Source organism: Cetorhinus maximus, chromosome 15 (assembly GCF_964194155.1).
Source record: "Cetorhinus maximus chromosome 15, sCetMax3.hap1.1, whole genome shotgun sequence".
Taxonomy (NCBI): Eukaryota; Metazoa; Chordata; class Chondrichthyes; order Lamniformes; family Cetorhinidae; genus Cetorhinus; species Cetorhinus maximus.
Genome location: NC_135893.1, coordinates 103,623,659 through 103,912,016, shown reverse-complemented (window position 1 = coordinate 103,912,016; position 288,358 = coordinate 103,623,659). Strand labels below are relative to the sequence as shown.

Below are 288,358 nucleotides of genomic sequence, written 5' to 3'. Positions count from 1 at the left end.
CCCCCCCAACCCCCTCTCTCTCTCCCCCCCAACCCCCTCTCTCTCTCCCCCCCCAACCCCCTCTCTCTCCCCCCCCAACCCCCTCTCTCTCCCCCCCCAACCCCCTCTCTCTCCCCCAACACCCTCTCACCCCCCAAATCGCTCTCTCTCCCCCCCCCAACCCCCTCTCCCTCCCCCCCAACCCCCTCTCTCTGCCCCCCCCAACCCCCTCTCTCTGCCCCCCCCAACCCCCTCTCTCTCCCCCTCCCAACCCCCTCTCTCTCCCCCCAACCCCCTCTCTCTCCCCCCCAACCCCCTCTCTCTCCCCCCCAACCCCCTCTCTCTCCCCCCCAACCCCCTCTCTCTCCCCCCCCAACCCCCTCTCTCTCCCCCCCCCAACCCCCTCTCTCTCCCCCCCCCAACCCCCTCTCTCTCCCCCCCCAACCCCCTCTCTCTTCCCCCCCAACCCCCTCTCTCTCCCCCCCAAACCCCCTCTCTCCCCCCCCACCCAAACCCCCTCTCTCTCCCCCCCCAAACCCCCTCTCTCTCCCCACCCCACCCAAATCCTCTCTCTCTCCCCACCCCACCCAAACCCTCCCCACCCAAACCCTCTCCCTCTCTCCCCACCCCAAACCCCCTCTCTCTCTCCCCACCCCAAACCCCCTCTCTCTCCCCCCCCAAACCCCCTCTCTCTCCCCACCCCACCCAAATCCTCTCTCTCTCCCCACCCCACCCAAACCCTCCCCACCCAAACCCTCTCCCTCTCTCCCCACCCCAAACCCCCTCCCTCTCTCCCCACCCCAAACCCCCTCTCTCTCTCCCCACCCCAAACCCCCTCTCTCTCCCCCCCCACCCCAAACCCCCCCTCTCTCTCCCCACCCCAAACCCCCTCTCTCTCCCCCCCACCCCAAACCCCCCCTGTCTCTCCCCCCCACCCCAAACCCCCCTGTCTCTCCCCCCCACCCCAAACCCCCCTGTCTCTCCCCCCCACCCCAAACCCCCCTGTCTCTCCCCCCCAAACCCCCCTGTCTCTCCCCCCCAAACCCCCCTCTCTCTCCCCCCCAAACCCCCCTCTCTCTCCCCACCCCCACCCTCTCTCTCCCCACCCCCACCCAAACCCTCTCTCTCCCCACCCCCACCCAAACCCTCTCTCTCCCCACCCCCACCCACTCTCTCCCCACCCCCACCCACTCTCTCCCCACCCCCACCCACTCTCTCCCCACCCCCACCCACTCTCTCCCCACCCCCACCCACTCTCTCCCCACCCCCACCCACTCTCTCCCCACCCCCACCCACTCTCTCCCCACCCCCACCCACTCTCTCCCCACCCCCACCCAAACCCTCTCTCTCCCCACCCCCACCCAAACCCTCTCTCTCCCCACCCCCACCCACTCTCTCCCCACCCCCACCCCCACCCACTCTCTCCCCACCCCCACCCTCTCTCTCTCTCTCTCTCTGAATCGCGCGCTCGGACCAACTGCCAACGTGGCCCCTGCCAGCCAGACCGAGAGACCCCGGAGCGGCGTCAGCGCAGCGCTTTGCGGCAGCAGCCCGGTGTGCGGCAGGAGGTTCTGAGGCGGTGACTGGAGGTGTGGGGAGTGTGGGGAGAGAGGCTGTGAGGGGAGAGGGAATGTCTGGCGGCTGAAAGCAGGTAAGGATCTGGTCCCGGTCCCGAGGCCACAACGGGGGAAAATGTTTCAGATCGAGCAGTTTGTGCGATGCGGGTTTGCGGGGCGCGGGATAAACAAAATATTTCTGCGTCCAAGGTTCTGGTTTCGGTTGTAGGCGATAAAGGCCCATTTTAATTTTAAAACCCACCCCTCCAAGTGTTTAATTTTAATAATGCGGATTCAGTTATTAAGCGTCTCCTCTGCCGGCGCCTTGGGGGCTGGTGCAGGTCCGAGTTCCCTGTGTCGCTTTGTTTACTGCAGCCATGGGAAAGATGTTGTTTCCCCCTTTAAACCTCTTCCTTTCCCCGGGCAGTGCTTTGTTTATCCAGCCCCGATCTCAGAAATAACACTTGGCTCAGTTATCTCCTTGTTGCGCAATGAATTGCATAAGTCAGGGGAATTTTTTTTTTTAAAACCCCCCCCCCCCGGGAAAGTCGAGCTTCACTTTGGAGTCGGATCCTCACAAAGTTATGTTTTATTCAGGAGCATCGCTATTATCAATTAAAGTCTTCACGCTTTACCCCCAACCTCTGGTAACTTCACCTTGTCAAGCACCGTGAATGGGCGCCCCGACCCATCGGGACAAGTCCAGGAGCAGGAGTTAGGCCACTCGGCCCCTCCAGCCTGCTACGCCATTCAGTAAGATCCTGGCTGGTCCTGGCCTAAATGTAACCCCACGTTCCTGCCCGTCCCCGATGACCTCTCACCACGTCGACTTATCGAGAATTTATCTAACTCTGCCTTAAGAGATACTCACAGACCCTGAAATTCTCTTCCTCAAAAGGTGGTTGAGGCAAAGTCTCACAACCCTCTGTTCTCATTTCTGTCTTAAATGGGCAACCCCCCCTATTTTTAAACCGTGTTCCCTAGCCTAGATTCTCCCACGAGAGGAAAGATCCTTTCCACATCCATCCTTTCAAGTCCCCTCATGTTTCAATCAAGTCGCCTCTTACTTTTCTGTACTCCAGGCAAGCCTCTATGGCTTTCCTCATAAGACAACCCGCCAATTCCAGGTATTAGTCTAGTAAACCTTCTCTGAACTGCTTCTAACATATTTACGTCTTTCCTTAAATAAAGAGACCCCAGATGTGGCCTCACCAATGCCCTGTATAACTGAAGCACGACCTCCCTACTCTTGTATTCAATTCCCCTTGCAGTAAATGTTAAGCTTTGCTAATTACTTGCTTGCACATGCAGATTAACTTTTGTGATTTATGCACTAAGACACCCAGATTCCTCTGAATCTCAGAGCTATGAAATCTTTCACCATTTAGATAATATGCTTTTTTATTCTTCCTGTCAAAATGGACAATTTACATTTTCCCACATTATACTCCATTTGCCAGACCTTTGCCCACTTGCCTAACCTATCTATATCCTTTTGTAGCTTCCTTATGTCCTCTTCATAACTAACTTTCCTACCTATCTTTGTGTCATCAGCAGATTTAGCAACCACAACATCGGTCCCTGCGTTCAAATCATTTACATAAATTGTAAATAGTTGAGGCCCCAGCACTGTGACACATCACTCGCCACATCCTGCCAACCAGAAAATGACTCATTTATGCCTACCCTCTGTTACCTGTTAGCTAACCAATCTTATATCCATGCCAATATGTTGCCCCCTACACCCTGAGCTTTTATTTTCCACAATAACCTTTGATGTGGCATTGTGTCAAATCGCTTCTGAAAATCTAAGTACAGTACACCCACCTTTATCCACAGCACGTTACTTCAAAGAACTCCCAATAAATTGGTTAAACATGATTTCCCTTACACAAAATCACATTGATTCTGCCTGATTACCTTAAATTTATAAGTACATATTGTGTTGCCTGACCATATAGATTGGGAACATTCTAGATTTGATTACAAATGTCTGCTGAAGTCGCAGATTTTCTCTTGGGTTACAGAAGGAAAATTGGCCAGGGTTGTCTTTTCTGATTGCTGTCCAGCGACCTGTACTGGAAGTGTATGTGGATCTCTAACGAGAACAGGATCAGGCTCAATTGTAATGCTTTGTGTAGCTGCATAGCCTGTCAACGCCACTGTCAAGGTTTATACATGAAGAATGGTCGAAGAATCAGAGGGTAGCTGGTTCCTTTTGGAATTGTACTTCAAAGAGCTAATTCCTACATGAGAAATTTGCCAAAAAGTAATTATAAACATGTCATGTGGCTTATATTTATGTCATTGACAGTTTCTGTCCCCTCTGCCTCTTTAGTTGGTGATCAGGAAAGTACCTCAAAGTTTGCAGAACCTGTATTCATATTTGACAATAGCCAACCAAGTTCCTCTGAATGGAGGCCAAAATGTGCCCTAACAGGGGTGAGCCATGATAGCTGATTAACACAACCTGAGCAAATAGATGTGTTATTGTCTTAACATATACCAACTAAATATGACTTGGTTATGCACAAATGTATTATGTATTATGAAGTCCTGCCAAATTCAAATTTGAATGTAAAGAAAGTAAGTTGAATGGCAGTTGGTGGATTAAAATGGAGGACTTGTGGTGCAGTGGTTGCATCCCTGCCTTGAGCCAGAAGGTGTTCCAGTCCCGCCCCAGAGCTTGCTCGCCAACGAAGTTACGTTCACAATGCAGCCAAACAGGTTGAGTATCTGCAAATCCTTCCAACATGCCAATGACAGGTGGTAAGAGTGGGAGAGATTCCTGGCCATGTGATGGAGCCTCTACCATCACTATCCATAGCTCCAGACTACAACATGCATATAAAACTGCAAATTGCCACAGCAACGTGGACTCCCTGAGTAATGTATAACACATACACTGATGGATTAAAGCACAATTTGTCATATGAATGAGATTAAATTCTAGTGCATTTTGCACATTCCCCTGAACTAAAGCAATATCAAACTTGATTTCTAATAATTTCATGCAGAGAAACATGGTACATTTTTATATGTATTTTGTATATATGGAATTAGAAAATTATATTTGTAAAATGTCTTTCATAAACTCAGACATTAGTGTGACAATAACCAAGTAATCATTACCAGTGTAAAAACAGAAAGTGCTGGAAAAACTCAGCAGGTCTCTCAGCATCTGTGGAGAGAGAAGCAGAGTTAATGTTTTGAGTCTAATATGACTTCATCAGAACTGGAGAGAGGTAGAAATGTGATGGATTTTATGCTGTTGAAAAAGGAGGGCGTGGGGCAATTGGAGCAAAATAGAAGGCCAGGGGTAGGTTGGAGGTCAGGAGAGATTAAATGACAAAGATGTCATGGAACACAAGACAAAGGGAGTGGTAATGATAGTATTAAAGACTAAAACAGGTATTAATAGTGGAATAAAGGTCAGAACTGTCTGAAAGCAAAATAGCAGAATGTGTTAATAGCAGAAAATGGGTCAGCACTGCCTGAAAGCAAAACATGGAGAACAAGAGACAGACTGGCACTTTCAGGGACAAGGGGAGAATCAAAATGGTGGACAGAATCATTGGTCTGAAGTTGAGTCCAAAGGCTATAAAGTGCCTAATTGGAAGATGAGGTGCTATTCCTCCAGTTTGCGCTGGGCTTCACTGGAACACTGTAGCAGACCAAGGATAGAAATGTGAGCATGAGAACAAGAGGTGAAGTGAAATGGCAAGCAACTGGAAGGTTGGGGTCATGCTTGTCGATTCCACAAAGCAGTCACCCACTCTGTGTTTAGTCTCCCAAATATAGAGGCGACCGCATTGTGAGCAATGAATACAGTAGACATTTTTTTATTCATTCACGGGATGTGGGAGTTGCTGGCTAGGCCAGCATTTATTGCCCATCCCTAATTGCCCTTGAGAAGGTGGTGGTGAGCTGCCTTCTTGAACCCCTGCAGTCCATGTGGTGTAGGTACACCCAGAGTGCTGTTAGTGAGGGAGTTCCAGGATTTTGACCCAGCGACAGTGAAGGATCAGTGATATATTTCCAAGTCAGGATGGTGTGTGGCTTGGAGGGGAACTTCCAGGGGGTGGTGTTCCCATGTGTCTGCTGCCCTTGTCCTTCTAATAGATGGTACGCACTGCTTCCAGCATGTGTCGATGGTAGAGGGAGTGAATGTTTGTGGATGGGGTGCCAATCAAGCAGGCTGTTTCGACTTGGGTGGTGTCAAGCTTCTTAAGTATTGTTGGAGCTGCACGCATCCAGGCAAGTGGAGATTATTCCATCACACCCCTGACTTGTGCCTTGTAGACAATGGACAGGCTTTGGGGAGTCAGGAAGTGAGTTACTCGCCAGAGGATTCCAAGCCTATTGCCTGCTCTTTTAGCCACAGTATTTATACGGCTAGTCCAGTTCAGTTTCTGGTCAATGGTAACCCCCAGGATGTTGATAGTGGGGGATTCGGTGATGGTAATGCCATTGAATATCAAGAGGCAATGGTTATATTCTCTCTTGTTGGAGATGGTGATTGTCTAGCATTTGTATGGCACAAATGTTACTTACTACTTGTCATCCCAAGCCTGGATATTGTCCTGGTCTTGTTGCATTTGGACATGGACTGCTTCAGTATCTGAGGAGTCATAATTGGTGCTGAACATTATGCAATCATCAGTGAACATCCCCACTTCTGACCTTATGATGGAAGGAAGGTCATTGATGAAGCAGCTGAAGATGGTTGGGCCGAGGACACTACCCCTGAGGAACCCCTGCAGTGATGTCCTGGACCTGAGATGACTGACCTCCAACTATCACAACTATCTTCCTTTGTGCTAGGTATGACTCCAACCAGAGAAGAGTTTTCTTCCTGATTCCCATTGACTCTAGTTTGGCCCTCCTGCCCTCTTAATTGTACCAGGGTTGATCTCCTACCTTGGTGGTAATTGTCGGGTGGGGGATATGCCGGTCGATGAAATTACAGATTGTAGTTGAGTACATTCCCGCTGCTGCTGCTGACGGCCTACAGCACCTCATGGATGGCCAGTCTTGAGTTACTAAATCTGTTCGAAATCTATCTCATTTATCGCGGTGGTAATGCCACACAGCACAATGGAGGGTATCCTCAATGTGAAGATGGGACTTTGTCTCCACAAGGACTGTGCGGTGGTCACTCCTACCGATACTGTCATGGACAGATGCATCTGAGGCAGCCAGGTTGGTGAGGATGAGGTCAGTATGTTTTTCCCTCTTGACCCAGTCAAGCATCTATGTCCTTTAGGAATTGGCCAGTAGTGGTGCTACCGAGCCACTCTTGTTGATGGACATTGAAGTCCCCGACCATTAGTGCTTCCTCCAAGTGGTGTTCAACATGGAGGAGTACTGATTCATCAGTTGAGGAGGGGGGTGGGTGGTACTTGGTAATCAGCAGGAGGTTTCCTTGCCCATGTTTGGCCTCATGAGCCTTCATGGGGCCTGGAGTCGATATTGAGGTTTCCCAGGGCTACTGCCTCCCGACTGTATACCACTGTGCCGCCACCTCTGCTGGGTATGTCTTGCTGGTGCAAAAGGACATACATCTGCCAGGGTGAGATTTGAACCCATGTCCAGAGCATTACCCTGGGTCTCTGGATTACTTGTCCAGTGACAATACCACTACACCACTACCAGGAATGCAAGTAAATCGCTGATTCCCCTGGAAGGAGTGTTTGGGGCCTTGACGGTGAGAACGGAGGAGGGAAAGGAGCAGGTGTTACACCTGCGATTGCGTGGGAAGGGGATGAGGTGTTGGGAGTGATAGAGGAGTGGATCAGGGTGTCACAGAGGGAAACATTGGAAATTAGCAGATCTGGATCGTCCATTCCCTCAAATGCTGGAACATTTTTCCTTAATTTTTTTCCCCTTCAGCTATCTGCCTTAATTAACCTTCTGGGCCGTTCACTCCACATCTTCCCCACTTGTTGCATAAATTAGTCTGCACATCTTCCCTCTTCTAAGCTTGAGTTTTGTCCACTGGTTCTAGAATTTATGGCAATTTTGAATATGTTATTGGGTACTATTTTGTCCATTTTCTCAACAATCTTGAAAAATGCTCCCTGAATCTTCTCATTCAAAGTAAATAATCCTAAACTATTTAATCTCTCCCCATAACTCAGATGCCTAAGATATCTATAGTTCAGAAAGGACTTGTCATTTTAATAGTCCAGCTGTCTCCTAGTCTAACCTTTCTGTCCTCCGTCTCCTTTGCTGTTCTAGTGATGCTCAACGTAAGCTCAAGGACCAAAAGCTCATCTTTCAATTGGGCACTTTGAGTCCCTCCAGACTTAACATTGTGTTCAGATCATAACCTTGGCCCCCATTTATTTTGGATGGCAACTGTTGGTCATTCTGCTTTTCTCATTTACAATGACACATCTAGACACATTTTTTGTTTCTTTACTAGTCCTATTGCCATCTCCTTTTACCTTGCACCATCATTCCTTTTGTCATTTAATCTCCACTTGTAAACCTTTCCTTTTGTTCTTCCCCTACCTTTTTCTGCTGGTGATGGCTTAAAAACTGTTTTTATAAATTTATTTTGGGACTAGTGGCAGCCTTCCATCTTGTAAGGTGAGGGGTTAGCACCATGGTGGTCAACTCTGTCTAAGTATTGTGTGGTGTGGCTCATTTGCTGAAAAGGTGCATGATTCACTGATCTATTTTCTTGGCCAGCTGAGCTTTTAGTTTCTGATTGCCTCTTCCAATGCCTTCCAGTCAGCATACAGAGGTCAAGGCCGTGAGTGACTTGTCTCCCAGTTGTCAGTGTCAACGTCCGCCATCTTCATTCGTCACTTGCAGGTGTCTTTGTAGCGGAGGTGTGGATGCCCAGTTGGTCATTACTCAGTGGCCAGTTCACCGTGCAGAAGGTCTTTGGATTGATAACAGCTGTATACCCAATGAACGTGGCCAAGCCAAAATGGTTATATGCTAATGAATTAGTGTACTTCAGGAATGCTGAGCTGGTGACCTTGTCCTGCCAAGAAATGCGAAGCATATGTCTGAGACAACAAAGGTGCAAATTGTTCAGGCTTTTCTCCTGCCTAGGACTTGTAGAGCGGTGCACTAAGGACATAGGCTTGGTAGACTCACAGTTTGGTGTTCTCAGCCAGGTTGGACATAACAGCTGCAACTTTTGCAATGCCTATGTTGATTCTAGCATCAAATGACAGATTGCTGGTGATTGTAGAGCCTAGATATGTGAAGCTATGAATAACCTCTAGAGTCACATTGTCAGTGCTGATAGATGGCAATATGACAACATCCTGGACAATGACATTTGTTTTCTGTTCTGATGGCCAAACCAAACACAAGGCATGAGAGAGTCTGTCCATTTGCTGCTGAAAGTGTCCCTTGTTATGGAATGCTAATGCAACATTGAGCAAATCTCTGATGAGGACTTGGTGCACCTTTGTCTTGGATCTTAGGCAGGCAAGGCATTACAGCCTTCCATCAGTTCTGTTGTGTAAATAGATCCCCTCGGTAGACAACCTGAAGGCATATGAGAGCAGCAAAGGGGAGAATGTGTCAAAAGTGTGTTGGTGGCAGAACACAACCCTGTTTGATCCCACTGTGGACTTCAAAGGGTTGCCCTAAGAGAGGAGTCTTTTGATGACATGTGATATGAATTGCTCAGTTACATAGGAATATAGGACTTAGGAGCAGGAGTAGGGTATTTAGCCCTTCAAAGCAGCTCCGACATTCAATAAGATCATGGTTGATCAGGTTGTGGACTCAGCTCCACTTTGCCATCTACTCTCCGTAATCCTTGTTATGTTTGTTGAGTTTAATTTAGTTCTTAAGCTAGTACATACAGTTTTATTTCTGATGCCTGATACTGTTTGTTGTTCCGCATCAAACTCTGTATTAAACAAACCCAGCCATTGTTCGAACATCATTAATAATGCAACATTGTTGATGGACCATTTCATTTTCAGGTCACCTTAAAGGTGTCAAGGATTGCAAGGACATAATATGACATTTTAATAACTGCATTCTTTTGTAATTTCTACATAGGCAACAATAATACACTTGGCAACATAATTATTCCAAAACTTCCAATAGTTTGGATTCTGATTTGCAACAGCACAACATCAGTGACTTAAATTCAGCAAAGCATGACCCCGTTTCATATTAAAGTATCACAGCCATAGTGGGTTCACCCTAAAGCAGTAACATTGAATTTCGAGGATTACAGTATAGGTAGCCATTTTGTAATTTATATAGCAATGTAGTAGGTCGTAAACACTGGTTGTTTAAGTCTTCAATTTCATTGATGTGAGTAAAAGTGCATAATATTTTTTTGATTAGGCAGAAGTTTAGCTGATATAATTCAGTCCTTCTTCATGATGTGTTTGTTCTTCCCTGGATTACAACTTTCATGAAACAGCTTTAAATTTTCCGGGTTCATTAACTGTCTTTCTTTTAATAATATCATGCACATATTTTCTTATGCTTCTGCAAACTTATACTACAAAGTTAACTTGCATAGACTTGATTCCACACCTACATTTTCTCCAAATCTTTCAAAGTTCTTCAATCATCTTTTAAAGTTACAAGTTACTCCCTTTTCCCTCAACCCTGTCCCTACATTAATTTGCCAGGATGAAAGCACCATTACATCAGATAGCCTGAGCAAACTCCCCAGAAAGTGTAGAATTTCAATTAAAACTGCACTAACAGATCTGAAGGTTTTAATTGTACAACTTACTTTATGTCAGTAAATGCATCATATCTGCAGTTAATTAAAAGTTTAGGTTATTTTGAAAGTTGCCCAAAAAGCCTTGCTATGTCAGCTTGTTACTGTTAGTCCTTTATTCTTTCTTGGGATGCGGGCAGCGCTGGCAAAGCAAGCATTTGTTGCCCATCCTTAATTACCCTTAAACTATGACTTGCTAGGCCATTTCAGAAGGCAGTTAAGAGTCAACCACATTGCTGTGGATCTGGAGTCACATGTCGACCTGATCAGATAAGGATGGCAGATTTCCTTCCCTGATGGGTTATTGCGATAATTGATGATAGTTTCACGGTCATTGTTACTGAGACTAGCTTTTATATTCCAGATTTATTAATTGAATTTAAATTCCATCAGCTGCCATGGTGGGAATTGAACCCATGTCCCCAGAACATTAGCCTGGGCCTCTGGATACTAGTCCAGTGACATTATGATTACATCACCACCTCCCCCTAAAGTAGGGAAATATATGTTTGAATGATTGAATTCTTTGCTTACCTGTATCTGTAAGGGTCAGTAGGTCAATGATTTACTTCCTAATAAAGCCTTAAGGAAATACAGAACTTGAGATAAAAGCAAAAAACTGCAGATGCTGGAAATCCAAAACAAAAATACCTGGAAAAACTCAGCAGGTCTGGCAGCATCTGCGGAGAGGAGCACAGTTAACATTTCGAGTCCGAATGACCCTTCAACAGAACAAAACTTGAGTATTGCTGAAAAAAGAGATATGTTGTTCAAACTTTCCTCCTTGCACTTATCAGGACAGATGCAAAAATACTAAATTTCAAAGGGAGCAACAATTTATACTGCATGAGAAAAGGGCTGCTGGCAAACAGAAGAACATGTGCAGGCATTGTGCCTTTTTTGAATTAAGCAAAAGCATGGAGGACAATAGTTCCCTGCTGCATTCTCCATGGCATCGCCTCAACCAATCAGAATTGACTTGCCAATCAATCAACCCCCCCTTTCTCATGCAGTATGAATGATGTACTACCAACAAACACAGAACAGAAGAATCAACAGACTTTAATCTAATAAAATATTAGCTGTAGAATATGATGTCAGTGATGAAATTACTGACACCAAGAGCAGTCTTTGTTTTAATGGGTGTACTTTGAACAGAAGTATATTTGTTAGTTTTAGTTTTGCTTAGTGCAGGGTTGCCTCCCTTTTACTTGATATGATCCAGCTAGGAGCAAAAGTGCCAGTGCTAATGAATTCTTGTGATTTTAGTGGTTAAATAGTCCTTTGAGCAGCTTCAATGATTACACCCCCAGGAACATGTGAGATATAATTGATTCAGGTTGCAAAACTACTGTTGTGTCTCAGGCTACAGTAATATATGGTCTGCTCGTATCTCAAATAAAGATCACAAGAAGACTGTATGCTGTGGAGTGTAGAATCTCAAACCTGATATTAGTTACACTCTGTAGAATGTGTCTAACTTAAAAAAAAATTCTAACAGCCTTACAGACACACAGCAGTAAATTTAGTTGTCTCACTAACTTTATTTGTTACTTCACATCTACGTTGAAAGGTATATCTTGTTGTTGACACAACTATCTCACGTCCCAATATTGTTGACTAGGAGGAAGCAACTCTTAATTTGTACCACTGTTCCTTTGTGAATGTATATGTTGTGTTCAGCTAGCATTTTGCTTCATAGTACTAATAATCATGTAAAGAAGTTAACCAAATAATGTTGACTTGTTGTCGCAGGTCCTAAGCTTGTGTTATGTAGATGAAAGTAGTGCAGGCTGGGGAAGTCTAAATGCAAGACAAAAACCTGATGCAGCTGCTTCACTATTTCCTTCTGAACAATATTTGCTTATGTTTTTGTAAGTACAGGAAGGAAGAATGAAAGGAAGGACGGATGAAAGGATGCTGAGGAAGTATGTAAGGCTATATAATGGATGGCAACAGAAAGGAGAATTCCTGCAGTAGGCCTGTTGGATGGCTGAATCAACCAGATGATGATGGCAGCGTTTCCAAACCGTGGCTCTGGAAAATCTCCAATTGCTTTTCAACAGTTGAACAGATATTGCCGACTAGTGGCAAAACGGTAAATTCTCATTGCAACCTATGATATTTACTACCTTTCCATACATGTAACACAAATGGATTTGCTTATGAAATATAGTGGTAAGATTTTGTATTCAGTACAAGCAAGGTTTTTCTGCTTCCCACAAGTGGTGTGCATGTTTTGAAGTTGAGCACTCCAGTAGGAAGATAGCAATGTTTGATTATAATTTACATAATGGTTGAGGCATCCTGCAACATTGACTAGAATCGTTTTCATTTTGCTTCACTGAAGTTTTCTTGAAAATCTAATGAATATGCTTAATGTCAGCTGTGTAAATTCAGAATAGTTCATCCTGTTGTTGAGTAACCTTTCAAAAAAAAATTGGCAGAGGCGCAAAGTAAGTTTTGTCATTGTAAGTGTTCTCCTCCATGGCAGCAGAGACATTGTCCATTCATGGGCAGTGTTCATCACCATGTAAACAATTTTTTTTTAGCAAACTTGCCACTTATAACAAACTTAATACAATTGATTCCCTCACCATAATAGATTAATTTCAAGGAAATTAGAAAGCTCTATTTAATTATTTCTATTGTTTTGTTGTCTATTTCATCTCAGTTAGTGGGTCACAGAATTCTGTGTAATACCTGTAGTTGTGACATAAGTTGGTAATGTTAATTGTCACATAGTGTTACCTGCTGGAACAATAGCTGAAGTTTGAAATGGGTACTTTTAGATATATTATATTTTTATATATAAGTTATTGAGTGACTGCACTGCTGTCCAAGCTTGGAAACCGATGCATTTACACAAGATGATTTGCATGTAATAATTGTGATGAAAATAATTATTTTACATAATTAGGGCTCTACAATGTAGAAAAATAATTAGGAACTTGGAACTCTTTAGATGGGACCTCAGAGTTCAAATAATTTGCTGTGGCTAGAAATAGGAGGAAGAAGTGGAAAATCTTCACTAATGTTGATCTTTAATTATAATTTTTCTTTCACCCACAACTACACCTCCACCCAACAAAACACATTTATTTATTGGTACACAGATGCTGTGCCCTAACTTGAAAGCAAAGAAAAGAAAAAAATTCTTACATAAACTAATCTGTTAACTCTGTTCCATCATATTCCTGCATGTACTACTTTGTAAATAATACTTTAAATGTTGAATTGTTTGATTCTTCTCTGTTTACGGACATTTAAAGTAGGACAATATAATTAGTAATTACAATCATTTCCATAATGTAAGCATTGATACTTTCCTCTTAGTATGTGTGAATTCTTTTGTAACAATCTTTGCTCATGTGAAAGGAAATGATTGCATTATTTCCAAATGCAGATTCTAAAACTAGTGTATGAAACATAACATAAATCTTGAGTATATTTTTTGTTGGAGGAACTGTTGTATACTGTTGGAGTACCAGAAATTTAAATACTAATCATGAGTATTTTGTCTTTTCTTCTAGAAAAATTGCATGGAGAGCAACAAATCCATATTAGAGTTGAAGGATTTTCCACCTCCCTCCCATCATGCTATTTCTAATTTATTTGCAAGTGCTCCACCTTCTGACATTCAGGCCTTTCAACAGCAGCAGTCAACTGGCACCAAAGTAAGCTGCTGTCCTCATTGTGGCAATGAGGCTTCTTGCTCCCTCCAAATTCCCAATGGTGATGGTTGCATTCGCTCTGTAAAAGCTGGAGCTTTAGAACACACAAATGCTGGAACAGTCACACGTCAGGTAGGCTCAAGGCCTACTTTCCACTCATCAAAATCTTGTAAGGTGGCTGTAACTAATGACCGTTTAGCTGGTCCCTGTATAGAGAATACTGTCTCTGGTTGTCAGCTTCAGCCACCTCTTTCCCAACATCTGTCCTGTTGTGGAAATCTCTTCAAACAGCTGCAGCCTTTCCACAGCAGTGTCCACAAGCAGCATCAAACTCCTATGCAACAGAGCTACAATGCATCCAGTTTTTTTTCCTGCATGGAACTCACAGGTGGGGTTAGAGGGCACTTGGAAGATCGTGTGAATCAAGCTGAGCTACCTAAACGTGTTTGCACTAACTCTTTACATTTTCACATGGCACCTATGTTTCTGAAGGGTTCACATTACTGTGATGATTGTTTAAACAAGGTTAGTATAATTTTACAATTTATTTGATTCAAAGATAAAACGATGAAAAGTGTATATTTAGAAATAGTTTCAATTCTTTAGCTTTCAAACTTGAATTCAATTTTGAAATGCTGACGAGTTTGCACATGAGCAAAACGTTCAGTTTATCTGAGATGTTTTAATCTTTATAACATATGTGTGGCTTCCAGAATTATTTATGCAGTCTGCAGGTAACCAGTGGAGTATTTTTATGATGCATTTGTAGCACTCAATTGTGCCAGAAAAGATGTTGCAAATGTGAAAAATATGATGGAACGGAAAATTGTTCACAGTATAGTCACATCATCAATACTGTTCTGCAAAAAAAAACCCCAAACCAAACAAATTCCAAATTTTCCTTGCTTTTGCTGTTCTGCACAACCTCATCCTCTAAGCTGCATCCTAATTGTCAACTGGGAAAACATTAACACCACCTGGCCTTCCCAAAGAGTCACTTCATTGCATGAATGTCAAGTATGTCAAAACATAAGCCTTACCTTATGTGTAAATGGATATAATTAAAATTGTAATACATGTATACTTGAAATACTTGCTTGTGGCTGCTAATTTGTCTCCTCACCTTCTCCAGTGTGTGCGCTCTATTAAGTGACCTTTGTGAAATCTTATTCCATCCCTTCCCTCCCCCACATGTTACTATCCTCTATTCCAAAATAGACATCAGCGTACGATTATACTGATGTATCTACAGTAATTAACCCAATTGAGTATTAATAGCAGGCTGTTAACCATTGTGGGAGTGGGGTGGTGTGCCATAATGCCCAAGCGTGACCCTATCCTAATCATGATGTCCATATGGTGCACTTTATGGGAAGGAGCAGAGATTACAAGTGGGAACCAAAGTTGTTTTTTTTTTAAACTTTCAAAGTCCAGCAACTCCAAGGATAATCTTAGAGACTGTGCTGCTGGTGGATTGAAATTAGGTATGACAGCCCTCCTCCATTGGCTTCGTATTACACTGAATGTCTACCCATTGCACCATTCTGGAGTGTAACCTTTTTAGAGATATTTTTTCTTCCCTTTTGCTCACTATTCACTGTGCTCAGCCCTGTGCAATAAAACTGTTATTCAGTGGCTCTCCAATTGGATGCAAAGAAAGGTGCAGGAGGAAACTGTGATAACCTCGCTTGAAAATGGGAGGGAATTCCGGTCAGTCCAGCTCCAAGCATGCAGCATGTAATTTTCTCCCACAGCTGGGCCTGTAGGCCCTTTTTGGAGGGGCTTCCCCATCACAATGATGACCTGACAGCTGTGACCACATTTTAATTTCACACACTTAAAAGTCTTCAGAGAGTGCCTCCATCTTGAGGCATCCTCTTGTTCTTCCTACCTAGAGTAGCAGCATCCACTTCACTCAGTGGTGCTCATGATATTCCAGTGCTTGACTGCCTCCTATTGGCCCTACAGATTTGGGACCACACCCACTGTCTTTAATTGGACAGGGCTCTCGGAGGTAGCCACTTAATGGGCAACCCCCTCCAAAATCCCCCAATGGGTACTGCTGCCAGCATTTGTGTGTTCCCAACTTGCATTTCATCTCATGAGATCAGGACCTGGGAACAAAAATTCAGCCCCTGATCTGTACTTACTGTCCCCTTAAATATTCAGCGGTGCTGATCTGCTTTAAAATATAAATGCATTTTAATACAGAACCATATTACTGGGTAAATAATTTGGTGAAATAAAAAAAAATGTACTACTTTATTTTCAGATATTGTGCATTCCAACGAGTTTGCAGTTGATTTTCAAATGTGGACTTCTTTCTCAAAGTATGGCTGACTGACAACTGGTATTGTAAAAGCAGAAACCTGCATAGAATAATGTAATCTGGTTTGTCTCTTACACAAAGAATACCTATTGCCTGTTAATTTATTTGCAGAAATAATACTTCTATGAATTTCTCAAAAAGTTAAAGCAGGCTGCTTTGCATGTAATCTGAAGAGTTGTCCTACTTTGTTTTTTTTAATCCTTTTGCAGCCACCTAGACGTCCTGTTATAGATGTTACAAAGATTTGGCCAAATATTGCTCCTCCTGCACAGTCTGTTCCAGTACCCATGTCTTTGTGCAATGGTGTTCAAATTGAAGGTCAAACTGCAGAGACACCAGTTTTAACAACAGGAAGCTTGGGCCTCCAGCCACAAAAGTATGGTATGTGATTGCAGTATTATCTTAACTTATGCTTTAATACTCTTTCTCATTGATATTAACTTTTTCTTTTTTAAAAGAAAATAACAATAATTCGTGATCAACCATTATATAAATCTACATTGACACCACAACCCACACACTCTCCACTTAGAGAAGGAGTCGTCAGATGAAGTATTTCAAGTTTTAGGAGACTCTGCTACATTGCATATGATTGGCACTCTCCAAAGTTATTGAATTATAAACTGACTACTAAGATGAGCCAACAACTGGACGTAGATTATTTGTTACACATATATTACATATATGTAAATATACATGTGTGTTCACACATGTATATGGAGAGCCCTTTAATTATAAGTTCGATTTCCTTGATGTAACTTTTCAAAAACAAGAAAAGCCATGTGGTTGCTGAATGATGATTGTTCATCGGTAAGCAGGCAACACAAACATGAGGGAGGCATCATAACCAAACCCAATCCTCCCTCCACCTAAAATGCACAGGGGGAGTTACTGAATAGTGATAAGGAGCAGGGAACCGTGACTGACCTCACTACCCACCCACCCCTCTCTTCTAATCCATTCACCTTGCCCCAGCGTACGATTGCATAGGGCAATTATAGCACCTGTATTGTCACCCTGCCTGAGCACAGCTCACACAGCATAGACTTGGATCAAAAGTGGAATCTGAAGTTCCACAGTGGCAGGTGCAGTTATTAATTGAGCATCATGGGAGCAGGCTAAAGAAGATTGTGCGGTCAACTTTAGTAATGTCCATGGAGTGACAAGCACAAGGTGTGCTCTAGAAGTTTGTGTTGTCCCAACCATTTTCCTTCTCAGAGTGCTTTGTACAGTACTCTTACTAAGATCGATTGAGAATGAAAATCATGCCTAATCAGAATAAGTAAGATGGAGTATCAGTAAAACCAGATGGAAGATTAGGCATTTTGCTATTAACTACTGATCATTCTGTATCGAATTTTTAATTAGTCCTCAAATCAAGCCATTTAGTTCCACCTAACTTAAATTTCCTAAATTAAAAATGTATCCTGTTAATTAGCCAGCATTTTGAAGATTAATTTATTGATTATTAATGAATTGTCATATTTATGGATTTTTTTTAAAGATGTTTCTCCAGGAAATAAGCTGCATCTTTTACTAAATTATTGAGACATCCATCAGTCAATTTGATACCCCCATGCCACTGAGAACTGCTCACATTATGCTTGTTCACACAATTTAGAGTCAACATAAATTGCTGTTACATTCAAATGGTTGAGTTAAATTAATTCCAAGAGCCTGATTGTGCTGCTGAAAGAATAAAAACCAACAATCACCCGTCAGATTCTTTCTATTATTCCTTTTAAATGGAAAAGATATAGTTGGCGAAATCTTACAGTCCCGCCAGCAGCGGCCGGGGATCTTAATTTGGCGGGAGGCCAAAAATCAGTTTTCTCGATGGTGGGATGAACTTTAGCAATTAAATTTTCGGGACTTTTAAAGGTGGATTGAGCTCCCCAACAATTGATGTCGGGAAGCTCTTTTACATGCATTAGCACGACATGCATGCTCATTAAAAGATCCCCCACCAAATTAAGTTCCCCGCCAGCGAGAAATTAGAATGGTCACATTCATGATTGCGCATAAGTGATGTGCACCTAGCGAGGTAGACTTCCTCCATGATTAATAGTGAGATGCCGCTGCATTTGGGGAGAGTACGCAAATGCCGGCCTATACTTGAGACTGGAAGGTGACAGTGCAAGTTACATGGAGGATGACCAAGGAATGGTGGAATGGCTAGTGAGGAAGGGTTGAGCAGTAGCCGGCCGAAGATGGAAGGGATAGTGCAAGCTGTCTGGGTGGCCTTTAAATATGGTGTCTGACCGTTGACCCCATGAGGTTAACAGCAGGGGCGGTAATTTTCTGCCCTCCCCGCCGCAAGAATTGGCAAGTTCCTCTTGGATGCGTATGTAATGAGCTGTACAGCACAAGATCGTGCATGGATCAGCCATCCCACCCCACAATGGAAATCACTGTACTTCTGCACTCGCCACCGAACTTAGACTCCAGGAGGGAAGATTCCACTCAGTATTTCTTTCAAATGGATGCTTGAAACCCAGTTTAAAACTTCAGTTGTATAAATAAAATTGATTTTAAAATACCTTGTAGTTGTCTTACTCCCTTTTTACGCCCTTCCAGAATGTTATTTACATTGGCTTCCATTTCTTAAAGCACTGTACTAATAATGTTGTGATTATTTTTGGTCTTGTTTATATCAAAATGTTTCTGACACCCTGATTAATGGGTGTTAGTTATGGTTTAATGAAGAGTTCTATTTTCTATTTTAGAGTTCTGACGAAGAGTCATACAGACTCAAAACGTTAACTCTGTCTTCCTCTCCACAGATGCTGTTAGACCTGCTGAGTTTTTCCAGCAATTTTTGTTTTTGTTTCAGATTTCCAGCATCCACGGTATTTTGCTTTTACCTATTTTTTGTGTTAGCTTTAAATTAATAAAATGATAGGAGAATACAGCTTTAATTGTTAGCAGTGACAGTTACTGGGAAAGAAAGTACACTGGAAAATGTGGTTCTAATTCTGGGATGAATTTTTACAGGATCACCTGATGTTGGTATAATAGGACAGCAGGAGAATCTACCTCCTATCGGGGTGTTTTGGGATATAGAAAATTGTTCCGTCCCGACAGGACGATCAGCCATGACAATAGTACAGCGAATCCGTCAACAATTCTTTCAAGGCCACAGAGAGGCAGAATTCATGTGTGTATGTGATATTAGCAAAGAGAACAAGGAAGTCATTCAGGAACTTAACAACTGCCAGGTAAGACAGCTGTATAACCCACTAATACCAGTCAACGGTACTTTCTGAATATAAGGAATATAATGTGCTGTTAATTTTAAAAATAAGAGACAAGCAATTTGCCATGAAAGGTTTTTAAAGTGAAAGAATGACGAATGCTTCTTGCATTTCAAACTTTTAGAAGGTTAGTAAATATATGCTGATGCCCTTTGCATTCAAATAAGTAACTCCCCGATTTTTTTATATTCTTTTGACTTTAAAGTTGTAAAACGGGTGTCCAGTCTGATCATGTCAGATTAAATTAACTCTGCCTGCTCCCCCCCTCCCCATTCTTGATTCATCCCCCTGAGTAATGTGAATGAGACAGTACTTGTACCTTTTAGCGCTGAGATTTAGTGATTGAAAATTAGTATTATTTGATCATTTCTGTGTTTGCAGGTGACAGTTGCACATATCAATGCAACAGCAAAGAATGCTGCAGATGATAAACTTAGACAGAGTTTGAGGCGATTTGCTGACACTCACACAGCTCCGTCCACTGTTATTTTGGTGTCCTGTAAGTAATCAGTGCTACAAAACTCTCATTTTCACTTGAAACACAGGAAAAGAACGGGATCTAGAAAGAAGCTCAGTGGTGTTGTTGCCACAGTGAAATTTATAAATTAATTGGGATTGGGTCTCTGTAATTTTAGGTGTTGGAAATGCAGAAATGAAAATGGATGAATATGTAACATAGCAGCAACATGTATTCTCTTAGGTGGAGATAAAGGCAAATTTTGCAAAGTATTCATTGTTTAGCAGTTTAATTTTGCATCATCCCTTACAAACATTTCTTAATAAAGTACTGAACAATGAGTGAACATTGAGGAAACCTTGTCCAGGCATTTGTAGTTTGCAATAGAAGAGTGAGAATTTAATTTCAATCAGAATTTATTCTTTTCAATAATTGTGACTTTATCATTTTGCAGCTGATGTTAACTTTGCCTTAGAACTGAGTGACCTTCGACATCGACATGGTTTTCAGATTATTTTGGTGCATAAGAATCAAGTTTCAGATGCACTTTTACAACATGCACATAAGCATATCAAATTTGAGGAATTTGTTTCTAACTTACCACCGAGATTACCAGAAAAAATGCCAGTAAGTGTCTTCTAAAATAATAATTTAAATTAAAATTAACAAATTCTGAAATCTGAAGAATTAATGGATCATTTGAGACTTGCAGCATTGTTCATTAGGCAATTTTGCCCTATCTTTTCTCTTTGCAGGGTTTCAGTTGTCTAACACAAGCTGGAACCCTCTTTAGCCTGTTATGAAATAGTTTGCATAAAATGTTACATCTTAAATAATTCCCCTAAAAGGCTATATTTTGTTAGATTCTGATGGGAACTCTTAATATTTGTAGATTTGGGTACTTTACTGACCTGTACAGTCTGTTAATTTGTTTTTCACATTGGCGAGGCTGCCTTTCTCCTGCAACACTTGTATCTGAACAATGATTTAGGTTTTCACACTGAAATGAAAGGTAGCCCAGGTACTTACAAGTTGTGATGTTTCAGTTGGAAGTAATTGAATTGTGGGACCCCACAACTTCTCTCAGCTTTTTAAAAAGTGTATTCGCAATGAAATATTGCTGAATTATTTAATTCTTAACCAAAAAAAAAGCAAAATTGATTTCACTTTCACTCTTGTTTTCTCATACTCTTGCTTACTTACTTTCCTACTTGCTCTTCAGCAATGCCATACTCTTTTGTATGCATACAATTTACCACTCAACAGAGACAGCAAGCAAGTAAGCAACCGACTGCGTCGTTTGTCTGATAATTGTGGTGGAAAAGTTTTAAGCATTACTGGTAGCAGTGCAATTCTTCGTTTTACAAGCCAGGAAAGTGCTGAGCGTGCACAGAAACGTATGGAAAATGAAGATGTCTTTGGCAATAAGATCTTAGTGTCATTTACACCAAAAAACAAAGATCTTTGTGAGAGCAAAAATAACTGCTTTGCAGTTGAAAAAGCAAAATCCCCTAAAAAGGCAAGCAAACTGACAAAACTCTCTCAGCGGAACAAAGGCCTTGATGAGCAGTTACAGAATGGTAAAAATTCTACAGTAAAGAATTCACAGACACCCCAAGGATCAGCATTGAAAGACAGCAATGTCAGAAGTTTACAGGTAAATTGTTCGTTTAATGCAGCTCAAATTACATGTGGGATCGTGGGAACAACAACATATTACTGTGACTAATCTCTTTACAGATTGTGTGATAACGCTAGACATAACTATATCAGCCTCCAAAGCAATGTAAACCATTGGGTGTGATTCATTTGAGGATTGTGGTGATACACAATTGTCAGTGAAATGTAATTTGAGGTTAAAAATTGAGCAATGTGACTGGACATGTATTTGTGGTGAGATGCTGACGCATACAGACTAGTAAAGTCCCAGGTTCAATCCCCACTTCACTGCAATTCAATAAACCTGTTGGAAGTGCATGGACGTGGACAAACGATAAAAAGAGCATTGGGCTCAGCTGTGTTTCTCCCCACAAGCTTACATACCCTCACTGTTAAAATTAGTGGCCACTTGGGAGAGATACTGGAGAGTAATCCCAAAGAGTAGTTATTGTTGTCAGAAAGAGGCAGGGCAGAGAAAACTGGCAAAGAAATGAAGTAACATGAAAAAATGGAAAGTGAAATATCCAGTACTTCAAGAGTGAATTTTCACAGGCATTTGTAATCTAATCTATTTCCTGTTGAAATGTATAGAACATAGGAACAGGGGAAGGCCATTCAGTCCATTGAGCCTGCTCCACCATTCAATATGATAATGCCTGATCAAACACTTAAATGCCTTTTAACTCTTTTGAGTTAAAACAATTAACTAAATTAATAAAATGAGGGATAAATCAAGCACAGCCCCTAAGTCAGGTCAGCTGTAAAATCAAGGAAAAAGTTTAAAGGAAACTTAAGAACATCAAACCAAAATGTGATTAAAGGGGTCAATAAAACACCCCAGTCCCCGCGGTGGCCACCGGGCACGGAAGGCCTTGAGAGTGCTGGCAGACACCGCGTGCTCCCTCTCCAGGGACACCCGGCCGCGATCGTAGCCGCGGAAGAGGGACAAACAATCGGGCGGGACTCCCCCCCTCAATCGTCCACTGCCTGGACCTGTTAATGGCTAACTTGGCCAGGCCCAGGAGCAGGTTCATGAGGAGGTCCTCCTCCTTCCCGACCCCCTTCCACACCGGGTGTCCGTTAAATGCCTTTTACCCACACTATCCCCATAACCCTTTACGTAATTGCTAATCAGAAATCTACCAATCTCTACCTTAAACATACTCAATGACTCCCACGGCCCTCTGGGTAAAGAATTCCAAAGATTCACAACCCTCTAAGTAAAGAAATATCTCCTCATCTTGGTCCTAAGTGGCTCTGCCTTATTTTGAAATTGCACCCCCCCCCCCAAAAAAAAAATCTATTCTTTGAAGTATTTTGCATGTTTCAATGAGATCACCTCTCATTGTTCAAAACTCTAGAGAATACAGGCCCTGTTTCCCCAGTCTCTCTTCGTAAGACAGTCCCACCTTCCCCAGAACAAGTCTGGTGAACCTTCATTGCATTCCCTTCAAGGCAATAGTATCCTTTGAGGTAAGGGGAGGTACTCCAGGTGCGGTCTAACCAAACTTCTATACAATTGAAGCAAGACTTCACTACTCCTGTACTCAAATCCTCTTGCAATAAAGGCTAACATTCCTTAGCCTACCTAATTGCCTGCATGTTAGCTTAAAAAGTACATTCTTAAACCCCCAAAATAATGGTAAACTGTGAACTCTCTGTTCACCCTTTGCATCTCAATCCTGGGGACTGCCACTCCTTTGATGATACCTCTTCCTCCCTGGACTCCAACTATTGTGTCCATGGAGCATTTGATTGTCTCTCTTAATAGCTAACCCTATAATCTCATTGCAAACTAGATCATTTATCCAGTTTCTTTTAAAGAATGTGACTGGCCAAATACCAATTGCTTTTACGACATTTGTTTAAAGGAAAAACATGTTTTATGAAATATTAAACTAAGCCTCTGCCTGCGCAGTTGAATGTTAAAGATATCTATGTCAGTTCTGCATCCTTGCAACATTCCTCCTTCAAACGATACCAACAAAAAAAAACATTAAATTGGACTTTGCAAGATGTTGCTGTGTTTAAATGGGTGCCATCATTGTTGACATGACTGGACTTCAAAATAATTAATTGTACATGATTGATAAAGCACACTATAAATGCAGTTTCTTCATTCACAATCATTATTTATACTGTATTGTTAGTCAGACTTTGAAACTTCTCTTCATCCAATTCTTTGGATATTGTGCAAATTGGAAACCTTACTCCTTAGGTACCCATAAAGATTTTGTTTGATTTTCAATCTAAGCTACTAATAACTTCTCCTGTTTATTGGATGTTGAACAGTGGATTGGAACATTTTGTGCATGATCACAAATGTATTGTTGATAATCTTGTACATAATATATTCTAACGTGCATTTTACTGGAATGCTGTTTAGTGTCGTAGAGATTTTGTTCCATTTTAAAATGTGAGTTGAGATAAAATAGGGAGGAGCTCAGTTTTGTTGGAATTCTATATTGGTGTTCATCTGATGAAGTGGAAGTGAGGGGGTCACTCTGAAATAATTTTGTTTTGTAAATTGTGAAGATGTGATGAAATTATGCATTTATTGTTTTTCCAAAGATAACTTTAAAATAGATTGTCTTTTTCTATCATTTTTGTATTGGTGACTCAACAGACTTTATTTCTGTAATTAGTAACCAGTTTCTTTCCAAATCAGCATCTAACTGCATCAGTACAAAAAAAGCAAAGATTGTTGGAAATGAGCAATGCAGCTATAAGCAAGGAGAGATCCCAGTTTAGCATTATGGACAATAAAATATGCTGATTTACCTTCTTGACATCTGGATATATTTTCATGTGCAAATTAACAAACCAAAAACAGCAGATGGGAAGTTCAGTTCAATCAACCCTTAACCAGAGAAAACAATTTCCTATTAAAGAGTTAATGCAGAGAGTAACTCATAAGTAATTGATTGATTAGTTTATATGTTACAGGTGTACAGCATCAAGAGGCAAAAAAAGAGGATGATTAGAGAATTAGTCTTGTTTCACATAGTCCCTGCTGTTAAGTAACTTAGTTGATGATTGTTTGCCTATAGTATGGAAGTTTAGGGTCCAATGTAGTGTTTGAGCTGTATGCTTAGCAGTTTAATTTGGAAGCTTTTAGTCCTCTGGTAGACCTGCTATTATGCTAAATGTACCAAGGTTGCTGTTAAACAGTTTTTGTAGATGTGAATATTGAGTTTTACCAATGTCTCTACTAGTTTACTATAGCTTATCAGGTTTCAGTAAACATAGAAATGGAATCCCTTTAGCAAGGTATCTTTTTGATATCTCATTCCTAATCATCTCAATCATGCCTTTTTGAAATAATAATAGATACTCTTGGTATCTGTATATTTAGTACTGCAGAACTGAGTGAAATAATATGGACGATTGGAAATGTCAGTGTTAGACTTCTGAAATGAGCTGCAGTTCACCCACAATATTTGTTTATAAATGTATGCACCTGATGGTCATGAGTTTTCACTTGAGTAACTTAGTGGGAATATGCTGAGTTTCATGAAAACGGAACAAAATGCATTTGTGATTTGTCAAACTGAGTAGTTATTTCCTGAAATTGTTTACCTGACAGAGTGAAGGCAAATGCCTAGGCTTGGCATTAGGAAATTTTGGCCTTTTAGGATCATAAAAGCAGGATGTTAGCAGCAAAAGTGAGCTTAATGGCTATCACAGCCTTGAATAGATGATACTGTAAACCTTGAAGTTTAAGGAAAATTGACCTGATAGTGTTGATTTCTGTAATTTTAGTAACTGGAAGCTTGGTCTAGAAAACTAAGCTTTTGTTTTTGTTGAGCTGGGCTTTGTCCAGGTGATATTGGATCAATCCCCTCCCCATTTGCTGCTATTTGTACTTCCATCAATGGCTCAGAGAACAAAGGTTCCTCAGCCTTATTTAAATTTAACTCCTTGGTTTTGAATATTAGTTGCAATTTATTCATAACTCTTAATTGAAGGCTGACTTTATTCTCTGTTTGACTTAGGTTGTTGAAGCTACCTTTTTTGCATTAAATTGTGCAGTTGTAAGTGGTTAATTACTTATTTACTTTGTAAGGAGCTCTGTGGTATGGAATCCAAAACAAAGCAAAGCGTACGTACCCAGAAGATCAAAAAGCAAGGAACTGAATCTCCACCAGTCAGCCATTGCACTTCCGTTTATTCCCCACCCACTTCCAAAAATGTAGGAAATGGAGATTCGTTCAGTGGAAACATTAAGTGAGTATATATTTGACATTTATAAACTAGCTGGTTTTTATTACTTTTTTATTTTGATTAACTCATTTTTAAGTTTGATGTACTTCTGATTATTTGCACATTTTGGAATTAAAGTACAACTATACCTGCCATTGTAATCTAATTGAGTTAAGGGATAGACACACATGTTTGAATTGCTTTGCATAAATTCATTTAAATGGACTGGTTTGCCTATTAAATAGCTTTTTGTTTTGTCAATTTAGTTTTTATCTCAAAGTAAAAATAAAATGCTGGAAATTCATAGATAATTTTGCATTTGAAAAATATTTTGAGTACGATATTTCATAAGAAACAAATTCTTGATTCATTAGCACAGTTCATCTGTTCAAATAGGAGTAACCTAGGATGCCACAAACTGTTTGTGGTACAAAATGAGCTTACAACCCAGGACAATGAAGTACTAGTGGAATAATAAATTCAGTGGGTGAAGTGCTATTATTTGTCCATGTGTGAATCAGAGAAACTGTGACAACAATATGTTGGTGTATCTTACACTTGGATCATAATGTTGTGGGATAGGAGTTAGTATGAACAATTTGCCCCAACAAAGTTGCTGATCCTAATTTAATTTTGCATCAGCAAGCAAGCGGCGAAGTTGTAACTAAGTGTTAACTTAATTGGCCTGTAAATTTAGTCGTGCGAGATGCTGGGTAGAGGTAAATCGGCTCCCTCCACGGTATGGGAGAGGTCCTAGTTACAAGGTACCTCTATATGGATTCAGCAAAGATATCCAAATAGGAAAATTTTTCTGCGTGCCAAGAAGAAATATTTCTGTCGAACTTGCTGTTTTCTAAAGCCGTCCTTGTATGTAAAAAAAAAAAATCAACTGACACACAAACTTCTAATATAAGTGCTCGAGTATAAAAAACATGTTTCAAGTAATTTTCAGAGAAAGTAAACTTAAAACGTATTACTTAAAATCTGCATTTTTCTTAAATAGGAGAGAAACTCCAACTTCCAGAAGTTCCCTGGAATCTCCCATAGATAAGATTGAGAAGAAAGTTGACTTCCACGTTAGTTCCCCTTCTGCTTTTTCTAAGCTGTCAGTTCCAAGACACAACACACCACCTATTCCAGGCCATGGTACCTGGTCCGCAAGGTAACTTATTTTTTCTAACTTCTATCTACTTTTTAAAAAAAGTACATCATCAAGAGTGTAATTTCGAGGGAAATCTTTTAAAATTAATCACTAATAAAAAAAAAAATAGGAAATTTGAGCTAGCTGAGGAACTTCGGCTGCATGAGCGCTGCTTTGATACATAGTTCTGGTAGAGGTTTATGTGTGTGTGGTTTGACTCTTTCTTAATTATCCTAGGAGCCTATCCCCAAGTCTTTCAAATGGGTCCCCTTCTATAAGTGCAAATCAAACTCATTATTCTGACTCTCAGACTGGCCCATTTGCAAATGGAGCAGACATACAGGTCAGCAACTTGGATTACAGGATGTCAAGAAAGGAACTACAACAAACATTGCATGAGATTTTCCTCAGGCATGGCAAGGTAAACTCGCTGAATGCTCAAATAAAGAGTAATGTTCCAGGCTGAATATTGTTTTGTGGCTGCAGTCCAGCACAGCAAAATTGCAGAGTTCTACATTTCAAGGCCAGTAGTAGCTGTGAAGTTTGTGCCCTGTTACATTTGTGGGTTTTTTAAGTCCTGTATTTAGAGCCAAACTTTTTCTGAAAAATTTGCATTGGGTTAGAAATGAATTAGGAATGTAAATTTCTAACTAAGCCCCAGGGTGCATTGGGTATGATGAGAACCGTGAAAGAACATTAATTGCAGATTTATACCATTTGACTGTTCGATTGTGTTGCTCTTGGAAAAGATGGTGTCCAAAAACTGAATTTCAAGTGTTAGAATTTGCATTTCGAGATTGTGCCCAATTCCGTCATCTCCTGTCCAATGCTTGTTAAAATTTTCACACTTTAATGTCTGCTTCCATACTGTGATCATAATTCAGATGGTAATTCTGTTGTAATGACTTGCATTTTTCACGTGCTTTCAAAAAAAATCAAATTGCTAATGGATTATCTCTTTCCTGTTAGGAAAGTTATTTATGTTGTAGCATCTTGTAACTAATTTGTGACTAAGTAATTTGCCATTATTCATGTTGAGGTTTTGAATGTGATTCTCAGTTTTTAGTTATATTCAAAAATTCACCTGAAATATCCTGTGAAGCTAACAGCCTGAGTAGCAATAATTTTTGCAATCTATCGCTTTAAAGGTTAGCTGTACTTGTAACGATGTTTGTTGTTATCTCCCTTGGGACAGGAGGAGTGCATTTAGTGAGGGAGCTAAGATGCAATTCATCATTTTGCTGTAGTTAATATGCATCTTTATGGTTACTAACTGGTTGAAATGCATTGTCAGAATAAAAGGATCTGTTTACATAAATTGATTTTGTAATCCCGTGTTCCCCAAACAATTTAACTAATTGATTTGCTTCAGCATAAGGTTTCCTGTCAGGTTATGGATTTAATTCTGTTTTAATTGATTGCCTCATCTGAACAAGTTAACTGAATTGAAGTACTAGAACTTTGTTTTGGGGAAGTGAGGGAGAGTTGGATCTAGAACATTATTTTTTTTCTCCAGGTTGCTAATCACAAATTGTTGTGTGGGAGCAATTGTTGTAATGAGGACTAAAACGCTGATTTTTTTTTTTCCCCCCCCTGTGCTATATTAGCTTGACACATAAACGTAGGCCCAGCATAGTCGAGATGATTCAGTACCGCACCTGGTACTTTTGACCATTTAGCCATGAGGGGAGTAGGTGTGACTTTTTTTTTGGAGTTTCTATAATTTTAGTTTGTTAATGGCCTGCAATGAGATGTATGTTCTCATTAATTATCAACATACTACTTGCACTGCTAATTTAAAACAGACTTGTGAAGTTTAAAAATCAAAACTTCATAATTACCTGAAAATGAACCATAACTGGAAGCTTTGTTTGTCTTGACTCCTGAATATGTAGGTAAAGAATGTGGAACTAAGTCCTCATACTGATTATCAACTGCAGGCAGCGGTTCAGATGGGGAGCCTCCAGGAAGCTATCTCGGCTATCAATAGTTTGCACAGATACAAAATAGGAAGCAAGCGAGTCCAAGTATCGTTAGCCACCGGAAGTGCCAATAAATCTCTGGCTTTACTTGGGTAAGACTTTTCCTGTCCATGAACACACTCCTCCGTCTTCACCCACTTCTTTTCATCCCTTTATTTATTTTTTATTTATTTATTTTTGTATTTTTAAATTCCTTTTTCCCCATTTCACCTCCCCCCCCCCCCCCCCAAATACAGGCCCATCTTTGTCTGTTCTTTCACAGAGCTGACTCTTGTTCTGCCATTAACATATTCAGCTTTCTCATCTTTATGCCACTATCAGCACCTTCGTTAGTCTTCGCCACTACCGTTAACAATCCCTTTATCTTGTGTCCATGACACCTTTGTCAATCTCCCCTTAGCCCCCACCTAACGCTGACCTTCTATTCTGCTTTACCTGCTCTACCCCCTCCAACAGTATAAATTTCATCTAATTTCTACTTCTCTTTAGCTCTGAAGAAGAGTCATACAGATTTGAAATGTTAACTCTGTTTCTCTCTCCACAGATGCTGTCAGACCTGCTGAGTTTTTTCTGGCATTTTCTGCTTTTATTTTAAGTTTTCTTGTTTTGCTGGCTTGTATTTTTCATCTTTCTAAGCTATATTTACCAAATTGACTATTTGGGGGAGGGATGTGGAGGAAGAGAATGTCATGGTATATTTAAAATAAAGATTTTTTAAAAAGTGTTTAAACTGTCTTTTTTTAGCCTTGAAGTTTATTTTTGAATAGAGGAAAACTAATTGCCAATTTTAACTTTTAAAAACTTAATTGGCAGTTGGAGGATAGATAACAGAACTGTGCACGCCTGAGGTGAGCATATGCAAAGTTCTGCTCTCTGATTCAAGTGTAAGTGCATTAGTGCAAATCTGAACAATACTGGTACCAGCTGAGGTGCGACCATAAAACATGCATCCAAGGTGTAACCATAAAACACACATTCAAGTCACAGCTTCAGATAGCTTTGTGTAATGCTGGTGGTGGGGGAAGAGTCTGGTGGTGATGATGATGCATTTATGCCATCTCTTTATTCTTGCCATAATCTCATTTGTGCATTGATGGGACCATTATATTCTTGCCCTCCCAAACCTGAATTCTGGTCTATTTGAAACTTAGTCTAGGGTAGTTCAGTGTCATAAACAAGGACGGAACCCATTGTATACAGAGAGGACGAAAACATCTGCCATTTGAGCAGTTGCAAGTGCTACTTAACATAATAGACAGCACAAATGGCTGCAAATTAATACTACATATGCATTCTTATGTCTGACTAAAACTGTGCATTCTTCAAACGAAAATAAAAATAGCTGGAAAAACTCAGCAGGTCTGACAGCATCTGCGGAGAAGAATGCAGTTAACGTTTCGAGTCTGTACGACTCTTCATCAGAACTGAGGAAATATAGAGATGATGTGAAATATAAGCTGGTTGATGGGGGTGGGACAGGTAGAGCTGGATAGAGGGCCAGTGATAGGTGAAGGCAAGGAAGAGATTGCCAAAGATGTCATAGCCAAAAGGATAAAGGGCTGTTGACAATGGTGATATTAGCTAAGGAACGTGCTAATGGTGACATTAAGGGTAGAAAGCAGGACAAGCAAGCGACAGATAGCCCTAGTGAGGGAGGGGTGGGGGGGGGAAGGGAAGGGATCGAAATAGGCTAAAAGGTGGAGATGAAACAATGGATGGAAATACATTTAAAAATAATGAAAATAGGTGGGGAAAGAAAAATATATTTTAAAAATTATAAATTATTGGAAAGGGGGGGATCGGAAAGGGGGTGGGAGTGGAGAAGAGAGTTCATGATCTGAAATTGTTGAATTCAATGTTAAGTCCGGCAGGCTGTAAAGTTCCTAATCGGAGGATGAGGTGCTGTTCCTCCAGTTTGTGTTGAGCTTCACTGGAACATTGCAGCAAGACATGTGGATTCTTCACCTTGATGAACACACATTTTGTGGCAATGAATTAAACCAAAACGCGTGCTTTGGACTCGTGTCATGGCCACACCTGCAAGTTTTGTGTTTTTCAACCAATTTAAAAACCATTCCCTTTTCATTGCAACATTGACCTGACCTGATCTAACCTAAGCTAAGCTGACCTGACCTCACAAAAGCAAGTGTTGTAATCAATTACAATGAAACGTCCACAGTTTATAAATTGACAAAGTAAGATGATTTGTAATTGTTTTTTTTCTGAGGAAAATATACCTGATTCTATGGCGTAGTAACAATAGCTTTAGTAGTCTTTACTGTGAATTAACCAAGAAATTTGATATTTTGTTAGTTTAAATAGTTACAGAAATTAAAATTGCTTCCTTCACCTATTCTTGGATTGCTGTCAGTGGCTGAGTAGTCAAAAATAAATCTTACAAAAATACTTGCTAATGATGGCTTGCGTAGTTTTCAGAAATGTCATGAATAAAATATAAACAGAAAATGCTGGAAAAGCTCAGCGGGTCTGATAGAGAAAAACAGTTAATGTTTCGAGTTCATATGACTCTTCATAGCTCTAAAGCAATCATATGGACTCAATGTTAACTCTGTTTCTCTCTCCACAGATGCTGCCAGACCTGAGTTTTTCCAGCATTTTCTGTTATTTTATATTTCCGGCATCTGTAGTATTTTGCTTTCATGATTTCTTTTATTTTTGATTACAGCTCTGAAGCCATGTCCATTCTGCAGGATTCCCCAGCATGTTGCTTGCCACTGTTCAAATTCACAGAGCTTTATGAGAAAAGGTACATATTGTAGTTCTGTGAACTGTTGATGTACTTGATTTAGTATACCAATTATTCTGCAGCAATATGTTCATCCCTTTGATTTGAGAAGTGTCTGAGCGAAAGGGCAATAGATTTAGCAGTTGAGACTTGCTTTATCCCTCTACTGATTTGGGAGAGTATGGATTGTTGTCCATAGTGTAAAAGAATTAATTTCATTTCACATGGAAATTAACTATTATATTTTTTCAATGACTATTTTAGCTATTCCACTATAGACAGATTTACACTAAATTTGCAGGCCGCTGTGTCTCAAGAATGTTCACACCACTTCAGATGTGTAATAGTGGATGTTGAATGACATTAAGTTTTTAAATGTAATCATTTTGAAGTAGGGAATTGGTTGAAATTGTTTTGCAAGCTGTGAGATAATTTGATACATGTCATATCTCAATCATGTTTGGCAAAATGGAAAGTTTATTCATCTTGTTACTGCTTTACTTATTGTCAAATTATTTTGCGCAATTCTCATCTGGTATTACAGAAGCTAATTAACACACTTCAGAAAATTCTATAGCTGAGTAAGTAATTTTAATTTACCTCCCTCCAGATTTGGACACAAACTGGTTGTGTCTGATTTATACAAATTAACGGACACAGTGGCTATTCGCGACCAAGTAAATGGAAGAATGGTTTGTCTCCTGCCCGGTAGTCAGGCTCGGCAGAGCCCATTGGGTTCCGTATTATCATATGATGGTTCATCATCCAATTGCAGCCCAGTGATATTTGAAGAACTAGAATACCATGAACCAATCTGCAGACAACACTGCTCCAATAACAGCCATAGGTAGGAATCCTGTTCCCTTTGGTAGCTGTCCATATCCTAGCAACAGCTCTTCAGGTACATTAAACAGTTGAAAATAAACATGATAGCTTTTGTTGCCTCCTTAACCATTGTCTGTAATTTGATGCACTATGTAAGACATTGCACTGCAGAAAATAATAAAGATGTGCTATATGAGAGCAAATGTTTCAGTACTTGTTTTGTACAAACCAGTAAGACTTCACTTCCACACGTCCTAAAGCCACTTAGTCATTTTTTGCAGTATTTTGTTATGTTAAATCAATGTAAATTTTTGAAGTAGCTGAATGTAGATAGTGCATGCCTTAGAATAACATATTTTTGTTCCTTTTTTCAGTTGCAGTGAAGATGGATTTGACCCTGATTCTTATAAAATACCGTTCATAATATTGTCCCTAAAAACATTTGCACCGCAGGTACATAGCCTGTTACATACCCATGAGGGTACTGTGCCCCTCCTTAGGTGAGTACTCTATTCTCTATTATTTGCATGATGCAATTTATTGGTGGGATTGGAGAGAAAAGTGAAAATGTTTCCAGAATTTCATCCATGCCTGGTGATGTGCATAAACTCTTCAAAGCTCCTGTACTCAGATTGACTTGCCTTAATTTGTTGGACCAGTGTACAATGTAAAAACCTACTGCATATTGGCTTTACTGCTAACAATTTCAAAAATGTCCAGTGGTGTATTTATTTGTGATAAATCAGTCACACAATTCTCTATTCAGTTGAGGAAGTGCACTGAAAAAGCTACTTAATGTGGGCTAGTAAAATCCCGTTATATTACAACTACTGTTGCTCCCTCCCACCCACTGGAGAAAATGTTGGTCCCCATTGCATGCCCTTCACCTGAACCCTTATCCTCGCTCTCTCTCGCTCTGCCTGCTAGGTCCTTGGTCTCTACTGTTGAGATCATTGGGCTGCTGTGATGGGAAATTAAAAATGCAAAGATCTCCTGATAGCTGCAGCCACTAAGGGACTGTAGGCAATCCTAGTTAGTACTGGAATATTTTAGTATATAAGTACAGCACCAGGTGTCCTGGTACATGAATCACAAAAGTTAGTATGTATGTACAGCAAGTGATTAGAAAGGCAAATGCAATGTTGGCATTTATTGCAAGAGGAATGGGATATAAGAGTAGGGAAGTTTTACTGCAGCTGTACAGGGCCTTGATGAGACCACATCTGGAGTACTGTGTACAGTTTTGGTCTCCTTATCACAGAATTGTTATGGTTTAGAAGGAGGCCATTCGGGCCATCGTGTCTGCGCCAGCTCTTGGAATGAGCGTTATGACAAAACCATTCTTTCTGCCTTTTCCCCATACCCTTGCATGTTGTTTGAATAGAAACAATCATCTAATCCCCTCTTGATTGAACCTACCTCCACCACACTTCCAGACTCAAACCACTCAGTGTGAAACAGTTTTTTTCTCGCACCACGTTTGCTTCTTTTGCAAATCACTTTAAATCTGTCCTCTCGTTCTCGATCCTTTTACAATTGGGAACAGTGTCTTCCTATCCAGCCCCCTCATGATTTTGAACATCTCTATCAAATCTCCTCTTAGCTTTCTCCTCTCCAAGGAGTTCAGTCCCAATCTCTCTAACCTATCTTCATAATTGGTTCCAGGAATAGGAAACATCATTCTTGTAAACCTCTTCTGCACACACTCCAATGCGTTCACATCCTTCCTATAGTGTGGCGCCCAGAACTCTACACAACACTCCAGCTGAGGTCTAATGAGTGTCTTACCTAAGCTCAGCTTTTTAAAGAAAAGATATAATTGCTTTAGAAGCAGTTCAGAGAAGGTTCACTGGACTCATTCCTGGGATGAAGAGGTTGTCTTGTGAAGAAATGTTGAACAAGTTAAGCCTATACCCATTGGAGTTTAGAAGAATGAGAGGTGATCTCATTGAAATATGTAAGATCCTCAGTGGATTGGATAGTGGATACTCTGAGGATGTCCCCTCTTGTGGGGGAGACTAAAACTAGGCAGCGTATTTTAAAAATGAAGTCTCCCTTTTAAGACTGATGATGGAAAGCCTTTTCTCCCAAAGGGTCGTTGGTGCGTGGTATTCCCTTCCCCAGAAAGCAGTGGAGGCTGAGTCCTTGAACTTATTCAAGGCAAAGTTCGACAGATTTTTGTTAGGCAAGGAGTTGAGGGTTATGGAGGTGTAGACAGGGAAGTGGAGCTGAGACTACAACCAGACTCCGATCAGCCATAATCTTATTGATGGAGCAGGCTTGAAGGGCCAAATGGCCTAGTCCTGCTCCTATGTTCCTAATGGGCAGCAACTTGTTAGGCTCTTCTGTTCTAAGTGCTTAATGTTGAAGCTATGTATCAGCACCACCTAAAATTTGAATAAAGGACTGAGTTATGAAATTACCTGGTTAGACTAGCAGAAATTTTAAAAACTGAGAAATGTACAGCAGATGTATCAGCATCTGTAGAGAGACAAAGCAAGTTTGTTTTACATCTATATTGATCTGTAGCTGTAGGTTTTGTGAAATTAATAAAAGATGCATCTAACTTCAATTCTTAAGAGTATGAGAGTAATGTTTGTGTGCATTCCATTTTAAATTGTTTAAAACCCTGGCATTGACAAAATGGCATCGCAGGCAATTGTAAGAAAAGACTCCTTTGTGTATGACCAATATCTTAACAATCTGAAGCTCAAACATGTTTACTCTGTTCAGACAGCTTTCCATAATTCTTTGCTTCAATTATTGTTCCTCCATTACATCTCTACTTAAATTGTCATTGATTAAATTTTGGTGTTTCAACTTTGCTGCAGTTCCCTGAATGACCTGTAGTGTCAGTCGATCACTTGAATTAAATGAAACAGAGAAACTGTGTTCATACACAAAGTGGACAACAATATTTAATATCCCCTGTGTGCTGAAATAATGAACATTGTTACTCAGCCCAGACAGGTCATCAACTATTAATACACATACATGTGAGAATATTGCAATCACTTACTGGAACTGGAAGCTTGCTGATCTTTTCCCAATCTACATCTTTCCCAGTCCCAGGAGTGGTGAGGTCAATTATTGCAACTGAAACCAGTTAGCTGAATAGCTGAGAATCAAACCTAAAATTCCTGATCTGTACCCTTGTGAAAGTTTAGAGTACAGGAGGCCACTTGGCCCTCATATGTATTGGCTGTTTGCTAGGGCAGTTCAAGGTCCTCCACTGCCTCACTTACTCCCTCTAACCTTTTATTTCCCTTTGTTTCAAATCTTTATCTAAATTTTTCCTTTTAGATGCAGTAGTTCCTCCCTCAATCATTCCCTGTGGCAAAGTATTCCCCCTCCATCTGCCCTCTACGTAAAATAAATTTTACCACCTCTATCTTCTCACCTGGTGGTTTTGTAGTTGATTTCTCATCACTGACTCCCCAACTCCTACGCAATGAGATGTTTGGTTGGGGGCAGTGAGTTGAATTGAAAATATATGAAAATGACAGAAAAAGACTTGCTGGTCCATTCTGCCTATCCTACATAGTTGTGATGTCTTGTGCATCACAATACATGTAAACCCCTTGTAAGTCATTTAATCAAGGAGAGCTGAAAAATCACACTTAAAATCCCAGGAAAATAGGGGAAATGAGTGGAAGTTTCCACTTACTTTGGATGATTAAACTTTTCCAGAAAATCACATTGTTCTTGATTTACATAGACAATATCTACCTCCTTATAGGCTAATTTTCATAGTGTAAATGAAAATTAACTCATTGTGAAAGCATCTTTGTTCCCTTCAGACCATATTAGCCCAAGCCTTGAGCATACTTAATTTCAGTATTCACGTGTACTATAAGCCTCCTTACTTTATATAAGTGGGCAGGATTTTATTTGTTCAAAGAATGTGTTTTATTTTGTTGCAATTCCATCTTTATTACAATATATAAACACTCAATTTAAAATTGTGATGCATTTTATTTTCTTAGCTTTCTGGACTGCTATGCTGCAGAGTTTACTGTTCTGAGGACAGTGGAGGAAGGGGAAGGTGGTGTTCCTTTGGAGCACCTCATTACCTGTGTCCCTGGTGTTAACATTGTTACTACACAGGATGGCATTAAAGTTGTAAAATGGGTGCAGAACAAGCCACCACCTCCTAATGCTGGTAAGCTGATATACGTTTTCCATTTAAAGCAAGCAATGGAAATGAATCTATTAATCTGTAATAAATATCTGAGAGTGAACATAATTGCTATGGTTATTCTGATTTATTTAAACTATAAAATTATTTTTAGCCTAGTGAGTGCTTCCACAAGCTGTGCAGCTGTACTAATTTTATCATTCTCTTGTGAAAGTGAAATTTCAACCATATCAAATCTTTTAACAACCAGTGTTCTGCTGTGGCATTGCACACAGGAAGTCAAAACCAAGAATAGTCTTTGGGTGAGGCTGAGTTGGAGCATGGTGGATAATTGGTCCAAGATGGATATAATTCACTCCCATCTTAGTCATGCATTTTATCTTTATTTCCAATGTGAGTTTTCAGGCCTCGCCCTCAAACTGGCTAAGGTGCTGCAGCGTAATTGCACCTTCTGCCAATTGTAATGCTGCATTGTCCCATGGCACAATGCAATTGCAGATAGCAAGTTTCATTTATAAATATGAATATAGGATCTTTAATGGAAAATAAATGCAAATGTAAGGCACTTAATTTATAGATTGTTTAGCTGACATAGAATTGAATCAATAAAGTAATGGCTTTTTTAAAGAAGACACTGGCAGCATGTGACAAACCCACATTCCAACATGTTTTTAGATTAGGTTTTTGTGGGAAGGTGAAGAGAATAGTGGTGCTTGACTACTGTAGAACTACTTTTATCTATTGTGAACAATTATGGGTATCACGTCACCTTATTTGGCATACCAACATTGGATTACTGTCAAATTTTTCCTTGTTCCTCACTTCCAACATACTCTGAAGTGTGAAACCTGAACAATTAATAAGCTGATGTCATTAAAAAGCAGTAGACAAGGCTATAAGACCACCATGCTGAAGTTATACAGCACCTTGGTCCTAGTCAAGCACATTTAAATGCTACATTCAATTCTAGTCACCAACAAAACAAAGGAATTATTGCCTGCACAAGAAAATTGTTTAGCAAAATGCTATAAAGTTTCATCCCTGAGGTTAGGGGGACTGAGTTATGTGGGTATAGAGAAATTCGGGCTCTTCACCATTTAAAGCCAATGGAGAAGGCCTTGGTGGCAAGTAAGATTTAAAAATTGGCAGAGCACTTGTTTTAATAAAGTCGCAATTGGAAGGCAAGTTCATTACTGCTAGGAAGAACCTTGAAGACAAAAACTCGAAACATTCAAGTTGTGGTTAGATGCTGTGATGGATTCCGCTTGTGAAATTGGCTTTATCATGACCTCATTTCAGAAATTCAAGGTACTAGGATATCTGTTTTTTATGGTGTTTTTTTTGAGTTACTACAGGATTTATTTATTAGCTGCTTTAAATTTAGAGTTAAAGCTCAAACTGTATCAGCTAGTTCAAGCTCACCAGTTATCTGGTTTGAAGTTATACCTGTGGAGGTGCTATAGGATCTTTTAAGTTGTTTAAGATTTTAACCCTTCTCCAACTTAAAACCCCCTTGGAATAGAAAAATTCTGTTCTCGCATAAGAAAAGTTTTGTTAACCAAGTCTTGATTACAAGATGCTGCGACTAGTTTTCATAATGAAAATTGAGCTGATCCTGGTAAAGCTTGGGGTTTAAAATTCAAATATTGAAGCATTATTGTGAAACAGGTTCATCAAAAGTGATTTGATCACAGTACTTTTCCTCCTCACATCTGAAGTGCTGAATCCAGTGAACACTTTCTATTCTATAGATCCCTGGTTGCTACGCTGTAAGAGTCCAGTCGGAAATCCTCAGCTTATTCAGTTTAGTAGAGAAGTGATCGATCTCCTAAAGAACCAGACTCACTGTTTCATATGTCAACATAAATTTATACCAACCTACCATCATCATTTTGGGAAGCAGTGCAGAGTTTCAGACTATGGCTATTCAAAACTAGTGGAGCTGCTGGAAGCAGTACCTCATGTTTTGCAGGTGAGCTTTGTGGAACAGAAATTGGTTTTAATCATAAACCATAGTCCTAGGCTTTTACTACAAGTAGGCAGAGTTTTGGAAATGCTTACTAGATTATTGTTTGAATGCAGCAATATTTTAACAGTTAAATGTGTATTGCTAGTTCCTGTTTCTAAACAGAAAAAAACAAAACAATTCTATATTTTCACTGAGATTGAGGCCTAAGATGTATAGGTATAAGTTGCATTTTTTTGTAGTATGAGCTTTTAAATCTCACTTGGAAGGTTAAAAAAATCCAAAAATAACACTTTGGACAATTTTAGAAGGTTTTTACAAGTGAAAGGGAAGCTAATTGGCCTTAAATCTATTATTGGGTTGATAGGAAACTTGGACTGAGTTTCTATCTCTGAAGCCTTGTGTTTCTATCTCAAGTCTTGTGAATGCCTGTACTTCCTACTCACATTACTCTTACTTCCTGTGTCACAATCTTAGGATATGGGTAACGCTAGTAGACTTTTTTTTTTGGCCATCTCTACTTGCCCTGCGATGTTGGTTAACCTCTTCCATATAACTGCTACAGCCTTTGTTTTGATGATGCACCTGTCTCATCCTATGCTTTCACAACCTCTTCAATATTGCTAGTTTTCCTTGACCTTGATTTCCGATATCCTTGTACTATGCCTTTGTGTAGCACTGATCTGCTGTGAACTACTTGCTGATAATGACGCACTGCAGTGAGTTGGTACAAGCACTTTAACCAGTGTATTACCAGATGAAATAAATCTCCTTTTGTAGTTTCTATAAAATGCTTTCCTTGAGGTCACAATCTAATAATTGGGTTGTTTATCATTTGAAGTGTGCTTTGAAAATGCATGTGCTTTGTAGTTTCCCAAGTCCTTAATCAATCTGGTTAAAGGGATTGCAATGTGATGTCATGAGGCTCCTTTTTATGAAGCTAGTTTGGACAAGTTAGCTAATTGCATAAACAAAATGTTTTGTGTATATTCCTGGAGTTGTACTGATCATGACTTGGTCTTTGAAAGTCTCGCAGGTTTTCAGGTCTGCCCTCTGGGATACTGACCACTAATCTGAATCACTTGCCCTTATGATTTATTATAGATCCTTGGCTTGGGCACTAAACGCCTACTTACCTTAACTCATCGAGCACAAGTAAAGCGCTTTACCCAAGATCTACTTAAACTTCTCAAATCTCAAGCCAGTAAACAGGTTTTCATAAGAGAATTTGAACAAGCATATCATTGGTAAGTGTGGTCTTAAAATTCTGCGCTTCAGTTTAGTTATTTGAATTTGTTGTTTTCATGTGATTTCTTGAAATGAGGAATGGGATTTTTCCATCTTGGCACCTAGCACCACTATCTAGTGGTCTCTGTCTGACCCAGCCTAACCAGAATCTTCTGCACAGTAGTGAATTATTTGTTCCCTTAGCCATCCTGCTGGGCCTTCTGTACCACATTTGGGTTCCGTATTCTGGATCATTCCTGATTTTCATCTGGGTGGAAACAACAAAAAATCTTGTCATTGAATGATGGCTAAAGTTTCAGTCCTTTTTCTTTTCATGTACCTATTAATTCTCTTTTGTTGTTGACTCATTGCTGGAGTATAAGCATTCTCTAAGGACGGTCTGTTGAACAGTGCACCTAGACCTTGTTGGATAAGCTATTCCTCGGGATGTGCTTGACAGTCTCAATTTACAAAATTACGTGCAAGAGAGGGCCTTCTGGCCCCACATGTGATGCTGAGGTATCAGCCCATGGTGCTTGCTATTTAAGAGGAACCAGCAAATCAATTGAGCATCCATGTGTATTATGTGACACTTAAAATGACTCTCGTATGGCAGTTGGTAACTCTGAACAGTCTTGCATGGAATTATTCTAAATTACGGTGCACAATCAATGTTGAAATAATGTTTGTACTGTGTGGATGGCTAAACTGTACTGGATTCAATTTTCTACATGTCTTGATTCTGTTAGGTGTTTTTCGAAGGACTGGAATGTCACAGACTATGGTGTGTGTGAATTGGCTGATCTTCTTTCAGAAATGTCAGATACTACAATTTGCGTTTCAGAACAAGATGATGATACTGTGATTTCTATCCCAAAGCGAGGTGCTGATTTTTTTTTTAAACTGATATATGTTGTAATAAGAATTATTTGGCATGTTTAATTTAAATAAAATGGAGTTACTGTTAAATCAGCTGCTCCACCAACTTTGTCATCTATGTAAATGCAGAGTAGCAAGTCTCTGACCACTTTGATTCCTCCTCCTGAGATTTACTTTTCTTACATGGCTGGGTAAGCCTTGAAAATGGACTTCATACTGTTTGCATGGCAGGTGGTTAGCTTGGTGTTGGCTTTCATGAAGTATAAAGTGAGGAATGGTATTTTGGAATACTAGTACGTTATGATACATGGCTGTTTTCTCAACTTGCTGTATTCCTGTGAAAAGGCTGCTTGGAGGCCATAGTCCTTTTCAGGGGAAGGTGGTATCCCTTGATGAGAGAAGGGTGGTAACACGTCAGTTGCCCACTTCAGATCACCACCCATGGTATTTTTTTCCTTCCTCTGGAAAAGAAATGTGGACTTTGGATGCTGGGGAGGGAAACAAAAGTAGGATGATTTTGAGGTATAATGGGCATTTTATGGCATGAAGAAAAAGTTGACCCTTTCTACCCTTAACAGATGATGAAGTTTTAATCTACATAATGTATTTTATTGTATACGTGCACGTTTTCTGTTTTGATTTTCATATATTACCATTCCTGGTTGCTCTAACATCATCATGAGTCAACCACATAGTGGAGCATAGAAGCTGATTGTAGGCTGGACTGAGTAGAGGCGGCATTTTCCATTTCCTGAAGGAAATTTGTGAACTAACCAGCGAGCAACTTTTATTATTTTATTGTGCCCACAAATTGCCCAATTCATTGAATTTGGGTTTCACAACTTGTCATGGTAGGATTTGAATTTACAACCTCTGAATTCCCAGTCCAGTGCCATAAGGACAAAGTTAACATACATATTTACATAAAAAGCTTCAATGTTAAATGTACATTTAGAATGGAAATCCTGTATGTAAACAGATGCCTTTAACACTTGCATTCATTCAGTTGGCCATGGGTAATATCACAGTTCGTTAATGTTTCTAGAACATTTCTAGATTGTAGATCTTCTATTTGTAGCTTCACTTGAATATGCTGTCGGTTTAATGTTATTATTGACTAACTTTTTATGCTTTTGAAAGCCAGCAAACTCTGTTCAATGCTTGAAAAGTTATTGAATTTTAATCTAGAACGTACTCCAGAAGAAATAGAGAGGACAAAGCAATTTGCAAAAGAGGTTGTGGATTTACTGCGGCATCAATCTCATTGCCGTATGCCCTTTAATAAATTTATACCCGCATACCATCACCACTTTGGACGTCAGTGCAAGCTCACCTACTATGGATTTAATAAACTCATGGACCTGTTTGAAGCTATACCTGATGTGCTGCAGGTGAGTGCAAGGGCATGAGAACATGACACTAACTGCAGTAAGCCAGGAATATACTGATATTCAAACAGAACTTGAACAGTTTTTGGAAATTCAAACCATGTTCTCACATTGCTGTTAAACTAAAATTAAGACTGCTCCCTTTAAGTCATCCTGGCTTGTGATGCATATCCAGTAGTATAAAATCAATCTATAAAGTTAGCATTCTCACTTTCTCTGAAGTAGTATTCCTGAAAAGTAGATGTGGTGTTGAAGTTTAAGCTGAAGGCGATACCAAGCAGCTACAGAACTCAATGTCATACGAGCGTATGAATTAGGAGCAGGAGTTGCCTTTTGGCCCCTCGAACCTGCCCCATTATTCAATAAGATCAAGGCTGATCTGATTGTGACCTCAATTCCACATTCCCACCTACCCCTGATAACCTTGCACTCCCTTTGTTGGTCTAGAATCTATCTACCTCAGCCTTAAAAATATTCAATGATCCTGCCTCCACTGCTCTCTGGGGAAGAGAGTTCCACAGACACACGGCCCTCTTAGGAGAGAGAGAAATTTCTCATCTCCATCTTAAATGGGAGACCCCTTATTTTTAAACTCTGTCCCCTCACTCTAGTCTCCCCCACAAGGGGAAGCATCCACCCTGTCAAGCCCCCTCAGGATCTCTGTTTCAATAAGGTCACGCCTCAATCTTACAATGTTGTAATTTTAAAATTTGGGTGTGGGCGTTGCTGGCTAGACCAGCACTTATTGCCCATCCCTGATTGCCTTTGAGAAGGTGGTGGTGAGCTGCTGCTGCCTTTCACCACTGGAGTCCATATGGTATAGTTACACCCACAGTGCTGTTTGGGAGGGAGTTCCAGGATTTTGACCCAGTGACAGAGAAGGAACGGCGATATATTTCCATGTCAGGATGGTGCATGATTTTGAGAGAAACTTGCAGGTGGGGGTGTTCCCATGCATTTACTGCATTCGTCCTTCTAGATAGTCGAGTTCATGGGTTTGGAAAGTGCAGTTGAAGGAGCCTTGCAGAGTTGCAGCAATGCATCTTGTGGATGGTACACACTGCTGCTACTGTAGATCAGGGAGTGGATGTTGGAGGTGGTGGATAGGGTGCCAATCAAGCGGGCTGCTTTGTCCTGGATGGTATCGAGCTTCGAGTGTTGTTGGAGCTGCACTCATCCTGGCAAGTGGAGAGTATTCCATCACACTCCTGACTTGTGCCTTGTAGATAGTGGATTGGCTTTGGGGAGTCAGGTGGTTTACTCTCTCTAGAATTCCCAGCCTCTGACCTGCTTTTGTAGCCACAGTATTTATATTGCTGGTCCAGTTCAGTTTCTAGTCAATGGTAACACCAGGATGTTGACTGGGGGGTTCAGTGATGGTAGTGCTCCATGGGGAGATGGTTGGATTCTCTCTTGTTAGAGATGGTCATTGTCTGGTACTTGTGTGGTGAGAATATTGCTTGCCACCTGTAAGCCCAAGCCTGAATGTTAACCAGGTCTTGCTGCATATGGGCATGGACTGCTTCAGTATCTGAGGAGTCGTGATTGGTGCTGAACATTGTGCAATCGTCAGCGAACATCCCCACTTCTGACCTTATGATGGAGGGAAGGTCATTGATGAAGCAGCTGGTTGGGCCTAGGACATTAGAATGAGTACAAATACTTTTTTGACCAACCAGTAAAATGTATAAGCTAAAAAATTGGCCTTGTTAATTCATTTTTTCAAGAGCTGCATATGTAACTCTCAAATGTTCTACTTTGAGATGATACTTTCAGAAAACACACTGCATTTGTGAACTCATGTTTATAGATCTGTGATGCAAATCATGCAAATCATATTGTCCACAGGTTCTGGAGTGTGGAGATGAGAAAATCCTTGTTTTAACAGAAAATGAGCAAATTAAAGCACTGACGGCCCAGCTTGTTAAATTGCTCAGATCACAAAAGGACAATTGTATGACACTTTCGGATTTCCTTCTAGAGTATAACAACACTTATGGATATACTCTGCGCCTTCAAGATTATGATGTCAGTACTGTTGCAGAGCTTATGCAGAAACTCTGCCATGTTGCAAAGGTATGTTGTATGGTTACTTTATAATGACTTCCCCATTGTAATTTTCATTTCAGCATCTCCTAATTTAAGTATAACTTTTTTCCCCCACCTAAAGATTGCCAACACACCAGCAGGTAAGCAGCTCCAGCTGATAAACAGGAAGTCTCTCCGCACTCTAACTGCTCAACTACTTGTGCTGTTGATGTCTCTGGATGATGTCTCACTTCTCAAAGTCGACGATCTCAAGAAACATTTTGATGCTTCATACGGAAATCCTATTGTCCCGTCTGAATATGGTTTCATGTCTTTGACAGAATTGTTGAAGAGTTTGCCTTACCTGGTTGAGGTATGAATTCTAAGATTCTTTAACTAGCATTGTTACAAGATTATTTCTGGCAGTGTATGACAACGCTTTTATTTTGTATGTGGTGATAGTGCAAACAGAAATTGCTGCGTATTCACCTCTGACCCTGTCCTCATCAAGACATTTGTTATATATAATCTGATACACACCTATCTACTCCATGTCTAAATTGAAGAGTGGGTGTGTCCTTTCCTGTGTCAGAGGGAATTCATATGGAAATCCCCTTGACCTCGTGACTCACTCTTTACAGTGCAGAAGGGGGCCATTCAGCCCATCAAGTCTGCACTGGCTCTCTGAATGAGCATTCCATCTAGCCCCTCTCCCTTGCCTTATCCCCGTAACCTTGCACATTCGCTCTTTTCAGGTAACAATCCAATTCCCTTTTGAATACCTTGATCAAACCTGCCTCCACCACCCTTTCAGGAAGTTGTTCCAGACTCCAACCACCCTCTGGGTGAAAAAACTTTCCTCTCATCACATTTACTCCTTTTGCTAATTATTTTGAATCTGTGGCCTCTGGTTCTTGATGTTTCTTGAGTGGGAACAGTTTCTCACTATCTACCCTGATTATACAGAGGATTTTAAATACCTCTATCAAGTCTCCTCTCAGCCTTCTTTTCTTCAAGGAAAACAGTCCCAACCTCTCCAATCTATCTTCATAGCTGCAGTTCTTTATCCTGGGAATCATTTTTATGAATCTCCTCTGTACTCTCACCAATGGCTTCACATCCTTCCTCAAGTATGGTGCCCAGAACTGTATGCAGTACTCCAGATGAGGCCTAAATAGTGTCTCATGCAAGTTCAACATGACCTCTTTACTCTTGTACTCAATGCCCCTAATTAATAAAGCCTAAGGTACTATATGCATTATTAACTGCGCTCTCAACATGCCCTGCCATCTTCAATGACCTATGTACGTATACACTGAGGTCCCTCTGTTCCTGCACCACCTCTAGAGGCTCTCCCTTTATTTTATGATGTCTCATCATATCTTCCCTACCAAAACTAATCACCTCACACTTCTCTGCATTAAACTTCATCTGCCACTTGTCTGCACAATCCACTAACATGCCTGTGTCCTTTTGGAGTTCAAGACTATCCCCATCACAGTTGACAACATTTCCGAACTTTACCATCTGCAAATTTTGAAATCATGCCCTGCACACCACAGTCTAGGTCATTAATATATATCAGGAAGAGCAAGGGTCCCATCACTGGCCCCTGGGGAATTCACTGCAAACCTTCCTCCAATCTGAAAAACAACCATTTATCACTACTGTTTCCTGTCACTCAGCAATTTCTTACCCAAGTGCCTACTTTCCCTTTTATTCCATGATCTAGAATTTTGCTCAAGCCTGTGTGGCACTGTATCAAATGCTTTTTGAAAATCCATACACTCTACATCAACAGTGTTTCTTTTATCAATCTTCTCTGTTACCACCTCAAAAAACTCCCAAGTTAGTTAAACATGATTTTCCCTTGATGAATCGATCCTGCACTTGGCTAAGTGGTTATTGATTTTTATCTCATATAAAATAGTTTCCAGAAGTCTCCCTACTATTTGAGGCCAAACTGACTGGCCTGTAGTTGCTAGCTTTATCCTTGCACCCCTTTTTGAACAAGGGTGTAATATTTGCAGTTCTCCAGTCCTCTGGCACACCTCCCCTGTGTCTAAGGAAGACTGGAAGATTATCATTAGTCCCTCTGCAATTCCCACTTTCACTTTCCTCAGTACCCTCTGTTTTTCTTCATGTGATGCATTTTTAAGACTTAGCCCTCAAACATATTGTTTCAGTTTACACAAGTGAGAGAGCAATGAGTATTTCATAGATCTTGTAACTTCCTCCTGCATTGAACTGTCAAGATGTGCCAGACTGGTGCTGATTTTAATTACATCCCCTTCACCGACACAATGTTAGTTGCTTTATGTTGTCAAAGTTTTAGTTGATGTAATCAAGTCTGGGAAATCCTGGTAGAAGTGCTGTTTGCACAATACCTTGTTTTGAAGTGGATGTTCAAAATCAACTTCTTGTTCTTCCAGTTTGAATAATTATATTAGTTTTGAATGGACTATGCCATTCTGTTGTAGCATGTGAAATAAACATCTTCGACTACCCTTCCATGTAGAAGAATAAATTTCAGCTCATTGTAGGGCCGTTTATGTGAAAGGTCTTCACTGAATTTAAAAGGGAAAGTTCATACTCCCTACCACTGGAGTCTGCCTCAAGGATATAACACTTGGGGAGAGAGAAAATTTATTTTCATTAGCTTTTGAGATCTATGATATCTTATGATAGTTTGCTCTGTTTTCTTAGCTGTGTTGCAATAACTTGAACAGGATTTAGATGGGGAATAACGCTCGTTATTAAATTTTACGCTTGGGTTAATTGGTGACAGGTATTCACTGATGACACAGGAGAAGAATATGTGAAACTTACCAAAGTGTACCAGTTTGCTAAGAATGTGCGAGCCTTGCTACACACCTACCACTACCAGCAGATTTTCCTGACTGAATTTCCCTCCACCTACCACAAGTATACAGGTGAAGTACTACAGCCTAAAGTATATGGGTATGCAAGCATAGAGGATCTTCTTATTGCTATACCACAGGTAAGAATGCCTATTAGTTACAAGTTCGCTCTTGCTCTTAAACTGTGAAAGTCTTTTTGTTTAACCCTTTCCATAGACCTGCTGGGTGTTAGTCCCAGCTGATTTTTTTTTTTGGACATGCTGTGATTGTGGAACAAAGTTGCAGTCATAAGTTACCCATTATATTATAAAATGAACCGTGAACTTTAATTTCTCCCGCACCCTCACCACCTTTCTGTTGTGTCTCACTATATCTTGGGGATGGGAATTAGTTTTTAAAATCTATATATTGGCTTTTTTAGCCAGTAAATAGAAGGTTTCATCAGAACTGCAAAGTACTGTGCTAACAAATTGTATTCGGCAATAGCCTTCAGAACTAAATAGTGCTTGACCGACGAATCCTTACAGTGGCACAGATTTATTGGTGAATATTAATATTCATGTTTCAGCTGTCTCCCAATCATCATCATCCATTTACATCTGCAACATTATTATAGCCTGTTCTGGAGATTCTTTGCTAAATTAGCAAAGCATGTGATGTACAGGGGTCTAATTGCAGATGTGCAGTTAAATGTAGAAATCCACAAGTTGCTGTCAGTGTTCCCCTGTTCCTCTGGTTGCACTGTTGTAGTTTTCGCTAATGGACTCTGCACGGAGGTCACTGTCATAAGGCAAACTTCGGCTAATTATCCACTATTCTTTAAATGGCTAGAAAAGCTGGGGCATGTTCAGTAACTAAGTTTTTAATGGCGTAGTGAATGATAATCGCTGAAAAAGCGCTGGCCCTGAAAAATTAATGTGACAGGTCTCATTAATTTTCAGAGAATGTTGCAGATTTTAAAAAAAATTTAATATTCTCAGTTTGTTCTCGTATATTTTCCAATCTTTTTTTTTTGCATCTTGTACAATGATTTGAATGTAGTTTATATTTGATTTTTCTCAGGCATCACAGGACCCGGTAGTGGGTACTGAATTCAAATTGCTGCCGGATGCAAAGCCCACTCAGTGACCACGAGGTGGGCCTTTGTGGAATGGCCAGTGCAATCATTCATTATGAAGCCATGCTAGTTGTTCTGTTGATGGGTCATAATGCATTCTTCTGGGCATGGGTTCAAAACTAGCTTATTTAATGGAATGAAAGTCTCCTGCCTTGCTACTCACTGTGAAGTGACCTTTATGCAGTTTCTAAGCAAAACTTTGCAGAGTGGTCCATGAACTGTTTTTGTCCCTGGAGGCCTGTTTCATTTTGAGCTAGAGATCCAATCGTTTTGAGCAGATAGCTATTGCAAATTCTGCCACTTTTGTACTTTAGATCTTGGTAAGAGTGACACCATATGAAAGAACATACAACTTTGACCAACATATTGGATTGTCCCATGGCATGAAATGTCAGCCAGAATTTCAAGGAAAACCTTTTAGATAATTTTTTAGTATAGTATATGTGGAGTTTTAATTTAACAATATTTTCCATTTTTAACAGGTTATCTGGATTAAAGGACATGGACACAAAAGAATAGTAGTTTTAAAAAATGACATGAAAGGTAGCGTTTATTTTAAATTTAACAAGGCTTTCTGCATTTTAAGTCCTTTGCCGTTTTTGGTACTACAGTAATTGTTAAAAGGAAAAATTAGAGAAATATTTATGCTATGTGCCCCAAATCACCTTTAGCAGCATAAAAACCTGGGTTTCCATATTTGCAATTATGAATTGGTGATCTGCTAAGATTTGTTCAAACTTTCTGCATTTTTAAACTGGTAGGTGAGGGAAGGAAAAAAGTGCAGGAATCATGAGAAGCAAAACCTGTTAATTTTTCCTTTTCCTTTCCTCTTAGTTTAGGGGTGTTGAATTGTCCTTTAGCTGTCTCACCTGAAAATGGCTAACTCTAGAGACCAGGAAAGCTAAATAAAATGTTAAATAAATGCTATTGCCGTGCACTTAAATAGCCCTTTTTGGCTCTGAATTAATCTTTCAGGGTATTTTAACTTTAACCGTGGTTTCGTGCTCTTATTTTTTTACTTCCCTTCTCCCCCTCGCCATTTTTTTCCCCCACGCCCCCCCCACAGTTCGTAACAACTCCGCCTGTTGTTCTCCTGCTTGCATGGTTGAAGAATGTGAACAGACACCAGAAGATCCTAAGCGACCAGTAACCTTGGCTGTAAAGAACTCAAATGACACTGAGACAAAGGAATTTGAAACTTCCAGCTCCTGTAAGTATAATAGATTTCGTAGTCAGTGTTGCAACGATTGGTTCTCCTCTAGCTCTGGAATTATATATACCATCCCCTCAAACACTCTCTCCATTATGACTTAGACGTATAATGCTTTTTTTTTTGCTCGTTCACAAGATGTGGGCTTCGTTGGCTCGGCCAGCCTTTATTGCCCATCCTTAGTTGCCCTTGAAGGTGGTGGTGAGCTGCCTCCTTGAACCGCTTCAGTCCATGTGGTGTAGGTACACCCACAGTGTTTTTAGGAAGGGAGTTTTAGGATTTTGACCCAGCGACAGTGAAGGAATGGCGATATGTTTCCAAGTCAGGATGGTGAGTAAATTGGAGGGGAATTTCCAGGTGGTGGTGTTCCCATCCATCTGCTGCCCTTGGCCTTCTAGATGGTAGTGGTTGTGGGTTTGCAAGGTGCTGTCTAAGGAGCCTTGGTGAATTCCTGCAGTGCATCTTGTAGATGGTGTACACTGCTGCTACTGTGTCAGTGGTGGAGGGAGTGAATGTTTGTGGATGGGGTGCCAATCAAGCTTCTTGAGTGTTGTGGGAGCTGCACTCATCCAGGCAAGTGGAGGAATATTCCATCACACTCCTGACTTGTGCCTTGTAGATGGTGGACAGGCTTTGGGCAGTCAGGAGGTAAGTTACTCATTGCACGATTCCTAGCCTCTGATCAGCTCTTGTAGCTGCAGTATTTATATGGCTAGTCTGGTTCAGTCTCTGGTCAATGGTAACCTCCAGGATGTTGATAGTGGGGGATTCAGTGATGGTAGTGCCATTGAACATCATGGGCGATGGTTAGATTCTCTCTCTCTCTCTTGTTGGAGATTGTCAATGTCTGATACTTGTGTGGTGCAAATGTTACTTGCCACTTGTCAGCCCAAGCCTGAATATTGTCCAGTTCTTATGCATTTGGACATGGACTGCTTCAGTATCTGAGGAGTCGCAAATGGTGTTGAACATTGTACAGTCATCAGCGAACATCCCCACCTTATCCAAGGGAAGGTTATTGGTGAAGCAGCTGAAGGTGTTTGAACCAAGGACACTACCCTGAGGAACTCCTGGAGCTGAGATGACTGACTTCCAACAACTACAACCATCTTCATTTGTGCTAGGTATGACTCCAACCAGTGGAGAGTTTTCCTCGATTCCCATTGACTCCAGTTTTGCTAGGGCTCCTTAATGCCAAATGTGACCTTGATGTCGAGGGCAGTCGCTCCAACCTCGCGTTAGGAGTTCAGCTCTTTTGTCCATGTTTGAACCGAGGCTGTAATGAAGTCGGGAGCTGAGTGACCCTGGCGGAACAGTGGATGGTTGTTGCACTCCACATTTCATAATGTACGGTAGTATTTTGTTTATTGTAAACTCAACAAGTAGGCAGATGCAGGATTTCCAATGTAGCTTTTGTGCAATAGCTTACATTTTGAACAAGATTTTAATGTGAAGGTATTGCATGATCGGGCATTGACTGCTAAATATGTTCAGTAATGTGCATAACCTGTAACAAGTATCACTTTTCATAGGTTCAAACCAGGCTGAACAAGAGCTTCTCTGCCTTAGTAACCAATCTCCCGTTGACTTGCTGTGTGGACCCGTCCCATCATGTTTGCCATCCCCTCAGCTCAGACCAGACCCGGTTATTCTTGAAAACGCTGATCTTATTCGGTTTGAGGAACAATCACCTAATGTTGCAGGTTGAGAGCAAACTTTTTTCTTTTCATTTTTAAGATACTGTCAATTTCTCCATTTAATGGATTAAAACTCTGCATACCACTGTATGAAGCATGTGTTAATATAATCCTTCAAAGTATTATTCATTAAATGAGCAGTAAAAAATACTATTTAATACTGGATAATATTGCATTACTTATAACACTACAGTGCCTGATGCAACTGTTTTGAAAAAAGACACAACTTGCATTCATATAATACTTTTTCATGATCTCAGGACATCCTGGAATGTTTTACAGCCAATGAAGTATTTTTGAAGTGTAGTTACTTGCAATGTAGTAGCTAATTTGTACACAGCAAGGATCAACAAAGATCCACAAAACAATGAGACTTAACCAGGTAATTTGTTGGTCAAGGGATAAATACTGGCCAGGACACCAAGGGAGAGATCTCCTCTTCAAAATAGTACCATGGGATCTTTTCTACCTACCTTGGAAGACAAGGCCTTGGTTTAACGTTTCACCCAAAAGACAGCACTTCAAACAAAGCAGCACTCCCTTAGTACTGCACCAAAGTATCAGCCTAAATTTTGTGCTCAAATCTCTGTATGGACAAAAAAAGAGTTTGCATCACTTTACTGTTTGCTGTTATCTTCCTCTTGTCTTTGTGTACATCTGCCTCACTTACCTCCAATTCTCTTTATAACTTCCATGGGATGTGCCTGCTTGTAGCGTAATTCCTTCACTTAAAAATTTGAGTTTTAGCTTCAAGGCAAGTAAAAACAATGTTTTTAATTTGCTAGATAGTTACTGATTTCCCAGATCTAGCTCATTGGCTTCACTCAGGAAAGGGGAACTATGGACTGAAAAGCGCACAATACCTGCAAGCGTTTTGCAATGAGGAGATGGAAGATTTGGGTTTGACTAAGCAGACTAACCAAGCAAGTGCAGACCTGATTGTGCTCATATTCCCTATTATTAATATTTAATTGTGGCTTTAAGAATGAAGTGAAAATAAAGGCTGCTGTGTGGAATTGACTGATTGATTTCAAAGCACATGACCATGTAATTGCCAGTCAGCAATATTGGATAGACTGCAGTGGTGCTCTGTCAGACACGCACGTTTTGCCATATTTGATTTGGGCTAATTACAGGTGATAACTTTAGCTATTACCCAAGCTGTCAATTGAGTTATTTGTCTGAAGGTGACCTTGGCATGAACTCTTCACTCCATTAAAGTTTGCAGCATTTGAAGTACAATAAAAAAAGTAAATTAGTGAGGAATAAGTGGTTGGGGGTGGTGGAAGACTGGGGTATTGGTAATGTCACTGGATTAGTAATCCAGAAGCCCAGGCTAATGCTCTGGGGACATGGGTTCAAATCCCACCATGGCAGCTGGTGGAATTTAAATTCAATTAATAAATCTGCAATGTTAAGTTAATTTCAGTAATGATAACCATGAAACTACCATTCATTGTCATAAAAACCCATCTGGTTCACCAATGTTCTTTTAGGGAAGGAAATCTGCTGTCCATACCTGGTCTGGCCTACATGTGACTCTAGTCCTTAACTGCCCTCTAAAGTGGCCTAGCAAGGCACTCAGTTCAAGGGCAATTAGGGATGAGCAATAAATGCTGGTCTCACCAGCAACGTCCTCATCATGAAAGAATAAGTAACTGGCTAGGTATGAAGGTAGCCGGTCAGTTGCAGGGAGGTGCTTTATCTGAATTATCTAGCTAATTGACATATGAAGTTTTAATGCCAGGAGTGGAATGCAACTTTTAACATGGAATGATCAAGTTTTCAAAATGTGTTGTAATGCTGTATAACTTTCCAAACAGACATGTTGATCTTGAAAGAGGAGGAGAAAACTGTCCTTCCTGCAGCAATGACCGAAGAGGCTTTTACCAGTGGCAGTGTTGCTAACCAGATTAAAGAAAATATTCCTACTGTATGTCAACCTGAGGATGTGCATGAAACCAAGTCACTGCACGTGGAAGTGACTGACAGTCCTATCAAGAAGCCCAGAAGTAAAGTGAAGTTGGCAGCAAATTTCTCACTGGCATCCCCCATTAATCTTTAAATGAATTTAAGAGCAAGCTTGTATACTGATTGATTTTTACTACTTAAAGCACTAAAATTGATTCCAAAGTGCTAAATCCAAAGAATTAAAAACCTTTTTATCTCCGCCGCCTTCTGTATTTAAAATATTTAATTAAAAAAAGGCCACAAAAATTATATGAAGAAATCTGGATCTGCATCTGGAGCTAATTTGCTGTAGTCCGTGATCTATCCTGGCTGCGATTAAGATTCCAAGATTTGTGCATAGTTTGTTATAATTTAGAAATTTGTAATGTTTGATCAAGGTTTTTGTTTTTAAGAAAGTCAAAGCCGTGTTTTCTTGCACTAAAAGCCTGTTCATATCATATCTCCAATTTCTAAGGTTTCTCAGCAAAATGCATGATGTCTCAGAATCTGGTAGTTGGGGTTTTTTTGATCCAATACCCACAGACCAGCAGTAAGTCTTGTATAATCAAACTGTACACGTGTAGTTGAAATGTTTTGAATATCACTTGAATGGCTTGTAATTATAATCCAACCTTTGGTTTTGTTCACCTCTCTGTAGAAAGAACAGATTGCATTCAATGGTTGTGTTGTTTATAATGTCCTGTAGTTGAAGAGTAGAACTAAAGAACCTCCTCATAATGCAAATTCTGTTGGATGTGATGGCTTCCCATAATGTTTATGCCGAGTTTTTACTGCAAGTTGGTTTAATCAGTTATCTGTAATCTTGTCTTCATGAATTATATCTAGAAATTGAATTCACCATTGCCTTAGCAATCTGCTACACTTATGGTGTGTCTCCAGTCTAATGTGAGTGGCACTAGTGCAGAATTGGGAGTTCATTGTGAAATATGCATGTATTGCATAAATCACAGGTCATAGGTCAGGTAAGGAAAACTGTTTAAAAGCTATCATTCCCACTTGACAGTTAATGGAGCTGAATTTCCCCTTGAAAGTGTGGAAATGTCAAGGTTTTGTTGTCAAACCTTGTTTTTTTTTAAGCCATGTTTCATTGGGGAGCTGTGTACATAAACTAACAGTTGCAGAAGATTGTTGTTTTAATGTGAACTGCTTTTATTCCATTGTGTTTTGAGTGGTTACTATTGGGAAGTTTTAAGTGTCAGAGTTGGTGACTGTAGTGCCAGTGTGATGACCTTGGACAAGGTTAGAAGGATTTAGTACTGTGTGGCAGTAGGCCCATTAAGGGCCTTCCGGACAGAACCTGGCTTTTACAATGGGTTGTATTTGCCAGAGAACACACTTTTATAATAACCTATTTTTGAAAAAAAAATTCTCCACTTGTGCCAGAGATTGTTTGTTAGTAAAATGTGTAATTGCTGAAACTATCTTTCTCTACAGACTTGCATTTGTGACCATGCAGGTTTATAATGTGCATAAACATTGAAAATATTACCTTCAGAAATATTAGAAAGTAGCAAAAGGATAAATTGAACAATTCTATGGAAAAATCTGTTCTAAGTTAAAACTGGAGCTCAAATGTTGAAGACTTGAACGAGGTGTTAGTACATATAGATTTTTTTAAAAATCTTATCAAATGGTGGCAATTTAGATGCTAAAGAAGTTAATGTGCAGTAACTATTGCTAAACACCTTTTTAATAGTTCCTGCTTGGAACATCAAAGAGGAACAGAAATATTCTGATTTATTACAAGCCATTCAAGTCTCGTATAATAGGTTTCTGGTTTTGTGATGTCTAAAACCCACAATATGTTAGTACTTGTTCTGAAATGGTGGCTTAAATATGCAGATCTGCATAAATTTGTGTTGGTAATCTCTAGGCTGGTTTGAGTAACAGACCTTGTACAACTGATGTAAACTAGTAGAGATGCATTTATTTGAGGGCTTTGAACATTATTATGTTGACTAAATATTGGATATATCTGAAATATGACAAGGGCTCCTGCTTTGTTTCCTCTCTGAATTTTCAACAAAAATAGAACAAGAAAATGGATTATCAATGCTGGCTGCCTCTGTTTGGGACCAAATTTATTTTGCCATGAATAAAATTTTACAGCAAGCATATTTCCTGTGTTTGTCCTTCATTTTGGTTTAAATTTGCACATTATTCGGAAGAGATGGGTAGATTAAACATGATTGGCTGAAATCTCTGGAGAATTTTGTAGGAAGACAGCTCGAGGTATTATTTTCTCACTTGTAATGCATTCTGTATTTTAAACAGTTTATACATGCGACAGACTGCCCTGTACAGGGCACCACGCTGGAGTACCAGAAATCTTTGCTGACAAGTCCATAAATAGTTTTTGAGGAACTGTCAGTGAGGTGAAGGACAGAGCAAAATCCAGGCCTTTTTTGTGTTGAAAGAATGGATATCACGCCTTAAACTAAAATTGCAGAAATGGGGCGTATCCAAGGGAGAATAGAGGATGTTTAAGTTTTCATAATGGCAGTAGTCAGAGCTCCAAGCCATTAGATGCTTGCACTGAATTTAAATGAAAGGAAGTAAAGTTGGTGGTGGGGGGGGGTGGTTTCTTAACTAGCAGGTGGTGATCAGCCCTAAGATTTACTGAAAATATGTTTACATATCTTTTTGAGCATTTAATTTTGGAATTCATCTTTGCATTGCAAAATGATGCAAACATGTCATGGAACACAACTTCACATCTTGCAAATGTGGCAATGGAACAGAAATGTTTTATATTTCAATAAAATGCATCCAAAAGGTGCACATACAAAAGGTCTTCAATCATTGAAATGTTATCCATTTTTAAAGTATTTTTCAAAACTTTTGAGTGCAGAAAAAACTAGCGTCTGCAAAAACATGAAACATTATTTTCAGCAGCTACCACTGAAGAAAATCCTAAGCACCTCATTCCAAGTAAGTTGAATAAATGCCTTCTCTTTCAGCTTATGGGTAACTCGGCTGAATGTCAGTAAATGCTGTTTCTTGGTAAATAAAACTGCTCAAATGTATTTTTGCTGCAGTGTTCTGAAGAAAATTGAACTAAGTTGGATTTGTATTGTGATTTGAATGTTACAATGATAACCAGGAGTAAAACGTCTATATCTTACTAGATTATTCATTCCATAGAATTTGAACTGTGGTATATATGGTCCAGCCTTGAGCCAGGATGTGGCTTAGGTTTTAGTGTTCCAATTGTTCACTTTCCCTTCTGCATCTTTCACCTTTTTAGTGATATTGTTTCCTTCCTCCTCTCATGTAAAGTAGGCTCCCAACCACTATTTTAAATTCCAGGCTTTAAGGATGGAATTGGAACTTTGGAATGGCAAAGGAACTGACAGAAAGGAATTGAACTGCAGCAATGTGAAGTAATTTTGCATTTTAGAGAAACAATGTGTAAATGAAAAACTAGTGCAAATGACAAAAATGCACAGCCCAGAATTGATTTTGGGGTTTCTCTTGCTTTATTGAAAAATAATTTAATCCTAAGTCTTTGTTAAATATTGTAGCTTAATAAAGCAACTTTTTGTGTGATATTTATAGAAGTTAAACGTCAACTCTTCTCCGCCGATGCTGCCAGACCTGCTGGGTTTTTCCAGGTAATTCTGTCTTTGTTTTGGATTTCCAGCATCCGCAGTAGTTTTTTGTTTTTTTATTTAAATCTTGGCCTGGTTTACAATTCAACAGGCATCATATTTTGTTTTTGAGTAAAACTTTCCCGATGTTCCTTTTTGCATGCTTTAATCCCACCTCCGAAGAGCAGTTACTGCGCTAGTGAATTTTCAACATCTATCGTCATTGTGAAGCACAAATGACACTGCCAGCACAAGACGCAATTAGATAGTTCTTAATAATAATAAAAACAAATGCTGGAAAAACTCAGGTCTGACAGCATCTGTGGAGAAAGAAACCGGGTTAACATTTCGTGTCCGTATTGACCCTTCTTCAGAGCTCTGAAACGTTAATGTCAAAGCTCGCTCTCTTTCTCCACAGATGCTGTCAGACCTGAGTTTTTCCAGCATTTCTGTTCTTTATTTCAGGTTTCCAGCATTCCCAGTATTTTGTTTTTATTTTAGATAGTTAAGGCTGCTTTTGCTTTGTGGACTTTTGTAGGAAAAGCTCCCCAAATTAATGTCACATTAAGACCATTGTAGCTGGCAAATACTTCCATCAGCGGGGGCTGCATTAAATCTCATGACGCCAAGTGATAGTGTCTTGTCCTATTAAAATATTTTTCTAAACTGTATGTTTGATAATATGGATTTTTCATTAAATTTGTTTGCAACAGCTTATTCTGTAACTTATGTCAGTTAATAAAATGAAACAAAATGTAGAGGAATGCAAAACTCTAGTCAAGATGAATTTGAATTAACCTGTTTTAAAAAGAAAAAAAATCTTTAAAATAAACCCATGTCCTCAACATTCCTCTGTAACCCATATCTATTTTCCTTAGCGTACCTCCTGTCCCTCCTCTACCCCCAGTGTACACCTTTGGGCTCTAACATTTTCCTCCTCGTTTCATAATATGTCCCCTGTGTTTCCGTTTCACACATCCATTGCTTCTTCCCTCTCCAACCTCCAGCAATATTTTCCTTCTCTTGTGCCCCCTTGCCAAAATCTGACCTGGAAGATGAAAGGGTCATGAACTGGAAGTCCAAACTAACACCCTGGCCTCAAAAATCATGGGGCAGCAACCAACCGCCTGTTGGCCAAGCTTGTCTCTCACTTGCTTCAAAAGCAGAGCATTTAATTACATTGGAAACTTCTCAGCACCATCTACAAATGTAACCAGTTCTTAATCCAGGTTTGTTGTAAATGCATCGATCGTTCATTTTCAAGTAGCCTGAGTAGAAGTTATCATCTGATGCTTGATATCTACTTGTAAGATGACATGCACAATAGCATACTTTGTGGCCTGGACCAGATACTTCTGCCTGCCATGTTTTTTTTTCAAAGCCCTTAAATATAGAGAAGTGATCATATGGTGAGATGTGACTCTATAAATGTATTCCACCCTTCACACTTGGCAACTTGCTCATCAATTTTAATTTGTATGTCTTTTACAATTACTACTTTTCATCTGCTTTACTTTGTAAAACTTGAAGATGAGCACAATTTCTTTCTCCCTTCCAGGTCTTTCAGGTGGTTTCATAAACTTGTATTCCATGAAAAATAGGTTTAGGGGTGATGTGGGATATTTAGAATTTTGGAATGAATTGATGGGGTAAATAGAGAGGGACATTTCTGATTTGCGAGTCTAGGACCAAAAGAAACTTGCATTTATATAGTGCTTTTCACAACCATCAGATGGCTCAAAGCACTTTACAACCAATGAAGTGCTTTTGAAGTGTAGCTACTGTTGTAATGTAGGAAATGCGGCAGCTAACTTACAACAAATTACCACAAACAGCAATGTAATGGCCAGTAATCTGCTTGTGATATTGAGTAAGGAATTAATAGTGGCCAGGACACTAGGGATAACCCCTGCTCTTTGAAATAGTGTAATAAGATCTTATACATTCACCATTCAGCCCATTGAATCTGCTCCGCCATTCAATGAGATCATAGCTGATCTAATAATCCTCAACTCCACTTTCCTGCCTTTTCCCCATAATCCTTGATTCCATTACTGGTAAAAATCTTAGCCTTGAATATACTCAACGACCCAGCTTCTACACACTCCGCTGTAATGAATTCCATAGATTAACTACCCTCTGAGAGAAGAAATTCCTCCTCATCTCTGTTTTAAATGGGTGACCCCCTACTCTGAGATTATGCCCTCTGGTCCTAGACTCTCCCAAAAGGGGAAACAACCTCTCAGCATCTACCCTGTCAAGTCCCCTTAGAATCTTATGTTTCAATAGGTAGCCCTTCATTCTAAACTCCAATGAGTACAGGCTCAACCTACTCAACCTCTCGTAAAATCCCTCCATACCCTGGATCAACCTAGTGAACCTTAACTGCGCTGCCTCCAATGCCAGTATATCTTTCCTTAGATATGGGGACCTAAACTGTTCACAGTATTCTAGGTGTGGTCTAACTAGTGCTTTGTATAGTTATAGCAATACTTCCCTAGTTTTATACTCCATTCCCTTTGCAATAAAGGCCAACATTCCATTTGCCTTCCCTGTTACCTGTTGAACTTGTGCATGAATCCCAAAAAGCTAACATACAAGGACTCCCAAATCCCTCTGTGCTGCAGCCTTCTGCAGTCTTTCTTTATTTTAAATAATATTCAGTTCCTCCATTCTCCCTGCCATAGTGCATAACCTCACATTTTCCCACATTATATTCCATCTGCCAAGTTTTAACCCACTCACTTAACCTGTCTAAATCCCCCTGTAGACTCCTTGTGTCATCCTCACCACTTGCCTTCCCACTTTTTTTTGTATCATCCGCAAATTTGGCGATAGTACATTCACTTCCCTCATCTAAGTCATTAATAAATATTGTAAATAATTGAGGCCCCAGCACTGATCCCTGTGGCACGCCGCTAGTTACAGGTTGCCACCCTGAAAATGAAAACCCCAGCAGAACAAAGGGGTATAACCTTGAAATTAAAGGCAGGCTATTCGGGAGTGAAGTTAGAAAATACTACTTTGTGCAAAGTGTGGAGAAAACTTCCACAAAAAAACAGTAGATGCTCGTTTCATTAATTTTAAATCTGATAGATTTTTGCAAGACCAGGGTATAAACAGATATGGAGCCAATGCAGACAGATGGAATGAAGATACAGGTTGTTTCATTGAATGATGGAACAGATGCAAGGGGCTGAATAACCTTTTCCAGCTTCCATAAAATAGTTTGATCAAAAACACCACAATTACTGATTAGCAGTAGTGGAGCTGCCATTCCAAATGATCTGAATAAACTTCTATCCAAAATGAAAATGTATATTTTAATGACATTAATCCATACTTAACTAGAATTTTTAACATTACTGACATCATTCCATTTTATTGACAAAATTTTGAAATTAAGGGCTTTGAAAGATTATTAAAATATTTAACTGACAGCAGATTGATAAACTTGGTATTAATAATGTCATTGGGCTGATACTTTATAAAGAATAGTTTATTCACATGATCAAAGGTGCTGTTTGTTGGTATATGCAGCCCAGTAGGATGGTGTTTATTCTTGTGACGGCTCCTAGATGGAGTTGTAAATTTTAATCGGATTCTATGGGAGACACTGGCTGAAGGATAGGCACTTCTCCATTGGGGGGCAAGCAGTGAACATCAGGTGAATCACTAGACTGCTCTCGAGTATCCACTGTCTGCTTATAGTGGGTTAAAGGCTCTTGCTAACAGAACATTGTACAAAATGACTGGGGTGGGTGAAAAATTAAATGAGGGAAAGCATATGATTGGAATACCTTTATTTTTGCTAATTGAATCTGTAGCTCAACTTTATTGAGAATGACCATGCTTCATCGATGAAGACATTTAGAACACTGGTTTCTTTTGAGGCATTCAGTGTCAGAAATGCATATAATTCACTTTTTGAATTCATGCTAAATCATAGGGGGCATGACTTGCTCTTGAGTACATTATATAATATTGTAAGTTTTCCAGTGCAGTAAGAAATTAGCAAATAAAACTGTTTCAAATTGGAAACTAGATAATTTCAATTGGGTTTGTCTTCATTTTGGACTCGTAACTGTACTTGTTGCTCTTGCATATGTTGGGCCGCTTCCTGGCGACCATGTGCGCAGGAAGTGCGTCCAGCTGCAGCTACTGGCTAACTGCATTTCAGAGCTGGAGCTGCAGGTGGATTCACTGTGGAGCATCCGCGATGCTGAGATTATCGTCGACAGCACGGTCAGTGAGGTGGTCACACTGCAGGTAAAGACTGAACAGGCAGAAAGGGGATGGGTGACCATCAGGCAGAGGAGAGGAAGGCAGGTAGTACAGGAGTCCCCTGTGGCCATCCCACTCTTAACAGATATACCATTTTGGACACTGTTGCGGGAGGCGACTTATCAAGGGAAAGCAGCAGGAGCCAAGTCACGGCACCGTGGATGGCTCAGCTGCACAAGAGGGGAGGAAGAAGAGTGGTAGGGGATTCAATAGTAAGGGGAACAGACAGGCGTTTCTGCAGCCGCAAAACAGACTCCAGAATGATATGTTGCCTCCCTGGTGCCAGGGCCAAGGATGTCTCGGAGAGGCTATAGAGCATTCTGAAGGGGAAGGGTGAACAGCCAGTGGTACATATTGGTACCAATGGTATAGGTTTAAAAAAAGGGATGAGGTTCTACAAGCTGAATATAGGGAGTTAGGATGTAAATTTAAAAGTAGGACCTCAAAGGTCATAATCTCAAATTACTACCAGTGCCATGTGCTAGCGAGAGTAGAAATAACAGGATATATCAGATGAATATGTGGCTGAAGAAATGGTGTACTCGGGGAGGTGGGTGGGATTCAGATTCCTGGGACATTGGTACCGGTTCTGGGGAAGGTGGGACCAGTACAAACGGGATGGGTTGCATCTGGGCAGGACCGGGATCCATGTCCTCAAGGCGTGGGTGTTTGCTAGTGTAGTCGGGGAGGGTTTAAATTAGAATGGCAGGGGGGTGGGAACCTGAGCAGGGAGACAGAGGAGGGGGAAACAAGGATAGAAACAAAAGACAAAAGTAAGGAGAAAAAGTGAAAGGCAGAAAAAAAGGGCAATAAACAAATGGGGTCATAGTGCAAAATAAAGTTAACATGATTAACAAGGTTAAAAAGACAAGTCTAAAGGCATTGTGTATCTTAACACGCAGAGCATTCGTTATAAAGTAGATGAATTAACTGTGCAAATAGATATGAATGGTTATGATATAGTTGCAATTACGGAGACATGGCTGCAGGGTGACCAAGGATGGGAACTGGACATCCAGGGGTATTCGATATTTATGAAGGACAGACAAATAGGGAAAGGAGGTGAGGTAGCATTGTTAGTAAAGGAGGAGGCAGGGTAGCGTTGTTAGTAAAGGAGGAGGCAGGGTAGGATTGTTAGTAAAGGAGGAAATCCATGCAATGGTGAGGAAGAACATTGGCTCAGAAAAGCATGATGTGGAATCTGGGTGGAGATGAGAAACACCAAGTGGCATAAAACATTGGGGGCCTATAGACAACCCCCACCAAACAGTAATGGAGATGTAAGGGAAGGTGTTAAGCAGGAAATTAGAGATGCATGCAATAAGGGTACAACTGTAATCATGGGTGACTTTAATCTACATATAGATTGGACAAACCAAACTAGCAATAATACTGTGGAGGAGGAGTATGTACGTGATGGCGTTTTAGAGCAATATATTGAGGAACCAACTAAAGAGCAGGCTATTCTAGACTGGGTATTGTGCAATGAGAAAGGATTAATTCACAATCTTGTCCTTTGGGGAAGAGCAACCATAAAATGATAGAATTGTTCATTAGGATGGAGAGTGAAGAAGTTGAATCTGAAACTACGGTCCTGAATCTAAATAAAGGGAACTATTGAGGGTATGAGGTACGAATTGGTAATGATGGATTGGGGTACCTCACTAAATGGGTTGACAGTGGAGAGGCAATGGCTAATATTTAAGGAACGTATGCATGGATTACAACAATTATCCATTCCTGTCTGGCGCAAAAGTAAAACAGGAAAGGTGGCTCAACCATGGCTTACAAAAGAAAGTAGGGATATTATAAGATCCAAAGAGGAGACATATAAAATTGCCAGAAAAAGCAGTAAGCTTGAAGATTGGGAGCAGTTTAGAATTCAGTAAAAGTGGACAAAAAGATTGATCAAGAAGAGGAAAATGGAGTAAGCGAGTAAACTTGCATGGAACATAAAAACTGACTGTAAAAGCTTCTATAAATATGTGAAGAGAAATAGATTAGGGAAGGCACATGTAGGTCCCCTACTGTCAGAAATGGGGGGAAATTATAATGGGGAAACAAAGAAATGGCAGAAGAATTGAACACATTTTGGTTCTGTCTTCACAAAAGAGAACACAATTTCCCAGAAATGTTAGGGAATCAAGGGTCTAGTGAGAGGGAGGAATTGAAGAAAATCAGTATTAGTAAAATAAATGGTACTAGAGAAATTAATGGCATTAAAAGCTGAAAAATCCCCAGGGCCTGATAATCCACACCCCAGAGTATTAAAGGAATTGGCCCTGGAAATATTGGATGCATTGGTGGTCATCTTCCAAAATTCTATAGACTCTGGAGCAGTTCCTACAGATTGGAAGGTGGCAAATATAACCCCACTCTTTAAAAAAAGGAGGGAGGGAAAAAAACAGAATTACAGACCAGTTAGCCTAACATCAGTAATGGGGAAAATGCTAGAGTCTATTATAAAAGACATGGTAACAGAACACTTGGAAAGCATTAATGGGGTTAAACCAAACCAGCATGGGTTTATGAAAGGGAAATCATGCTTAACTAATCTACTGGAGTTTTTTGAGGATGTAATTAGTAGAATAGATAAGGGAGAACCAGTGGATGTGGTGTATTTGGATTTCAAGAAGGCTTTTGATAAGGTCCCACAAGAGGCTAGTGGGCAAAATTAAAGCACATGGGATCGGGGGTAATATACTGGCATGGATTGATAATTGGTTGACAGACCAGATAGAGAGAGTGGGAATATATGGGTCTTTCTGGTGGCAGGAGGTGACTAGTGGTGTACCACAGGGATCAGTGCTTGGGCCCCAGCTATTCACGATATGTATAAATGACTTGTGGGAACCAAATGCAATATTTCCAAGTTTGCTGATGACACAAAACTGGGTGGGGTTGTGAGGAGAATGCAAGGAGGCTTCAGGGCGATTTAGACAAGCGTGTGTGGGCAAACACATGGCAGATGCAGTATAACGTAGATAAATGCGAAGTTATACACTTCGGTGTGAAAAATAGAAATGCAGAGTATTATTTAAATGGTGATATATTGGGAAATGTGGATGTACAAAGGGATCTGGGTGTCCTTGTGCATCAGTCAATGAAAGTAAATAGGCAGGTGCAGCAAGCAATTAGGAAGGCAAATGGTACATTGGCCTTCACTGCAAGAGGATTTGAATTCAGAAGTAGGGATGTCTTACTGCCGTTATACAGGGCCTTGGTGAGACCACACCTGGAGTATGCACGCAGCTTTGGTCTCCCTACCTAAGAAAGGGTATACTTGCCATAAAGGGAGTGCAGCGAAGGTTCACTAGGCTGATACCGGGGATGGCACGACTGTCGTATGAGGAGAGATTGGTTCGACTGGGCCTGTATTCACTAGAGTTTAGAAGAATGAGAGGGGATCTGATTGAAACGTATAAAATTCTAACAGGGCTAGACAGACTAGATGCAGGGAGGGTGTTTCCCCTGGTTGGGGAGCCTAGAACCAGGGGCCATAGTCTCAGGATACGGGGCAGGCCATTTAGGACCGAGATGAGGAAAGATTTCTTCACTCAGAGGGTGGTCAACCTGTGGAATTCTCTACTGCAGAAGGCTGTAGAGGCTGGGTCACTGAGTATATTCAAGAAACAACTTGATAAATTTTTGATTATTAGGGGCATCAAGGGGTATGGGGAGAGAGCGGGAGTATGGCATTGAGATAGAGGATCAGCCATGATCATATTGAATGGTGGAGCAGGCTCGAAGGGCTGAATGGCCTACTCCTGCTCCTAGTTTCTATGTTTCTATATGCTTCAGTGAAGATGGAGCTTAAAAAAAAATAGCCTTATGGCCGAATGAGTAAATGAATGTATCGGGTGATACAGACAAGGGTCTGTGCTGAGTTTGTTCCTCTCAACCACTGCAGCAATGTGATTGCTATTGATAGCTTGAGGCTCCTGTGCTACAGAAAGGAAAAATCAAATTAGATGACCATCCAGGCACCCCAAGATAAAATAGCCTTTAAACTGCAATCTAGGTTTCCATTTGAGAATAAAAGCAGAAAAATGCAGGAAACACTGAGCAGGTCAGGCAGCGTCTGTTGAGAGAGAAATTAAATTAACATTCAGGTCAATGACCAGGACTGATGAATGGTTGTTGACCTGAAATCCAGTATCCACAGTATTTTGTTTGTTTCACTGTTGGAAATGGTCCTTTGGGCAAAGCCCTTACTAATGCAGACAGATCCAGCATGATCCCTTTTCCCTTCAGGAAAAGGCTGAAAGTTGAGTGGGGCGGGGAGGCATCTCTACTCAACATCAGAAGTACAATCTGTTTTTCCTTTTTAAATGCATTGAACAGCTAATTAACACATTTTTTCCCTGACAGTGATAATGTACGTTTGTGATTCAGTCCAGTGATCATTAGCTTTGCCCCTCTCTAGTGAGCAGTCTGGAGGTCTTGTGGCATAATGGTTGTGCCCCTGCCTCAGAACTAGAAGCTCTGGGTCCCACCCCAGGACAGTACATTCATAACGCACCCAAACAAGTTGAGAATCAATTTGTAAATCCTTCCAACATATGCCAATGACAGGCAGTAAGAGCAGGAGAGATTCCTGGTCAGCCATGTGAGGGAAAGAAATTGGAGTCTCTACCATCACTATCTATAGCTCTGGACTACAACATGCGTGTGAAAGTGTAAGTTGCCACAGTGAACCCTGATTCACTGGGGGGGGTTGGTTGGCTCAGTTGGCTGGACGGCTGGTGTGGATCAGATTGGTGAAAACAGCACGGGGTTTGATCCCAGTTCTGGCTGGGGTGGATTCAGGACCTGCCTCCTTGGTGAAGATCACAAATCTATGGGTCGGACCTGCCTTCAGGCAGAGAACTTGGAGAAGAAGAAGAAAGAGCAGTTTGGCAGTGTCTGCGCCACTATGACAGATTTTCACTGTAAATGAGGTTCCATCTGAGCTATAGCTCTTAATCAGAAATGTTCTCTCCTTTCTGAGCAGAGGTTAGGGTTGATCAGAAAAAAAATTCCCCCAAGAAAGGCAGTAAATAGTGAGTCATAGCAGCAGGATTAAGAATGATGTGAAATGTAGAGAAACTCACAGGAGGAATAGAAATAAAAACTGACAAGCTAAACACTATATGCAGTTGATTGAACCCACCCCACCCAGGAATATTGGGGTGGGGCAGGGAAGACACTAAAATCAGTAAACTGTCACTGATCTATTCCTCCAATGGAACCTTTTGCCTGCTCTCCCAAGTGGCCCAATGTTTTTCCATTGACTGTCAAAGTCACCTACACTAACTTTTTTTCCTTGTGCTCCTTCCAGACTATTACAGGGCATATCCTACAGTTCCTAGTCTGCAAGCTACAGCTGCGCCAAGCAGGTCACTAATGCTCTAGTTGTCAATGCCAACCTCTACATCACCATCCCCATGGACTTTTACACTCAATGAGAGCTGTGTGATGTGCAGCAGTGTTTTGTTTTCCTCACCTACAGACTGCAGTCATGTAGCCATCAAGTCACCAGAAGACAATCCAGCAGCTTCTGTTAACAGAAAGGACTGTCACTCAGTTCATATCCAGTTGATGGGAGATCACTGCAAGAAGAATCAGTTTTGCAGGCTGCTGTTAATGACACCTTCATCCTGGGACACTCAACTATTCCACCCACTATTCAACACTACCAAGAAAGTACTGTGGAAAAGGGCTGCCCCTGTAATATGGCTAGTAACTCCCCCCTGCAACGTCGGAGGGCTCATATTCAATTACAGCCATGGGATTGCCAGGAACATTACTGAGCACACTATTGGGCTATTGAAACAAAAGGTCCAAATGCTTGGGGAGGAGTGGGGGCTCACTACAATATGGCCTACACAAAGTCTGCTGCATTATGATGATGTGTCAATATGTTGGTGTCATGCATATCGTTACACGTTGTACAACCTGGCAACCGAGTGGATCGCTTTTGGAGCAGGAGAATATTAATCGCTGTTACAGTAAACCAGTTAATTGTTTCCTTTGGTTCCAGAACATCTCAATCGTAGCTGAGAGTTCTGTTAAATTGTGCAGAGTTTCCTGAATGTGCATATTTGCACCCCTACATTTTGGAAAGTTCCTTTCCAGCCTCTACGCATAAATAAATCCTGATATAGGCAGGGCAGAATAACAAAGTAAGTTTGAGAGTTTTTTGAGTCTTTGTGTTAAAAAGCTATTCTGAATCAGCTTCTGGTTGCTCAGTAGTTATTCTATAAAGTAACTCAGTGTTAACTCTATTTTCTCCAACCTCTTAAACAAAACCCTATATGGTACTACATAGTGTATAAATAAAGTGAATACTGCAGATGCCGCTATAAAGAAACGCTTAATGCGAAGCAATAACTTTATTGTGTTCAAGACCTAAACACGCAATTGTTTAATTAGCAACATTTCAATAATTATACATTTAATTAAAATAGAGCTGCCAAAAGGTTAAGATTCAACATGAAATGAAGACAAAATATTAGACTAGTGAACAGGATCATAAATACGAGACTACCATGAGTCAGGAGAGACAGAGAGACAAAGGTTCACTTTCCTTTTCACGTTCTATAGATGCATGCAACTGTGTTTTAACTTCAGGAATTAATTTTGGTACTGGCTAGTCCTGTATTCATCATCTTATGTTAAGCCATCAGCTGCTTACACCACTTTCTGTCAGTTTATGTCACTGGGTTAGTTCCCATCTGATATTGTGCGGCTCAATGTAGAAGGCGTTGTGCAACAGGCAAGAAAAGGAATGGAACAATATCGTATAATATGAGTCGGTAGTTAGGAAGGCAAATGCAATGTTGGCATTTATTTCAAGAAGACTAGAATATAAAAGCAGGGGTGTGCTGCTGAGGCTTTATAAGGCTCTGGTCAGACCACATTTAGAATATTGTGAGCAATTTTGGGCCCCGTATCTCAGGAAGGATGTTCTGGCCCTGGAGAGGGTCCAGAGGAGGTTCACGAGAACGATCCCAGGAATGAAAGGCTTAATATATGAGGAACATTTGAGGACTCTGGGTCTATACTCGATGGAGTTTAGAAGGATGAGGGGGGATCTGATTGAAACTTACAGAATACTGAAAGGCCTGGATAGAGTGGACGTGGGAAAGATGTTTCCATTAGTAGGAGAGACTAGGACCCGAGGGCACAGCCTCAGAGTAAAGGGAAGACCTTTTAGAACCATAGAACCATAGAACACTACAGCACAGAAAACAGGCCATTCGGCCCTTCTAGTCTGTGCCAAAATATTATTCCGCTAGTCCCATTGACCTGCACCTAGTCCATAACCCTCCAGACCTCTCCCATCCATGTATCTATCTAATTTATTCTTAAAACTTAAGAGTGAGCCCGCATTTACCACATCAGATGGTAGCTCGTTCCACACTCTCACCTCTCTCTGAGTGAAGAAGTTCCCCCTAATGTTCCCCCTAAACCTTTCCTCTTTCACCCTAAAGCCATGTCCTCTCGTGTTTATTTCTCCTAATCTAAGCGGAAAGAGCTTACTTGCATTTACTCTGTCTATACCCCTCATAATTTTGTAAACTTCTATCATATCTCCCCTCATTCTGCTACGCTCCAAGGAATAAAGTCCTAACCTGTTTAATCTTTCCCTGTAACTCAACTCCTTAAGACCCGGCAACATCTTAGTAAATCTTCTCTGCACTCTCTCAATCTTACTGATATCCTTCCTGTAGTTAGGCGACCAGAACTGCACACAATACTCTAAAGTTGGCCTCATCAATGTCTTATACAACCTCACCATAACATCCCAACTCCTATACTCAATACATTGATTTATGAAGGCCAGCATGCCAAAAACTTTCTTTACAACCTTGTCTACCTGTGACACCACTTTCAGGGAATTATGTATCTGAACTCCCAGATCCCTTTGTTCCTCCGCACTCCTCAGTGCCCTACCATTTACTGTGTATGTCCTACCTTGGTTTGACCTTCCAAAATGTAACACCTCACACTTTTCCGCATTAAATTCCATCTGCCATTTTCTGGCCCATTTTTCCAGTTGGTCCAGATCTCTCTGCAAGCTTTGAAAGCCTTCCTCGCTGTCCACAATGCCTCCAATCTTAGTGTCATCAGCAAACTTGCTGATCCAGTTCACCACATTATCATCCAAATCATTGATATAGACAACAAACAACAATGGTCCCAGCACAGATCCCTGAGGCACACCACTAGTCACAGACCTCCAGTCTGAGAAGCAATCATCCACTACCACTCTCTGTTTTCTCCCACACAGCCAATTTCGAATCCAGTTTACAACCTCTCCATGGATACCAAGTGTTTGAACCTTCTGAACTAACCTCCCATGTGGGACCTTGTCAAAGGCCTTACTAAAGTCCATGTAGACAACATCCACAGCCTTTCCTTCATCTACTTTCTTGGTAACCTCCTCGAAAAACTCTACAAGGTTCGTTAAACACGACCTACCACGCACAAAGCCATGCTGACTATCCTTAATCAGCCCTTGGCTGTCCAAATAATTATATATACGATCTCTCAGAACACCTTCCAATAATTTACCTACTACTGACGTCAGGCTCACTGGCCTGTAATTACCTGATTTACTTTGGGAGCCTTTTTTAAACAACGGAACAACATGAGCTACCCTCCAATCCTCCGGCACCTCACCTTTTAGAACAGAGATGAGGAGAAACTTCTTTAGCCAGAGAGTGGTGAATCTATGGAATTCATTGCCACAGAAAGCTGTGGAGGCCAGGTCATTGAGTGTATTTAAGACCGAGATAGATAGGTTCTTGATTGGTAAGGGGATCAAAGGTTACGGGGAGAAGGCAGGAGAATGGGGTTAAGAAACTTATCATCCATGATTGAATGGCGGAGCAGACTCGATGGGCCGAATGGCCTAATTTCTGCTCCTATGTCTTATGGTCTTATATAAAGATAATGAATGAGAAACAAAGTTAAGAAATATGTACACTTCAAAAAATAGTTAAATTTGCTTTGACGAGCTTGGGATGAAACTCAACTTTGGTTGGGTGTCCAAGAGGCAAGTTAATTAACTACTGCCCATTTTGTGCTCCTGCCAAAGTTGAATTTCATCCCCTTGAACCTTTTAGCAATGCCTATAGTCTCTACACTTAACTTGCTAGATTCTACCAACATCTCTGCTCCACATGATTACTAACAAACCTTGATTCACGTTTATAGTACATTAGTAATATTATCCTGTTCATCAATAAGGAAACACTTCATTGTAACACAAAGAATTAGAACATATTTTAAATTATGATACATGACAATCATACATTAATCTTTATTAAGTCTGTACATTTTTTCTAGGGGACAGAATTTGACTCCGCCCCTGTTAAAGTCGCTGAGTTCAAATTTGTAAAGTTTGTTACCTGCCTGTGCTCTTGAGCAGCAAAATGATGTAACTGTGAGGCCCCAGTTGAAAGACCTTGCAGAGGCTGGAGTATCGTAATAAATAACTCTGGGAAAGCTTTTCCATGAAAAACCCTGTAAAATCCTTACAATGTATTTAGGAAATTTTAAAAGTGGTATGCTGTATTCTATCATTACCTCTGGAACAATTTCCTAAAACTACTTTGTTATCACACATGCCAAGTATAAAAACTTCCCCTTCTACCAGTGGAAACATGTGATGCATTTCCTTTCAGCATGCAGAGTTTGTGATCCATGCATGAAGGACAGACTCACTTAAACACTAACAGTGCTTTATCGTGACTTTGTATATGGTAGGTCATAGTCTGTTTGAGCACGGTTACCATTCAGATGCTTTTCGTCCATCTTGGGTATGGTTCTCTTTCACAAACACTCTTTGTAGACAAGAGTCAGGCTTGAACGGTGAGAACTACATAATGTTGCACTGTGTAGATCCACAGCAATCCCTTATTAATGCCATTCCGGCTTTGGTAATTGACGGTTTGTTTGAAGGACGTTCAGTAACCATAGACTTCTCTTTTGAAGACTCTGCAACATCAAAACGATGAAAATAAATCAGTGGCATATTGTTTCAAGTAAACAATGTATAAAATGTAATATAACATGTATAAAAACCCAGCCACAAAAATCCACAGTCCTTCCACCAGATTCCCACAATAATTCTGAGGGGATGTTGCAGAAAGGCCACGAGTTAAGTTGAGGATTTCTGTCTGGCCCAAATAAGGCCATCAATTAAGGAGGGAATTTGAACTAGACCGGGGATTCTCTTGCGTCAGGAGTTCCCAAACCCCCAACCTCATACAGTAACATACCCCTAGTATTAGCCTAGATTTATTGCATGAGAGTCTGTTAGCCTCTAGCCACCATTAAAACTAAAATACTACACCTGCTACCTAGAGAACAATTCCTTCTGATCCCTGAACTCTCCAAACAGCTTCCTGTCAACAATTACAAACCGAAGGAGGATATGTAAGGAGAGGCAGACGCAGGATTATTTTCGGTAGAATTAATAGATGGTAACAGAGATAAACCACTACTGGGAGGGCTGCTACAGATCCCCTGGCCAGAGGATCAACTTTACGCTCAACTTAAGAAGTCTTGTTAGAGTGTGCTTGTCAGATTTGAATACTGTATGGTGAGGAGAGGGAAGAAACTATGGATTTCTTCAAGAAGGTGCGCACTGAAAGCAATGGGCCAATATGTACCCACGCAAAGAAAGGGACAAAGTTTAAAGGCACTCCTGCCTGGTTGAACATGACTTCCAAGAAACTCATAGAAAGATGAAATAGTAATTTAAGGCCAGAAAGGAAAATTGGACAGAATTAAGATGGATTCAATACCAAAAGGTATGTCAGGAGTGTAAAAAAGGAAAGAAAATGTCAAAATTTACATGGCAAGTAAAGTGAAGTATAATATTAAAATTTATATTGAGAGAAAAAGAAAAACAAGAGATGGAGTTGGGCTGCTGAAAGTGCAGTTGTGAGGGCAGCTGCTCCTACACAGACTGTAAAAATGCTAAATATGTTCTGGTGAAGAGTCATTCGGACTCGAAACGTTAACTGTGCTCTTCTCCGCAGATGCTGTCAGACCTGCTGAGTTTTTCCAGGTATTTTTGTTTTTGTTTCTAAATATGTTTCGTTGCCTCAGTCTTTAGCAAGGAGCAGACAAATAAATTAATCTGGAAGGGGAGCTAGATAGTGTTGCAGAGATAAGTTGTGACACTATTCACATGACTGGCAGGATGCTTGCTGAACAGTTGTGAAAACGTAAGGTAATTAAATCTCATGGGCCAGAAGATACACCCAAGGGTCTTCAGGGAAAGGGGGAGGTGTGGGGGTCTTGTCAATCAAGAGGGGTCTGGACAGCATGTATCGGGAGAAACTGTTCCCATTGGTGGAAGGATTGAGAACCAGAGGGCACAGATGTAAAGTGATTGGTAAAAGAAGCAATGGAGACATGAGGGAAAACAAGTGGGTAGGATCTGGAATGCACTGCCTGAGAGTGTGATGGAGGCAGGTTCAATCGAGGCATTCAAGAAGGAATTGGATTATTATCTGAATTTGCAGGGTTATGGGGAGAAGGCAGGGGAGTGGCACGAAATGAATTGCTCCTTCAGAGGACCAGCACAGACATGATGAGCAGAATGGCTTCCTTCTGTGCTGCAACCATTCTATGATTTTATTTAGTGCTTTTCTTTTGAGGTGTGACAAAGGACCTAGTATGTTTAAAATAGTAGGTGTAGTGCACTTAAATTTCAGAATTGATACAGTGTCGCTCAAGAGGATGCTACTGAAAAATGTAAAGAGCAGGAGTTGGGGCAATATTTCCCAATGGATATGCACTGGGTTAAGCAATTGAACCCAGAGTATGGTCCAGGGATTGGCATCAGCCCTGGAGAATGTTCCAAGTAGGATGCATTGAGGGTGTATTTTAGGACCTCCTTTACTTAAAATCTACATAAATGATCTGAGTCTAGGAGTCCCAAGCATAATGGCTAAACTTGCAGATGATACAAAGCTAATGAAGGTGGTAGACTGACAGGCTGAACAGGATAAACTACAGGAGGTTTAAATACATTGAGAACCTGTGCAGACAGGCAGAAGATTAAAATGAATGGAGAGACATGCAGAGTGCTTCACATGGGGACAAAATTAAATTAAAGAAGAGTCCATTACTTAAACAGACAGAAAATATTTTGCAAGGAAAATGAAAGCAATCTGGGGATCCAACTGACGACAAATAGAGGCAAAAAAAAAACAATATTTGACAAAGTAAAGCAAATCAGACACTGTAATGTATTAAAAGGTCAATATTGAGATGAATTAGCAAGGCAATTCTGTCACTTTATAAATCACTGGTTGACTGCACTTAAATACTGTGTACAGTTCTCAGGCTATGGTTATAACTCTGGTTTCCCTAGTACAAGGAACACATTGCTGAAGAGGAGTCATAGAGACAGACCGCATACTGACGCAGGAAGAGGCTTCTTTTTATTCATTAGGTGTGGGCATCACTGGCTAGGCCAGCATAGCCTTTTTCCTTTCCTAAAGGGCATTGGTGAACCAGATGGGTTTTTATGACAATCAACAACGGTTTCATGGTTGTCATTAGACTTTTAATTCCAGATTTTTATTGAATTCAAGTTCCGCCATCCGCCGTGGTGGGATTCAAACCCGGGTCCCCAAAGCGTTACCCTGGATCTCTGGATTACCAGTCCAGTGACGATACCACTACACCACCACTTCCCCTATTCGGCCCGTCAAGTCCAAGCCAGCTCTCTGTAGATCAGTCTAGTCCGGCCAATTCCCCGCTCTATGCCCGTAGCCCTGCAAGTTCATTTCCCTCAAGTGCCTATCCAATTTCCTTCCGTTAACATAGAAAGATTTAATTAAGAAAGGCAAACATTTCTACTAAAGACAAAGAAAAACTCTGCTTCTGAGTAACAGCATAAGAAATAGGCCATACAACCCCTCAAGCCTGCTCTGCCATTCAGTAAGGTCTCGATTGATCTTCCGCCTTCAATTCCACTTTTCCTTTCTATCCTATTTCCATAACATCCAAAAATTTAATAAATGTTGAATATACTTATCAGTTGAGCATCCACAATTAAAGATTCACGAACGTCTGAGTGAAGAAACTCCTCTTCACCTCAGTCGAAAATATCTAGTCTCTTATCCTGAGACTACGACCCCCGAATTCTAGTCTCTCTAGCCAAGGGAACGGCCTCTCAGCATCTACCCTTCAAGCCCTCTCAGAATTTTATACATTTCAATGAGTTTGGATCTCATTATTCTAAATTCTAGAGAATATAGGTCCATTCTGCTCAATCTCTGCTAAGAGGACAATACTCTCATCCCAAGAATCAACCTCGTGAACCTTTGCTGGACCAACCCTAAGGCAAGGATATCCTTCTTTAGGTAAGGAAATCAAAACTGTACACAGTACTCCAGGAATGGTCACACCAAGTGCTCTACAATTGCAGCAAGAGTTCCTTATTCTTATACTCCAACCCCCCTTGCCAGAAGGGCAAACATACCATTATCCTTCCTAATTGCTTGCTGTATTTTATGTTACCTTTCACAAGGTCACCCAAGCCCCATGCATCACAAGTGCTCACCTGTCTTTGATGATCAGAATGACTGCGGGACCCTGAGAGGGAGGGATTGGATTATAAGAAACAAGTACATAAACTGAGCATGTTCACATTGGAAGAGAGAAGGTTGAAAGTTGTCCTGATTGCTGCTTTTAGGATTCTAAAGGAACTAGATGCTTAAACAATGACCAGCTGTTTCATCTTATCCAGAACAATAGAAGTAGAAAACACAGCCTCAGGTGAAGCAATACTCAAAATGAATCTGTGTAAATATTGGCCTGAATCTTCCACAAAGCGGGAATCATTGTCGGGCTGCCACTCTGCTCGAACTTTCTCCTGCCTTGACACTGCTCCACATTTCTGGCCAAGTCTTCCGATTTCTCCAGAAATGCGGAGCGCAGCGTGCCTCAGAGAACACCATCGCAGTGCTGTAGCTTCAGAAGGAAAGACCGGACATGTCCTCTTTTTACAGCACTAGCTGCCGTAAGGTAAGTTTAAATGTTCAGTGTGAATGTTAGTGAATGGGTGAAGGGGTGAGTGGATGAATGAGTGAATGGGGTAGGGTAGGTAGGTAGGTGGAGTATATGGGTAGGTAGGTAGGTGGAGTATATGGGTAGGGTGAGCAAGGGAAGTGTATAGGGTGGGTGAGATAAGTGGATAGGGTGGCATTTAGGTGAGGTGATAAGTGGATGAGATGGGAGGTAGGTTGGATGGCAAGTGGATGTGATGGTAGGGCGGTAAGTGGGTAGGGGACAGGTTGGAAGGATAACAAGTGGGTGAGGTGGCAGGCGGGTGAGGTGGCAGGTGGGGCAGGGGCTGTCAGGTTGGACACTTGTCAGGTCGGGTCAGGGTGTAGACTGGGGGTCAAGGGGAAAGGCAGGGGGGTCAGTGTGAGTGATTGAAGTGTAAGTTCTGTAGTTACCCAGGAGTTAGACTAGGATTTTTCTGTCTAACATTTCCTGGGTAACTATTCAGATAAGTCCCACGGAACTTTCGGAAGTCTCCAATTTTAACTCAGAGTCGGAGACATTTGTGGAGGGTCCAGGGGAGCAGGGGAATTGCCCATCGGAAGTTCAAACTTCCCGGGCGATTCCCATGTAGATCAGCGCGTCTGGATTTCCGCGGGGTCCTGATGCACATCCTGGGTCTATGTCCAGTCTCTGACGAGCCAGAGATCGGAAGGTCTGGGCCATAATTTCAATGAGAAAATGATAGATCTAGAAAAGAGACATACACTAGAGAGAAGATGTATTTCTGGAAAGAGAAGGGATCGTGTGAGGGCAGTGGAGAGCAAGTGGGATTTAGTTGGATCTACACATGCTATAATTACCTCAACTGCTCCTTTGTAACACTTTTGGCAAACTGTTGACATTCTGGGAGACAGCTCCCACAGTTCTCAACACTACCTTTGTGTATAATATTATTGCTTCCAGAGGTCAATAGGCCACCTGAAGACCACCCTCTGTTATAATTGTAGCAAAGCTGTGGAATGTGAGTTCCATAATATCCCTTAGAACTTTTACGTCTGTTTATAGAACTTCCTGTGGTGTACCTTAGATCATTTTAGGGTTAATTTTCTTCCATTGGAATAGCAGAAGACTCTATTAATATAACTGAAACTCACTCCAACAGTAAATAAAAATCATGAGACCACAAGGGTCTTGAAACCAACCATTTAAGAAAATCAATTGCTAGGTTTCAAAATTGTGAAGTATCCTCTCAGGTAAAATCATCTTCCATCCGTTTTCTCCCTGAAGCAACATAGCCATAATCGCCGTACTTACGTATCTATCATACTGGGTCAGCTCAGTGTTTCTTGCAAGCAAAATATAAAATCAAACTACGTCTAAATAAAATCAAGTGTTTAGTTTGAACTCACTCAATTCAACACATTTATTTAGAGAAGTTTGAAGTTTGAATTGAATAACTCCTGATAAGGAAGGACATGCCTAATGAGAAGCACAAATGGGACTCCGTCAGCCTACTTGTCAAAGGAAAGGTCCTTCCTTCCTTCTCAGACCAATATTTTAGTCAGATTGGAGCTGATTTTGTAATCACTATTACGTTGCTTTCCCTACATTTGTCTTTAAACTTAAACATTTATTATTGTCAATATTTTAATACATTGCAGAGTTATACAGCTGTCCAGCTCGTTTTGACATGTCATATAGAATTTGGGAATATTTTAACATTTATGGGCAAGGCAAAGAACAATCAATAACAAATCTGCCACCAGTTTTAGAGTGAAGTCGATGGAAAAGAAAATCAGACCAGGGTTTAAAGTGGGCTTTTACTTTGTGTACTTAACATTGTGTGACAATTCATTCCATGTCTATTGAGACTAGAAGGACCAAGAATTGGTAATTGTCCTAAAAGGAAATTTGGAAATGGATTGATTGTCCCAGTTTCAGGACAACTTAACCATATTATGTCACGGAACAAAAACAGAATTACCTGGAAAAACTCAGCAGGTCTGGCAGCATCGGTGGAGAAGAAATCAGTTGACGTTTCAAGTCCTCATGACCCTTCGGCAGAACTGAGTATAGTTAGGAGAGAGGTGAAATATAAGCTGGTTTAAGGTGGGAGGCGGGGGAGAGAGAAGTTGAGGGTGGGGTGGTTTAGGGATAAGCAAGCAGTGATAGGAGCAGAGAAGCAAAAGATGTCACAGTCACGGACTCATTCTAGGCTATTAGAAAACTTTGATTTTGAATAATGCAATATCTTACATGTTTCATTATTTCGAGAATAATGGATAGCTGGGAGTGATTACAAAGCAGCTCTCTCATCTCAGCTTTCAGATGATTGATCAACCACAATAATTTTCACCTGACACTCAGAATTAGATTACAGCCTTGAAATAACTCTGAGGCGTCCAGTATTTTAATAACAGTGTGCTCTCTCAATCATTTAATTTAATTTTGAATCTGACCTTTTGCCACCTGTTGCTATTGTGATGGATGACAACCATGCTATCAATGCACAATGGCGCATGAAGGAGTAATAACCAAAAGTATATTCAAATAACAATCAAAACTTGTGTACCAAGAAATTATAGCCAGTATATAAATGTTATAATTGTTATATTTATAGTTTTTGTTCAATTTTTCTTTTCATGAAGTTCAGGGACGCCAGTGCTGCATTACAGAATACTTATCCACTTCACGCCCAACCAATGACCTCTTCAAACACTCCATAGCCGTAGCCAGTATAGCACAGGCCAAATACAGAGTAAAACTCCCATCTATTCAACCCAAATAATACTCTTTAACCCCAACCTCAAAAGAACACCCATGACCACAACAGTGATTTTTAAATATATATCTCTTTCACATTTTGGTATTTCAATGAAGCTGCTAATTCATCTAGTGACAAAAAATCAAGATGTTCAAGATTCCTAAGCAGCTGCAATTGCAAGTATATTTTTCAGTGGGTAATCTGAAGCAGTGATTCTCAAACTGGGGGCTGCTGGCCCCTTGGGTTATAAATGGACTTTCCAGGGTGTCCAAGAGCTAAATCGCTTCAGTCACAAGATTGATGCAAAACATATTGAAATAAAAATGTCTCTAACTGAGGACCACTTGAATACAATAGATTTAACATTAACGTTAACATTAACCTCCCCCCAACCTCGATTAGCATTATCTCTCTGTGCATTAATTAGCTGGAAAGGGCCAGACAGGAACAGAGGTTCATATTAATTGGTTCTTTAACGCGTCAATCATATGACCCACTAGTGGGTTCGGTTTGTGAAGAGGAACAGACCAAATTGTATTTTAAAAGCTAGTCTTTGGCTTTACTCAATGGAAGAAATACTGGAATGCACTTATATATAATTAACGTTTAATTATTTTATATACACACTTGCATATATATTTATATATATAATTTTAAAAAAATGTTTATATATGTTCCTGTGCCTCTTTCTGACTGGTCAGCAACCAATCACTGGTGACTTTTGATTGGATTAAATAGCTGTCAATCATTTACAAGTGCCATTTTCAACCCTCACACTAAGCAGGAGACACACCCATCTCACAGGTAAATAACCTGTTTGCTTGAAAGCATTATTACAACATTCCTTACTTGCAGCACTTTTGTATTATAAAGTGTTATAGTTTAGAAGCGGGGTCCTTGATTACTAATCCTTTTGAAATGGGGTCCTTCCATCAAAACATGTTTGAGAACCAGTGATCTGGAGGACTAATATAGTCTTGGCTGAACACAGATTTCATGCTGTTATTTTGAAACTGCCAATTTAAATCTATGCAAAGCCCTGCTTATTTGTAATGTTTTGTATATTCCATTTACAGGTTTAAAGTACAGGGCTCTCTCCCCCCGCCCCCCCCCACCACCCACCCCTTTCAGGGCAGCAGCTGCATGCACGGACTCCCTAAAAAGGTGTTAATGCTGCGCTGATCAGTTCCTCCAATGATGAGTTGAATGAGTATATAAGGTCAAATAGAATGGGATGTTAAAGAGTTAGAGGTTACAGGCTCAAGTAGGCAAATGTTCCTTAGGAGATGTTTCTTACGCTGTTAGGTCAGGGTGTGGAAGGTGTTGTATTTGGATGCAAGCAAACTATGATTGAAGTGTGAGGATCAAAGAATATTCAAGAGTTTTGTGTGATTATTATTGAGGATCAGGGACTATGTATGTAGAACTTTCCCCAGGAGATGAAATAGAAGGGTTGGAGTTCAAGGCAGTGTACATTGGACCTTGTCTGGATCAGCAGCAGGCTCGATAGGCTAAATGAGTTCTTCTCCTCCCACTTCTTTGATGTTTTCACTATCAAAATGTTAATCGGTTTTCAAAACATAAGAAATAGGAACAGGAGTAGACCAGTTCCTTGAGCTGCTCCACCATTTTGTATGATCATAGCTGATCTTCTACCTCAACTTCACTTTTCCAGCTGCTCCCTAAATCCCTTGATTCCCTGGGAGATCAAAAATCTATTGATCTCAGTCTTAAATATGCTTAATGATGGAGCATCCACAACCCTCCAGGGTAGATAAATCTAAAGATTCACAAGACCGTGCATGAAGAAATATCGCCTCAACTCAGCCCTAAATGATTGACCCCTTATCCTGGGGCTGTATCCCCATGTTCTAGATTCCCCAACCAGGGGAAATAACCTCTCAGTCCACCCCATCAAGCCCCTTCAGAATCTAGTATGTTTCGATTAGGTCATCTCTCATTCTTCCAAACTCCAGAGAGTATAGGCCCAATTTATTCAGCCTCACATCACAGGACAACCCTCTCATCCCAGAAACCAATCCAATGAACCTTCACTGCACTGCCTCCAAGGCCAGTATGTTCTTTCCAAGACGGGGAGATAAGAACACCCTACGGTGCTCCAGGTCTGATATCACCAAATCCCTGTACAATTGTAGCAAAACTTCCTTTTCCTAGTACTCCAACCCCCCTGCAATAAAGGCCAAAATGCCATTTGCCTTCCTAGCTGCTTGCTGTAGCTGCTTGCCACCTTTGTGTTTCCTTTTATGAGTATACCCAAGGCTCTTCAGACACAAACATTTAAAAAATTCCTGCCATTTAAAAAACATTGTTTTTTTCCATTTTTACTACCAAAGTGAACAACCTCACACTTCCCCAATTATACTCCATCTGCCACCTTGTTGCCCACTTAGTTAACCTGTCTATATCTCTTTGGACCCTCTTTGTGTCCTCCTCACAGCTTACATTCCTACCTAATTTTATATCATTAGCAAACTTAGGTATATTACTCTTGGTCTCTTCCTTTAAGTCATTAATATAGATTGTAAATAGCTGAGGCCCCAGCATTGATCCTTGTGACACTTCAATAGTTATAGCTTGTCAATTTTAAAATGCCCCATTTATCCCTACTCTTTGTTTTCTGTCTGTTAACCAATTCTCCGTCCATGCTATTATATTACCATCAATTCCAGGAGCCCTTATCTTGCATATTAACCTTTTGTGTGACCCCATAGAGAATGTTTTTGGAAATCCAAGTATAGTACATCTACTCAGGAGGTCTTGTGGTGCACGGGTTGGCGTCCCTACCTCTGGGCCAGAAGCTCCGGGTTCAAGTCGCACTCCGGGACTTGATGGCCACAGAAGGTGTGTTCATAATGTGGCCAAACAGGTTGATTATCAGCTTGTAAATCCGTCCAATACCCCTGATGGCAGGCGGTAGGAGTGGGAGCGTTTCCTGGTTAGCCATACAGCAGAAGGCAATGGCAAACCACTGCAGTATTTTGCCAAGCATAATCATGGACCAATCCAATGGAAGCCCATAGTCACCAACAAACTCTTAGGGCATGGTACCTGAAGGAGGACGAGTACATCTACCGGTTCCCCTTTATCTACCCTACATTCTCAAAAAACTAATAAATTTGTCAAACATGATTTCCATGTTAACTTTGTCTAAACTTACTATTATTTCCTAAGTGATTTGTTAAGACTTCCTAATAATAGACTCCAGCACTTTTTCTGATCTGGCTAACTGGCCTGTAGTTGCCAGTTTTCTCACTCCCTCCTTTCTTGAATAGCAATGCTACATTTGCTAACTTCCAATCTGATGGGACTATTCAAGAATTTAAGGGATTTTGGAAAATTATTATCTGTGCATTCACTATCATATTTCTACAGCTACCTGTCTTAACAGCCTAGGATGTAGATTGTCAGGTCCTGGGGATTTGTTGGATTTTAGTCCCTTGAGTTTCTCCAGTACTTTTTCTCTGCTGATAGTAATTATCTGAAGTTCCTCACTCTTACTAGCTTCTTTATTAATACAAGTGTAGTACTTGTCACTTACCTGCAGGCGCTTTAGTTACATTTTTCAGTGGTCTTAACTTAGATTGGACAAATTCTTCCATTTCCTTGTCCTCTTCTCTTTCCCTGTAGAAAGTGAGTCATTTTTACCCCTCACACAATATATACGAATATGTGTTTTAGTTGGTTTGTGGTGAATTTCTATGTTCATTAAGACGTGGAACATCAGTGACAGTAAATGGAACAAGGTTTACTGTTTGTACCCTGTATCAGCATAAAAGCAAAATACTGCGGATGCTGGAAATCTGAAATAAAAACCAAAAATGCTGGAAAAACTCAGCAGATCTGACAGCATCCGTGGAGTGAGAAACAGAGTTAATATTTCGAGTCCGTGTGACTCCTCTTCAGAGCCAGAGTCATACAGACTCGAAACGTTAACTCTGCTTCTCCCTGTATCAGCATCCTCAGCTAGGTACTGCATGGTTTCAATGCAGGGCAAAATGTCAACCTGAGCAAGGGTTTTAACCCTGAGCTTAATTGAGCACCATACTTAGAAGCTGGCAGATTGTAGATTAACCTGGAACTTACCAGCCATTGTTTAAACTTTACATTTCATTCTCAGAACAGTTATCGTGCATTACTTGAGAATAGTAAACATTGTCTCAACTCTCTATTCATTTTTGGAAGCTTGCAAAAATGACAAAGGTGTTATGATAATATGGGACACTGCGTCCAGCACTCTGCATTTTCAGCAATCTGCACTGTCCTAATAATGTGCCCTCCCCCATCAGGCAACCCTTTAATGCATAGCAAAGTATATTATTTACATTTTAACTTTCATCTCTATTTTCTTAAAGTCCCTTTTTCCAAACTTTCCCTTTATATTCATTGTCAGTTCAAAGTACGCTGTTCTAGACGTTCTTTCTGCTCCTATATCTCAACCATATCAAATCAAGAATCATTGCATCCTCTTATATCATGAGGAATGGGGTCCTATATTTTGTGTCAAGGCATCAGTTTAAACGTGAACGTGCTTTGTACCTTTTAAGCTGTGTTTGATTTGCTGCTCTGAATGAGTTTGAGGGATGCATTTTTTGAAAGCTAGATTTGATGCTGACTTTGTCACAGTCAGCTGAACTCACTGTAGGCGCAGGGAGGCCAGAAATTCCATTAGCCAGTCAGCAATGAACGTCTACATCGCCATCAAATTTACAGTGAAGGTTAGTGTAGGACCTAGTGAAGCACCTTGTTATTTTTGATCTTCCAAATAGAAATAATTGTAAATAATAGAATTCACTGTACACTATTTGCAACTTCACTAAAAAAAAAAATCAATAAATGTTTCTAGTGTATATATAGGTTTATAATGTAAGTCATTTTCTGAGTATGTTAATTATTGCACTGACTGAAGAAGAGGAAACCTTGTGGCAGCGCATTAAATCCCTGCTCAGTCTAAGTACAGTGACCAGATTTCAGCTCTCAGTTTGAGCCCTGGGTTTCCTATGGGTGTTGTCAAGGCATACTCCTGTTCGCAGGCAATGAGGGCTCACTTACATAAGAAGAGTAGTCGAGTGGTCAGAGGGGTGGTCAGGTGGTCAGAGGGGTGGTCGGGTGGTCAGAGGGCGTAATTAGTTTGGGGAGGCTCTCAGGTTGGGTCAGGTGGGTAGTCTGGTGGTTTGGGGCTGGTTGAGTAGTTGTGGGGGGGTGTTCGGGTTGGGACAGGAGGGTAGTCAGATTGGAGGGGTAATTGTATAATTGGGAGGTAGTCGGATCTGGCTGCAGGAGTGTAGGCAGGTTTGCTCTTTGGTGTAGTCAAGTGGTCAGAGGTTAGTCAGGTTGTGGGGTAGTCGAGGGGTCATGGGGGTTGATTGGGAGTGTCAGCTGTGTAGTTAGCCAGGTATTAGACTGAGTTTTAATCTGTCTAACATATCTAGGCAAGTCCCCCAGATCTGTTCCAATTCGCCAACTACCTCCAAGTCAGAGACATTCGCAGAGGGTCCCAGGGAACAGGGGAAGTTTAAACTTCCTGGGCCATTCCCATGTAGATCTGTCAGGACTTCCCCAGGGTCTTGCGTGCATCTTAGGTCGTATGTCCAGTCTCTGGAAGATTTGGCCCATTCTAGAGTAACAACCCAAAACATTGCAGTCTGTAACACAGGGCAGGATTTTCCAGGGTGCAGTGTTCCCTGCCCCCCCACCATCCCGCCCCCCTCAACTAAAAAGTTGGTTGGAAGCCCACCCACATAAAAAGCCGCTGCCCCACAGCTATTTTACGCTCGGTGGGCATGAATTGCCTCAGGGTGAGACTTCCGCCCCCATCATTGGAGGGCGCCTGCCTTGGAGAGCTGCCGACCAATCCGATTGGCTAGCTATAGTCCCAGCAGCACCAGTATCGAGCGGTGGCCACTACTGGGACTACAGCCAGTCCTCAATGAAGAAGAAGAGGTTATTGGAGGCCGGACTGAAGTTAAGTCCAGTGTATCGGTGGGCCCTGGCTGGCAGCAAGAGGGGTAGGGAGCTGGGTTTGACAGGCCGGGGGAGGGGTTAAAGGAGAAAGTGTGATCTTGGTGGGAGGGGGAGTTGGGGGGAAATGCCTCTGATGGGCAAAGCAGACACCCAAAAAGAGGTCCCCCTGACCTCCGACCTGACACTGGCTCGCCCATTAAAAGCTGCTGTTCTGCCTACCCAGCGTGGGCCGCCCCCAGCCACAGGTAAATCACACTGGGGCTGAATGAGGCACTGAAGGGGCCATCAATTGGCCACAAGGGTCTCAAAAGGTCCAAGAGCCTCCCTGCCCCCCGTAAAATGGGAGACAGGTCGGGGGTGGGGGAGAGGTTGGGAAGGTGGTGGTAGGCCAAGCACTGCACTTTGAGCCCTCTCCCCGTCTTCAAACATGCCATCGGGGACCCTAAAGCCAGCCCATGAGGTTTAGCCATTCAACTGGTTTTCTCAATTTTAAAGAAAGATATTTGAAACAAATTCAACTTATAACAATTTGTCAATTACCCATATGGCCGGCAGTCTCCAAAAAACACTACTGTCACTGTCAATAAAGCTACAGGAATAAACTCTGTTGCAAATTTTTATCATATTGCAAATGATTAATGGAGATTCTGGGGTATGTCTACAGTCTTTCAATTGTACACCAAGTGTGGTATATGACAAAATCTTTCTGTTGCCTATCCCACTGAGATAAACTCACCGTGTCAGGTCTGGCTGCAGGAGTGTAGGCGGGTCTGCCACTATTGAACTTCTTTACACCTCCCCAGCAGAGAGGACAATCTAACAAAGTGCTCAGAGCTTACAGTATACTTACCAACTTAACATGAGTTGGAGATAAAGTACTTACTAGACCACACCTAGAAAAATTCAAATATTTGTTTGGATAGAAATGTTCAAACCAGCATTTTTCAGAAGTGATACATATTTGACTAATAAAATTTAAAATCAGAAAACCCCCAAAGTGATATGAACAACAAGTGGCCTGAACTGTCCATACACATGAATAACATGCTTCAGGTTAAGGGGAAGAGGAACTTTTCTTTGCACTGCAATTGATGCTGGTACGCTATCTAAATTTGGTAACAACACCATGAGGTTGAAGTCACAGATCCCATTGCTCAATGTTCATGAACTGTTAAAATACATGACATTATTTGAGAAGGACTGAATCTCTTTTTTTTCTCCACTTACGAGTTAAGAACCTGTGTCCTTACAAGAGGCGATGAAAGCAAACAGATAGAAAACAAATCATAAATAAATAAGGTACTCTGTCAGCATCCAACTTTTTACCTTAGTCTCTCCACCTCTGCGTCTTCCACCAGAAAGTCCCTTTTCTCTACTAATTTCTGGATTTTCTGGATCAGTATATCCTCTTTTTGCTTGTCTTCTTTGTATTTTTCCTTTTCTGTAATAAATATTGATCAGAAAGTGAAGTTAAGACCATGTCACTATCTTACTTCAACACAGACTTATAGTTACAGCGAGGAACTAAATATAAATCCAAAATTGACTACTCTAAAGCTGATCTAGTAATTTACTTCCTTCCACAGCCATGATTTCCAATTTTACCACCCACACAACTGGTCTGTCACAGATCCCTGATTGTAATTCTGGTTGGGTTTCGGGCAGAGTTGAAAAGTAATTTGCAGCTCCAGGAGCGAGGCCTGAGGTTACATGTTTCATTTTTAAACAATTATTCACGGGATGTGTGTTCCGCTGGCTGGGCCAGCATTTATTGCCCATATAAATATAAAAACAAAAAGCTAAAAGCTACTGCGGATGCTGGAAATCCAAAACAAAAACAAAATTACCTGGAAAAACTCAGCAGGTCTGGCAGCATCGGTGGAGAAGAAAACAGTTGACGTTTCGAGTCCTCGTGACCCTTCAACAGAACTGAAGTATAGTTAGGAGAAAGGTGAAATATAAGCTGGCCTAAGGTGGGGGGCGGGGGGAGAGAGAAGTTGAGGGTGGGGTGGTTGTAGGGATAAGCAAGCAGTGATAGGAGCAGATAATCAAAAGATGTAACAGACAAAAGGATCAAAGAGGTGTTGAAGGTGGTGATATTATCTAAGAAAAGTGCTAATTAAGAATGAGTGGCAGGACACTCAAGGTACAGCTCTAGTGGGGGTGGGATGGAAAGACTAACAAAGTATTAGTTGTAGATTTAAAAATAATGGAAATAGGTGGGAAAAGAAGAATCTATATAAATTATTGAAAAAAAAAGGGGGAGGGGGAAGAAATGGGGTGGGGAAGGGGGGAGGGAGTTTAAGATCTAAAGTTGTTGAATTCAATATTCAGCCCGGAAGGCTGTAAAGTGCCTAGTCAGAAGATGAGGTGCTGTTCCTCCAGTTTGCGTTGGGTTTCACTGGAACAATGCAGCAAGCCAAGGACAGACATGTGGGCAAGAGAACAGGGTGGAGTGTTAAAATGGCAAGCGACAGGGAGGTTTGGGTCTTTCTTGCGGACAGACCGCAGGTGTTCTGCAAAGCGGTCGCCCAGTTTGCGTTTGGTCTCTCCAATGTAGAGGAGACCGCATTGGGAGCAACGAATGCAGTAGACTAAGTTAGGGGAAATGCAAGTGAAATGCTGCTTCACTTGAAAGGAGTGTTTGGGCCCTTGGACGGTGAGGAGAGAGGAAGTGAAGGGGCAGGTGTTGCATCTTCTGCGTGGGCATGGGGAGGTGCCATAGGTGGGGGTTGAGGAGTAGGGGGTGATGGAGGAGTGGACCAGGGTGTCCCGGAGGGAACGATCCCTACGGAATGCCGCCGGGGGGGGTGAAGGGAAGATGTGTTTGGTGGTGGCATCATGCTGGAGTAGGCGGAAATGGCGGAGGATGATCCTTTGAATGCGGAGGCTGGTGGGGTGATAAGTGAGGACAAGGGGGACCCTATCATGTTTCTGGGAGGGAGGAGAAGGCGTGAGGGCGGATGCGCGGGATATGGGCCGGACACGGTTGAGGGCCCTGTCAACGACCGTGGGTGGAAAACCTCGGTTAAGGAAGAAGGAGGACATGTCAGAGGGGCTGTTTTTGAAGGTAGCGTCATCAGAACAGATGCGACGGAGGCGAAGGAACTGAGAGAATGGGATGGAGTCCTTACAGGAAGCGGGGTGTGAGGAGCTGTAGTCGAGGTAGCTGTGGGAGTCGGTAGGCTTGTAATGGATATTGGTGGTCAGTCTATCATCAGAAATTGAGACAGAGACCTCTCTAGAGCTGTACCTTGAGTGTCCTGCCATCCATTCTTAATTAGCACTTTTCTTAGATAATATCACCACCTTCAACACCTCTTTGATCCTTTTGTCTGTTACATCTTTTGATTATCTGCTCCTATCACTGCTTGCTTATCCCTACAACCACCCCACCCTCAACTTCTCTCTCCCCCCGCCCCCCACCTTAGACCAGCTTATATTTCACCTCTCTCCTAACTATACTTCAGTTCTGCCGAAGGGTCATGAGGACTCGAAACGTCAACTGTTTTCTTCTCCACCGATGCTGCCAGACCTGCTGAGTTTTTCCAGGTAATTCTGTATTTATTGCCCATCCCTAGTTGCCCTTGAGAAGATGGTGGTGAACTGCCTTCTTGAACCACTGCAATCCATGTGGTGTAGGTACACCCACAGTGCTGTTAGGGAGGGGGTTCCAGGATTTTGACCCAGCAACAGTGAAGGAACAGTGATATATTTCCAAGTCAGGATGGTGAGTGGCCTGGAGGGGAACTTCCAGGTGCTGGTGTTCAAATGTGTTTGCTGCCCCCTTGTCCTTCTAGATGGTCATGGGTTTGGAAGGTGCTGTCGAAGAAGCCTTGGTGAATTCCTGCAGTGCATCTTGTAGATGGTACACACTGCTGCTACTGTATGTCAATGGTAGGGGAATGAATGTTTGTGGATGTGATGCCAATCAAGCGGGGCTGCTTTGTCCTGGATGGTGTCAAGCTTCTTGAGTTTTGTGGGAGCTGCACTCATCCAAGAAAGTGGGGAGTATTCCATCACACTCCTGACGTGCGCCTTGTAGATGGTGGATAGGCTTTGGGGAGTCAGGAAGTAAATTATTCACTGCAGGGTTCCTAGCCTCTGACCTGCTCTTGTAGCCACAGTATTTATAATGGCTAGTCCAGTTCAGTTTCTGGTCAAAGGTAACCGCCAGCATGTTGAGAGTGGGGAATTCAGTGATGGTAATACCTTTTAATGTCAAGGGGCGATGGTTAGATTCTCTCTTGTTGGAGGTGGTCATTGCCTGGCACTTGTGTGGCGTGAATGTTAGTTGCCACTTGCCAGCCCAAGCCTGGATATTGTTCAGGTCTTGCTGCATTTGGATATGGACTGCTTCAGTATCTGAGGAGTCGCAAATGGTGCTGAACATTGTGCAATCATCAGCGAACATCCCCACTTCTGACCTTATGATGGAAGGAAGGTCATTGATGAAGCAGCTGAAGATGGTTGGGCCGAGGACACAGCCCATCAGCCGACTTTCAGCCTGCAGCAGGTGGAAAGTAGTGAAAAATTGCACGTTCTCGAGGCCACCGGCCAACGGGAGGCAGGTGGTGGAATCAGCTGCACCATCTCACGGTGGTCTCAGGCTGAGGCAGGGTAGGGAAGGTGAGTCGAGGACAGGAGAATTCTTGAGGTCCAGAGCAGAACTCATGCTTCTCCCAGCCCCTCAAAGGATAGCTAACAACTTCTGCTTTCTGCCTCTTCTTCTTCCTAATAGTGACTGTTTTTCACCTGGTGGGAAAGCATTGGGAGCTTCCCTGTGCAGGCCTCAGTTAAAATTGCAGCTGGGTGCTGATGAAGTCATCAAGATGCAGCATGCATAGGTAAAGAAGGACCCCGCCAACTCTGGACATGTATCCCCGCCTGTCTGGTTGGGCAGCTTAAAGTCTGGAACAGTGGGATCCTGGGGATTTTTGGGCAGGTAAGTTTCCTGAGTAATCTTAGGAACCCCCCCTGCTCAGTTTCCACTCAGTTAAAATCACCCCCAAAGTCACACTGAAGAGCTAATGGCAACACATTTCTTGTTAGGGTTGCCAACTGTGATTAAATGTATTCCCGGAGGTTTCATAACATGACCTGCCCCCACACTCCAGCCATTAGTCGGCCAGCACATCCACCCTTGTATAATAAAACCAAAATACTGTGGATGCTGGAAATTTGAAATAAAAACAGAGAATGCTGGAAAAACTCAGCAGATCTGGCAGCATCTGTGGAGAGAGGAATTGAGTTAACGTTTCAAGTCCGTATGACCCTTCTTCGGAACCCTATCCATGTGATGCGCTACCTTCACGGACATCCATCCCTGTCACATACTGTCTTCCTACGCCAATTGGAAAGCAAAAAGACTCATTACCCAACTGGATGATGCTGGACTGTCAGCCAAACAGCCTTTTTTTTAAAACCCCCATTTCAATATTTTTATATGTGGTAAAGAGAAATGTTCAAAGAAAATTTTTTTTTAAATCTTTTTTAATGTCCCAATGGATTTTTCTCCAGGGTTGCACATGGCAATGTCCTGGAGATTGATCTTCAATTCCTGGAGACTCCAGGCCAATCCTGGAGGGTTGGCAACCCTATTTCTTGTAGTCATTAAAAGCAAAGTCTCTCATTGAGTTATCCACTTAAATGGAAGAAATGAATTACTGTGTCAGTTTTAGCACAAAGTGAATCAGCAGTACAGTTTACACTCACCCGATTTCTCTTCTGCATCGATTTGAACGTAAGTCACATACAAAACGGGTTGTCTATAAGCTATCGCTTATTGTGCGCAACAGCCTAAGACCATTTTCACCCCCACAGTCTTAGCAAATGTCTTTAACCAGGCAATTTCCCTACTGATTTCTAACATTCAGAAGCATTCCCTGATATTTGTGTTAAGATGTAGACCCCGGAGAGCAATACATGAAAACCTACTGGGAAACTATTCATCAATGAATTTAAATAGCATTTGGGGAAAATGATGGTGCAGTGGTAACGTCACTGGATGAGCAACCAGAGGCCCAGGCTAATGCTTTGAGTCATGGATTCAAATCTCACCGCGGCAGCTGGTGTAATTTTAATTCAATTAATAAATCTGGCATTATAAAGCTATTCTCAGTAATGGTGACTATGAAACTATCATTGATTGTTGTAAAAACCCATCTGGTTCACTAATGTCCTTTAGGGAAGGAAATTTGTCATCTTTACCTGGTCTGGTCTACATGTGACTCCAGACCCACAGCGATGTGGTTGCCCCTTAACTGCCCTCTGAAGTGGCCTAGCAAGCCACTCAGTTCAAGGGCAACAAATGCTGGCCTTGCCAGCGACACCCACACCCCATGAAAAAAAATTTCAAAAACGATTGCCACTTTTTTCTACTCTTGTTACCTGATATTTTTTCCTCGATGGAATTAGTTGCAATAGTTACTGCCCTATCTGCCTCAAAACTGCTGGGTTAACAGCAATATGCAACTTCTGTCTAAAACGTGAAACTTCCTCAGAACAGTTACGGTATGTGGTACCACAATTAGCGCAGCCAATGTCAGCTTGTTAAGATCAAATTACCTAAAATAATTACATTTTACTTCTTTCAGAGGGAGATCAATTGTTCTAAATACAATTAAGTTCATCATTTGACAATAACGAGTACCACAAGACAAGTGTTGTTTCAATTAAATTTGGATATTAAAGAACAAGATTACAATCAAAACAATCTTGTTTAATTTTGTAACAAATGACTGCAGTTTATTTACTATCAATGACCTTTCCCTGTTAAAATGAAAGGACAGTGTTATCATTTATAGAGAAGGGAAGTCACCCTACAGCGTTGAATTTGATGAATCCAATGACAGAAGGGAAGAACTTGAATTTATATAGCACCTTTCATGACCTCAGGATGTCCCAGAGGGCTTACAACAAATGAAGTACTTATAATATAGTGACTTACAGTGTAGGGCTTGGAGTGGTTATTGCCCACACAGATGTGCCATAAACACCTCTTAATCCTTCATAATAATAGCCAGCTCCATGTTTGATGAGATCTGTCATTGTATTATGAGCTGGAATGCCACCTACTAACTGAAGCGAAATCCATCAACATCTAGAGTACACCCACAGAACAAGTTCCAGACCATTAGACGTGTGATTTTCTGTCATGAGGGATTGGCAGCAACAGTCTGAAATGGGCCATTGTCCCTCTGGAAATGCATTTGCCAATCCTCATTTCATTTGAGTACAAACATGCGATGCAATGACATAAACGGAATTAAAAATCATGTTATTTGTGGAATAAGTCATTGCAGTGAAAATAATGTACAGCTCACCCACTCATTTAATTCATTTCCTTTCATCAGTCTGTAAACAAAAGGTTCAGCAAACAGCTTTCCTGAGAACTGTGCCTCCGGAACACACATTAAAAATAGAACATTTGATTTATTAAAGGTTTGTATTTTTATTTAAAGTTGCTGAGCGGTTTGGTGAGATCATTTTGCCCTGTTGCCTCATCCAAGCACAAACTGCCCTCCCTTCTTTGGCAGCTTTGATATATGTGATGGAGGTCGATTGAATTATAGCTAGAGCTGCATGTAGCTCAGGCACATAAGCATTTTAATAAGGTCAATGCCTGCGCAACTTAATACAGCAAAGTTTTAGGTCAAGCCATTTGTTATCCTTACTCCACTTTGATTCTTTTGCTGTCTAAAATATTTGCCATAATTTAGCCTTAGGTGCGCGCTGGTATATATTTATGTATGGTTGACTGTTTCAGCCACTACCTCCAGTCAATCAGGGAGCCTGTAGCTGGCAATACCCAAAGCATTAGTGACAATAAATATATTTACAATGGAGAGTCAGGTACATCAAGAGGTCACATATGTCAACATCCTCAGGCCGCAGAGGGAAAGGAAATGTACTGAGCTAATTATAATTATTATAATTAAGAACGGATATACATTTTGGACGAAACATTTTTGGGGTGCACTCAGAGCTCCAAAATGGCGTCCGGGCACACGCACAAACTTGCGAGGTGAATCATGCCAGACACCATCTTGTTACAGGCATTAGCGCACGTGCAGTGAACACCCATCGGAAACATGGCAGAGCGGACACTTTGTGACATCAACCAGCAATGCTAATTTGATGCCAGCAGGTGCCATTTGGGAGCTCAATGCTCCAGCTAATGCCCTGGCTTAACCTTGCACAGCTAATCATGAGGCCCCAGCAGCGGGCAGCACCCAACAGCAGCACTAAAGAAAGGGATTATCAGGTTAGTGGTTGGTAGATTCCTTCTGACTGTTGCTACAATTCTACAATCGTCTGGTGCTTTTCATACTCGTTTCGAGTTACAGATGTCCACACGGAGTGGCAGGGTCAGCTGCTGAAGGAGTATTTGCTGACTTCAAGGCTTCTGCGCAAACCAGTTGCTCCCAGATAATAAAAACAGAAAATGCTGGAATAACTCAGCAGGTCCAGCTTCTCTAAAGAGCAGCTCTTTAGTTCTGAAGAAAAGTCATACGGACTTGAAACATTAATTCTGTTTCTCTCTCCACAGACGCTGCCAGACCTGCTGAGTTTTTCCAGCATTTTCCGTTTTTGTTTCAGATTTCCAGCAACTGAACTATTTTGCTTTCATCAGATGCCGACACTACCCTGTATCTTAGAGGACAGATTAGAGGCAAGTTCTGCACGTGGTGAGACATTAGGTACAAGTGACCTGCAGCCAGGTTTGGGGTCGTGGGGGGAGGGCAAGGGTAGTGGAGGTGTCAGCTCAATGGAGGGCAAGGTCACACCTGAGCTGCACAGGACTCAGGTGAGCACTTTGGGCAGTGCATGGACAAATACTGATGGATTTGCACAATGAAATGCATGGGTACATTGGGAAGCCTATCAGCCTACAGTTAATGTCAATGTCGAGCACCAATTTGGCACAGGGCTTTGTGCAGAACTTGGGGTGCGTCCTTTCCAGCAAAGGAGCGGTGGCCAATTCCCATTTGCCCACTTGTGGATCCAACCATGATGCAGCTGGTGTCCCAGCTTCCATTGCAGCACAAGCAGCGACCACGGAGTGCGGTGCGATGCGGGGGCGGGGTGCAGTGTGGGGGGAGGTGCGGGGGCGGGGTGTGGGGGGCAGGGTGGGGGGCGGGGTGGGGTGCGGTGTGGGGGGGCGCGGTGGGGGTGCGGTGCGGGGGGAGGGGCGGGGTGTGGGGGGGCGGGGTGGGGGGCGGGGTGGGGGTGCGGTGTGGGGGGAGGGGCGGGGTGTGGGGGGCGGGGTGGGGGGCGGGGTGGGGGGGCGGGGTGGGGGTGCGGTGTGGGGGGAGGTGTGGGGGTGCGGTGTGCGGTGTGGGGGGCGGGGTGGGGGTGCGGTGCGGGGGCGGGGTGCGGTGTGGGGGGCGGGGTGGGGGTGCGGTGTGGGGGCGGGGTGCGGTGTGGGGGGCGGGGTGGGGTGCGGTGCGGGGGCGGGGTGTGGGGGGCGGGGCGGGGGTGCGGTGTGGGGGGAGGTGCGGGGGCAGGGTGCAGTGTGGGGGCCGGGATGCAGTTGGGTGGAGTGCGTGGATGCTCCTGGCCTCCTCCCCATAACCACAGAGCCAGTGGTGAAGTCACTTTGGAAAACAGGGTTGGTGGTATCCCCGCCTCTCCCAGCCTCTCCTCCACATGAATTCTCACTCAGTATATTATCAGCAACAAACAAAGAGGTCCCATGGCACAGTGAGCACTGCTGCCTCTGAGCCAGTAGGTTCCAGGTTCAAAGTCCAGCTCCAAGATTTGAAGGTGGTCGGGTAAGAAGTGTTTACAACGCAGCCTATCAGGTTATTAAACAGCCAGAGAATCCTTCCAATACTCCACACTGTGCCCAAGAGGAAATGAACGTGAAGACTCACAAAGCAAACAAGCAACAAATACACCTGCACAATGTCATATCCGGCAGGTAACCAATCTGAGGGAGAGAGATTGTCCTTTAGAGAATGGCAAAGGAAGAATGGATGAGACTCCCCCTTGAAGACCACCAGCCTGCAACCCCACTCCTGCTGTGCAGCGTTTTCAATGCTGTCAAATGGATGGAGAACAGAATTCTTATACAGTACGCTTCCCTTTTTAAATTGTATCTAAGTGCAATAGCACTCCAGCTACCCCTCTTAACTGAATATTTTGTATCTCGATGTAGATGTCTGTTTAGACTGTAACTGGACATGCCTAGGGTTACCAACTGTGATTAAATGTATTCCTTGAGTTTTCATCACATGACTTGCCCCCACGCTCCAGCCATTAGTCGGCCAACACATCCATCCCTGTGACGTACGGCCTTCCTACGCCAATTGAAAGCAAAAAGACTCATTACCCAATTGGATGACGCTTGACTGTCAGCCAAACAGCCTTTTGGTTCCTATTTTCAATATTTTTATATCTGGTAAAGAGAAATATTCAAAGAAAATGACCAGAAAAATCAATCTTCTTTGATGTCCCGGTGATTTTTCTCCAGGGTTGCACGTAGCAGTGTCCTGGAGATTGATCTTCAATTCCTGGAGACTCCAGGACAATCCTGGAGGGTTGGCAACCCTAGATGCACCTGTCCAGCTAGCGGTCTAACTCTGTTCCTTAGGCATTATGTGTTGTAGCTGCGCATTCCTGTTCACATGAAGCCTGATAACATCAACCCTCCTCCTCCCCTCCTCCCCCTCCATGCTTCCCAGCTGATTGGGTCAAATGGCTTGTTTCTGTGCTTTAATTCGATGTACTTCTACATAAGATTTGAATTTCTTCCTTGAGGCTTTCACACACATGTTTTATTTTCCCCTCTGATACTAGCGAAGGATTGTTAAGGAGGATTCCCCGAACTGCCACACCTACTGAGAAGCAGTACTCACAGGGACTGTTGAGCAGGAAATCAGATGCCTACAGATTTCCTTTCTGTCCATTTAAATGAAAGAGTGGAAAACCAGGTACTGTTCCTCAGTGGAAGTACCTGATTAAAGATCATCCCGAGTAGCTACGCCTATGGTTTAAGTAACATAGCCAATGGAACTATTTATTTTAATGTCATTAGTGTATAATTATAATTCATTCCCGAAGTGAGCTTTTGGGGCCTGTGTTAGCTTTATTGGAATTGAGTTCATAGAGTGATTACAGCACAGAAGGAGGCCATTCAGCCCATCCAATCCAGCCAGTCCCATTCCCTCACTCTATCTCTGTAGCCTTGAAAGTTTATTTCCTTGAAGTGGCCAACCAATTTCCTTTCAAATCAGTTTTGCTAACTTTGTAGCTTGGCACTGATGGGACAGTGATCGTCTCATTATTACTTCTCATTATTAGTCTCATTATTACTTCCCATTATTACTCTCATTATTACTTCTGTCGCACTTATTCATCTGAATGGAAATGGTAACAACTAGGAGTTTTTAAATATTCATTCATGGGATGTGTGCGTCGCTGGCTAGGCTAGCATTTATTGCCCTCTTTCAAAGTAGCGTCTAGACAACAAGGGAAAAATAAAATCGTATTGACAATAATATATCAAAAAATGAATAAAGCACATGGCTCATACAAGGTTTTTATTCAACCTCATTGGAAGGCCTGTTACTTTTACTGTGACATCGCTGCATCAACATTGGTGTCCTTCCAATTTATTTTTATTCTTTTTTTAGACATGAATTTACTTTTTACATAAACAGCTCAACATTTCCACTACTGCACATTGATTAAAGCATTTGAATCACTGAAGTGGAAAGTTTTAATAGATCTCTGGAAATCTGCAGAACCATTTTGTTAAATGTAGGTTTCCCACGTCACATTCTCCAATACATTAATGTATCCATTTTCCATGAATTATTGCAGCACCACAAATACATGAGTTTCTTATACAACATGACCTTTTTCGAAAGCAAATATTACATTTTGAAATGACCTTCCTCAAGGTTCCAAAGTGATAGCCACCTGGAAGGCAACTACTGTCAAAATCTATTACAGTCCCCTAATATTACTGCTTATTTAACTGTTTCTCCACAGATACTGCCAGACCTGCTGAGTATTTGCAGCATTTTCAGTTTTTAGTACCACAGGCTTTGATCACAAGGTAGCAATATCTTTCCAGATGAGGAAGATCATTTAGTCCATCAAAATTCATTCATCCAGAGAGAGTCTAACATTCATCCATCATATTATTCATTGATTCTTAAATAATTCCAAGGTTTCTGCCTTCGTTACACTATCCAGAATCTTCCTGCACATGTTGATCCCTCTGTCTGTGAATAATTTTTCCCTGAAATCCCTCCTACGATTCCCTTTTACAGGTTTCCTTTGTTCAACTGCCAGTTTAATTTAAGATAGCTCACCAATCTGTTTGTCACAGAGGCATCTGTCCACGACAATATTGTTAGAAGTAACCACCGCGCAGTCGTCGTGGAGACCAAGTCCCGTCTTCACACTGAGGATAACCTCCATCATGTGTACCATCCACAAGATGCACCACGGTAACTCAGCAACCCGATCCTTGGACAGCACTTTTCAAATCGCTATTTTTGCCCGCTAGAAGGACAAGGGCAGCAGATAGATGGGAACACCACCACCTGGAAGTTCGCTCCAAGTCACTCACCATCCTGACTTGGAAATATATCTCCGTTCCTTCACTGTCACTGGGTCAAAATCCTGGAACTCCCTCCCTAACAGCACTGTGGGTGTACCTACACCACATGGACTGCAGCGGCTCAAGAAGACAGCTCACCACCACCTTCTCAAGGGCAATTAGGGATGGGCATTAAATGCTGGCCTAGCCAGCGATGCCCACATCTCATGAAAGAATAACTGAAAAAAAAATTCCAGGTTAACTTTCTTTGTAGCCTTAACAATCTTATATATCTCTATAAGATCATCTCTGAGTCACTTCTTTTCAAAGCTGAGAAGCCAAAGTCCATCCAGTCTCTCCTCATAACTCAGGCTGCGGAAACCAGAGTTCAGCCTTGTGGCTTTTTTCTGGATTGCCTCCAGCACTTGAACATTGCTCTTGTTTCTTGGTGACCAGAACTGGATGCGGTATCCATGGTGCAGTCTGACTACAGCATTATGAAGTTTGGTCAGTACCTCCTCTGACTCATATTTTACAGTGTTGACTATGTAGTTCAACCCCAATCAGCTTTGTTGATTGTTGCTGTATGTTGGTTGGACTTTTAGCATCGAGTTTACTAAGACTCCCGAGTCTCTTTCAATTTCAGCCAGTTCGACACCATCACCATTCATGGAGCAAGTGTGACATCTACTTTTTCGTCATATTGTGGAGCACATCATACTTAATTTACACTAAATTTCACCTCCTATTGTACTGCCCACTTGCACATGTGTCTAAATCCTTCTGTAATTTCTGAGCTGGCTCTTCCAACTCCACTACCCCTCTAGTTTGATATCAATGTCAAATTGACTACTTGGCATGATTGCTCCCAGCACTCCTGAATGAGCCCACTTAATCCTCCCCCCACAGTTTGACATAACTCTTCTCACAAGTATGCATTATTTTCTACCCTCCTTCAGTTTGGTACCCATTCCCATGACCCTGAATACCCACAGCTTTGAGCTCAATGAATAGCCTCTCGTCTGGAACTTTGCCAAAAGTCTTTTGGAAGTTGAGGCCAACCATGTCATTGGGATTACCACACTCCACTTGGGCTCTCAATCTGTCCGAGAAGTCAAAGACCAAATCAAGATGAGCATTGCCTTTCATCACTTCCTGGACACCGTGAGTGAAGATGTAATCACATACTAGATGACTAATCAACATGGGTTTCCCCATTATATACAATTGATTGAAGACTTCCAGCAAAATAGCTTTACCATTCTCTTTCAATCTCTTAATAAAGTAAATCACCCCATCATTAATGCTGACCTGGTGCTCCACAGATTAGTCCTAGTTAAGGCTGGATTTTATAGTTTTAATGAATATCTGACCAAAGACATTTGTTATAGTTTTTGATTTTGCACAGGATCCATTTCTCAATTTGTGTTCTGTCTTTTCTAAAACGCTCTATATCCATCAGATTCATTTCCATGCTCTGGATGTAGCCATTTCTGTAAATCCCACTACATTGTGGTTGTTGGCAGCTTCAACAGCCTTTTCTTTATTCATTCACGGGATGTGGGCATCACTGGCTGTGCCAGCATTTATTGCCCATCCCTCATTGCCCTTGAGAAGGCGGTGGTGAGCTGTCTTCTCGAACCGCTGCAGTCCATGTGGTGTAGGTACACCCACAGCACTGTTAAGAATGGAGTTCCAGGATTTTGACCCAGCGACAATGAAGGAATGGCGGTTATAGTTCCAAGTCAGGATGGTGATTGGCTTGGAGGGGAACTTCCAAGTGGTGGTGTTCCCATGTATCAGCTGCCCTTGTCCTTCTAGATGGTAGTGGTCGTAGATTTGGAAGGTGTTGTCTAAGGAGCCTTGGTGAGTTTCTGCAGTGCATCTTGTAGATGGTACACACTGCTGCTACTGTGCGTTGGTGGTGGAGGGAGTGAATGTTTGTGAATGGGGTACCAATCAAGTGGGCTGCTTTGTCCTGGACAGTGTCAAGCTTCTTGAGTGTTGTGGGAGCTGCACTCATCCAGGCAAGTGGGGAATATTCCATCACACTCCTGACTTGTGATGGTGGACAGGCTTTGGGGGTCAGGAGTGAGTTACTCACCACAGGATTCCTCGCCTCTGACATGCTCTTGTGGTCACAGTATTTATATGGCTGGTTCAATTTCTGGTCAATGCTAACTCCCACGATGTTGCTGCCTCTAGTTCTAATGTTCACATATATACATCTTATTTATAGATTTGCCTCCTCACATGTGCCTCAGTGCCTGCTTGCTCCTGGGAGATGGTTTGAACCCTAATGCAGCTGTTGGGAAACTGACAGGATTGGCTGCAATGTTGGCTTTAAACTTTCGCCATTGTGCTCTCCACTGAAATTGACGGCCAGTAACATTGGGCAGTGTGTAAAAATAGCGTTGTACAGTACTGTGCTCAATCCTGCCTGGGAAGTTAGATTAATGTTACCCCCACCCCCCCACTAATCTATTGTTCATGTGTATCTCCCTGGGTGAGAATTATTTTGTAATCATTTCTACAGTGAAAATGTGTTCTCCACTCTCCTGTATGGTTGTGAAACTTGGAACCTGCCAAGAAAGGAAACTGGGTATCTTTGATACCAGATGCCTTGGAAGGATTCTAGGCATACACTGGAGGGATGTTATACCCAACACTAAAGTAAGAAAACGCTCAGAACATCCTCCACATTCATCCATCACCTACAAAAGATGGCTCAGCTGGCTTGACCATGTCACCCGACTTTTACCATCGTGGCCCTGCCCACCAGGTCAAGCAGTTGGCTCCTACAGGGCACTGAAGAAGACAGCAACCCAAGCTGAACTGGTGCCAGACTGTCAGTAGAGATCTCCAGCTGGTCAACAAATGCTGGAGTGACGTGAGAACATTGACCATGGATAGGAGAGAATGGAGAGCTTTGTCTGCCTCATGTATCTCTAGACACAGAAGCTGAGTCTTAAGGAAGTTAAGTTGCTGTACAAAAGCTTGTGCCAGCCTGTGTGTTCAGTTGGCAAAGATATGTCTGAAATCACTTGCTGGCTTACAATGGGACTTCAGTTATCCTCACCCCATCATTCGCAATGTTTATTATCCACGGGAATCTTCATGGAGAATGGGAGGCCAGTTGGAGTTGTGGCTTCCATCTCAGGATTGCTGACAGCGAGATCAACTGGTTCTCAAGAGCTTATTAAGTCAGCTCCCAGCTTTTCCCCCTGCTCCATCCACCCGCCATACAATTCCCTCCCACTCCAGCTGTCACTCTGCTGAAGACCCACTTTAGCCAGTCAGCCTGAAGTGAATGCCACAAGGAAGACATGTTCAGCTTGACCAGTCACATCAGTGGCCTCAACCGCGCCGATCTTGGCAGCGGCTCTGACTTGCAAACCAATGCAATCTGTTTAAATATGCTCCCCGTGTTGGGTGAGGATTGATGTTAAAGTTGGCAATGTCTTTAACATCAGCATTGGGGGTGGGGAATGCTGTGGAAACAGTTCTAGTTGCAGCAGGTGATGTGACAGCTGGAGCGAGCGAGGGCGTGTGTCTGGGGGAGGGTGTGAGCCAGGAGATGAGCTGACTGTTGGCTGCAGCACCATCTAGTCTCGTTGGCAGGAGTAATGGAACTCGATGTTGGGAAGAGGCAGAGATATCAGCAGCTTCCAGTACTTGGACTTCTTTTCCTTCCTTTCCCTTTTGGCTTTTCCCAAGTTACATGGGGTCACCAAAATGCTGGCTGATAATCCTCAAATCAACCGTTTTTTTTGGATCAGGCGGGCGGTTTTATAGTGGCTGCTTCCTGCCACTAACCCTCCCCATTTACCTGGGGACCAGCTCCAGTGCACGCTCGCTCGTCTGCACCAGTGGTTGGAACTTACAGTAATCTGACGACTTTCAATTATCTGTCTGGGATGTCCTCCAATACTGCGGTTAATCAAAACACCTGTCGATTTCATTAAGTTAGAAAGTATTCCAGCAATTGCGAAAATGCTCACATCCATGTGAAACAATAAAATATCGGTAGGATCCTTGGGCTCTGTTTCGCCTGCAGAGGCAGCTGCTGAGTTGAGTGGAGTCTAAGGGAAGGGTACAGAAAATGGACACTATCTGAGTGGGTAAACAGCACTGCTCTAAGCAGGCAGCAGCATACACCGAAATTACAGGCCTGATTTTAATCTCCCTCGTACCTGACAGAAACAATGTAGGCATGGAATTATGATTGTGAGGGGACGGGGGTGAACATCTGCGTCATGTTCCCATGCCCACCCCATCTTAATTTGCCGGAATTCAGGAATGGGAAGGCTGCCTGTCTTCAGTGAGGTCAGTCTAATTTAAATAGAAAAGTCTCATCCCAATGATACCAATGCAGGGCAGGTGTCGGCAGGTTGCTGGCTGTTTGGGCCCTAGTTTACTGACCAGATTACTGCTCCAAATTAAAATCAGACCTCACATTTCTATATAGCTCGAAACACAAACGCAGTTTCTGTCATGTGAGATTCAAGCACATGAACTGCAAGAAGATTATAAAACAGGGATTCTATATTCCACTAGCATCAAATGTGTATAAACATTAAGGGAAGAGCTTAGCTCAGAGAAACAAACTATTTACAATGGACACTCACGGCCCATGCTCCAGATCCACCAGGATATCGTCAAGACTTTAACTCCTGATCTCCAATCCGCCAGGGAGCAGAGTTCAATTGGTGAAGCTCCTACTGCTCATTTCCCATGACCACGTGACCCAGATGACCTTGTCTTCCAGACATGAAGGGGATCGTCCGGTCCTCGTGGCCTCTTGAACTCAGGGGTGCTGTCCAGGCAATCCACCTGGTTCTCCAACAGCTGGAACGTTTGAGGACTCTGGGTCTATACTTGATGGATTTTAGAAGGATGAGGGGGGGATCTGATTGAAACTTACAGAATACTGAAAGGCCTGGATAGAGTGGACGTGGGGAAGATGTTTCCATTAGTAGGAGAGACTAGGACCCGAGGGCACAGCCTCAGAGTAAAGGGAAGACCTTTTAGAACAGAGATGAGGAGAAACTTCTTTAGCCAGAGAGTGGTGAATCTATGGAATTCATTGCCACAGAAGGCTGTGGAGGCCAGGTCATTGAGTGTATTTAAGACCGAGATAGATAGGTTCTTGATTGGTGAGGGGATCAAAGGTTACGGGGAGAAGGCGGGAGAATGGAGTTGAGAAACTTATCATCCATGATTGAATGGCGGAGCAGACTCGATGGGCCGATTGGCCTAATTTCTGCTCCTATGTCTTATGGTCTTATGGTCTAGCTGTAAGCCTGCTTTACTTCCACTTCCTGGTTCTCTAATCACTGTCAGAAGCTTTGGGCTGCCCCGTTCATTGTTAACAGGACCCAAGCCGGTTGCTGAAGTCAAAACCAAGACACAGAGCTTTTCTTTATCAAGACTTTGTTCAGTCTTATAGATCTCCTCACACACGCCCAGTGTCCTGCTGTCCACGATTTATATGTGTTCATAGTACTTCATTAAATAATGTTCTTCACCCGTGTATCTTAACAATATAATTAACATCAACAGCCATGGCCTTGGTTCCTCCATGCCGCAACTCGCCACCCCCAGACTTCAGCTCCAACTCTTTGCTGCTGCTCTAGCTCTCTCTCTCCCTCCCTCGCAGCCGTAGACTCCACTCCCCTCCCCTTTCTTCAGCCCACTATCTGGACTCAGGCTCTGCCTGCCGAGGACCTCACCTCTTTTCCCAGGGCGGACCGACTCCCCTACTTGCCATCCTCCCTCTGCTGGCAGGGACCCGGTGCCCCGCAGGGACTGTGCCGAAGTGGGAAGGGCCCGGCATCCAGCCCTGCACCGAAGTCAGAAGCCGGGACACCGAGGTCCTGCTCACCTCCCCCGCTACAATGCAAACCATATGGCCAGGCAATAAACACAGTTTATTCCAAAAGCCCACAAAAAGGCAAGTCAGCAATTTCATGAAATTAATAGAAATGCTGGTCTTTTTTTTTAAAAAAAAGAAAATAAAACAGCAATACTACTGGGAACATCCCATCAACTGGTGCAACTTGTACATCAGAACCTAATGGACTTTGCTTCGGACAGAGTTGAATTTTTCCTTCAAACTTTTGAGGGGGTGAAGATTTGCATTGGCCCATTTCTATAATGCTGGGTGTGCATAAATCCCTCCGACTAATACAATCCAAAGTTCAACATGTAAGCCGCAGTGATAGAGAGAGGAAAGTATTGGTGTAGCTGCCATAGCCGCACCATAACAGCGCACCCTGTTCTTCTACCGAGAGATATGCAGCTGTTGACAAGTTAAATTAGGCATTTAATTAAAGGTAAATATAAGCATTTATAAGTCTTCGTCTTTGAAAGAAAAACAATCGAACCTCTTCCACTTGCTTTAAAACATCAGGAGTTATTTCCTCTGGGCATATGCTGGTGCCATCACCTCTAAGATAATGGGCTTTTGAGGGTATTTTAGGGATCAGGCCAGCTCAGAGTAAAATGACCCTATGCCTTTCTCTTGGTGCCACTTTATGCAGAAACACACTGCCCTGTTTCCTGCTGACTGCAGGTGTGGGTGCATCGCAAACAACTCAATGTTTGGCAAAATTTCACTTTATTTTTTTATTCAAGTAGGGGAAAAAGAACAGGTGAGGCTCAGAGCGATCTCAGTTTTACCTAATCGTCTCTGCAGCAATGTGAAACTTATTGTCATTTGTTAGTACAGCGCTTGAGTATTGCTGAAAAAAAGAGACATGTTGAAGCTTTTTGTCTTGCACTCATCAGGACACCGCAAGAATACCAATATAAGGGAAAAACAACAATTTATACTGCATGTGAAGAGAGTGCTGATTGGTTGGCAAGTGGATTCTGATTGGTGGAGGCATTGCCATGGAGAATACACCAGTGATGGTGACTGACAGTTATCTGTCAAGCATTGTTTGAAATTTAAACCAGGCAGCTTGGCCCTAATTGGTCAAGGCATTGCCCTAAGGAATGAGATAGCGAATGGCTGTCACTTATTTTGTTTAGCTGAAACAGGCACATGTTCTTTGCAGCCATTTATGTGAGTAGAAGGTACAGGGAATGGACCTCACTCCTACCAAAGCCCACAAAGGACAATATTCTTCTCAATTGTATTTTGAAACCTGCTGCTTAAATACTGTAACGTATTAATTTCCATTTATGCCAAAATAAAATCATATCTTACCAATATGGAGTCAGCTTTAAACCACTGAACGTAGAGTCCACAGGGACGTCAAATATTTTTTTACACACCTCACATGTCAGCTGTGAGGAAAGATTGGATAGGCTGGGGATTGAACTGAGGAGGCTGAGAGGTGACCTGTTTGAGGGGTGCAAGATTAGGAGGGGCCTAGATAGAGTAGACAGGGATGCCCTGTTTACCCTAGCGGAGGGGTCAATTATCAGGGGGCATAGATTTAAGGTGATTGGTAAAAGGATTAGAGGGGACATGAGGAAAAACTTCTTCACCCAGAGGGTGGTGGGTGTTTGGAATTCACTGCCTGGTTTGGTGATGGAGGCAAAAACCCTCAACTCATTTAAAAGGCACCTGGATCTGCACCTGAAATGCTGTAACCTGCAAGGCTATGGACCTGGTGCTGGAAGGTGGGATTAGAATGGGCAGATAGTTTTTTATTTTTTGGCCGGCACAGACACAATGGGCTGAATGGCCTCATTCTGTGCTGTAATTTTTCTATGGTTCTATCGTTTTATGTCACTGCAGCAACAGTTTGCGCAGTGCCTCACTGGACATGGGTGTCATATTCCCGGGGGACAGATAATAATTTCCTCAACTAAGTTTTCCTCCAATGGTGTTAGAAGTGTTAGCTTGATGTACATTGCTACTGCATTTGGTAATAGTATACTGCAGTTTGAGCACAAGTGGCTGGCCTGTCAACAACTCAGAATACACATGGGAATCCAGGAGCTGGAGGGAAATTTGTTACAGCTACTCTTGACTCACTATTCCAAGTTTTAAATTCTTTATAATTGTACAGCACTTAAAGGAAAACGAAAACCAGCTATAATGCAAACCAAAGTACTGAAGGAAATACTATTGGACATTCAAAGTATGGCATTACCTGGAATTGATACTAATTTCTGGAGCTCCTGTTTTAGATCCATTATATCTTTACAGAGTTGAATGTCATCCATCCTGCAATTCAACATTACAGAAGTGGTATTAGTCATTTACAGGTAAATCAAAGCGAAATTCAGTGTGTCGAGAAAAATATTTTAGTAGTTGCTCGGTAGTGCAGAACTTGAGCATTGCTGAGAAAAGGGACAGACTGTCGAAGCTTTTTGTCTTGCACTCATCAGGACAGACACAAGAATGCCAAATTTCAAAGGAAGCAACAATTTCTCGTGTAGTATAAATTGTTGCTCCCTTTGAAATTTGGCATTCTTGCATCTGTCCTGATGACTGTAAGACAAAAAAGCTTCAACAGTATGTTTTTTTTTCCCCCAGGAAAAATACTTTAATGTACTTTTCCTTGTTTCAATTTTTTTAGGCTTTTTTATTGCCATGCAGGGAGCATAAATGAACAGTTTAACAAAGACTGACATATCATTTATATACAGGAATCTAAGAAGAGCTAAATGAAAGGGCGGTAACACCTATTGCCAGCTGTAGCTCACTGTTAGCATACCCGCCTCAGAAAGGTTCAAGTCTCATTCCTCAGACTCGAGCACAAACAAAGGCCGACACCTCAGTGCAGTACTGAGGGAATGCTGCACTGTCTAAGGCGCTATCCTTCAGGTGAGACTCTAAACCGAGGCCCCCTTTGCCCTCTTAGAGGGATGCAAAAGATCACATGGCACTCTTCTGATGAAGAGCTAATAAGATCTCCCGATGTCCTGGGCAACATTTATTGCTTAAGCAACACCAATAAAAGAGATTATCTTATTATTAATCATATTAATGTTTTTGGCACTTTGCAGTGTACAAATTGGCTGCTGCATTTCCTACATTGTAATAGTGACACCATTTCAAAAGTACTTTATTGACTGTAATGCACTTGGAGGATTTCCTGCTGTTGCAAATGGCGCTCTACAAATGCAGCATCTTTCTTAACCTAGAATACAAAGTCTGCATGAAATGTCAGTTAATATTAAAATCATTTAAAATTCATTTTAGATTTCTAAATGTGTTTCTGATGCGCGTACACAGACTTCTCTTTAACCGTCTAATTAACTGGTTAAATGCAACCTCAGTCATAATCCCGTCATGCGTGACTGACGATTTAAACCTCCACCCCCTCAGTTCAGATGTCTTTATTAGCTCCATGCTCGTCAGCTCCTAAAGCAATGGAAATGTTTACGTATTTTAATACAATCATTTTGTCTCACATGAGAAATGATTTTGCCCTCTAGGGTTTGTCCTCAGCTGAAATGGCTAACAATATCGCTCCAGCTTGATGATCGAAGAGTGTGCTCACGTCTTTTCAATACCGTAATTGGTTAGAGAGCAAGCTTTTGTCCTGCCTCGAAGGGAATGTCCTCTGAGCTGTTCCCCTTCTATCACCAGGAGAGTTGCAGAAATCCCTTAAACGTCCAGCCTAACTGGTTTGTTACAAATTCACAACAAGCATCACTACCACTGAGCACCTGAGACTCTGTCTCAGTCACCAGGCAGGAGAACAGCAGACCTGTCCTATTAATTAGGTTAGGTATTTCCAAAGCTATTGCTAAGCACGTTGCTCAGGAGGTGAGGTACCCACGGCTCTGAGTGACTGCAGCCTTCAGCTCCACTCCTTTAGCGGTGATGACACAATCGCCCCAGTTCTTTAATGTGTTATTCACGCATCATTTCAATCAGTTATGATGCATTCAACTCAATTTTATTCTTATGAAGGTTACAGAAATACATCATTAGCTCCCCAGATAGCTTCATTGGTGATGGGACCCCGCAGTGTAGCACAAAGTCATAGAGGCTGGAAGGTCCCAGATTCAATCAAGCACTGGCTGACCTGAATTGAGGTACTACAATTGGCCTGCTTGGAGGAAGGATGTACAACATAGCTGAATAGCATGAGGACTTATAAGAGAATAAATTGCTCACCTCTGAAGCAGGGTCTGAACTTCCAAAGAGAATATTAACTTGACATTGCTGTCAATTATATGAGCATGACTCACTGTCAGTTATGCACTCATGATCATCAGTCACTGCAACGTGGAATTTTATTCCTACACTGACAGGTAAGGGATGTCAAGATGGATGCTTTCAGATCCAGACTCAGTGCTTGTGCGACCAGTGGGTGCCCAGAGTAAGAGGCCTGAGGTTTATGACTATACTTGACACCAGTGCTGATCGTAACACTGTACGCAGTTCGCCTGAGTGAAGACTTCAATGCAAGTCAAATGTTGATAGCGGGGGAATCAGCAATGCTATTGAATTTCAAGGGGCGATGTTGGATTCTCTCTTGTTGGACATGATCATTGCCTGGCACATGTGCGACATGAATGTTACTTGCCACTTGTCAGCCTAAACCTGGATATTGTCTAGGTCTTGCTGCATTTGGACATGGACTGATGTAGCACATGTTAGTGTGCTACACAATGCAATGCAATGGTAATGGTAATGTGGTAATGGACTTATTAATTCCTTAAATGACTGCAGTAGAAATTCAAAGAGAGGGTATTACCAAAATTCCTAAACAGAAAGTGACTATTACTTTCCACGAGGAGCATTTCACATTTGATTTTGATGGTATTTGGTAAGTCATGTTGGTGTTAAAATGTTAGCAGAGAAGCAAAATTCCTTCATTAAAATGAACCTTGGCTGCAGGTGCTGTATTCTAAAGCTTGTAGATGTGTAAATTGGCTTCTATGGCAACTTATTGTACCAGCTCCTGTTGCAAGTACATATCTGGATATTGGGGAAGGATAGAGTGAAGTTTGGCTATGATTTTTTTTATATTTGTTCAAGGGATGTGGGCATCGCTGGCTAAGCCAGCATTTATTACCTATCACTAATTGCCCTTGTTTAGAGAGCATTTTAAGAGTTAATCACATTGTTGTGGGCCTGGAGTCACATGTAGGCCAGACCAGGTAAGTATGGCAGATTTCCTTCCTTAAAGGGCATTAGTGAACCAGATGGGTTTTTATGACAATCAGCACTGAACATTCCATGGTCATCACCAGACTTTTAATTCCTGATTTTTTTATTGAATTCAAATTCCACCATCTGCTGTGGCCGGATTCAAACCCATGTCCCCAGAGCATTACCCTGGGCCTCTGGATTGCTAGTCTAGTGACCATACCACTCCACCACCACCTCCCCTTTGGATGCTCCTTTGGATGTAGCAAGCTGATGCTCCCTGGGTCGATTCACCTGTAAATAGTGGCTACAGGTACTTGCATGAAGTACGGGACAGTGACCATCACTTGTGGAATCAAAAATCAGTGCCTTCAACAACAACAACTTGCATTTATGTAGTGTCTTTAACATAATAATATGTCCCAAGGCGCTTCACAGGAGCATGTCGTGTGATGTGCCTGCATGCCACTGTAATGTAAAGATGCTCAGCAGAACAAGGGTTAATGTGGGACTGGAGAATAGCACCACCCACAGTATGATGTATAGAGTCACATGGTAATAGAGTGAGAGAACAGTTTAGAGAGAATACTCTGGAACCAGCCTGCATGGAGGTAACAGCAACATGCATGACAATAACCTGGGATCTGTAAATAGTTAAAGATTAACAATTGAGCATTCATGTTTAAATATACAAAGCTCAAGATCTCATCATTGAGACATCTAAAGAGCCCATATTACAATATGATTGGCAGCGGTGGGAGCTTCTAAATAATATCACATCAGTGGTGATCTGAAAGGTCATTTTAAATGATGAACCCAGAACAGTATCCCAAGGTATAAAGCACAAACAGCTAAAGCCAAACTAGAGAGACTTGCACCTAAGAAGGAAAATTGAAGAAACAGTTGAAGAAGTATCGCTACAGCCTTAGAAGTTGAGGAATCTGCCAGAATGAGTGAAAGTTTATTGTGGTCCCCGAGTGATGCAGAGTAAAAAGAAAAAAACCTGGTCAGATCACAAGGACGGGTGAGCAAAAATACAAAAAAATTGCACGACCCTGAGTAATGCAGAGCCAAAGAACTTGGACAATTTACAAGACAGTGAACAAAGGTACAAAAATGCTGTTCTTACATTATAGAATAGGTGGTAGTCCTGGGGCTCAGCAGATCACAGCAGTGGTGGCTATGCTGCATTGAAGTTAAAAACAACAGAAGTTACATAGATATCAGCTAGCAGAGTCAAAAGTTTAAGAAGAAAAACTACAGAGTAAAGAAGAAGCTGTTGAAAAAAAATGAAGTTACCTGAAAGAAAAAAAAAACAAAGGGCAGGCAGTGCAGAGGTGAAAGGCGCTGTCGCTAAAGGCTAAAAGAAAAATGGGCCCCGTCTGGACCACAGGTCCGCCAAAACTCCAAAGGAGAAGACTGGCAAAAAAAAAAGGAAAGCATCGCAGAGAAAAGCAATATTCCTACCTTGAATGCAGCCACGGTCGCCAGAGAACCCACCAAACCCTGAAAAAGCGCGGGAAGCTCATAGCACAGAAAGCCGGCCGCTGCAGGCAGCCCGAGTGAGAAAAACGGTTACCTCACTGACAGTTTTAAAGGGGTAACAGAATTTAAAGCTGTAACTACAAGGAAAAAAAAATCCACGGACAGAAAATTAGAAGAGTCAGGTGCATTTTTGCTCTGGAAAGGGCTAAACCAGACCCAAGAGTCGGAGTCTTGGAGTAGATCATTTTTAGTGTACAGGAGAAGTACAAGCTGATAAGTTTTTATTCCACTTTGGTTATTTGCTGGTGAAATACTCCACAGCCAATGTATAGATCCATACCCGACATCATTTGGTGTGTGTCATGAAAATATACTCATTTTCATAATACTACTGTAATTTATTGTAAAGGTAAGGCAATAGTGGGGTTTGGATTAGTTTCTCTGTGTGTTAGGTGTGGGTGTGTGGGTTTTAATTGAATTACATACAGCTGGTCTGGGTGCTTTGATGTATCAGAAGGGTAGTTAGATTTGAAATGCTAAATATGTAAACATGGCTGAAGTTTTAGAATGTGAGGTGTGAAGAATATTTGCATTTTTAGATAAACCAGAGTAGTGAATTTCGAAGCGATGGTAAGGTGTTACACCTAACCATAAGAGGCTAAGCCAAACAGCGTGTTTATTTTTCCCAAAGATTTCTGATGATATGAGTACTATGAAAGATTTATATTATGGAAAAGGTAAAGTTGGAAAGACATATTGGAACAGTGGGATTTACATTAAAAAGGGAGAAACATGTATAAAGGAGATGAGGTTATGGGTAAGGAAAGAAGGCATTCTAAGATCTAACAAGTGCGAAAAGCCTCTAGCCTCTGTATACCAAGCTGCTGTCTCCAGGAACTGAAGCTAAGGAAATTCATTTTAAATATCACTGTCCAGGGTATTATGTGCTTTGCCTGGGCCTATTGAAATCTATGTTGTTTCACTGTTGCCTTAATGGGTTGTAACTGGGAATCAGATTAATTAGGGGAGCTAGGAGTTATCATAGTAGTAATTTGTAGACCTATGTATGTGCTTAAAATCATTTCTTTTATTAATAAATGTTTAATTTAGTTTTGTAAAAAACCTCTAAGACTCGGTGGACTTATTACTACTGAATTGAAGGCACGCATCTTGAAATAAAAATACAAATTGCAAAAACCGTTGTGGCAGCTGTTTCAAGCTTCCCTCCGGGATTTGAGTTGCTCAGCATTTACCACCCGCTGTGCAATAACACTGAGGTATTAAAAGGCTTTGACAGATATTGTAAAGTCCAAGTTGTGGAGAGCAGAGTTCCTAGAAGATGGTCCAGCACACCCCCAATAAAGCACCAAGGACAACAGAAGGCCCCTGAGAGAGGGCAACAAGAGACCCCAGAGAGAGGGCTACTCCCAATAAAGCGTCGGACAAGAAATATCCCCAGAATGAGAGCAACAAAAGACCCCAGAGGGAGGGAGATAGATGGCAGTGCAGAGTGAGCAAATGGCTATGAATGAAGGACAGCTATCTGAGGTAACTCAAAAGAAACAAAATGTGCAAAAAGTAAATGAATCTGTTCTACAGGGAAACATTTGCATCAGAGCTGAACTGGAAGATTTAAAGCACAAGATTCAAGCTGAGTATATACTTCTAAAAATGCACGATATACTGAAGTCATCAATGAACCAAACTGTTCGAGATCTGAACAAACAAATTTCAGAGATGACACAAAGGTAGCAGGCAGAGATAACGACCCTCTATTACACAGTTGGTAAATCAAAACAGGAGTTGGGAAAACTCAACCAGATGTGCAGACAGGCAAAACAGCAGACAGAAAAGGCAAGCAAAGAAGTTGCAACCCTGAAAGACCCCTTGAAGAATCAATATGTAGCCATGGAAAAACATGAGGAGCCAAAAAGTATGTTGAATATTACTTCAATAAAAGCTGTGTTTGAACTATCAGTAGCAACAAAACGATGCACTGAAGCACAGAGTGAGCTGGCAAGAGGTCAACAAGAAAATAAACAATTGAAAGAACATCTGATTGTCCTTCAAGATCAAAAGCAAAAGGAATGCATAACCATCAGCAACATGAAGAAATGCTGTCTTAAACAGCAGAATGGAAGCAAAGCAGATGAAACTCGAGGAGACTCTACTGAACTACAGGAAAGCTCAAGATGAAACAAGCGAGCTTCGCAAAGGAAAGGAAAATGTGTTGACAGATCTTCACATGTTACAAGAATTCCTTAGGACAAAGTTTATTCCTCTGGAAAATTACAAAGAGAAGGAAAACGAATTTAACATCACTCTGAACAAACTAAAGAACCAGTTAGCAGAGAAGACTCAGCAATATTCAATATTCCAGGAGGAAGCCGAAAGCTAAAGAAACAGTCTGAAGAGCTGAAGAAGCAGTTGGTTGGAAAGAGGAGGCATTGAAAGGAAAAGCCATCAGACTTCCCAAACTGTGAGCAGATAACGAAGCCATGAATTGCACAACTACAGAACCAAAGCAAGTTCAACTTCGTTGGAGACAGACCTGGCCAACAACAAAACCAAAATGAAGAACAAGGACAAAGTCCTGTTGCAGACAGAGAAAGAAAAGGCAGAAATAAGATGGGAAAATGTAAATCTGACACTGGGGCGCAAGGAACCCGATGTGCTGCCAAACATTGAGCTGAGTGAGAAGATTCATAAGCTTACAAAACAATTTGAAAATAAAACAGCAAACAAATGCTTGGCTGAGATTGTGAAACAAGTGAAAATGAAGGTTCCATTTGCGAAACGTGTGCATCCAGCAAGAACACGCCGGATATCACGGAAAATGAGAATCCGAGTCCACTCTAGGAACGAACGGAGTACATACTCCCCTCGGGCGAATGGGATAAACCACAGTGTCGGAAAAAAGCAGGCAGGTTGTTAATAAAGAGAAACGTAACTCGAGGGAGCGCAAAAAGTGAGTCCAATGGAGATAACCAAGTACCAGAAACAAAGAGTACCGCTACCATTCCTCCAAAAGTGACAGACCGAGAAATGGAAGACCTCTCGAGCCTCAGGACCATCTGAATTTATAAAGTCAGGGACTTGAGAGGGGGGAGCAGGGATAGCAAGTGGATTGTACTTCAAATAGTTATACTCCATTGGAATGGTGAGTTTTCTTTGGAGAAGAAAGGGGGATGTTGTATGATGTGCCTGCATGCCATTGTAATGTAAAGGTGCTCGACAGCAGAACAAGGGTTAATGTGGGACTGGAGAACAGCACTGCCCATGGTATTATGTAATAGACTGAGAGAACAGTCTAGAAAGAACACTGGAACCAGCCTGCATGGAGGTAACAGCACCATGCATGACAATAACCTGGGATCTGTAAATAGTTAAAGATTAACAATAAGGAGTTCATGTTTAAATATACAAATCTCAAGATCTCATCACTGAGACATCTAAAGAACCCGTATTACTACAGCAGCAGTGGGATATCAGCACTATCAGCATCGTACAACAGGGCATTATAAAACAAAATATATGAGACCAAGCCACATAACACAGATGACCAGGCTCGAAGGGCCAAGTGGCCTACTCCTGGTCAAAATCCTGGAACCCCTCTCTAAGAACACTGTGAGTGTACCTACACCACATGGACTGCTGCGGTTCAAGAAGGCAGCTCACCACCACCTTCTTAAGGGCAATTAGGGATGAGCAATAAATGCTGGCCTTGCCAGTGATGCCCACATCCCATGGAAGAATTTTTTAAAAGTTAAGTACCACAATCTACATATGAAGTATATGTGTGCTGCATTCTGACAAGTCACAGTTAAGCTAGTTACTTAAAATTTCCTGCAATAATCCTTTCAGGCTGCTCATTATGATTGCTCCCTCTTGGAATGATGGTGAGTGTAACCAGCCCTGCCTACTATTCCCAACTGTAAGATCAGTTGCTCAATAACACACTCCTTTGGTGGGAGATTCAGTATCCAGTTGCCCTCTCCTCCATTTGGCAGATCATGTCATCCCCTTCTATCGATCCACATTCCAGACACCAAAAACTGTTCTTCTAATTGCAATCTGAAGTACTTTTAAAGGTCAACTTCACTTCACTTATAACCCTAGATGTCCATAGCACACAGGGCTACAAGCTAAGTGCTGGAAAATGGGATTAGAATAGATAGGAGATAGGTGCTTGATGGCCGGCATGGACACAATGGGCCGAAGGGCCTGTTTTTGTATAACTCTATCACAAGGTAAGGGTAAACCAAGGAGGTTCTCGTGACGCGGTGGATAGTGTCCCTACTTCTGAGTCAGAAGCTCGAGGTTTAAGTCCTGTTCAAGGCCACAGAAGGCGAACTCTTAGCATGGCCATACAGATTGATCATCAACTTGCAAATCCTTCCAATATGCCCACAGAACGTAGTAAGAGCAGGAGACTCTCATTCTTAGCTACGCTTGATGTGGCATGATGCCCCTCGAACGACAGGCTAGTGACCTGCTTCAGGAGTTACATAAGCATTCGCTTCATGCTTCTCTAGATATGTGAAGCCTTCTAAGACCAAGTAGTAAACCAAATTCCAATTCCAAACCCACATTGAGTTAAGATAGCAAAATTAAATTGGACTTTCAAAAATGTAATTAAAATTTTTTTTTAAATTGCATTGAAAACTATCACCGCGGTATAAACAGAAGCTACAATGGGCTCACAAAAAACAGTACTTACCTAACTTTTATACCTGATTTTGTACCACACATTGTTTTATTGTCTGTGTTAACCACCCAACATTGTCTGTTGCATAGTACTGTTTATTTGGTATCATGCTTTAGAAATGCAGAAGTCAGTTTGATGTGTACCTGCTACTAGCCCAGAATTAATCTATTCAAATGGTTGCCATTACAACTAATTTTACTATCAGTATTTAGAAAACATTTTAACCTGCTAGTATTTTGTTTTGAATTTATTAGTCGAATATAGTTATCTTCTTGGCACAATCGAAGGAAGGGGAATGACACTTGGTGAAGTGCTCACTTGGAACATGGAGGCGGTGGTGTAGTGGTATCGCCACTGGACTAGTGATCCAGAGACTCAGGGGAACGCTTTGCGGACCTGAGTTTGAATTCCACCATGGCAGATGGTGAAACCAGAATTTAATTTCAAATCTGGATGACCATGAAACTGTTGTCATAAAAACCCATCTGGTTCACTAATGCCCCTTTAGGGAAGGAAATCTGCCGTCCTTACCTGGTCTGGCCTACCTGTGGCTCCAGACCCACAGTAATGTGGTTGACTCTTAAATGCCCTCTGAAGTGGCCTAGCAATCCACTCAGTTCTCAAGGGCCCCATCCCATGAACGAATAAAAAAACAATTCAATGGCCTCATTCTGTACTGTAGAAATTCTGTGATTTAAAACTGTTTGCCATTCTTACTGAATTTGATTGCTTCATTAAACACGCATTAAAAAGCTCAATTAATATGATGAATTTTCTTACATGCTGCACAATCGCTTTCATTAAGACCTGGAAGCTAGGGACACGCAATGATAAGTTGCCTGAATTACCACATGTCCTTGCCACGTTAGCCTGAAAGTGATTCTCAAGCAGATCGTTGTTAGAGATTAGGAGACTTATTTATAATTTACTCCTCGAATCAATTGAACATCAGGCTTCACAGATTTTTTTTAACATATGTAATATTTAACAGATACTCATACGCTTCCAACCTGACATAATGATAGTTGGGGATTCAAATGTGTTACAGTTCTGAGCTCAGTGTCTTAGGCTTTTAAGAATCCAAATTTTTATTACAAACAACCAATTTTTATACACCTTACCCTGTCAATGTGACAATCCACACAATCCTTCATTTTATAATTATATAAAATTTAACATACAGCTCCATAAATGGAAAATTTAATTGTCTTTCCCTTAACAATAACTTTGGTTTTAACAAGACGATTTTCTATAGACTGGGTGGCACTCTCTCCGCCAAGTCACAAGGTGTGGGTTCAAGGTCACTGAAGGACTTGAGCGCAAAAATCAAGGCTGGCACTCCAGTGCAGCACCGAGGGAGCCCTGCACTGTTGGAGGTGCCATCTTTTGGATGAGATGTTGAACCTAGGCCCTCTCAGGGGAATGTAAGAGATCTAATGGCTCTATTTCAAAGAAGAGCAGGGGAGTTCTCTCCGGTGTCCATGCCAATATTTATCCCTCAACCAACATCACAAAAGCAGATTATCTGGTCATTATTGCAACCCCTGTTTGTGGGAGCTTGCTGTGCGCAAATTAGTTGCCACATTTCCTACAACAGTGACTGCACTCAAAAGTACTTCAATGGCTGCAAAGAGCTTTGGGATGTTCTTTGGTCATGAAAGGCGCTATATCAATGTCAGTCTTTCTTTCCCCAACTATGTTTCTTATCAATACTTTCACTCTTGTTACAAATAACTGCTATTTCACCAAGTGAAACTTAAATTAAAAGTCTGAATTTGATTCAGCAATATTCTTTACCAATTTCCTGTTAGAAACACCAATTAGAAAGAATGATTTCTGTTCTGCAGAACAATCTGTGCTTCCTGTACATGTTAATGTTCTCTGAAATATATGGATCAGTATGCCCTGCCCTGCTATGTCCTTTAATAAGTTAGGGGGTTGGTTAGCTCAGTTGGCTTTTCTTTACAATGGGATGTGGGTATCTTGTTCAGAGGTTAGTTAAGAGTCAACCACATTGCTGTGGGTCTGGAGTCATATGTAGGCCAGACCAGGTAAGGATGGCAGATTTCCTTCCCTAAAGGACATTAGTGAACCAGATGGGTTTTTACAACAATCATTATCAGACTCTTAATTCCAAATTTTTATTGAATTCAAATTTCACCATCTGCAGTGGTGGGATTTGAACCTGGGTCCCCAGAGCATTACCCTGGGTCTCTGGAACACCAGTCCAGTGACTATGCCACCACCTTCCCCCCCAACTGGATGGCTGGTTTGTGATGCAGAGTGACGCCAACAGTGCAGGTTCAACTCCTGTAATGGTTGAGGTCATCCATGAAGGCCCTGCCTTCTCAACCTCGCTCCTCGTCTGAGGTGTGGTGACCCTCAGGTTGAACTCACCGCCAGTCGTCTCTCTCTCTAATGAAAGAGCAGCTTATGGTCCTCTGGGACTACAGCAACTTTCACTTTAATAGATTTACTGAACTAACTAAATAGGACATTCTTTTAATGTCAGTCCTTACTCAATAGGCCAGTAGTACTTTTAAATTAACTTAAAACTTGAAAAAACTTAAAACTTCACAATTACAACGATATGAAGAAAAGAAAAGCAATGGGCTATAACTTTCTGTAGGACTGAATCTAACAGCATCTGTCATTAGTTAGACTTGTTCCTTGCCTGTTTAAAATCTGGACAATATTTTTCGCCACAAAAGATAAAAATATAAAAGAATCTCTGATGGCTAATCTAGGCTTTGTTAAATATTGTATGTATGGAACTTAAATGGCTCCTAAACAGGCTCCTTGTGCCATTTCAGACCAGCTCTAACATTTGTAACATATTTAGCATCTATCTACGGTGCACGTCCAGCAACTTCATGCAGTTCGATGCATTTTAATGGTGGGGCTTTCAGCGCGATGATTTTTTTCACAAAACTAACCACAGAGCATCTCGGGCAGCAACTTTCAGATTTCAGTGTCTAATCAAACATCTGTCCTCGCCTGAAGTGCTGTAGCATTTGCACATAAAGAACAGTGAATGCTATTACTCTTGCCATTTTGTAAATTATGGGCTGTTTGCACGAAAAAGTAAACAGGCTTCAGGACCCTTTACTTACAGTGTCATCGTGTAAAGAAGCAAATTGATGCTCCCAGTAAGATCTGCATCACAGACAGGAAGTATAGACTGAATTTCATGGACAGGAGCAGAAATCGACAGACACAGCTTCCTACATCTGTACTTCCAGTTGCTGGAAAAGTTTGAAATTGGGCATTTTAAAGAGCCATGGGACATTTTACTAAGTTAAAGGTTATATATAAATGCAAGTTGTTTTGTTAGTTTTTTTCTGTATAATGGAGAGATGAGCTGCTAATGTCCGGGGTGGAGCGGGGGGAGAGCAAGGACAGTCTATATCAGGTTAAGAGTCTTGAAGTTGTATAATAGGGAGCAAATAAGTATCCAATCCACAAACACAAGCAATTCTACAACAGCAAGGAATTAATATTGCAGCAAACAGGGACCAACCTCATTAAAACTTTCAGCTGGACAGTTTGAAAACTACACAGCACAGGGGAAACATATCAACACAAGCCACCTTGAAACAAATGCACCAATCAGGCCCCATTGTAGCCTCTTCAGAAAACCCAATCATTGGAAAACAGTCACACGCCCAAGATCCTCGCCAGTGTCTAACTGCAGCATTAGCTTGTGGAAGTGGAATATTAGCCCCTTAATTATTGCTAGCAATTGTAGCAAAAACTGATTCCGATTCACACAGCTTTGACAAAATGTGGGCACGGTGGAGATACAGGATGTCAATAGTTCTCTAGCTGTATGTAAGTTACGATGTATTTAGTGTGATCCTAACATGAGCAAACTTAGACTGGAAACGCCATCTTAAGCTCATTAATATCACTCGTACTGAAATATCGATACTGATGCCATGGCTACTTATGCAGCAACAGAAATGCAGAAAATACGGTTAAACCTGAGAAATGAGGTGGGCTATTGTGAAATGTAAAATCAGGATTTCTAATATCTCGGGTATTTATAACCAACTAGGAAGCAAAAAGCCACCTTCTCCAGAGGAGACGGGTCCACCTCAAAGATTCGACTATAACTTCTCAGGGAGGGGATAATAGTCGCTTGGACGTGCAGCTATCTTACTGCTTTATACACTTGTAATAGATGTTTTGGCTAAGAATAGAGCCACTTCACCAGATGATTTTGCCTACTTAAGACACCCCACCCTACAGTTTCTAAGTATATGGTGGAAGAGGTAATAACAACAATTTTCCAGTCACTTCATGAGCTCTCCACCCTTTCAGTCCAGACCGATCCCAGGCCCAGAAAAACGATTGCAAGAAAACTGCAAAGCCAAGAAGATCCTTGACTCTCATGTCAAGATTCAAAGGGTGCGATTTTCTCTTGCTCCTACCAAAGATAATGAGGATTTGAATGAATCGCTGCTTCCGCCTCGGGAGGACCCACTGTGGCTAGGCCAGAAAGTCTCGTTTGAAAGAATATTTCCACGTTTCATTCTTATACATTGGTGGGCCCCTGGCCAGGTCATGTCACTTTCAGCCACAGTGAAACTTTCCTTCTCACATGGTCCGTTGCTAACAGCACAACTGTTGTACGTTGGTCGGACTGGCTGGGGAATGATTGCTGCAACACTGGGGCACGTCTCAGCAATAACTGGTTTGTTATGTTAGCTACAACTGAACTATGTACAGATATACATGTTACTCTGCTGAAGCTAGAAACATTCTCCCTCTCAACTCTTGGTCCAGTGCCCCTTACATCATCATTATGGGAGGTGCTATTTACACAGTCCCACACATTAACCCTTTGAACCTGAATACTACAACAACTGATGGTCTTTTTCTAGCCATAGCTTGTCCATTTATTGGAAATGAGGTATCCTTTAATATAAAATCATTAAGATGCCATTGTGAATAGCTTTTGCTTTAATCACCATGGACAGTGTTTGTTACTATGTATATTCCTCACTGCAAAACTTCATTGTTTAATTCAATGTCCATCTTTTGCTTCATTATCCTTAATAGACGGTAAACCCCAAATTATTCCTCCTTAGTTTAGAAAGAGGTTTTCACCAGAAGTGTTATATTTAAGGACAATGGGGTGGAAATTGGAACCCACTGTTTCAGTTTTTTTGGGCTCAGAACAGAGCCCAAAGACAACAATGTCATGGTGCTGTCTCCCACCCTGCGTCTGAGCTTAAAGTACATCCAAACCCAAATCAGGCAGTTTTTCAGTGGTCCCTGGGCAAATGTTGTTGTCTACGGCCGCCACCAGTGTAATGCCACCACAAAACACATCTCCTCCTTCCCTCCCTTCTCAGCATTACCTCCACAACATCCTGCTCCATTCCACAATAACCCCCAACAACCCCTCCCCTTCCACTGGCATATTCCCACGCAAGTGCAGGAGCTGCAACTCCTCCTTACCCAGGGCCCCAAACACTCCTTCTAGGTGAAACAACGACTTATTTGTACTTCTTTCAATTGAGTACACTACATTCATTGCTCACAATGTGGTTTCCTCTATGCTGGGGAGTCCAAACACACACTGGATGACTGATTGGCTGAACGCGTCTGTTCAATCCACAAGTGTGATCCTGAACTTCCGGTTCCCCCTCACTTCAATTTTCCATCCCACACTCACGCTGACCTCTCTATCCTCAGCCCCCTATATTGCTCCAAACAAAAGGAAGACTTGCATTTATATGGCACCTTTCATGACCACCGGACATCTCCAAGCACTTTACAGCCAATGAAGTGCTTTCGGAGCGTAGTCACCGTTGTAATGTAGGAAATGTGGCAGCTAATTTGCACACAGCAAGCTCCCACAAACAGCAATGTAATAATGACCAGATCAGCTGTTTTTGTGATATTGATTCAGAGCTAAATATTGGCCAGTACATCAGGGGTTAGCTCCCCTTTCACTGACTTAGTACATGCTTAAAATCTCTTACGTCTCTAACTTTTCTCAGTTCTGGTGAAAGATCATCGACCTGAATCATTAAATCTGTTTCCCGCTCCACAGATGCTGCCAGATTTGCTGAGGAGTTCCAGCATTTTTTGTTTTTATTTAAAAAGGTTACTTTCATGTCAAAACTATAGGAACCATATATAAAATTAAGCTGTCTCAAGTGAGGCTAGCTAAAAATGAAAACAAACATGATTATTGCTGAAAGAAGAGACATGTTGTCGAAGCTTTTCATCTTGGACTCACCAGGACAGATTCGCAAGAATACCAAATCGAAAAGGAACAACAATGTATACTCCATTGGCATGCAGGGGCGCGCATAAAATGATGCACAGTGACGTCGGGCGAGCGTCCCGACCTCACCGCGCGCCATCGCGATATTTCGTTGGGCGGGCACGCGTTGATCTCCGATGCGCGCCCGACATTAATTAACCGGCCACTTAAGGCCCTTGAGGCACCAATCGACAGCGATTTTTCGGCGCCCGTGCAATCTTTGGGTCAGCGCACGGGCACAATGGGCAGGCGGGTAGGAGACATTTGTATAAACCTCATCCACGGGCAGGATAAGAGGGCTCAGTGGGGTCACGAGTGTGCTCTGCCAAATTTTGATGTTTCAAAGTTACTGATACTTGCCTGTGTGATCTGCAATACTTCAAAACACATACCAGCTGCTTGGACTGGACTCACAACCTTCAGGTCAGCAATCTGCAGTGAGGAATCTTTTCTGGGCCTGCAGGTTTCAAGGAGCCTTCCCTTAGCCTGGGAATGGGAGCTGAACTCTCCACTGGAGGCACCTCCTCTGATGAGGAAGGGAGGGCCAGAAGGGGGAGGAGGCCAGAAGTGCACATTCAGCCTCCAGGGGAGCCACCTTTGGGAGGACAGGCACAGGCACAAGGGGCGCAGGGCCAAGAAGTAGTCCAAAGCGGAATGGGCCACAGATTTGCTGCCAGGGTATACAGGTGGCAAAGCAGCTACCCCAATATGTCTGAGGTGCAGTACCAAAGGAGACTCTGTCTCTCAAGGGAGACAGTCAACTATATCAGTCTTGAGCCTGAGATCTCCGTTAACTGTGCGGGTGGACACCCCTCGCCAGTGGCTCTGAAGGTCACATCTGCCCTCAACTTCTATGCCTCTGGCTCCTTCCAGGGCTCGGTGGGTGATCTTTGCGGTGTCTCCCAATCAGCTGTCCACACTTGTGTCAAGCAGGTTACAGATGCTCTGTTTAGGTGTGCATTGCCTTCATCCACTTCCGTTGGGACCAGGCAAGCCAGACACAGTGATCCAGAGGCTTTGCTGCCATTGCTGGCTTCCCCCGTGTCCAGGGTGCTATAGACTGTACACATGTGGCCATCAAGGCACCAGCAGGAGAGACCGGTGCCTTTGTCAACAGGAAGAGCTTCCACTCCATGAACGTGCAGATAGTGTGTGACAGGATGTTGATTCTGCAAGTCTTTGCAAGGTACCCAGGCAGCTCCCATGATGTCTACATCCTCAGACACTCCCAGGTGCCGGGGCTCTTCAGTGCTCCAGCCCGGCTGGATGGATGGCTGCTGGGTGACAAGGGCTATCCCCTCAGAAGGTAGCTCATGACGCCTCTCCGCCATCCAAGAACAGAAGCTGAGCAGCGGTACAATAGGAGCCACGGCACCACAAGGGCTGTGGTGGAGAGAGCCATTTGTCTTCTCAAGATGCGCTTCCGATGCCTGGACCGCTCAGGAGGCACTCCAGTACCCCCCAGACCGTGTGTCGCTGATAGTGGTTGCATGCTGCGCTCTGCACAATCTTGTGCTGGAAAGGGGGAACGCAGTGGACGATGAAGATGTCGACGCAGTGGCTGCGGCTGCACACGATGAGTCCAGCGGTGAGTCCGAGGATGAGCACGCACAGGGAAATGCTGAGGGGGTAGACGCTGACCCGGGCATACTGCAGGGAGGCAGGGACACCCGGGAGGCTTTAATCCAATGAACCTTCAGCTAGCACATCACACATGGACCTCCAGGACAAGCCTGGGCTGTAGGCTCGATACTCGATACCTAAGTGCCAAATCTTCCTGGTTAGGAACATAAACTAAAGGCCTTGTTAATAAAGCACTATGTCCCACAAAACACTCCTAACATTTTTGGAAACCATCCACCCGCAGGAGAAAAGAGGCACCCTCAGCCATGGTGACATGTCTGAATTTAATATTATAACCAAAGAAACTTAAGGAAAGAAAATGACAAAGGTGTTGAAAATCACACCAACTCATAAAGACCTCATCTCGGGCCAACACAAAAGCACCAGTGATAAACCCGTGGTGTGCCTAAGGTGCCTTATGTTTACGTTTCCGGGTGCTACGTCTTGGTGCTGACCCCTCACTGAGAGTGGCATCTGAGCCAGCCTGCTCACTCTGCTGTCCTGTTGGCCTTGATGACCTTGGCGGTCGTCCTCTGGCCCGTGGAGCCTGTTCTGGCCTCGCCTGGGAGGAGGATGCCAGTTCCACAGCTGGCATCTCCCCAGCCATCGCAGCCTCACCAGATGCAATGGTCACTGGCAGAGGGACAGAGGAGCTGCTGCCCTCATCCAGAGCGCCCTGAGAGGTGCCCGCAGAGACAACAGGCAGCTGTGCCCTGGGACACCAGCCGATGTTCTAATTCCCACCGAGGTGCTAGTATCTGCGCTGGTGCCTGCCTGGCAGAGATGGTGTGACGCTGGTGAGACTTCAGGGCCCTCAGGTGTGAGAGGGGGCCTCTGCTGCTCCTCCTCCCAGCCCTGCTCCGCTGATGCTGAAAGGAAGAACAGGGACATTGGATCAGTTAACGTGGAGTAAATGTCAATGTGCATTCCTGTCCCCTGGATCATTATGCGCTCATCCTTCCATAAGCAATGGTCAAGACATGTTGCAGACTTCAATCACTGAACATTCAGCACTACCATGGCTGTTGGGAGAACAATGGTGACCTCACTGCTGGGCAAACATACCTGCCCGTGGCACCCCAGCCTCACCGACACTGGTGCACCTGGGTGCATGGCGCCTCTCCAAATCTAGGGCCTCCTGCTCGAAGCGGCTGAGATTTGCCAACTGTGCCAGCCCACTGCCAGTCCTCACCCGCCCGGCTACATTATGTGCATTCTTCTCCTGAAAAGGAGAGAAGAACATTAATTAGTGCTACTAGTACCTGGACTCTCTTCACGGACGGCCCACCCCAACCAGAGTGGGACATTGCAGGGCTCCAGTGTCTCCTCACCCCACTGCTACCGAACACTCACACAAAGATGCTACGCCTGTTCCCCACCCCCTTGGCAAAATGTGCCGACATCATAGTAGGCACCACACAGTCTAACCTTCCATAGCAAGGGGGCACAAGCACGTGGAGCGCAGAGAACAGCAGATCGATCGGTGCCAACGCCACCTTGAAGCTCCCCTCTCGGCATCTCATCACCCTGACTTTGACATGTCCTGGAGTTCAGGGTGACCTCGGCATGGGCAATATCTGCTGGCCCACCCAGCGAAGGACACATGCCGACAATGATTCAATGCAGTCCCTACACTCAGACTTGGGAGGGGCACCAGTGGGGTAAACCTACCTGCTGGGTTAAGTGACCAATGCCAACATGGTGCTCACCCTTCCTGAGCGCAGCAGGTCATTGAAACGCTTGCGACACTGGATCCAGGTGCGTCACACCACATCGCGGGAGCTCATCACCCCCGCCACCTCCTCCCAGGCACGTTTCATCATGTTGGGGGGGCCTCCTCCTCCTGCCCTGGGGTACAAGGACCTCCTGCTGTGCTGCCACCTCCTCGAGGAGGGTAGCAAGGCAGGCATCTGAGAAACGAGGGGCACAGTGCCCCCCTGCCCTACCCTCCTGCCCGGCCTGCTCACCAGCAGCGCTCTGGGGAGCCCTTCCACTGGCCGTGATTCACAGCCTTTGAAAGGCTGCAGCAAACTGACTGCCCAGGTCCCCATTGGGCCCGGTGGTCATTGCAGTCCCGCCGCCCGCCCACTCCCGCTGCCCTCGGGAGCTGCAATTCACGCTGGGCGGGCTTTAATTGGCCCGCCCATGTAAAATGGCGGCATGGACCCGATCGCGGGCGGTGACCGGGTCCGTGCCCGCCCACACCCGCCTGATAGGCGAAAATTCTGCCCCATGAGAAGAGGATGCTGATTGGTTGGCAAAAGACTCTGATTGGTAGAGGTGTTGCCATTGAGAATGCACCAGGGAAAGGTTAACTGCCAACCTTTTGCTTAAATTCAAGCCAGGCAGGTCGACTCTGATCGGTCAAGGCATTGTCATGGGGAATGAACCAGGGAATGGCTGTCCCCCAAGCTTTTGTTTAGTTGAAAATGCCGCAATTCTTGGATATGCTCTTGCTGTTTTCAAAGGACAGGGCCCTTTGTGTGAATATATATAGCTTTCTTTTCCCTAGAGCAGATATAAGCAGATAATTAAGAACAAACTTAAGTTTACAACTATATTGAGTATTGATTAAATACTCAGTTGAATTCTCTGCTGCTTAGGAAACATTTGCTGTGCACAACTGGGCAGCATTAACTAATGTATGTTACTAGTTAAAGCCATTAGTTAGGCTAATAATTGATCAATTAAGTTAGAAGTTGTGATAAAGTAAAATGTGCATGTATTGAAAGAGTAGGCTTGATAATTTGAATAGGCTTTTCACAATCCATACATTCTTATAGGTTTCCAGGCTTGGTTTAAATCTCCACTCCCACTACCCTAATTTCATTCCCTGTCGTAAAGACCACTTTTCTATTGCTCCCTTGCAGTCAATAGTCTTTCCCATATCCACTTGCTTTGCTGTATCAGCACATGAAGCCAGTCCAAGTGTTTGAACTTGAAGCTCCTGTACTTTCACAGAATCACAGAATCACACAGTGCAGAAGAGGCCCTTCGGCCCATCGAGTCTGCACCAACACGTGAGAAACATCTGACCTACCTACCTAATCCCATTTACCAGCACTTGGCCCATAGCCTTGAATGTTATGATGTGCCAAGTGCTCATCCAGGTACTTTTTAAAGGATGTGAGGCAACCCGCCTCCACCACCTTCCCAGGCAGTGCATTCCAGACCGTCACCACCCTCTGGGTAAAAGATTTTTCCTCACATCCCCCCTAAACCTCCTGCCCCTCACCTTGAACTTATGCCCCCTTGTGACTGACCCTTCAACTAAGGGGAACAGCTGCTCCCTATCCACCCTGTCCATGCCCCTCATAATCTTGTACACCTCGATCAGGTCGCCCCTCAGTCTTCTCTGCTCTGACGAAAACAACCCAAGTCTATCCAAAACAAAAACAAAAATACCTGGAAAAACTCAGCAAGTCTGGCAGCATCTGCGGAGAGGAACACAGTTAACGTTTCGAGTCCGAATGACCCTTCAACAGAACTAAGTAAAAATAGAAGAGAGGTGAAATATAAGGCAGCCAACTCAAGTCTATCCAACCTCTCTTCATAACTTAAATGTTTCATCCCAGGCAACATCGTGGTGAATCTCCTCTACACCTCCTCCAGTGCAATCACATCCTTCCCCGACTGTAAAATTTCCATTATAATGTTTACTAAAGAGACCTGTAAGTCCAAGTATCCGTATTTATAGATTAGGTAAAGCAATAAATTGCATTAAGATAACTTGAATCCTCCTTGTGACCTGGTGAAGCTGCAAGGATCTGCTTTGTGCTAAAAGGTGTAAATCTTTTCTGAAAGCCTAAATCAGCACATTAGACCTCTGCCCAGCTGCTGCTCTATTCCGTTCTTCATATTTTGGAAGATTAATTTAGTACATTATTAACTCAACCATCTGGTTCCTTCACCAGTACATGATTAATTATTTTCTTTCGCCAGCTCATGACTACAAACATTTTCTGCCTGTTGACCCATGTACGGTAGTTTTACAACTGTGAAGTTTAAACTAGGGCTGGATTTTCTACCCATTGATTGTGGATCTAGTCTTGTAATCTCTGTAACCAGCTCCATCTCCATATTTCGCACTTTGTTCCTAACGGCCTCCATAAATGTTCTATATCTAACTATTCACTGCAGGAAGCACATTATCTTTGTAGATAAAGCACTGCAATTGCTTAACCCACTCTTGTTCACATATACAGCAGTTAATTAAAGTGAATTTGACTAATTTAATCTTGGCTCCATTAGATGGTGCCTTTATTATTGTTATCCGTTCATCCTAGTGTGCAAATTAACCATTCTGCATTTCAGATGGTCGTGTATTTTAATAATCTTGCTATGGGCAGCCACCCCAAAGAAATACTTTAACGCAAGTCAATTTTTTAAAAAATGTATTATTTTATGGCAAGGCCAGCATTTGCTACCCATCCCTAACTGCCCTTGAATTGAGTGGCTTGCTAGGCCATTTCTGAGGGCAGTTAAGAGTCAATCATATTGCTGTGGGTCTGGAGTTGCATGTAGGCCAGACCAGGTAAGGATGGCAGATTTCCTTCCCTAAAAGGACATTGATGAACCAGGTCAGTTTTAATTATCAATGATAGTTGTCACAGTCACCATGACTGAGACTAGCTTTATATTCCAGATTTTATTAATTGAATTTAAATTCCACCAGCTGCCATAGTGGGATTTGAACCCATGTCCCCCAGAGCACTAGCCTGGGCCTCTGGATCACTAGGCCAGTGACATCACCAGGACACCACCATCTTCCCCAAAATTGCAATATATGGAATTTTTTAGTACTAATCATTAAAGACGGTGCAACTAAAATAAGAGCAACCAGAATAAAATTGGTGATTAAACTAGAGTTGTCCTTAGCCAAAGAAAATATATGCCTATTTGGTGGTAACCATATCGTGCAGTAATTTAAACCGCAATGAAATGCTCCACCGGCCTCCCCCAACGATTGCTCAGTTAATTAAGATAATGAGCAGCTGAATCATACAATGAATGAGGTTCTAGTTTCAATCCGTTCAATGCTGAATTACATGATCTCTGCTGAATGATAAGCGGAGCGTTGCAGAAGGCAAATCAGCGTCTTCTCAATCACTAGAAGTGTGTGTGGCTGCCGGCTGAAGACAGGAGGAGGGTTGGCTGTGATGACTCAAGAGCTGAATAACCCACACAGATTCACTATCTAGACTTACAACGGTCACTTGGTTGAGATGCCCAAAAGTAAGGCACCTGCACCCCAACACGGAATTAACATTTTCAGGAGAGAAGGGGAGAAACTTGGCGGGAATAAAAAATGCAGAAAGAAACACTGCAAAGCCGCCAAGTCATCATGATGATAAAAGTCACACATGGCTCTCCCAGCCGCTCTCTTTCCTTAGCTGTAAAAAGGAAACCCCCGAACTGAACAGCGTTAAACATATTCGCTCTTATTATAGAGGGGAGACCATAAATGTCAACCAATTTAATCAAACTTTTTAAATGCAACCATCTGTTGTAGCTGACTTTCAACAAATGGTTAAGATCTGAATACACAGCACTTTTGAGAACTATGTAATCATATTTTTTTAAAAGTTTCCGATATGTTCAACAAGCAACAGAAAATCTGAGTCCTACACTTCTGCCTCTCCACTAATCTTACACTAGATGGAAACTTGTATCACCTGGAAAAACTCATGTTACCTGTTTACGTTCTTTTCATAACAATGCACATGCTACACGGTGTAACCACTTCTAATGTCAATGAAGGCCTAAACTGCTCAGGAAAGCCTTAGATTATCCAGGGTCCTAATTCTCATACTGGACCTTGTGCTCATTGTCTAAGACAATTTACATGTTAAAGTCTCGGTGTTTTGGGATTTTTTTTTAAAAGAATACAACTTAGTTTGAACCACATATCAAGAAGTTTAATCAATCTTTTTCTTCATTGTCACTTAGCAAATGTGGATTAATTAAGGAAAGCCAGCACAGATTTATTAAAGGCAAATTGTGTTTAATTATCTTGAGTGTTTTTTTGATGAGATGAAAGAGAGGGTTGATGAGAGTAATACAGTAGATAATTGTAGTATTAGGGTCTGGCATAGAAAGCAAGAATGTGGGACTGGGTACAGTACCACCCATAGTGTGATGTAAAGGAACACATGACCCAAGTCTAGAGGGCTGTCTTGTACTGGACAGAGACGTGTGTAGAAGAAAGCAGGGAGACAGACGGCTCCTTGCTTAGACCTTATGCTGTATATATGTATATAGTTACAAGTAGTTACTAAACGCTTGTTGCTAAACTATATAAGACTCAGAACCTCTTCATGAGACCTACTGAACTACACACATCTTACAACAATAAGGTCTACATGGACTTTCAAAATGTATTTGATAAAGTGCCATTTAACAGGCGTGTCAGCAAAGTTCAAGCCTGTGGAATAAAATGAACCCCGGCAGCTTGGCTGAGTGACAGGAAACAGAGTGGTGGCGAACTGGAGGAAGATATACAGTGGGAATCTTCAGGGATCGGTACTAGGACCATTGCTTTTCCTAATCTATGTTAAATACCTAGATTTGGGTATGCGGGGGCCACAATTTCAAATTGCGCAGATGATACAAAACTTGCAAGTATAGCGAACGGTGAGGAGGATAGCGAGAAACTTCAAGAGGACATCGATGGACTGGTGAACAGACATAAGAAAAAAAATTGCCGGGGTACAGGGAAAGGATGGAGGTGAGGGACGAACTGAGTGGCTCTTGAAGAGAAGATCATGGACATGATGGACCGAATGGCCACTTTTAGTGCTGTAACCATTCTATGATTGTATAAGGCTTTGGGGCTGAATTATGTTTAACATTATGTTTTAAATCAAACCGGTGTTTTCTTTAAAAAAAACCCCCACAGGCTGCAGGATTCGAAGATCTACATTAAAGTCAGACAGTTCATGAAATGTCACAGCTCACCATCTATATTAAACTGATGCAAGGCCAATTATCCAAGACAATCCCATTCGCTTTGGGAACAACAGCAGATGAATGGAGAGGAAGTCAGTTTAGCAGCGCCCCCCACCACCCCTCCTCCACCCAGCTAGGAACAGGACAGCGAATGACAAATGGATGCAATCAGGTTCTAAACAACAACCTGCAAGGGTTAGGCTTACGACCCAGATCCAGAAGCTCAAATGCAGAAGTTCAGTTTTTTGCAGTCATGCACAAAGAGAGCTAATGCCAAAATCAAGTTAACCAAAGGGACAGGACACCTGGTTTATCATCTTATTCTCTTTTTTTCCAGAAGAGAGGCGAGACTGAGTGATGCAAAAGTGATATTTGTTTTGACTGTTACGCTGTTATTGCTGCCTGTGCAATAAAGCAGGTTAATGATTAGTTTCTGGCATCAGATGACAAAATGTTTCCTGGTCCATCTTAAAAAGATTAGAGGAGCATGCTCTATGAGAACATGTCTGAAAGACACAATATCTAGTTCAGACCACACAACCGTCCCAACTGTCACAACTCTGGGTTACGCTGTTGTATAATTAAATATGGTGCGGTAGAGGCAGGCTCCTGGACACAAGATGACAGCAGGATTGACCTGCCCAAGAGAATATCCAAGGCAGACCCCAAAACTCGTAAAAAATGTGCATCGCAAATATTGCACATAAAAATTACAGTTTTACAGGTTCAGTTTGTTACTCAAGATTAGTATCTGAATTTTCTGCTTTGTCAGCGCTGACAGAGAATATAAATCCTATGATTGTGTCATTTCTGCCAATTAATATTTTCAGTCAATAAAATACTCATCAATGAAGTAAACACTCTAACAGTGGTCTTGAAATTATTGAGAATGATGTTCCTCTACGAATGTCTATCAAATTCCTCTCCATATAAACAGAAGCTTTATTCTACTATATGATACTATTTATGATAACTAAATAAGCCTAGGTTTATACGTATAACTTACACGTACAATTTGTTCCATATTAAAATCTGCTAAAATCTGTTCTTACTTTTTCTTTCAACCAAAATGAAAAAATCTGTGCACTTTCGATGGCTGAATTTCTAAGTAGCCAAATATGAAGCTGATTTCGAACTATATGTAAACACGTTCATTACTGATGAGGTAAAAATCCATCGATGTTAAACTTAGCTACTTCAGTCAGAATAAAGATCATTATTTGGTCTGAGAACATAAGAAATAGGAGCAGGAGTAGGCCATTCAGCCCTTTGAATCCACTCCGTCATTCAACGAGATCGCGGGTGATCTTCTGCTTCAACACCATTGTCCTGCACTATCCCCGTATCCCTTGATGTTTTTAATATGTAGGAAAATATCGATCTCAGTCTTGAACATACTCAACAGATTCAGCCTCCACTACAGCCCTCTGGAGCAGAGAAGTCCAAAGATTCACCACGCTCTGAGTGAAGAAATTCACCCTCAACTCAGTCCTAAGTGGCCTGCCCCTTATTCTGAGACGTATGAGACATTATGCAGCGGAGTAACTACGTTTAAACAGCACATCTAAATACCTTTTGCTTATTTGTTTGAACATTTATTTTTTAAAAGTAAGTTTTGGAACATTTCATCACATTCAACACTCAATTTATTTTCCTTAGTTTTCTTTAAGGGCAATGCCTGGGCTCCATTCAGTGCTGAGTGTGTCACACAGGATGGGTGGAATTTTACAGGCCCATCGCAGTGGGGGTGGGACCGGAAAACGTGGTGAGCTGTTCAAAAGTCCATCGACTTCGGTGGAACCGGAAAATACCACCGGCGGGAGGGGCTGTAAAATTCCACTCTAGGGGCAGGATTTTACTGTCGGCGAGCAGGGGGCGGGGCCAATGACCCATTTAAATTTTCAGGAAGGCGGGGGTGCAGCAAAATCATCTGTGCACCCGCCGACCTGTCAATGGCCAACTGAGGCCATTGACAGGATCAATTATACAATTAAAGGACCTGCCTGTCCAACCTTAAGGTTGGCAGGTCGGCCAGGAGCCCTGGCGAGCAATAGAAAAACATGAAACCTCATCCAGCGGCAGGATGAGGTTTCATGCAGGGTTTTAAACATTGTAATAAAGTTGATATGTATATTATGAACATGTCCCACTCATGTGACATTGTCACATGACGGGACATGTGAGGGAATTTTTTTTCTCTATTTTTAATATTGTTGAAAGTAGAGCCGATCTCCCTGAGGCTGCACTTAGCCTCAGGGAGATGAGTGCGCTCTTTCATGCGCATGCGCGAAAGAGCGCACTCTCGATTTTAGAGATTCTCTTCCCCCCGCCCGCACAGGGAGTGCATAGTGCTTCCCGCCGGACGTCACGCTGGGCGGGCCTTAATTGGCCCGCCCGCGCAAAATGGCGGCGCGACCCGCGCTTGGGTCAGCTCCACCCGCCTGACGAACGGAAAATTCAGCCCCATGTATTACAGGGGTGACCCTATGTTCCAGCATTTCATGGTATAGCATCTCGATGCAGGAAACACTGCACGATTCCACTATATTTTACATGTCTGTTTAAAATGCTGTTTTGTGGATGTAAAAGAGTAAAATCTTTAAATGAAGTATAAGGAAGAGGCTGCATGGCGATATTCATTAACGCACCTTGCTTTTAAAACGTCGTGCACTGAATGCTATATTTGACCTGGAGAAATAACACAGCCAGTCGTTTACATGGTTTTACAGTGAATTAAATGTCCCAAATACCCACATAAATCGGAGCTCTGATTCCCGCCTGACCAACACCTCTCGAAGCTGTTGGATTCGCGCCATCTCCATTTCAATTTCGTCAGGTGTCATGGTCAAGTCGGCCATTGAGATGATGTCAAGCTGATCTGTAAGTGAAGACACATTGTGAAGTCGCAGTAAATAAATTGAAAAAAAATCACGAGCTCTGTTCATTCCCATCAATCAAAACAAGCTTTATTGCATGTGTCATGAGCCACTACTTCACTAATGTTGACTGACACCAAATCTTAACAGTTTCACCAACGGGCATATATTAAGCTGCAAACATGACATTTCCTTCTCTGAATTAATTCCGAGCGGTTTGAGCAATATAAATCACTATTAGATTGAGGCAGTCGTTTTCTTGTGCTGTTACGTTATAAATTAGGTTCTCAAATTGCTTATAAATGAAGGCTGAAATTCCAAGTTAAGGGACCACAATTCATATGTAACTTGAATCCACTTGAAGTCTATAATGCTGCCTTTACAGCGCAGGTACCAGATTCACCCCACTCTGTATGCATAGAGAGTAGTTTCTGCATGAATGATTTAAAGTTATTTTCTCAAGGATATCGAGGAAGGACTTTTTTTTTTTAAGTCCTTGTTAGAATCCTTTCCAGGCCATGCTCTTCTGCTACCGAGAGGAGGGTCAATTGGTTTCCTCATCGACCCAATTTTTGCTGATTTTCCGAGAGATAGTCAATAGCATCCTGGTTCTCTATGAGGGAGAAGCAACCAGGATCCTATGGTGTGTACAGTGTAGCTCAAGGTTGGGACAGAGCCACTTAGATATGAAGGTAAGAGCAGTGATGTGACATCTTGCTCCCTATTTGATCAGTATGCTAAATCAAGAGGCAAAATTAAATTGCACTCCACGGTGCTACTTATGTTTTACTCGAACAATCTTGTGATGGTGACTTCCCTGAGAATGTTTCATCTGCCTCAAATCACAAAGGAATCAAAATGGTTTTTATGGTGTTTAGTCATTTATTTAGTTTACATTTGGCTTACTTAGTAAAATTTAGAGTCTGTTTCTGTTTTAAATCTTTCTTTAAATCACGAGTGTTTCAGTATGACCTCAGTGTTTAATAAAAGTTTATTTAAGAAGTTATACTTCCATTCACCGAGACCACCCCACCTTACCTACTTCCCCCCTCCCCCGTCCCTACAACCCCACCATATGGTGGTCAGTATGTCAACACTTCAGCTCTTAATTATAATTACAAAACCAGCAAAAGTTAGCAATAAGACCAGCAACATTTCCACCATTGCAGAAAAATCTGGGCCACTGTGGAAAGGGTTTAACTGAGCTGATAACGACTAATTTCTTGAATTGTGACATTTCTAAAACTCCTCTGAACTGCAACTCGATCTATAAAATTTGAGAATTTGCATTCCTGTGCTTGGGTGTTCAACATCAATTGGCCTGAGTTAATAGCACCTGGTCTCAGGCAGAAAATTTGAGTCCCAATCCAGGTCTTGTACACACAAACTAGGCCGTACCGAGGGAGTGCTGCTTTGTTTCAGGTCCCCTACTTGGATGAGATGTTTAATGAGAGGCTTTCATCTTTCATCTTCAGGTGGACATCAAAGGTAAAATTCTCTGAAGGGCTTCCCAAATGGCATCTGTTCACAAATGTAGTGGACAGAAGATCAAAGGAAACCTGCCCACTTCCTGAGGAATCATCACCACTTTGATGGCCCCACTGGTGGCGTCGGGTCTCAGAAAGCTTTGTCCAACATTTCTCATGTAACTGTTTGAAGAGGAACAGCAATTGTCCTGATGGCCTGGGCCACATTTCTCCCTCGACCAATACAACCAAAATAAAATATTTGTTTACTTCTTGTCCGTGGGATCTGGCTGTGTGCAACATTGTCTATGGCGTTTGTGTATAAAACAACAGTGAGTAGACTTCAAAAGTAATTAATTGGAAGCAAAGCCCTTTGAGATATCCTGAAGTTATGGGAAGATAATACAGATGCTAGTCAGCCATTTCTTTCCATCCAACTCATCAGTCTTTTGAACTTGAGCAGAGAAAAGCAGCTCTTGTGATAAAAGGTATACAGAGAATACACGTGGTTTAAATAGCCTTCTCAAGTGGAAATGCTAACCGGAAACACTGTGCACAAAACAAAGAGGGTATTAAATAAAATGAGAAGCTCAAAAACATTACACATAAAAGGTGTTATCAATTAAAGGCTAAATGAGGTATTTTGTGTCTCCTCATTTTAATACTAATTAAATAATTGAGCATGTTAAAAGCAAATTCTACATTAACATAATGGGCAATATTATATAAAGATATTCTTTGATTATAAAATATATTTTAACATATCAGCCTAGAAATTGTTAACATTTTATTTGGAATATAAAATCATTATCGCTTTTCAGTTGAATTCTAAGTTTGTTGATTCTGAAATCTAAATATATTGTTTTATATAAAGCTCATATGTGGAGCAGACTGTTAATAGAAATCAAGCCAAGTACTCAAAAAATAGGAAACACGCAAAAACTAAAATACAGATACAACCTTATAAATGCACTCGTGGTTGCCAAGATGTATAAGGGAAGAAATAAATAATATCTTTGACAATGTATTGGATATTCGTGGAGTTTGTAATATCGAGGTAATGCAATTAAATAAGCCTCTGCAACACAGAGGTAGAATTTCATAAGTTCAACGTGATCAACACAATATATAAGTAATAACACGTCATTTAATGATAAATCCAAAAATCCCATTTTGGTAACCAGAGAAATCATGGATAATTCTTAGTGTGAGAAACCAACACATCTTAATAGAGATAAAGAACTGGAAAGTTTCCATCGTGCCTATGCATGTGAAGTAGGGTTTGTTCTAACTTTGATTGACAAAATGAGTCAAAAACAGAATTAGAGGTTCCAATTAAAGGCAAGTTCCAAGTAGATGAAACAAACCACCACTGTTTACTGTTTCTCTGCCTTTTATTGTTGTACTGTCACAAAGCAACACATACAGAAGAAATTCCTGCTCTGATTGTATGGAAATGACCCAAAGATGAGGGTAAAGAAAAAGCATGCTGATCAATGGCTCAAAATATTTTAAAATTTTGTGCAAATAAATACATGTTCTTTGTGTTGTACATCATAAAACTAACATATTTTCCCAATATATTATTGTGGTTTATTGTAAAGTAGGTTTATGAGTGTGAGTGTGTATGGTTCTGTCTGTGTGATTTAATTGAATGAGAGTCAGACAGACTGCAAACTTGAAATTATCAAAAGAAGTTAGGGGTAAAAGGCATTTGAAATGCTAATGAGTAAACATGGACCAGATCTTAGCATATGGGTGGGAAGGAAATTTGATTTTTTTTTTGATACATAAAGGGGCTGTTTAGGTCTCAAAGGGATGATAGGATGTTTACAACTAACAAGATAAGCAAAGCCAAGCAGTGTGTTTATTTTTTCCAAAGGTACTGACCATATTGGCAACATGAAAGATTTTTATAATATGGGAAAAGAAAGAGAAACATATATAAAGAGAATGGAAGGCTATGTTGCGGGGCCATATAGATCTAAAGGACCATGTAAAACAGCTTTGGGGAAGCCTCCAGCTGCGTTAGCAGAGGTTTGCTGTTTCTAGTAACCAAGGGTGGAGGAAAGCCTTTGGAATTCCACTGCTGAGTGGGTGCTGTGGTAAACTTGCTGGCTTGCTATTTAAATTTGACTTGGAAATATATCGCCGACCCTTCACTGTCACTGGGTCAAAATCCTGGAACTCCCTTCCTAGCAGTACTGTGGGTGTACCTACACCACATAGACTGCAGCTCATCACCACCTTCTCAAGGGCAACTAGGGAGGGCAGTAAATGTTGGCCCAGCCAGCAAAGCCCACATCCCATGAATGAATAATAAAAAATAAAAACTTGCCTTTTCTTTTAGCTTGTTACTGTCTCTCACCTCCGTTTTTGAGCATGGTTACTTAACTATACAAATGGAGCTTTTGCCTTTTCAAGATATGTGCCAGTTTTGTATTTAACCAAACCCCTCTTTGAATACTTTCCACTGTTTGTCCATAAGCTTACCTAATAACAGCTCAGCCCAGTTTACTGTGCTCAAATTACTCCTCAGCTCTTCAAAACTTGTCTTGGTTAAATTTAAGCTTCATTTTCACAGAATCTTTACAGGGCAGAAGGATGCCATTCAGACCATCGAGTCTGCACTTCCTAAAGTATGGCCTAGAATTGGCCACAGCACTCCAGCTCGGGCCAGTTCAGTTTAACTTCTTTGCTGTTGCACTTCATCATGCTATTTATAAAATCAAAATCCTCTGCATTTTTAATATCTCCTGTCACCTTCAATGATCTGTTCACCAGTTCTCTCTGTACCTATACTCCCTTTAGAATTGTACCATTGAGTTTATATTACCTCGCCTCATTCTTCCTACCAAAATGAATCCCTTCACACTTGTTTGCATTAAATTTCACATGTCATGTGTCTTCTCATTTCACCAGTGTGTTTGTGTCCTCCTGAAGTCTGTTACTATCCTCCTCACCATTTAATACATTTCCCAGTTTTGTGTCAGCTGCAAATATTGAAATTATGCCCCGTATTCCTAAATCCAGGTTATTACTTGTTAGTATCTAATAGGTTCTATTGATGGATGTTAAATACCCAGTAGTTTACGGTAATAAGGTGAATGTGTTGGGTATAGATTAGCTAATTATACTCAGATATGTATATAAAGAAGAGTCAGCCAGCACTGGGAGAGATTGTGTTGGAGTGGAGAAGTAAGCTCTGTGGTGAGCAATAAACAGTCTCTAACAAAGCATCCTAATCTCAGTGTTTTCTTCACAACCAGGCTTGGGAGTTTCTCTGACATTAATACCTGTCATAAGAAGTGTGTACCTTATGGATATGTTGCTCCACAGCAAGCTGCATGCTCAAGAAAACATATTTTCTTAACAGCTCTACTAGAAGTGACCATTCAGCTACTTTTTCAAGTAATAAAGGTACTTTGCCTGATTCATCACATAACTGTGTACTGTGATGTACTGTGGCTTCTTACTGGGTAGGACAACTCAGACGCTGCTAATGTAAATTGATGCCCTTGTTAGAAACAATGAAAACAATTGTTCAGAAGATAGGTTAAAACCACCAGCTAGCTGTTGGTAATATTCCAGTTTTGCTTTTATATATGTTATCATTGATGGAGGGGTATAACAAATGTCATCAGCAAAGAAAGACTTGCACCTTTCAAAACCTCGGAATGCCACAAAGTACTTTTCAGCAATGAGATAATGGTTGGATAATCTCTCCTGGTGATGGTGGTTGACGGTTAAGTATTGGTTAGGATGCCAGGGGCTGAATTTTCCGATTGGCGTGCAGGGCCGGGCCCCACACGTCCGCGCGTAGAATGAGGCGCGGTGACATCGAGCGAGCGTTCCAACCTCACCGCGCGCCATCGCGATATGTTGTTGGGTGGATGCGCGATGATCTCCGCTGCGCGCCCACCATTAATTAACCGGCCACTTAAGGCCCTTGACTCACCAATCGACACGGATTTTTCGGCGCCTGTGCGATCTTCGGGTCGGCGCACGGGTGCAACGAGTAGGCAGGTAGGACACATTTGTATAAACCTCATCCACATGCGGGATAAGAGGGTTCAGTGGGGTCGCGAGTGTGCTGTGTCAAATATTGATGTTTCAAAGTTATTGAAACTTGCCTGTGTGATCTGCAATACTTCAAAACGCATCCCAGCTGCTTTGTCAGGACTCAACCTCCAGTTCTGCACTCTGCAGTGAGGAATCTTTTTTGGGCCTGCAGGTTTCAGGAAGCCTTCCCTTAGCCTGGGAATGGGAGCTGATCTGTCCACTGGAGGCACCTCCTCTGTGGAGGAAGGGAGGGCTAGAAGGGGGAGGAGGCCAGGAGTGCACATTCAGCCTCCAGGAGAGCCACCTTTGGGAGGACAGGTGCATGTACAAGGGGCACAGGGCCAAGGGGTAGACAAAGTGGGAGGGGTCACAGAAGATGCCACTATCCTGCTGCCAGGGTATACAGGCGGCGAAGCAGCTACCCCAATATGTCTGAGGTGCAGTGCCGAAGGAGACTCAGTCTCTCAAGGGAGACAGTCAACTGTATCTGTCAGATGATTGGGCCTGAGATCTCCGTGAATTGTGTGGGTGGACACCCCTCGCCAGTGGCTCTAAAGGTCACAGCTGCCCTCAACTTCTATGCCTCTGGCTCCTTCCAGGGGTCAGTGGGTGATCTTTGCGGTGTCTCCCAATCAGCTGCCCACATCTGTGTCAAGCAGGTTACAGATGCTCTGTTCAGGTGGGCATTGACCTTCATCCACTTCCGCTGGGACCAGGCAAGCCAGACACAGTGAGCCAGAGGCTTCGCGGCCATTGCTGGCTTCCCCCGTGTCCAGGGTGCTATAGACTGTACACATGTGGCCATCAAGGCGCCAGCAGGTGAGCCCGGTGCCTTCGTCAACAGGAAGGGCTTCCACCCCATGAACGTGCAGATAGTGTGTGACCACAGGATGCAGATTCTACAAGTCTGTGCAAGGTACCCAGGCAGATCCCACAACGCCTACATCCTCAGACACTCCCAGGTGCCGAGGCTCTTCAGTGCTCCAGCCCGGCTGGATGGATGGCTGCTGGGTGACAAGGGCTATCCCCTCAGAAGGTAGCTCATGACACCTCTCCGCCATCCAAGAACAGAAGCTGAGCAGCGGTACAATAGGAGCCACGTCTCCACAAGGGCTGTGGTGGAGAGAACCATCGGTCTTCTCAAGATGTGCTTCCGATGCCTGGACCGCTCAGGGGATGCACTCCAGTACCCCCCAGATTGTGTGTCGCTGATAGTGGTTGCATGCTGCGCTCTCCACAATCTTGTGCTGGAAAGGGGGGACGCTGTGGATGATGAAGATGTCGACGCAGTGGCTGTGGCTGCACACGATGAGTCCAGCAGTGAGTCCGAGGATGAGCACGCACAAGAAATGCTGAGGGGGTAGATGCTGACCCGGGCATACTCCAGGGAGGCAGGGACACCTGGGAGGCTTTAATCCAACGAACCTTCAGCTAGCACAACACAGATAGACCTCCAGGACAAGCCTGGGCTGTAGGCTCCATACTCGATACCTAAGTGCCAAATCTTCCAGGTTAGGAACAGTAAATAAGGGCCTTGTTAATAAAGCTCTATGTCCCACAAAACACTCCTAACATTTTTGGAAACCATACACAGGCAGAAGAATTCAGCCATAGTCACATGTCTGAATTTAATAGCACAGGCAAAGAAACTTAATGAAACAAAATGCAAGGGTGTTCCAATTCAAAGCAAATCATAAACACCTCATTTCGGGCCAACACAAAAGCACCAGTGATAAACCCGTGGTGTGCCTAAGGTGCCTTATGTTTACGTTTTCGGGTGCTAAGTCTTGGTGCTGCCCCATCGCTGGGAGTGGCATCTGAGCCAGCCTGCTGACTCTGCTCTCCTGTTGGCCTCGATGACCTTGGTGGTCGTCCTCTAGCCCGTGGAGCCTGTGCTGGCCCCGCCTGGGAGGGAGCTGCCAGCTCCACAGCTGGCACCTCCCCAGCCATCGCAGCCTCATTGGATGATATGGTCATTGGGATAGGGCCAGAGGAGCTGATGCCCTCATCTGGAGTGCCCAGAGAGGTGCCCACAGAGACGACAGGCAGCTGCTGCGCCGACGTGAAGTCGCTTCGGACCTCCCTGCTCACCGTGGATGGATGGGCACCGAGCTGGGAAACTTGGTGCCCAGACCATCTCCCACACTGGCACTGACCAGCGGAGGTCAATGCCAATGTGAGGGCTTGCTGGTCCGAGCGCATCCCCAGGAAAGTCTTTTGGAGGACCTTCTCCATGAGAATCGCCACTCTCAGACATGTGGCTCATTGCTTCAGCGATCGTCCGCGTAGACTCCTGCACCACAGACACCAAGCCAAGCATAGCTTCATGTATCTCCCCGAGATGCTCCCCCACACCCGGCTGCATTTCCTGCATTTGCTGCATCGCGGACGACTCCAGAGGCGCATCATCAGGCATTGACTGAGCATGTGCCTGGTCCCCTGCAGTCCTCCGACTGCTGGCGCCATGGGCACTCTCTGTCTTTTCCAGCTCCTCCAGCGAGTGTGAAGTGCCCTCACCACTGTGCCCCGGGACACCAGCCGATGTTCTAACTCCCACTGAGGTGCTATTATCTGCGCTGGTGCCTGCCTGGCAGAGATGGTGTGACGCTGGTGAGACTTCAGGGCCCTCAGGTGTGAGAGGGGGCCTCTGCTGCTCCTCCTCCCAGCCCTGCTCCGCTGATGCTGAAAGTTAACGTGGGGACAATGATAAAGTGCACCCCTGTCCCCCGGATCATTATGCGCTTATCCTTCCATAAGCAATGGTCAAGCCATGTTGCAAACTTCAATCACTGAACATTCAGCACTGCCATGGCTGTTGGCAGAACAATGCTGACCTCAGTGCTGGGCATAAATACCTGCCCTTGGCACCCCAGACTCACCGACACCAGTGAACCTGGGGTGCATGGCGCCTCTCCAAATCTAGGGCCTCCTGCTCAAACCGGCTGAGAATGGCTAACTGCACCTGGCCACTGCCAGTCCTCACCCGCTCGGCCGCGTTATGAACATTCTTCTCCTGAAAAGGAGAGACGAGCATTGATTAGTACTACTTGCACCTGGACTCTCTTCACGCACGGCCCACCCCAACCAGAGTGGGACATATCAGGGCTCCAGTGTCTCCTCACCCCACTGCTACCGAACACTCAGACAAAGATGCCAGGCTTGCTCCCCACCCCCAACCACCCCCTTGGCCATATGCTGCCTACATCACATTAGGCACCACACAGTATATCCTTCCATAGCAAGGAGACGCAAGCATGTGGAGCGCAGCGAACAGCAGATCGATCGATGCCAACGCCACCTTGAAGCTCCCCTCCCAGCATCTCATCACCCTGACTTTGACATGTCCTGGAGTTCCAGCACTGCGCCCAGGTGCAGCTCCTCCAGGTTGCCCCCAAAACAGTCACGTGGGACTCAGTGTAACACATGCTGCAGGCGCAGAACCCATCTGTTCACCATCCTCTCAGGGTGACCTCGGCATGGGCAATATCTGCTGACCCACCCAACAAGAGACACATGCCGTCAATGATTCAATGCAGTCCCTACACTCAGACTTGGGGGGGTGGGCAGCAGGGGGTAAGCCGACCTGCTGGGTTAAATGACTGATGCCAACATGGTTCTCACCCCTGCCAGAGCGCAACAAGTCGCTGAAGCACTTGCGACACTGGATCCAGGTGAACCGCACCACGTCACAGGAGCTCACCACCCCCGCCACCTCCTCCCAGGCACGTTTCATCATGTGGGGGGGGCCTCCTCCTCCCGTCCTGGGGAACCAGCACCTCCCACCGTGCTGCCACCTCCTCGAGGAGGGCAACAAGGCAGTCACCTAAAAAACAAGGGGCACACTGGCCCCCCGCCCAACCCTCCGGCCTGGCCTGCCCCGATGGCCTTCCCTCCGGCCTGGCCTGCCCCGATGGCCTATCCTCCGGCCTGGCCTGCCCCGATGGCCTACTCTCCGGCCTGGCCTGCCCCGATGGCCTACCCTCCGGCCTGGCCTGCCCCGATGGCTTGCCCTCAGGACTTGAATAACCTCCGTTGCCCCTCTGCAGAGCCCTTTGCCCAGCCATTGTGAGCAGCATTTACAAGGGCGCCCGGCCTTTCCTTATACAGGCCCCCGGGTCGCCATTGGACCCGGCAGGCTGAGCGCGCCCACCGCCGCCCGCCCACTCCCGCTATGCACAAGAGTCGTGAATACGCTGAGCAGGCCTTAATTGGCCCGCCCGCGTAAAATGGCGGCGGGGACCCGATCGCGAGCGGTGATCAGGTCCGCGCCCACTCCCGCTCCGCCTCCCCTCTGCCCCTGCCATCCAGAAAATTCTGCCCCAGGGTTAATTCCTCCGCTTCTTCTTAGAAATAGCACCATAGAATCTTTTTACATCCGCCTGGAAGAGCAGGCTGAGCCTCGGATTAATATCTCACTTGAAAGATGGCACCTCTGACAATGCAGCACCCCCTCAGTACCAACATTCCCTCCAATATTTTTCAGAGTGCGCAGGCAATCCGTTTAAGTGTGCAGCACTTTTAACTTTTAACTTAACAATAATATAAAAGGGCCAACTTGTGATCGGCCTGTGTTGAGGCCCTTTGGGTTGCTGCAGTTTAGAGGGACCATTGGTCAGCGCTGGCCCAGAGAGCTATCTTCGATTTCTGTACTCAAGTCTTAGAAGTGGGACCTGAACCTTCTGCGCAGCCGTGTGAGGGCCGACACAGAAGCCTTTAATGATTTAAGCAGATCATGTAAATATGTTCCTCAGCTTTGTTACTGATTTTCTGTTGTCAATTATATATAAATTTACATTAAAAATCTTTTATGAAAGATTCCATTTCACCGAGTTCTCTGTCCTAAGGCAGGTCCTTGGCTCATTATCCTCCCACACCTCAGCCTGGGCCATTTTTCTCGTCAGTGGTTTACCATTGCCTCCCACTCTCAGGGACGGGGTAAGGAGGCAGGTCCCAAGTTTATCTCAGCTGGAACAGGAAGCCAGCCCGTGCCTTAGGCATTATTCTGCACCACATGCAAGTCATCCGGCCAACTGAGCTAACCAGCCTCCTTCAGAAAGATTATCCTCAGTACTTTGAATGTAAAAAGCACATTTTGCCATCTGAATATTTGAACAGAAAAATGGAAATGTTGAACGTTCACAGCACAGAAGGAATCCATTTGTGCTGAAGAGTTATCCAGCCAAACCCCACTTCCCAGCGATTGGTATTTTGAATGCCAAGAGGCTGGTTGGAATCTGGAATTCGCTGCCTGACAGGATGGTAGAGGCAGGAATCATCATCGTGTTTTTTTAAAAAACGGCTATGCATTTGAAAGCTTATAATCTTCTGGGTTAGGGACCAACAGCTGGGAAGTGAGATTTGGCTGGATAACTCTTCAGCACAAATGGATGCCTTCTGTGCTGTGAACGTTCAACATTTCTATTCTTCTGTTCAAATATTCAGATGGCAAAATGTGCTTTTTACATTCAAAATATTAAAAGGAAGAGAATTTTCATCTGAGATAAAACTATATTAAAAACCTAAAAGGTCTATGCACATCATGTTCCAAAATGATACTTGACTAGAATTTTTCATTCGATCCAGACCGAAAACATAAAACAATTGATCATTGCCAGTCACAACACACAGCATTGTCTAACACTACGGACTACTTAAGAGAACTGAGTGATGAAAAACACCTGCTCTTAAAATTATTCTACTGTAATTAAGCTATGCAGATAGGGACATGCAAATAAAATCATCTGAGGCAAATATAATACATTGTTAGAGATCTACCACACACCAGATTTAAGGCTTTGCACTTAATTTTATTCCAATGGGTTTTTGAGAAAGTTGCAAAGGAATCCATCTAATGTAAACCCACTAACCGGTGTAAGCAATGCAAGACATATCCCCGTTTTAAAGAAAATAAACTTGCATAATATTCCATTTAATGTAAATAAACACAATGGCTATTTGTGAAATTGAGATATCAAGTACTTCCTCACTGTATTTCTATTATACTGTGTACCTGGAGGATGTGGAATCATTCGAGCTGGCCATTTTAAATAGGCAGTGTTTGACTGCATGCAAAGTAATTTATTGTTCTATTAAATACAAACCGTTTGAAAACAATACCCTCTTAAAGTAAAACTCTATTATTGTTCCATCAAGAATCGCCCTATTTAACAACAGCACATCTTCAATGAACTGTAGTCTGGTTCATATTTTATTTCATGTCTGTATTGTGCCCCGGGTTACACCAATCCCTTCAGGGATCTGACTGTGCAGTTGGATTATTCATGAAGTGTGCCAGCATTTTAAATGGAGGGGGGCTGATAATTGTTGACTCAGGTATGCCTCAGACTCATGCAAAGCTGCTGAACGGTTTGGCCGCTTTACTATTACATAATGTGATCAGGATATTGGAGAGTCATTTGTACCTTTCAATTATTAGAATTAGTGCGTGTGTAATTTCAGTTTCCATGCTCACCTGAACATGTTGTGTTGCTTATGGACCATGGAATACACAGTCCCGAAACATTAACCTGCCTGTCCCTTGTCCAAATGCTGGTGGACGTTTCCGGCGCTTTATTCTCGTTCCTTTTTATTTCATTTTAACTGCAATGGGTATTGCATTTTTATTCCGCCCCTGAGGGAAAGGTTTATTTACTGGTGATCAGCAAACCCCTAAATCTAAAACCGATTTCTACCGCATGGTTTATATTGTGTGTCACATGCAACAGAGCGTTTAGCCCGTATTCGCAGCGATGTTTAACACACATGTCGTTTTGACTTCAATGGGGTTAATGTGCGGAAACGACGAATAAAGAACCGGCGCAACGAAATCCAACATTTTGGCCAAACCAAAGATGAAGCAGGTACTCCCCATCCTTTGTCGTTTCAAAGAAAAAAAAGAATAATAATAACCCATCAAAACAAATGCATTTAAATTGCATATTTACACACGGCAATAAAACAGCTTCAAGTCTGCATCTAGGATGATGCTGCTGGTTTCTGAAAGGCGCCTGTGGCCATTCCAAGGAGCTCCTTTCATTCATTGGGGATAAAAACAAAAAGCTAAAAGCTACTGCGGATGGACCTGCTGAGTTTTTCCAGGTAATTCTGGTTTTGTTTTCCTTTCATTCATTCCCCATTCCCACGCTTTGATGGACCAGTTCTGTACTGTAACATTATATCCCCCCCATACACACACACACACACACACACAATACAACAATCTCTGGCAACCAGGGCCCGGTCGGCGGGTGAGATCAGAGGCTGAATGCTGCAGGAACAGCGGGTAAATAAGACTCCCCGGAATATGCAACATGCATTTTCCTTGCGCCCACCAGGCGGCTGCTCCACCTTAAGGGTGCCGCTGTGTCAACAACCTGCTCTCCCCACAACAGATGCAAACAGCTGGAGTGATAGCGAAGGGAGCCTGATCCAGGGCAGCAGCTTTGTTGGGGTGGGTGGGTGGGTGGGGAGGGAGGGAGAGGGTCAGGGTACTTGCCTTTGCCCCCGGCCACTTGGCTCCACTCGGTCTCCTGCACTGCCCCGTAGCCCTTCGGCGATGTCTTGCTGCCCAGAGAGGCAGCGGGCGAGCTCTTCAGCTCCATCGTGGTGCTGGGCTTTCCACCCCCCCACCTCCCCGCACTCTCAATCCACACTGAGCCACCCACCTCCCCGCTGATGTCAGCGCTTTGCTAAAGGAGCTGGGAAGAGAGGGAGGAGCGAGTGCGCATTTTATAACCATTTGCCAGGGCATCTCTCTCTCTCTCTCTCTCTCCACCCAACCACCTCTTTTTAAAATAAAATACTCCCGGAGCACAGGTTAACCTGCTCGAAATGTTGACCCTTTCCTTTTTGTGCCTGGAGAATTATTACTAAAGAACAACCCGCTGCCAAACAATAGGGTTAAAAACAAGGAGTGCAGGCAGCATCTGTGAGACACGTTGCAATGTTATACCCCTCTTCCTCCCTCAAGAGCAGAAATGCGATGGGTTATTGTTTTTCTGACATGGGATGTGAGTGTCACTGGCAAGGACAGCATTTGTTACCCAGGAGTCAGATGCATTTAAGGGCATTATTGAGACAGATGTTCACCATTACTGAGCACCAGCTTTATATTCCAGATTTATTAATCAAATTTAAATTCCACCAGCTACCGCAGTGGGATTTGAACCCATGCCCACCGGGCCTGAGCTGCTGGAATACTAGCCCAGTGACAGTACCACAATGCCACCATCACGCCATAAATGTGCTATTGAAAAAGGGGGACCAGGTGCAGCAAAAAGGGAAGATCAGGGTTGGTTCAAGGAGGGGGGGGAGATGGAATTACAATCGTGGAGCAATAGGCAAAGAGAGTGGGAATGGGGGTAGTAAAGGAACAAAACATTGGTCCAGAGTAGGTGTTAATAGCAAAGTAAAGGTCAGTGCTGTCTGAAAACATAAGAACAAGATACAGACTGGCGCCAGGGGAGAAAAATACAAAATGGAGAGCAGAGTTCATGGTCTGGAGTTTTTTTTTAACCATTTATATTTTATTTATTCTGTGTATAAAAGTCATATATAACTCTTTCACATTTGGACCATCAGCTTCTTGACCATGAGGAATTCTATAGATGAATGGAGGTCTAGTCGTTTACCCTTTTCCTGGATCACTCCGCAATCTTGGGACTCCAGGAGGTGTTGTTCCAGCAGCAGCCACGGCTCCCTCTGTGGCACTGCCGAGTGCAAGAACTGCAGACTCCTGACTGGCCGGCAGCTTTAGGCAGGGAGGACATTGTATCCTGGGGTGCTCAGTCGGGAGGAAGGCCCGCCACTGTCCTCTTAAGTGCATGATGGGCAGATGATATGGCAAGCCTTCTTCCAAAGAGTTAGCTCAGGCATCTCATCATGGTCTGGAGTTGTTGAACTGAATGAGTCCAGACAATGTGACAATTAGGTTCCAGTGAAGATCAACGCAAACTGGAGGAACAGCACCTCATCTTCCGATTAGGCACTTTACAGCCTTCCGGGCTGAAAATTGAGTTCAACAATTTTAGATCATGAACTCTCTCCTCCATCCCCACCCCCTTTCCAATGCCCCCCCCCCCTCTTTTTTTCCAATAATTTATAAAGATTTTTCTTTTCCCACCTACTACCATTATTTTTAAATGTATTTCCATCCATTGTTTTATCTCTACCTTTTAGCCTTTTTTGATTCCTTCCCCCCACCCCACCCCCACTAGGGCTATCTGTACCTTGCTCGTCCTGCTTTCTACCCTTAATTAGCACATTCCGCAGGGGGTCCATTCATCAAGGCAACCATTGCCAACCAATTCTCAATAAGCGAAGTGCATCTGAGCGCCAAACATTCATCACTACTTATTTACAGAGAAACCAAAACCAAGGAGTCCTTCGAAGTTCTTGGTCAGTCTTGTATTCAGCAAACTAAGGGCTGAATTTTACGCCGGTGAGAATTTACAGTCCCACCAAAGTCAATGGATTTTGAACGGCTCACCGCATGTTATGGCCCCACCCCCCACCGTGACGGTCTGTAAAATTCTGCCCTAATACTTTCATTGCTGAAGCCATATTTTTCCACTCTTCCAACCACTATTTGAGCTCATCTCATAGGAACACCCTGACTGAATGAATTCCACTCCTCATTACTGGTTACTCATTTAATCACTGAATCTGCTAATGTAGTTAAAATTAGAATCAAAACATGAACAGTTTTTGCTGTGAACTCACAACCATCAGGCACTCAACCTTCACTTCCAGCCAGCAGAGAGAGGAGACGCCATCCTGGCCTCTGTTTAAAATGTATTTGCCCCAAAGCATTCTAAGAACATAGAATTGGGCTGCTCCATTTCGCCTTGTAAGTTTTCATATCTGAAAGCATCAAAATAAACATTAAAGTAAACAGGACAGCTTCAAAGAAAATAATTTCTTAATCACATAATTGCTTAAGTTTCAGTTCAAGTTTATGGAGGGCAGAAGCTGGGAGGATGGCCAGAAAAGCATTGGAATAGTTAAGCCCAGATGTATCAAAAGCATGGATGAGGGTTTCAGCAGCGGGTGGGCTGAGTCAGGCGATGTTACAGAGAGGAGCTGGGTTTAGCAGCTCAGCTTAGGTCAAATGCAACACCAAAGTTGCAAAGGGCCTGGTTCAGCCTCGGACAGTTGCCAGGTAGAGGGATGGTGTTGATGGGTAGGGAACAGAGCTAATGGTGGGGACCAAAGGCTATGACTTGGATCTTTCCAAAGTTTAATTGGAGGAAATTTTGGTTCATCCAGGACTGGCTATTGGACAACACAAAGGCAGTGGTAAGGTTAAGTGGGAATGTCAAAGGGCAGTCCCACTAATCTGGACAATATAGGAAAGGTACTTAGGAGGATGATGTGGTCAAGCAAGTTAAAGGGTCAAAGAGGTCACGAAAGGTGAGAAGAGATAATGCATTTTTCTCACAGGTGATGCCATTAGTGACTTTGCTGAGGACTGTTTCAGTGCTGTGACAGAGGCGGAGATCTGAGTGGACAGGCTCAAACATGGAGCTGCAGGAAAGATGAGCGTGGATTTGTGAGGTACCAACACATTCAAGGACTTTGGAGAGGAAAGGGGGGTTGGAGATGGGGCAATAATTTTCAGGATCGGGGGTTGAATAGTGCTTTTTTTGAGGAAAAGGGTGATGGTGGCAGATTTGAAAGGAATAGGGATCGTACCTGAGAAAATGAAACCATTTACAATATCAAATAACATGGGGGCCACTTGAAGGCAAACATTGAAATTCAGTTCAGCATGCTTTGAGGAATGTCTCCATTAAACCCACAACGCCCAACTTGCCCAAAGGAAGAACAGAGATAGTGCAGAAGTTCCCCCAGCTACCAATAACAATATGTTCTGTGGACGTCCATTTTAATCTTGCATCAGAGTTTAAAGTCATGAGAGGATCCACAGGAGAAGGTGAAGGCACTTACAGCTTGGGCATTCTCAAATAGCAGGGAGTCTACCATCACCAATGTGAGAACAGGAAGGAGAGTTGGGTGGTCGGCAGTTTAATGGGAATAGGGTCGAGAGAGCAGGAGGCAGATTGCACGAACAGCAGAAGCTCAGAGAGGTCAGGAGCGGAGAAGGTTGTGGGATCAAGGCTAGGGCAGGTGGAACCTTATGTGGAGCTTGGCTTACTGGGCGAGGGGATGGAAGCAATGCTGCAAAGACAGCTGAACAAATGGTCTCAATCTGAGCAAGAAAGAAGTCCATGAGTTCCTTGCCCTTGTTGGAGGTGAGGGTGATTGGAGCAAGCAAGGGAGAGGATTTAAAGAAATGGTTGTTAACAGAGGAAGAAGCCAGAGATTATCTTCACATTCCAGGATGATTCTGGATGGCAGAGGAGAGCAAGGTGCTGATGTGATCTAACCAGACCTGGTGATGACCAGCTAAACTAGTCATGCACTATAAGCAATAAGTGCAGATGCAATTTATTTATGTATTGACAGAAAATGCACAGTACACAATGTGTGAACAAACACCACAGGCCAAATTGTTTCCTGGCACAATATAGTCCTCAATGTATGTCTGATTTCCAAAATGCATTCCCATGTTCAAAGCTCTGTGCCAGTGGAAGTAATGTTTACCTCTAGACAGTGAGACTCAGTTCCATTCCATACTATTCATACTACAAAATGGATATCCAGGCACTGGTGAAGCTGCAAAGAAGATACCAGAAGAGCAAATTTATTACCATCAGGAAAGAACGATCTGGCTGGGGTTTTTTTCAATAGACAAGATGGTTGAGAGGTGATCTAATAAATATCTTTGAAATTATGAAGGGGTTTGATAGGGTAGAATATGGTTTCCATTTGTGAGGGAGACCAAAAATAGGGGTTATAAATATAAGATAGGCACTAATAAATTTAATAAGGAACTAAGGAGAAACTTATTTATTCAGAGAGTGAATAGAATGTGGAACTTAATACCACAAGGAGCAGTTGAGGCAAAAAGCATTGATGCATTTAAGAGAAGCTAGTTAAGTATATGAGAGAGGAAAGGGATATAAGGATTTACTGATAGGGTTAAATGAAGTAGGGCAAGAGGAGGCTCATGTAAAGCATATATACTGGCATAGGCATGTTGGTCCGTACAGTCTGTTGCTGTGCTGTAAATTCTCTGTATTGTCCTGATAATACATTTATCCACTGACCCATCAGGAACAAAGGGAGTGCACCTTGACATTTAAAATGTTCTAAAGTTTCAATAGATCAACAATAGATCTGAAATAGAAGTGAATTCTGTTCAGCTTACATATGTTGTCATAAAGTTTCCATCACTGTTAAAGTTGTTGGATGCTAAAAGTCTCTACTTGTAAAATTGTTTTTGTTAGAAGTAATTTCTCAGTTTGTTTGTGATATATAGTATTTTGCCAGAGGGAATGCGGCCTGCATGAATTGTTGATATTAGGAATTCCGTTGTAATGAAAAAGCTACTTATTGTTGCAGCTAGGGCATTAATATCGAACTAATTGTGGATCAGCAAAACTTGATATCTTTGCTGTTTATTAGATTTTGCATTTTTGCAAGCCCTTTCCCAAAAATATATCCACAAAAACTAGATTAATAAGGATGGAAAGATTTTATGATTATATACATCTATTTGGTAATTATGAATTAGAAGAAATCTGCTCACTTCCAAATGCTTTTGCAAAGCCTCTCTAATTTTTATATTAATTGTTCCTAACAGGAATATGGTGGGGCAATTTAACCCCCAAAGGTGGGTGGGCTGGGGGGTAGATGGGAAGGTAAAAACTGTAAAATTCTCAAACCCAACACCAACCAGCTTCGAACCCACACCACCTCCAGTTTTAAAGGAGACAGGTTGGGGGATGGGGATGAAACTGTCCTCAGTAAATAGGTCAGTCAAAGAAATCTTTAAAGGTAAACCTTCGCTGCACTCCCTCTATAGCAAGAACATCCTTCCTCAGATAAGGAGACCAAAACTGCACACAATATTCCATGTGTGGTCTCACCAACGCCCTGTACAATTGCAGCAAGACATCCCTGCTCCTGTATTTGAATACTCTGGCAATGAAGTCCAACATACCATTTGCCTTCTTTACCGCCTGCTGCACTTCAGCGACTGGTGTACGAGGGCACCCAGGTCTCTTTGTACATTCCCCTCTCTCAATTTATAGCCATTCAGATAATAATCTGCCTTCCTGTTTTTGCTACCAAAGTGGATAACCTCACATTTATCCACATTATACTGCATCTGCCATGCATTTGCCCATTCACTCAGCTTGTCCAAATCACACTGAAGCATCTCTGCATCCTCCTCACAGCTCACCCTCCCACCCAGCTTTGTGTCATCTGCAAATTTGGAGATATTACATTTTGTTCCCTCATCTAAATCATTAATATATATTGTGAATAGCTGGGGTCCCAGCATCGATCCCTGCGGTACCCCACCAGTCACTGCCTGCCATTTGGAAAAAGACCCATTTATTCCTACTCTTTGTTTCCTGTCTGCCAACCAATTTTCTATCCATCTCAATACACTACCCCCAATCCCATGTTCTTTAATTTTACACGCCAATCTCTTATGTGGGACTTTGTCGAAAGCCTTCTGAAAATCCAAATAAACCACATCCACTGGCTCCCCCTCATCAACTCTACTAGTTACATCCTCGAAAAATTCCAGTAGATTTGTCAAGCATGATTTCCCTTTCATAAATCCATGCTGACTCTGTCCGATTCTGCCACTGTTTTCCAAGTGCTCAGCTATTAAATCTTTTATAATGGACTCTAGAATTTTCCCCACTACCGACGTCAGGCTGACTGATCTATAGTTCCCTGTTTTCTCTCTACCTCCCTTTTTGAATAGTGGGGTTACATTAGCTATCCTCCAATCTGTAGGAACTGTTTCAGAGTCTATAGAATCTCGGAAGGTGACCATCAATACATCCTTTATTTCTAGGGCCACTTCCTTAAGTACTCTGGGATGTAGATTATCAGGCCCTGGGGATTTATCGGCCTTCAATCCCACCAATTTCCCCAACACCATTTCCCTACTAATACTGATTTCTTTCAGTTCCTCCCTCTCACTAAACCTTGTGTTCCCCAACATTTCTGGTATGTTATTTGTGTCCTCAGAAATGACTGTGGCGCTATGTGTTTGGGTGACGTGCCTATCATATTTGAATAGCTGCCAGTGTGTGGGAGCTGTGCCACGTGGGTATGAGGCTTGCAGCAGTTGTAAGTGTGTGACAGTGCAGCAATGCTCTAAATATAAGGTGTAAGCTCCTGTTGATAGAGATTGTTGGTGGGTAAATGATGGAAGTGTGGTGCTTTCAACAGTTTTGTGAGACTTGTGATGCAGTGTGTAGAATATGGCAATTGAAGAAGTAATTATTGAGCTTAACCACTCTCTTGAGGTCATTGAACTTCTTCCAGCGCTGCAACGAAGTCCTTTGGGGTGACGCCATTTGCATTAACCTCTGTAGCTATCTCCTTCTTATTGTTTGGAGGGCCTGGCCTCCTGTGGATACAGGACATCTCTTTTTCTGTTTCCCTCCTGAACCAGGGCTTGAAGTGCTGAATCTGAAAGCCTCAGAGCCCACTTGCTCCGTGTTGTGCCATTCTTTGATGTTTCCTGGGACACGGTCACTTCCTGCACCTCTTCCAGTGACTGCCGCATCTGAAATGTGCCTCCCCTTTAAGAGATGCAGGATGGCTTTAAGGGGTTGAGCCTCGTAGGGACATCTTGGCCTCCTGCAGAGCTTACAGCCAGTCAACGGCATGCTGGGAGCTGAGCTGCACACCGCTATCATGAAAATTAGAAGACAGCATGCAGTTTGTTCAGGCGTGGGTTAACTGCATGTCACAGTCACTGTGCCGGCAAACAGGCCTCACTGAATTTTTAGTCCCTGATATTTTTGCTTCCTTTGTTTCCAGTGGAAATCACAATTACTGATTCATGTTAAACCCACAAAACATCTGATTGTCGGCAAACAACCTTCAGGAATCAATGTTTCTAAATTTCTATCTTGCTATAAGAAATATAGATGGGAGCATGAAAACTGCAAAGGGACTTTGATAGGTTAAGTGAGTGGGGGAATGTGAGCTCGTCTGCTTCACATCAAACAGAGATGGGTCAGAGCACTTTCTAAGTGATGAGAACTGTGGAGGAGCAGAGATTTTGGGGATGTGCGGAAATCACAAAAAAGCCACTGGGCAGGTATAAAAAAATGTTAAAAACTAAGGGAACATTTGTCTTCATCTCAATGGGGCTGGAATGCAAAGGGGCAGAAGTTATGCTACAATTGTTTAAAACTCTGCTTTGGCCACATCTGGGGTAATGTATCAGGGGCACCTCAGCAAGGATATATTAGCCCAGGAGAGGTGCAGCAAAATTTAGAAGAATGATAACAGAACTAAAAGGATTAAATTATGAGTACGAGTTGCATTCCTCTGTGCATGGAAGATTATGGGGTTATCTAATTGAGAGAGATTCAGAAAATTAAAGGATTTGATTGGCTGAAAGCGGTAAGCTAGAGTTTAGGTACAGATCAGCCTTGATCTCATTGAATGGTGGAACAGACTAGAGGGGCTGAATGGCTTACTCCTGTTCCTATGTTCCTATCCACTGCACTGCAGGAACTCACCAAGGCTCCTTAGACAGTACATTCCAAACCCACAACTGCTACCATCTAGAAGGACAAGGGCAGCAGACGCATGGGAACACCATCACCTGGAAGTTGCCCTCCAAGCTACTCACCATCCTGACTTGGAAATATATCGCCGTTCCTTCACTGTCGCTGGGTCAAAATCCTGGAACTCCCTTCCTAACAGCACTGTGGGTGTACCTACACCACATGGACCACAAAGGTTCAAGAAGGCAGCTCACCACCACCTTCTCAAGGGCAACTAGGGATTGGCTATAAATGCTGGCCCAGTCAGCGAAGCCCACATCCCACGAATGAATGAAAAAAACAATTTAAATCCAATCAACAATATTATGATGAAGGGCTCAGAATATTTTCACTGATTTGAGCTTCAGGACTAAACGTTTGAAATGATTAATAGGAATAATCACTCACCCTGGCACAAATTCTGAATTTGCTAGACTTGAAGATGACTCCCCTGCATTATTTGGCACGCTGCAGGGTTTTAATTCAATTGAGAAAGTGGCCACTTCCACCTGAACCGAAACACTGACAAGCCAAGGAATTATAATTATTCTGTCCTATTAGGAAGTACACAACACATTGCATTATTTTCTCCTGGTCTAACAAGAAGATGAAAAGGGAATGAGGTTATAGTTTCATGATCATTCCTTTCTTCGGGCAAGAATATAAGGAAGCTCAGCTACCGCAATTTGATTGCAATGCCCCGTGAAGAATGAAACTTCAGTAGCAAGAAGCTTTATAATCACATTTTCTTGCACAATTCCATTTAAAAATGAAATGAAAATAATTCTCAAGTCGATGGCAGGATAGGACTAATTTGCAATGCATTGAAGCTTGAAATTTCCATTCAGACAATGATCCAGGAGTTGCCCCCAGCAAATTCAAAGATATGTCACCTTTTGAGCACAGCAATAACGGTTGATGAAATTCTATGTCCAGACTGTAATAGCTATTATACTAAGAATTAATAGCACCAACCTACCCCTGGGTGATAACCCAGCATGTCAATTGCAAGTCCTAAGACCTCATGTGTGCGAAGGAACATACAGTTTGAGGAAATTAGACCTCGGAACTAAAAAATAAGTCCATAAGGAAGTATAATTAAAGCAAGTCCTTTAATCTTTCCTCGCAAAAAAATCAACACACTTTCTTATGAAAGTGCAATATATTGGCAATAATTGCCGCTCCTGCTAAATAAAGCCATAAAGAGCAAACTCCTGATGAATCTGTATTGATAATAGTACTACATATTAAAAAGAAAACCTGCACTCGTAAAAGAATTTACAAACATAGATAAATCACAAACTCCTTCACAAACCAACGTGCAAAAGAACACTTCAACCTTCTAGACCTGGGTGGGGAACCTATGGCCCGTGGACCAGATTTGGCCCATTGCTCAATTTCATCCAGCCTGCGGCAAGGTTTCTAAAAATATAGACCAATGACAGGGGCGCCTTCAAAATAGTATTTATCATCATCATCATTACGCATTTGCTTTGGATAAAAGCATCAGCTAGATTAATATATTAACTGTTAACAATATAATCAAATTCAGCCATCGTATTAAAACAGCGGGTGAGTTGAATGTTTCTATATTCTCCCTTAAAAATAACAAAATTAAGTTGATTTTCACGCGTGTGCAGCTCACGACTGATCTTGTCCATGTGTGTATGGCCTGTGATAAGGAAAGTGTTCCCCACCCCTGACCTAGAATTTCCACAGCATTGAAGAAGGTGAGATAGAAACCCATTGCATTATACAAAATCCTCCTTAAATCAAGAAACACCCTGTCAATGCCCAAGAATAAATAGGTAATTATATTTCACCCCTCTTCTATTTTTACTTAGTTCTGTTGAAGGGTCATTCGGACTCGAAACGTTAACTGTGCTCCTCTCCGCAGATGCTGCCAGACCTGCTGAGTTTTTCCAGGTATTTTTGTTTTTGTTTTGGATTTCCAGCATCCGCAGTTTTTTGCTTTTATAATAAATAGGTAACGTTAGCCCAGGTTTTTGCATCAGTAGCGGTAGTGGCAGAATGACAAACATCCACCGTCAATACCCCACTGAAACTGCAACTCCCGGTAGCCACACGTGTGCCACAGCAACGCGGAAACCCAGAGCTTCTCTCAATGATTCTACACTTCTCCAGAGTGACGCGGCCCCTCCCCAGACTGCAATCAACCGAAATCAATCGGATTGATGAGAACTTCCACTCTTACACTGTTAGACTTGGACTTCCACCAGGATGGAGAGTCTCCCCACCATGGCAAAAATGGAGGGCGAGCCCGGAATGTGCTGCCCCTGAACATAGCTGTGATGACTGTCACTTTAAGATTAGTTCAACTGAGTTGGTGGGGGGTGGGGGGGGGGTGTCACGTGATTTGTTCAGCCAATCTGTGGCTAGCGCGGGGGGAATAAATTCTAGGGAGGAGTTTCCTAAGAAAAAAGATGGCTGTATGAGGGGCTGGCTGGATACAAGCAGCCACAGAAGCTCTCATGTAAATAAAGTTAATTTTGTTTGACTGTGAAGCCTCCCAGAGCGTGTTTCTACAATGGCGCTTTCCATTTTTGCATGGGCAGGAATCAGGGAGGTTCATGTTTTGCACATGCATGTTTCAAGGAGGCTGCTGGCCATTTAAATCATCAGCTCCCAGCACTAATGTCAGATTTTGGTAGGCCAGGAGAGTGAAACCCAGAGTGTGCAGATTAGACCAGATAAGAGCTGATCAGAACTTTGTGGATTCATTTAATAGCCTGAGTACCCCTTTGGAGAAATAAGGTACCCCTTTGGACAAAGTCCTGGGATACCTTTGGGGAGGGCAGGTGCCCTTAAGGAGAGGTAAGGTGCCCTTTGAAATTGTTAAAAGTAGGGATAAATGTGTGTAAAAAGTGCATAAACTCATTAAATGTCAAGCTCACTCGAACTGTCAATACACCTGTCAAAATTGATTGTCAAAACTGTCAAGAGGGCTTGTCAAAAGCACCTGTCAAAGTGAGCTGTCAAGGAATTTAAAAGTCCTGCCCTTTAGATCTTTGAAAATAATGTCTGGAGAAAAATGTCTGGAAAAAAAACCATTGCTTGCTATTTCACTCGGTCTGTTGATATAAGACTGAGGGTTTCCATTACTGGATTAGTGCTGCATGGCTGATTTCGCAACCATCCATTATCACATTAGGGTGCCTGCCATTTCACAGTTTGATTGACAGCTACAAGTGGTTACAGACTCTTTGAAGTGGGACTATGAATTCCAATGCTTGTTGTTATAAGGGATTGTGTAATTGAAAGAAACATTTGATGTTATATGGCTTATTGCAATTAAAGCAATGTAAATGTAGTAAATGGGTTTTTATGTATCAGAGGCCCAGATTTTCGGTGCGATGGAAATGCTCCCCGTCATGGCGAAGATCCCGAAAATGGTCAGAAATTCTAAGTCCTGTCCTCAAACACAGCATTTCCTATTTTCATGGGGGCAGGTCTGGAGTCAGGCCAGGGTGTGCACATGCGTGGTTTATGGAGTCAGCTGACCATTTAAATCACCAGCTGCCTCCACTGAAGTGGGATTTTAGGGGGCCAGGAGTGTAGTGTGCAGATTAGACCAGGTAAGAGGAGGTCTAAACTTGGTGGATTCATTTGGATAGGCAGGATACCCCTTTGAGAGTGGTAAGGTACCTCTTTGGGATTGCTAAAAGTAAACATGATTTGTGTGAAAAGTGCATAAACTCATTGAAACTGTTGAAGCTGTCAAGGAACTGTCAAAGAATGTCAAAGTATCAAAGGACTATCAAGGGATACTAGGTCAGTTGGCATGGAGGGGATAAGAGTGAAGTGTGGTGGGTGGCAGCCATTTTTAAAAGTTGGATTTGCCGGGAATTCTCCAGACTCTGCTCACCCAACCCGGGAGCAAAATTCCAGGCCTCCAGCCCCCTGTCAAACCCTTAGAAGGCTGCTCCTTGTTGAATGAAGTGTACTCTTGGTGTACTAACTTCATAATTACTGATAAACACTCTCACTGACCTTGAAAAGCTCATTTTATGTTTGTGGAATGTCAAATTTATTTTAAAAATCCACATATTTAAGTAAATACTTTTGTTCTTTTTAGTAAAGTTTGTTTATATTTATTTTAGCTTCTGTCTTAATCCCTTCGTAATCATTTAATTTGCTGCCTGAAAATTTAAATTAAGGGTTAAGCGATTGAGTGCTTTACCTTCCTGGTTTTCCGTGAGAATACTTCATTGTGATTGGCTGCTTACTCAACTTGCTGACATCACTGCTGCTGCATGATCAGACTTTCCCTTTATTTGGTGCCAGACTTAAACTTCCATCACGGAAGGAGAAAACTATAATTCAGAGGGCTTCAGATCATTTTGGCAGCTCTATTGGAAATGAACAGTGAGTGCCCTTGCTCCATCACTGACTATTTGAACATTGAACCATACTTTTGAAAAGTTGTGTATAATTAGTATATCATTAATTCTCTAGCCCCTCTCTCTATCTGGCCATGATTTAACAGTCAAAGATCGATTTACTTTTTAGTTCTGCCGGCTCGTTCTATATGTGGTTTTTATGTATTGCGTTTTCCTCTCCACCCCCTCCCCCACTCCTCACCAGCCCACCCGCCCACCAGTAGATAGCCAAGGTTCCTCCACACCGACACCCGCCTGTTCAATTTAAATTTCCTGCCCTCACCCTGACTCTGACCACTGTGAGAGGGCCAGGATCACAGTTCACCATCAGGACATGGTGGCGCTGTCTGGTAGGTATGGTGGCAGAGAGGGATCCAGGATTTTCGACATCTAAGTGTTATAGCTTTAAAAAAAAAAAGCACAGCGAAGCAATCTTAATTCAATGCTTGCTGGGCTTCCTGCAGTCAACTCTATAAGGTAATTAATTGTTCAAGTTCTCTAAGGAACGCGGGTTTAACAGTTTGTTCTGCTACACTGTCAGAGCATCTGTCAGGAACTGGAGGCTGTTTAGAATGATTAGGTCGATACTGAGATTTTGAGCAGAGGTTTTATTCACAAAAAACGCAGGTTGTAATGCACCATTGGTAGGTAAATAAATGGTTATAAGTTAAACTGGTAGATTTTCCATGGCAAACTCATAGGTAGACCAATTAAGGGCCACTTAAGGGCCTCATCCTGCCGCCGCTGGTATTTTACCAGCAGTGTGGGTGGGTGTGGCCATGCCACATGGGCAGCCTGGCTGCTGGGTGGGGTGAGGGCACCCTCCTGATCAGGCACCCTGTGCCCAATGAAGAGTGCTGCCGCTGGCATGAGCCACCCACTGCAGAAAGACCACCCCCTCCCCCCTCCCCCCTCCCCCACCCACATCCACACTCCCCCACCACCCCCCCCCCCACCTCCCACCAACCACCATAGTGCTCCTAATCGTGTGGCTGGATCTGAAGCACTGCCGGCTCTCTGATTGGCCGGCAGCACTTGGAGGTCTGATCCTCATCCTGAGGGTCGTAGGAACCCAGGTGACAGGCAGGTAAGTGCCTGTTTGGGATTTAGTCCCATCAGGGCTCCCGGGAAATGGCTGCAAGGGGGTGGCCACTGGCTCTCTGGCTGGTGGATGGGCCACTACCATGGCAATTAAATTAAGCCCTATGTATCGAAACATAGAAACATAGAAACTAGGAGCAGGAGTAGGCCATTCGGCCCTTCGAGCCTGCTCCGCCATTCATTATGATCATGGCTGATCATCCAACTCAATAGCCTGCTCCCGCTTTCTCCCCATACCCTATGATCCCTTTCCCAAGAGCTATATCTAACTCCTTCTTGAAAACATACAATGTTTTGGTCTCAACTACTTTCTGTGGTAACGAATTCAACAGGTTCACCACTCTCTGGGTGAAGAAATTTCCCCTCATCTCAGTCCTAAATGTATGTGTGTGTGCGTGTGTTGTTGGGGGGAGGAGTGGGTGTTTATGTGCGAGAGAGAGGAAGAGTGAAATCATGTTTTAAAGTTTTCATCATGCTTCTCTGGAACGTGATATCTGAAGGTTATCACTGCTCTGTGAAGCAGATCAACCTTCACTGTGCTACCTTAGATTTACTGAAGTAATGTACGACTGACAGAAGGTGAAATATTATACATTTTAAAATATGATACATCTTACAGCTACTGAAAGACACAGGCCTGAGAGATATAACTGGGGCACATGTGCCTCTTTTGGACTTGGGCATTAATTAATTAGCTAGACAAAGAGCGTGCAGGAAAATTGAGCTGGGGAACTCACACCGGTAACAATTTGATAATGAGGTGGGGTCTGTTCTGGATGTACAGTCTTCCTCTGCTAAACATCCTCTGTCCTTCGGGCAATTATTTGATGTCCAAGTTCAAAAGGAGAAAAACCCCCATTGCCCCACCTCAGTATTTTTGACACTACTTACCTACCAATTTACTAAACTTGTTTGAGATTAAAGTAATTTTATTTATTCTTTCCTAATCTACTTCCATTATCAAAGTAATTTACTCTTCCTACCTTAGTGATAGCTGCTTATTTATTTTTTATTCTCTCCTTTGACCCCGCAACTCTCCTGCTTTCACTTCGATATTTACATGATTAAAACACACCGTGGTATTGCTCATGGAGAGTCAAAGGTTATACTCTTGAAGCAATGGTGTGTGCATAGGGGATAGGTACAAGTGTTAGGGAGGGGTATGGCTCATAAACAGCAACTCCTGACACATCCTGTGAATTGACAGTCCTGCTGTCATCATGAAAAAAAATGTTGGGGTATTGTGACTCCACCTGTTCCAAAATATGGGGCTATTTATTTGAAACAGAAAAAATTACGGAACTGTTATAGTGCCATTCGGCCCATCATGGTTCTCTGAAGGAGTAATTCACCTAGTGCTAATACCCTGCCTTCTCCCCGTAAACCTGCACATTCTTCCTTTTCAGATAACAATCTAATTCCCTCTTGAATGCCTTAATTGAATCTGCCTCCACCACCCTCTCAAACAGTGCATTCAGGGCCTAACCACCCATTGCATGAAAGAGTTTCTCCTCATGTCTCCATTGCTTCTTTTGCCAATTAACTTAAATCTGTGCCCTCTCGTTCTTGAGCCTTCCACTCGTGGAACAGCTTTACCCCTATCTACTGCATGATGATTTTCCAATCTTCACTAGATACAGGGGAGGTACCAGAGGACTGGAAAAATGCAAACGTAGTTCCATTGTTTAAAAAGAGATCAAAGGAAATGCCAAACAATTGTAGGCCAGTTGGTCTTACATAGGTGGTGAGCAAATTAGTAGAATCAATCCTGAGAGATAGGATTAACTGTCATGTGGAAAGGCATGGACTAGTCAGGTGTGGTCAGCATGGATTTGTTAAAGGAAGGTCTTGCCTCACAAATTTGATTGAATTCTTTGAGGAAGTGACAAGAAGGGTTGATGAAGTTAGTGCAGTGGATGTTGTGTATATGGATTTTAGCAAGGCATTTGACAAGGTCCCACATGGCAGATTGGTCAGGAAAGTAAAAGCCCATGGGATTCAGGGTAATGTGGCAAACTAGATAAAAGGTTAGCTTTGTAACAGGAAACAAAGGGTAATTTGGCAGAGTCTGGGGGAGCAGACTCGATGGGCCGAATGGCCTAATTTCTGCTCCTATGTCTTATGATGGTCTTATGTAATGGTCGATGGATGCCCTTGCGAATGGAAAGTTGTCTCAAGTGGTGTTCCACAGTGTTGGGACCCTTGCTGTTTGTGTTATATATTAACGATTTGGATGTGAACGTGGGGGGCACAATTGGGAAATTTGCAGATGACACGAAGATTGGCCGAGTAGTGGATACAGTAGAGGAGCCATAATCTCCAAAACGATATAGATGGGTTGGTGGAGTGGGTGGTAAAGTGGCAGATGGATTTTAACATAGAGAAGTGTGAGGTCATACATTTAGGGAGGTCAAACAGTTACAGGGATTACAAAATAAATGGGAATATATTAAGAGGTGTAGATGAAGTGAGAGAACTTGGCGTACAAGTACATAGGTCCCTGAAGGCACCAGTTCAAGTAGACAAGGTTGTAAAGAAGGCATATGGAATGCTCCCCTTCATTGGCAGAGGTATAGAATATAAAAGTAAGGATATAATGTTGGAATTGTATAAAACACCGGTGAGGCCACAACTGGAGTATTGTGTGCAGTTCTGGTCACCACATTACAGGAAGGACGTAATAGCTCTGGAGAGAGTGCAGAGGAGGTTTACAAGAATGTTGCCAGGGTTAGAAAAGTGTAGCTACAAGGAGAAATTGGATAAGTTGGGGTTATTTTCCTTAGAACAAAGAAGACTGAGAGGTGACTTGATTGAGGTGTACAAAATTATGTGGGGAATAGATAGAGTGGCCAGGATAAAATTGTTTCCCTTGGTGGAGAATTCTAGAACCAGGGGACATAGATTCAAGATAAGTGGCAGAAGGTGTAGAGGGGACATGAGGAAGAACTTTATTACGCAGAGGGTAGCGGGTGTCTGGAATTCGCTGCCCAAGTTGGTGGTAGAGGCAGAAACTTTAAACTCTTTTAAAAAGTACCTGGATCTGCACCTAAAGTGCTGTAAGTTGCAGGGCTATGGGCCAGGTGCAGGAGGGTGGGATTAGGAAGGGCATCTGGGTGTCCTCGGGATGGCATGGACAAGATGGGCTGAATGGCCTCCTTCTGTGTTGTAACTTTTCAATGGTTCTATTAGACCCCTCAAGATTTTGAAAGAATCAGCAGGAAGACAGCATTAATCTGAACTCTGGGAGTTTAGTCTACAGAATGCTGATGTAGAATAAAACTAATGTATGCAAAGAACAATCGTCTGCAACAGACTGAGGGCAGAATCTCCTGTGCTGGAGTCTAAGTCCAGTGGCGGGTGGGAAAGTCAGTGTGATTCCTACTGGACAGCTGATCACCCGCGATCTTCCACTGTTCAGCTCATTTATTCCACAGCTAATCTTGTGGAGGATCAGGCAGAAAGTCACCCACCCCATCATTACCTCATAGGGATTGCTAGGGGGAAGAAAGTAAATGAGAATTTATGGTAAGGGAGAATTTATTCTAAGGGAATGAATTACTTAAATTAGAATCTATAGGCAGGCCAGCGCAAATCAGTAAATCAACAATTAAACTCACTCAGTACAGGCGGGAGCTCCGTATTACTCCTCCAGAGCCCTGGCAGCCGCAGCTCATACTGGAGAAGCCGGCAGGTGTGAGCAACCACATCCCGGGACAAATGAGGGCACCTCCAGCATTGCCTTTCACTCATTTCTAGATAAGAGCACCACCGGGGACACACCCATGGTTAGGCCAATGTTCGTCGTTGCAGTGGACCCTGTTCACCAGCATCCTGACCTTCCTGAGGCCCCGCTGCCTCTTGCTGCTCAGGCCCTTGCTCCCCCTGGCCCTGTACCAATCAGAGATGGGCCCTCCTCCTCCTCATCTGGATGGGAGGCATTGCCAAGGCAGGATTGCCTACAGCCTGCATCATCAACGCCTCAGTGACTATGTGAACAAATTAAAGTGATAAATTTAGTGGCGTATCCTTTACAGGTTTCCCTCCATCTCACCCAGTGTTAAGCCCTTTGCCTGGCCTCCGTTTAGACATGACATCCCCACCCCACCCCTTCCAGGTAAAGGACACCCTGGAGGAGCAGAGATGGGTGTTCCTCCTGTTCATACATGACTGCGCGTGAAGACATTGCTCTTTGACCAGGGTGATGAGAGCTATGTGCCAGAAGCCTCCCTCTGACACTATTCCGCTTGCCTCCACTGCCCTCAAGACCCTATCGAGAGACCATTGCCTTGGCAGCACAGAAACACTAACCACATGAGTCCTGTCAGCCATGTCCATTCACACAGGAGGATGGAGGTTTGGAGTCGTGAGTTGGCTGCCCATCGCCAGCTGTGCCCCTTGGAGACATCCACCTCCCTCCCTCCATCCCTGCCTCTGCGTGCAGCCGATTGCAAATGGCACAGAATGAATGGCAGTGCCACACCTTGAGGATCTCGATGTTATGAGACCCATGAGTCAGGAACAAACCTGCTGCAATGTGGGCTTTACCATAGCAGGGGGGGGACACAGCTGATCATGGTTGATATCCGGTTGCCTCATAATTATTAGGGTGTCCCCTTAGTCACCCACCTGCTGACCTCGAGCTCCACCTACAGGAAAAGACCCTCCTCCCACCTCGGGGAAACCTCACTGACTGACTAACTGTGGGGGTCAGGGTCAGATTGGTGCGCGTCACCTTCCAGACTCACTCCACCACCTTCTACCCTCCCTGTCACCCACCAACATTCCCCCATCACCATAGACCCACCCAATATCACCATTCCTCCCACCTCTGTCACCCTTGAACCTGCCCCGTTACCCTGGACCCTATCACGATCCACCTCCACATGTCTTTCCGACCCTCAGAGCCAACATCCATTACCTTCCCCAAGCCCACCCTGACCCTGACCCTGACCCTGACCCTGCCACCTCCTGTTATCCGAGCTACCTGTCTGATCTGCCTCCATGACCCCTGCCCCCACAAAACCTTCACCTACCAGACTCTCACCCTGGACCTGCCACCCTACCTCATCCCACTGCCCCCTCTGACTGTGACTGTTCCCTCCTGTCACTGGTGCCCTGAGTTCACTCCCCAGGACCCCACTGGCAACACCGCCAACCCCACCCTCTAAGACGCTCTCTCGCTCTTTCTCTCTTTCTTCACCCCCACTTCCCCAGACACTCTTCCCCCCACACCCCCAAACTTCCAGCCTTCACCTGCCTCCCATGTGCAGCCTCAGTGCAGCTTTTGCTACCAGCACTCGAGACGAGTGACGTTATGTGTGGGCCCCAAGAAGGTGAAAGCGGCATCTACAGACCTCAAAGCCGTGGGAGAGGTGAAGCTCACCAGGTGCACGTCCCTTCCACACAGTCATAAAACTGAGCGTTTCTAAACTCTCGCTGGCCGGGAACTTCATTCTGGCAAGGTGGACTTTTAATGAGTATGCATGAGATGCTAACGCATGCAAATAGCATTCCCAACATTGCTCGTCAGGAACATTGACCCGCTTTTAACCCGCCTCGGAAGTCGGGAGAAGAAAATTCTAACAGTTTATCCCACCGTCGGAGAACAGATTCCTTTGCCTCCCGCCAAATGAAGTGCCCTCCCACCACCATGATTCCCGCTGCCGGAGGGAGCAGAAGTCTTGAGTATCTTCTACCAACTGATAATTGACCAATACCTTCAGGAAGCTCCATGAACTCAAGTCCCAGTGCCAGAGGGAAACATTCTACCTCATTTGAAAAGATAGCTGTGAAGTTTTTATGGCCAAAGGTGCTTGGACCATAATGCTACAAAGTATCCTGACAGGAACAGCTATGATTCTGTACTCTAGTCTGTCAGAAGAGCAACCTGCAGACTAAGAAGCAATTAAAAGGGCATGCTTAATGCTTATGAGCTTGACCCTGAAGTTTATCAATTAAAGTTTAAGGCCATAAACAAAAAGCCTACTCAGTCATTTGTAGAATTTGCAAGTGAGAAATGCTGTGGGGTCAATGATTTCACTCATTAAAGTTGGAACAGATTTTTATTAATGCGAGGGAAGTTTTGATTATGCAGGAATTCTGAAATAGCATTCCAGTAACCATTAAGACTTATTTAGATGAGCATCAAGTATCAAAGATCTGAGAAGCGGCAGTTTTAGCTGATACCTATGATATCTCAAACAGACAGTTACATATGGGGAAATCGTCATCTGGGGATCAACAGGGAAACTGGAGGAATAGAAAATTTGGTGACGGAAAAGGTACCAGTTCTAGGAAACAGACAGAAGGATGCCAAAATAATAAAGGAGATAGGCAAGAACCTACAAGTGATGTAAAGAAAATAGTATGCTTCCATTGTAATAATTGACTGCCCCTCACTCGGGAGGAAGCCCCTCTAGTTCCTACCGTGCCAGAAGCTGCACTGGACAGGGCTGGTACTGCACGCAGTCCCCAGAGCCCCAAGTCCCGGGAGCCCAGGAAGAGGTAAGCTTTGGGGGGGTCTCAGGGCAGGGAGGAGAGGGGAGGCTTTGGGGAAGGGGGGGAGGACAGTGGGGGATTGGGGTATCAGGGGCCAAGGTGGGGTGGGAGGTCCTGCAGTTACTGGACCTTAAGGGGTTGGGCGCTTTAAGTTAAAAAGGGGCTGCTAATGGAGGCGCCACCCCCCCTACCCCCCCCCCCCACCCCACCCCACTTCCTGCCCGAAGCCTGAACCCGATTATTTTCGAGCTACTCCCATACCTGGCAGCTCCTTCCGCCAGCCTGAAAATTGAGGCAGGACGGGAAACGGCCCTTCAGTCGCCCGCCCCAGCGTCAAAATTGCAAAGAGGTCGGGACAGACGGGGGAATCCCAGCGGGAAGCCCGTCCGAGGAATTTTACGTTCACCCCCCCCCCACCTCCCACCCACAAACCCGCTGGTGAGGGAGCATCAAATTCAGGCCATGATTGAAGAAATTTCAAACGCTGAAAAAACTTGACACGGGCAAGTTAATAAATTTGTTATGAATTGTGTAATTTTTTAATGTATTTTCTACATTATAAATCTTACATTTAGCACTATGTTGATCAATTTACTGAGGAGGTATGAAAGCAGTCAAAAGAACTTCACAATCTAAATTGAGTAATTTCATTATTTCTCCAAACCACCTCAGTGTTGTTTTTACTCATCATCGTTTGCTGGTGGCTGATTTTTGATTGGTAGTCTTCACACCTCATTGGAACTTATTGATTGATATTTTTCATTACTTTTCATTATCACTTTTTACTTTCCCGTTGTTGCGTTCTTGTCTTAGGTCCTAATTTGTTGCCATTTTATGAACGTGGCAGTTCAGTCCATCAGTTTTTTTTTATTCATTCATGGTTCATTCATGGATGTTGCTGGCCAGGCCAGCATTTATTGCCCATCCCTAATTGCCCTTGAGAAGTTGGTGGTGAGCTGCCTTCTTGAACCGCTGAAGCCCATGTGTTGGTAACGTATAATTTGTATATGACTCTTGTGTAATAGACACACAAACTAAATGCCAGGCAGAAGAACATAAGTAATAGGAGCAGGAGTAGACCACATAGCCTGTTGAGTCTGCTCCGCCATGCAAAACAATCATGGCTGATCTTGGGCTTCAACTCCATTTTCCCACCCGCTCCCCATATCCCTTAATTCCCTGAGAGACCAAAAATCTGTCTGTCCCAGCCTGAAATATATTCAACGATGGAGCGTCCACAACCCCCTGGGGTAGAGAATTCCAAAGATTCACATTTGAGTGAATAAATTTCTCCTCATCTCAGTCCAAAATGACTGGTCCCTTATCCCGAGACTGTACGCCCGTGTTTTAGACTCCCCAATCAGACCTTTATATATTTCAAAGGTTTATTCTTCCCTTTACTTCCTACAATGAATTGTCCTTTTTGCTGAAGCTGTGATTTCTGTTAGTTACATTGTAACAGAGTCTGTCTGATTGACACGTTTCCAGTGACCAGGACTTTGAACGAACTAGTTATAACTAAACAAAAACAAAAATACCTGGAAAAACTCAGCAGGTCTGACAGCATCTGCGGAGAGGAATATAGTTAACATTTCGAGTCCGTATGACTCTTCACCAGAACTAAGGAAAAATAGAAAAGAGGTGAAATATAAGCTGGTTTAAAGGGGGGTGGGACAGGTGGAGCTGGATAGAGGGCCAGTGATAGGTGGAGTTTGCCAAAAGATGTCATACACAAAAGGACAAAGAGATGTTGACAGTGGTAATATTAGCTAAGAAATGTGCAAATGGGGACATTAAGGGTAGAAAGCAGGATGAGCAAGGGACAGATAGCCCTAGTGGGGGTGGGGTGGGGGGAAGAGATCGAAATAGGCTAAAAGGTAGATATAAAACAATGGATGGAAATACATTTAAAAATAATGGAAATAGGTGGGAAAAGAAAAATCTATATAAATTATTGAAAAAAAAGGGGGTGGGGATGGAGAAGAGAGTTCATGATCTAAAGTTGTTGAACTCAATATTCAGTCCGGAAGGCTGTAAAGTGCCTAGTCGGAAGATGAGGTGCTGTTCCTCCAGTTTGCGTTGAGCTTCACTGGAACATCCTCAAGGCTTGGCTGACTGATCAACTCCGGCCATGAGGCTAGATGTTCCGGTTTCCGGTGGGTTAAGGGAGGCGACACAGGAGGTGTGCGGTCCTCTTGCTCTCACCTCCGCCATTTCAGCGCATCAACTAGCCAATCAGCGGCCAGCCAGCGGGATTGCCAGACAATTAGCGTTGTGAAGGTGTGGGTGGGGCTCCGTACCCAATTGGCCATCAATTTGTCTCAATTGGGACATCCGGTGGGAGAGGGGTTTGGCTGTGAATTGAAAATTGGTGCCCACCACTAATTTAAAGGCCCATTTCCCTCTCTCTCTCTCCCTCCCTATTAGTAATGTCAGCCTTTAAAAACTTAAGAAAGTCTTTTGGTAGCACAGAATATGAGTATTGCTGAGAAAAGACATTTTGTTGAAGCTTTTTGTCTTGCACTCATCAGGACAATTGCAAGAATATCAATGTCAGGAGAAGCAACAATTTTTATATTGTATGAGAAATGAATGCTGACTGGTTGGCAAGTGGCCTCTACCAATCAGCCTGACCCTTCCCCCTGAGCCTTCCGCCATCCAAACCCCACCTCACCCCGCCACCAACCAACAACCCAATTCCCCCCTCCCCACCCCTGATCAACCTAACTTCTCATCCACTTACCTTACACACTTACCTTCACCCTGACTCCTCAAAGTGGCTGGGACCTTTAAACTTACCTGGTTTACGGCAGCTGCTGACATCACAGGGGGTCTGGCTTCACCTCCCCCATTGCTGATGCCCTGCACTGACAGGAATCTGGAGCTGATGTCCTGCACTGACAGGAATCTGGAGCTGAAGCACTGACAGGAATCTGGAGCTGATGCACTGACAGGAATCTGGAGCTGATGCACTGACAGGAACCTGGAGCTGATGCACTGACAGGAACCTGGAGCTGATGCCCTGCACTGACAGGAATCTGGAGCTGATGTCCTGCACTGACAGGAATCTGGAGCTGATGTCCTGCACTGACAGGAATCTGGAGCTGATGTCCTGCACTGACAGGAATCTGGAGCTGATGTCCTGCACTGACAGGAATCTGGAGCTGAAGAACTGACAGGAATCTGGAGCTGATGCACTGACAGGAATCTGGAGCTGATGCACTGACAGGAACCTGGAGCTGATGCCCTGCACTGACAGGAATCTGGAGCTGATGTCCTGCACTGACAGGAATCTGGAGCTGAAGCACTGACAGGAATCTGGAGCTGATGCAATGACAGGAATCTGGAGCTGATGCCCTGCACTGACAGGAATCTGGAGCTGATGCACTGACAGGAATCTGGAGCTGAAGCACTGACAGGAATCTGGAGCTGATGCACTGACAGGAATCTGGAGCTGATGCTCTGACAGGAATCTGGAGCTGATGCACTGACAGGAATCTGGAGCTGATGCACTGACAGGAATCTGGAGCTGATGCACTAACAGGAATCTGGAGCTGATGCAATGACAGGAATCTGGAGCTGAAGCACTGACAGGAATCTGGAGCTGATGCCCTGCACTGACAGGAATCTGGAGCTGAAGCACTGACAGGAATCTGGATCTGATGCAATGACAGGAATCTGGAGCTGATGCACTGACAGGAATCTGGAGCTGATGTCCTGCACTGACAGGAATCTGGAGCTGATGCACTGACAGGAATCTGGAGCTGATGCACTGACAGGAACCTGGAGCTGATGCCCTGCACTGACAGGAATCTGGAGCTGATGTCCTGACAGGAATCTGGAGCTGATGCACTGACAGGAATCTGGAGCTGATGTCCTGACAGGAATCTGGAGCTGATGTCCTGACAGGAATCTGGAGCTGATGCACTGACAGGAATCTGGAGCTGATGTCCTGCTCTGACAGGAATCTGGAGCTGATGCCCTGCACTGACAGGAATCTGGAGCTGATGCCCTGCACTGACAGGAATCTGGAGCTGATGTCCTGCTCTGACAGGAATCTGGAGCTGATGTCCTGCTCTGACAGGAATCTGGAGCTGATGCACTGACAGGAATCTGGAGCTGATGCACTGACAGGAATCTGGAGCTGATGCACTGACAGGAATCTGCTGTCTATACCTGGTCTGGCCTACATGTGACTCTAGGTGCACTGCAATGTGGTTGACTCTTAAATGCCCTCTGAATAAGGGCAGTTAGGGATGGGCAATAAATGCTGACCCAGCCAGTGATTTGCCACATCCCATTAAAAAAAATGAATAAAAATTTGCCCAAGTGATCAGTCTTCATCTGTAAACATGGACAGTGAAGTTAGGTGGGCTAATTGATGTGGAGGCATTGCAGCAATGGCTAATTCCCATCTAATGTTAATGGACTTGTGTACCTCCAATCAGAAAACAGTGCTCATCAATTAGGAATAGATTAGGCCACAGTTTCGTATCCATATTTCTGCAAGATATTTTTGGAAATATCATAAGGCATTGGAGGGAGCGCAGAGATTCATTAAGATGATACATCTTTAGTTATGATGAGAGATTGAAGAACTAGGAGTTCTTTTCATTGGAACATTGAAGGGTAAAAGGAGATCTTATAGAGGTGGTCAAAATCATGAGGGGGTTTTGATAAGATAAATGAGGGAAAGCTATTTCCACTGGCCAGTGTGTTGGTAATTGGAGGACATAAATTTAAGATCACCAAAATAATAGAGACAGTTGAGGAGATTCTTTTCTTATTATCATGAAAAGTGTTGTCAGGATATGGAATCCCCTACCAGACACAGTGAGGGAATTCATAATGGCCTTTAAAAGGGAAATGGATAAATATCTGAAAAAGAAAAATGTTGAAAGGTATGGAGGAAGGTCAGGACAATAGAATTGCCTCTCTCACGCAGACACAAAGGGCTGAATGGATTTTTTCCATGATGTCAAATTTTTTGCTTCCAGCAACTTTGGCATTGAGAGAACTATAGCTCCCCACCAGCCTAGTCAATAGCAACAAATACGTTAAACTAACCAATATCACACTCGGGATATAAGGTATCAGGGGAGCCTGGGTCACATTCACTTCATGGATTTGTTATTATTTTACTGCTATTTTCACAAATGATTTGTTATTCCAACTTCACAAACATTCAATAAAGATCTTAATACTAGACTGTGAAATGGTAAATGTATTTCTTACAATGACAATCCCACGATATCGGGATACCATGGACATACGGCACAGTAACAGGTAGTACCAGGTAAGTTTATATAAATTACATCAAAACCCAACATTTCAAAGAAATGTTTACTTACACTTCTACCTTTTTATTGTCAAGTTAACCTCCTGAGACTTTATACTGTAATAAGGTATTTGTTGATTTTCAGTTTTACAAAGTACATTAAATCCCAGGGTTTTTTTTGCTATGTGCTGCTTTCCTTTCTGTTCCAGATGATTGGTTGCCTTATCCCCTCTGGGATAGGTGGAGACACAGAAACCTCAAGGTATTTTCTGGCTAAGTACACCCTATAAGTGTATTTGTCATGCCAAACAGCACAATATTAACCTCTACCCATTCTTTTATGTCCATAAGAAAGTAAAATCATTACAAATGTATTGTTTGATATTTTAATAAATCCTTTAAACATCAATTGTTTCTTGAATACCACTTGAACAAAATGTCTCCTGTTAGATGTGATTCTGTGATTGTACAGCATTTGCTGAACAATCCTGAGTGCGCTAATACCTACACCAAAAACCAATTTAAGATAATCAGTCAAGCTCATAGTGTGGTTCATTTACACTTCCTAGAAGTGACGTACATTCATATGGAGGTAACCAAGCTCTGCAAACAAAAGGAATACGCTCAAGCCTTGCACCTTTTTTGAATTACCAAGGAGCTTGGAAAGCCTACAGTCCTCCTTTGCTTTCTCCATGGCAATGCCTTGACCAATCAGAGTCGATCATCACCCTTTTCTCAAGTAATATAAATTGTTGTGATCATTTGAATTTTGGCATTCTTGCATTTGTCCTGATGAGTGCAAGACAAAAAGCTTTGGCAAGATGTCTCTCTTTTCAGCAATATTCTATTTTTAAAAACGTAATTAGTATCTATTTGCAAATGTTTTGGTTGTTGTTTAAAATTCTAGTTGATGGGAGGAACCCAGAAAAATTACAATCACTGGGGAAGTGGTACTGAGCAAATTGTTGGAGCTGCGGGCTGCCATGTCCCCGGGTCCTGATGGACTTCATTCAAGGGTCTTAAAAGAAGTGGCCCATGAGATGGTTGATGTGTTGGTTTTAATTTTCCAAAATTCCCTAGATTCGGGGAAGGTTCCATTGGATTGGAAAATAGCGAATGTAACTCTTTTATTCAAAAAGGAAGACAGAAAGCAGGAGATTACAGGCTAGTTAGCTTAACATCTGTCATAGGCAAAAGGTTAGAAGCTTTATTAAAGATGTTATAGCAGGGCACTTAGATAAATTCAAGGTAATCAGACAGAATCAACATGGTTTTGTGAAAAGGAAATCATGTTTAACCAATTTATTGAAGCTCTTTGAAAAAGTAAAATGTGCTGTGGATAAAGGGGAACTGGTGGATGTTCTGTACTTAGATTTCCAGAAAGCATCTGATAAGCTGCCACATCAATGGAAAATAAAAGCTCATGAGGGTAGCATATTGGCATGGATAGAAGATTGGCTAGCTAACAGGAAATAGAGAGTAGGTATAAATGGGTCATTTTCTGGTTGGCAAGATGTAACGAGTAGTGCCACGGGGTCAATGCTGGGCCTCAACATTTTACAATTTATATAAATTACTTGGATGAAGGGACCAAAGGTATGGTTGCTAACTTTGCTGATGATACAAAGGTAAGTAGGAAAGTAAGTTGTGAAGAGGACCTAAGGAGGTTACAGAGGGATATAGATAGGTTAAGTGAGTGGGCAAAGGATCTGGCAAATGCAGTATAATGTGTGAAAATGTGAAATTGTCCATTTTGGCAGGAAGAATAAAAAATAAGCATATTATCTAAATGGTGAGAGACTGCAGAGCTCTGAGATGCAGAGGGATCTGGGGGTCCTAGTACATGAATCACAAAAGGTTAGTATGCAGGAACAGCAAGTAACTGGGAAAGCTAATGGAATGTTATTGTTTATTGTTAGGGAATTGAATACAAAAGTGGAGAGGTTATGCTTCAGTTTTACAGGGCATTGGTGAGACCACATTTGGAATACTGTGTATAGTATTGGCCTCCTTATTTAAGGAAGGATGTAAATGCATTGGAAGCAGTTTAAAGAAGGTTTACCAGACTATGGGTGGGTTGTCTTATGAGGGAAGGTTGAACAGGTTAGGCTTGTATCCATTGGCATTTAGAAGAGTAAGAGGCAACTAGGTTAAAACATATGAGATCATGAGGGGTCTTGACAGGGTGGATGTGGAAAGAATGTTTCTCCTTGTGGGGGAATCTAGAACTGGGGTCACTGTTTAAAAATAAGGGATCAGCCAGTTAAGACAGAGATAAAGAGAATTTTTTTCTCTTGGAGAATAGTGAGTCTTTGGAACTTTCTTCCTCAAAAGACTGTGGAAACAGAGTCTTTGAATATTTTTAAGGCAGAGCTAGATAGATTATTGATAAACAAGGGAGTGAAAGGTTATCGGGGTAGATGGGAATGACGTAATTGATTGGTGGAACAGGCTCAAGGGGCCGAGTGGCCTGCTCCTGCTCCAAATTCATGTGTATGTTAACAAAGAATATCGTAATATTTATGTAGAGAAATGTCTATGCCATTCATATTTCTTGAAATGATTTTGGGGGTAGAAAGAGCAAAGATTTGTAAACATGCAGGCTCTATTAGTTATGAGGAAGCCCAGGGAAGGAGTCAGGGGACATTGTAGGGCTGGAAAGCTGAGTATTGTGGAGGTCCTGCTGAAGTTAACAGCACAGCCTCATTTGAATTTTTTTCCTATTTCCCATTGACTAATGGGCGGGAAGACCTGTGACACAAGGGCCACATCTGTGAAGTAAGAGGAGGTGGGAGGGAGGGAGAGATCATGGAGGGTTTGGGTGGGGAAAGAGATCGCAAGGGCTTCGGATCAGTGAGAGTGGGATTCAGATCTTGGGGAGGAAGGAAGATTATGGAGAGCGAAGCTGATCGCAGGGGAGGCAGAAGACTATTGGGGAGGGAAGCAGGTTAGTTTGAAGGGCCTGAGGAAGCGCTCCTGCTCACCTTGTCCCACAAGCAATGCTGGAAAAGGGACTTACCTGTTGGATCTGGTATTTTATGCTTCCCTCCAGGTACCAGATTTCCTGCAGCCTGTGAAATTCGGCCCACACCCATTAAATGTAATAATTTGAGGCATACAGCCACACTGAAATATTTAAATTACTGATTCCTCCACTCTGGAGCAGGTTAGTCAAACACAGCCAACCTATCTCTTTTAAAACCAGAAGTTGGGGAGAGTTAAAATTCTTCTGAGGGTTCTTGGAATCCCCTGTGCCAAAGCTGCATCTTTCTCTGCTAGCTATACCCATGGAGTTATTTCAATGTCACGGCATGGGTCCGTTTATTCGTGAATATTCGCATGGATGACCATGTCGTGCAGCATTGCAGAGCATATATGCAACGTAGACTGTCTAACAGTGCAAAGTTCTCCTTGAGTGATTGATGCAATCAAAATTGTGGTTGAAAACACTGAACATCTAAATGTCTATAATCCTCCAAAAGCTGATCTTGCAGTTAGATATATAACCATAACTAAGAATGAAGGAGTTATTTGTTAACCTTGAAAATGTTATATTCACCTGTACAATCTCTTTTCTGAGCATCGGAGACCGTTTAAACATTGAGACAAAACATGCTCTTGCAACCAACACATGCTATTAGTGACTTTGTTTGCTGTATGAATATAATAAACAACATCTAGGGGGCAGTGTAGGAGGTCTTCTGGCGCAATGGTAGCGCCCCTACCTCTGGACCAGAAAGATTTGGGTTTAAGTCCCAATTCAGGACTTGATAGCCACAGAAGGTACGTTTATAACATGGCCAAACAGGTTAATTATCAGCTTGATGGCAGATGGCAAGAGTGGGAGAGTTTCCTGGTCAGCCAAACTGCAGAAGATAACAGGAAATCATTGCAGTACTTTGCAAACATAATCATGGACCAATCCACTGGAAGTCCATGAATGCCAATGCCCTCTTGGGGCATGGTACCTGAAGGAGAGGCTGGCAACAGCATATGTTCATTGCTGTCTCTCTCTGGTTGCAGAAAGACCTGGACAATATCCAGGCTTCGGCTGACAAGTGGCAAGTAACATTCGCGCCACACAAGTGCCAGGCAATGATCATCTCCAACAAGAGAGAATCCAACCATCGCCCCTTGACATTCAATGGCATTACCATCACTGAATCCCCCACCATCAACATCCTGGAGGTTTACATTGACCAGAAACTGAACTGGACTAGCCATATAAATACAAGAGCAGGTCAGAGGCTAGGAATCGTGCGACGAGTAACTCACCTCCTGACTCCCCAAAGCCTGTCCACTATCTACAAGGCACAAGTCAGGAGTCTGATGGAATACTCTCCACTTGCCTGGATGAGTGCAGCTCCCACAACACTGAAGAATCTAGACACCATCCAGGACAAAGCAGTCCTCTTGATTGGCACCACATCCATAAACATTCACTCCCTCCACCACCAATGCACTGTAGCAGCAGTATGTACCATCTACAAGATGCATTGCAGGAATTCACCAAGGCTCCTTAGACAGCACCTACCAAACCACGATCACTACCACCTAGATGGGCAAGGGCAGCAGATAGATGGTAACACCACCACCTGGAAGTTCCCCTCTAAGTCACTCACTATCCTGACTTGGAAATATATCGCTGTTCCTTCACTGCCACTGGGTCAAAATCCTGGAACTCCCTAACAGCACTGTGGGTGTACCTACACCACATGAACTGCAGCGGTTCAAGAAGGCAGCTCACCACCACCTTCTCAAGGGCAACTAGGGATAGACAATAAATGCTGGCCCAGCCAGCGAAGCCCACATCCCATGAATGAATAAAAAGAAATGAGCAGAAATGGATTAAGCTTTCATCTTTCTGGAACAGTGCCTCCATCAACCCTTGAATACAAGGTGGGTGTGACACTTAGTTTAATTTTCAAAAATTCCTTCCTAATATTTAGAAGGCCTGTAGCTAGAAGGTTAACACCTGATGTCTTCTGTCTAACTGCAGCTGAAGCAATTGTCATTGATGGGCTCAATGGCCTCCTTCTATGCCATAATGTCATTATGACTCAACTGGAGTTACTGATGAACTCTGTGAATATATTGTACCGTTGCCCATATCTCCAACAGATAGCTTAAAGCATTGTATACACTGCTTCACTTTTAATTGCAGATAGAATGGTTGGACCCAAAGATCTTCTCTCACATTATATATCCAATCATTTTCTTGCAATTCTTTCATTCTGGTCCTCATCTGAAATAATAATGCCTGCTGTGATTAATGTAAAGATTTGCTCTCTTGCAAGAAATCTTTTATTCAACCAGAGCTTGTAAAGTGTGACTTCTGATTACAAAACTAATGTGCTATATTACCAATCTGGATGATGAGGCAGCCAGAGCCAGAGGACCAGTGGGGCACCCATGGCTCTGCCTCAAGGATACTTGCAAGCATGGCATGAAAGCCTTAAACATCAACTAATGCACCCGGGAGTCACTAGCTGGCGACAGTGGGAAATGGTGACACCTCCTGTGGGCTACCGAGATGACCGGTTGCTACATTAGCTGGCAACAGGCACCAACACTGAAAACACCAACCCACAATGTCACTTGGCAGTTTCATGTCTAATGCTTGTGGAAGAACCTGCCTCAAGGATTGGACTTCATAGTTGCAAATGTCTAGTTCATGGTTCATGTTAGTGGTTTAGAGGTAATTTTTAGTTCTGGGAAGATTATTGTTGTAAGTGGTGAGGTAACTAAAATGCAAGGCTTTAAAGATTGCCAGAACACCTAAAAGAAAATGGCAGAACACCCAAAAGGAAATGCAGTACAGAAGGTTACCTATGTTTGTTTAATAGAGTCTGAATAGAAGAGATGGAGCCATAAAACAGCAGGTGCACTTACTTAGCTAGATAAATTGTAAAGGAGGAATAATTGACTTGGAGGATGGACCAGAGCAGGCTATGTCATCATGGGGATGGGTGGAGATTAAGATGGTTCTCTGGTTTGAATTTATCTGTCTGTTTGCTGGGAGAGAGGCTGTTAGTTGCAGTTTGGACCTCAAGTCATGTGTAGATCGCAGAGAAGCCCTGGGAACCATTGGTGCAATTAAGACTCAGGAGAAGTTCTGGGGAGCTGAGAAAGTGGCAGAAGGTTGCTGCTCTGTGCTGGAGGCAATTAGGGTTCAGAGAAGCCCTGGGATCCATTTATTGCTTGGTGCAGCCTGGGGACTGCAGTTCAGACAAACCCAGGTTCAGTGCCAGCTTAGTGAAGCTAGCAGTCTGTGAAAGAGTTGCAATTAGAGGCAGGAGTGCAGCTTTGAGAATCTCACGGAACACAGTCTCAGGAGAAGAGATTGAACCATCAGGAGGTGAGCAGTCATTGAGGCAGGCCGATTTGGAGCGGCTTTTGAGGGAATTCAGAGGCTGGATCTTTGAAAGATAAGTTAAAATCACTCTTGAGGGAGACAGAGCTTTAACGAGATATTGTGACTCACAGTGGTCACTTGCATCTGGGTGGGTTGCTGAGAAATCTGTCTTGGTTGCGTCTGCCATTTAACGTGCAGTATGATCTGTTCAGCCACAGTTTGGCTGTTAATACATGTGTACTTCATGTCAATTCTGAATATTAATGTATAAGAGAGATATTGTAGATTGTTTTTCTTTTCTGACTTTGTAAAGTATATTTTATTTGTTTAAAACCATGGAATCTTGTGGCTTCATTCTCTTAGTGGGTAACTGGGATTCCAAACTTTGTCTACTTTAAACAAAAGGTCCCCAACAGGATCGTAACAACAGCCATCAGCAAGGGGGCACCATATGAAGACACGCAACCTAAATGGATTGTTTGCTATGTGCCCATCATTGGAAGGGTACCAGCTAACTAATTCCAACTAAAGCATGAATCTAAAGTAGGAATCTAAAACGCAACAGCACCACCTCAGGATAAGGTGATGATTATTTAGGACTGAAATAAGGAGAAATTACTTCACTCCAGGGTTTGTGAATCTTTGGAATTCTCTACTCCAGAGAACATACATTGAACATACATACAAATTAGGAGCAGGAGTAAGCCATTGGGCCCTTAGAGCTTGCTCCGCCATTCAATAAGATCATAGCTGATCTGATTGTGGCCTCAACTCCACATTCCACCTACCCCCAATAACTTTTGACTCCCTTGCTAGTCCAGAATCCATCTACCTCCGCCTTAAACATATTCATTGACCCTGCCTCTACCTTTCTCTGGGAAAGAGAGTTCCAAAGATTCACAACCCTCTGAGAAAAAAAATGCTTCTCATCTCTGTCTTAAATGGGAGACCCCTCATTTTTAAACTCTGTCCCCTATTTCTAGTCTTTCCCACAAGGGAAAACATCCTTTCAGCATCCACCCTGTCAAGTCCCCTCAGGATCTTATATCTTTCAATAAGATCACTTCTCAATTTTCTAAACTCCAATGGATACAGGCCCAGCCTGACCAACCTTTCCTCATAGGATAACCCCCTATCCCAGGTATCAGTTGAGTGAACCTCCTCTGAACTGTTACTAACATATTTATATCATTTCTTAAATAAGGAGACCAAAACTGTACACAGTACTCGAGACGTGGTCTCACCAACACCCTGTACAACTATAGCAAAATATCCTTACTTTTAAATTCCATTCCCCTTGCAATAAACACCAACATTCCATTTGCCTTCCTAATCACTTGCTATACCTGCATATTAACTTTTCCTGATTCATGTGCCAGAACACCCAGATCCCTCTGTACCTCTGAGTCCTGCTATCCCTCTCCATTTAAATAATTTGCTGCTTTTCTATGCTTCCTGCCAAAGTGGGCAAGTTCACATTTTCCCACATTATACTCCATCTGCCAAATTTTTACCCACTCACTTAACCTGTCTATGTTGCTTTACAGACTCCTTATGCCCTTTTCACAACTTACTTTCCTACCTATCTTTTTGTCATCAGCAAATTTAGCAACCATACATTCAGTCCCTTCATCCAAGCCATTGATATAAATTGTAAATAGCTGAGGCCCCAGCACTGATCCCTGTGGCACTCCACTCATCCCACCTTGCCAACCTGAAAAAGACCCATTTATCCCTACTCTCTGCTTCCTGTCAGCTAACCAATCCTCTATCCATGCTAATATGTTACCCCCTACACCGTGAGCTCTTATTTTACATGGTAACCTTTGATGTGGCACCTTGTCAAATGCCTCCTGGAAATCTAAATACAGCGCAACCACAGGTTCCCCTTTATTCACGTTGCTTCTTACTTCCTCAAAGAACTCAAAAAAATAGTCAAACATGATTTCCCTTTCACAAAACCATATTGACTCTTGTTGATTGCTTTGAGATTTTCTAAGTGCCCCGCTATAGCCTCCTTGATAATAGATCTGAGCAATTTTCCTACGACAGACGTTAAAGTAAGTGGCCTGTAGATTCATGCTTTTTTTCTCCTTCCTTTCTTGAATACAGGAGTCACAGTCGCCATTTTCCAAGGGGCCTTTCTAGAATCAGGGAATTTTGGCAAATTAAAACCAATGCATCTATTATCTCATTAGCCACCTCTTTTAAGACTCTAGGATGAAGTCCATCTGGACCCAGAGACTTGTCAGCCCACAGCTCCATCAGTTTGCTCACTACTGCTTCCCAAGTGATTGCAATTTCACCAAATTCCTCTCTCCCCTCCATCTCTGATTTACTACTATTACTGGAATGTTTTTGTATCCTCTATAGTGAAGACAGAAGCAAAATATTTGTTCATTTCATCTGCCATTTCCTTATTATCTGCTATTAACGCCCCATTCTCATTCTCTAGAGAACCAACACTCACTTTACCTACTCTTTTCCTGTTTAAATACCTGTAGAAACGCTTGCTATCTGTGTTTACATTTCTAGCTAGCTTCCTCTCATACTGTAATTTCTTTCTCCTGATTAACCTTTTCATTATTCTCTGCTGTTCTTTATATTCTGACCAATCATCTGACCTGCCACTCATCTTTGCGCAGTTATCAGCTTTTTCCTTAAGTTTAGTGCTTTCCTTAACTTCTTTAGTTAACCATGGATGGTGGGTCCTCCCTTCAGAGTTTTTCTTTATTGTAGGAATATACTTATTCTGAGTATTCTGAAATATCCCCTTAAATGTCTTCCGCTACTTCTCTATTGATTTACCCCCTAGCCTCGTATCCCAGTTCACTTCAGCCAGCCCAACTCTCATGCCCACATAGTTGCCCTTATTTTAATTTAAAATACTTGTCTTAGACCCACTCCTCCTTTTCAAACAGGATGTAAAATTCAATCATATTGTGGTCGCTGCTACCTAGGGGTGCCTTTACTCTGAGATCATTAATAAATCCTGTCACATTACATAATACCAAGTCTAATATAACCTGCTCTCTGGTTGGTTCCAGAATGTGCTACTCTAGAAACTATCTCGAAAGCATTCTATGAACTTCTCATCCAGGCTACTACTGCCAATCTGATTTTTCCAGTTTATATGTAGATTAAAGCCACCCATGATTATTGCCATCCCTTTATCACAAGCACTCAATATTTCTTCATGTATACTTTGTCCTACATTGTGGTTACTGTCAGAGGGCATGTAAACCACTCCCACTAGTGACTTCTTTCCTCTCCTAATCATCTCCACCCAAATCGATTCTACATCCTGATCTCCTGAACCAAGGTCATCTCTAAATATTGCACAAATGCCATCCTTGATTAACAGTGCTACCCCTCCCCCTTTGCCTAGCTTCCTATTCTTCTTGAATGTCATATACCGCTCAATATTCAGGATCCAATCCTTGTCATCTTGCAGCCAGGTCTCCGCAATGGTTATCAGATCATGGGCAGAATTTTACACCTCGCAGGCGGGCGCACGCCCAACCGGATTGGACATAAAATAGCGCAAGAAGACATCAGGCGAGCATCCCGACATCATCCTGCACGCACGCAATCGTCAGGTGGGTGACCACACGCGGGTGTTGGAGCCACGCCCGCCATCAATTAAAAGGTCGCTTAAGGCCATTAAAAACCCAATTGAACCAAATTTTATGTTGCCTGTGCGACTTCACACTCATTGCACAGACAAAACAGGCGGATGGGCAGCCCACACTTTGCAAAACCTCATCCAAGGGCGGGGTGAAAAGGGGCAGCTGCATTGCCAGTGTGAGTAGTGAGGGGTTTAGGGGATAGTTTGCAGCTGGTTGCTTATTTGAACTTGACAGCTTCATCTCTATTCTGAGCTTCATTCTTAGCACTTCCAGGCTTCATTTCAGGGCCCATTGGCGTCTCCAAGGCCCCTGGAGGATTTTGACTGTGTGAATCTTTCTAGGTGTCAGACAGCCTTCCCTTACTCTGGTAATGGGGATTATGGTCTCCTCTGGTGGCACCTCTTCTGAGGAGGCAGAGAGGGGCAGAAGGGAGAGGAGGCCAGGTGTCCCCATTCAGCTTCCAGGGGAGGAACCTGTGGGAGGAGAGGTGCAGGCACAAGGGGTGCAGGGCCAGCCGGTAGTCCAATATGGAAGGAGCTGCAGAAGATGCTACTACCTCGCTGCCAGGGTTTACAGGCAGCTATGCAGCTACCTCAATATGTCCGAGGCGCTATGCCAAAGGAGGCTCCACCTCTCCAGGAAGACCATGACCTCCATTTGTCAGATGATTAGGCTTGAGATCACCTCCAGCTGTGTGGGTAGAAACCCCATGCCAGTGGCTCTGAAGGTCACAGTGGCCCTCAACTTCTATGCTTACAGCTCTTTCCAGGGGTCGGGGCAGTGTCCCAATCAGCTGTCCACAGTTGCATCAAGCTGGTGACTGATGCTCTGTTCAGGCAGGTAACGACATTTATTAATTTCTGTACAGGCGAGGCCAGCCAGGCTAAGCGAGCCAGAGGGTTTGCAGCGATTGCTGGGTTCCCCCGTATCCAGGGTGCCGTCGACTGCACACACGTGACCATCAAGGTGCCAGCGGGTCAGCCGGGTGCCTTCGTCAACAGGAAGGGATTCCACTTGATGAATGTCCAGATGGTGTGTGACCACAGGACACAGATTCTGCAAGTCTGTGCGTGGTACACTGGCAGCTCCCATGACATTTATACCCTGAGACACTCCCAGGTGCCAAGGCTCTTCAGTGCTTCAGCACGATGGATGGATAGCTGCTGAGTGATAAGGGCTATCCATTGAAAAGGTGGCTTATGACACCTCTCAGCCACCAACAAACAGAGGCAGAGCAGTGTTACAATGCGAGTCATGCCTCCACAAAGGCGGTGATAGAGAGGACCATAGGTCTTCTGAAGATGCGCTTCCAGTGTCTGGACCGTTCAGGGGGAGCACTACAATACCCTCCAGAGCGGGTGTCACTGATAGTGGTTGCTGCGCTCTCCACAATCCGGCACTGGCGAGGGGGGACCCGGAGGAAGAGGATCTTGAGGCAGCTGCACAGGCCACAGAGGATGAATCCAGTAGTGAGTCAGAAGAGGAGCACGGCGAGGAGAACGCTGATGGAAGATTTCTGTATCCTTCAGGGACGCAGGGACGCCTTGATCCAACGCTCCTTCAGCTGGGCTGCCAAAGATCAGCTTCCACCTCAGGTCAGGGCTGCCTCCATCCCCGGTGTCTGAAATGACCCTTTCATTTGAACCCAAAGTCCACTCAGTGCCTGTGCAATAAAGTTTAGAGCCACTCATGTCCAGCATTACATATTGGCGTATCCTGCACCAAAAAAATTTAAAAGTGAAGCATGCTCAGGCCATTATGACAATGACAAAAACAAAATTTATGTCATTTTCACAATCCAAAAAAAATTAACATAACATTCTCTGGTCTTCATTCCCAGACCAGTAAACATAAACAAAACATTACAGAACAGAAGATCACCAGACCCTCTTGTGCTCATGGTGCCTTAAGCTAACATTGGCGAATGCTACATGTTGGCACACCCCACCCCACCTCCCTCACCTCCCTCGCTGGCAGTGGCATTGGAGACAGGCTGCTGACTCTGGTATCTTATTGGCCTTGATGACCTTGGCAGCCATCCTCTGGCCAGTGGAGCCTGTGCTGGCCCCACCTGGGAGGAAGCGGCCAGTGCCACGGCTGGCATCTCCCCAGTCATCGCAGCCTCATCAGATGCCAGAGGGGCGGAGGAGCTGCTGGCATCTTCCAGAGCACCCTGAGAGGAGCCTGCAGAGACAACAGGCAGCTCTCTGTGCCAAAGTGAAGTCACTCTGGACCTCCCTCCTCATCATTGGAGGATGGGCACCTAGCTGGGATACTGGGTGCCTCATCCATCCATTGCCCACATTGGCACTGACCACCTGAGGTCATTGCCTGTGTGAGGGCTTGCAGGTCCATGTGCAACCCCAGGAACACCTGATTCTGTCCCTGGAGCTGCCTCTCCATGAGAGTTGCCACTCTCTCAATGGAGGAGGCAGTGCTTATGCTCTACATGGGCTCCTCCACAACAGAGACCATGGCATGCATGCCCTCATGGATCTCCGCCAGATCCTCTCACACATCCCACTGGACATCCAGCATCTGCCGCCTAATGGACAACTCCAGAGGCTCATCATCTGCCTTTGACTCAGCATCGCCCTGGTCTCCAGCAGTCCTCCAACTGCTCGCACTCTGGGCACTCTCTGCCTCCGACTGTACCTCAAACGAGTGTGAAGTGCCCTCATTGTGCTCCGAAATTCTAGCTGAAAATCTAATGCCCGCAGTTGTCCGGCGTCAGGGGTGGGTCTTCAGGGTCCTGCAATTGAGTACGTGCTGGTGAATCTAAGGGAGAACAGCAACATTTCATTAGTTTAAGTCACCACACTGTCACTATGCCAGGCACTCTGGTGAGACAATGGAGATCTGCATCACGGTGCCATCATCTTTCAATGATCAATGGGGAATCCGTCAATGAGGAGGCTACACAAGAATGTTTGCACCATCTGAAATTTTCACCTCTGTGCACTGCACTCTTATCTTTGTCTGACACCCCAGCCTCTCCGCAGCCGGTTGACCAAGGTGCGTGGAGCCTCTCCAGCTCCAAGGCGTTCTGTTCATATCTGGTTAGGTTTAGGAGGTGTGGAGGGCCTCTGCCTGTCCACGACCTCTCCATGTTGTTATGGATCATCTTCTCCTGAAAGGACAGAGGAGCATTGATGAATCCACTCTCTACCTGCAGCGCCATTGCAGCCTGGCCAACCCCAGCTGAGGAACACCTCACAGGGCACACCCGAGTCGTGGCCCTCGAGCCGCAAGACACTCAGTCCAAGCAGCCAGGGCTCACCCCCTTGGCCAGCTCCGGCATCATTGACAGTTGGCACTCAGACTCTAACACCCTTGAGCACCACAGGGGGATAGCCAGACCTTAACACTTCTCCACACTGATCCGTGCCAACGCGGTACTCACCCTTGCCGAGCGCAGCAGGTCATTAAACCTTTTGCGGCACTGCACCCATGTGCGCCACACAACTTTATGGCTGCTGACCTGGGCTGCCACCTCCTCCCAAGCTGTTTTTGTCAGGTGAGGTGGCCTCCTCCTTCCATCTCTAGGGACAAGGGTGTCCCTCCTGGCAAGGCACTCGTCTGAAAACAAGGGGGCCGAGTGCCCACCTGACCTGCCCTCCCGCCTGACATCTCTAGCTGTATTTGAGGACCTGGTGTTGGTCTTCAGCATGCAGAAGATATGTTCTTCCCTGACAGCCTTCAAGGAGCTGCCTTCGCCGTTTCTAAACTGCCCGATGGGTCGCCATTGGACCCGGCGGCCGACAGGCCAATGCCCTTGCCCAGCCCTTCCCGATCATTGGGCCTTGATTGGCCAGCCAGCATGAAATGGTGGTCAGGGTCCGATCGCGGGCAGAGGCCCGTTTCCCAATCAGTTGCAGGCCCCCCGATCGCGCACACCCACCAAGGCTAAAATTCAGGCCCATATTTATTTACTTCAATATGCATTATCAGTTTGTTTACTGTGCGCATTCATGATACAGAGCCTTTAGTTTAGTCTTTTTGTTATCTTTGTAACATCTAGTCTTGATTCTTTATGCACTCTTAGGTTTTTTTTCTCTGTTCCTTCCTGCTATTCTCCGACCCTCATTGCCATATTACTATTTTCCTCTCTTATCTTGTCTCTACTCTTTGATCTACCATATCTTTCCACATTTGATCCCTTGCCACCACTATTTAGTTGAAAACTCTCTCTACTTTCCTAGTTATGCAGTTTGCAAGGACACTGGTCCCACCACAGTTCAGGTGTAGACTGTCCCAATGGTACTGCCCCCACTTTTCCCAGTACTGGTGCCAGTGCCCCACAAATCAGAACCCACTTCTCCCACACTAGTCTTTGAGCCATGTGTTCATCTCTCTAACTCTATGTACCTATGCCAATTTGCACACGGCTCAGGTGATAATACAAAGATTATAATCCTTGAGGTTCTGCTTTTCAATTTAGTGCCTAGCTCCTCATACTCTCTACTCAGAGTCTCTTTCCTAGTTCTACCTATGTCGTCGGTGCCTAGGTAGGCCACGACAACTGGATCCTCCCCGTCCCACTGTAAGTTCCTCTCCAGCCCTGAGAAGAAGTCCCAAATCTTGGCACCAGGCAGGCAACACAGCCACCTGGACTCTCACTCTTTGCTACAAAGAACAGTGTCAATCCCCTCACTATACTCTCCCCTACTACCACCATGTTCCTTTCTGCTCTCCCCACTTGGGTGGCTTCCTGTACCACGGCCCCATGTCAGTTTGCTCATCCACCCTGCAGTCCCCACTCTCATCCAAACAAGCTGAGAGAACCTCAAACCTATTGGACAATTGCAGAGGCTCACACACTCCTGCACTCCTGCCCTCTGGGTCCCCTTACCTGAATCACTCACAGTCACGCCTTCCTGTCCCTTATCACTGACCAAATCAGAAGACCCTGTCCTAAGTGGTGTAACTGCCCCTGGTGCAAAGCATCCAGGTAACTTTCCTCTTCCCTGATGGGCCGCAGAGTCTGTAGCTCAGCCTCCAGCTTATTGACTTTGAGCCAAAGTTCCTCAAGCCGCAAACATTTACTGCAGGTGTGTTTGCCCTGGATCACAATGTAATCCAGGAGCTCCCACACTTCCTTCACCCCCTTCACCGAACTCTCCCACTCACCAAACTCCAAATCTGCACTCAGTTTCATCAGCTGTATTCCATTGCCTTGGCTGCACTAAAGAGCCCTGAATTTATCGTAAACTGAACTGGGGCTACAGTAACTAGATTCAACCAGTTAGCTAATTAACTACTCAGCTCCTTACAGCTGAGAGTAAGTTTACCCTGTCTAAAACTGTAAGAAAGAAAGAACTTAGCCTGCTTACACAGTACTTGCTGCACTCCGTTTGCCTCCTTTTCCTTTTTAAATACCTGTAGAAACTCTTACCATCTGTTTTTATATTTCTAGCTAGCTTTCCCTTATACTCTAATTTCTCCTTCCTTGTTAATCTTTTAGTCATTCTTTGCTGTTCTTCATATTCTGTCCAATCCTCTGACCTGCTACTCACCTTTGGGGAACTGTACGCTTTTTCTTTCAATTTGATACTATCTTTAACTTCTTTAGTCAGCCACGTTAGTCCTTCCTTTAGAATCTTTCTTTCTCACTGGAACATATCTTTTCTGAGTACTCTTTTAAGGCTGGGATGGACACATTTTCAGTCTCCCAGGGAAACGAGGGATATGGGGAGGAGGGAAGGTGGAGTTGAAGCCCAAGATCAGCCATGATCATATTGAATGGCGGAGCAGGCTTGCAGGGCTGTATGGTCTGCTTCTGCTCCTATCGCTAATGAATTAAAAGCTAATTAATTCTTCATTTAAATAATTGGTTAGCTGTTGTTTTAGTCCATCAATATAAAACCTTTAATTCCCTGCTAAACACTTGTTGGAATGTGTGAACTGTTGTAACTAATATACAAATGCATTATTATACCAAATTGGCATTAAAATTGCTGTGAGGCAGTATATAAATCCATTTATTTCAATAAAAATTGTTTTTAAGTTATCCTATCTATTCACAGGCTGATAGCTCTTGATTATAGCCAATAATCAAGATTAAGATTTTACAGTGCCATGTGGATTCCGTCTTAAATGGGACATGAAAATAACCCACAAAAAACCCCAGCAGCCAAAAAAAGCCATCCTGAAGAACACAGGTACCAGTCTATAGTTGATTATCTGTAAGGAGACAGAAATTCATCATAACTATGTATAAAGTAGCAAGAAAATGGAAAATGAATATCAAACTCGTGGCTTCAACAAAAACATACCTGTACCACAGGCCAATATATCACAGCGACCTGAAAATGAAACACGGATTGAAATATGTGTTAATAAATTATTAAATAAACAGATTTTACCAGTAGACTTGGATTTATTTTTATCTGTTTATGGGATGGGAGCATGGTTGGCAAGGCCAGCGTCTATTTATTGCCCATCCTGAATTGCTTTTGAGAAGGTGGTGGTGAGCTGCCTTTTTGAACCACTGCTGAACATGTGGTGTAGGTACACCCATAGTGTCATTAGGGAATTCCAGGATTTGACCCAGTGTCAGTGAAGGAATGGCAATATAGTTCCTAGTCAGGATGGTGTGTGACTTGGAGGGAAACTTGCAGGTGGTGGTGTTCCCATGCATCTGCTGCCCTTATTCTTCTAGGTGGTAGAGGTCATGGCTTTGGAAAGTGTTATCAAAGGAGCCTTGGTGAATTGCTGCAGTGCATCTTGTAGATGGTACATTCTGCACCTCTGTGCATGGGTGGTGGAGGGAGTGAATGTTTGTGGATGGGGTTCCAATCAAACAAGCTGTTTTGTCCTAGATGGTGTTAAGCTCCTTGAGTGTTGTAGGAGCTGCACTCATCCAGGCAAGAGGAGAGTATTCCATCACACTACTGACTTGAGCCTTGTGGTGTGGTTAGGCTTTGGAGAGTCAGGAGGTAAGTTACTCTACGCAGAATTCTCAGCCTCTGACCCATCTTGTAACCACAGTATTAAATGGCTGGTCCAGTTCAGATTCTGGTTAATGGTAACCCTCAAGATGTTGATAATGGGGGATCCAGCAATGGTAATGCCATTAAACATCAAGGGGAGTTGGTTAGATTCTCTCCTGTTGGAGATGGCCATTGCCTGGCACTTGTCTGGCATGCATGTTACTTGCCAATTATGTTGTCCATGTTGTCTTGCTGCATGCAGGAATGGACTGCTTCAGTGTCTGAGGAGTCGCGAATGCTGCTGAACATTGTGCAATCATCAGCGAACACCCCCACTTCTGACCTCCTGTGGACAGAAGGTCATTGATGAGGCAGCTGAAGATGGTTGAGCCTAGGAGACTAAACGCAACCGATAGACGGTTCTTTTTGAAAATGTCTATATCTCCTCTAGTTCTTTAATTCAGAATCACTTCCAACACATTAGGGGTAATTTTATTAATGCAGTGTTAAAATTAAAAGAGGCAAGATCAGAGGTATTGCACCCGCAATTTCCTGATCGTACAGCCAGCAAATTTGGTTTTAAAGCTATAGCAAACATTTGTAAAAATTAGCTCTGTAGCATTTATTGAATCATTTCTCACTTTGAAACTCGGTGAGACAGTGGGAAAGGGTTGCAGAAGATTGCTTTTGATAAAATGTTAATGAGGAGACTGAAGAATATGGCATTTAAAATAATAAACAAGACAATAACTAATCTGCAGTATTTGACAGTGTTATCATGCCACAGTACAATGGTTCAGATTTTGTAGTGGTAATAACAGTGAAACTGTCAACATTCACTGACAGTACTCCACTGAAACTGACAGCAACTTCCGGAGTCTGGACATGCGTACAATAACATGGAGATCTAGAAGTTGCTGTCATTTATTCTACACTTCTCCAAAGGGTGCACTGTTGAGACACCATCAGAGTGTCATCAACGAAAATCAATTGAGTTGATGAGAGCTTCCACTGTTACCCTGTTAACCTCACAGTGAAACTCCTTGAAAAGTTACACCTTGCTGAATGAGGTGTAACTGGGTCTTTAACTGTGCACCAATTTCATAATTACTGCTGCACAACCTCCCTGGATCTGAGAAGTTAATTTTCAATACAAAATCAGAAACAGAAATACCTGGAAAAACTCAGCAGGTCTGGCAGCAACGGTGGAGGAGAGCACAGTTGACGTTTCGAGTCCTCATGACCCTTCAACAAAACTAAGTAAAAATAGGAAAGGGGTGAAATATAAGCTGGTTTAAGTGCGGGGGGTTCGGGGGGGTGGGGTGGGGGGTTGTTGAGACTAGCAGCCAGTAATAGGTGGAGATAAACAAAAGATGTCACAGACAAAAGAACAAAGAGATGTTGAAGGTGGTGATATTATCTAAAGGAGTTTGCTAATTAAGAGTAAAAGGCAGGACAGACAAAGTACAGATAGCTCTAATGGGGGTGGGGGAATACTAAAAGGTAGAGATAAACAATGGGTGGAAATACATTTAAAAATAATGGAAATAGGTGGGAAAAGAAAAATCTATATAAATTATTGGAAAAAACAAAAAGGAGAGGGAAGGAATGGAAAGGGGGTGGGGATGGAGGAGGGAGTTCAAGATCTAAAATTGTTGAACTCAGTATTCAGTCCGGAAGGCTGTAAAGTGCCTAGTCGGAAGATGAGGTGCTGTTCCTCCAGCTTGCCTTGAGCTTCACTGGAACAATGCAGCAAGCCAAGGACAGACATGTGGGCAAGAGAGCAGGGTGGAGTGTTAAAATGGCAAGCAACAGGGAGGTCTGGGTGATGCTTGCGGACAGACCGAAGGTGTTCTGCAAAGCGGTCACCCAGTATGCATTTGGTCTCTCCAATGTAGAGGAAACCGCATTGGGAGCAACGATTTCCATTTTCAATGTGTGGAATGTCACATTTCACCGTAATGATAAGTTCCACATAATTTTTAAAAATAAAAACAATCTTGGTTTAAAAGTTTGTTTATCTTTATTTTATTCTATCTTAATCTAATCATAACAATTATTTAACTACCCAAAAATATGAATTTAAAGTGAAGGATATTAAATGCTTTTAACTTCCTGGTTTGTTGTATGAATACTTCAATGTGATTGGCTAATGACCTATTTGTTGCTATCACTGCTGCTGTACACAGAGACATCCCCTTGACTTGGGATCAGATTTAAACTGCTGTTGAGAGAGGGGAAAACCATGCCACAAGGATTGCCAGATCTTTGTGGGCATCTTTCTTCGAGGTCAGTGGTGTGTGCCCTTGCAAAATCCAGGCCGATATGTTTGAAGTGGAATTGAAATGTAATTCACCTTTAGTACACCACACAGTGAGTTCCAAATATCACCTGTGACTTCATGGAAAGATGCTCCCTGCAGAGAGGGAGGGGAAACTTGAATAGACCAGTCCCTCCAGTTAAAATTGCAAAAATTATAATTGATATTGGTCATCCACCTAATATCTTACATGGAAAGAGGAAAAGTGAAGTAAGCTAGCAAAAATGATTAGTAAAATCACAAAAGAGATGAGTGAAGCAAAAATGTATTTAATATCTAAATTAAGCCAAAATACCATCAGTTTCTGGAAGTAACTCCATTTTGGCCTTACACTCTGATTTTAGTTAAGTATTGTAAAAGCACAATACTGCGGATGTCAGCAATCGGAAATAAAAACAGGTGATGCTGGAAATACTCAGCAGATCTATTGGCAACCTTGGAGAGAAACAGCGCTAATGTTTTGAGTCGAAAACGACTTCTTCAGAACCCTTCAGAACTTCTGAAGAAGAGTCACACCTGTCTCAAAATGTTAACTCTCTCTCCCTCCACAGATACTGCCAGACCTGCTGAGTATTTCCAGCACTTTCTGTTTTTTATTTTAGTTATGTATTGGCCTTACCTTAATTTTCAGCCAAAATATATTGTCACAACGCTCGAAGAGCAAGGAAAAGCTAACTGGGCTCAGATTCACTGACAAATATACCATGGCCAGTCTCCAGTTTCCTTCTTACCTTATATGTTTTCCCAAATTTTTCTCTCCAGACAGCAAGGATGTCTTGTTTCCCTTCCATTGCACTCATACCTAAACAAAATTATAATTGGACGAGAATAATGAACAACTCCACTGACAGAATATTGTAACCTTCTACTTTGATTCTATGCTTTTTCAGAGTCCACACTGTTGAGGCACCACCAGAATTCAATCAATGGAAATCAATTAAATTGATGAGAACTTCCATTCTCAAGCTGTTAGGAACGTATAAACACAGGACTTAGGATCAGGAGTAGGCCATTCGGCCCCTCGAGCCTGCTCTGCCATTTGATAAGATCATGGCTGATCTGGTTGTGGCCTTAACTCCACTTTCCTGTCTGTCCCCCCATAACCCTTGGCTCCCTTGTCTATCAAGAATCTATCCAACTCAATCTTGAATAAATTCAATGACCCAGCTTCCACTGCTCTTTGGGGAAGAGAATTCCACAGACTAATGATCCTCTGAGAGAGAAAAAATCTCTCCTCATCTCCATCTTAAATGGGAGACCTCTTATTTTTAAAACTGAGTCCCCTAATTCTAGTCTCCCCCAGAAGGGGAAACATCCTCCTGGTATCCACCCTGTCAAGCCCCCTTAGGATCTTATATGTTTCAATAAGATCACCTCTCGTTCTTCTAAACTCTAATGGGTAAAGGCCCAACCTGTTCAACCTTTCTCCATAGGTTAAGCCCTTCATCCCAGGAATGAGCCGAGTGAACCTTCTCTGAACCGCTTCTAATGCAATTATATAATTTTTCAAATAAAGAAACCAAAACTGTACAAAGCACTAAGATGTGGTTTCACCAAAACCCTGTACAACTGCAGCAAAACTTCCCTACTTCAATATTCCATTCCCCTTACACTTAGTTTCGCTGTAAAACTCTTGAGACAAAGTTGCGCCTTGTTGAATGAGGTTTTATAACTGGCTTTTAATAGCGTACTAAGTCCTAATTACGCTGAACAGCCTTACTGCCCCTCCCAGAAGGTAATTTTCTATTTGTGGGATGTCAAGTTTCTCCATATAAAATATAAAAGGTTCCACCTTTTTTAAAAAAAAATGTAACCTTATCTTTATTTTGTTCTAACTTAATCCAATCATAATCGTTGTTTAACTATCTGAAAATTTAAACGACTTTGAAAATATTTTGAGCTGTGGTTTCTGTTACTCTGCATCCAGTTACACAAACCTTTGCTCATGTTTCTGTAACCATGGTAACATTTGGTTCCACTTTGTGTCCACTGACCTACCTTCGGTACGAATATTAACAGCCAATTAAAAAAGATTGACAAAAATCAGCTTTCTGTGCCTAGTTCCTAAAGTGACAAAATGCTGTGTAACCCCAGCCTCTCTCTGTCAGCGTCTCTCCGCAGATCACACCCTCAATCCAAAACTGCAGGAGGGAGGGAGGAACATCTTTAGGATTTACTGGCCTCTGTTTTCATCCAAAGTTATGCCAGTGTTTAAATAACAAGGGCTAATACATACTTCCCCAAAAGGATGATACACTTTCACTGCTCTGTTGCTTTATGTTCCAGCTGTGCATTAGGGAAAAAACGGTGTTAAAAAGTTAAGGAACCATTAGGACCTCTGGGCATAACTATTGCTAGCAGAAAACTTTCCCTGGTCGATCATTTACTATTTCAACACAAACACTAATTTAAATGATGCAGTTGAACACACACACACACACACACACACACAAGATTTAATTTCAGTTTCACTCCGGGATTAAAAGGACCCATTCACAGTCTGGTGGAAATTGTCTACCTCGCACGCCCCAGGGTTGTGTCCACAGTTTGGACACTGTCTGGTTCTCCTCGCCGGGTTGGCTACCAATCCCCTTACCTATGTAATAGGCACTGATGCCGGTGGGAGTCACCACCAGTTGGTCGCACACCACCTTGCGCAGGATGCTGCCCATTCCTTTGCCGGGGAACACCTTCTCCATGACCCTCAGCCACATGTAGAACAAGTGCCCGTGAAAGCTTAAGGACAGGATGGCGACGTTCCTCGTCTGCTTCAGGTCGACTTTCTCCTTTTTCAGGAGGTTCTGCTGGGCCAGGTCCCCCGCCGCGAATATGCTGCTGTACCAGACCACATTGGTGAGGTAGGGGTACCTCCTGGCCTGCGAGATCAGCACCTTCCACATCACCCACTGATCTGCAGGAGGACTTGCCCAGTACTCTCGGTAACCCCCTCCACCTTCTCCCTCAACAACAGCCGGCAGGGCCAGCATCCCGAGAGAGGGAGTTAGCCACGTTACAATGGTCTTTCGTCAGAACCCCCCTCCTTTGTTAATGGTCACAGGTCTGCGTGAGATCACCCCCGGAGTTTAGACTCCAAACTCAAGTCATGCAGCAACGACCCGGGACTGGACATCTTCGCCTGGTTTAGTGGAGCTGATGTATCTGGTTACTGATTCACTAACCTGGGTTACTGTCAAACAAGTCAATGAATTCTTATACTAAACTCTAATCCTTTCAACCAGGTGCAGTTTTTAAGCCAGTGATGGAGAACAAATTGATCAGAGGTGGATGAATCTGAATTTGGTGGGAGAGGAAAATCGGTGCAGGGTGGGAGGTGTGTTAAATAAATAAATAAATAAATAATCAGAACATACACCATCCCAGGAGTACAAGAGCATTGCGGTTATGTTAAACTTGTATAAAACACTGGGTTGACCTCAACTGGAGTTTTGTGTCCAGTTCTGGGACCCACACTTTAGGAAGGATGTGAAGGTATTAGATAGTGTGCAGAAAAGATTCATGAGAATGGTTCCAGGGATGAGGAACATCAGTTACATAGATAGCTGGGGACAGATTTCCTCGACGAAGAGAAGGTTGAGAGGAAATTTGAGAGATTTTCAAAATTGACGAGGGGTCTGGGCAGAGTCGAGAGGGAGAAACTTCACATTGATGGAAGGATTGAGAACCAGAGGGCACAGATTGAAGGTAATTGGCAGAAGAAGAAGTGGCAACATGAGGAAAAACTGTCTCACGCAGCGAGTGGTTAGGATCTGGAATGCACTATGTGGGAATGTGGTGGAGGCAGATTCAATCGAGGCATTCAGAAGGGAATTGAATTATTAACTGAAATGGAAGAATGTGCAGGGTTACAGGGAGAAGGCGGGGGAGAGGCACGAGGTGGATTACTCATTCGGAGAGCTGGCACAGGCATGATGGGCCGAATGGACTTCTGTGCTGTAACCATTCTGTGATTCTGCAAACAATGAATTGGACCTAAGGAGATAAAATTAATATGAACTAAGTAGAGGATAATAGTGCAAAAGGGATCTGAATTGCAGTAAATAAAAGATTACATAAATAAATACAAGATAAAGGCATACTAAACTTAAGAACTATATAAAACATTAGACATAAATGATGTAAGGAGTTAAACTTATATGACTGCACTAGAGAGGGTGCAGAGAAGATTTACAAGGATGCTGCCAAGAATGGAGAACTTTACGAGAAAAGATTGGATTGACTGGGATTGTCTTCTTTGGAAAGAGGCTGGGGGAGATTTAATTGTGGTGTATAAAATTACGAAGGGCCTAGATAAGGTGGATAGGAGAGGAAAGATCTTTTTGCCTTAGCAGAGAGGTCAATAACCGGGGAGTGGGGTGGGGGGACAAATATTTAAATTGGCAGAAGGATTAGAGGGGTTTTGAGGAGAATTGTTTTCACCCAGAAGATGGTGGAACTCTCTGTCTGAAAAGTTGGCAGAGACAGAAACCCTCATTGCATTTAAAGAAATATTTGGATGTGCACTTGAAGTGCTGTGACCAACAGGGCTAGGAACAAAGAGCTAGAAAGTGGGATTTGGCTTAATAGCTCTTTTCCAGTTGGCAGAGACAGAAAGGGCTGAATGGCCCCCTTCCACGCCATGAATCTGCTGTGTGTCAATGTTTCTATGATGGGAGAGGTGATGCCTTTGATTCTTGTGCCATTTGGGAACCCCAGGAAATTTCACTTGCCCTGGATAACCATATGCACAGGAAATGCCTCCAGGTGCTCAAACTTGAGCTCAGGGTTCCTGAGCTAGATTCGCTGCACTGCATAGGGGAGGCTGAGAAGTTCCAGGTGTGCACATTCTAGCAGGTGTTCACCCTGGAGCTAAAAGAATTCAGGAGGATAGTGAATGAGCAGCCATCTGACAGGGTAGGAAGAGGCAGGCAGTGCAGGAATCCACTGGGACCTTGCCACTCTCAAACTGGTTTTCATGCTGCATACCCCCAATGAGGGCAACAGCACGTCAGGGGAGTGCAGTCTAGAGCACATGCATGGCACTGTGGGGCAAATGACTGCACGGGATACAGCAAAGTGAAGTGTAGAGATGCAGTTGACATAGGAATACGATAGGCTAGGGGATAAATAGATACTCCTGCAACCACCGATGTGAGTCTTGCATGGGATGTTGCCTCCCTAGTGCTAGGGCAGTGGTGGGAAAACTGTGGCCCGTGGGCCACATGTGGCCCAACAGGGTCCTGAGTGCGGCCTGTGAGACAATTTTTTGACTGTTGCCCATACGCAGGGCTGCCAGATTCTGCTGGTTTCCGTCCACGTAGTTTTTTTCCTATTGGTATTACTAAAGTGATGCGCACGCAAAGCAAGGGCACGTGACGTGAGGTGCGGGCTGCTTGCACACAACATCGACTGTGAGAACCATCTGCTCCCGCTGTGCCCAATCAAAGTGTTGCTACGATGCCTCAATCTTGTGGCCCACTGAGATGAAGGAGGGCCACTGATCTGGCCCACTCACTAGCCCAGGTTGCCTATCACTGTGCTAGGGGAAGGGACATTGCTGAATGGAAGGGGAACAGCCAAAAGTCATGGTCCATGTTGAAACCATACCATAGGTAGAAAAAAGTTTGAGGTCCTACACAGAGATTTTCAGGAGCTAGGGAGAGAGTTAGAGAACAGGATCAAAGATCAGAATGTTAAACAATAAATAACCAATGGGAGGCCTTCAAAGAAGACATGTTTCAAGTACAGACTAAGCAGATTCCCATAATGGGGAAAGGAAGAGCAAACATATGGGATATGGGAAATGGGATAGATTTCGAACAGATCTAGCAACTCAAGACTGGGCATCCATGAGGGGCTGTGGGCCATCAGCAGCAGCAGAATTGTTCTCGAACACAATCTGTAACCTCATGGCCTGGCATATCCCCCACTCTACCATTACCATCAAGCCAGGGGATCAACCCTGTTTCAATGAAGAGTGAGGGAGGGCATGCCAGGAGCAGCACCAGGCATACCTAAAAATGAGGTGTCACCTTGGTGAGGCTATAAAACAGGACTACTTGCATGCAAAATAGCATAAGCAGCATAGATAGCAACAGACAGACCGAGCTAAGCAATCCCACAACCAACAGATCAGATCTAAGCTCTGCAGTCCTGCCACATCCAGTCGTGAATGGTGGTGGACAATTAAACAACTCATTGAGGAGGAGGCTTCACAAATATCCCCTTCCTCAATGATGGAGGAGCCCAGTACATCAGTATAAAAGATAAGGCTGAAGAATTTGCTACAATCTTCAGCCAGAAGTGCCACGTGGATGATCCATCTCGGCCTCCTCCGGATGTCCCCAGCATCACAGATGCCAGTCTTCAGCCAATTCAATTCACTCCATGTGATATCAAGAAACGGCTGAAGGCACTGGATACTGCAAAGGCTATGGGCCCTGACAATATTCCGGCAATAGTACTGAAGACTTGAGCCCTAGAACTTGCCACATCCCTAGCCAAGCTGTTCCAGTACAGCTACAACACTGGCATTTACCCGGCTATGTGGAAAATTGCCCAGGTATGTCCTGTACACAAAAAGTAGGACAAATCCAACCTAGCCAATTACCACCCCATCAGTCTACTCTATATCATCAGTAAAGTAATGGAAGGGGTCATCAACAGTGCTATCAAGCAGCACTTGTTTAGCGATAACCTGCTCACTGATGCCCAGTTTGGGTTCCGCCAGGGCCACTCAGCTCCTGACCTCATTACAGCCTTGGTTCAAACATGGACAAAAGAGCTGAACTCCTGAGGTGAGGTGGGAGTGACTGCCCTTGACATCAAGGCTGCATTTGACCGAGTGCAGCATCAAGGAGCCCTAGCAAAACTGGAGTCAATGGGAATCAGGGGGAAAACTCTCCACTGGTTAGAGTCATACCTAGCACAAAGGAAGATGGTTGTGGTTGTTGGAAGTCAGTCATCTCAGCTTCAGGACATCACTGCAGGAGTTCCTCAGGGTAGTGTCCTCGGCCCAACCATCTTCAGCTACTTCATCAATGACCTTCCTTCCATCTAAAGTCAGAAATGGGGATGTTCACTGATGATTGCACAATGTTCAGCAGCATTCACGACTCCTCAGATATTGAAACAGTCCATGTCCAAATGCAGCAAGACCTGGACAATATCCAGGCTTGGGCTGACAAGTGGCAAGTAACATTAACACCAGACAAGTGCCAGGCAATGACCATCTCCAACAAGAGAGAATCCAACCATCGCCCCTTGATGTTCAATGGCATTACCATCACTGAATCCCCCACTCTCAACATCCTGGGGTTAGCATTGACCAGATACTGAACTGGACTAACCATATAAATACTGTGGCTACAAGAGCATGTTAGAGGCTAGGAATAGTGCAACAAGTAACTCACCTCCTGACTCTCCAAAGCCTGTCCACCATCTACAAGGCACAAAGTCAGGAGTGTGATGGAATACTCCCCACTTGCCTGGATGAGTGCAGCTCCCACAACACTCAAGAAGCTTGACATCATCCAGGACAAAGCAGCCCGCTTGATTGGCATCACATCCACAAACATTCATTCCCTCCACCACTGATGCACAGTCGCAGCAGTGTGTACCATTTACAAGATGCACTGCAGGAATTCACTAAGGCTCCTTCAACAGCACCTTCCAAACCCACGACCTCTACCATCTAGAAGGACTAGGACAGCGGATAGATGGGAACACCGCCACCTGCAAATTCCCCTCCAAGCCACACACCATCCTGACTTGGAAATATATCATCGTACCTTCACTGTCACCGGGTCAAAATCCTGGAACTCCCTAACAGCACTGTGGGTGTACCTACACCACATGGACTGCAGCGGTTCAAGAAGGCAGCTCACCACCACCTTCTCAAGGGCAACTAGGGATGGGCAATAAAATGCGAAGCCCACATCCCGTGAATGAATTTTTTAAAAACTACAGCTCCCTGGATGACAAAAGATCATCCACTTTAATCATGGCGAGAGCTATGGTCACTTCTGCAGCAAAATCCAGCCCCATAGCGATCAAAATTAAACAGTAAAAGGAGGCTTATGATAAATGTATCATATTATAATTCAGTTGAGAACTAAGTTGAATATGAAAGTGCGGGTGAAACTCAGAAATGAAATAAAAGGGAAAAGAGAGTGTATCAGTGTGAATTAGCAGCTAATATAGAAGGGAATCCGAGAGTCTTATAAATATGTGAATAGTAAAAGGGCGGTCAAAGCAAGGGTGGGACTAATTAGGGATCAAACATTAGATTTTTTTTGCGGACTCAGAGGGCGTGACTGAGGCACTGTCTTTGCTAAAGAATAGAATGCTGCCAATGTCACAGCAAAGGAGGAGGCCATAGAGAAATCGGACCGGATAAAAATAAAGAGGAGGCACTTAAAAAGTTGGCAGCACTCAAAGTGGAAATGGTCTGCTGAGGGAAGTAAGGGTGAAAATTGTGGAGTCACTGGCCTCAATCATCCAATTCTCCTTCGATGTGGGAGGATTGATGACTGATGACTAGAGGACTGCGCATGTTCAGTGAAGAGAAAAGGGATAAACCCAACCATTACAAGCCAATCAGCTCAGGATCAGTGACGGGGAAACTTTTAGAGACATTAATCAGGGACAAAACTACTTCTCACTTGGAAGAATATGGATTAATAAATGAAGGACAACATGGATTTATTTTCAAACGTTTAATTAACTTGACTGAGTTATTTGAGAAACTAATCTCAAGGGATTTAGTGTGATTGATGCTGTGCACATGGACTTTCAAAAGGCATTTGACAAAGTATCAAATAATAGACATGAACAAACTTGAAGCCCATGAGATTAAAGGGGCAATGGCTGCATGGATGTGGAATTGGCTGAGGGACAGAAAGCAAAGAGTAATTGTGAACGGCTATTTTCCAGACTAAAGCAAGGTGTGTAGTGGTGTCCCCAGGGGTCAGTGTTAGGAGCACAGCTCTTTTTAATGTATATTAATGACCTGGACTTGAGTATACAAGGCAGATGACATAAAACTCAGAAATATAGTAAACAATCGGGAGGATAGTATCTGACGTCAGGAGAACATAGAAACAGGAGGAGGCCATTTAACCCCTTGAGCCTATTTTGCATTTCAATGAGATAATGGCTGACCTGTGACCTATCTCTGATGCCCTCTGTACCTTAATACCTCTGGTTAACTATGAATCGCAGATTCAAAATTAACAATTGACCTAGCATTAACTGCCATTTGCAGAAGAAAGTTCCAAACTTCTGCTATGTTTCGCATGTAGAAATGTTTCCTTGTCTTCGAACTTTTCCTATCTTCAAACGTTTCCTATCCTCAAATGCCTGGCTGGTGAAATGCATAGACACACGTGAAAAGACACGTGAAATGATCCATTTTAGTAGGAAGAATAAGAAGAGGAAATGCAAAACAATAGTCAAGGTTACAATTTTGAAGGGGGTGCAGGAACAAAGAGACTGGGACTGTACATACACAAGTCTTTGAAGGTGACAGGACAGGTTGAGAAGGTTGTTAAAGGGGTGTTGGATCCTTAGCTTTATACATGGCTGCCTAGAGCACAAAAGAAAGGAAAATATGCTAAACCTTTCAAAAACAATAGTTAGATCCCGGTAGGAGCATTGTGACCAAACTTGAAACTTTAGGAATGATGTCGAGGCCTCAGAGAGGGCGCAGAGGAGATTTATTTACTAAAATGGTACCAGGGATAAAAGATTTCAGTTATGCGGAAAGACTTGAGAAGTTGGGCTGTTCCTCTTAGACAAGGTTATTGAAAGATTTGCTAGAGATGCTCAAAATTATGAGAAGTTTTAATAGAGTAAATGAGGAGAAACTGTTTACAGTGCCACCAGGGTCAGTAACAAGAGGACCACTGATTTAGACAATTAGCAAAAGCATCGGAGGCAACATGAGGAAAATAAAAATTAAACAGCAAGTTGTTCTAATCTTAACTGTTGTCAATGTTTTATTAATTACGCTGTTAAGGTTTAATTACAATGACATTATTAAGGTTTAATGGCAATTACATTGTTAAATACGTGATGGGTACTTGTACAACTATAAATGGGGACTGGGAGGCTCAGTTCATAGCACCCTCGCCTTTGAGTCAGAAGGTTGTGGGTTCATGTCCCACTCCTGGAAAAAAAAAAGTCAAGAACTGTGAATGTACTCAGAGTTACATAGTTGTTGGGAAAGATTTATAAATGGGGACTTCCCTGGAATTTTAACATCAGAACAAAGTACAGCACAGGAACAGGCCCTTCGGCCCTCCAAGCCTGTGCCGATCATATTGCCCGACAACTATAAATGGGGACTTCAGCCATGAATCAAGGAATCATGCTTTAAAAATAAATAAATAAATAAATGGGGAAACTGTTAGGGTGGAGCAATGTTGACTATGAGCTAAGTCAAAAAGCTCTCTCCCACAAAGAAAGCTGCTGTGTCTTAGTGTAACTTCACTAATTGGCATGGATCCTGTTAACAAAATGCACTATCTAAAAAGGGTGATGGAAGCATATTCAGTCATGACTTTCAAAGGGAAACAGGATAAGTGCTTGAAGGCAAAAGATTTGCTGAGCTATGGGGAAGTAACTGTAGAGTTAAACTAATGAATAGCTCTCTTCAAAGAGTTAGCTCAGGCACAATGGGCCAAATGGCCTACTTTGTGCTGTACCGATGTATGAATTGCTCCCACCCACAAGGCCTTATCCCTTCCTGCTCCTTTAACCTCCTCCTGCTATATATCCCAACTTTACACGACGAAAAGAACTTGCATTTGTATAGCAGCCTTGCCTGTGGAAAAATATCCGAAGGTGCTTTGCAGAAGCAGAATCTGACCAAAACAGATGGTCATCAAAACCCCCTTTGGCATAGACAAGTCCAGCTCTGGTATCCGATGGGGTTACTCACAATTAATACTTTAGATTTTGTGACAGTGATCATTGATGTTTGTTAGCATTTTGATGACATTTAAATTAAAATGTTAAGCAAAGTGAGATTTAATGAAAGTACACCAAACAAAGTTCCACATTCTGCAGTGAAAATGGGAAAGAAGCTTCTGCTTCTCTTCCCCCTCCTGACAGCAGGTGTTAGGAAAGGTGTTAGGAATAAAGTTAATGCTGCAACGATGCAGAACAACAAACATCTTTGAGAACTGATCTCAAAGGCAGTCACTTTGCCGTGTGTATGGAGGCTTTGTGCTGAATCAAGTTCAAAAGCTCCTCCCTATTTGTTCCTGCTGTCCTAATTATAAAACGTTAGTAACCTACAATTATTAAGACAACTTGTGATCAACATGTATTGGTTTGTATTGAAATTACAATATTAAAAAAGCTTTAGTTACTAGCTGCAGTGCTTTGTCAGTGTTGTTTAAATGAACAGCCATAATGTTGAATCATGGTTAATTCAAGGCTAGTTTGCCAAAAAATCACTGTGCTTGAAAGCTAGTTATTATAAACTTCAGGCAGGTGAGTATTGCAAAATCATTCCTCACAAGTTTTTTTTTCTTTAAACTGACACTATTGGAAAACCATGTTTGATGCTCCTAATGTTTACAATATTTGCAATCCCCCCATTCCATGACAACATGATGGGTTAGGTCAGCTATGACGGGGCAACATCGGAACCCTTTGAGATCCACAGTGGGGTCAAACAGGGTTGTGTTCTGGCGCTGACACTCTATGGCGCACTCCTCTCTTTGCTGCTGTCAAATGCCTTCAGATCATTTACGGAGGGTGTCTATTTACATATCAGAACTGGCAGAGAGCTGTTCAGCCTTGCTCGCCTAATATCTAAGGCATCGGTGCATCAAGTCCTCATCAGAGAGTTGCTCAGCAGTGGCGATGCCACACTAGAATTCCATCCCGAGGAACAGTTTGAGTGACAAATGGACAAACTCTCTCACACCTGTAAAGAGTTTGGTATGACCATCAACATCAGGAAGACAAATGTCATGGTCCAGGATGTTGCCATACCTCTATCTGTCAGGATTGACAATGTGGCGCTGGAGGTTCTTAATAGCTTCACATATCTAGGCTCCACAATCACCAACAATCTGTCACTTGATGCTGAAATCAACATATGCATCGCAATAGTTGTAGCTGTTATGTTCAGGCTGAGTAAGAGCATGTGGAGCAACAGCAACCTGACTGAGAACACCAAACTGCAAATCTACCAAGCTTGTGTCCTCAGTGCACTTCTTTACAGCGGTGACAGCTGGACAACATGTGCTTGGCAGGAGAAAAAGCTGAACAGTTTCCAACTTTGCAGTCCCAGACATTACCTCAGCATCTTTTGGCAGGACAAGGTCAACAATTGAGAAGTCCTGCTCTGTGCTAATTTCAACAGCATACGTTCATTTCTAAGCCAATGGTATCTGCTCTGGCTCGGCTACATTCATTGGATTGATGACGGCTGTATACCCAAAGACCTTCTGTATGGTGAATTGGCTACTGAGCCACAACCTCCTGGATATCCATACCTCCAAAACAAGGGCACCTGGAAACGTGATATGAAGATGGTGGACATTGACACTGACAACTGGGAGATAGCCGCTGATGATGGCCGTGACCTCTGGAGGCTGACTGTTTGGAAGAGATGAGCAAAAACGAAAAGTTCAGTTGGCCGAGAAGAGGGCCCAGAAAAACAGATGCCAGTGAATCATCAATTTTTGTTATAGTAAATTTGCGTATAGTGTAAAAACAAAAGATGTGTCTCTACGCATTACCACTCCCTTTGGCTGATGTTAGATGAAACCTTTTGTGAGTTAATCTTTTTACCTTCCACATTTTCACAGATCTTCCCTTTTGTTCTTCTTCCCCTCTTCACACTTTCACTTCCTGAAAGCCTATTACATTTCTGCCTTGCCTCAGTTCCAATTTATATAGCAAACGTTTATTTATCTTAAAATCAATTTCCATCACAGTCAAGGGCCAAATTAACTTAACTTTTACAATTAATCTTGCAAGTAAAATATAAAATACAAAAAGTGATAGAAAGAAGAGTAAAATAATGTATTAGAGTCATAGAGGTCCACAGCACAGAAAAAGGCCCTTCGGCCCATCGAGTCTGCGTCAGTCAAACAAGAACCTAACTATTCTAATCCCATTTTCCAGCACTAGGCCCATAGCCTAGTATGGCATGGCATCGCAAGTACACACCCACATACTTCTTAAATGTTTTGAGGGTTTCTGCCTCTACCACCCCTTCAGGCAGTGAGTTCCAGATTCCCTGATTCTGGGTGAAAAAATTCTTCCTCACATCCCCTCTAAACCTCCTGCCCCCTACTTTAAATCTATGCCCCCTGGTTATTGATTCCTTCAACAAGGGGAAAAGTTCCTTCCTGTCTACCCTATCTATGCCCCTCAGAATTTTATACACCTCAATCATGTCCCCCCTCAATCTCCTCTGCTTCAGGGAAAATAACCCCAGTCTATCCAATCTCTCCTCATAACTAAAACTCTCCAGCCCAGGCAACATCCTGGTAAATCTCCTCTGCACTCTCTCTAGTGCAATCACATCCTGGTCATCAGATTAAGGTATTTATGTCAACAGGGTTCAAATTTAACAATCATTAGAGCTTGTTTGTTGTGGGGATGAGGTATGGCACTGGACTATTCTTAAATCTTGTCGTTTTACATCTTAATTTAGCTAGTTGTTTTGATTTCCATGGCTGGTAGCCACTGTGGATTCAGTCCGCGGGTAACGTAATGAAGTTTGGAGTTGGCCAGCGATCTGGTGAAGGCAGAAGTTGACCACGTCTGTTCTCTAGTGTCTTCAGGCACAATTGTGTCAGGCCTCTGAGTAACTGTGATAATTAGGGCCAAAAATGACTTTATAAGCCCTTTTCTTGAGCACTGCCAATGGCTTTACACTGATGAAAGGTCATCGACCTGAAACATTAACTCTGCTTCTCTCTCCACAGATGCTGCCAGACCTGCTGAGCACTTCCAGCATCTGACTTTATTTCAGATGTGCCGCATCTGCAGGATTTTGCTTTGGTCGAAGAGGAGCTGAGGAAGGGGGGCGGGGCCGGGAGGGCTGCTTGACAGGTTTGGGGGGGCGGGGGCGGGGCCGGGACTGACGAAATGACGGCGCGGGGGCGGGGCAGAAACGATGATCGACAGCTTTATAGGGTCGGGCGGTGAATGACCGCTTTGGAGGTGGAGGGGGCGGGGTGGTCCGGGATGATTGACAGCTCCCGATGGCCGGCTGCGCGCGCAGCTGCCAGCGTGGAGACGGTCGGTGGGGGGGGCCGATGGCGGAAGCGGGGAGGCTGGCGCCGGGGGTGACAACGGTTTAGCGGGTGCAACAGGCGGAGCGACCCGGGGCCGTCCGATCGTCTCCTCATAAACACGCGAGGGCGACGCGAAGGAAAGGATGGACGCCTCCTTGGTGGAGAAGGTAGGGAGACTGTCGGCTGTGAGGTGACGGGGATGGGGGGCGGGACGGGGCGGCCTTGAGGATCCAGGCCCTGTCGCCCTGTCCCGGGGGCCCGGGGGGGCCTGGGGGGCCGGGCAGAGCAAACCCGACACTGTTAGTGTCCGGATCCTGAGGGAAACACCCTTCACCCCCTCCTCCCTTCACATTAAAAGGCGGCTCCTGCACCCAAGAGACCAATTTTCAAGCTGCTCATTTCCGGGTGGAGAGAACTCCAGGGCCCACGGGCTGGAGAGTTGTTTGGAGTGAAACTTCTTTGCTCTTTTTTATATAAGCTTCAGCCTTCCCTGGCTCCAATTGCCAGCCTTATTCTCAAAAACCAGGGAAGAAACCCTGGCAGCATCTGCAGAGAGACAGACAGAGAGAGAAACAGGTCTACCAGCAGAGTCAAGGCAGATTAATCCAGCAGGTGTTTGCTTGGTCAGAACTGAAAACCTTTTACACCTACAATGTGTGTAATTATGTATTGACGTTTGTTCTTATTCATGCATGAGATGCGGATGTAGCTGGTAAGGCCAGCATTTGCTGCCCATCCCTAATTGCTCTTCCTGAACTCCTGCAGTCCATGGGGTGTAGGTGCACCAACCAGTGCCATAAGACCATGAGACATAGGAGCAGAAGTTAGGCCATTCGGCCCATCGATGCTGCTCCGCCATTCAATCGTGGCTGATCAGTTTCTCAACCCTGTTCTCCCACCTTCTCCCCGTAACCTACTAGGGAGGGAGTTCCAGGATTTTGACTCAGCCACAGTGAAGGACGTATTTCCAAGTCGGGATGGTGTGTGGCTTGGAGGGGAACTTGCAGGCGGTGGTGTTCCCTATTGCCTGCTGCTCTCGTCCTTCCATGTGGTAGAGGGTTGTGGGTTTGGAAGGTGCTGTCGAAGAGGCTTGGCAAGTTGCTGCAGTGTATCTTGTAGATGGTACACACTGTGCATCGGTGGTGGAGGGAGCGAATGTTGAAGGTTGTGCCAATCAAGCAGGCTGCTTTGTCCTGGATGGTGTCAAGCTTCTTGAGTGTTGTTGGAGCTGCACTCACCCAGGCAAGTGGAGAGTATTCTATCACACTCCTGACTTGTGCCTTGTCGATGGTGGACAGACTTTGGCGAGTCATTGTAAGGATGAGATGAATTGATCTTATGGGGAGCCTCTACAAAATACTGTGTCCTTTTAAAGACTTGTATTTTGCTTATAAACTGAACTGTAAAGCACAGTACACATCAAAACTAGTGTGATGAGATATAGTCTTAAGTTTCAAAGCTTGAAACGGAGAAGCAATCATTCAGTGTTGTTTGATACTGATTCTGACATCAAATTGTGTGCTATTCCACATCACTTGTTTTCAAAATGAGTTGGGGAAAGGGATTTAACTGACATAGTATGTTAGTGAGGGAGGTCTTGTGGTACAGTGGGTGGCATCTCTACCTCTGGACCAGAAGCTCTGAGTTCAAGTCCCACTTCAGAACTTGATGGCCACGGAAGGTGTGCTTATAATGTGGTCAAACAGGTTGATTATCAGCCTGCAAATACTTTCAATACACCTGAAGGCAGGCGGTAAGAGCGGGAGAGTTTCCTGGACAGCCATTCTGCAGAAAACAACAGCAAACCACTGCAGTACTTTGCCAAGCATAATCGTGGACCAATCCACTGGGAGTCCATGGTCGTCAATGCCCTCTCAGGGCATGGTACCTGAAGGAGGAGGAAGAGTATGTTAATGAAGCAGTATGTTAAATTATTTGTTTTTTATGGGATGTGGGCGTTGCTAGCAAGGTCAGCATTTGTTGCCCATTCTTAATTGCCCTTGAACAGTGGCTGACTAGGTCATTTCAGAGAGCAGTTAAGAGTCAACTACATTGCTGTGGGTCTGGCATCACATGTAGGCCAGACCAGGTAAGGACGGCAGATTTCCTTCCCTAAAACGACATTAGTAAACAAGATGGGTTTTTACAAAAACCAATGATCGTTGTCATGGTCACTGTTACTGACCCTAACTTTCAACTCCAGATTTATTAACTGAATTTAAATTCCACCAGCTGCCATGGTGGGATTTGAACCCATATACCCAAGGCATTAGCCTCGGCCTCTGGGTTACTAGACCAGTGACATCACCAGTACGCCACCATCTTCCCAAAATGTGTGTGAACAGTAGATTACTGAGGCTTCAAAAAGGCAATAAGAACACTATCTGGATTGAACTCATGAGAAATACCTAACAGTTTGGATCATTGAAGTCCTTCGTTTAGGCTGCATTTGTATTGAACCTACCAATCTGAGGGAGGGAACTGGAGCATCAATTCAAGTCCGACATCTTTCTTTTCAATGTCTAGTTTGAGATTGACTCTTTGGAATAGGGATGAGCTTGTATATAAATTCTTTGTTCATTTTAAGTTTCATTATTTTTTGAATCTTTTGATCTGTAGGTGGGAATGGAATGCCCACACACACACACATTTTAAACAATTTTTGTGTGACTCTATTAACTGTCCAAGGAATGGTGGTGCAAGGAATACACGAGAACTTTAGGGTAGTGGTTTAAAAGTCCTCCATGTTGTGTCAAATCCAAGAGGTGTGAGATGTTCTCCATGAGAGGTCCTGTACTGCATTGCTTTGAAATCAGATCAACAATTATGCTGCCGAGTTTTTTTTTAAAAACTGCATTATTTAGTTTGTAACATTTGATTTTCGTTTGAAGTAAAACTTTGAGCATTTATTTTAGGCTGAAAAATGCAGAAAGGGCCATGTGGAAAATTGTGAAAATTTATTTCAACTGTCCTGTAATAATTCATTGTATTATCTTTCAATACAAACGTCCACAAGTGAGCTGATTCAGTTACGCTTGTTTAACAAATGAAAATGTGCACATTGGATAGTTTGTGTGAACAATATTTTTGAAACTCATGAAACCACTTGATTTATAAGTTTTAATACATTCTATTAAAGTGGGTGGGCACTTTAATTTGCACAACTATTTCAATTAGGAACTCTAGTCTTTTTTAGACATGACTGACTTGTCGTCTTAAAAATGGCTTAAAGGATTATGTAGCACATTGATAGGGCCTTAGCCTTAAATACAACTACATTTAAGTAATTATTCACAAAACTAGGATGAATTTAGATTAGAATTTTCATGGTAAGTACTAAAACATGAAATTTGTTGCTCTAAACATTGCTACTGTAAAGTGGTAGGAGAGTTGCTTACTGCTTTAAATGTGCATTGATATGGTAGCCTGATGTTTATGCTATTAAACTAGTTCACACCCCTCTGTGGCAAGTTGTCAGACTGCATTCATTACATCTGGTTACTTCAGCCACGAATGTTGCCTGTTTTTAATTTGTTGTAAGAACCCAACTGGTTCCCTAATGCTCTTCAGGGGAGGGAACCTGCCTGCCCTACTCAGTCTGCATTGCTTACAACTCCCAATTCCACAATGTGGTTGACTCTTAATACTCTCAGGGCAACCAGAGATTAGCAAAAAGTATTGCCATGCCAGTGTAGCCCACATCCCAAGAAAAAAAAATTATTTAAAAAAAATATCTTTCTAAGCACAAGTTATATTTTTCACAGCGGCCACTGAATTTGAAGACTCTTTATTCACAACTTTGATATCACTGCATAAAAGTTAGGTTAAAAGATTAATTGAGCTCTGTGTGATTGGAACAAGTTGTATTTTTTTAGCTGAAAGGCCTATTGATCAATTTCTGGCATTTGACTTAGTGTGGGGCTAGAAAGGAAGCTTGTTTCCCAGTAGATGATGATGATTATGATCAGCATTTTGGATATGTGACCTTCATGGGTGTAGGCAGTTCTGGGGCTACATATGTGATATAATTCATCTTGAGCAAAGCGCACACTTAGGGAAATTGTTGTATTGCTTCTGCAGCACATCTTAATTGATGTACAGATTGATTAGCTATATAAAACATCCCTTGTTTCTTTAATGTCATAATGTTTCTGTCCATTATTTGACTGAGATGATTTCTTGCATCATTCTGTCCATAATTCCTCTTGGTTTATCTGTCCAATTTTTTTTATAACCGTACGTACATTAGTATAGTTAGAAAAACAGGAAGATGTATATATACTTTTATATATACTTTTTCCATACCCACCTTTCTCATTGCACTAACATGCCAGTTCGCCTGTTATGTTTCTGTCCTGAAGGAAGGTCAACATTCGTAACACTACTCTGTTCTCTCCACTGATGTTGACTGACCTGCTATATATTTCCAGCACTTTCTGTTTCAGATTTCCAGCATCTACGTTGTTTCACTTTTAACTGCTATACCATTTCCACTGTATTTTTTTCCCATTAAAAGTTGTGTTTGGTCAGAAATAGTTTGTATTCATTAGTTTGTACTTCAGAATGTTATTACACTTGAGTTCCTTCAGCCAAGACCTGTGACTCAGATCAGGACAATGTGATCCATCTTACCTTACAGCCTCAGTCACTATTTGGTGTGCATACCTGGATGATTCATGTCTCGCTTTGGTCTGGTCTTTGTCTAGCTGCTGGTGTTTTTTGAAAACCTTCTGTATCTGATCTACTGGATTAGAGTTAACCTCAAACTTGGGCTGTATTAGTCTATAATACTTTCAAATGTATTCCAAATTTTTAAAAATTCTTTCAAGGGACATGGGCATTGCTGGCTAGGCCAGCATTTTTATTGCCCATCCCTAAATGTGCTTTTTCAAAAGTACTCACTTGTGATGTGAAGAATACATTTTAACAATTTCCTTTTAAATTACTTTCAATACAGTCTTTGTCATTACGATGCAAAATAGTTGGGGGCAATGTTAATGCAAGATACAATAGAATCATAGAACAGTTGCAGCACATAAGGAGGCCATTTAGCCTGTCATTTCCATGCCTCCTCTCTGCATGAGCAACTCAGCTAGTCCCATAGCCTTACCCTTTCCTTGTAGCCCTGCAGATTTTTTTCTGTTTGGCTGGTTATTCAATTATTATTTGTAATCCACAATTAAATCTGCCTATACCACACTCGGGCAGTGCATTCCAGATCCTAGCCACATGCTGCATAAAAATGTTTTTCCCCATGTTGCCTGCCATGCACTTTAAGTTGGTGTCTTCTGTATCATGAAACTAACATTTTTTTTCATTATGTTATTGTGGTTTATTGTAAAGTAGGCTTGTGGGGTTAAGTATAGTTGGTCTATGTGTGATTTCATTACATTTGGAGTCAAGTAGACTGCAAGTTCGAAATTATCAAAAGAAGCTAGGTGCTTGACATGCTAATGAGTAAACATGGATGCTGGTTTAGCATGTAAGGTGTGAAGGGAATTTGCATTTTTAGATAAGTGAAGAGATTTGGATTTGTTTACAACTAGTCTGTTTACAACTAGCCAGATAAGCAATGCTAAGGAATGTGTTTATTTTTTCCCAAAGGTTATTGGCAATATTGGTAACATGAAAGTTTTTACATTATGCGGAAGATACATGGAACAATATAACTTACATATTAAAAAGAGAGAAACATATATAAAGGAGAATGAAAGGCTATGTGGCAGAAGACCATGTAAGATCTAGCAGGAGTGTGTGAAATAGCCTTAATGAAGCCTCCAGCATTTGTGCATAAGTGATATATAACATAACTGAAGTTGAGGAAAAGCCATTTGGAATTCCACTGTCAAGTGGGTATTGTGTTAAATTGCTGGTTCTGTTTTAAATCTAAAATCTATTTTGGACCATTGCCTTAAAGGGAGTGTAACTGGGGTCAGGTTAATTAGGAATTTTAGTAGTCTATTATAGTAGTAAGTAATTGTAGTTTCATGTATGTGCTTAAAATCTTTTATATTTTGTTAATAAATATTTTAATTTAATTGTTAAAATCTCTAAAGGTCTTGGTGGATTTATTACTTCTGAATTCAGTGCACACTTCTCGTAATGAATACAAATTGCAAAACTGTTGTGATAGCGTGACCAAGTTCCCCTTGTGGATTTTGTCCGCCTGGCACACATCACCTGCCACATCATAACATCTAGTTCTCAATCCTTGCGCCAATGGGAACAGCTTCCCCCTATCGACTCTATCCAGAACCCTCATGATTTTGAACACTATCAAGTCTCCTCTCAACCTCTGTTTGTAAATGAGAACAGCCCCAGCTTCTCCAATCTATCCACATAATTGAAGTCCTCCTTCCCTGGAACCATCCTTGTGAATATTTTCTGTACACTCTCTAATGCCTTCGCGTCCTTGCTAAATTGTGGTGCTCAGAATTGGACACAATATTCCTGATGAGGCCACACCAGTGTTTAATAAAGATATTATATAATCTCCTTGCTTTTGTATTCTTTGTCTCTATTTATAAAGCCCAGGATCCCATATGCCTATGAACCGCTTTCTCAACCTGCCCTATCATCTTAAATGATTTGTGCACTTATACCCCCCTGTGCTCCAGCACCCTCTTTATTTTATGCTGTCTCTCCTCATTCTTCCTATCAAAGTGTATCACTTCACACATCTCTGCGTTAAATTTCATCTGCCATGTCCCCACCCATTCCACCAGCTGCCTATGTCCTCTTGAAGTCAATCACTATCCTCCCAGTTCATAATACTTGAGAACATAATTTGTTCATATTCAAATTTTTAAATTGTACCTTGTATACCCATGTCTAGGTCTTTCATATAATAAAAAAAAAGTTTGTTGAAGAATTATTGAAATTTGGAATATTTCTGCACATGACAATATTTAGACTTGCCAGTGATGGTTATTAAGAATGTTGGGTGGCTGCAAGTTGTTCTTTAGTTGACATGAATCCTCTGTCACTATTTTTGAATTTAACCTGTCCACATCAATGATGAATGCATAAATTTGACACCTAATACCTATTTTCGTCTCTGATATTGGCACAGAAAATTCTATCTTTTTAACAAAAATATATTTATTTAATAATGGGTGGCAGCCTGCACTACATCCAATTTACAAAATATACATTTCATCAATCGAGGTGTCAGCCGTGGCTTAGTTGGTAGCACTCTGCCCTCTGAGTCAGAAGGTTGTTGGTTCAAATCCCACTCAAAGACTTGAGCACATAAATCTACGTTGATAATCTAGTGCATTACTGAACAAGTGCTTCTCAGGTGAGACATTAAACTGATGCTGCATCTGCTTTCGAATGTGGATGTAAAGGTCCCATGGTACTATTTCGCAAAAGAGCAAGGGATTATCCCTGATGTCCTGGCCAATGTTTATTCCTCAACCAACCTCAGTTTTTTTAAAAAAATGAAACGTTATCTGGCAATTATCACATTGTTCTTTGTAAAAGCTTGCTGTGCATAAATTAGCTGCCACAGTTCCTACGTTGCACTTCAAAAGTACTTCACTGGTTATAGATTACTTTGGGAAGTCCTGAGGTGGTGAAAGGCACTGTATAAATGGAAACCTTTCTTCAAACTGCCTACAGCCCTTAATTCCATAAAGTAGTATCAACAAACAACTATCATTCAGATTAGTTTCAGACGTTGTTACATGGCGGATACTCAATAGTTTACAGTTGAGCATTTTTTTTACACTGCCAGGGGATGGATAAACACTGTAATGTGGAAGATCTTCATTTTGATTAATGTAAATGGGAAAGATGCTTTATAATTTCCTATATCTATAAGTGTAATAACTGTCCAGAAGATTATTGTTCACCAGCTTAAAATGCTATGAGGCATCAAAATGAGAAATTATGGACAAGTATAGCCGAAACGTATATTTTACATATACAACAGTGACTGCACTTTAAAGAATGACCATAAAGAGCTTTGGGATGCCATGAGGGCTTGAATGAAGCTATATAAGTGCAAGCCCTTTCCCTTCCTTTTCCTCTAATAACCAAATATACTGAATAAAGCCCCGGGCTCAAAACTATTCCTTGCTAATTTGGTATTGTAAATGTTTAAATATATTCTGCGGAGCCACAGTTATAAGAACTTAGGTTATCTGCGACAAAGCTATTAAAGCTTTGTTGTATCATTTGGGGTAGTATTGGCAATTAAGTTATACTGCCTGTTGTACCTCACTCATTGACGAGAAGAGGTAATAATTCTCATAATGTTATTGGAATTTATTGTAAAATAGAATAATAGTGGGATGTGTCTATATGTGTCTCTGTGTGTGTGTAAAACTTAATTGAATTAATCTGGGTGCTTTGATCTAAGAAGAGAGAGGTTAGGTTTGAAATGTTAATTAGATAAATATGGGGAAGTTTAGAAACATGGGTGTCAAGGGAACATTTGCATTTTGAAATAATGCAAATGGAATTTGTTACCACAGAAAGTAGTTGAGACCAAAACATTGTATGCTTTCAAGAAGGAGTTAGATATAGCTCTTGGGGCGAAAGGGATCAAATGGTATGGGGAGAAAGCGGGAGCAGGCTATTGAGTTGGGTGATCAACCATGATCATAATGAATGGCAGAGCAGGCTCGAAGGGCCAAATGGCCTACTCCTGCTCCTAGTTTCTATGCCTATGTCTATGTCTAGATTGTTTTCAAAGGAAAGGTGAAATGTGTCACCTAGCTGGGTGAAGTTTAGAAACTCTGTTTATTTTTTCCAAAGGTTACTGGTAAAACTTAGAAATTCAGTAGTAATAAGACCACCAAGTCTTATAGGTTTTTATAAAACTAGATGAAACATTTATTAATAAGAGAAATGATTTTAAATATATACATAGACCTACGAATTACTATGATAACTTCTTAATCCCCTAATCAATCTAACTCCCAGTTACACTTCTGTTAAGGCAACAGTAAGTCACACAGATTTTAAAAGACCCAGGCAAAGAAACATGACACCCTGAACAAGTTGAATTCCAAATGAGTTTTCTTAACTTCAGAAGGTTTTATTGTCAGGGAGATAAAGTCCAAAGACATAGTGGAACAATGGGTATTTGCATTCAAAGAGGAAGATATGTATGAAGAAGAGAAGACTGTTTGTAAGGGAAGGCATTTTTAAGATCTTACAAGTGTGTGAAAAGCCTTCAGCATCTATGCCTCCAGCTGTTGTCCTTAAAGGACTGAAGTTAAGAAAACTCACTTGGAATTCGACTTGTTCAGGGTGTCACGTTTCTTTGCCTGGGTCTTTTAAAATCTGTGTGACTTACTGTTGCCTTAACAGAAGTGTAACTGGGAGTTAGATTGATTAGGGGATTAAGAAGTTATCATAGTAATTTGTAGGTCTATGTATATATTTAAAACCATTTCTCTTATTAATAAATGTTTCATCTAGTTTTATAAAATCCTATAAGACTTGGTGGTCTTATTACTACTGAATTCAAGGCACGCATCTCGAAATTTATACAAATTGAAAATTAGTTGCGGCAGTCGTTTCGAGTTTCCCTCTAGGATTTGAACAGTTCAGCATTTACCATCAGCTGTGTCATAACACTCATTCTAAAGTAGTTTCACAAATGCAGAAGTGACGTAAGAGCTCAGGAGTCCACTAGAAGTTGACTCCACATTAGAATAGTGTGCCACCCTTGGAGGGGATAGTCTCACCACTGATCAGAGTTTGACACCACATGGGATTAAACTACAGTGTAGTGGAACTCAATATGACTTCACCTAATTATATATGTGAACAATGTAAATTTCACATTGAAACCACTGTAGCATATTACTTTTCCATACTGCTTGTTTCACAGTACAAAATGTTCAATGACAATTACATACCAGGACTGTCTCAGATAGATGCAATATTTATTTGCCGCATTTATATAAAAGCAAAATACTGCTTTATTTATGCTGGCTTTCTGAAATTTAAACACAAGGTCCAGCAGAGAGCATTGTGCATGCTTCCTCATGAATATACGCAGAACTCTGCTCCTGAAGTTTAAATTATAAAGAGCATTTTGTAAACACAATCTGACACTACACTGGAGTTTAATCCCATGTGGTGTCAAACTCTGATCAGTGTGAGACTATCCCCTCCAAGGGTGCCACACTATTCTAATGTGGAGTCAAAATCTAGTGGATTCCTGAGCTCTAACATCATTTCTACATTTGTGAAACTACTTATTTAGAATGAGTGTTATGACAAAGCTGATGGTAAATGCTGAACTGTTCAAATCCTAGAGGGCAACTCAAAACAACTGCCACAACTAATTTTCAATTTGTATAAATTTCGAGATGCGTGCCTTGAATTCAGTAGTAATAAGACCACCAAGTCTTATAGGTTTTTATAAAACTAGCTGAAACATTTATTAATAAGAGAAATGATTTTAAGTACATACAGCACTTCAAAACATTTAATATGTTGGCACAGTAGGTCAGAGAATATATCCATAGCCGGATATGTTGAGCAAATAGAAAATGATTGAATAGAAAGCAGTTCCTCAATGGTGTTTACCCTCACTTAAATGGTGTAAGTTGCATATGTACTTTTCACTTTGTAACTTGAAAATTGCTGATAGCCACTTCACACTGCTTGACAGTAAAGAACACCTCAGTGCCTTTAATAGGTTAGGAGAGGGCTCTTCAGTATTAGGATCAAGTGAAAACATTAAGCAACATTAAGGCAGGAACTTTATGTGTTGCCACTAGGGTTATTTAGCATATTGTCACCAATACCCACAAGGAAAAAAAGTAGCTAGTCATTCAGCCAGTCAGCGTAGTGTGTTTCAAGTACTCAAAAGAATCCAAGCTAGTCTTTTTAAAAATATTACTGCGTACAGACAGATGTTTAGTAGGATTGCTGCTATTACATCTTGCAATGTTGCAATCTTTAATTGGAACTCAATATAACTCCACCTAATTATATATGTGAACAATGTAAATATCACATTGAAACTACTGTAGTATATTACTTTTCCATACTGCTTGTTTCACAGTACAAAATGTTCAATGACAATTACATACCAGGACTGTTCAGCCTTGCTTACATGGGATCCAAGACAAAGGTGCGCCAGGTCCTCATCAGAGAGTTCCTCCAAGCTGACGATGCCACACTAGTGGTCCGTATCGAAGCACACCTTTGGCAAATGGATAGACTCTCTCATGCTAGTAAAGAGTTTGGTTTGACCATTGGCATCAGGAAGACCAGTGTCATGGCCCAGCATGTTGCCATACGACTACCTCTCGACATTGATGGCTTCATATATCTAGGCTCCACAATCACCAGTAATCTGTCACTTGATGCTGAAATCAACACATGCATTGCAAAAGCTGCAGCTGTTATGTTCAAGCTGAGTAAGAGAGTGTGGAACAACTGCAACCTGACTGAGAACACCAAACTGCAAATCTACTAAGCCTGTGTCCTCAGTGCACTGCTCTACAGTGGTTAGAGCTGGACAACATTTGTTTGGCAGGAGAAAACACTTAACAGTTTCCACCTTTGCAGTCTCAGATGTATCTTCGGCATCTCTTGGCAGGACAAGGTCACCAACTAAGAGGTCCTGGAGTATACACTAAGCCAACGATATCTGCTCTGGTTCGGCCACGTTCATCAGATGGCCTTATACCCAAAGACTTTCTGTATGGTGAACTGGCCACTGGGTCATGGCCTCCTGGGCATCCCTCTGCTACAAGAACACCTGGATGTGAGATATGAAGGTGGTGGATGTTAACACTGACAACTGAGAAATAGCCACTGATGGCTGTGACCTCTGGAGGCTGACTGGAAGGATATTGGAAGAGGTGAGCAGAAACAAAAAGCTCAGCTGACCAAGAAGAGGGCCCAGAGAAAACAGGGCAGCAAATTGTGTTGGTTATATGGCTATCCAATTCAGTTTCTGGTTAATGGTAACGCCCGTAGAGGAGGGATTCAGCGACGGTAATGCCATTGACTGTCAAGCAGTGATCGTTACAAGGTCACCAAGATTGGAAAATAAATTTCCCAGGGTACACAACATTTCAAAAAGACAAGCAGAATGGGAAAGGAGGAGAAGTAGCCCTGATAGTAAAGGATGTCAAAAGGATAGGACTAAGAAAGGTTCTTGGCTCAGAAAATTGGGGAGTCGATGGCAAATTACATACAGAAATAGAGGGTAACCAAGGGACTAATAAGAGTGAAGAACTTAAGGTAATTAATATCAGCAGAGGAAAAGCATTAGAAAAACTTAAGGGGATAAAAGCTGACAAATCCCCAGGACCTGATGGCCTACATCCTAAGGTTCAAAGACAGGTAGCTGCAGAGATAATGGATGCACTGGTTATGATTTTCCAACACTTCCTAAATTCTATAATGGTACCAGAAAATTAGAAGTTAGCAAATGTAACACTGCTATTCAAGAAAGGAGGGAGAGAGAAAACAGGGAACTACAGGCCATTAAGCCCAAAATAGTAGCCATGAAAATGCTGGAATCTATTACTAAGGACGTCTTAACAATGCAGCCAGAAAATCATAGTATGATCAGGCAAAGTCAACATGGTTTTACAAAAGGGAAATAGTACCTGACAAATTTATCACAGTTTTTTGAGGATGTAAATAAGTAGGGTAGACAAAGGGGAGCCAATAGATGTAATATTCTTGGATTTCCAAAAGGCATTCGATAAGGCGCCATGCAAAAGATTAATATGCAGGATAAGGGCTAGTGGAGTTGGGGATAATGTATTAGCATGGATGGAGGAATGGTTAACAGACAAGAACATAACCTAAGAAATAGGAACAGGAGTAGACCATTCTGCCCCTCAAGGCTGCTCCACCGTTCAATAAGATCATGGCTGATGATCTTGTGTTTTGATTTCCACATTCCCATCTAACTCCTATAACCTATGATGACCTTGCCTAACAGGAATCTATCTACCTCTGCCTTAAAAATATTCAATGACCCCGCCTCCACCACCTTCTGAGGCAGAGAATTCCAAAGTCGCACAATCCTCTGAGAGAAAAAATTTCTCCTCATCTCTGTCCTAAAAGGGCGACCCCTAATTTTGAAACAATACCCCTAGTTCTGGACTCCCCACAAGAGGAAACACCCTTTCGATGTCCACCTTGTCAAGGCCATTCAGGATCTTGTATACTTCAATCAAATCACCCTTCACTCTTCTAAACACCAGTGGAAAAAAGCCTAGTCTGTCCAACCTTTCCTTATAAGACAGCCCACTCATTCCAGGTATCAATCTAGTAAACCTCCTTTGAACCGCCTCCAACACATTTACATCCTTCCTTAAATAAGGAGACCAAAACTGCACACAGTATTCGAGGTGCGGTCTCACCAATGCCCTATATAACTGAAGCATAACATCCTTAATTTTATGTTCAATCCGTGTCGTAATAAAGGATAGCATTCCATTTGTCTTCTTAATTACTTGTTGTACCTGCATACTAACTTTTTGTGACTCATGTACTAGAACACCTAGATCCCTCTGCACCTCAGAATTATGCAGCCGTTCTCCATTTAAGTCATACTCTGCTTTTTTGTTATTCCTGCCAAAGTGAACAACTTCACATTTTCCTACACTAAATTCCATTTGCCAGATCTTTGCCCATTCTCAACCTATCTATATCTATCTGCAACCTCCTCACAGCATACTTTCCTACCTATCTTTGTGTCATCTGCAAATTTAGCTACCATGTCTTCACTCCCCTCATCTAAATCATTGATGTAAATCATAAAAAGTTGAGGCCCCAGTACAGACCCATGTGGAACGCCACTCATCACATTCTGCCAATCTGAAGAAGACCCATTTATGCATACTCCCTGCTTTCTGCCAGCCAGCCAATCTTCTATCCATGTTAATATGTTACCCACTACACTATGCGCTTTTATTTTCCGTAATAATCTTTGATGTGGCACCTTATCAAATGCCTTCTGGAAACCCAAGTACAGTATGCCTACAGGCTCCCCTTTATGCACTGCGCATGTTACTCCTTCAAAAAACTCCTGTAAATTGGTTAAACATGATTTTCCTGTCGCAAAACCATGCCGACTCTTCCCAATTGCCTTGAGCTCTTCTAAGTGCTGGTGTAGGCATTGCCCTAAGACTCATTCCTTGGGGCAATGCCTTGACCAAACAGGGCCCAGCTGCCTGCTTTAAATTTCAAACAATGCTAGGCAGTTAACTGTCAGTCACCATCAGTGGTGCATTCTCCATTGCAATGCCACTTTCCAACCAATCAGCACTCTCTTCACATACTGTATAATTTGTTTTCTCCCCTTATATTGGTATTCTTGCGAGTCCCTGATGAGTTCAAGACGAAAAGCTTAGACGTGTTTCTTTTCCAGCAATACTCAAGTTTTGTACTTCCAAATGACTATAAATAAAGAGTAGGAATAAACAGCATTTTCAAGTTGACATGTTGTAACTAGTGGAGTGCCACAAGGATCAGTGTTGGGGCCTCTGCTATTTACAATCTATACTAGCAATTAGATTTAAAAAAAACAGGAGTAATGTACCAAAATTTGCTGAGTGATGAGAATGTAAGATGTGAGGAGGACACAAAGGCCGGGATTTTCTGGCCCCTCGTGATGGGATCAGCCGCGGGGAATGTGGCAGGTCAGCCAAAAGTCCATTGCGTTTCGGTGGGACCAGAAGATCCCAACATAAGAGTCTGCAAAGCGGTGTAGGTGGGTTAAGTGAGTGAGTAGTAAGTGGAATGAGGTTATTCACTTTGGTAGTCACAGTAAAAGAGCAGAATATTTTTAAATATTCATGAAACATTTAAATGTTGATGTTCAGAGGGAGTTGGGTATACTCTTACAAGGAACACAGAAAGTTAGCATGCAGGTGCAGCAAGCAATTAGGAAGGCAAATTGCACTAAAAAGCAAAATGCTGTAGATGCTGGAATTCGGAAATAAAAACAAAGTGCTGGACAACCTCAGCATGTCAGGCAGCATCTGTGGAGAGAGAAACAATTAACATTTTGAGTCCAATATGACTCTTTTTCAGAACTGAGCTTCAGCTCTGAAGAAGAGTCGTATTAGACTCCGTGTTACCTCTGTTTCTCTCTCCACAGATGTTGCCAGGCATGCTGAGGTTTTTCAGCACTTTGTTTTCATTTAAGGCAAATGGCATATTGGCTTTTATTATAAGGGGATTGGAGTACAAGAATAAGGAAGTCTTGCTACAATTGCATAGGGCTTTGGTCAGACCACACCTTGAATACTGTGCGCAGTTTTGGTTTCCTTATCTGAGGAAAGATATAACTTGCTTTGCAGACAGTACAGCAGAGATTCACTAGATTGTTTTCTTGGATGATAGGCTGAGTAAATTACATAGAAACTAGGAGCAGGAGTAGGCCACTTCAAGCCTGTTTTGCCATTCAATAAGCTCATGGCTGATCTGATTGTAACCTCCTGCCTACCCCGATAACCTTTTTCTCCCTTGTTAATCAAGAACCTATCTAGCCCTGCCTTAAAAATATTCAAAGACCCTGCTTCCACTGCCTTTTGAGGAAGAGAGTTCGAAAGGCACTCAACCCCTCTGAGAGAAAAAAATTCTCCTCATCCCTTAAATGAGCCTATACTGTCTGGAATTTGGAAGAATGAGAGGTGATCACACTGAAGGGAATGAAGAGGGTAGGCACTGAGCGGTTGATTCCCTAGGGAATCTAAAACAGGGGAACAGCCTCAGGGTAAAGAGTCAATCGGTTGGAACAGAGATGAGGAGAAATTTATTCACTCCAAGAATTGTGAATCTTTGGATTTCTCTCTTTTAAGAGTGTTCTGGATGCTCCGTTGCTTAAAGCATTTTAAGGCGGAGATAGATTTTTGGTATCTCGGCATGAAGGGATATGGAGAATGGCGGATAAGTAGAATTGAGGCAGATAATCAGTGTGATCATATTGAATGGTTGAGGAAGCTCGAGGGATCATCTGGCCTTTTCCTGCTCCTATTTCTTATGTTCCTGTACATGTCTTGGGGCTATTATATTTCACTTAATTTGTCTGAGTGCCAGCCATAGCTCAGGTGGTAACACTCTCTTGCCCCTGAGGCAGAAAGTTGTGGGCTCAAGTCTCACTTTAGGACTTGAGCACAATAACATGGGCTGACACTCTGGTGCAGTAACGAGAAGGTTTGACACTGTCTTTCGGATGAGACATTAAACCGAGGCCCCCTTCAGCTGGACATAAAGGATAATATGGCACTTTTTCTAAGAAGTGCAGGGGTGTTATCTCAAGTGTCCTGGTGAACTGTTATCCCTCAATCAACATCACAAAAATAGATGATCTGGTCATTATCACATCGTTGATTGTGGATGCTTGCTGTGCACGAGTTATCTGCCGTGATTCTTACTTTACCAAAAGTAACTACAATTCAAAAATACTTCATTGGCTGTAAAGTACTTTGGGATGTCCTGTGGGTGTGAAAGATGCTATATAAATGCAAGTCTTTCTTTACTTTTAAGTATTCTTCCACATTTTTTTTGACAGATGGTAGACCCCACTTTAGCTGAGATGGGGAAGAACCTCAATGAGGCTATGAAGATGTTAGAAGACTCTCAGAGGTGAGTTTGGAATCTGTATCAATTAAATCACTTCATAAAAACTTTTTTTTAAAGAGTGGCAGAAGGAGGTGATGTGAATTTCCTTGCATTCAAGAAAGGAACAGACAAATTCATGTAGAAATTATCTGCCAGTGATTTGGGAACATGTCTATTCAATAACTTATAAAGTTGGACAACTACATAATTAACACATTTTTGTAAATGCCTTCCCTCATGATAAATTTGGTTGTTTCTTATAACTATCAACACTTTGATCATCCACGTGTCCCATTCATCAGTTTCTGGGCAATCATCTCAGTAACTTCAGAACTCCTTCTGGAATTTCCCCTGATTGTCAGTTACTTGGTTATGGTATATTCATTCTCTATTGTTTGCTTTATCCTTTAAAAAAAAATCTAAACATATATTTTTGAGTGCTGTCGTAATTATGAGCTGATCAGTTATGGAAAAAGAATGCATTGAATGATCTTTATTTTGACTATTATGGAAGTTGTTAAATGCTTTAATATTTTAATAATGACATTTTAGAGTAATCTTCAAATATTTGGGAATTGTTTTACAGTGGTTATGACTCCATTAACAGGGCTCAGATGAAATATTATGCAGGTGGCATCTGTTCATTATAATTGAAAGTGTTTAGTCAGTGGTATCTTTTAAAACTTTTCAATAAAATTAGCTACTTAAATGTATCCTTATTCAAATAACATTTTGTCTATGTATGATCGGTAGAGCCATTGCTGTTTCTCACAGGGCATGTCTCAAATTAGTGATGTCTTCAATTTTATTAATCAACTCAGGGAAGCAGATGAAGAAAGAGAGAAGAAGAAATATACCAGAAAAGATATTCCTGGCCCATTGCAGGGCAGGTGAGTAACTCTGCAAATCACATTGCGAAGATCATCACTATTTCTTGTGCAGGTTTTTTCTTTCTTTGCAATGTCTTCCTATTTTATTTCCAGTTTTATATACCGGGGTAATGTTATTGGGCCCGTAATTAGTCTTCCAAATTCTAGATTGTTAATTTTATTTTGAGTTCGTTTGATGTGCTTTCGAAGTGACTACAGTTATCCCATAAAGAAACTTTTTAGTTTGAATTGCATATACCTGAATACCTACCATTGTTAAATTTGCAGAGCTATTTAAAATTTATTAAAGTTTGCCTGCTTTATTTGGAGGGTAGTGAACAGTGAGTGCTATTGCTTCGCTACTGAGCACTACATTACGGCTCTGGGCTCTCTTAACAATATTTCAGTCAATGGAATGCTCCTAGATAATGCTTCATAACAGTAATAAGTATAATTTGCAATGGAAGCATCCTCCTGTATAGGAAGTATTTTAACTGAAATTAATTTGCCTGAAAAATATGATATGGATGTTCGGCCTCCAATTGGAGACACTAATGTGGCTAGTTTGCTGAGAAATTGTATTTCATTATCGCGTCACTGCGCCATCTAATGGGAATCCACCCTGGCTCATTATTTTTTGAAACAGTAAAATATAGATGAGTTTTTAAAAATATCACCAGCTATGCAGGAAATCTCCGTCTTGTGGATTCCCTGAAAAGTACCACTACAAATCGTTTTATGTACTATATTTTAAAAACTTCAATAAATATGCCATGCTGAACAATGTTCCATTATTCATCGTGGAAACCAAGACTAAGTACTGCAAAATCAAATCTCAGCACCCTAAAATTAGTATTTCCAATGAGGTAGTAAATATTTTCAGTTGAGAAACTTGATTTTAATTGAATGTAATTTTATTTTACGTTTAAACTCAACTTTTTCTCCAGTGGACAGAACATGACAGCTATTCTTCAACTTGTACAGAACCTCATGCATGGAGAAGATGAGGAGGAATTACAGTCTCATCGGTAAATAGTTAATTTTTAGAGGTGCTATTAGAGGGGCAAACTTAAAGTAATATTTTTATTTTCGTTTTTAAAAGTATTTCAGCGGTGCAGGTAAAACTTGTTTTGCACTTACTTGAACTTTTCTGTTAGTTTGGTGAAGTCATAAGGATAATGAGCCAGTTGTGTTTTGTAAAAGAGTGCCTGGAGAAGGATGGCCTCCTTCTGCATTGTAAAGAAAGAAAATTTGATTTTTTTTTTAATCCTTTGGTGGGATGTGGACATCGCTGGCAAGGTCAGCATTTGTTGCCTTTCCCTAATTGCCCTTGAGCTGAGTGCTTACCAGGCTATTTCAGAGGGCAATTAAGAGTCACACGTAGGCCAGACCATGTAAGGATGGCAAATTTGCTTCGTGAAGCAGATGGGTTTTTATGACAATTGATGATAGTTTCATGGTCACCATTACTAAAGTTTCATGGTCACTTCATTACTAAGACTACTTTCAGTTCCAGTTTTATTTGGAATTGAACCCATGTCCCCAGAGCATTAAACTGGGTCTCTGAATTACTAGGCCAGTGACATTCTCACTACGCCACTGTCTCCCCCATTTTAGTGTACATGATTTGGTGCAGTGTAGCACCTTATAACAAATCTGATGAATTACTGCACAACTTTATGTAAATCTGTTTGATGGCAAAGTACTGCAAATTTACATTAAAATGTTAACTCATGAGCAGTAACAAATCATTTCCTTAATAATAACCAGAAACTACTATGCTTACCTAAACACTGGGTGGTGTTGCAGACTGGTTCAAAAGAAATATGAGTCTTATCTGCATTTAAGCTGAAGGAAAATGTTTTTTGAGTCAAATATGTTTTTGGTGGGAAATTGGTGTGGTGAGAAATGGGGCAGAACAATGATTTAAATTTGGCTTGAACTCAGAATGTAGGGCCCCATGCAGTTTGTCATGGCCGTACCATCAGTTAATGAGTAGCATTTTGATTTTTGTTCACACAGTTGTTATTAAATGTTGGATGACCCTCACATAAAAAATGAATTGGCTGAAAGCAAAACCATTTATGTAGCTTGAAGCCAACTTCACAAGATCTGCCGAATTGACACAGCGGAATTTTCCCAAATTCACACTAAGCGCGGTAGCAGACAGGCAAAATGGCGTTCCACCCGTCAACGGCTATGGCGGGTTTTCACACCGTAGCGCCCCAAGCTCGCCACATTACTTATGCATTCCCAGGAAACACGCCGTTTCCTTGGTGGGTGGGCTCTCGTTTGCCCTCCTGCTATCACCCCGCCATTGCATCACGCCAGCCGCCAGCACACCGCTCATCGCTAGCAGCTCACCACTGCTGTCCGGAAGACATGGCCAGCAAAAGAAAAAAGACCTCAGCCTCCCGGTTTAATGACGGGTCCCTCAAGCGACTGCTGGATGCTGTGGAGGCCCGCCGGAATGTCCTGTACCCTCGCCCTGGCCGCAGGATGGGCAGCAACACGACCAATCAGGCTTGGGAGCGGTGGTCAGCGCCAGTGCCCTTCTGAAGAGGACAGTCACCCAGTGCCGCAAGAGGATGAATGATCTCCACTGTCCCGCCAGGGTAAATCACACTCTTTTCATCACTCTCAACTCACATTCACAAACCCAGCACACGTCCACAGGGCCCTCACTCACTGCCAGTTCAAGGGACATCACCATTCACTCTCTCTCACACACCTTCACTGCCCTCAGACCATACATGGGACCACTCACCACTCGCACAGGCCAGGCATACTTATCATCTGGCCCGGCAGGCATGCTGCTTACACTTTCTCCATCTCTATCCATGTAGGACAAGCTGGCACACAACAAGAGAGAGAGGTCGCAGACTGGAGGCAGAATGCCCGAAATCAAGGTCCTCACCGACTTTGAAAATAGAGCCATCCAGTTGGCTGGCGAGGATCCGGACCGGTCCTGTACTGACGGTGAGGTTGGCACTGCTCTACTAAGTGAGGATCCAGCTGTGCAACATTCATCAGACAACCATGTCGTGAGTGATGTGTCCTCTTTCATAGGCCACTGCCATGCATTACTTATCTCTTCCTTTTGCAGACACATCTGCCAAACAGCCGACAGAGCCCACAACCCAGGGCCTCCAGTCAAGCCCCGAAGAAACCTCTGAAGGGGAACCTGGAGGCACCCTCCTCGAAATTCCATCACAGCGCTCACCCACACCCTCCACTAGCGCAGGGACACACCTCGGTGGGACCTAGCTTTAGAATATACACGGGATCACAATCTGGTGAGCATATCGCACTATCTAACCGACAGCAGGCAGAGGCAGGGACTTCCCAGGTTTCCGGCAGTCCTCCGACTGCCGGATGCCAGAAATTTGATGACAAGTCTCTGGACTCGGTCATGTGACAGTTGCTGGAGATGCAAAGGCACGCTCAGGAAGGGATGTCCGCTGCATTCCTCAGATTGCAAGGCACAATGGAGGAGTCCATCTGTCTTCAGGCTAAGGTAATAGCGCTGGCATAACAACACACCAAGGTCAACACTGGTAGGATGGCGGCCGCCATGGAGACTTTGATCCAGGATGTCACTCCAGCACTGCTGCATGGACTCAACTCCATTGCTGACGCCATAGTTGGCCTACAACAGTGTGTTTGCAAGAGACGTGCGCGGCAGCTCAATCTCACTGCAGCTACCCCTTCCGCTCACGGAGTCAACTAGGGGCCCGTGGGTACCCATAAGGAGAGGGTCAGCAGGTGCACGCTCTGGGCCCATCCACCAGGTGACTCCAGGAGTGACCAGCCTATCCAAATCCCCTCTTCCTGTGACCTCAACAGCTCCAGCTCCACAGGCCGAGGAGGACGCCACTGTCACACAGCAGGACCCCAAAAGCAGTCTGGGGCCCTCCAAGTCTCGGCCTTCCAGAGGACACCCACATAAGTCATCACAGACAGGGCGTCGCAGTCAGCAGGCTGCCTCCACCTCCGCTGTGGATGTCCGGGCAGCACCAAGATGTAGAGGCAGGGTTAGAAAATTTAAGGAGAATTTTGTTGCACAGCCTTGCCACAGGTGTTAATTACTTGTACATACTGTTCACTTTTATCAATAAACTTTCAAGAATGTCTCCCTGTCTCTGGCTCCTTGTTCTGACGAGCAGTGTTCTTGTCACTCAGATGTGAAACCTTTCTGCACAAGATAAAGGCAGGTGTTTCAGTCCAGGGCCTCTTCCTGTGCTCTCTGCAGCTTTCAGACCGAAGTGATGGTCTGGATGCACACTCCCTAGAAACATTACTGATGCCTGCTCCTCGTAGGTGCTTGTCATTGCTGCCAGAATGTAGTGGGCAGGTGCCACAGAGTTCTCTCATTCTCTTGATGTGCTCTCAGAACCTTTAAGGAGGAGCTGTCCCCCATCTCTTCAACATCTGTGACCATTGATGCTGTGCTCCAGCTCCTCAAGGGCTCGGGTGCTGCAGGCGGACAAAGCATCAGATGCTTCTAAAGTTTCTTGGCTGCGTCTTCGGATCACGGAGCGCAAGCGAACTGCCCTCGGCCACACAGGAGTCAGACATTTTCAGAGGCTATGCAAAGATTTATGGAGTGTCCTCATTGCATGTCGCCATCATCCTCCTGCAAGTCAGTGACTATTAGGGCCTCCGCTGTGTCTCCGTGACAGGAGCATTCTCACAGAGGGCATTTGCACTGCCATAAGCCAGACTGGAGTCAAACATTCACAGATGCGATGTGAGGATCAGTGGGGTCACCTCACTGCATGTCGTCATCATCCACAAATCTAGCAGCTATGAGGGCCTTCTGAGTGCGCCTTCCTCACCTAGCCAGTGCGAGGGCCTCAACCCCATCATTGTTGCCTCCTCGTCCTCATCGGAGGAGACGTGCAGCTCCTCCATCTCCTCCTCAGCTAACTCATCTCCCTGTTGGAGCGCCAGGTTGTAAAGGGCGCAGCAGACAACGACGATGTGTGACACCCTCTGCGGACTGTATTGCAGGGCTCCACCAGACCGGTCCAGGCACCGGAACCTCATCTTCAGCATCCCGATAGTCTGCTCCACCAAGTTGCGAGCTGCAGCATGAGCCTTATTATACCATCACTCTGCTGCAGTGAGAAGCCACCGCATGAGTGTCATCAGCCCCGGCCTCTGCGGTTAGCCCTTGTCCCCTGAGGAGCCATCCCTGCAGTTTCTGTGGACCCTGGAAGTCTCCAGGGATCTGTGACCGACTGAGGATGTAGGCATCTTGCACACTCTCTGGAAACTGTGTGCACACCTACAGGATGTGTTTCTGGTGGTCGCATACCAGCTCTACATTCAGTGAATGGAATACCTTGTGGTTTATGTGGTCCATCGTGTGCAGCGACAGAGACCTGAGTGCCACATGGGTGCAGCCAATCGCACCCTGCACCTGTGGGAACCCTGAGATCCGGACGAATGCAATGGCCCTGGCATCCTGGCTGTCCCGGTCCTGGGCGAAATGCACAAAGCTATGCGCCCTCGAGAAGATGGCATCTGTGACCTCATGGATGCATTTGTGGGTGGTGGCCTGTGATATCCCACAGGGGTCTCCTGAAGTACCCTGAAAGGAGCCACGGGCATGGAAATTGAGCACCACAGTCACTTTCATAGCCACTGGCACTGGATGCCTCCCATGTCCCCTTGGTGCCAAGTCCTGCAGTAAGTGGCAGATGTGAGCCACCAGGCCCCTATAAAAGGAACAGATATCGGCGACACTGGTTCTCGGTCATCTGTAGGAATGACAGGTGGCACCTGTAGACCCTGGGTGTCATTAGGTCACCAGCTATGGCTCACTGTCGCTCCTGGGCAGCGTGTGCGGGAGCCCCAGCAGCCCTTCTTCCTGATGTTTCTGCTCCTGCCTTTGCGCAGCCAGGCGCCTCAGTCGCTCTTTCCTCCATCTTCTTCACTCTCTGTAGGCCATCAGGCACACAGCTAGGTCATCAGGATCCATGCTCCTGATGTGGTTCTTCTGCGGCATGAAAGAGAGAGAGATGTGATTTAGCATGGGTGAACTTAGCACCTTTCCTGGCCCTGTGTGACAACCCTTTAATGCTTCCCGGAGAGTGCAGGTGACCTCTCGGATGGCCACAGATGAGTGCACTGCCTGGCTGCCCTGTCGGCCTGCGACATGGGGGGAGACAGCTCCTAACCGGGCTGCTGAGATTGCAAGAGGCTGTGAGGTGACAGGCAACCCTGGCGAGCTGTGGAGAGTGATGTTGTTCACTCACCCCCAGTTCTCCAAAGTCAAGGCCGCCAAGTGCACGTCGCCTGTGTGCTGTTGTGAAACACGTCAATGTGCCTTCCCGCTGCCGTGGACGGAAAATCCAGCGGGGGTCCAAAAGCCTGGCGGGATGGCCTTTTAATGGTATGCTGATATATTACAATGAGCTCTGTGACAACCGTCGGCGGGAAACGCTGCCCACTGTTGGTGGGCTGAGCAGAAGATCACCACCTGTCGCCCCGCCGTCATGAAACCGATCACGGCATATTGTCCGCATACGCCCCCTATCACGCCCGCTGCCAGCGGGCACAGAAAATTCCACCCAGAGTTGAACTTTAATCCTATGTTCTTTATAGCGTACTTTCACCTCCATAACGTCGCACATCTCCACCCTTGCTTCGTCTGGTGCTGAAACCCTCTCGTACACCTTTGTCACTTTCAGATTCAGCTGTTCCAGCCTCCTGGTTGGCCTTGCCATCCTCCATGAATTTCAGCTTGTTCAGACGCTGCTATCTGTATCTTAACTTGTGCCAAATCCTGCTCACCCTTCACCTCTGTGCTTGCTGACTCGTATTGATCCAACACCTCCGATTTCAAGAGTTTGGGGGGGGTTTTGTTACCCCATCTCATATCTTGGTGCTGATCTTCTACCTTAAAGATGCCATGTAAATGCAAGATGTTGCTGTTGTAATGGTGGTTTCTTCATATACTTCATAGCATAATATACCACATGATTCATACCATTCAGGAGAAGGACGGGGCAGATTTGGGGTGATGGGTACAAACCATGGGATCAACTTAGTTATTACTTTCCTGATTTGGACCGATCCCTCTTTTCCATGGCTATTTGATTAACAGTAATTAGCTTTTCTCCCATCAGCCTTGATCTTTGCTACCCAGTGTTGCCCATCAGCTTATTTACCTTGGTACCATGAGGTGGGGGTGGGGTGGGAAGTACACCCATGTTGTGCAACACTCATCTTTAAACTACAAATTCTTCAGTGTTAGTTGCTCTTGCCACCTTAGGCATCAATTGCAAATACATAACTATGAGCACTTAGTGTTGTACAACATGCTATGTTTAGACATAATCCAACTTTTGAAAAGACAAGATCTTTAATTGTACAGCAGACTATAAATCACAATCCAAAAGGACACTGTACAGAAATCTTACATCACCTGATTGCACTCTCGTCTCTGAGTCAGATCTTGTGCGTTCAAGCCCCATTCCGGGATGCGTGTACACAATTTAGACTGCCCATTTAGAGCAGTACTGAGAATGTGCTTGAGTGCAGCATTATCGGAGGTGCTGATCAGACTTTAAATCTGCTCTGTGATGGTTCATGTAGGCATTAAAGATTCAATGGCACTATTAAGGAATTATTTCAGTATTCTGGCTTATATTCCGTCCTTGACCAACATTACCAGATAGATGAGTCGTTCATTTATCTAAGCTGTTTGCAGATCTTTTCTGTGTAATTATTTGCTTACCAACAACAACCATTACATTTCTAAGTAATCCATTATATGTAAAGTGCTTTGGGACATTTTTGCAAGATAAGGTGCTTTATAGATACTACTCGTTCTTTCTTTATACATCTTCAACAAATGTAGGTAGAATAAAATTACTTAGTGTAAATTAAGTTTATTGGTTTAATACAAACTGAGAAATACTCATGCTGTTTTCATATTTTGCGAATTATCACTATAATTCTTATTGAGTTTTTGAGGCATAAAGCAAGACTTCTATTCATATGCAGTATCGGTCCAATTTGGGATAAACCGAGCAAGAAATATAAACTTCATAACAAACATATCTTGAAGTGTTGTGTCTCCAAGGCTTTCATTAATAATAAGATAAATTAACCTCTGGCAAATTAATGATATTTTACATCTTTTGCAAGGCACTTAATTCAATTATGTAGTGCTGGTTGTTTCCTGGGTCAGAACATTAGTACAAATATGTAGACAATTAATTGAATTAGTCATCTTCTTTGGTTTCATAAATTGGCAATAAATTTATCTGCCAAAAATTAGCTTTGTAATCACATTTACCCATTTTATCGGAATACAAAGATATTTTTAAATTACATTGACTCAGTAGACTTAGGAGAAGCGTTTTATCTGACCAGTAAGAACTTTTTACAGTAAATTAATTTGTAAGATTATATCATGGTAGAACACTGTTTAGAAAATTAAGGTACCAACCCCTTCACAATATGGGTTGGTTTTTTTGGTCAAAAAATGGGAGACAGTGTGGCGTGATGCAGGTTGATGCCTACTCTGTTCCTAATTTCTCCCATGCTTTTTGGTAGAAACAAAGTATTCCTCCCTCCTCCTTGGTACAGCTGAAGAAATATCAATGGGTCAAGTAGCCACAGTGGGTCTTTTCTTCGCCTGCCACTTATAGTTGATGGCAATGGAGAGCAGACTGCCTTCACCACTCTCTTAGATACATGAGATGCACTTCCTAGGGAAAAGTCAGCCAGGACACAAAAGAGGATGCATGCCCTCTCAAGACAACAGCATACCATCAAAAATTAAATTAAAAAAATGATGAACTGGTACAATGAAGAAATGTTGTGATGTTCCATACAGTTTCTTAACTCTTGGCACGCCCTCAGAGCTGAATCAGATTTCAATGCCAATTTCTATGATGGCATCACCAAATTGTACAGAAAGTTTGTCCAAAGCTTGAAGATATTGCAAGATAATTCTTAAATACAGCAAGAAAACAATGCTGAGAAAAATTGGTCATTTTTGTATGGTACATGGAATCATAGAAATGTTACGGCACAGAAAGAGGCCATTCAGCCCATCGTGCTTGTGCCGACCAAAAAATAAAAAACTAACCACTCATTCTAATCCCACCTTCCAGCACCTGATCTGTAGCCTTGCAGGTTACAGCACTTTAGGTGCAGATCCAGGTACCTTTTTAAATGAGTTGAGAGTTTTTGCTTCCATCACCAAACCAGGCAGCGAATTCCAGACACCCACCAGCCTCTGGGTGAAGATTTTCCTCACGTCTCCTCTAATTCCTCTACCAGTTACCTTAAATCTGTGCCCCCTAGTAATTGACCTCTCAGCTAGGGGAAATAGGTCTTTCCTGTCTACTCTATCTAGGCCCCTCATAATCTTGTACAACTCAATTAAGTCACCCATCAGCCTCCTCTGTTCCAAGGAGAACAACCCCAGCTTATCCAATCTTTCCTCATAGCTGCAATTTTCAAGCCCTGGCAACATTCTTGTAAATCTCCTCTGTAGTCTCCCCAGAGCAATTATGTCCTTCTTGTAATGTAGTGACCAGAACTGTACACAAAATTCCAGCTGTGGCCTAACCAATGTTTTATACAGTTCCAGAATTACCTCACTGCTTTTGTATTCTATATCTCGTCTAATAAAGTAAAGCATTCCATATGTTTTTTTGCCATCTTAACCACCTGTCCTGCCATCCTCTGGGGACCTGTGGGCATTCACTCCAAGGTCTCTCATTTCCTCTACCCCTCCCAATATCCTCCCATTTATTGTGTTTTCCTTAGCTTTGTTTGCCTTCTCCAAATGCATTAAATCACACTTCTCTGAATTGAATTCCATTTGCATCTTTTACACCCACTCAACCAAACCATTGTTATTATCCTGTAGTCAACAGCTATACTGTTCACTATCACATACACAGCCAATTTATGTGTCACCTGCAAATTTCCCAATCATGCCTCCCACATTTAAATCCAAATCATTAATATATACAACAAACAGCAAGAGACCCAACACAGCTCAAAATAGATATACACAGGTAAAATGATGTTTGCAGTTGTACTTTGATAAACTTGCTCTTTCCTTACTAATGCGTTTTGTTTTGATGTGTATTTCAATGTGAGGGAATTTTCTCATGAAAACTAATGCCAGATTTTAATAACCTTTCTGTAATTAGCAGATTACAGAACATTGGAGAGCAGGGCCATATGTCCTTATTGGGTCACAGTTTGGCAGCGTATATCTCTGTGCTAGATAAAGAAAGACTGCGAAAACTGACCACTAGGATTTTGTCGGATACCACACTTTGGTTGTGCAGACTTTTCAGGTAATGGTTCTTATCAGTGCAAAGCACATGTAACTACATCCTATCCCATTTACAAAAACTGAACAGTAATATGGTACAGCATGTTACATTCCAGCATTCTCCCACAGGATGGTATGATGCGCCTGTCCTTTAATTTGCTGGCTGTGTAAGAAATTGAAAAAGGAAGTAAGAAGGGTAAAGAGAGAGGGAGATCAGAGGATAATTTAAAAGGGAACCCAAAAATCTTTTATCACCGTACATAAAATAAAAGGAATGGTAGAGCTGATTAAGGGAAAAAAAGGGAAATTTCTTGTGGAGGCAGAGGACATGACTGAGGTTCTGAATGAGTACTTTGTACCTGTCTTCACAAAAGAGGTTGAAGTTAATGCTCAGTAGAGGAAGGGAGCGTAGAGATATTGGATTGAAAGGAAATAGAAAGAAAGGAGGTGCCAAATAAATAAACAACATTTAGTTGGCAAATTATCTGGTGCCAATGGGATGCACCCTGGGTTGCTGAGGGAAGTTAGGCTAGTGATAGCAGGAGCCCTGACAATCTTTCAGTCCTCCTTGGATATTGGAGTGGTGCCGGAGGGCTAGAGGATTTCAGATGTTGCACCCCTATCTAAAAACGGGGAGAGGGATAAATCTGCCAACTGCAGGCCAGTCAGTCCAATCTTACTACTAGAGACTTCGGTCAAGGGCAAAATTAATTCTCACTTGGAGAAGCATGGGTGAATAAGGGTCAGCCAGCTTGGATTTGTTAAAGGCAAATCCTGTCTTACTAACCCGACAATTCTTTGAAGTGTAGAGAAGCATTTAATGGAGTACCACATTTTTGACTAATTGTAAAAATAAAAACACATGGGAATAAAGGAATGCTGGTAACTTGGGTGTTTAATTGGTTAAGGATAGGAGGCAGTGGCAAATTAACATTTTTATGACTGGAGAGAAATATGCAGTGGGGTCCCCAAGGGCTGGTATTAGGATCATTTCTTTTTTTGTTTCATATAAATTACCAGGACTTAGCTTTAAGGAGTACAATTTCAATGCCTGTGGATAATACAAAATTTGGTAACATAGTGGTGAGGAGAATAGTAGAAATGAAGAGGACATAAGTTGCTTGGTGAAATAGGCAGACAAAAGGCAGTTGGAGTTTAAGTCGGATAAGTTTCAGGTAATGTACTTTGGGAAAAACAACATGAAAAGGCAGTATAATCTAAATGCTACTATTTTGAGGTGATGCAAAAAATATTCACAAACCTTTGAAGATGGCAAGACAAGTTGATAAAGTGGTTAAGAAAGCATATGGGAGACTTATTTTGGGCATGGAATACAAATGCAAGGAAGTCTTGCCAAACCTTTAACAGTCACTGGTTAGACTTCAGCTGAAGTATTATGTTCTGTTCTCAACACCATACTTTAGGAAGGATCTTGAGACCTTGGAGAGGGTACAGAGAAGGTTGACCTGGATGATGCCAGAGAACTTCAGTTGTGTGGAGAGATTGGAGAAGCTGAGATTGTTCTCCTTAGACCAGACAAAGCTAAGGGGAGACTTAATACAAAAACAACTTATAGAGCACCTTTAACATGATGAAACATCCCAAGGTGTTTCACAGAGCATTATAAAACAAAGTATGAAATTGAGCCACATAAGGAGATATTAGGTCAGATGACCAAAGCTTGGCTGAAGAGGTAGATTTTAAGGAGTGTCTTAAAGGAGGAAAGTGAGGTAGGGAGGCAGAGAGATGTAAGGAGGGTATTCCTGATCTTGGGGCCTAGGCAACTGAAGGCACGGCCACCAACGCTGGCACTGGGAATACACAAGAGGCCAGAATTAGAGTAGCGCAGATATCTTGGAAGGTTGTGGTACTAGAGGAGATTAGAGATAGCAAGGGGTGAGGCATTAGCGGGGTTTTGATAGGTGATGAATGAACAAACTGCATTTTGGTATGTCAGTTGGTAAGCAGAGGCCATTGATTTAAAATAATTGACTAAATAACTAGAGGAGAAAGGAGAATGTTTTCACATCAGTGGTTGTTAAGATCTGAAACACTACATGAAAGGGTGATGGAAGCTGATTGCATAGGAACTTTCAAAAGGCAATTGGACATGTTGCTGAAGAGGACTGATTTGTGGGGTTAGCAGAAAAATGCTGGGGTTGTGGGATTGAACTGGAGAACTCTTTCAAAGAGCCAGTGCAGGCATGAAAGGCAGAATTGTTTCCTATGCTGCAAGATGTTATAATTCAATGATATAGACTCCTTGGGCCAGGAATTCCTTTGGGCTTTCTCAGCCAAGCCAGTACCTTCAGTTACTACTGCCATTCTGATTTCCAGACTTCCCACGTGACTTCACAAAGAGGGTACATTTCCGTGGATTCCTGTAAAAGGAATAGTCCTGCTCAAAACATTTTTATTACTGAGTACATGCATGAGCTTTAGGATTTAAACATCATGATCGTGAGTTGAAGCCTGAGTTTTGTTCTTCAGGTATGAAAATGGTTCTGCCTATTATCATGAAGATGATCGAGAAGGTCTGTTGAAAGTGTGCAAACTCATCATTCATTCAAACTATGACGACTATGCAACAGAAGGTTTTAACGTCCTGCATAACAAATCCCCTGTCCTCTATATTAGTGCTGCCTGTAGAACAGGCCTGGGCCAGTATATCTGTAACCAGGTAAAATGCATTACTTTTCCTAATACTTTGTATACAAATTGCATCTCAAATGGGATTAATTGCAAACTATTGGTTTTGGGTCAGTATATAACCACCAAAGGATCTGATGTGAATGGACATATAACTACACATATGAGGGACCCATCGAATATATTCATTTAATTCATTCTTCACCATCCATTATTTGGAATATATATTTTTATTTCTGTTACTCTTCAGTTCTGTTTCTGAAAATTCACTAACATTCTGCTCAATTGAATTGACTGCGCAAGTGAAATATTAGAAATGGAGAACAATAGGGGTGTATCAACAGTGCGGACATGAAGGATATAGGTCTCAGGAAATAGTGACATTAAAAACCTTGTGTCTAAATTATACCAGATTCAAGCATTAAACTATAAAAGGAATTGGCACATTGACAACTTTTATGGACCTTGCTGGAATTTGTGTGTGCTTTTAAAGAAGCCAAATTATGCATTTATCTGGAATCCAGAATCTTGGTCATTATTTTGTAAATTTTGGCCTGCATTGCATGATACAATTTTTGATAATTCATTCTTGGGATGCGAGAGTTGCCGATTTATTTATTGACCATCTATAATTGTCCTGAGAAGGTGGTGGGTGGTGAGCCACCTTTTTACGTTTGAATAGCTTGATGGGATGTGTATTAAAATTGTATTTAGCAGAAATTTAAATAAATTTTCTTTTTTTTTGGTTAAATGTTACATGACACCTCATCCCTATTAAATACTGTGTTGCATAAGTTTGAAATTAGTTATTTGCAAAAATTACAGGAAACAATGTTTAATTTTATGCTTATTTTATTTAGTTCAAGGTGTTGCAATAACATTAAATCCCTGTTAATGTAGTTAAGTATTATGGCCATGACAGTATAATTTTAATCTTGCACATATGCTTCAGAGTAGCTAGAAGTGGAGACCATTGGAAACTGTATTTCAACATTACAGTAAACTTGTAACGTCTTTGCAACACCAAATATATTATTTTTAAAAGGAAAATGTATTGGTTTCAGGAAGATACATTATACTGAAACTAAATTGTGTGAATTTTCCTCAATTGTAGCTTGGTCTTCCGATCTCCTGTATGTGCAGTGTGCCTTGTAACACCATGTTTGGATCTCAGCATCAAATGGTAAGTTCTTGATTCATAATATTGGCAGGTGGAGGATGAGTGAGAATTCACACAGTTAGACCTTACAACAAAAGCTTGTTTTGCTGGGTTGTATTTTCAATCCTGCCTTTCAGTTTCAGGAAACCCACTTGTGGTGCCACCTCACCATAATAATATGAATAAATGCTTGTATAACTCCTGCTGCCTACAGATCAGTTACTAATACCAAAGCTCTTCAAAACGCCCTTTCACTAGCATTAATGCTTGCAAACTCCAGTTTGGATTATAATGGTTTGTCATTTATTGCTTTGACAGGATGTAGCCCTACTGGAAAGGCTTATTAAAGATGATATTGAATGTGGAAAACTTCCTCTGTTACTTGTAGCAAACGCAGGTATGTAATAAGGCAGAGAGAAAATGATCTTTTATGCATTGGCACTTCAATTACCCATATTTTTATTTATCCATGTGAATTTTTGTTAATTAAGGGAGACCGGTGGGATTTGGCATTTTTAAAAAAAAATCAGATCACAGTTCTGGGGCGGAGTTTTCCAGTCCTTCACGCTAGCGGGACCTTCCGGTCCTGCATGTCAACGGCTCGCCGGCCCCACTGCGGGGGTGCTGGAAAATTCCTGTAACCCACAGCTTCTTTTCTCTGCCACCAACCATTCCCTTAAATCTCTTTCCCTGTGCCCTCAACCTTCATCTCCATCAAGTGCAGGGAGTTCCTGCATTTCTTTGTCACTAAGATTCAGACCATCCATTATTTGCCTCTGCTCCTACCCTCAATCACCAACACCGCCCCCCACCCCAACCTAGCCCCGATCCAGCAACATTTTTCTAGTTTCTCTCCCATCTCCCCTTATACTCTCTCCAAACTCAACTTCTTCATGATATGATCCGTTGACACGGAGTCAGCTTCCGCAAGTACACTGATGGCACCCTGTTCTACTTCTATTCTACCTTTCTTGCCCTCTCCACTATCTCACTGTCAAATTGCTTGTACAACATCCTATCTTGGATGAGCCACAGTTTCTTCCCAATTAAATATTGGAAAACCAAAGCCTTCATGTAGCTTCATCTGCCTCTGCTGCTGAAACTGTCATCCATTCTTTTGTCATTTCCAAACCCAAGAATTCCAAATCTCTCCCATCCTTCATGGCCTGTAAATGTCCACTCATCCAATACTCTGCTTTCCGTATTCTATCCTGCATGGAATGTTGCTCATCCATCACTTGGTCCTTGCTTGTCTACAAGGGCTCCCAGCCGTTTTAAAGCCTCCAATTTAAAGTTTACATCTTCATGTTGAAATCCCTTTTTGATCTTGGCCCTCCCTATTTCTTCAACCTCCTCCACCCCTACAACCCCCTTAAACCTTTAAATTTCCCTGACTTGTATGTCTTATGCATCTTCTCTCCCATCACCATTGGCAGCCGTGCCTCTTGCTATTTAGACCCCATGCTTTAGAATGGCTTCCCAAAGTCCCTGCAAAACTTCACCTCTCCCCTCCTTCAAGACCCAACTCACAACCCACCTTTTTGACTAATCTTTCGGTAATCCCTCCTAATATTTGCTTCTTTGGCCCACTATCTATTTTTGAGTGATTATATTTCTCCATAGTGTCTTGAGATGGTTTTTAACTATAAGGGTGCTTATGTAAATACAAGTTGTTGTTGATCTACTGGCACATGGTGACCTACACCATGTGAGTGCTACAGGCAGTATTTATTCACTTCAGGAATCCTGTAGGCAGCCTCTGCAGTTCTGATATCAACAGAGTTGCCGAATTTAAAAGCCACAGAGAATGCCTTTATTTAAATGCAGTTCTCACCAGCACATTAGCATGCTTAATCAGTAAGGCATTATATTGATACTAAAGCCACCACCTCCACTGAGATCAGTGCTACAGAGACTGTTAATGGGATGGCTGGGGGTGATATTTGACCTATGTTAGTTTGAATGGGTCTCCTAGACATGGAGATTTTTTTTTAACTTATTTTAGGCACACCAGGCGCAGGACATACAGACAAACTTGCAAGGTTAAAGGAACTCTGCAGCCAGTTCAAGATGTGGTTGCATGTAGAAGGGTAAGAATAAGCATTTTAATCAAGTTCAATGCTAAATTTAATGATTGAATGCAATTCATTTACTTCAAAATGTTCTTGTCCAATGAAAATGCTATGCTATTTTGTTACATTTGAGTGACAAGTTACTTAAAGGTTTAGTGCAATCAGTGCAAAGAAATGTTTTGGTGAAGGAAGCATGTTAAGATTTCCACTTGTACAAACATTTAGCTGACACAATTGATGTACCCATTAAAAATGAAGAACTTGCGTGTAACTAATTAAAGGATTAGAGATCAGTGGGCAAATGCCCATGTGTAACGGTACTGAGTCATGAAGACCAGGAAAGTTGGAGGTTGATCCCCACCTGTGTTGATCTCAACCGAACTACAAGTGTAGAAGCTACAGTGTCTCCAGGTTAGGCAGGGGAAACATAGACTAATCTGCACAGAGCCAGCAAGGTTTTTTATTCCATTAAGTGGCCTCTTCTAGTATACTTCTCTTTTGTCAAGTGTTTTCACTGACCTCTGATGTGTTGCTAAAATTAGATTTGTTTTTCTGTTGCAGTGTTAATTTGGCCACATTGACACTTGGTTATGTTTCTTCATCTGTACTGGTTAGTAACATTTTGGTTTAATGAAGTAGTTTGATCATTTTAGTTACTTATTTTTACTGTTTATATGATCCCTGGAGGCATGTGGAATTTCAGGTAGTTTAAATTTAATATTCGTTGAACCAGTATTATAAAACATTCTAAGACAATGTAATGTAAGTAACAAATACAAAATGGAAGGAGATGCCTATGGCCCTTTGTGTACTATGGCTAATTGCTTACTTCAGAAAGCTGAGAGAAGAAACGTTTTTAATTTGGGAATGAATCCTCAATGTTTGACTTTACCTCTTTTTGGCTGTCATTAGAATTATTTGATACCATATTAGCATGTGCATGGTACAGATGTTTAACACTCTCATGTTTATAGGCTGCAACTAAATGTGACAGCATGACCTTGACTTTAGGACCCTGGTTAGGTCTCCCAGCTGTGCCTGCAGTGACACTATATAGACATGAGGACCCTTCATTGGTAAGTGCTTTATTGCTTCAAGACAAACATGCAAAGAACTAAGAATTTATACATATATATTTTAGCTTCATAAATTTAAGAGATTATATGGCCTGAAATAATTAGTAACTTTGCAGTGTTTAAATGTAAATGACTCTCTTTGAACCAAACATTTGACAAAAAAACAATCCAGAAAAATATCCAAATCAATGTTATAGGCTCCAAATTTAAAGGAAGATTGTTTAAACTCTGTGTGTTTATCTTCAAAGGTTTTTACTGAGCTCTAGAATCTTTGGTATAATCAACTATCACTTTAGTCTCTAGCTGCGGGACTCACCACAAGTCAGCCAGTTGAGAAACTCCGAGCTTTGCCCCTCTGGCTCTCTCTACAATACTTGGGACATGATGGGATAGTTGACAGAATCAAGTATGCTTCTCAGTTGGTAAGTGTCTGTTTATTGTTTTATCTTTAACTTGGTATTTAACAATCATTAAATAAATCATCAATAATACCCACAGATACATGATGCCCCAAATTTGGTTATATAAGCACTAATAATTTTCATCAAGACAGATAATTCCACCCATAACATTTTGTCTTTTGGGCAGCATACAGAGAGACCTTAGGCTGCTTAACTTGATTCATGCTTCCAATCGACCAGTGAGGCAGATGTTGATTGTATTCTTGAGAGAAACCTTCAAACGATTCAGCTGCCCCGATTGAAGTTTGGGTATGGCAGCATTTGTAAGAAAAAAACAGTTTTAAAATACTCAAATATTTCATTGAAGCATGAAAGGGAAAATTAATTTGGAAAAATGTTTGAGTATTCTCTAACTAGATTGGAATGAGTTAAAGATGTCTCAGTCCCAAAGCTAGGTGTGAATTTTTATATCAGACACTTTTCTGATAGCAGATGTTGCTAATGTTCTCTGTAAGATCATAGAAGTCCAAGGCAAGAAATATCACTCCTTCCTACCAACCAACTGTGTTTTGAACTCCACTAAAATCTTTGATTTCATCAGCTTACCTGAGAGGTATTCCAAACATTTATAAGCCTTGATTATTTTTTGAAAATCTGCTTTTTCATTTTCCTCTCGTTAATTTAAATTTGTATTTTGTTAAGCAATTTTCTGGGCGCTCCATATTTACTGCTACTACAACAACTTGCATTTACTGTATGTAGCACCTTTGATGTCAAACAAAATTTCAAGGATTTCACAACCACAGCCAAAGACTGAGATATTAGGTGTGCTGACCAAAAGTTGAGTCAAAGCAGTGGGTTTGAAGGAGTTGAAAGGTGCGGAGATGCAGAGGCTGCAGTGAGGTAAGGGATGAGCAATAAATGCTGGCCTAGCCAGCGACGCCCAAATCCTGGAAATGAATTTTAAGAAAGACAAGGAGGGAAAATGTGCCATGATCATGATCACAAAGGATGTCATTTGGGATTTTGATGACAGCTGTTTTGGATAATGGCGGGGTGAAGGGAAGGGGGATACAAAAAGTATCAGAGTATGGATGAGTTGTTGGGCTGGATAAGGTTACAGAGATGGGGATGGGTTGGGCCACATGAGGATAAAAAGTTTAAACTTGTGACACAAGGTGGAACTAGTATCCGAAATGTGCATGTAAATGGACATAAAGGGAATTTGGGTTACATAGGCATGGTGGAATTTAGGAGAAAAAAATGACAATCCCAAACAGAGGAGACAGTATGAAACAGTCCAATGAGACTGTGATGGAATAAGGTCTACTTGTGGGCACCGTGAAGCCAGGATGGAGTGTCCACAAACCCAAGGGAGTCAATCCAGATAATATGCTATTTAATATTTTATTTACCTCCCTGCAGCCTCTGCTTCAGGAATTCATTAAGGCTCCTTAGACAGCACCTTCCAAACCCACAAACACTACCATCTAGAAGTACAAAGGCAACAGATAGATGGGAATGCCACCATCTGGAAGTTCCCCTCCAAGTCACTCACCATCCTGAGTTGGAAATATATCGCCGTTCCTTCACTGTCACTGGATCAAAATCCTGGAACTCCCTCCCTAACAGCACTGTGGGTGCACCTACATCACATGGCCTGCAGCAGGTTCAAGAAGGCAGTTCACCACCACCTTCTCAAGGGCAATTAGGGAGGGGCAATAAATGCTGGCCCAGCCAGCGAAGCCCACATCCTGTGAATGAATGAAAAAAAACTCTCTCATCTTCCCATTTGTTTAAGTTTATTGAATCTTCTCTTAATACACACTCTCTTATAGGTAGAATAGTTCTTGCTGTTTTTTATTTACTCTGTTTCTTGCATTCCTCGTTTAAAAGATGGTGACATAAACTGCACAAAGTACTCTTAGGTCTGGTCTGACCAGCGCAGTACGTCACTTCAGCATTACCCTGTAGGTTTACATCCCAGTGTTTTAGAGATCTCTGCAACATTACTTCCCTCCCCATATTAGAAATGATAAGACTCAGCACACTAAAATGCAGCATGTTTTACACGCCCAGTGTGTTGCCAGTCCCAAAAATCTGACCAGGATTTGAAACTGTTTGTTTTGTACAGTGAGAGACTATTAAACCATGAAACTACAAGCCTTCTGGCTGTTCCTTTCTGGGCCAACCAGTTTTGTAAGCTTTTAACTTGTGAACTTTGATTCTCAGTAAACATGATTATAGCAATGAAATGAATCAAGCATCAGGAACAACTTTATTACTGTAATACTAACCATAAAGTATTAAAATAAGCATTTGCATTTGCCCTGTCAGTATACTGGATTTGCCTTGTCACACTTCAGAGAATTGGACAGGAAGCAAGCTGCATATCCATTTGTAGAATAACCTTCCGGATCAATGGTAATTACTCCCTTTGGCTTCTTTCAAGCTCATGGAGATTCTGGGCTTTGTTTCAGCAAAGCTCAGGCAAGTGTTTTTATTTTTGCTGTCAAATATATCTGACTGCTGCAATGTTGGCCGGCGGGCTCATGCTGTTATGTGCAGCAGACACAGCAGGGCCTATTTCAGGCATCCTTTTCTAGAATCCGCTTTGATCTACAGGGGTTCAACAGCATGGCCATGAGTTAGATAATTGGTCGTTCATGGGGGTGGTGGGGGAAAGGCATCCTGTCCGACAGCAACATTATTACAACTCCATGTCTTTAGCCGCAAGGATTCTGTCTCCTTTTTATTCAAGGATTAAAGAGGAATATTATACCATTTTTATTGATAGTCTGGTATAAATTATTCTTAGAAATTGCAACACTAAAATTGGTGAAAGTGATGTGTTGACTCTCGTACAATTTCTACAAAGTATAAGAAACCACGAACATAAGTATTTGTATGATTTGTTGATCTGTATATATAATGGGGAAAAGTGATAACTAGAGTGCCCAGGGATTATTGCTGGGCGTCCTACTCTTATTTGTATTAAAGGCTTGGATTCAAAAGCTCAAAGTAAACCAGTCAAATCATGATCATATTAAACTTAGGAAGGGGAATTGAATCTGAAGAGAATGGCAAAAATGTACAAAATTACTTATGTAAAATATTTAACTAGAAAAGCACTGACAGATGAAATTAAGAGGTAAGTGTGAAGGAAAGTGAACATATTTTGTTGAATCAGCTAATGGTGAAAGTTAGGAGACATCCTGGGGTAATAGACACTGGGTTTAACATAAAAGCAAAAAACTGCGGATGCTGGAAATCCGAAACAAAAACAAAAATACCTGGAAAAACTCAGCAGGTCTGACAGCATCTGCGGAGAGGAACACAGTTAACATTTCGAGTCCGTATGACTCTTCACCAGAACTGGGTTTAACCTGATGTGGGATAGCAATCAAAGCAAATTCTATGTAACCAAGATAATAATCCAGATTGCAGGATGTCATGCACAGTCTGAGCATTGTGCTCAGGTGACATCTATTCTGTTTTGGTCAACAAAGCTCAAGTAAAGTTATCAGACCTTGAAAGTGGTGCAGAAAAGAACCACTAAGCAATCTATAGTATTGTAAAACAGTTATGAGGAAGTAAGTAGAAAAAACCTGGGGTTTTAAAACCAAAAGACCAAGGTAGAATTCAGAAAGGTATGTAAGATAGTAGGTGGTATAGAAAGAACACTGCTTTGAGTTTAATAGTTGAGATTGGACATAGGGACACACTCAAAACTAACAAAAGGCAAATTCAGGGCTGATATTAGGATGTTCCTCTTTGTTCGCACACACCCAGACAGTGATGAACATAGAGGGGCAGGGGACTGTAAGTAAAAACGCCAGAAACATTTAAGAAACCATTAAATGCCATGATGGAAATACCTGTAGGTTCTTTCTGGATAGGTGCACTGAGATGTGCCAAACATCTGTCTTATCATTATCAATCTTGCGACAACAATTTTGCCATGTACTTGTGGTATTCCTTTCCATTTCAATCATCTTTCTTGGGTACATTATATGATACCTCAGCATTCCCAGATGGAGCAAGGGAAAAAACATTTTTAATTCATTCGTGGCCACATGTTGTGTGATGGCGACTAGATGTGAATCTTCATGGATATTGGATGCCATTAAGATTGGATTCAGTGTGGTTCACATACTCCAATCATTTGTCAGTGCTCAGGATCATCTTCTTGCTAAAGAATGACATTTAGATGAGGCACCAGAGGGAATATCGTTACCCCAGATGCAAGGAATAAAACGGGGTGGGGGGGTGGGTAGTTGGAGGAGGAAAAACATTTGTAACAGTTGTTTCATTTATTTTTTAGAGCCAGAGATTGCTGGAAAACTTAAGAAAACTAAGTTCTATTAGAACTTCGGTAAGTATTTTACTTGTATCTTTATGGCATTTGGCAATTTGAATAGAATAAACACCACATGGTGATTACTTAAGTCATGTAATGCAACATTAGAATACAAACTTTCAGAAGAACATTGCAAGAGAAATTTTGATATTCACAATGTTAGCTATTAATTATACTTGATTTGGTTAATTGGGATTTGTATCAGTTGTTAAAGGTGTTATATTTAATTTTAAACCAACTTGCTGGATGTAGTCCAGAAATGACCATATTAGTTTTAAGAAAGCTACAAACTTCTTAAGACGTTTCTTATCAACCTTGCACCCCTTTGAAAATGAGTATGTTGGATATTATTCATCCATCTCTTTTTGAGTGTGTGTAACCTTCAAAGATGATAAATGTACATTTTTGTGTGTGTATTTGAATTTAAATATTTTCATTGTGCATTTTAATTCTTCCAAATGTGGTAGATAAATAACTATCAGACACCTCTGAATTCTCTAAAGGTCAGCTACAACAACATCCTTTTAAAATTATAAAATGCCCTCTAAGAAATTAGAAGCATAATCAGACAAAGAAGGAGCAATTAGGAAGAGTAACTAAAAGCTTGAATCAAAGGGAAAGGTGTTAAAGAGGGTTTTTTAAAAAAAAAAATTAGAGGTGGAGAGGTTTAGGGAGGGAATTCCAGAGCTTAGGATCTGGATGGCACAGCTGCCGATATTGGGGTGAAAGGTGTGGGGAATGCGCAAGGGTTCAGAGTAGAGGTGCACAAAGTTCTGAGGGTTTTCAGGCTCGTGAAGGCTACAGGGGTAGGAGGGGCAAGGCCATGAAGGGATATGAACATGAGGATGAATACTTTATATTGGAGGTGTTGGGCAACTAACTGGAAACCAGAGTAGGTCAGCAAGAACTGGGCTGATGGGTTAGCAGACCTGTTTACCCGTGAGGAAATGGGCAGCAAAGGCTTGGATGAGTTGAAGTTTATGGATGGGAGGATGGCATCGAGTGCATTGGAATAGTCAGATCTGGAGGTGTCAAAGATCTGAATGAGAATTTCTGCAGCAAATAGGGTGAAGCAGGAAACTTCCTGAGATTGATGATATTGCAGATGTGGAAATAGAAAGTCTTTGTGAGAGAGATGATATGCTGTCAGAGGTTAACTAGGATGCCAAGGTTGCAAACTTGAAGACAGTGACCGAGAAGGGTAATTGAATTGGCACAAGAGTATGAGGTTTGTGGAAGGGGCTGAAGGCTGAAGTGCTGGAAACCACTGTTACATCTATAAATGCTGCCTTTCACTGCTGGCTGTTAAATGTATTCTTTTTCCAAATATTTCTCTTTAATTATCAGGTTAGAACTTCCTTTCATGAATGTCATCTCAGACCACTGAAGTGACCAGTGAAATTTGAGTGTTCCTGCAGAAGAGATAGGGGGAAACTATCAGGGTGCATAGTCCTCAACATGCTCCTATACTATTAATAGCTGTGACGGAGCAGCATTAACAGAGGACTGGGCCCTGATGTGTGCCCAGCTTTTGTATCAGGGAATGGTGTCTGGTTTGGGGAAGAGAATAGCTTTTGCTTTTGGAAATAAAGGTCACCTTTGAACATACAGTATATTGTTGGTTTTGGTTAAAACACAATTATATATCTCAAAGCTTGTTCTGATTATTCTGCAGCTGATGAGCAATTTTTAAATCAACTTTTAATTATGAACTATTTTCTAATTGATAATGTTTAATTTTTTTGTAATAAGACTGAATCACTGAATCATTTCAGGAGGTAATCACCAAACCTAAGGAACAGACATTTACTGGAAAGTCTGTAGGAAATATCTTGGGGAATATTCTTTTGGCAATTGTAGGTGGAGTAAAGTGATGCCTGCTAAACTGTTTATTGCTAACTTGCATCCAATTCTTTTGAAACATTAATTATATGTAGCTGCAAGATATAGAAGTTACATGATCCATTTAACATCCAATTTTCTAACTTAAATAAGCTCTTTGTTTAACTTAGTGTGGTTATATCCATCAGAATGTTACCAGTTTATTATAGTTAAATAGCCTAATATTGAATAATTGCAACTACAGTAATATGTAGATGGCAAGAGGGCTGTTCAACGTGGAATGTGTTGCTTTGCATTGGTGAGAATTACATGCATGTATAACAAAATAGTTAGCTGCTAGTTGGGAAAAAATGAGAAAAATCCCCAGCTCCACTTGAATATATTTTGGAACAGTATTGGAAAACAGGGCAGAGCAGTAGGTTTGACACTGGCCTGTCACCTCGGTTCAAACCCAGCCAGACTGATTAGATGAAAATATTCTTTGTACATGATGAGTTTGAACATCTCCATCCAGAACCAAGTGAGTGTGGGCCTAATTCAGGATTAACTGACAATCTCACTCAAAAGGCCATAGCATGAACTGCTTTGGGAAATGGAAAGAAATGTCACACTGGTGCTGTGAAGGTTGCATTTCTGAAGTTCAGGCTGAGGAATGTTGGGCAAAGTAGATGGAGTTTCATTCTGTGCTATATCTGACCTCGGAGTGCTCATTCCCAAAAACTAACATTCCTCAACTTGATAAGTGCAAAAACTTGTGGGAAAAGCTACAAGTGTATTTTAAGGTTTTCAGGGTCTGTTTTTCATTCTTTGTTCTTATCACATTGAAATAATTTTTATATCAATTTTTGACCATCCATCTGTTCAGGCCTTGCAACAAATCTCAGCCTGTATGTCCATGTGGAATATTGGATACTTTTGAATAATCATTCAGGAAAAAAATGTCTCGTACTATTGTACTTGCCACTTGATACCAAATTCTTTCAAGCTCAGTGTTGCACTAATTTTTATTACCCTTTTACCTATGACATACCACTGCAATGCATTCAAAATGTCCTCATAGGCCTGTAATAAATCTTTGCTGTTTTACTTATTTAGGATTTCTTTAATGACTGATTGATTGTGGTGCTGCAGCCTTGTCTTTTCTCAACTTTCCAATGTGTAACTACAGGCAGAATTTTACAGCCTCGCCCTTCAGCGGGATCTTCTGGTCCCGCCAAAGTCAGTGGAGTTTTGAAGGGATCACTGCATTTTCCGGCCCTGCCCCCACTGCAACGGGGCCTTAAAATTCCGCCCTGCATAAAGTTTATGTTGAAACTGAACAGGTGCCCTTTACATGCACCAAAAAGAATTTATTACAATGCCAGTAGTTTTTTGCAGTAATTCCTAAACAGCCTTCTAACCAGTGCTACAAAATCATATGCTTACATGAGTGGCTCCGTAAGCGGTGTTGTTTGTCTTTGCACCGAACACAGAATATATTTTGTAACTTTGTTAGAGAATTGTTTGGACTGTAAATGGACCATGTGCAAATTCTCCCCTGTGGCTGTTCTTCTGTTAACTAACAATACTTGGCTCTGAATGCTCATTTCTTGTCCTGTGTCAATCAAACCAAATTATGGATTACTGCATGTGCATGATGTAATGTGCATGTAATAGGATCTTCATTTTATTTGCTCCTTGAGTAAAAGGAAATGACTTTGCCAAAGATGAAGGACATTTTAATTGTTGCATGGCAATGAAAGGCCTTTGACATATCAAGAAACATTACGCATTCCATTAAAGCAATTTGTAGTTGTTTACACTTATCTAAAGTGATAGTACAGATAAAGAAGTCCCAAATGCAATTAAAATCTGTAATAACCCTTTGCCTTCATAGGACTACAATTTCAAAAAATTAAACGCTCTTGAGAAATGCTGTGTAATTTCCCCATCTGGTCAAAAATGCTGAGATTGCGCAAGAAATTAATTTTTCAACCACGTTGTTGTTTTCAGTGATTTGTACTCTGCACTTTTAGACTATTTGGATTTTAAAAATTTCTATATGCAAGCTAAAATATGATAATATTAAAGTTAATAAAAGTTTTATCCAATGGCAAAGTGTTAAATAATCTGTCTGTGGAGTGATCAAAATTGTATGACAGTGGATCCAAATTTCGATACAATTAGGAATCTGCAGTTAGGGTTAGAGAAGTTTTGCAGTCAGCGATGTGTAACTTAAAGAAGATAATCCATAGAATTAGGTGGTTTTCTGGGTAATTGCAAACTTCTACATTGGCTGCTATTGCATAAGTTTTTGTTCTATTTAATTTTTAATCCTGTTTTATTCAAAACTGATTTTAAGTAGATGTGGTTATGTTATAATTGACCAAATTGTGGAGTACTTCACTGTACAAAGATGATAAAATGCGCCGCAAGATCTTAAACCATGAATGTGATGCCTCTTATATTACAATAGTTTATTTTTGCCACATTTTGATTGTTGCCTGTTCCTTTAAATCCAGACAGTGTGCACGTGTAATTTAAAAACCACCTGCTATTCCGAATCCTATCCCAAGCTATTTCTGATACAATACAGTATTAAAGTTTCATCAGTTCCGATCTAGTGAAAGGAATGATTCAAACTAAAACAATACGGTTTGAATCAATTTGTATAAGACTAACAGTTGCTTTTAAAACTCAAATGATGGGGGTATTCAAAATCCAGGGAATCCTGGTAATTCTTCTCCAGAGTATTAAAAGAGCTGTTTTGTTCAAATCAAAGACAACATTTAAAAATCAATGAGAAATGATCAGATTTAAATTCCTGAGAGAAAAATTACATTATATTTTTTTAAAAATGATTAATTACACTCCCACAATGGCAAGAAATTCTAGAAAAAGCACTCATTACAAGGATTAGCTTGGGTGTAACAATTGCAAACTCGGTGGAAGGTGTAAATAAATAGGTATATCTGGTGACTGTGTAAGTACTTGTGCATATTTTGTAGAATAAATTTGCATGATATTTTAAACATAAATGTGATGTTCAGCCACTTTTAAATGTTGGAAGGTGGTCCTGTGGAGGCATAGGAAAAGTACAAGAGGTAAAAGCAATTACCAGACAAGATTTGTTCATTTCCTTGCCTGGATGAGTACAGCTCCAACAACACTCGAGAAACTTGACACAATCCAGGACAAAACAGCCCACTTGATTAGCACCCCATCCACAAACATTCACTCCCCCCACCACCGATGCACAGTCGCAGCAGTGTGTACCTTCTACAAGATGCACTGCAGTAACTCACCAAGCTTCCTTAGACAGCACCTTCCAATACCCACGACCATTACCATCTAGAAGGACAAGGGCAGCAGACACATGGGAACACCACCCCCTGGAAGCTCCTCTCCAAGCCACACACCATCCTGACTTGGAACTATATCACCATTCTTTCACTGTCACTGGGTCAAAATCCTGGAACTCCCTCCCTAACAGCACTGTGGGTGTACCTACACCACAGGGACTGCAGCGGTTCAAGAAGGCAGCTCACCGCCACTTTCTCAAGGGAAGTTAGGGATGGGCAATAAATGCTGGCCTAGCCAGCAATGCCCACATCCCATGAATGAATATAACAAAAAATTCCTGATTCCTGGGCATATGACCAAAAGCTTCACTAAATTCTGGGGGAAAAATATATTCTCTGAGGTAGAGGGCTTGGGACCCCTACATGAGACTGATATATGAGAGCTAAAATAATATAGTATTAGGTTCAAAAGGACCCAACAGCAGAACAAAAAAGCACTAATAGATTTTCATTCTTGATCTTACATGCTTTTATTTGATTTGACAAACTTAATATACTTCAGAACCATCAGAAGTTCCTACTATAGCTCACAATATGAAAACTACATTTCTGTGTATCATTGCCTGTGAATTCTGTAAATCAATGTAGGCAAAAAATAAGAATGCACCTGACAAAAAGGCAATATTTTGAAATGTATAACTGATTTAACAATAACAACTTACATTTATATTTCAGCACTTTTTAACATAAAGGGAATGGTTTTAGGACAGGACCCCCAACGTCAGAGTCACAAACCTGCTCTGCATGGGAAGCACTCGCTCAGCAGTGATTTGCCCCAAATTGGCTAATTATTGGTCAGAGGGCAGGACTGCCACTCAGTTAAAGGTGGGTGATCTCGAGGCTGGAGGACCAATAGGAGGCCATCCAACTTCGAAGGAGCCGCAGCCTGTCTTTTCAGATAAGAGAGAGCGGCAATGCCTCCATCTTGAGGTGCTCTGTCTCCAACTTCCTAAACTTTGCAATTGAAGAATGGATTCAGCAGTCGCAGCTCTGGGCAGGCAGGCAGGGAAAGTCTCAGAGCTTGCCTGGAGCACAGGCCTATCTGTTTGCCACCAGGAAGCTGCCTGCAGGCAGCTTGCTTAGTGCCTGGTGCCTTTTGGGGGCCTGGAGGCTGACTGGAAAAATTGCAGTTGTCCTTTGACAATAGGCCTTAAGTGGCCATTTAATCCCTTAATTGTCTACCTGCCACCTGCAGGCAGGTAGCCATGCCAACCCCCATCCCACCTCTGGGATGATGCTGGCATGAGGTGGCATGAGTATTCAGGCAGGCCCACCTATCCAGTCCAGTCTTAAATGGAAATAGTTAGGGAAATGGAGCATCAGCCATGGAAAGAGTGACTGAAGAACCAGTGAGGGAAAAAATGAATCTTGGGACAGTTTTGAAGGGGGAGAGAAGTGGAGAGGCAAAGTGCTTTGGGAGGCAGTTCCAGAGGGTAGGGCAAAGGGAGTGAATGTGAGAAGGCCAGAGAAGGAGAGAATGTGTTAGGGATGGAAGGGTATAAGGATGGAGGATATTACATTGCTAGGTGCGGGGTAGGCCATGGAGGGAACTAAGATGAGGATTTTAAATGTAATGCATTGGAGGAAAGCAAACAAGAGTAGGTTAGTGGGGATGGGTGTGAGAGGCAAAGGTGGGGCTTAGTGCAGGACAGGAATAATGCAGCCTCGATTCAGATAACAGAAGAGTTTCTGGAGAATGGTAGAGTGACAAGGAAGTATAGTCCAGAAATAACAGAAGGGTTTCAGTTACAGAAGGGCTGAAGTAGTGAAGACAGTATTGTGGAAGTGGACATAAGTGATCTTGGTGATAGATGGAATATTGGGTTTGAAGCTTATCCTTGGATCATTTTGGGCACCAAGATTTTGCACTGCCTGATTCAGCCTGAATGGTTAGAGAGGAAATCAGTCAGTGGTAAGAAATCAAAGGTGATAGCAGGAGCTGAAATTGATGCAGGAGATGAAAATGATGACTGATCTTCAAAAGTAAATAAAAATGAATCTTGTGTGCTGCCTCTCTTATTGAGTTTCATCTACCTTTCCTAGTCTCATGTCCTAATTCTTGCTATTTTATTTATTTTCTTGCCAATTTTCTCTTCCTTCTTTCCCATCCCCTCTTTTCCTGAAGACATTAATTCCTTGCTGGATGCCGATCACCCTCTGGTACCTCGTCCAATTGGCCTTTCATGTCTGAGCCATGACGGTGAGTGCCAGCAGGATAGCCAGTTATTGGAAACATCACAGTTTGATACTGTCTTTGCCTGAAGCCTACACAGCGACATCCAGCAGAGGTTGCTGGTTAGTAATCAGGAGAGCAGTAGATTTTGCCTCACTTTTTCTTTACCTAAACCCAAAGACATTGAAGCTAACTTGTATACTCGTTTTGACTGTCCCATTTGAAATTCAATGCAGACTGAGGATTGAAATCTAATTTTACACAGACTATGAATAAAATCTTTAATCTTCCTGACTTGTGAAGCTCACTATTGGCAACCCAACGTTTTACCATATTTCATTTTGCCTTTTACCTTTATTTTCTCAATTTTAAAAAGAAAATGGTTTTAAAGTTTGTGATTTATTCGTTTTCCATTGTTCCAGAACTGACACCCATATTTTCCCCTGCTTGGCTGAAATTATAAGTGGCAGCAGTGTGTACCATCTACAAGATGCACTGCAGCAACTCACCAAGGTTCCTTCGACAGCACCTTCCAAACCCATGACCTCTGCCACCTAGAAGGACAAGGGCAGCAGATGCATGGGACCACCATCGCACCTCCAAGCCACACACCATCCTGACTTGAACTATATCGCCGTTCCTTCACTGTCACTGGGTCAAAATACTGGAGCTCCCTCCCTAACAGCACAGTGGGTGTACCTATAACACATGCACTGCAGTGGTTCAAGAAGGTGGCTCACCACCACCTTCTCCAGAGGAATGAGGAATGGGCAATAAATGCTGGCTTAGCTAGTGACACCTACATCCCGTCAACGAATAAAAAAAATCAAGCGTTAAGTCACTAGCAACAAACCTACAAGTTAAGCAAGTGAGTCTGTTGTACCTGTGCTGAGTGCTCCACTTGGTCACCAAGCAAGTTTATTTTTTTAGTTATGCTTACTCACTTGACTGCCAACCAGTTATCTAGTTACTCCTACTACAGGGTTCTATGTCACGTACATTCTGCTCAGTATGGTGAGCATTAAATAAAACAATGGGTGAGCATTTAATGGATCTGGGTTTTGTGCATGGATGCCGTGTCTGTATAAGAAATGATGCTGACTGCAATATTTTTGGACTATATTTGGTCAAGCATTTTTGTTTAGATTCTAATGTATCATTTTATGCTGCTTCCAATCTTTTAACTTTTCACTGGGGATATAACTCACAAAAATGGAAAATGTCAAAGGCTTTTTATTACTACTTTTGGATGGTATGTTGCTTCTTTGTGTTGGAAATGCGCACTGCAGTAGAATAGAGAAAAGACTGTTAGTAAGAAATTGTAAATTGTTTTATGGGCTCTTCATCTTTTTATTTGCCATCAAGGACCGAGTCCAATATGTTTGGCAGGGAACCAATCCTATAGTATTACAGCAACATTCTAGAAAATCAAAATCCTGCTTTAATCAGTGATCAAGCCTTGCCACTAAAGGTCATTGGAACGAGTTGGTAATGTGACTTCTTGCTAAAAGCTGTACATTTTTATTTGACCAAAATAGTAAGGCCCATAAAGCAAATATTCAAAATATTCCTTCACTAAAAACAATGAGTACCTAATACCTGTTGTTTTATTATTATTATTACAAGGTTGAAGATGAATTTAATTCTCCAGTGTTAGTGTTCAGATTCATCCAGGAGCACCTCAAATCAGGTAAGAAGCCTAATACTGTTCATGCAGAGCAGTTAGATATTTTTGTTCTTTAAATCTCCATGACTGTCAGTATTAGGCTAAAGCACAATCAATAGACCCTTGACTCTGTATCTGCTTAATAACTTTAATAGTGCTCAAATTGTTGTGTACTCAGCAGGGGGATTGTGTCTGCTTGACTCAGTGGTTGCTCGTGTGTCTCTGTGCCAGAGGTTAAGGGTTCAAGCCCCAATTTAAAACTTGAGCACATAATCTATGCTGAAATTTTAGTGCACCATCATCAGCGGTGCTCTCTTCCAAATGAGACATTAAACAGAACTGTTCTATTGAAGAGTCATACGGACTCGAAACGTTAACTGTGTTCATCTCCGCAGATGCTGTCAGACCTGCTGAGTTTTTCCAGGTATTTTTATTTTTGTTTTTGTTTTGAGTTTTCTTAACTTCAGTCCTTGAAGACAGCAGCTTGAGGCATAAATGCTGAAGGCTTTTCACACTTGTAAAATCTTCAAATGCCTACCCTTATACATAGCCTTCGCTCCTTTATACATATTTTCCCCTTTGCATGAAAATTCCCATTGTTTCACTATGTCTTTGGGCTTTATCTTCCTGATAATAAAAACATCTCCTAGCACTAAGTTTTACCAGTAATCTTTGGGAAAATTAAACACACTTTCTAAACTTCACCCGGCTAGGTGACACATTTCACCCCTCCTTTGAAAACACTGTAGTCTGGTTTATTTAAAAATGCAAATGTCCTTTTACCTTACATTCTAAACTTCCCCCATGTTTACATCAAAGCCATCAGACCAGCTGCCTTTAATCCAATTAAGTCACACACACACACACACACACACATAGACACATCCCACTATTACTCTATTTTACAATAAATTCCAATAACATTGAGAATTATTATATCTTCCTGACACCACCAACTTCCATTTCTGTAATGTCAGCCTTCACTCCTATTCATGCCCATGGGCATTGAAACCCTTATCCATGTCTGGGTCATCAGTAAACTCTATTTCTCCAAAACACTCCTTCCTGGATCCCTGAGCTCAACCGGTCACAAACTTCAACTCATCCAAAACGTCATCCTCTTCAACTAATTCTGTAAGCTCCACTCACCAAACTCCACTGGCTCCCATTCCAAATTTGACTATCTCTGCTTCACTGATATTAGAAGGTTGGATGTCGCTTGCGACCTACCCTTCATTATCCACAGGTGCCTACTGGAAAAAAAAATGTGGACATCTGATGATCACAGGATCAGGTTCATATGTGGTGTCCTTTCCTACTCCTTTGCCATGGGCAGCATTCATTGGGTACCAAAGGGTGAACAATGCTTATAAAACCATACCAGCATAGGAGTCTGCATCATCAAGTGAGGAGAAAGAAAAATTGCCAAAAACAAATAAATGTCTGCAGCATTTCTTTGACATTTGTGAGCTCCATTGTAATTTTTTGCTATTAACATTTTCAGCTCTAGATGGAGCTCAGTACCAAACTGCTGCAGCTCAGGAATCCACGAAGGACAGCAATGAGAGAGAAACTGATGATGCCCTGAATCGCTGGGTAAGAATTTAATGTGAAGCTTATGATTGTTAAAGTTCGCTGATGTATAATTAAATGTTGAATCAGTGCCCATGTAATCAATTAAAATACTCAAGATATTCAAAGTGACATCATAGAAGTGCATTATCTTTTTATAGATAGTCACCAAATTAATACCCTGTACGTCTGTCAACAGTTAGGAGAACAGCTAGGACAGTTGGTTCCCACCAGTGGCGTAGATGTTGTAGAATTGGAAGATGAGGGAGCGTGTATACGATTTAGCCCATTGATGACAGCAGCAGGTGAGTAAAGAACTCAATTAGATATTTCTATTAGTTTATGTTTTGCAGTGAAGGATTTGTCTTCATTGTGTAAATCCTTTAATTTATACTTTTTTTTTTATGATTACATTAGCCTAAGGCTCAGAAATGTTGTTCTACAATATCAGTTCTTTCTTTTCACACTGATAGATGGACCAGAAAGCTTTCCCTATAGAGAGCATCAGACTAGTCTGAACTCATAGTCAGATGACAGTGAGAGGACAGTATTGTGTTGTAATCCAGTGTAGCGTCCAGTCTCCTACCCGCAAAAGAGCCTAAATTCTATAAAATAGTGTTATACACAGTATCAAATTACTTGAATTCATATCTGTGTAAAGCCTAGGCTGGGTGAAGGTTTAACAACTATTTTTGCCAATATCAATTCTGATGCTGATTTCACTAGCCTTTTGCAATATGCTGTGTCTACAGAAATATTAGGAGAGGAGCCATACATGATCTGTAAGGATTCTAACAATTTTAGCACTGATTTTGCATATATAAATTATCTGGACTTGAGCAAGTAATGACTACAAATCCCATGTGCATTTCTCTTTGACTTCATTACTTCTTTGTTTAGCCCAGGCTAAAATTATGTTGAACTTTCTGGTGCACCTATTAGTGCAATTCAGATATTTAATTCCTGTAACAAATCGTCACATTCAGTCAGGAAATTTGCTTCTCCTGTTTAGTCATATTGCATGTTACCTTCCTACAAGCCCTTTTCGTATAAAAAAGGGCCATTCAAAGCAGTGAAATGATGATACAGTGTAGCTACAAACTTAATACACTATAGCATTGAGAATTTGCCATTCTTGACTAAATGAGAGGCAGAAAATAAATCGCTTGTCACATAAGGCTTATAATTCCCATGTCATTTACTGATGTGTCATTGGTTATTGTCATACACTGCTGCTAGACAAGAGTTTTTAGAGAATTTCGCATTTTTCATTTAGTCCTGAACACCACGCCAGAGCATGTGGACCAACTGGTTGAATGCCTGAAAGCAAAAATTCCCATTCTAACTAGCACCTTACAACTTCGAGAAGAATTTAAACAGGAAGTTTACCAGACACCTGCCCTGACATACATCGAAGATCTGAGTTGGCCAGGATTAGGTGCTATACGGTAGGATTTTCAAAATCTCTTTATTCAAAAATATTTTTCTGGGAGTAGTGAGAGTATGCATGATTGTAATTAATTACAGCAAGAATCAACAATGTACATAACCCCACATTATGGGCTGGTAACATTTAAAAAGTAGTTTAAGGGATATTGATAGCAAAAAAGGTTCATCTGATTTAAACTCCAAGTTAAAATGCACTTTTAAGATGTGGCTTTTTAATGATTGGGAATAAAAAATGACCGCAATTCTTTAGATTGTAGTTTGTAGAAGTACAAAATTGGCCACAATGTCCACAAGTTCTTTCCAACAATTAATTAATTCAAATACCAGGAAATACTTATTACGGTAGAAATTAAAGCATCAAATGTTGTTGTTCTTCCTCTGGTCAGCTTAAAAGGGGTGATTTCGGCATCATTACATTGCACTTACAATGCTTATGGTTTATGCCAGATATTTATAATAAATTTTCAAAAGTATCTCTCATCCACATTTATTTTGTGCTCATTTTCCCCCAGTTTACTTTTTGGCATTTCAACTCCCTCCCAATTGAAAATCTCCACTGCTATCTTCCATTGTAACACATCCTCTTTCAACTTGAAAGGCATGATTGTCAGGGCTGCAGAGTGTAGTTTACCTTGCTTTTGGGCCACTCCAGTATGGCCCTGACATTGATGTAGATTTGCAGCTCCATTATTGAATGAAACCATCCTGGGAAGCATGAGGCTGCTATTCAATAGTGACTCCATGGGGACCCCGACCTTGTTGGATGGCTGGGGTGAAGACTTAAATGTTCCGTTTAATTGTTTTTTTAAGTCGATGGGATGTGGAGGGAAGTACTTTGTATCCTCCCTGACTTACTTTCTACCTTAAACATAAATAAGAAATTATAGATTGAACACTCCTTTGTTGCTTCTTGCTAGTTGAGTTTAAATTATAATATTGAATTATATACATTTTGCAGGTATGAAATTAACAATGAAGAACCTGACCCAGAAAAGCAGCTACTAGCAATGGAAAAAATCACTACTAGATTGCTAAAGAAATTGAAGGAATTTGACTCCGATCTGATGTTCTCAACAGGTCAGAAAGCCTTTCTACCTATAGGATAAAGTGTGTAAAGCAAATTAGTTAGAATGTGCCACACATGCTGCACCATGGAGGTCAATGGTTAACTGAGTTTCTCCACTATTTGAATTTATAATCTCAGTCATGCTGCTATGGGACAGTACCAAGAGGAGACCAGGAGGGAAAATGAGGGGAAGTTTATTTTACATTAGATAGATGGATAAATCAATAGGAGCTCCTATTGGAGGAATGTGGAAGAAAATCTAACAGGGTCTAACTGGGATCATTTTTGTTTTAATTTCTTTCAAAAAAAGTTAAAATATTCAGTTTAGCAGAAACTCTTCTTTTTGTATGAAGGTGAAAGATTTATACGATTTGAAGAGAAGCCAGAGTGTATTGATAAAAGGCCACAGACCTGAAACGGTAACTGTTTCTCTCCACAGATGCTGTCATAACTTGCTGAGTATGTCCAGCATTTTCTGTTTTTATTTCAGACTTCCAAGTATTCTGCTGATGTCCGGCTATAAAACACGCAGCAATATTTTAAGATCGAGTATAAGAAAAATATATTTGACATTTTATTTGACTTGTGGAAAAACATGGTTTCTGCTTTCAGCTTTAGTTATCTCATTAAAACAGAAGATTCTGAAGGGGCTTGACAGGATAGACACAGGATGGTTGTTTCCCCTAGCTGGGGAATCTACAACATGGGCACAGCCTCAAGATAAGGGGTTGACCAATTAGGACTAGATGAGAAGTTTCTTCATTTGGAGGGTTGTGGATGCTCCATTGTTGAGTATATCCAAGGCCGACATAGGCAGATTTTTGATTTCACAGGGAATCAAGGAATATGGGGAGCGTACAGGAAAGTGAAGTTGAGGCAGGAGATCAGTCAGAATCATATAGAATAGTGTATTCCTGCTCCTATTTCTTAACTTCTTATGTAAGCCAGTGGCTTAGGATGGAGTGTAATTCTGTGTGCAGTGGCCTTGTGGTACTTTGCATTTCTTCGCTTGTGAGTCTAGATGGTACACATCAATATTGGGTGGCGGAGAGGAAAGCATCATTATTCTTTACTCATGTAACACAATACCCGTGAGCTTGCATCAGGATTCTGTTATGATCCTCGTATAACTTGGAATCACAACACCAATGGAAATAACTGAAGGACAAGATTTAACTTTTTAAACCTTTTATTGTAACAAAGAAACCAAAATTAACAGACACGATGATACTTCAATTAAAAGGTTTAATTAGCCAATAGAACCCAGATACATCTTACAGGACCACCAGCACCCACATCACTCCCTGCACACATGTGGCACCACGTGCAGTACCAAAGTGCTCTGACTCAGGCTCTGGTACATAGAATCTCTCACTTTCACTGTCAGCCGTATTCTGTCCTAAGTTCCTGGATGCAGTCAACACCCAAATAGCAAACTCCTGCAGAACCTCCTTAACCAGGTTCACAATTGTCTTGACGGCACAGAATCCACAGAGACTCCTTTCTCCGATACCTTTAAATTATCTGGTTGGCTCTGGCACAACTCAAGCAGCTGCAGTAGTCTTGTCCAATCCAAAATCTTTGCTCTCCCTGTTTTCAACTGTATTAGATATTTAGGGGAGGTGGTGGCATAGAGGTATTGTCACTGACTAGTATTCTAGAGACCCAGGGTAATGCTGTGGGGACCTGGGTTCGAATCCCACCATGACAGATGGTGAAATTTAAATTCAATTTTAAAAAAATCTGGTGACAAACATGAAACCATTGCCAACTGTCATAAAAACCCACCTGGTTCACTAATGTCTTTTAGGGAAGGAAATCTGCTGTCCTTACCTGGTCTGGCCTACATGTGACTTCAGACAGCAATGTGGTTGACTTTTAAATGCCCTCTGATGGGGTAATTAGGGATGGGCAACAAATGCTGGACTAGCCAGCAACGAATAATAAAAAAATACAGCTCCTTGTAAAAAAAGTGTCCCCTCAACTGCAGATTCTGTTCTACAATCAAGATAATTATGTCTCTGTATTCTGCTTAGACCAGCTGTCATCTGATATCCAAATACCTGTCTATTTACTCTTTGCTTCAGCTCCATAGCAACCTAGGTCTCATGAGTACTTTTCAAAAATCTAAGGACACATTGCCAGAATTACCTTAGTTTCACTTTGGACTTAAAGGGACCTTCCCCCAAAGCACAACAGTCATCAATTCACTGGATCATGGGCATCAAGGGAACCATAGTTGCTGCATTAGATTATACTCCTTAATCCAACAATGTTTAGCCTGTTTTACCAAAGCAACCAGAGGAAGAGCAATGTTTGGTTTCATTTACTTGTAGGAAAGATGGACATCATAACCAATTTTGTACTTTATATTGATTATATTCTAAATAAATGGCATTATTTGAGGAGCATTATAGTTGTATTTTGTCATAATTTCACAGCCTATGTGCAACTTTTATTATTTAATACTTTGAACCTGTAGGGCCTGAGTTTGGAAGTGAGAAGAATTGCATTTATATCGGTATGGTAACTGATACTTTAGATGTACCAGAACTAGTGGAAACAATTGCAGCCACAGGCAAAGAAATTGAGGAAAGTTCAAAGGTATGTACACTTTGAATCATTATTTTTCAAACAAACTAATTTTGTTTGATAAAGATCATTTTCTATTCAAAAACCATCCTTATATTTGTATATTGATGCACACCAAGTCACTTAAGTTAAAACTTTATTGAAATACACCATAATTCCAAGCTTTGAGTTGTCAGTAATGCTATTTTCAAACTAAATTCTGCATAAATTCCTTCTGCATCTAATTCCACCAAGATCTGAATATTTTATTTATATATATTACATGGTGGTGAGGTGAGATGCTGCATCTATGTCTGAACAGTTATGGTTTGCAAGGGCAGTCAAATCCAGTTACAGTGATTGATGTGGCTACTACAGCCAATTTCCCATTATGGTACTGTTTTGTGCTGCTCATCATTCGTGGAAGGCTGTTTATTCTCCATGGATTATACTTTAAATAGCTGGCTGGTAAAGTTACCCCACAATGGTGCTGTTCATTAACACCGGAGTCAGGGGAAGTAAAGACTGGTTAAAACATTGTCCTTTAGATACTCCCTCCTTTCTCCAAGTGATACTCAAAAGGTGAACAGCAGTACAGCTGGGAAATCAGCTTTGGATTCTGATATTTTTGTCTCTGGTATCTTCAGAAATTAACATTTCCATGTGTTTGTTTCTACAAAATATTACCACTTTGAATGCAATGTGGTTTTGACATTTAAGCATCGACCCTTCCATTGTGGATTATTACAAACATATTCTACTGTATCTATCACTGCTTGAATGGGCTAAACAAGGGTTTTTACTTTGTTGAATTACTAAATGAGGTGAATATAACAGACACTTTGCATTTCTGAAAATTGACTATGCAGTGGAAGAAACTACTTGGATCTTTGTCTAGTACCAATGCTAACCATAATTCTTTCTTCCTTGTGTTTGTTTTGAAGTTATTGGAGAACATGACTGAAGTAGTCCGTAAAGGAATTATTGAAGCAGAGCAACAGTTGCAGAAGGCAAATGAAGCTAAACTTCTTGAAGAGGTAAATACAGATATTTCCAGATTGTTTGATACACTTTGATATAATCTAGTACATTGAATCGTTCTATCAAATGTTATTCATAAGAACTGAAACAGATAGCAATACAGGACTGCACTTTTAAATTGACCTGTGTGCTTTTACATTTAGTAATCTATTGTTCGTCATTGTTTAATTTTGGAAAAATCTTCAAACTATGTTTGCTGAAATCACTGAGTGCAGATATACCGCCACTTTTCAATGGCGCAAAAGTCATGTATAGTTCCAGAGTCTGGAGTGATGGTAGAACATAATAGTATCAAATGATTTTTTTAAAAATGCGAGTAGGGCAGGAATATGATGTTTGACTTGGTGAAACTGGGTACTGCCAGGATGGAATCGATTATATACCTACTAGTCTCAGGCTAGCAGCTGTACTATAGGCCAGGATTTCTCAGTCGGCCAGTGGGGCCCGCTCGCCAACGGGTAGGCAGGGCTCAGCAGAATCAGCTGTGTGCCAATCGACCTGTCAATGGCCAATTGAGGCCATTGACAGAGTCATTAAACTAATTAATAGACCTGCCCGTCCAACCTTAAGGTTGGCGGGCATCAGAAAAAGCATAAAACCTCATCCTCGGGCGGGATGAGGTTTCATGTAGGTTTTTAAAAATTTGATTAAAGTGTTTTTAAAAGTTATGGACATGTCCCAACTCATGTGACAGTGTCACATGAGGGCACATGTCAGGGAATTTTTTAATGTACAGCCGATCTCCCTGAGGCAGCACTTAGCCTCACGGAGATGAGTGGGTACTCTCGGCTCAGGGAATCCCCCCGCACCAGGAGCACATAGCGCTTCCGTGCGGACGTCACGCTGGGCGGACCTTAATTGGCCCGCCCACACAAAATGGCGCCACGCACTCACTCTTCAACATCTCTCTCTCTCTTTCCCCCCCCAACGGGGAGAAAATTCTGTCCATAAGCACAACCTCAAGTATGCATTACCTGTCCTTTTTTAAACAAAAATCTGACAGCTAATAAACTAAATATTTAACCAACCTTAATTTCAACTAATCCAACATCTCTCAGATGAAATTTTTGAATTTGTGGCATTGTTTTATAACTGACTAGGGTGGAAAGCAAAGTACAATGAGCACAGATGAATTATTGACATTAGTCTAGTGTTCTTTGGAATTATTGGCACTGGTTAATTACTTTACAAGAAAAAATTGCTCCTTTTACAATAAGATACAAATTTTAATAAATGTCAATTAGTAAGTAGAGAATAATTGACCAGATTTGGAGGTCAGTGGTGAAGTAACTACGCTGGCTACTCACCTTAAAGCTGCCGGTGATTTCTGTAGCGAAAACCTCCCCTTTTCTGACACCAGTTTAAATCTAGTGCCATGACGAGGGGATCTCCAAGCATACAGCAGCAGTGATCTCAATAAGTCTCGTAAGGAGCCAATCACATTGAAGTATTCTTAGACAGAAAACCAGGAAGTTAAAAGCACTTAATGTCCTTCACTTTTAATTTAAATTTTTTGGTAGCAAAATAATTAGAATTGGATTTAGACGGAAGCTAAAATATCAATAATTTTTAAAGGAATTAAAAATGTGGAATTTTTTTTATCATAATGTAAAAATTTGGCATCCCACAAATATAATAAGAGCGTTCCAGAGCTAGTTTAGCAGTAACTATGCACTTAGTACACCGTTCAAAATCCAATTACACTTCATTTAACAAGGTTTCAAGTCTTTTTACAGCAAGGTTAACTGTAAACATGTCAGTTTTGGGGACCTCAGTAGTGTATATTCTGGAGAAGAGCAGAATCACTGATAGGAAACTTCTGGATTTCTGCGTCATTCTGCAGTTTCAGCAAAGTAATGATTGTGAATGCTTACAGTTTTGCGATGATCACCACCGCAAATTCTGGGTATTGAATAGCTAATGATCTTATTGCAGATTCAGATGACCACACAAAGGCAGAATTCTTTGTAGTTATGATTTGATCCTTGAGATTAAATCATTCACTAGTATTTTCATCATCATTTCTAACTTATTGTATAACTTCATTGTTTTTCCTGCCAGTAATGGCATTTGATGTGTGATTATGTGTGTGTACACAAAAAGAATGAATGATTGAAGTTTACTTATTTGCATGTTGGAGTTGATTACAGAGAAAACATCCATTCAGCACAAATAAGCTTTGAAAAATGGAACAGTACAGGAAGTCAGTTTTAAATTATGGAGACATGAAAATAATAGAAACTTGTATTTGTGCACTTATTGTCCTTCATCACATTCTATCTTTGCAGGGAGTTCTGCGACAGATTCCTGTCTTTGGCTCAGTGCTTAATTGGTTATCCCCAGTCCGCAGCTCAGTTAAAGGAAGATCATTCAGTCTGGCAGGAGGTGAGATATCAGTAGTCATATGCATAGTGTATTTTGCTTAAAAGATAACACTCTCAATTTTTTCAAAACATTAATTATTGCAGCCTTTTTAACACAGGTTGTGAACAAACTATTTAAATATGGATGATGGCTCTAGAGCAAAATACTTCTAATTTTACCCATTATTATAAAACTTCTGAAAACAGAATATAAGAAACCCCAGGATTAAATATCGTCAGATTCCCTTTTCCTGAACTTCAAAAACTTTTATTGCCAGTTTTTCTTTCCTGAAGGAACTGACTTCTGCTAGATATGGTACGGTCTGCACCAGTCAGCTACCAATACTAAATTCATATTGACCATTTTGCATGTGTACCTAAGCGTTGAGGGTTATTTGGGCATCTCAGCCTAGCTGGATCCTGTCTACACACATCCACTTTCCAATAAAAGTTACTGGAAATCCTGGCCATTTTTTCTACACACCCAGAATGCTACAATGAAATACTGAGTCTGTACAAACACCACTGTTGATATACGCTGAGCACAGGCCAGTAATTGAACCTGGAGCCTTCTAATATTTATATCTGAGATAAATGATATTTATCAAGGGAGCTGCTAGGGCATCATTTCTCACATTACTAGAATAGAACATGCATTAGAAAATTATTTGTCACAAGTTTGCTGTGTTTAATGCAGAACGAGCAATAACATATACCACAAGTATCAATAGAAAGTAGTATTTGATTATAAATTGATTCATCAGGCTTTTCCTATAACATATTTCCTGTCATAACATTTATTACCTCAGTCTGATATTTTGTTATTGTAATGTTAGTTGCGCTCAGTGTGTATCAGTCAAAGTGGGTTCAAGTCCCACTTCAAAGATTGCTGCACTGTCAGAGGTGCCGTGTTTCTGAGGAGACATTAAACCTGTTCTCAGTTAGATGTAAAAGATCCCATGGTACTTTTTTGCAGAGTAGCAGAGGAGTTAACCTGTGTCCTGACCAATATTTATCTTGCAATCAATGTCACTAATTCATTGAGTATATTCCAGCAACTACATCAGTGGTTGTCTGTAGCCTCTACCCTGAGCCTCCAATATTTTAAAAGCATAAAACATGTAAACAGTAAATTACCAGGGAAAAGATGCTATGCTTAACCAATTTACAGAATCCATGCTGTTGGATCTTTTGTCCATCAGAGATATGCTGGTGTTAACACAAAAGCTTGAATTCTATTTTCCCCATTTGTTTTCTTTCTTTTAAATCAGCAATTCAAAATCACTTGTTTATAGATGCAGGGAAATTTGCAGCAAAGATTTCAAGCTCCACAGTCTCTAAGGAGGCAAACTTGATTCATGCCAGCTGAAAGATCAACGGTTTTCTGAAGAATTATTTTAAATATATTGTAATCTTAAACTAGGGTTACTCAACACACACTCCTCACAAATTTCTGTTGCAGTCTCTGGAAGATTCCTGGTTCTGTGCCATCAATCCTTAATATAGGATGACCCAAATATTTAGTTAATTACTGCAGAATAAATAAGACCCTCCACTTTTAAAATAAAAGGATTTTAGAGCTGCAATATTCAAGCTCCATAGAATATATAGATAAGGAAGTTTCCACAAATTGAATTCTGAAAATATTGTATTAACTCTTCCAGTTTGGAACTTGGTAAAGGGCAGCGACTGTAATCTAACCACCAATTCCACCTGATGCTCATTTTGAGGGGCTAGAATTGGGGCCCTTGGCCAAAAGATAGAGATATCCCTGCTTAAACACTGCCATGCCTATTTCAAGATGAAGTGAAATACAGCTACTTAAACATTGAGTGATTTCTTTTAGTACAAGATTGTATCACATCTTAATTATTATAGAAGAAATTTACTTTAAATATAGAATAGATATGTTAAAAAGAAATACGTTTTTAGGGCTGAATGCAAAGCATAACTGAATTGTGACAATTAATTCTACATAAAAGAAATTGTTCTGGAAGATTATTATTTTGCATTTAGTATTTCATAATTGTTTTGTTGAAAATATAGTTGCAAAGAGGGTGTAGAGTTTTTTTGTAATAAGGTAACATGTGAAGTAGGTAGTAACTACAGCAATTTGTTGCACATGAGTTTCTGATCACTAACCACCACCACTGAAGCAATAAGTATGACAGGCAACTTTTACTATAAAGCATGAATACGTGTTTTGAACTTGTATATCTACACTTAATTGCCCTCGTGCGTTTAATTTTCAAACAATAAATGCTGCTATTTTTGCTTATTTATGACTGTTATTTTATGACCATTTTCCCCACTTGGCTTCATTTATCTTGATTGTTTGTCAGGTTCTCTGGAGTCAACAGATAAACTGTATGCACTAAAAGCCCAAGCCTCTGAAGGAACCCCACCTTCAACACCCACAGCCAGTCGCACCAAACCCAAGTCACCAGGTATGTTGCATTTTTTATTTTTCTCATTCCTATTTTTGAAAATATGCAGTGTGACAGCTGGACAGATCACTTAACCTATTGCCATGTTTTAAAAAATAAAATCCAGAAGTAAACCACTTATTTTATGAGTTCAACATTTCAGCAAAACATTTTCTCACTGCCTCTGGAACGAGTTGAATTTGGGATCTGCACTGAGTTTGAAGAGATAGGGTAAATTGATTTTATGAAGTCAAAACTCAAACTGAAAAACACAACCTTGAATGAACCACCCAGCTTTACTTTAAGGTCTAAACGCCTAACACTTGTATAATATGAAAAACAGCCCAAAACAAAGGTTACATTTAAAATTTTAATGAAATGTCATTCAGATTATAGGAGTATTTGTTTTGATTCTAATGTTAAGTAAAATTTATGGATTTGAAAAATGAAGGGAAAATCAATATGCTTAAAATGCTGCTCAATTTCATGAGCTATACAAAATTTTTTTTAAAAGGAGCACCTTATTACCATATGCTCTAGCCTGTAAATACTAAAGGCTAGTTTCAGATTACTCCCTAAACTTAATAATCACTAGGAATTGCTCATGTGCGCCCCTTAACAGTTACTTGTCCATCTATTTAGTGAATGGTGTGTGCAAACTGTAGCCTTTCAACAGCTAGGACAAGAACAGTCAGGGATGGTTTCCCCATACCTGTGAGCTTTCACTTACTGTGCATGATCTCCATATTGCCACTAACAGGATATTTTCTTGGCTTTTAACATGCAGGAATGGAGTCTTGCCTAATAAAAGTGTCACTGAAGTTATTTTCAAATGTAATAAATAAGCATTTTTAACTTAATAGGACAGAAACTGTTTAGAAGGTCTTCCAGGGCTTCAGTCTCAGATATGGTCAGTGAAACTTCAGTGGGCCACACAGAAGAAATGGAAGGATCTCAAACTATCACAGGAACAACCAGACTTGAGGGTGAAAATGAAATTCACAAAAGCTCTGAATCTTCAGTTCAGCTGAATGGTGATTTGGAGCTTCCAGGCCCGATACAGCCTGAAGGAAAATCTGATGAAAATAGTAGCAACGTACAAGAAGTTCACCAGACCTCTGAATCAGCAGAAGCTGAGGATTTAGAGAAAGAAGATCTTAGATAAAGCAAACAAAAAGCTATAAGACTTTGTATACAGAAAAAGCACATGTCCTATGCTTGGAATAACATGGAACCTTTACTAATGTGAACTGTGCCATGTGATAGTACATAAGGATACTACTGTTGTATGCCTTTGATTAGGATTTTGCACATTACTGTGACATGATTAGGAATTTCAATTGTCATTGAAGGGCTGATTTAAAAAGTTGATCTAAATGGAATGTGTCAAGTGGGCTGAATCTCAGAAGTGCAATTGTTCTGTTTTCTGTAGAGTGCTAAGAAAGCTCTATCATTTTCTTCCTTATACGATTATCAACCTGACTCACTACATTTGCAATACAATTACGTATGCTTATCACCATGAATAGAATGGATTAATTTGTAGTTTGTTTAAAATTAGTAAACCTTTACTATTGCTGTCAATATTTAATTGGGTGGGGATCATTTTACTTTTGTTCATTTTGCACATTGGTGGTTTTGTCCTTTCTGTACCGCCCCCTATGTACATCTCTTAATAATTTAAGACTCAAACACATCTGATGCTTGAATGTTATTTAAGCATCAAGCAAAATAAAACTTAATTCAGTGTTTTGATTCTTAGTTAAGCAAAATCAAATAAAATTTATTTGACAAATATGAATACTATATTTTCCAGTGTCAACTTAATATGTAGTTTGAAAATGAACAGCCTTGGAATAATCAGTGTGATGACAGGATACAGTATTTGGCTGGTCTTAATTTATCCTTACCCGATCCGTTCTGTATAAGAGTGACTTTTGCTACGTGTTCAATGCAAATATACGTTAACCATAAATCCTCCTGTAAGTGAGAATTCTATTTTACTGCCTATGCAATTACTACCAAAGCAATGGAACTCTGCAACAGAATGTAGATTATCCAAATGTGATACAAGAAAAATTGGCAATATAATTTATTTTAATTCTTAATCATTACATAACCAGGAAATATACTGGTAGTCTTTCACCAGACTTACTGGCATCGGTAAAATAATCACTTCAAAATTTTCCTTCAGCAAATTAGAAGCATTATAGCTCCAATCCAGCATGGGTAACTTAATTCTACAGGGGAAACGTTCTGTACATAGTGGTCCACAGATTAATTACTGAAGCCTTACAAAAATATATTGTACTTCCATCCTGTAAAACAGTTCAGGATTTTTTTTTTGAAGCTGCACAAGCAGTGGATGAACTGTCTTAAACTTTTTTTTGCATAAACAAGCTTCCACGTTGAACACTGTAGTGTCACTTGGGTATTAGCGGCTCTGCAAGTCAAAAAAAATTAGGCAGCACAGTCAATCCTCTCCCACAAACCATCTGTAGTTTTTTTGTAGATCCTGGACCTACCCTTAGGAAATAATGACTCCTCGGGATAGCGATTTAGAAATTGGAAAATAGACCTCATGTGTTTAACGAAGTGGGGGGGTTCAACAAGTGGAGATGTTGAAAAATTCTGTAAAGAGACAGAAAACATAGAACAATTGTGTGTATATAGCTATGGAAGTGAAGTGTCTAAATTCTCATCTTTCAAGCAATTTCCACCAAGCAACAGGAACATTTTTAAACAAATTTCAAACTGACAAATGTTGTTGTACCTGTAATATCACTCGATCAGTCTGCTGCAACCAGAACTGAGCAGCTGGAAATAGTGTCCACCGGTAAGGTTCAATCTGCAGTTGTTCCACTTTTGCATCATAAATTGACATAATCTTGGAAGACAAAAATGGATGTCTTGGAAAACGTATGTACTTTAGAGAACTCAGCTCTATTAGCAGGACATCTTGGTGATTTTAAACTGGCTTTTATATTTTGAGATGATTTTGAAACTTACAGAACCCCCCAAAAAATTACGAGCAGAGCGGATAACCTCATCTGGACCTCTGTCTGGAAAAGTTGCGTGGAAAATCTCTCCAGTTTTCACATTTACAGCTGAAAGAACATAACCAAACCACAGTGAAATTGCTCTTAGGACATTGAAAGAAGTTTAGTGATTTACAACCAGCTAAGTTAATTAACGCATCAGGAAAGCACTTAATACCAAACCCAATAACCTCACTGAATGGAAATAAAGAGTAGGCACTAGCTCATTTTTCCTTTCCCCAATTTAAAGATATGAGGACAACTCGATCACTCCTTACTGCTGGGAGCCTTTTCTTGTAACACCTGCTCCTCTTGATGGCTCATGAAGGTCCCAGCTTGAACACTGACATTGGCTAATTTAACCAGGTCTGCAATGGAAATACTACATCTGTCCTAAGTCTCTTAAGCTGGGAAAGCCACAAAAAAAACTCAACTAGGAATACCCCTTAAAATTATCCAGTGACTCATCCTTACCAGTACAAGATTAGATAATGCCTTCCCTTGCCAAAAAGCCTGGCGACAGTCAGTCTAGATTCATAGAACAGAGTGGTAACTAGGACAAGGTATCAGAGGGTTTCTGATGTCCACAGAACTCCCTCAGCACAAATTAGTTTCATCAGGAGAGGGATGAAAAAATGAACTTGCGCAAGTCCAGAGCTCATGGTTCTCCATCCCACAATAGAAAACTTAATCCCCATGAGGCAAGTTTAAAACACAAGAGGAGAAGATTTTGTAAAGAATATTTCACAACATACACCTGGCAAACATGTAAACATGAGGCAGGTTAGGGGACAAAAATGCAACAAATACTCACCTATCCCATATATTACAGGCCAGTGAACATTTTTCTTCACTACATCGTTAAGCTCTACAAAAGAAAACATTTTCTTTAAATATTTAATTAGTATGACTCCATGTCATTTTGTTGTACAGATCAGATACAAGGAAGGCATAGAGATGAGAGATACAGGAAATAAATATTGCATTTATATAGCATGTTTCATGAACTTAGGATGTCCCTAAATGCTTTGTTTTATTGGAGGAAACTCAGCAGCCAATTTGTGCACAGCAAGGTTCCACAAATGACAATGTCAGCAATCTGTCATAGGATGAATATTATTTGCCTTTTCTCCTGGACCAGTGATCTTAGCTCTTGCTAACTATTCTGCCCTAATGCATAACAGCAGAGAGTGAAAGAGTAAACACTGGTGTAGAAATTGAATAGCCTGCCAGCATGAATTAGATACAAGGAATGATCCCTGTTTTGAAACAAGGAGGCCAAGGCTCAATTAACATTGAACACTGACAGCGGTCTTCAGTTGGGAATGAGGGTGGCAATCGGGAGGGGGTGCAAGCAGGGCCGACAATGGGCATTACACCTTGACTAACACATACAAGGAGCTGAAAGACTGCTTTCTGCAGCCATCAGGGATGTCTGTAAAATCATCTGTCCAAATATGGAGTCATACATATTTCAGATGTTTTAGGGGCATAGGATGTAGCCCCTTAAATTAATCCCCTCTCTGCTTGATAAAATAGATGCAATTAGGTCCAATTTTTAGGCCACTTAAATTAAATGTAACTTTTGAAATGCTGCTTTAAGGCATGGTGCTGCCAAGTAGAACTGGAAAGCTTAATGCCATGTGCCATACTATTGGAGAAAGGCAGCACCAAATGCAGCTTGGAAACATCCCTTCAGCAGGGAGATGCAAACATTCTCACAGAGACTGAATCACTCTCATTGGTCAACTAAGCAATGGTGATACCATTGAATGCCATGGGGAGGTGGTCAGGCTCTCTCTCGCTGGTGTGATCATTGTCTGGCAGTTGTATGATGCAAATGTTACTTGCCACTTATCAGCTCAAGCCTGGATCTTGTCCAGGTTTTGCTGCTTGTGAGTGTGGGCTGCTTCATTATCTGAACATTTGCAAATGTTCTACAATCATCCACCAATACCTTATAGATCATTAATAAAAATGGAAATGTGAAACCTATATATTTTTTTCCTTTAAAGTTAAAAGAGGACAAGATATTTAAGCAAAACAAAAGAGGTTACAAATAATTTAAAATCAAGAGTTTCATAACATTATCTACGATAATCAAATTTTAGTTCATCATTCTTGCCCAAAGGAATAACAGTGAAAAGAGTCATAGTAAATACAATTGATTCACCTGTTAAACAGTAGGTTTCCAGATGAATGTTCTCCGACTGCCTATTGAAAGCTTCTGCAAATGAAAGTAATAAAACAGATGAATGTATACAGCAAGCTTACAGAGAGTGATCTCTAGGATACAATTATAGTTTTCGAACCTTTAATTTATACCCAGCAGAACTCTGAAAGATGTCTAAAGACAGACCAGATAACAGGTGACAAATTGCAGTATTAAGTTAGAGTGACACAACATACATCAGCTTAGAGAACAATGGAACTCACCATTAATAATGTTAGAGACAGTTCAATGAGGCAGTAGGTGCAATAGTTCACCTCAGTGAGCAACTTCTAAACATGAGAAATTCTATGATAAATGAGTAATCAATGTGCTTGTTGTGTCACACAGCTCACAGTGACAATCAAAAGTATTAAAAAAGTTTCTCAATGTCACAGTATGCTTCTCTAGTGAATAGCTGAGTCGTGCAGACCAGAAAGCTGGCTGGTTCAATCCCCAACATGTGTCAGGTTTGTTGATTTCAGCGGTACCTTTGTACCATTTTGGAACTTATACATGAACGGTCTGTAAGGAATTATAGTTTAAAGTTAGATTCAACTTACAAAAACTGGAAAATTGGATCCAAAACTGGCTTAAAGGCAGGAAGCAAAGGGTAATGGTTGACGGATGCTTTTGCAACCGGAAGTTTGTTACCGTAGGGGTTCCACAGGGCTCAGTACTTAGTCCCTTGCCTTTTGTACTTTATATTAATTGTTTAGACAGAAATGTAGGGGGCATGATAAAGAAGTTTGCAGAGGACAAAAATTGGCTGTGTGGTTGACAATGAGGAGGAAAGCTTTAGAGTGCAGGAAGATATAGATGGTCAGGTCAGTTGGACAGGAAGGTGGAAAATGGAATTCAATCTGGAGAGATGTGAGGTAACACATTCTGAGAGGTGCAACAAGGTAAGGGAATATGCAATAAATGGGAGGATGCTGAATAATGTGGAGAAACAGAGGGACCTTGGAGAATACGTCCACAGATTCTTAAAGGTATCAGGACAGGCTGATAAGATGGATAAGGCGGCATAGAACATGCTTTACTTTATTAGCTGAAGCACAGAACATGAGAGCAGGAAGGTCATGTTAAAACCATACACAACACTAATTAATCCACAGCTTGAGGATTGCGTTCAGTTCTGGTCACCACACTACAGGAAAGATGTGATGGCACCAGAGAGGGTGCAGAGGAGATTTATGAGGATATTGCTAGGACTGAAAAATCTTTGCTATGAGGCAAGATTGGACAGACTAGGGTTGTTTTCCTTGGAAGAGAGGAGGCTAAGGGGCGACTTAATTGAAATGTATAAAATTATGAGGGATCTACATAGACAAAATATGGGTGACCTACTTACCTTAACAGAGGGTCAAAAACCAGGGGGCATAGCTTTCAAGTAAGCGATGCAAGGATTAGGAGGGGAGATGAGGAAATATTTTTTCACCCAGAGAGTGGTAGGGACAGAAACTCTCACCACATTTAAAAAGTACTTGGATGTCTACTTGAAGAGCCATGACCTGCAGAATTATGGGCCAAGTGGAGGAAGTAGGATTTGGCTGCGTAACTCTGTCCACCAGCAGAGACATGATGGGCCAAAAGGCCTCATGTGTCTAAGATTTCTATGATTTTTACAAAGGGTTGAGTCTCAGAGGCACAATATTTTGGATGACATTTGAAGCCAATCATATAAAATCCAGATTATTGCCATAGCCATGTAGAAAATTAATTAGAGTTGTCTAATAGTTGGGCTTATTTTGTTTTGCTGTTTGTTCGTGGATGGCATTTTGAGCATTTATAGCCACCACCCACATACAATTTCCATACCCAAATGTGGCCCTCCAGCTGAAAAGTCTGCCCACCCGAATTACAGGGTGAGATTTACCTCCTGCCCAACTCTTTCGATAACGAACATTTTCTGATGTAATTAACTTGCAATGAGTATTCCACCAACATTGATCTAAACAAAGGAATTCACCTGTGTTAATGACCAAAGGTGTTTTCTTAGAGATATGACATTTTGGACATTTGGCTGCAGTACTTCCCATAGAAGCTACAGTAACATACACAAGTGAACATTCTGATGGTGCACTGTCTCTCTTCAGGAAGTTCATTAACGTTTCCAATTACAGAAGCTAGTTACCTAGTGACTCCTAATAAAATTTCCAAAATATTGTATCTCTGAGACTCAACCCTTTGTAAAAATCATAGAAATCTTAGACACATGAGGCCTTTTGGCCCATCATGTCTGTGCTGGTTGACCAGAGTTACGCAGCCAAATCCTACTTCCTCCCCTTGGCCCATAATTCTGCAGGTCATGGCTCTTCAAGTAGACATCCAAGTACTTTTTAAATGTGGTGAAAGTTTCTGTCCCTACCACTCTCTGGGTGAAAAAATATTTCCTCATTTACCCTCCTAATCCTTGCATCAATTACTTTAAAGCTATGCCCCCTGGTTTTTGACCCTCTGCTAAGGTAAGTAGGTTGTCCCTATTTTGTCTATGTCGACCCCTCATAATTGAAATGTATAAAATTAAGTCGCTCCTTATCCTCCTCTCTTCCAAGGAAAACAACCCTAGTCTGTCCAATCTTTCCTCATAGCAAAGGTTTTCCAGTCCTAGCGATATCCTCATAAATCTCCTCTGCATCCTCTCCGGTGCAATCACATCTTTCCTGTAGTGTGGTGACCAGAACTGAACGCAGTCCTCAAGGTGTGGATTAATTAGTGTTGTATATGGCTTTAGCATAACCTTCCTGCTCTTATGTTCTGTGCTTCAACTAACTTGCAATGAGTATTCCACTAACATCGACCTAAACAAAGGAATTCACCTGTGTTAATGACCAAAGGTTGTTTTCTTAGGGATATGACCATTTTGGACATTTGGCTGCAGTGCTTCCCACAGAAGCTACAGTAACATACACAAGTGAACATTCAGATGGTGCATTGTCTCTCTTTAACTTGGTTGAAACATCCCATGGCACTGTACAGAAGCATTAACAGAAAAACTGACACTGAGTCAAGTAAGGATATATAATGACAGGTGGCCAAAAGCTTAATCACAGAGACAGGCTTTATGGAGGATCTTAAAGGACAAAAGGCAGAGAATTTAGGGAGGAAATTCCAGGGCCTTGACAGCTGAAAGCACTTCAGCCAATGGAGGGGAGGATAAAATCAGGGGTGCTCGAGAGACTAGAATTGGAAGAAGGGTTGTATGGTTTCAGAGATAGAGAGGATTTTTTAAATCACAGAAAAGAAACTTAGGAAATGTATTTTCTCAGAGATTGTGGTCTTACTATAAAACAGAAAGATAACTGCAAAATCAAAGAAGCGAAAGAAACAAGATAAGGCATTTATTGGCAGTGTTTTTATAACAATTTCAACTATCATACTGTAACTTTTCTTTGTTTTTCAGCACACATTACCACAAAAATGCACTAATATATAAATTGTTCAATTTCCAAATGTCTCAGTAAAATATTAGATTAAAACCTACCAAGAAGTTCAAGGGTGAGCTTGTGTGACAATGACCTTTCATCAATGAATCCTCCGATAAGGTGAACTTCATATCTAAAATTCAAAATTACAATTTCACAAACATTTTCGGAAGAAAATGTTTAGGTTGGAAGTAGTGTGATGTAGTCGAACATTAATATTCTTTAAAGCAGACGATGTTCCCTGAGGAGAACCACAGCGGGGTAAGAAAACGCAAATATATTTTTGCAGACATGGTGGTCTCATCATAAACATATAGTAAAAACGTGGGTGACACATAAGGATATCTGACAGTCAAGGTGGTGTTTAGCCCTGGTCTTTAACTGGAGAAGTTCCAAGTAAGCTAGACTGCTTCCTTCATGACAATATTGTCAAGGCCTCCTCTCAATGGCCCTTTTCTAAAGGGAAGCTAAAACAACCAAATATTCTTTTTTGTCTCACAGTGCCCCAGTAACTACCTTAACTTAAGGTGCAAAGCTGCTCAAGGAAGTACACTTCTACTAATCCACCCTATGCACCAATGCAGGACATTAGTGTATGCCTATCCTTGTATGCATCATGGAATTGCAATATGCAATTCAATTCAACGTGCAAGAGCATTATTACTGCTTTATACAGAATTACTGTGTTTTCAATAGTTTCAAGCTGAATAAGACAATAAACACACAAGGTTAGGCTAAAATTGATCTTTTATTAGTCACTTTAATATTAAAAAATGGCATGATCTCCTGTCCAACAGTCTGACTCAGAGATGGCAGATGGAGTGTAATGTGGGAAAATGTGAACATGTCCACTTTGGCAGGAAGAATAGAAAAGCAGTAAACTATTTAAATGGAGAGAGGCTGCAGAACTCTGTGGTACAGAGGGATCTGGGTGTCCTGGCACATGAATCACAAAACGTTAGTATGCAGGTACAGCAAGTGTAATGTTGGTGTTTATATTCCATTCCCCTTGCAATAAATGTAGGGAAGCTTTACTGCAGCTGTACAGGGTCTTGGTGAGACCACATCTGGAGAACTGTACAGTTTTGGTCTCCTTATTTGAAAAAAAGATATAATTGTTCAGTTCAGAGTAGGTTCACTCGACTCATTCCTGGGATGAAGGGTTTATCTTATGGAGAAAGGTTGAACAGGTCGGGCTGAGACCCGTTAAAGTTGAGAAGAACGAGGGGTGATCTTACTGAAAGATATATGATCCGGAGAGGACTTGATAGGGTGGATACTGGACGTTTCCTCTTGTTGGGGAGGCTAGAACTAGGGGACATAGTTTATAAATAAGAGGTCTCCCTTTTAAGATGGAGATGAGAATTTCTTTTCTCAGAGGGTTGTTAGTCTGTGGAATTCTCTTACCCAGAAAGCGGAGAGGCTGGGTCATTGGATATTTTCAAGGTTGAGTTAGATCAATTTTTGATAGACAAGGGAGTCAAGGGTTAATGCAGGGCAGACGGGAAAGTGGAGTTGAGACCACAACCGGTTCAGCCATGATCTTATTGAATGGTGGAGCAGGCTCGAAGGGCCAAATGGCCTTCTCCTGCTCCCAAGTCCCCATGACTCTTGGAAATTCTGCTTGTATCTAAAACTTTATCCAAGGAGACAGTCTGGGCAACATTACACACACATTAAAAAAGGAAATTTACACCACTTCTATTTTATGCTCTCACTTGGCCTGGCTGCTGAGTGGCAAAATCTTGTCTGGCCCACAGCAATGCTGTTCTTTGTCCACATTATTTAGGTTTCCCTACACTGTTGCAATGGAGAGGGAAGGACATCACTGTGTTCAGCAATGTCCTAAATGCATTAAGTGTTTAGTATAACTCTCTTAGCCAACGCTAAGATTAAAAGTCTTACTGAAAGAGAGTAACTGAGAATTCTTAGGATGAGGAAATGAGTAATCTGGCTTGGATCCAATCAAAAATATTAATCCAGAAGATCTTAACTTCAGGGCAATCCCACAATCCTAATGTTCCTGACTCTCACTCACACCCGCAGTTATGATTGTCTCTCACACCCACCTTAAGCAATTCAATATGCGCAGGGTGAGTCCTACTGATTATTTCAGTTTGGATTATGTGAAGCCCTGTGTTTCAAATCTTCACCAAACATCCACATTTCTTAACCCTCACCCCAAACTGGAATTTTCCAACTTTCCGACAGGGCTGCCCTTTCCTAGACCATAATATCATATGAGGTGGTAGACTGGAAGTTGTAACAACCAGGGCAACGCTGATCACAATTATACATGGTTATGAAATTCTACAAACCACATTATTTGTTTGAAAATGCAGCTGCCAGGTGTGAACTGAAGGTTTCCCCTTACCTGCAGTTTATTGTGTAGTGCACTAAGAGCTTACCTTCCAGAATCACATCCGACTGACAAGGACTTCACAGCATTTAACATTAAAGGCACCGTCTCTTCTGTATCTGATCCATCACAGTGCGCCAAACTTGTAGCCCCGCTCCCTAAAAACGAACCCAGATAATGGACTTAAGTAAAGAACAGAATTTACAGCTTTTAGCTGAGGATATATTTTTTCTTCATCATTCTTTCTTGTGATGTGAGCATGGCTGGGAAAACCAGCATTTGTTGCCCATCCCCAATTGCCTTTGAATTGAGTGGCTTTGCTCGGCCATTTCAAAGGATGGTTAAGAGTCAACCACATTGCTGTGGGTCTGGAGTCACATGTTGGCCAGGTCGGGTGAAGATGGCAGATTTCCTTCCCTAAAGGAGATTAGTGAACCAGATGGATTTTTATGACAATCGATGATAGTTTCTTCACGGTAGAAGTACTTCACACTAACAGCATTCCAAAAATACTAAATAATCAAGGGTAAAAAATGGGGGAGGAAATAAATACAATAACTACCACTAGAGAAAAAAGTACGAGGGAAACTAATGGGGCTAAAGGCCGATAAGTCCCCTGGACCTGATGGGTTGCATCCTAAGATATTAAAGGAAATAGCTGCAGAGATAATGGACACACTGGTAGTAATCCTCCAAGAATCCTTCAATTCTGGAAAAGTCCCAGAGGATTGGAAAACTGCCAATGTAACACCCTTATTCAAAAAGGGAGGGAGACAGAAAACAGGTAACCTTAGGCCAGTTGGCTTAACATCTGTCATTGGGAAAATGTTACAGTCTACTATGAAGGATGTAATAGCAGAGCATTTAGAAGTACATAATATAATCAAGCAGAGTCATAAGACCATAAGACATAGGAGCAGAAATTAGGCCATTCGGCCCATCGAGTCTGCTCCACCATTCAATTATGGCTGATAAGTTTCTCAACCCCATTCTCCCGCCTTCTCCTCATAACCTTTGATCCCATTACCAATCAAGAACCTATCTATCTCCGTCTTAAATACACTCAATGACCTGGCCTCCACAGCCTTCTGTGGCAATGAATTCCATAGATTCACCAATCTCTGGCTAAAGAAGTTTCTCCTCATCTCTGTTCTAAAAGGTCTTCCCTTTACTCTGAGGCTGTGCCCTCGGGTCCTAGTCTCTCCTACTAATGGAAACATCTTCCCCACGTCCACTCTATCCAGGCCTTTCAGTATTCTAAGTTTCAATCAGATCCCCTCTCATCCTTCTAAATTCCATCGAGTATAGACCCAGATTCCTCAAACGTTCCTCATATGTTAAGCCTTTCATTCCTGGGATCGTTCTCGTGAACCTCCTCTGGACCCTCTCCAGGGCCAGCACATCCTTCCTGAGATACGGGGCCCAAAATTGCTCACAATATTCTAAATGTGGTCTGACCAGAGCCTTATAAAGCCTCAGCAGCACATCCCTGCTTTTATATTCTAGTCCTCTCGAAATAAATGCCAACATTGCATATGCCTTCCTAACTACCGACTCAACCTGCAAGTTAACCTTAAGAGAATCCTGGACTAGGGCTCCAAAGTCCCTTTGCACTCCAGATTTCTGAATTCTCTCCCCATTTAGAAAATAGTCTATGCCTCTGTTCTTCCTACCAAAGTGCATGACCTCACATTTCCCCACGTTGTATCCCATCTGCCACTTCTTTGCCCATTCTCCTAACCTGTCCAAATCCTTCTGCAGCCTCCCCGCCTCCTCAATACTACCTGTCCCTCCACCTATCCTTGTGTCATCTGCAAACTTAGCCAGGATGCCCTCAGTTCCTTCATCTAGATCATTAATGTATAAAGTGAAAAGTTGTGGTCCCAACACTGACCCCTAGGGAACTCCACTAATCACCGGCCGCCATCCTGAGAAAGACCCCCTTATCCCCACTCTCTGCCTCCTGCCAGACAGCCAATCTTCTATCTATGCTAGTACCTTGTCTCTAACACCATGGGCTCTTGCCTTACTGAGCAGCCTCCTGTGCGGCAGCTTGTCAAAGGCCTTCTGGAAGTCCAAGTAGATAACATCCATTGGCTATCCTTTGTCTAACCTACTCGTTACCTCCTCAAAGAATTCTAACAGATTTGTCAGGCATGACCTCCCCTTGATGAAACCATACTGACTTTGCCTGAGTCAGCATGGTTTCATGAAAGGAAAATCATGCCTGACAAATTTATCAGAATTCTTTGAGGAGGTAACAAGCAGGATAGATAAAGGGGAACCAGTAGATGTAATATATTTGGATTTCCAAAAGGCGTTTGGTAAGGTACTGCACATAAGGCTACTTAATAAGATCAAAGCCCATGGTGTTGGGGGTAGCATATGAGAATGAATAGAGGATTAGCTAACTAATAGAAGACAGAGTTGGGATAAAGGGGGCATTTTCAGGATGGCAACCTGTAACTAATGGAGTGCTACAGAGATCAGTGCTGGGGCCACAATTATTCACAATATATATTAATGACTTGGATGAGGGAAGTGATTGTACTATCGCCAAGTTGCAGATGACACAAAAATAGGTGGGAAGGCAAGTGGTGAGGATGACAGAGAGTCTACAGAGAGATATAATCAGGTTAAATGAGTGGGCAAAAATTTGGCAGATGGAATATAATGTGGGAAATGTGAGGTTATGCACTTTGGCAGGAAGAATATAGGAGCTGAATATTATTTAAATGGAGCAAGACTGCAGAAGGCTGCAGCACAGAGGGATTTGGAAGTCCTCATGCATGAATCACAAAAAGATGGCAAACAAGTTCAGCAGGTAATAAGGAAGGCAAATGGAATGTTGGCCTTTATTTCAAAGGGAATGGAGTATAAAAATAGAGAAGTCTTGCTAAAACTATACAAGGCACTAGTTAGACCACACCTAGATACTGTGAACAGTTTTGGTCCCCTTATCTAAGGAAAGATATACTAGCATTGGAGGCAGTCCGGAGAAGGTTCACCAGGTTGATCCCGGGTATGGAGGGATTTTCTTATGAGAAGAGGTTGAGTAGGTTGGGCCTGTACTCATTGGAGTTTAGAAGAATGAGAGGTGACCTTATTGAAACATTTAAGATTCTTAAGGGACTTGACAAGATAGATGCTGAGAGGTTGTTTCCCCTTGTGGGAGAGTCTAGGGCCAGAGGGTAGAATCTCAGAGTAAGGGGTTGCCCATTTAAGACAGAGATGAGGAGGAATTTCTTCTCTCAGAGGGTAGTCAATCTGTGGAATTCTTTACCACAGAGGGCTGTAGAGGCTGGGTCATTAAGTATATTCAAGGCTGAGATAGACAGATTGTTGATCAGTAAGGGAATCAGTGGTTATGGGGAAAAGGCAGGAAAGTGGAGTTGAGGATTATCAGATTAGCCATGATCCCATTGAATGGAGGAGCAGACTTCATGGGCCGAATGGCCTACTTCTGCTTCTACGTCTTATGGTCTTTCGTGGTCACCGTTAGTGATTAGCTTTCAATTCCAAATTTTATTAATTGAATTTAAATTCCACCAGCTGCCCTGGTGGAATGAGGTAAATGTAATAAACAAAAAATTAAGAATTTAAATAAAAGACTTAAAATAAATATGAAATAGAATTCTGAACGCAAAGAGATGATATGTGTGTGTGTGTGAGAGAGATGTATTGACGAGGAAGCTACAGAAACATGTGAGGGAGAAAGGAATAGAACTTTATCCTGATAGGGTTAGATGAGGTAGGGCGAGAGGAGATTCATGGGGAGTATAAGTATGAGCCAGTTAGGCCAAATGGCCTGCTTCTGTGCATACATTCTAGCTAAATCCACTGTTTAGGTTCATTCACAAAGGTCCATGAGGCAAAGTAGAAGAGACTAATTGGTGCCTGTACAATTATACCACAGCAAACAGTCTTCAGGAGGAAAAAGTGGGAAAAACACAAATTAAGTAGATTTCATTTTTTTTAAACCATGAAAGAGGTTTCATATTCTCTGCCAGCACAACTTGAAGGACCAAATTACAGTGATAACAATTACATTAGAGTATTGCTTCATCTCATCCAGATCCCATCTACAAAGGACAGCTTGGATGTGGGATCGCAAGATGGGGGGAAAATGTGATAATAAATAAAAATCAGCAAAGGAGTCATCCAATTGTTTTTGTGAAACCAACCTCACTTCATTTTAAAAAGCCTTCGGGCAAATCACACAACTATTAATTTACCCATAATTAACTAAACAATTCAATTCTACACACACTCATTATGTTTTATGATGTAGCTCTTCCCACCGACAAGGTTCAAATCAGGAGTGGAATGGAATACTCCCCACTTACCAGGATGAGTGCAGCTCCAACACCCCAGAAGCTCAACACCATCCAGGACAAAGTAGCCCACCTGACTGGCACCCTATCCATCTGGTTAAATATGCAATCTTTTCAACACTGGTGTACTGGGGCTGCGGTGTGAAGTATTGACAGGATGCAATGCAGCAAGTAGCCAAAGAATTCTTCAACAAAATCTTCTAAACTCTCGATCTCCACCACTTTGAAGGACAAGTATAGCAAATCACACACTATACTGACTTGGCCATGTATTGTTGTTCATTCATCATCACGAGGTCAAAGCTCTGGAACTCACCATCTTGCAGCACAGGCTGCCAGCAGTTCAAGGCAGCTAATCACCACTTTCCCAAGGGCAATTAGGGTCAAGCAATCACTCCTGGCCTTGCTAGCAATGATTATAACACTAGAATTATTTTTTAAACTATCTAATTATTTGGCAATTTAAATCCCCAATTATATTACTTGCCCTGCTGATCAGAGTTCAATTGTAAGACTGCAGAATCTCAGAGATTGGAAAATTTGTAACATTTTGGTTTGTTCTGAATGGAGACACTTATCCACACTGTTTTACACAGTGAACTTTCAAATCATCACAGACATAGGTTTATAGCTCAATTGCACCACTGTAAAGCAACTCTCATTACCTGTGTGTCGCAGAACTACCAGGTGGCAAGTGGTTGCATCTCCTGTTCCAAGTACAGACACAGAATCTGTGATTAAGGGTATGAGAAAATAGGAGTCAACATCTCTGCATTTTACAATAAACGTGTTTTCATTACCTGTGTATTCCCATCTCTGCTCCAAGAACTGGATGGAAATGTTACTTCTGTTGAAGGTGAACAAAGAATTGTGTAAGAGTGATGCCACAATGGTCACAACACTATAAATAAAACACACTAGTCATGCCTAACAATATACCTGCAGGTATTAAACTAACAGTCCATGCCCAAATTAAGCTCTTGGCTTGGCCTGCTTGGCATATTACACAGTGCCACTGTGTACTCATAAGTAGCTGAGTTTATTTTTGCCATTTAAACATTCATAACTTGGTGATAAGGATGGGTTTGTTCATCTGACAGCAGATTTTGAACCCAGAACAAAAGTCTCTCCTGTTTGACAAAGGTCCATAAAATTGATGGCTTGTGCCCTTATCTCTGGAAAGCCTTTACCTTCTCCTATCTTCCTGATACAGCCTCCATTTTCACTCCCTCAAATCCAAGAGGTGAAGACTTGAATAAATCTGTCACGGAACTGGATTAGCCACCCATTACCAGATCTGGCTGGATCACACCAAGTGCTCTCCAGCCACACTCTCCTCTGCTAATGCCACCTACTTCTATAGAAATATCCTGGAAAAAAGATAACCTGTATTCTTTCTTTCACTGCTAAATGTGATTATAATTTCCCCCCATTCTCTCCACTTTTACCTGCAACAATTGGTATGAGCAACTCATGGATTTTTTTGTTACAAAGATTGAGATCAACCAGTCAGCTACCTCTGCTGCATGCTCCCTTCCCTCTTATTCACCAAGCCAAACCTCCCAGAGGCTATCAATTGCACTAGGTCCGAACTCATGAATTTCTCTCAGTTCTCTCCTATCACTTATCAAACCACCTCAGAGTCCAACTTGTCCATGAGATTTTGTTCTGCTCCCTTGACTTCATTTGCACACTTGCTGACTTGCCAACTTTCCTTCCTGGCCCCCATGCAAATTGACATTGTAATGGTTTCCTCTCAACAGGTACTGTCCCCCTCCCTGTCAAAACCAGCAAAAAAGACACCTTCAACCTTTCTATCCTTGCAAAATACTGCCTCCGCTATCCCCTTTATCTCTAAAGTCCTGGAAAATGTTGTTGCCTCCCAATCCATGTCCCTATTTCCCGCAACATTCTGACTCTCTTCCATCAGGATTCCACCATTGCCACAGGACTGAAGGAGCCCTAAAGGCATGAATGGCATTCGGTGACTGTAACACTTAAGACAGAGATGAGGAGAACTTTTATCTCTCAAAGGGTTGAGTGTGTTTGGAATGCTCTTTCTCAAAAGGTGGTGGAAGCAGAGTCTTTGAATATTTTTAAGGCAGAGCTAGATAGATTCTTTATTAATAAGGGGGGGGGGGTGAAAGGGGGTAGGCAGGGATGTGGGATTGAGGTTACATTCAGATCAGCCATGATCTTATTGCATGGCAGAGCAGGCTCAAGGGGCCGAGTGGCTTACTCCTGCTCCTAATTCATATGTTTGTTACATTGGTCATTATCCTTCTGTGTCTCTGTTGACCTCTCGGTGCAGCTTTTGCCACAGTCAACTGCACCATCCTCTTCCAATGCCTCTTCCGTAGTCTAACTCAGTGGAATTGCTGACCTCCAGCAATGGCTTATACCCTCATTACACCCCAAGGAGCTTTTTACAACCTACCAATTTATTTTGAAGTGCAGGTGGACGTTACCGGCCAATCTGTGCTCAGCAAGGTGTTTCCAACATGACTACACTACAAAAAGTACTTCACTGACTATAATGCACTTTGAGATTGTAAAAGGCATTATGTAAATAAAAACAGAAACAGAAATACCTGGAAAAACTCAGCAGGTCTGGCAGCATCGGCGGAGAAGAGTACAGTTGACGTTTCGAGTCCTCATGACCCTTCAATGTTGAAGGGTCATGAGGACTCGAAACGTCAACTGTACTCTTCTCCGCCGATGCTGCCAGACCTGCTGAGTTTTTCCAGGTATTTCTGTTTTTGCTTTGGATTTCCAGCATCCGCAGTTTTTTGTTTTCATTATGTAAATAAAGTTCTTTCCTTCTTTTTGAAAAGTTGCAATCGTCCTCATTAAGATAAATGGGGCAACAGAATATTGCTACTGGGGTTTAAAGTGGAAGGGAATTGATAAGATGGGTGTAGAGGGAATAAAAACAGTAATGCATATAACTGTAAGACAAAGAAGTGACAAGCTAAACTTAGTTTATGGAACAACTTTTTTTTTAATGTTTGTAGCTAGACTGCCACCTAGTGCACTAAACTGACTCCATTAAACTTTGGAAGGTAACTGGATCAGCTCCACATTGTGCAGCCAGTGGACAGACATTAATTTGGGAGAAAGAAAATGAAAATCAATAAGATGGGAAATAGGAAAATATAAGACAGCAAATTGTACTTCTTCATTCTTCTAACTTTATCTTCAAAACTGTGAAAGATAACGATGCTTACCATCCTGAGGAGTTGTTGCTGCAAATTCTCTTTGCTGAACATATAAAAGACCTTTAGCATCTATCCTGCGCACTGGCTTTGACTTCAGAGATTTTGCACCTTCCTGCATGAAATAACAAAATTCGTGTTTACTATTGTGTATTATATAATTTATCTTCAGTGAGGTGGTATGCATCCATTTCAGCTTACTCTGCTTAGACGTCTACCTCACATGTAAAAAAAAGGATCACAGAATAAAAAAGTTCTAAGGTACAACTGTTCATGTTAGTTTCTCCAGTGTTATGATCTCCAGTTGAGGTTACCCCTGGACAAGCCTGATCCCAGAGTGGAACCCAGCTTGATATATCCTAACTTTTAATTTGCTTGTTTAGATACGTGAAGTAGCAGCTACTGAACAGAGTTACAGGAGTCAGCTGATGAACTTTTAACAAAAGAATAAAACATTTATTCAACAAGATGAACTATATTACAATATTCCTTCACCCACAACGATACCTTTTACAGATGTATACAGATTTGTAAAGATAACACAAGTTACAAAGCTTATCTTATACTCTAATGTTCATAGTAAGTACACAGTCCATGTACCAATAGGCATCCTGTGGTCAGACACCCCACACTCTGTAACCAAGTGACAGATGCCACCTCATCCAGATGCTATGGATCTCCCCTCAACTCCCCCAAACGCTTGTCACACCGTGAGGCAACCAGTCTCACTGCACTGTCTTTCACACAAGGGTTTCCAATCTCCACTCTCCAAGACCTCGCTTTGGAATCTTCTCCCAAATATTTTCTCTCAGACACCTTCCGCAAGGGTTCACCTCCAGGGTTTTGAACTCTCCTTCCAATGTTCCTCTTCCCTGGGTCACCACATGCATTCAACGTGCCTTCCACGCACTCTCTCTCACCGACTCGGCCAACAACAATACCACTGCTTCACACGCCCATAGCAAAGAGTTACAGACCTTCAGCCATCTCTCTGGATCTTCTTGCCTCTTGCAAGCTGTTTTTTCTTTTACATATACTTTATTCATAGAACATTACAAAACATTTTAAAATGGCCATCACAAAAAGTGCAATCAGGTTCCAGTCTTCCACATAGATCTGCAAGCTGTTCTTGCTTTAAATCTGCTTTCTGCAGCTTTTGTCTCTTTAAATCTGAAGTTTGGAGCCTCTCTCTCTGCCCCTACTCTTAACATAACCGTTTCCAGGTTCCTGTCCTTCCTTTGACTAGAAGGTCTGCTTGGGACTTTCCCCTGTTCCACATCCCAGGATTTTGGGGTCTTTTCTTTAGCTTGGGATTGGCTTTGCTCCAGTCTCTCCTGGCAGATACTTTCAAAACTAACCGCACTCAAACAGCTTCCAAACTCAAACTGCTGTTTCTCTTGTGTGTGTGTGTCTATGGGAGGGACCTGCCTCTCTGGACCCCTGCTGCTAGGCAACAGCACTTTTTTCTACTCTTGTTTGCTTAACTTGGCTTACAGTCATAAAAATCTCATTACAAATGCAAGCATCTTTTAAAATGAAACAAATTCAGTTTGGCCTTTCTTAACATACACACACAGAGATACAAATAAACTTAAACTTTAAAGCTAAAACTCATTCCTAACACCCACAAATACCAATATAACTTACTTAAACTATGTCTATTTCCTAACACCAGTTACAATATTTATCAATTTTATCTTTCATATCCTCCAAATTTGTTTTGATCTCTGGCAATGATTTATCCAAGTTATTACCAGAGAGATTAGTAAACTCAACAAGGATTCCATCTTGGGGTGTAAGGGGCGGAATTTGACCTTTTTTAGTTTTTAGTCTTTGGACTGACGATACTGCAGAGCAGAGCTTACATTAAATCTGAGCTTAATCAGTGACACACTGATACTTGGAATGACTGCTATGTTTGATACGCATGATTGAGCTAGTTATTCCAGATGAGAGAAATCTACCCACAACTCAAACTCTGAGTGCATGTCAAAACTTTCAGTTATGCAATTCTCCTGACTGTTCAGGAGGCACACACGCCACATGATGCGGCATGAGCCACACAGCCCTGACCTTCCACAGATCTAATGCTCATTCTATCCTGAGTAGCTGATTTAACAAGGGCAGCAATGGGGCACTATAATGGGTCCCTGGCTAGGAGGGGGAGGTAAAAAAAAGTCAGGACCCCAGTGATACCTGCTGAAATGGTTACATGCCTTTGTCATTTGTATACAAAGAAATGCAGAATACAAAAAATTGTTTGGTAAGACTGCACACAGGCTTGGGCCAGGCTGAAAATCAGCCTGATCACCATCAGAATGTTTATACAGCAGTATCTGAAATATAATTCAGCAAATAATAGAGTATAACAGGGGCCAAGAACCATAATACCCAAATCACAGCACTTATACTGACTGCACAATGATACACAGAAATTGCAACGTGGGTTCAGGGCATGAAGCCAAACCACTCCATTGGATCTGATGGATCTTCAGCAGCACTGTTCTATTTTAAAATACATAGAAATAAATGTGTTACAACATGGAAACAGGCATTCAGCCCAACCAAGTCATGTCAGCATTTACCATCTATATAAGAAAGTAGTTCTAAACACAATTATCTATCTTCCGGCCAAAGCCTTTCAACTCCATTTGCTTCACCCACCTATCGAATTTTAAATGCTGACATAGGAGGGCAGTCTTTGAAGCAGGAGCTAAGAACATTTCACATCCTCTAACATTGTAAAGAAATTTCTCCTGCCCTCTGTTCTACCTTTATTTTAATCCTGTATCTGTGACTCTGTTCTTCACCTAACTACTGCATGGAAGCAGTCTATTCCCATCTACCATGTCTCATCTTTTCAAAATTGTACATGCTTTCATCACATAAGACACACTTTTCCCAAGATTTTCCTCTGGATTTATATTTTCTCAGATTAGGCAACATTCTTAGTGAATCTGTGTTGTACCCTTTCGTCTCAATACCCAGCCTATTATAGGAGCCCAATATCACACACTCAAGGAATTACATGTAGAAATTAAGATAGCTTCTTTACAAATGAAATTAAGTTGGACTTATTAGTGCCCATTCTCAAGAAAGACTAGGCAAGCTCTATGGTGCAGGAATTCAGTATGAGCTGTTGTCCCAGTATCAAAAATATAAAAGAAACAGCCTTAAAATAATTTAAATCACAAGAGGTAGTTAAAGAAGGCATCAATAAAAACGAGAACTCCTTTATCTCCTAAAATAGAGAACGTGATTACAGTTTTAAGTTGCACTCCCCAGAACAAAGTTACTTATGTTCTTCTCTCTAAAGGTCATTAAAATTCTTTATCGTTAGTAATATAACTAGTATTTTGCATGATCCTTCACTTTTCCTAATCCAAAGAGGAAAACTTTACAGTACATTTATTCGCAATTGATTTCTTCTGCTGATGGCTCATGCGCTCAGATTTTATACAGTTTGTTTTGTCAGTCCGGCTGCCTCCATATGGTTGCCAAACCCTCAGGATTATAGTGGAGTCTGTGGGAATTAAAGATTGTTCTCCAAGACACCGTTGAGAGCAACCCAGGAGAAAAAATGTTTATAAGTTTTAAAATATTGGAAGTGCGGCAACAGGAGGCTGGAGGCAGGGTCTTGTAAAGAAAGGATTTTCATTTATGTAGTGCCTTTCATGAGGCCCTTTGCTGACAAAGTACTTTCTGAAATGTATTGTAATGTCATGGATAAGGATGCAGCCGTCAGTTTGTGCACAAGAAAGATCCCACATACAGCATTGAGATAAATGACCACATAATGGTTTTGTGTTTGTGATGTTGATTCCAGGGCTAAATATTGATAATATGATGAAACTTCCAGGAATAAGTCCAAACCAGTTGCACATACAATACATAACTATCACTGATGACTACACAATGTTCAGCACCATTTGTGACTCCTCAGATACTGAAGCAGTCCATGTTCATATGCAGCAAGACCTGGAGAATAAGTAGCAAGTAACATTCGTGTCACACAAGTGCCAGGCAATGACCATCAACAAGAGAATCTAACCATCACCCCTTGACATTCAATGGCATTACCACCCCTGAATCCCCCACTATCAACATTCTGGGGGGGGGGTTACCATTTACCAGAAACTGAACTGGACGAGCCATATAAATACTGTGGCTACAAGAGCAGGTCAGAGACTAGGAATCCTGTGGCAAGTAACTCACCTCCTGACTCCCCAAAGCCTGTCCACCATCTACAAGGCACAAATTTGGAGTGTGATTAGAATACGCTCCTCTTGCCTGGATGAGTGCAGCACCAACAACACTCAAGAAGCTCAACACCATCCAGGACAAAGCAGCCCCGCTTGATTGGCACCCCGTCCACAAACATTCACTCCCTCCACCACCAACGCACAGCGGCGGCAGCAGCAGTGTGCGTAACGTCTACAAGATGCACTGTAGCAATTCACCAAGGCTCCTTCAACAGTGCATTTCAAACCCGTGACCACGGCCATCTAGGAGAACCCCACCGCCTGGAAGTTCCCCTCCAAAGTCACTCACCCTCCTGACTTGGAAATATATCGGCCGTTCCTTCACCGTCGCTGGGTCAAAATCCTGGAACTCCCTGCCTAACAGCGCTGCGGGTGCATGTCAGCTGTGGCTCAGTTCATAGCACCCTCGCCTTTGAATCAGAAGGTTGTGGGTTCACGTCCCACTCCCGGAAACCAAGAACTGTGAATGTACTCGAAAGAGTTACATGCGATCTGTTGATAACTCCAAAGAGTTACACCACAGGGTGTACCTACACCACCACCTTCTCAAGGTCAACTAGGGATGGGCAATAAATGCTGGCCCGGCCAGAGAAGCCCACATCTGGTGAACAAACAAACAAAAAAAAAGCCATTTCAGTGAGTTGAGGGTGGTTATTTACAAAATGAAGGCCAAGTGTGCTGTGTTTCCAATGTAGGGTCTCTCCCTCTCTCCCCATGGGCACTGGCTCCAGCTCTTCATCCACTTTCAGCCGGACAGGTAAACCCAGCCCAGCCCCGCCCCGCGCCCAGGCTCGAAACGCTTCTCAATGAATAAGAGTCCCGGCTCACTTCACCTTTAACTGCGAGTAACGATCAATGAAGTCCCGGGTGGACGACGGCAGGTGAATCGGGCGGTCATTGATGAGAAGCGGCATAGCTGCAGCCACCACCTCTCCAGTCAGTCAGTCAGTCAGTCAGCCACCGCCCACCGACCGACCATCCACGTCACATGCACCCGCCCTGCTCTCTGGGAGTTGTAGTCATCGACGGGGGGAGGGGGGGTAGAATGCCGTCATTTCCGGGGGCGGTACCGGGGCTCGGAACTACAGGTCCCACAGTCCAACGCGAGCCAGCACCAGCGCCCTCCCATGCCCACGATATCATGCAGCTTTACCAGCCCAGACTATGCACAGGACTCAGCTACCGATCGGCAGCCACAGTTGCATCCTATAGAAAGACGCAGATCTCGCTACTTTCAACTGAAAGGACAGCATAATGCTGCAGATGCTGGAAATCTGAAATAAATAAAAGAAAATGCTGAGAATACTCAGGGTCAGGCAGCTTCTGTGCAGAGAGAAGCAGAGTTAACGTTTCAGGTTGACCTAAAACGTTAACTCTTGTCTCCATCTC

At 42.2% G+C, this 288,358-nt stretch overlaps 5 protein-coding genes across 8 annotated transcripts; 2 read left to right on the top strand and 3 right to left on the bottom strand.

Annotated features, from left to right (window-relative positions):
* Positions 1–12,099: 12,099 nt before the first annotated feature.
* Positions 12,100–55,123, top strand: marf1 (meiosis regulator and mRNA stability factor 1). Of its 2 annotated transcripts, XM_078559141.1 has the most exons (27): positions 12,101–12,352; positions 13,788–13,931; positions 16,467–16,638; positions 19,252–19,475; positions 19,893–20,010; positions 20,423–20,595; positions 21,191–21,625; positions 25,694–25,854; positions 26,834–26,992; positions 27,209–27,392; positions 28,867–29,045; positions 31,640–31,720; positions 32,310–32,546; positions 32,899–33,024; positions 36,511–36,686; positions 38,414–38,634; positions 39,733–39,875; positions 40,605–40,738; positions 41,923–42,125; positions 43,971–44,198; positions 44,293–44,523; positions 46,939–47,151; positions 48,611–48,671; positions 49,195–49,338; positions 50,871–51,041; positions 52,859–53,047; positions 53,461–55,123. In XM_078559141.1, the coding sequence occupies exons 1-27, from the start codon at positions 12,200–12,202 to the stop codon at positions 53,571–53,573; spliced, it is 4,773 nt and encodes a 1,590-aa protein (XP_078415267.1). In that variant the 5' UTR covers positions 12,101–12,199; the 3' UTR covers positions 53,574–55,123. The 2 variants fall into 2 exon arrangements, with proteins under 2 accessions (XP_078415266.1, XP_078415267.1); XM_078559140.1 differs by lacking the exon at positions 53,461–55,123 and having other exon boundaries at positions 12,100–12,352; positions 13,788–14,453; positions 52,859–53,246.
* Positions 55,124–69,814: 14,691 nt separating this feature from the next.
* Positions 69,815–191,783, bottom strand: LOC144691075 (bMERB domain-containing protein 1-like). The gene is made up of 6 exons (XM_078559128.1): positions 191,480–191,783; positions 131,068–131,191; positions 104,313–104,386; positions 84,975–85,089; positions 81,226–81,308; positions 69,815–70,867 (listed from the first exon to the last, which is right to left on the bottom strand). The coding sequence occupies exons 1-6, from the start codon at positions 191,781–191,783 to the stop codon at positions 70,749–70,751; spliced, it is 819 nt and encodes a 272-aa protein (XP_078415254.1). The 3' UTR covers positions 69,815–70,748.
* Positions 169,959–201,491, bottom strand: mpv17l (MPV17 mitochondrial membrane protein like). Its single transcript, XM_078559127.1, has 5 exons — positions 201,393–201,491; positions 189,615–189,685; positions 185,907–185,936; positions 185,750–185,814; positions 169,959–170,771 (listed from the first exon to the last, which is right to left on the bottom strand). The coding sequence occupies exons 2-5, from the start codon at positions 189,681–189,683 to the stop codon at positions 170,654–170,656; spliced, it is 282 nt and encodes a 93-aa protein (XP_078415253.1). The 5' UTR covers positions 189,684–189,685; positions 201,393–201,491; the 3' UTR covers positions 169,959–170,653.
* A 1,653-nt stretch (positions 201,492–203,144) lies between these two features.
* pdxdc1 (pyridoxal-dependent decarboxylase domain containing 1) lies at positions 203,145–265,925 on the top strand. 3 transcript variants are annotated; one of them, XM_078559134.1, is made up of 24 exons: positions 203,145–203,314; positions 219,664–219,737; positions 220,535–220,603; positions 221,530–221,610; positions 230,773–230,919; positions 233,388–233,577; positions 234,661–234,729; positions 235,024–235,102; positions 236,711–236,795; positions 237,339–237,387; positions 237,752–237,853; positions 238,150–238,275; positions 242,579–242,629; positions 244,390–244,470; positions 251,597–251,660; positions 253,141–253,232; positions 253,408–253,513; positions 254,485–254,656; positions 255,616–255,734; positions 258,206–258,327; positions 259,239–259,331; positions 261,624–261,720; positions 264,041–264,145; positions 264,988–265,925. In XM_078559134.1, the coding sequence occupies exons 1-24, from the start codon at positions 203,291–203,293 to the stop codon at positions 265,287–265,289; spliced, it is 2,499 nt and encodes an 832-aa protein (XP_078415260.1). In that variant the 5' UTR covers positions 203,145–203,290; the 3' UTR covers positions 265,290–265,925. The 3 variants fall into 3 exon arrangements, with proteins under 3 accessions (XP_078415260.1, XP_078415262.1, XP_078415261.1); XM_078559136.1 differs by lacking the exon at positions 244,390–244,470; XM_078559135.1 differs by lacking the exon at positions 244,390–244,470 and having other exon boundaries at positions 230,770–230,919.
* A 267-nt stretch (positions 265,926–266,192) lies between these two features.
* ntan1 (N-terminal asparagine amidase) lies at positions 266,193–287,954 on the bottom strand. Its single transcript, XM_078559137.1, has 10 exons — positions 287,803–287,954; positions 282,720–282,822; positions 280,158–280,223; positions 275,208–275,316; positions 272,859–272,932; positions 269,336–269,389; positions 267,977–268,030; positions 267,134–267,231; positions 266,898–267,011; positions 266,193–266,755 (listed from the first exon to the last, which is right to left on the bottom strand). The coding sequence occupies exons 1-10, from the start codon at positions 287,881–287,883 to the stop codon at positions 266,585–266,587; spliced, it is 924 nt and encodes a 307-aa protein (XP_078415263.1). The 5' UTR covers positions 287,884–287,954; the 3' UTR covers positions 266,193–266,584.
* Positions 287,955–288,358: the final 404 nt, after the last annotated feature.

Coding starts and splice junctions, on each gene's coding strand:
- ntan1 (XM_078559137.1), bottom strand. CDS start 287,883: ATGCCGCTTCTCATCAATGACCGCCCGATTCACCTGCCGTCGTCCACC. Junction 275,317..280,157: donor GGTAGTTCTGCGACACACAG/GTAATGAGAGTT, acceptor GTTCGTTTTTAG/GGAGCGGGGCTACAAGTTTG. Junction 266,756..266,897: donor CTGATCGAGTGATATTACAG/GTACAACAACAT, acceptor GTCTCTTTACAG/AATTTTTCAACATCTCCACT.
- mpv17l (XM_078559127.1), bottom strand. CDS start 189,683: ATGAGTGCAATGGAAGGGAAACAAGACATCCTTGCTGTCTGGAGAGAA. Junction 185,937..189,614: donor AATTTGGGAAAACATATAAG/GTAAGAAGGAAA, acceptor TTTCATTTTCAG/GTCGCTGTGATATATTGGCC. Junction 185,815..185,906: donor TATATTGGCCTGTGGTACAG/GTATGTTTTTGT, acceptor GTCTCCTTACAG/ATAATCAACTATAGACTGGT.
- LOC144691075 (XM_078559128.1), bottom strand. CDS start 191,783: ATGTGGAAGGTGCTGATCTCGCAGGCCAGGAGGTACCCCTACCTCACC. Junction 131,192..191,479: donor CATCAGTGCCTATTACATAG/GTAAGGGGATTG, acceptor CTTCACTTACAG/ATCAGCTTGACATCATCTCA. Junction 85,090..104,312: donor GAAATTAGTATCAATTCCAG/GTAATGCCATAC, acceptor TATTTATTACAG/AAAAGGAAAAATACAAAGAA.
- marf1 (XM_078559140.1), top strand. CDS start 12,200: ATGGATGGCAACAGAAAGGAGAATTCCTGCAGTAGGCCTGTTGGATGG. Junction 20,011..20,422: donor CACTGTTATTTTGGTGTCCT/GTAAGTAATCAG, acceptor ATCATTTTGCAG/CTGATGTTAACTTTGCCTTA. Junction 20,596..21,190: donor GATTACCAGAAAAAATGCCA/GTAAGTGTCTTC, acceptor CTTGCTCTTCAG/CAATGCCATACTCTTTTGTA.
- pdxdc1 (XM_078559134.1), top strand. CDS start 203,291: ATGGACGCCTCCTTGGTGGAGAAG. Junction 237,854..238,149: donor GACATGAGGACCCTTCATTG/GTAAGTGCTTTA, acceptor CTATCACTTTAG/TCTCTAGCTGCGGGACTCAC. Junction 261,721..264,040: donor ATCATTCAGTCTGGCAGGAG/GTGAGATATCAG, acceptor ATTGTTTGTCAG/GTTCTCTGGAGTCAACAGAT.